Source organism: Trachurus japonicus, chromosome 10, assembly GCF_045865225.1.
Source record: "Trachurus japonicus isolate A0001 chromosome 10, Traja_1.0".
In the NCBI taxonomy this organism is placed as follows: Eukaryota; Metazoa; Chordata; class Actinopteri; order Carangiformes; family Carangidae; genus Trachurus; species Trachurus japonicus.
The window spans coordinates 14106277-14377288 of NC_140916.1; the positions used below are offsets into that span (position 1 = coordinate 14106277).

The 271012-nt window shown below is 40.9% G+C and overlaps 2 protein-coding genes and 1 long non-coding RNA gene across 11 annotated transcripts; 1 reads left to right on the forward strand and 2 right to left on the reverse strand.

Annotated features, from left to right (window-relative positions):
* Positions 1-16860: 16860 nt before the first annotated feature.
* On the reverse strand, positions 16861-71568 carry pcdh19 (protocadherin 19). 8 transcript variants are annotated; one of them, XM_085789371.1, is made up of 6 exons: positions 71188-71568; positions 68233-71046; positions 65323-65668; positions 41744-41803; positions 39838-40021; positions 16861-19563 (listed from the first exon to the last, which is right to left on the reverse strand). In XM_085789371.1, exons 2-6 carry the CDS (start codon positions 70377-70379, stop codon positions 19004-19006), a joined length of 3297 nt encoding a protein of 1098 aa, XP_085645497.1. In that variant the 5' UTR covers positions 70380-71046; positions 71188-71568; the 3' UTR covers positions 16861-19003. The 8 variants fall into 8 exon arrangements, with proteins under 8 accessions (XP_085645497.1, XP_085645505.1, XP_085645504.1 ...); XM_085789379.1 differs by having other exon boundaries at positions 39838-40010; positions 41745-41803; positions 65536-65650; positions 68233-71568; XM_085789378.1 differs by having other exon boundaries at positions 65536-65650; positions 68233-71568.
* A 7767-nt stretch (positions 71569-79335) lies between these two features.
* On the reverse strand, positions 79336-179924 carry LOC146979515 (uncharacterized). The gene is made up of 4 exons (XR_015036883.1): positions 179596-179924; positions 126640-126751; positions 95339-95464; positions 79336-79795 (listed from the first exon to the last, which is right to left on the reverse strand). It is a non-coding gene; the product is annotated as an uncharacterized LOC146979515 (long non-coding RNA).
* A 35383-nt stretch (positions 179925-215307) lies between these two features.
* tnmd (tenomodulin) lies at positions 215308-270402 on the forward strand. Of its 2 annotated transcripts, none has more exons than XM_085789388.1 (7): positions 215308-215521; positions 218749-218883; positions 247024-247164; positions 256185-256292; positions 261825-261984; positions 263785-263879; positions 268015-270402. In XM_085789388.1, the coding sequence occupies exons 1-7, from the start codon at positions 215312-215314 to the stop codon at positions 268222-268224; spliced, it is 1059 nt and encodes a 352-aa protein (XP_085645514.1). In that variant the 5' UTR covers positions 215308-215311; the 3' UTR covers positions 268225-270402. The 2 variants fall into 2 exon arrangements, with proteins under 2 accessions (XP_085645514.1, XP_085645515.1); XM_085789389.1 differs by having other exon boundaries at positions 215374-215521; positions 261822-261984; positions 268015-270399.
* Positions 270403-271012: the final 610 nt, after the last annotated feature.

The window sequence follows — 271012 nt, forward strand, 5'->3', positions numbered from 1 at the left end:
TGTCAGGGGGAAATGATGTGTGTATGCCCATGTAAAGGAATGGTGACTGTGAGGAGGTGGGGGTCGGGTCTATGGTGGGAGGTTGTCTTGGACCAAAGGCATCTGTCTGGGAGTGGCTGTAATTGGCTGCAGTGTGGCGTTGTCTCATTAATATGGGGCCCAGGGGAAGGAGACAGCCAAGCCAACTTCTTCCCTCTGTGTTTGGTTGTTTGACTGAATCTCCATTGATGCTAAACGCAGTGCTCCCGGGGTACCCCATGCCTGTTGCCTGCTTCGTTAAAACCAAGAAAATGAATATTAATGTTATAAAGACTGGAAGCTGCAGTAGCATAAGGGTGTCATCAGTCCAAAGGCTTTTACTGTGACTTCTGGGTGTGCTTAATAGGGTCTATACGGGAGGGTCCGATCCTGCAGGAAGACGTGCTCTATCAACATGTAAAGTGCTGTTGACACCTTATTTCCGTGTCTGCAAGGGATCATGGCACACGGTGCCCGAAATAAAATGCAAGGGGCATATAGAAAATATCTCAAACTATTTTATCACTTGTAAATCTATGACTTGGTTTATTTCCACACCCTTATTCTGAGTGACCACATACACACTACAAGACATTTTGAGAGTGTAAATATATATTTATGGAACCCACTGGTGCAGAGTGAAGTAAATTGACAAAACTGTGTGTGCATGGGCAACTGGAGTAGCTTTGCTCCCCCAACCTTGATCTTGGGAAGGCAGTGAAGTGCCTGTAACCAGCACAGTAACATTTGTGACAGCTACCACCGCTTGTGTTCAATTTACTTGACACCAGTAACACCAGCAGCGGACGTGTCAATTCATCCATAGATACGAGTAAACAGGCACAGACAGCTGCATCCTGTACTCTTTCTCTAACTAATGAACTTGCCAGAAGGACACGGTTTAGATCAGAAATCTGAGAATCTTTCACACCACTTGTGATTTATTAGCACAAGCTTGGAGAAGAGGCACAGCTCTTAGAGTAACTGCTGACAAAACCCTGACATTTGACACCTAAAGGAATAGTTTGACATTTTGGGAAAAGCACTTATTCACTCTCTTGAGTTGGAAATTGAGATTGATACCACTCTGCTATGACTGTGTCCATTTAGTATGAGGCTGCAGCCAAGAGGGTGTTAGCGTAGCGTTGCACAAAGACAGCTAGCATTGCTCTGTCCAAAGGTAAGCAAGTCAGTCTAGCAGAGATTCAGCTTTTCTGCACTTCACAGGATAAACACGGCATATAACTTGCCAATTATTGAGCTTTGGAGGTGATACTTGGCAGATTTTCTTTTATATTTGTAGACGGAGCCAGACTAGCTGTTTGCCCTGTTTTCAGCCAAGCTAACCATCTCCTGGCTAGAGCTTCAAATATGACAAGCAGATATGAAAGCAATATCAACCATCTCATCTAACTCCCTGAAAGTTTGTTTGTTCTTAACATACAGGGTGATTTTTGCTTCCTTCTGTCCAGACTAACAGCTTAAACAAATTCAAAACCACACCTATGTCTAAATCTTTCAGGGAGTAGCCTATATGCAAAGCTCAGACTTTTTCAGAAGCTGAGCCATGAGTGAACTTCAGAAGAAGAATTACAGCAAAGAGTGAATATCATAGGCCTACATAACAAATCATTTAAACGACTTGACAGTTTATTCTTTTTGTTCAAAGAATAATAAACCAAAACACTAATGGACAGCATTTGAAATGTGGATGATTCTGACAGTGGTAGATGATAGGGGGGAGGAGGGGGTGCGGGGGGCATTGTTGAATACAGTATTGCTATATAATCAACTATAAACACCTCATTAAGGTTGAGTGAAGAGACTGCCCCAAACTACTAATGTGTCAGCCCCTCCACCAGACTGCTAGCTGTTAGCAATGGGCTGATGAATTATTAATTATAGAATACACAGAATTGTCACCAGGGAGCTACTCTGTATCCTCACAGCAGACAACCGCAGAGGGACATTCAAGGTCAAATAAAAATGGGTTTCTTTGCCAACTATGTGAGGATAAAGACACTGGAAAATACCTATAATTGGTTTAAAACACTGCAATGTGGTAGGCTCCCCACTAGCCCTGCGGTCATATCGGCTCTTTTTCCAGTTGAATTTCAGCAGCATTACTAAAACTTCAATTAACCATCAGGGGTCCATCTTCTGGCTCACCTTCTTAATCTAGTTTGATGGAAGCAGTTACAGAATCAGCAGAGCCAATTTATACGGCTCCCACCTTAGTGAGTGAGACTTTCAGATACTTGTAGTCATAACAGTGATACCCACTTGCTGTCTACCAAAGCGTGCAAGACTGCACCATGTAGTGTCACACTTTCTTAACCCTGTTTGTCTTCAGCTTCCTCAATAATTTTGTAGCTCTGTAAACACTGTCACAGTGATGACCTGGTGTCACACTGGTTAATAGGATCCGACCCCTGATGGTTAAATTATTTAGGTACTTTGAAGAGAGCAACCCAACAAGCCTCCCTAATTGATACACCCTCACACAAACACACACACTGTCCTAAAAGAAGGTACGGATCCCCAGCATTACAGATGCCTGTCAGGTCCACTGCCATTCTCCTACCAGCATATTGGAGATTTTTAATGAGCGACCACTCTCCAAAAGTCTCCCTCCAAAAGACCTTCTACTATGTTTCCTAAGTAAATGAGACGAACTGCAGTCGTAATAGATTTCAGTTCTCAGTTATAAGTTTTCTTGTTGTTCATAGTTCTACTGATGACTTGCAGCAATAACAGCACTTTTCTGACTCTGCATGAATGTTTTGTCAAATTAGTCAGAATAAATTATATTTGTAGTTTTTTTATGGTCGATTTCAATGCATTCAATTCATATATTTTGAAAGCCCTGAAATGATCTTGTGTCCTCAATATGACACCAATGTGGAACCAATCAGCACATGCAACTTTTTGGGGAACTAAATACTAGTTAGATTAAATACTTTCTTATTTTTGCAATGAGTAGCAACTGCAGTTTTGCAAAGATGGTGCCCTTGTCAAAGTTGGCACCCATCTAGAAGCCTAAATGTGCTGAATAAAATACTCATCTCATCACCAACATATCAATTTTGTTTGCCTCAGACATATTGCTGTAACTCTACTCTGGTTTTCTTTTCTCCCCTAGGGTTATCTACAGAACATTTGAAGGACTTCAAAGACCAGTGACCACAGAGAAAGAGTGAGCAGAATGCCATTTGTGGGCTCCATGGTGTGTAGGTAATAACATAACAGCATAATTGCAACAACAATTTTGTTTTTGAAAATAATCCTCAAATTTTTAAAGGGACAATTGCTCAAAAATCCATCCCACCTCAGCTAAACTACAGTGTACACAATTGTTGTTTGGGTGTTGTTGTTATGTCTTTCATCTGTTGTCTTGTGTTAGCAAAATCAGAGTCAGGTGTATTGGTCACGAGAAAACAATTTGTCAAACTTTACTCACTGCACCTGCGTACACTTGCTTTAAAGCCACTTTAAAAAGTTTGAGTCCTTTCTCTTTTTTGTTGAGTTGTATCTGATTTGTGAAGTTGTTTAAGCTTTAAATGTAAAATACAACAATTTTGACCTGGGTACTTTTTCCTGCTTATCTACAACCATAATCAGTTTTGACCCTAAATTTAATCAGCTGCTCAACCACTGAGCAACTTGTGTCTTGCCTGCCAGTTCATGCGGCTCTCCAGTGCACTCCTATATAAGGTTGAGTGGCTGTAACATTTCTTTGCATACTCTTCAGCGGCCATCTGCCACCGTCTATTTACACATGCCACTGTGTAAATTAGACCTAAATAAACTGCAGAAATTGTCACCTCACAGATAAAATGAAAACAGCTCATTAGAGTGAGAGTATCGGTTTGTGTCTGAGAGATGGACATCACATAACTTCTATGTTTCAATGTGCACAAACTCGCCTGTATGCCATTGGTCTATTAACTGAAATGAGCAGCTGCAGCACACTATTGATATTATTATTATTATTATTATTATTATTATTACTATTGATATAAATCAAATCAATTTATGATCATGAGTAAACAATAATAAAGCATCTTAGAATGATGCATGGTTTTTATGTTAAAGGCTCTATATGTGATAATAACCCATTTGACAATAACAACCGGTGATTTACATTACATTACATTACACAGTGCTAAAGGGTGCCGATGAAGGTGGCACTCAGAGCCCAGATATTTCTCACTGTTATCATGGGTAATGGTTGTGTTGGTCAATGAATGTATCTTATTTATTTTTATTAGATTTTTTTTTTTTTAAATGGACACTCCTCTCATCAATTCATGCACAGAGAACTGAGGGGGGTCTCGCAGCTGTCACGTTGTCAAACAAGGTAAGGGTGATTTAATGCTAACCCAATATGTTTAATCATGTAAACTAGGAACATGGCTGCCAGTCTTCCCCACATCCAGGGTTAGCCAGTGGATTGATCAAGCCAGCTGGATGTTCCAGCTCCACTTTGACTTTAAAGCCATTAATCCAGCCCTGTCTTTGTGCTTTTGCTTTGTTGGTATTTGATGGGGGAAAAAAATCCCAATCTGTTTCATTTGCTGGCAGTCCCGAAACACTATATATTTACGTCATTTTCACTGAATTTGAAATGTGCTTTTTCTGGCAGTGTCGAACTGAACCCACACATGCTTGTTGGCCCGTGCCTGTAAACATTTTAATGAGGTGTATACATGATCATTATGAATCCTCTGTTCATCGAGTGTGTGCTTCCTTACATATATATATTTTTTTAAGTCAGAGGAAAACAACAAGAAAAAAAAAACTTAGCTGAAATTCAAATTATCAAGAACATAATATAAGCAACCCACATTCAACTTCAATGTTACCTTCAAATCACATCACAGGGTGCACAGTACTATAATACAGACACAGTGTGATCTCTTTTTATCTGTCCATTGGAGAAACATGCATATGGAGCATATGGGCTTTCATATCTTACTCTGTAGGAACAGAAATGTATGTATTTTGAATATTCTCATAAAAAAATACCACTGATGCAAAGAAGTCAGGTTGTTGAATAACCCTACATAAATTAGGTTTTTTTTTTATTCTAGGTTCATGCATCAAGTGTGAATATGTATGAGTTATGCACTCAAAATCTATTGTTGTCCATTTATGTAAAGTACTGTGGAGAGCCAGGTTCAAGAGCTAGGTGCATTATAAACATATTTAGAGTATGGTCCAATGGCTGAGCCTCTCTTCTCTTTCCTGTACAACCATCTGTACAATGACTGCATCTCTGAAAAATCTGGTCTGTATACTATGTATGTATTGAGTCACGCATGCACATCTTTATGTCACAATCGATTGCTGACACCTTATTGAATGCTAATCTATCATTTCTGACTGGAGGGAAGTATTTATGGATATTTAATCCAGGATTTGAGAAGGTTAAACTTTTCAGGTGTGCGAGTCGAACAAATATCAAACAAATGAAATGTCAAAGTTGGTATCCCTGAACAAATGAAATGTCAGCAACAATACCTTGGCTCAGGCCTTCCCTCACCTTGTTCCTCATCTCCTGGCAGTCATATTTGTAGTCAGATATAAAGGGAGCAGACCAAACAGGCTTTCTTTTACCAAGCTGACCGATTAGCACCTTATTATTTGAACTGCTGAATGGAAAGTGCAAGAGGTCTCTTCCACCCACCATGGAAAGTTGAGGTCACAAAGTAAAATTCTCTAGTACTTTTCTCTGTCCTTTGGCTCCTGACGCTGCTTTCTCCTGTTTCCTCTGGCTGGCACAGAGCCCCGATTCCTCCCAGTGTGGACATTCTCCCATGCACCAACTCTGACTATCAAAACAACAGTCATTAGGCAAATTTGCTTTGGTGCAGGATTACGTTAATTATCATGGAATTATCACTTCATTAAAGCAGGCAGAGATAAATTATCTCTGATGAAACGAATGCAAAATGAGGAAATAATGATCAGGCCAAAAAAAAAAGAAGGAGAAAAAAAAAAGAAAAGGGGTAAAAAAGGAAAAGAATTAAGCGACTATTCGTCAAAGCAAATCAAGTCATTGTGTTCCAGAGACTTGGTCCTGAAGAGGCATTGCAGCACAGTGCAACATGACAGAGGAAGTGGGCTTCCACAGAGCCCAGTGAAGACCACCCACCCCCTTTACCCAATACAGTTCCTTCCCAAGCCTCAACAGAGCCTGTACTCTCCCTTGTAAATTGCAAGTATCATTAATCATACCAAATACCACTTTTAATGAATGCCTGCATCAGCCCAGGAAGGCTCTTTGTTTCTGAGCAAAGGCGGTGGGGCTGCTGCAGATTTTTTATGACTGTAATGATGATTCACCCCCCCCTACTCAATAGCATTTTGATGGTCACCAGCTTTGCCCTGTCGACCTCCCGGCAACCCTGGTAAAATGATGGGTATTCAGATGATGCTGTCATGCCAAGTTTATTGTGTGTTTGATTACAATCCGAAAGGTCTTGGCAGTAATTGTTGCTTATTTGTCAGGGCAATGGTATAAAGAAATGTGGCACATTTGCTCTAATAGATATTTACAAGTGTGCTCAGTGCTAACATTGAATTAATCATTGAGTCACCCTAGTTTTCCTCATTGCAAGAGAGGACTGGGAAACATACAGTTAAAGCATTGGCACTGTGATTTTAATAGCCTATTTCTTGCTTGATTTAATGACAGTATTGGCATCTTAGAAATTGTTTTGTCACACCATTAGCTCTTTTCTCATGATCTTTTTAAGGTACTAGAAAGGAGAAAGAAAGACCACAGGGTGATCAGATCTTCTTTTTAAAGTCTTTTTTTTCTCTTTTTTTTTACTGCAACAATGATGTAAATAACTGCAGCACAAGGACACTGGTCTCTGCTTGATTTCTAATGATTAGAATAATCATATTTCTATGGCAACATTACGCAGTGGCAGGGGTCCTATCTTTCCATTGCTTAGCAATATCCATTGATGTGCAGTATGTAGGAAATAATGTATTCCTGTTAAGGTTCATCCACTGGTTGTGAATACTGTGGAGGGAAAATATTGCCTCAAATTACACTTGACCTTTTATCTCCTGTATAATTTATTCATGTGCTCATTCATTGTTTTGCGGTGAAAGTGACTGTGTTTTTTCTCCTTGTGATGCAGCAGGTTGGATGTTCTATTTGTTGCGTATTCTTGAGGCCTGAGACTGCAATCTGTGATGTCATGTTGACTGACACATTGTTGCTCGATGCACTGAAAAGCTTTTGTCTGAATAGAGTGCAACATTTTGGTGATACAAGGACCAAGAACAATTCTTGTCTCTTGTTGCCTCAATTACTGTCTCCAACCGCAGAAAAAAAACAACAACTCCCTGTCATGCAAAAAGGCAACAAGATCTGTCCCTGAAAAGACGGAGGACAGTTTGTGAATGCACTTTTAACTTTAGCCTAATCATTAATTAAAAACAAGAAAAACAACAACATGAAAGTGTAATAACAGACAGTAATGGTTAAACTCTGGTCCAACCTGTGACTCTGTGGGTGAAGTATAATCACTGTCAATGACCAGTTTCAGCATATCCTCATTTCTATTGCCAATAACCTTCACTTTCCAATTGTAGCAGCAATATACTCTCCTGATCTAGGGACTTGATGAAGTGCACCACTGAAGCTGTAATACAGACAATCCCTTAAGGACCCTCTCGTAATGGTGGCACACTGTTCCATAAAAATGCTAGTTTGCTTTGGAAATTGAGGTGCAGGTTCATTAGAAGCTGCCCTGTTGAATTTGAGAATAAGCTCCCATGTGAGTCAGATGGAGAGGCCAGAAGAATCACAGACGATGGGGGGAGGGAAGTTTCTAATGCTCACAGTTTGTCATTGTATCTCCATGGTGGGTTTTACCCTCGCTCCCTCTCCTGTTGGTGGTATCACCCAGGCCCATTGTTGTAAGTGTTTATGGGGAGAACCTCACACCAGGCTACTTATTCTTCACGAGGTCACATTAAACAAAGACACTTACTCTCCAGGGTATTCTGTGACTTCTAAGAGCATTACGCTGCTACACTGGGCTGCATTAGTTAGGTGAGCCAGAAAAAAACTTTGCAAAGCAGGCGAAAAAAACAAACAAACTAAAACGAATTAAAAAAAACAACAACAAATAAGCAGACTTTAACACATCAATTTGAATTCAATCACAGGCACTGAAGCCAGCATATTTAAATTAAGCCATTGGGAACATGAACAATGGCATTTGACAACAACAATAAGATCAGCATTGAATGCACATGAATATTTCTTCCAGGCACGGTAAATCAAAAGTGTGACCAAGTGTTGGTAAATCTTCAGCTATTGTATGTTTTACTGATACAATACTCCCAGCATGGAGATACATACACTGCTGCGCTGACTGTCCCGGTGTCGAGTAACAAATTACATAAACCACCCACCAGAAATCTGTGAGGATGTATTTGTGATGATGCAGCTACTCGCCACCACGGCCAGAGCGAACTCTTTCTATTCTAACGCTCTATTCCAGACACAATTTCATGTTCTCCTTTTGTGTTGTGGAGAAATCTGTCTGGAACAATTTCTACAACTTAGGCTCAACAAAAACCATGTCCAATTTCTTCCACCAGCTGCACTAGAAACTACACACACCTGTAGTCGAAGCTCCAGGCAATCCATTCACTTTTGTTCAGAGATTTAAATAACATAGAGAACAATAAGTAGCGTGCACTCCACAAACCGTTCCAATTTGAGCACGAGTAATCTCGCATTCTTCTCTGCAGAATAGTGAAATCCATTCAACCCTTTTTTGTCACCGGCTGAGCACAATAGCATCTATTTACAACAGTGTTGTGTAAACATTAGGATTATGTAAACACAGGTTTATTTGCATTTAAAATTTTTAATTAGTTTGATAATTTGATTCATATTTTCTGTCAATATATTCATAGTAGGTTCACACACACTTTATGTTTGTGTGCATAAACAGATGATGCTTCGTTCACATCAGGTTTGCATCAGTACAGTGAGATTAAAGTGGCCGTTTGGAAGGTGATAACGAACCATCTTGAAGTGACAAACAAGATTTAGAATAAACTGAAACAGAGTGAAGTCTGTAATTTGCAACAGAAACAATGTTTGGAAAGGAACTTCATTTAGCTCGAATGATGTTTTCTTTCAACGTAATTAGAAAATGTTGATTCTAAAAGTGGAAAAATGTTCACACTAAGAGTATCTAGAAAACGTTCCTTTTCATTTGTTTACCCTACATTGGTCGCTCAAAAGAATAAAGAAAAAAAAGAAAGCATGATAAATATTATCCATGGCTGAATTTAGGCGCTGAAAGCACTTGGTGAAGGTTAGGATAAGACTGTGGTCTTGGTTGACACTGAAAAAAGTCAGAAATTATTTGAAGCATGAGAGATGGCACATTTACTTTATTAATATTTAACTCAACCACCATCTTGCCTAACCTTAAATTGCTTTTGACTGCCTATAACCACAAACAGCATGGATATCATCACAGGGCATTTTTCAGGTATTGTTGTAGAAAAACTGTGTGATTAAGCCTTTAACTCCCTCCAGTATAAATGTCATTTTAGGATGGAGTCACTTGGATTGCTGTGGTAGTTTAGTCTTTCCTGAATTGCTGTTGGTCTTAAGAGGACAAACAAACAAACAAACAAACAAACAAACAAACAAAAACCTATCATAGTTTATAAGCAATATTACAGATCTTGCTCACTTTTGTTTTTCAGTGCATCTCAGTAAAAAAAACATTCTTCTTCTGTCACAATAGGACATCAGAGGGAAATTAATTAGATGGCATGCAGGACAAAACACGTGGATTTTATATTCCAGCTGCCAGGCTTTTATCTTTCTACTGTTTAAATCACTGTGTTTGCTCCACAGACAGAAAAAAACAGTACATCTCTCTCCGAGCATTAGATGCCTTTTACACAAATGTCCTTTCTCCTCCTTTGAGCCATGCAGTAGATGAGGACAGGTGACTGGGAATATGCAGGGCTATAGCGGACAGAAAATTGATCACTGTAATTGTCAATAGCATATCGGCAGCAGCAGAAGTATTGAGGTTCAAAAGCGAAAACTACCTTCCAGCACAGGTAAGCAAGGTCACAGGTGACAAAACAATATCTTCGTTTTGCCATATGTTCATATGTTTTATGACTTTATCACTTAGAGACAGATTTTTATTCTCCTTTGCGTAGTTGAAGGTTCTTGTGTTGGGAGGGGAAAAAAGACAGAGAAATATGGCTGAGGATTGTAAATGTGTTTGTTAATTTACAGTCACTTTTGCAGTTGAGCTGACAGCCACCACAGACAGAATTTATACACAGACAGCTACTGTCCCAACCTCCCAAGTCCAAGTTGCTTAAACATGACAGAGGTTATTTAAGTAGGAGCCCTGAGACATCAAGCCAGCTTCAAAGAGCTCCAGGCGACAAAGACTTTGCATCGCGTCAGTTCTTCTTGTAAGAGTTGACTGATCAGTCCTCAAAGAAAATATCCAATGACCAGTGCATGACTAACATACGCACACGTTCTGCTGCTGGCTGAGGGAAAACGCTGCGACCGGTCAGTGTAGAATCTGCTCACCGTTCGACACTCACAGTGGGAAAGACAAAGAAAATAAACAAAAGTACCACTCCACTTTGAACATGTTTAATCTGTTCCAGTTGTGTGCTCGAGAAACCAACGTCAGCTCAGCTGTCAGCTGAAAAATCAGGGTGCTTTTACTTGTGGAGGAAGAAAAAAGAAAAATGAACTCATGGGTTGTCAGTGCGAGTGGCTTATTACAACCCATAGTTACATTTATTGTTAGATGGCCTCGAGTGGCTGTGGTAATTATGTCATGTTTATTATTGAGCCAGTGAGGACGAAGGTCTGGTAAAGGCAGTATTTGAAGAATGGCTGCTAAGGATCATATCAGAGGGTTGTTGAGGCTGGAGGACTGATGGAAAAGGCAAAAATAAGGAGAGATAGCTCTGAATGGGTGAAATCACTGGTTTACTAGTCTGAACAGCAAGTCAGACAGCTCTCTTTCACTGAATGCCTCCACTGACAATTCAATACAACATGTTGAATCAGCCGAGCGACTGCTGATGAGAGCCAACTACAGCCAGCAAAGTCGGACACGCTGCAGAAACTGGTGTGCTATCAAAGCTCTAGTGTTCATCTTCAGTCACCATTAGCTAAGCACAGAGCATCAACTTTTACAATCCTGCCCAACCAAGAAATGCATTTCCACTGATGCATTGTTTGTTCCCCGCACACAATAGAAGCTTTATTTCCCTGAGCACATCACAGTGACAAGCACTGAAGCGTGTGAGCTGTGCAGCTTGCTTTAAAAACGTTACACTATAGAGCAGCATAAAAAGAGGTTAAAAATCAATAAGTCTTCAAATGCAGATGATCAATAAAGCAGATTAAATTGCATTTTACTGAATGAATCACACAGATGCAAAGAAAGAAATGTGTTGGGGAAAACACATGGCTCTATTTATGTTCTGGCTGCAAATCATCAAACTACATGCAAGTTTATTATCAAAAGATAACAAGAAAAAGAACAGCTGGAAGTGCTTCAGGAAACAAGGACCTCTCACTCCTGCTATGGTTTTTGAAGATACTGCACATTTTAGAAAAGTGCTCTCTTGTCTGCGAATATACCTCAGTAACAATGAGAACTGACATTTTCAGTGACATGCTCCTTTGGCTGTAGCTTTTCACAGCAAATTTTGGTCTTACTTTGGACTGCAATCCATCTTTCTGAATTACTGTAGCAGAGGAACAATTGATCCAATCGTTTTAGTTCGCTATATATTCCTGTGAAAGGCTCCATGCCTCAGAGACAGAAAAACATGTTGGAGATGGACTCAAAAATGGTTCCTAAAAATTGTGAAACATTTGTATCACATTTTATCCAAAGCCCAAAACAATTGAGGTGATTTCTGTCACTCTGTTTCCCTCTGAAAGGGCAGTGAGGTCAGAGAACATACCTGTAGCAGGGTAAAATAAATCATTGGCAAGTAGAGACTTTGGGTCAAATAATCACCCTTCCGATAATGCATGTCCATGGAGAGGGTCGGCGAGATTCATTGCTGTGCTCCCGCTGACAATAATGGAAGCTTTCAAAGGCCACAGTCTTTAATTTCTAGTCCCTGCTATCAGCGTTTTTATCCTCCAGAGAGGGGGAGGTCAACTGCCCCTGTTCCACAGCCCTGGAGCCAGCATCCTGGGCATTAAGGGCTGAGAGAGGTGGCTGAGGTCATGCTATGATTGCTGCTGGAGATGGCAGACTGCAGGGTCCTGGGGCTCACCGGACCCTTCTCAGACAAAGAAGCTTCACAGAGCTGCTCCCAGGTCAGTTTTATCAGGGCATCACTAATGGTTATGATATGATCTGTCTAGCATCACTTCCAATTAAAGCTGGCTGGGGGAATGTGGCAGCGGCTGCTCCTCAACTCACTGAGGGCTCTGTAGTGTTCGCTGAATGCAGACTATTGTTTGAGCGACTAATTTCGGTGACGATCAAAGTTCCATTGTGGCTACCACAAAGAGAAGTGGCCACTGGCCAGGCCTATTAGCTATGTAGTTGTGTTGGGGAGATAGAGGGGGTAATCAGTCTTCTTACTGATAGCAATGACCAGCCCACTTCTCACTGTGACAAAGACTAACCTCTTCAAAACAATATAAAGCTATAACAAAAGGTTATTCTTCTTGTTTGGATGGCCTTGCCTTTCGGCCCCTGACAAAATACCTCCATGAGAGTCTTCAGAATTTCTACAAACTTTCTCTGGTTTCATATTATAGCTCACGGCTGACATCATATTCTCAGACTTTTCCACTTTCAAATGACTGTGACTGCAGCAAAGTGTCCTCTACGGTTCACCAAGGACCTCAAATCTCCTGCCGGCCCAGACTGAGACCTGTGCAGATGTGGTGTGAGGGCAGATGCAGCTATGGGCTCATTTGACTTCTGTCTGACAGTGATGATAATTGTCTTGCTTATAGGTGTGGATCTGTGGAACAAAGCATTATCTGTTTTGTAGTCGGCCTACAGAGGAAATAAAAGAACTTAGTTGAGGAAACTGCCTAAAGGCTAAAAAGTAATTGCTCTTTTAGTTTCAGATTCTTAATGGTTTTAAATGTGCAGGATTGGTTTGAGTGTGAGTTACAAAGAGCAGCTGTCAAAGTAAAAACTTCTTTTTCATGTTTGACCAAACTTCTCTACCTCGTAACTCAGAAGCCTTGACCAATTCACCTGCTTCTCAGTGGAAGAAAATTAGAGAGGAGATGTGAACCTCCACTGACTCATTTGCATGCCTGAGATAAAAATGAATTTGGCAACCTGTGGTGGACCAAAGGGGAGAGAATCTTGTAGAAACTGTGTTTGTGGGCACAGCCATTGAAATAAACAACCTCATCTGGTGCCACTGGACTTCCTAGGTACATCAAACAACAGATAGAGTTAAATTAGCCAATTATTCTGGAGCTACGGACAAAAAACAAGAGCTACTACTGCCCTTAAGATTGAAAGCACATCAGTTGGCTGTATCACTTCTTATCTTTCCTTGAAAACTTCTGAGATTCACAGTGTGCAACAGGGTTTGTGGCAGCAAGACTCTGCAGGATTTGGTTCAGTACTTTACTTTGTGAGACACGTTGGTTGTCACCTAATCCCATGGTGAACCTCCACCAGAGGTTAGTGAATGGAGTAGTTGGCCATAATGAGGCAGGAGCAGCTGCAAGCCCTTTTGATAGAATGAGGTCACTGGAACGACAAAGATCAGTCGCCTGATTGGGGGTTGGTTGAAGGGGCTTCACTCAAAAGGGAAGGCGATGAACTATTTTGTATTGAAGGAATGCAAGGCTGCAGGCCCTCCTGCTCTTTCTCAATGCCTGTCTGCGTCAGAAATAAATCATTTTAATTGTTCTCTGATTCCCCCTCTCACCATTTTGCAAAATGATAATTGAAACATTAATAGGATGTTAATAGGATGTGTGTCCTGGTAACCTTTGATATAAATCTCGCTGTAATGGAGAATAGTCTCCATGACCACCGTGAATCAGGAGTAATTAAATATGCGTGGACAAGCACCATTTTGGGGATTTACAAATACGGTTTGTGCATCGCAAGTGAGGTTTTAAGCCCACAGGGATGCTGTTGATCTGGAAGACAATGTTTTTAACATATAGGTTTGAAAGAATAAATGCTACTCTACTATTCTGACAGTGTTTCAGGTTAATGATAATGAGACCGGTTTCTTTAAAATGGATTTTAAAATGCTTACTTTGCCCTTCATTTGGAGGTAGGACTGTACCATTGGTTCAGGCGAGTTTGTTACGGGGACCCAGGGGTCTAAACACCACTGAAAGGGCATGAGTAATTCATATGAGTGGGGCAGGGCTAGAATAGTGGTATTGCCCAGGAGAAGAGAACTTAGCTGGAAGAAACAAGATCCTCCTTATAGACTAATGGATGTGTTAGCAAGTGTGCTTTCAGACCAGCTTTCATGTTGGCTCCACCAGAGGGTAAAGAGGGAATGGCAAATTAATTATAGAAATGAAGCCAACCTCCTTTTCTTATCATAGAGGGCAGCTGTGTGGCAGCTGTGTGCGTGTTTTTTTTCTTCTTTTCTCCATCTTCTTCTCTGTCTGCTGCACAGGAATGTATCCTGCTCTACATCTATTCTCTGTTTCTCTTCATCAATCCATACAAACTTACTCAAGAGAGAGATCTGCTGTGTATGGGGGAGTTACAAAGTGAAGCCGTTATTGAGTGAAAATGTCATAGAAATTGTTATAGAGCTGCTGAGAAAGAATCAGAATGTGTCTTTGGCTTTCAATGTATTTTACAGCTTTTAGGCCCTTCCACTCAAAGTTGACTAATAAATCAATATTTCAAGTAGAGTCTGGTGCTAAAATGACATCACACTGTTGGCTGTGAAAGCACATTGAGAACGAGTCTCAATGACAGGCTACATGGTCCGGATCATTGTCAGTACTGTAGTATTTTGAGAGACATTTGAGAAGTTAAATGTCTCAAAAAATGGCTTGTGTGACCCCCCCCTCAGCAAATGAAAAGAGCACTACCATCAGAAACAGACACTGGCTCACTCTCACCTCACATGTTTGAAGATTCCCTGAGGTCTGCTTTGGAAATAATGGGAAAGAGCAACAGCGAATGCATAGAATATTAATGCAGAGTCGAAGCCAGGCTCGACTTAAACTGTTAATTTCCCTTTTATCATGACAAATAGAATAGACATCACTCCACCAGTTGCCATGCTGTTTTCAAGAGCAGTTCTAAGACATTCCCATCATATTAGACATTATAAATGAATTATTCAATCAAAAATATAGCAAGGTGAAATCTCTCCTGCATTACAGCATTATAAATAAGTTAATTAATGGTTAATTCACTGCATTTTTTTTTGCAAGTTTGCTATGAAATTAGTTTGTGAAATGACTTAATTTCAAGTAGCCACTCTCTTTAGTCATTCAGACCACACAGAAAGCTTACCAGCTCAAAAGAGTGTTAGCTGTTGTAGTCTTTTGTAGTCCGACCTGTGATATTACGTTACTCTATAATGTACAGAGTGCTGATGCTACGTCCATCCTATGATTTTTTCTCTTAAAACACATCTTTTGCTACATTTGGGCCTCCTGCTCACACTTCCTCTGAGTTTTTGCGCACCAAAAAACAGAAACTTATGGCCCACTCTTAGTCTAAAGCTCTACGACTGTGTTGTATTGTTGTGTTAATGGGCAACAAATAAAACATTTACAAACAATGACTGATTGGATCTCATCAGCCTCGACTACCTGTTGTGATTACGACATGGATAATGAAGCAAAAGTGTTACTGACCTTGTTGCCTTTGCTTGCAGCTGTCATCAGATTCAATCCTGTATTTAAAACTGAAGCCTTCTTTGCTGTTCTTCAGTCAGAATATTTTTGCAGCAACAACTGCAAGACAGATGATGATGATGAGGTTACAGAACTACCCGTCACTGTGAGTGTTGACAGTTTGCCATGAAGGAGACAGCTAATGCTAACTTGAACCTGTGCAAGTGTTGCCAATGATTCAGCAGGTGTTGAAATGACATCACGGTTACATAATATCTAGAGGGAAAGTGGAAAAGTGCAACAGTTTCCCATCAGCCAAGTTAACTAACTTCAATTGTCCAAGTAAAATACACCCTTTACAGTGGCTGAACAACGGCTCCTTCCAGATGCTGATTGCTGTAAAGGGACAGACTGACAGGACGTTGACCTGCGTAAACATTTAGACTATGATGGCACTAAATGTTTATGATAACGGCTGGTGCTGAGCTGTAGCTACTAATGGTGGCTGTTCACTTGAATGGCCAAAAAGCTTAAAATGTTTTCCAGAGTTGTGTGACACACCACACATGTGCCCATGGATACAATTTGATGGATCACACAGAGAAATACAGCATAGCAGGGATTTGTGACGTAAATTGACTTTTTTTCAGTTTTCTGAACAACTTTTCATGACTGTGAGGAAAATCTTTTTTTTTTCTTTCACTGCAATACCCTGGGTGGAGACTGGTGTGTATATATCTACTGCATCCCCTGGGAAGGTGGGTCCTCAGATGTCACTCACATGCTGTCATGGGGAAAGTGGTTCCCTGAGAGGCCTGAACACTTTTTTTTTATCTTCATCCAAAATCAGTTTTTATCCTCTTGTGGAAAAACTGAAAAATCACAAAACAGAACAGACAAAAATGAAGAGAATCCAAAAATCATGTCAACTTTAAATGTGCGCTGAGGAAAGACAAAGGAAACAAAGCAGAGAACATTTAATAGTTTAATTATAAGCTGCTGTATACATTCAGTGATTATTCCGATTTTCATGTTGCCAGAAGCCATGGGTGAGACCAGCAAAACATTCAGCTACAAGATCTAGTTTGTTGTATGCAATTTGTCCATTTTCATTCACATTTTTCCACATTGTACATAGTTTACTGCAAAGCAACATAAAACCACATTGCTGATGTGCAACACGGTTCTTCCGAGACCTTAGTTCATTCAAACACATTTCCACCCAGTCTGTTGTGTGGCGCTCGTAGGAGGGGAGAGCCCTGTTTGTACCACCCTGGGCTCAACCTTAACTTTGATATCAAGTGAACACAGATGGCAAAGGGTGACAGGAGTGCTGAGCAAAGCTATTCTGCACGTCCGAGTGCCCTCAGTTGAAGCTGAAAAAGTCTTGTTTTAAACTTGATTGGGCCCGATAGGAAAGCGGCTCGTTAGACAGATATAGTAGGTGGAACCCTGTTACCAGCTTGGAGAACACTGGGGGCCGTTCTTTCTCCTCCTTAGATACTAAGATTAAGCAACATCCTGCAATCTGTAAGGTTTTGTTTGCATCTTTTTTGGTTTCTTTTGCTATCTCACTCTTAGCTCATTGAACTGACACACTAATGTTGGTGCTGAAATCGCTTTTTTTGTTGTTTTTTTGTAGTTTTTTTTTTTTGTCTTTTTACATTTTCTAGTAGCCCACACAGAAACTTGATGGCACAAGAACTGACCAATAAGAAACTCTTTACAACAAGGTAGACTGCAAGTCAACAGTTGCCAGGGGTCACACAGTAAACCAAAAAAATAATCCAAGTTCATTTTGAAAATAAAAAAAACAAATCAGGTTCAATATAAAAGCAAAGGACAAATGAACAAAAGCAAGTTAATTTCAAGTATAACTTACTCATAAAATAACTACACAGCATTAAATATTCTCATTATACATTTTTAAATTATTTATAAAATATATTTTGGCATATATGTTTTTTTTATTTTTGTGTTTGTGTAACAAACGCTACTGTAGCTTCAGTTGAACACCAATGTTTATTTGTTTTTTCTCTTGAAACAAAACATTAAAGGGATTGTCACATAACAACAGGTTATTAAAAATGATAATAGTAAACCCTATACAGAGTTTCACATAGCAAGACATGAGTGACGATCCCTTCTATCCTAGCCCCATAGTCAAAAGTCAAAAAAAGTACAAGACCAGAGCACAAAGTTCTAACTTGTGCTCCACTGGCTACAATCAAGGTTGGGCACAGGAGATTTCAAAAGCAGTAAGTCTTTTTTTTTTTTTTTTTTCCATACAACTCAATTTGAACACAAGATCTGTCTGTCCCTCCTCGGGTGTTCAGAGCAGCCGGGCAGATAGTGAGAGTTCATTTAGCTCCATCCGTGATAAAATATAAATACTGTAAAGACCTCACAGTCTGATGACACTAGGATGTCCTCAGGGATACGCAAAAAAGTTTCTCTTATTAGTCAGGGAGAGGAGCAAATGAGACTGAAAGGCCTCTCCTCCCTTCTCCTGAATGCACTGAAAACTGTTGAAGTAAATTGAGGATATTTTTAGCTGAATCCTGTGTACGTCTGTTGTTGTTTATTACACTGACGGAGCTCACTATACAAAGGAACAAAGAGCGATTTTGGCAGCTAGAACAAACTGCAAAACCAAAGAAGGCAAATATCAGTTTGTGATACAAAAGTAGTTCAAAAGGCATAACTGTACTTCTGAATTGGCACCTCGGGTGTCCAAACACGGAGTCCTGCTTTGGCGCAAGGGCTGGAGAGCTCCGCCGGTCATGTCCACGCAGTCAACAGTAACCTGCCTGTCCACCAATTGCAGACTGATAACAAGAAAACTGAACAAAAAGCAAACAAGGAAAAAGTACTGCGACTACAACAAAGCCACATCCACTACCTTGGCTTGAGCACACAACTAGCTGCAGCATACTACAGTTCATCATGGTCAGCCCGAGCTGGGTCTTGAATATTGTATACTGCAAATGGGTGTGTCTCTCTACTTCCACAGCTGGACTTTCTTCTGTGTACACACTGCTATTGCGGGGTATATATATGTGAGTTTACACGGTATGTGTGTATGCATGTTGGTGTGTGTCGTGGAGAAGCTCGCTAAAGCACAATGTCCTTCAGGCGCTTGCTGCTGGGGGACTCCTTGTCTCGGCCATCGTGGAGAAGCGTGTTGATCTCCCTGACAGCCGGCTCACTGTCCTTCCCCTCCGGCTGCCGCAGCAGGCTGTGGTTGGCGATTCGCTCCGCGTCGCGGCATTTCAGTGTGTTGTAGGCAGACGACGGCTTGGACACTGGGCTCTTCAGGTGCACGGGGGAAGTGATGGGGCTGGCTGCCTCACGCCCGTTGCCAGCTTCGCGGACAGCCCCTCCATTGGCCTTGGGGCTACACACCTGAGACTCCTGAGTCCGCTTTCCCTTTAGCTCTCCCCGCTCCACGTCCTCGGGCCCATCCTTGCCGAAGGTGGCAAAAGTCCTCTTGGTGGTGCCGTCCTCGTAGTGGGGCACGTCCACTGTGGTGGCCTCGATGGACAGAGCGATGACGTTGCGGTTGTGTTCGGGCGACTTGGCACGCGCTGGGATCGGGACGCGAGGCATCCAGCAGCGGTCGGAGTGGCCAAGGATGCGACATTCATCCTGGCAGTGAAAGCCCTCACTGGGATCTGTTGAGGACAAAGAGAAAACACGGCTGTTAGCTTCGTCTGTTGATATTCAACTTTTATACTCATTTGCACACAGATCTCATCATGTTAATTCTCCCACATGGCCCTCATTTGATTTTGGCATGCCGATTCTGCCATCAAATAAAAGGAAAATAAACAATACTGCATTGTGTTTTAATTAAAACAACCCACAAGTTAAACATTAGTGAACGATTTGCTTGACTTGTATTGCCTTCCTGCATCTGCTCAAGACTACAGTCCTGTTAACACTACTCACCGATAACTAGAGCTGGATGTTTGGGGCACTTCTAATACACCAATTAAATTATGTAATGTTAAATCAAAAGTCCATTTGCAGCTCTTGTATAATTGGGTTTTCGATAGCAACACTAGACGAAAGGCAGGTTTAAACAGTGCAATCAGATATCTCTGAGAGACACGCCAGACGAGTTGCGGTGTTGTTGCCTGGTTCGTCTCTTTCCCCCTTTCTGTCTCTGTCATCTGGCGCCGGGTTATAAATATGTAATGATGTTTAACGCTGGAGTGAAAAAAAGATTTGTCTGAGTCTGTATATCTGCACTCTTTCATACTTTGTTGTGTTGGAGGGGGGAGGACTTTCAACTCCGTTTTTGCATTGTCAAAAAAAAAAAAGGTGTCACGCTTCTCACACTGTAATTTTTGTTTTGCGGATTGTTAATAATTCATTTATACACTTAAATAAAATAAAAAATAAAAAACTGTACTCAATGCTTTCTCAATCTTTTTAATCTGTACATTATTTCACTTGTCTTTCACTTGTCTTAGAAAGAAAAATGATAATCAAGATAATAAAGATTAATGGATCAACTTTTCACAATTTTCAGCCTTGGAAAAACACAACAATTCATTTTCTGGTATCTCTCTTTGCCACTGTTCGGTTGTGTTTCCCACCAGCTCCAGTCTCCAGCTTGAACTTGCCACACAGATATGCAGTGACACATTTCTAAGCCTCCCTACTGCTCGTTTCACTTCAAGCAAGAGCCATCCTCTGTTCCTCGGGCCCAAGGTGACAAGAGAGGATTGTGAGAGGGATTGCCATCGACCCAAATGCATACGTTTACATCTGGCAATCGCAGCTTGACAGATCACCTAATTAAAATCACTAATGATCTGTTTTTCTCCCTTCTTTTCCTGCACTCATGAGAGGCACCTCTGCTAAGGCCCTGGGGATCGATATTTAAAGATTGGAGACAGGCTTTTCAGAGCCAGATATGCCAAAGCTGTTTCTCATGAAGTATAATCTGATGAGACTGACAGCTAACATGGTGACTAAATGACTGAATGAATGAGTAAAGGGTATCATGGGCTGTTTGAACCCGAATATGGGCAGTAGAGCTCTGGAGGAATCATCTTGCTTGAAGGCAGGAAACATAAACACCAGCGCCATGACTGCAGATGATGAGTGACCAGTGTCCACATGAATACTTCATAGTGAGACAGAGGCGACACAGAATTATCTTCCTTTCATCATGTCCGTCCAAACGCAAACACGCACAATGACACACGCACACACACAGATGTGGCATTCTCTGCAGTAAAGGCAGCTTCAGACACTCTCTCTCTCACAAGGGTTGGGATTGTAATAGGCATCTGAAACACAGTCTACACTTACACAAGCACGCTTCTTGCAGGCTCATTTCAAGGTGGAAATATCAACGTTATGAAATAATTTTTCATACCATTATCCGCATTATCTATAGTACTGCAGCGTAAATAGGCAGTTTACAAGATTGCTATATAGTTCAAATCATTTGATGAGACTGAAATGCAACAATGAGCAGATGGAATATCTTTTCCAGAGTTGCGCTGCTGTATGTATGTAAATTTGCATGAATGCTGATTGGTCCGAGGAACTGCTCCGGCAGCAATCACGGAGACAAAAGGCATGAAGCTGGGGGTTTTGTTTAAACAGAAGGGATCCAATCAGACAGTAATAATGTAATCACAACAGAAAGTCTTTACCAGGTACCAGGAACATGACGAGGAGCGCTGAATTAGAGGGGGAAAAAAACATGCCCACACACTCTAGATTAGATTGTCCACTGCAATGGTATTTCTAAAGCCCTTTCAAATCCCATGTTCTTTTATAATCCTATGTAACGGCTTTCTCATTAACTGTATTTTGAATTTAGCCCTTCCTGATGCCTTTTCTTTGATGGGTTGTTAACAATAAAGATGTTTTTTAGACAGTCAATATCTCAGCAATGGCAGCAAAACGTGGATGTGGAAAATGTGGAAAGATTATACTTCATCACTGTGATGCATTAAAACCCACGTAATAAACTCATGTATAAAAAGCATGTAACATGCATGTGAACATCGTACTGTAGCATACAGTAAATTTCAAACATTGCACTAAAATACACAAGGTGCTTGACGTGAGCTCTATATTTAGTAATCTGAAATTTCTCCCCAAATCTTGTTTGACATGTTCGACAAAGTAGATCTTTTTCTTCCCTGATTAAAGATTTACAAGCATCTTGGTAATGAATGCAGTTTCCTCTAAATACTTAGCCTTTTTTCTATAGCCTGAAGCACTTTCTAAAGCATGAAAAGCCTCAAGGCACAAAGAAATATAGACAAGTTGTGTGCTCTCAGCTTAGCAGTACATGCATATGCAGTGAATGCCATTTTCTCTCCTTTCCTTTAGGGGTCTATGGGAAAGCAACTGGGTTGTAAATGACATTGTTATGAAAGCCAAGTGCCATTAACACTCACACATCCTGCCTCAGCTCAGAGCTTCATAAAACGCAGATGTTGCTCTAAAGACCCACAAAAAATGGAAGAGGCAAAATTTAAATAAAAGAAGTGACAGGCCATCGACCTCTAACAAAACACAATCTCTTCCTAATCCAAAAAAAAGGGAGCAAATTGTATAATGGTGAGAGATGAATTAATGGCTTTTAGAGCAGCAGTACAGTGGTTTGGAAGTCAGCAACTACAGAATGAAAGACAGTGAAGGCACCGCCTGCTGCGAATGTGCATTCAAAGTCATCAGGAAAATAAGCTTGCCAATCAGTTCCAGGAACAGACTTAAAGTACGGCACAGAGCAGGATGTCATTGGGAACACTTCCTATCTACAATTTAATACCTATTAATTACTGTGGGAGCTCCATCGGGAGGCGGGGACTCAATGTGTTTTTTTTAGTCTTCCACACTTAAAATACAAACAATCTAATGGCAGCAGAGGCAAGAAAAAAAATCCATGTATCAAGTGCCATGGTGCTGCTATCAAATCAGACACACTGCACTTTAATACTGAATTAAGGTCCACAGACTGCCAAAGGCACAAGGGAGCACTTTGAATATGTATGTACTGATGTGCATGGCGTTGGAAAATAATAAATATTGCCACTTCAAATAGAAAAAGCCAAATTCTCTTGATAGTGCTGGCCATGTTTTTCTGTTTGTAGTTACCTGGAATAGCATCACTTTGCATCAGCGTGGGGAGAAAACCCACACGTTCCCTGCCATTTCATCTCGCATCCGCAGCCTGCCAGCAGCCGATTCAATCCTGTGTCTCTCTCAATCAGATGAAGGCGTCTTAACTTCAAGTTACAGCGCACAGATCTCCAGCTTCAGCGTTGGGGATCCCACAACCTGACAAGCTCATTGCTCACATTACCCTCGCACAAAGCATGTAATGATCCCTTCATGTCATACAGCTAGAGGTGCTATTTGTTTGCTGCTAATGTGGAGGAAAAAGAGAGGAATCAGCGAAAGACTAAAATCCCCTGACATAAAAGGGAAGGGATGTGTTCACTGAGAGAGGCAACTCCCCGAAAAACTCCCTGAGCTTTCGCCAGCTATTTTGCGTCCTGTTTGGCTAACACACGGAGCCTGGCTTGGAGAACACAGACGCTTCTCCCTCCAAAAGTAGCGCACACAGCCTGCAGGATGAAAACAATGATGTAATCCTATAAAATGAGTGTAAGCAGCAACAAGAAACAGGAGGCCGGATCGGAGGGCCAAAGACGGGCTTGAGTCGATGTGAACCCAGATTCAAGTGACAAAATCCTCATTCTGTGTTTCTTAGTTTAACTGGAGCCACGAGGCAACTGGGGACTCAGTATGACACAATTCAGTCAGTTTGGTTTTACAGCATGATGAACCCTAAAAAGAATTTGGAACAACAGTGTGGCATGATAAATCACTTTTACAAGGAACGTCTGCCAGTTTTGGCTTAAACTACTTTTTTGTATTTCTTCTGTATGCTGACATTTCTGTTGTAGCAATAACAATAAATGTCCTGATTCTGCTTGTCATGTGAAAACAGACACTCCTGAACATGCACACAGGCAGTTTAATGTAGACGTCACTGTGATGCCACTGCTATAAAAGAAAAGTAATGATTAAAACAATATCCTTTGAGGCTTGCATAGGCTTTGCTGATTCTCTTTGATTTCCTTTAATTTTTCTGTTTCTACATCACTGTCTCTCATATTTAAAGCTATCACACTGCTGTGACAAAGCTATCAAATATAGTCCTTCTATAGTCAGGGCGGACAATTAATCATCGCTGGTGATTGAAAAACCCAACAGCAACTCTGTCGTTGTGTTTCTTTTCATTTCAGTGTGAGAGGCGTAAAATCCAAAGAAATTCAATCTGTAGAAAGTTAAATAAATGCGGCTACCACCCTGCTGACCCCTGCTGAGGACAGCCTGGGAGCCAGCACTTTCTGCCATGTCTGAGTAGTTTACAGAAGGTTCTCCTTCGCAGCTATAAAATGCCAACCATTTTTCTACTCTCGTCTTGGTATTCCAGTGTATCTTTGACAGTGAGATGGCTGTTTTCTAATTGCTCTCCATATTAATTTTCCATCCTGGCAGTCACATGGCAAAGATTGATTAAATCTAAATTGCTACTACAGAGTCTTGATGGAGCCTGTGATGCAGAAGCTGATGGAGGTATCACAAGGGAGGAAATTTTAGAGAACATGGCCACAGCAGAACAGATGAGCGACTGTGGTTGCTTGGTTGGTCGGTCGGTAGAGTCCAAAGTGCGCTCGAGACCTAACAGGCTTGGTCCCGCCTGATTCTGACGCTGGGGTTGGAGCTTAACATCTAGTCGGCCCCGGCTCCAGCAGAGGACAGTTCTGTGGCCAGCTGAAGCTGAGGTCTGGCCAAGCAGCCTCCTACACGACTCACCGGGGAGAGTCCAAGTGCTGCTGTCATCCCAGCCAGCCAATTCAGTCTGTGGGCCATAAATCAGCCTGGAGGCCTGGCTCCTGCGGGAGCGGCAAGATGGAGTGTGATGGTCTTGTTTTTACAAACAGTAGAGGGGCACCCTTACTGCACCATGCAAGCCATCATTCTCTACACAGCGCCGAGTCCTCTCCTTCTCCCCACAGCATCTGGTTCAGTCACATCAAGCTTCCCCCGCCGACACCCCCAGATTCCTCCCTCGCAGCTTCCCACACAAGCCCATCCTTTATGCTTCTCCTCCTTCTGTCCTCCTCTTTCATCTCATCAGTACTGCTGTCTCACGTACATTGGTGTAATTAAATAAATCCTTCAACCCAAAATCCTTTGCTCTCGTTTCTGCCTATCTGACCAGAGTCCCCTTTACTCTTCCAGTCAAATATTAATTGTCGAGGAAATTAGACACACTGGGCAGCCTTGTTAGTGCTGTCATGTGGCTGGTGAAGCCAAAGGTTCGTGCGGCCTTGGTTCTATTTCTGCACATTAGTACCAGTCAATTCATCAAGAACAAATTCACTGTCTAATTTATCCTGCACTGCTCTGTCTGACAACTTGTCACTTCCACCAGGCCTCCCCATGTCCTCCCAAAAGCTGATGCGACATGGCAAGTTAACTTGATTTGGAGCCAGTCCTGCACTCGCTGTTCTTTATAAGCGTTTGTCAATAATTGTTTTAAAAGGCTAACAACAGTTCAGACCAAATTCTGCAAATGTTTGCTTCCACTGTCTCTGTTCCCTCCCACACTGCTGGCCCATCCAGCTCTGCCTGTGCATTTTATAGCAGGTCCTGGTATAAAGAATGAATTTCCAAACCGGTGTTGACAAACAATGCACTAGCTTCTAAATTGGTACAAACAGCATCTGTTTAACAGCTGTGTAACAGCAGCGGGAGGAAAAAAAGCAATCGCTATACTGTTTTATAAATCACTATGTCATCGCAGAGCTCTGTTTTGTTCAAAAGCAGGACCACTAGCCAATGGACTGCTTGATGTAGTGGAAACAATGCGAGCTGCTTGTCATGATGACATACGTGGGTGGGCTGCTTTCAATGCCCCGGCAACAAATACTGTTATGCTGAAAGGATTCTCTCACCTTATTGTGCCCTGCTCCCACCACCACTGGTTCCTAGAGGTTGCAGTTTGTCAGGAGCAGCGTTTTAAGGCAGTGGGAGCGTTACCCTTGGCACCTATCATAACACATACAATGCTCGGAGGGGCCAGATTTACAGAGGTCAGATCTTTTGTGATCTGTAGGTTTCCAGACCAGCCAATAACATAATTCATGCCCTGATTTTCATACATTACACACGCCAGTGACTGTTTAACTCTCTCAACAGGCGCTCTGAACTGGATTTAACCCAGACACAAAGGCACAGAGACCTAAGCCTGGCTGCATATGGCTGAACTTGGCTGAACACAAACAAAGGGAGGTTGCAGAGAGGTTCCCAAGATAAGCAACAGCACCAATACAATACATGTACGAATGTGTCCACAAAATACCAGACAGCCGCTGGGCTGTGGAGGCTGGTATCATGTCGGACTGAACACTGCCCAACTGTTCAACCACACTGCCAATCCAGCAACATGCAGAGACAGAGAAAAAGGCATTCTTCCTTTGTGCAGTTTGTACTGGACCCTGAAATACAGATAATCATGATAGAAAAATAACCACAGCACAGATTATTTCAGGTTTCAGGTTTCTTTTAAAAAACCAAAAACAAGTGAATGTAGTTGGACATTGTGTGTAAACTAAGAAAAGAAAAGCAAAATGCTATTGTTTTATTCGAAAAAGACGGCCGACTCATGTACATAAATGGCCATAAATCTGTTGAATAACAATGGAATGAAGATTAATATTTTCCTTGTGAATTCATGCTGATAAGAGGTTCATTAAGTGCATTTTGGTTAAAGGGGTGGGTTTATGTTCTTAGAACAAATAACTAGCAAATGTTAAAAAAAATTGTAATATGTCTGTACTCTCCCCTGCTGGAAGATAATGATGCCAAACATATCGCTGTCATTGGAACAAGAAATCACCTTAATAACTTTGTGGTAGTAAATTAGATAATTTCATGGCCACATATAACATTTCCAAGAAAAACTAATCAGGGATGTAATTCAGTGATGAATTTCATCAGAGGAAATTCATCTTTGGGTTAGAAGTACTTTAAAGAGATAATTATTTTAAAATATGAAAGGTGCAGGATGAAAAAAAATATGCAGTTAAAATCAAAATTAAACTGCAACTTGAGCTCATCTTTCTCGCATAATGTGATATATTTCCAGTTTAAGTGGGAAATTGTGGTGGAACATCATGCAGGGAGGAATCAGTGAAAAGTGTCCTGAGGCAAATGAGGGAGAATGCCAATCTTATTTGATTAGAGGGGCAAACTGTTTGTGAAATAAAAAATCTGCTTTTGTGCTCCTAATAGTTCCCGTAACTGTTTCAACACTTATAACACAAGCTTTAAGATGTTAACACGACTGGTGTGCAGTTGCTGCTATTTCGGTGCAGCGTCACACTGCTGAGTTCTTGACCTTCATAACCCTTTCCAGCAATTCTCAGCCTGGAGTCTAACAGATAACAGATAATAGATAATAGATATTTAATTTAATATATGAAGGAAACCTCTATGTGTTCTGCAAGTATCATTTTTCTTTCTTGATCTGAAGGCACTAGTTTTGAGATACAAAAATCAAGGTAAACAAATGTCTAATAGTTTAGCAATTATTCTAAGAATACCACAGCGAAGAAAATTAAATAAATGAACATAAACTAATTAAACTAAGTCAAATTTGGCACAGCACCAACAATTTAGTTCCAAAGTTGTAGTTCAAGTGTGGTGTAATATTGTGATGAGATGTACTTCACTGTAATGACACAGCAAATGCCACCCTTGTCAATTCTCAGCGTCCAAATTGCCCCTCTAATGATGGGCCTCAAATTAACCTGTGTTCTGGCGCTCCAGGCCGACAACAACAGTACAATGCACTCCCAAAACTCAGCACAGCAGGCTGCGGGCGTCCCAGTTGCAGACCTGCTCACTCTGCCATCCGAGCCAGCCAGACCGCCTGCCTGCCTCTTGTCTGCTTGGCTCGTTTCCTCCACAATGCATCGGCAGAGGACATCTTTAAATACACTGGAACAAATGCAGCATTTCTGTGTTTAAGCTTGACCGAGCTAGCAAGCTAATTTGCTCCTAAACCCTTGAGTCTGTGAGAAGCAAGGGGGACAGAAAGAGACTCTTAAATTACATCTGTGAAAGGGGTTGGGGGGGTAGATGAAAGCCACACGATGGAGAGGACAAGCGTTGGCTCGGGGACGGCGGCACTATGGAGTCATTGACGTTTAAGTGCGAGAAAATAACCAGCAGTCGTGTCGGATGAGTCGTCGAGGTCACTATATCATTCTGAATAAACTAAGAATGAGGTGTGTTATCAGCTGAAATTAATCCCTATTAAACAAGTGTAAGGGAAAAAACGCAAACTGCAAATGTCAGGGAAATATATCTGTGGATGATGGATAAATAATTCTTTGTGTGGCTTTGAGCTTTCCCTTAATAAACAGAGAGTCCATGACAAATTAAAGATGTTTCACCAATGCCAATATTTCTATTTGTGAATCCACGATTTTCATCCCCACAGTCAAAAAACACAACTCATCAAGTGTGGGGAAATAGATTTATGATTTAATGAATTTGAACAATGCATTATGTAAACACAATACTTCAGACCCCGTAAATGTGTCGAGCTCCAAACAACCAGGGACAGCACACTGGGCAGCATACCAATATCTTAGGATTTCCTCTCTCACTGTGAGCTTCTGTTTTGCCTCAAAAGAGTGGCCTTACATAATTAATATAATGTGGCTTCTCATTCAGTCATGTTCACTTTGTGTCAGCTAGGACTGTGTGTTTAAATTCCATTTCATCTTGTCGCAGAAGCACCAGCATGGTTCCAACTCTCCTTTTCTTCCTCTTAAAAAAAAAATTCCACTTGTCCCTTTTCCCGACAATTTTAACAACCTCTGGAAGTAGGACGCTGTAACACTGTGAGTGTGGTAGAATGTATTATGATGGGCAGGTTCAGAAACATATACAGTACGAGTGGGTGGGCCACCTTGTGACATCCATTGTGGTTTGAAAAGACAACCTCTCTGCTTCCCACCGGACCAGATTGACAGTGTCACTCAGGGACGCACAGCAAATAAAAGAAATAAGGAAAACACAGCGAGGGCCTCGCTGTGTGGAGATGCATTAGATTTACACCTGCTGGGCAGAGGAAAAAAACGAGAGGGAGGCCTTTCTAACACTATTTCCCTGCTACAAAAGGCCATTCTGGGTGGCATGGGGGAGGCAGGATGACTCTCTCCCAGGTTCTCCATTATTCACCACAGAGAGGTCTGCTCCATGATACCACTTAGTATCAGGCAGTCAGAACCAATGTCCGTGGCATTAGCCACCCACCACCCTGCGCTACACATATAGAGGATTGTCAGCAGTGAGCTAGTCCGTGAGAAGAGCAGCTCATATCTAAGACACACAGATTGAAATGGAGGTGGGAGCCTGGACTGAAGTAAAGAGAAGGAACTAATAGCCACATCTTCTCTGATTTCAGGAACATGACTATAGCATACATAAGGAGGATGGCAGGGGACTGACACAGTGGTAGTAATTGGATTTCTCAGGCCTTGTGCCCACTCATGATAACATGCTGAGTTGTGACATGAAAAGTCCTTATGTGTGGCGAGGGAGCAAGGTGCAGCAGAGTGGAAGTGACAGGTGTCAAAGATTCAATTCCTTCGCTCCTTGAGTTCTGTTTCTCAGGGGACAGCTGAGGAACAACCTGCCCTGTGGTAAAGCCAAACCCGGGGCTTGACATTCAGTTGCAAATCTGAGCTAGTTAAACCTATGTAGGATGCAGCGGAGGAGCCGGAGGAGGGGGACGAGGGACGGGGGGTGGGGTGAGGCATTACTATGGATATAAGAGGTCACAGCCTGATTGCTTGCTTTATTTATTTTCTGATGCTAATGTGGGCTGAATACAGAAGGAGCGCAGGATTCCTAAGATGTGCTGGAGAACACACACAAAGGGGCCTGAGACCCCCCACTGAAGATCTTGCAGATGTTGGGTGGGGTGGGGGTGGGGGGTGGGGGGGTCGTGGAGTGTCTGGCCACAGTTTCCTCCCGGTCCTCGTGCCTCCAGCATTCTGGCCTCATCTTTAACGAGGACTGCACGAGAACAGGCACATCATTAAAAAGAGCCATTCTGAGACTTTCCTGTCTGCCATTAAACTTAACAGCCGACCTCTTCCATTACCTTTTTCCTCAAATTTAAGGAGGCGGGGGACAGTGGGGTTTGATAAGTGACATTTAGCCAGTAAGATGCATCCGTTGAGTGAATTCTGCTTCTCAGTTAATTATACATGGAGGGAACAACAGTGAAGCCTCCTGGAATGTTTTAAAAGTATTTTCCAGACAGTTTTTGTAAATGAGCAGATGAATGTAATAAGGTATTGTAGTATTTACAGGGTCCACACTGACCTGATTTTACATAATATCCTAATGTGATATGATAATTAGGTTAATGCCCAGAAAGATGTGGTAGCCCAAAGGAAACATCTTATTAGCAGTAGCATACACAAACAGAGGGCCTTTGTGAATAATGTTTTAATGTTGATGAATTTACTTTAATTTGATTATCCACCACCGCCAGCTACGCCACAGTAAAGATACACCACTCTGCATCCTGCTCAGCTCTTGACCTCTCTCACACATGAAAAGAGTCGCACTCATCTGACTACACAGCATGTACGCCACACCAGTCATTGAGACGGACTAGTCGGTAAACTCTGGTGTTTTGATCTTCATTCAACTATGATGACCCTGTTAAGTTCAGCGGCAGTAAGTGTTTCCTTCATCCGAATTACTTGGGCGCATGTTAATTTATTGGATACGGAGTGCACAGAAGACAGAGGTTTCAAAGGATGAGACATTCTTCGATATGAGGACGTGCTGAAAGCTTGGTCTGGTGGAGATTGTTGGCCAAGAAAAGGTCAGCGGAGGCTCCCTGGGTCCACACACCTCAGCGGGTCCCTCCTCTCTGTGACTGTGCCTTCAGTCTCTCATCAATAGTTTATAATCTGGGTCAGTAGCAGCCACGACGTGCCTCCCACCTCTCAAAATGTTGAATTACAACATGGTGAGCTCATCCCTGCAAGGTCATCTAGGGGACAACGAGGAACACTGACACTAATTGGTGAATGAAAGATAGAAATGATAGAGGTGGTTTGGATGACTTCTCTTTAACCTCTGTTTAACTTCTGCTGAGTACAAATCCAAAGAGCACATTCTGCCATACAGTGCTTCACAGTATGTGCAGGGCCTCGGCAAGAGAAATTCTGCATTTCAGCGGCTATAAAATGTGACAGAATAAATCATTCTCACTGAATATACATGAGGGGAGCAGAATATGGAAATATTATAGCAGTATGCCTGAGGTAGTAACCTTTTGTTGCCACAACTGAGGAGGACGACATAACTTTACATATTTCTGCTACATATTCCATCTGAGTTATAATGTTGTCAAGAGAAACAAGGTGATGAGAACTTAGATAAAAACCAGGATGGATATGACAAAGGCATTGGGGGACATGGTGAAAATGAAAGAAAAATAGAACGCAGGAAATCTCAAATGGATTAAAGAGGATGGAGGTATAGTGTTTTTCCCACAGTGAGGAAGTAATAGGGGTTAAAAAAAGAAATGCACATTGCTGCAGCACAGGAGACCCCCCCCCCCCCCCTCTCTTCCTCTTCCTCCTTCACCCCAGCTGCAGTGATAAATGTCTCTTTGTATTCTGGACAGAAAACTGCAGGCTACAATATACTTGTCAGAAGACAGCTGATTTTCCCCTTAAACAGAGCAGAGTATATTCTTAATCTTTCCTTTCACAGAGGCAGGAGATAAAACAAATGCCTCACGCCAAGACACATAATGCCCAGAAAATCTCTCCCCATTCACTACACGTTTACGTGGCAAGTAGCTACCAATATCCTCCTGTGTGTACAATGTCTGTGTTTGCAGCAGGTGTAGCTGCAACGTGTGCAACTGCATGCTATTTGTACTTTCCCTAAATTTCACAGCATCCTTAATCCCTGCAGTATAGCCATGGTTCCACTATGAGGGCTCCTAAATGGGACTCAGTGCTACAGGTAATGGAGCTGATTATAGCTATCTGGGCTACGGGCCAGCTGCCAGACTCTGCCCTGCCTGGAGGGAGCACAGGCCGCCTGGTGTCTGATATCCTGGGATCCCTGTAATACAAGCCTTGCTTTGGCAGTCACTCTGTGACTATTCTGCCCACTTGCTGCCACATACCGTGGCTCCTTTGAGTTAGTCTATGTGTATAGTATGTCTTCATCAGGTTGTTTATGCCACATCAGTCTGTTGTCATACCATCTCAGCAACGATTGCGGCAAGTCACACTTTTAAGGACTGTCAAGAGGCACCCTGCCTTTAATTTTCTGGTGGCCATATTTAACATTACAGCCGCAAACTGCATTTCTGACACTTCAAACAACAGTGGCTAATCAGCTGGGGACACATTGTGTTGGCACAGCCATAAAAATCTTTCTCTCAGCTGACCTCCAGCTATTAGAGTTAATATAAGAGTCACGCTCCTTCATTTTCATTCAAACTCTGAGAATTTAGATGTCAGGACCGACCCTGTCTTACATTTCTTTACAGCTAATCTGCAACAGCACATATTTTATAGGAAACATAATTGTGAATTACATTACATTATGGATTACATTTTCTATAAATGTAATGAAGATATATTGTTCATTTATTATTTGGCATCCCACAAATGTTGATATATGCTGAACGGCGGAAAAATATGCACAAACACTGTATCTATCAGATCTTCTAGCACAATCTGCTTTGGTAGTGACTACAACGTTATTACTCATTTTTATGGTTATGTTTATTCACTCGCAGCACTTGGTTAAGGTTAGGGAGAGATTAATTTGCTTTGGCTCAATGTCCCTTTTGCTGTCACGATATGGTTTCATGCAACAGCCTCTGAACTTGCACTGTTTGTGGGTGGGCAGGATATAAATAAAGTAAAGCATGGCAGAGGAGGCTTTGTTAACCTCTCATTATGTTGAATTTACATCGTGTGCAGAAACATGTATATGTAAATTATCTTCAAATTAGAATCCATGGCAGCAAGTCCACAATAAACTGGAGGTGCAAGAACTTTGTACTAAATAAAGATGCAGTGATGGTGAGAACGCCTCACACAAGTGAGCATTAAGTAGCAGTGGGAGGTGGTGTGGGTGAAGCAGGGACAGGGACATCTGGAGACAAACGAAAAAGACATGAGTGAGTAGAATAATCAAATCTAAAGAATCTCATTAAGATTAATAAGTAATTATTGATGCATTACTTTCTCTTTTCCTGTTTTCTACCAAACAAGCCAATTAGGTGCATGATTACAGTATAAAAGGAGGCTGCAATCTCTCCAGCCATACAGCCCTCTGTTTTAACCTACGCTCGTATGCTTGCTTTGTATTACAATGGGGATGGGGTTGTGCCCACGCAATGACCTCAAAGAATTAAAAACACAATGGTGCGGGAAGAAAAAAATGGCCACTGCCGTCCTTCTTCACAAGAACTAGAATCAATCGAGCCACAAAAGGCGAGGAGGCTGGAGACAATACTATAGCTCTACTACTTGAATTTCCCCCTATCCATAGTATTTGTCTCCTGTGCCCTCTCTTCATCTTTCTCCTTCTCTCTCTTACTTTTCCACTCCTCCTCTGATTAACCTTTAAAGACACACACTTGCCGGCCGCACACACACTCAATACGCTGTGTACACACTTTCAGACAGATTTAAAATTCAGGTACTCTCTCCTCCTTCCTCTCTGTTTAATGCACACTCTGCCCCCATCAACTTCGGCATATTACCTGTTCTTAATCTCCCTCCCTCTGTCTGGGATCACCCTGATCCCCCTGTTTTCCCATCTGCCGTCGATTGGGGCCCAGCTTGGCGAGATGTTCAACAAACAACTGTGATTCACTTGGTTTCTGCGGAGATTATTAACACACCTAGCATGCCACAGCGTCATGAATAAGCAATGGAGATCCGGAGCCCTATTTTCTCTCCGTCTCTGTGTTTCCTCCCTCTTTCTCTTTCTCTCCATCTCTCTTTCTCTCTCTCTCTCTTGCCCTGAACTGAATGCCAGGATTGTCTAGAAAATGAGCTGTCAGTGGAGGGCCTGCAATGAGATACATCAGGCTCATTGTGAGCCCTAGAAAATAATGAACTATTCCCATTTCTCTCTCTGATATGTTCAATACGCTATCCATGACAAGTGCAGAGAGATAAGCAGTCCCCTCTTGAGCTGATTAAATACACTGGGTATATTCAGGAGAGCTTTGGCAGAATGAGGGTTCAGGGGATGCCATTATAGTATTGTAACATTACTTTATGTTTCCCAGTCTGGGCTGGAGATGAAGACCTTTTGCGTGTGTTTTTTGTTTGTGTCTGTGTTCTCGTGTGCGCAGTTGAGGAAGAGCAGCTGGAGGCGATGCTTGTAAAAACTTAACAGAGAATCAAAACATGTCAAGTTTGTTTAAATCCTTCTTCACATCTCTTAACTTATTCCCCTTTTGGAATTAACTGAAGAACTTTAGGGATAAGTCTGTGCAGGATTTTTCAAGAATTTGTTGGTTTACTTATGGAAGTACTGCAAACAAAAACCAACAGGAGGGCACAGACAATTTTTAAAAAATTGAGAGCAGACATTAAAGTAGTGGTTTGAGCAGAGATAGACTTGCTTTACACAAGTGAAATGTATGAAAATCACAATCTTCCTTTTGAGTGATGAAGGTCTTTCCTGCTTTAACAGGGGGCAAAATCAATAATGGTCAACTCTGTGTTATTATATTAGGTGTAATTTCAAAAAGGCAGAGCCAGAGACCTCACTGGATCGCACAATTTCGTTCAGCGATGTCAGGCCGATAAAAAAAGATGAGCCTGGATGGACACGGCTTGAAAAATTTATTTTTTTATTCCCTTCCTTTTCCTCAAGTCTCTACGTCTCTTATTGTTCATTACAGACTTTACTACACCTGCTAGCAAGCATTCTCTGGTGTGTTTGAGCATGCAGTGTGTGTGCACTCTATCTTCCTTAATGCTTGTATTGCACTGAGCTCTTTGTCACTGTCAGCCATTTTACCTCCACCACGGGTTCCACATTAGATTAGGCAAATCCAAATCAAAATGGATGGTCCCAGTATAGAGTTTATATGTTAATCTAATCATAAAACATCATAACACAACACATGTTGTTGCCAGTCCGAATCACAAGAAGAGTCTTGATGCTTAATTTAATCAAATGCAGTTTGAGAATCAGTCAAATCCTTTGGCACATTCACAGTTACAGTGGAGTGAAAGAAAGAAAAATATCAGTCCTACCTGTCGGAGAGATTGTTTCCTCTTTCCCTCTTTTTATTTTCCCTCACTAAGACTGCTTACTAGACTCTCAGCTCATCTCTCCATCTCTGTCTCCCTCATACACACATACACACACGCACGCACGCACGCACCCTCCTGTGTTGTCAGCATAGCGCTGTTCCTGTTGCCTTCCTGATTCTGACACCTGTCAGCATTTTCGTTAGTAGATCAGAGAACTGCAAACTAGAAATGTTCCCGTGTTGAATTTAGGGCAAGTTTGCAGGAGAAACATGTGAGGTGCCTCTACTCTTTCTTTAATTCAACAGGGGAAGGGAACTGCTTGACTGGCACAAAGTTGAGAGATGTGGGTTGGAGATGTTTGCAGTCACTCGATGGAAACAGAGGAGAAAGACAGAGGGACATATGGAGGGAGAGGGAAAGACAGAGAGAAGGTGGAGGGGGGGAGCTGAAATCAATTAGGAACAGCGAAACCCTGTGGATCTGCTGATGGAAGAAGGGAATATGGAGAAATCTGTGGCCCACGGAGGGGGCTTCCATTCCTGGGCTCCAGCTTCAGGCACACACCCACAGGGAGCTAACAGATAGATGAGAGATATTCTCCAGAGGTGGAGGCCAAGGAATATGTCAGAAATAAAAGAGGCCTGTTCCCTGCTCTGGTTAATTGAGCAGTCGTGGATCCCTTTGAGTTTAATAAGCCAAAAGCAGGGGATTTTTTTTTTCCCACATCACACATTGACCTGGAAGTAATTCCAAAAACCAAGACCACAAACCTCTAAACCCATAAATCGGCCACTGTAAAACAGCATCATGCTCTCCATTTCCCTCCCACAGAGATAACTCGCGCGATTTAACAATACATGAATCTTAATCCTTAAAAACCATGGCTCATCCATATCCAGGAGGAATTAAAGTATGAGCTATGACAATCAAAGTGAAAAAAAAAATAGATTTAGCTCTCTTTGTCACAAGCCCCCTCTGAGTCTGTTCCCTTGCTTCTCCCCTGACACTAATGGTTCTACAGAGCCAAAGCTAGCATGTCACACATTTCAACCAAATCCCCCCTAACTTCACAGACATGCCTATAAAGATAAAGAAGAATTCATTTTATATAGCTCTTCTTCTCAGTTTATAGTTACAGCGATATCATTCATTTTTATTCTAAAAGCAGATATGAGGGAGCCATTACATGTTAAAGATAGCCCTTCCTTTATAGATTTTAAGAGATTTAATGTAATTTGTTCTTCAGACACTTCCCAAATCTAATCCACTGGGTGAGAATATTTCAGGTCAGGCTTTCAAAAAGAGCGCACACGGCTCTTCAGAGTCTTGGCAGGGATTCAACAAAGAGGCATTCGCTGAGATTTAAGTCTAAAATCTATTCACAAGCACTTTGATGGAAGTTACCTTGGTACTGGCTGGTGCAGGGATAATGAATAGTGTTGTTGAAACCATGCCGCTGAAGAGGGGGGAAAAAAGCATAACTGTGATGGACAAAAGCCAAATCTCAAACTCCTCAATTGACACACGGGGAGAGAAAGAAAAAAAATGCTTCATGTGACATTATGCTGGGTTAGTTAGCGGCTGAAACGCGTCACACAAATGGATTCCCACATGAAAGCCCACAAGATGATGCGGATGCAGGGTCTTTGTGAAAAGGTAACGGCTTGTCTCCTGGGCAAACAACACCTTTACATGGCGCTGGGAATGGTAAACATTTGCACTGTAAAAAGCCTGAGAGTTTAACCCTTCCTCCTTCCCCCTTCTGGCTTCCTTTTGTTCTCAGCACTTATCAACACAAGAAAACAGAACAATAATAACACACACACACACACACACAAAAAAACAAAGCTTCTATCCGCAGCCTGTGTGTGTGCTGTTGTCCTTTGGCAATTGCAGTCTCTCAACTTGTTTTCTGCCTTAGCTGGCAGGAGAGGCGCACTGTACAACAGAGTTCCTCCCAGAAGACATCTAAGCAGCGGGGTGTTTAGTGAACATGCCTATTTGTTTTCTGACAATTCTCTCCTTTCACTAGCGGATAATGTCCATTTTGTCGATTAAGACAGATGAGCTCAAAGTAAAACCACATCACCACACGGCTGTAACCACTGCGGTTCTCATATTATACCAAACTGTTCTATTTCTGCCACTGTACTCCTGTTGGTTTTCACAGAGGAAAATGAAGCAGGGAGATTGGGAGGCTGGTGTTCTCCTGAGGAGGCACGCACACACGCACACACACACAAAAAAAACTGAGTATGTAAAATCCTCACACTGCGCCCTATGCTGAATCTGCCCATCTCTGTCAGCCCACCATGTCTTTTAACTATGTAATTACACCGTTGAGATGGTAATAGAGGGACGATTTCATTTGCTCAGTCATTAAATTTCTGCACGTGTAAGGATCTTTGGTCAATTCATTTAATAATTATGAACTCTCATTACTCTCTGGTGTGACCACTGCTGCTGACTGACTTGTAAAACAAAGGGAGGAGAAATTCAAGTGAAGCCATTTTGTTAAGTTGTTAGTGTGGAGAATAGCCAGCCAGAAGTGAGTGTGTAAGTGACCGTAATAAGAAAAAAAAAGAAAAAAGAAGAGCAAAGAAAAGCCAATAACGAACCATCTAATTGTAATTCCAAACAGATACTTTGTTATCATGTATTCGTTCTGGTCAAAACAATGGACAGCACTGTGAAATAGCCTCTTGCCTCTGTTTACTAGCAATGTGGAGCTGCATTTCACATTCAGGAGGCATGCATCCATTTTGCTGAAACAGATACAATCATTGGTGGTGTTAATGAAAAAGAGCTGCCTGAGAGAGCTCTCCCCACTTGTAATATTCTTCATGTACATCATTTCTAATTGTCTCCAATAATGAGATCCCACCACTGGAAGACCTGTCAGCATGCATTTTTTAGAGGCACAGGGATTTTTGCGGGTTGTGAAGTAATTACAGTTGGCAACTAATAGTCAGCAAATTCACTTTTCATTGTTCATTACTGTCTGGTGCCACTGAGGGAACACCCAGTCCAAGTTGATTCTAATGGTCACCATACTCCCTGACCCTATATACGTCTATCTGCATCTCTCAGCTAAGTCAGAGGAAGGTATACGCGGCCAGCCATGAAGGTGGACCCACTTGCCTGACCCCATTCTTCTCTAAAATAAACTGTAGATTGTATAATAATATTATTATGACCCAATAAAAAAAACACAAAGCAAAATCGCAAAATTGCTCAAAGTGAAGCGTCTGGTAACTTAAACATGGCAGGAACCAGCCGAGGAAGAGCCTTCACACACTGCTTCTTCAACCACACCCACGCACTTCACAGTCCACTGATAAAAATAGATAGATAAATAATAAATAAAAAAATCACATAATCTTCATTCCTTTATGCGGTTTTATAAAGTAGGGCTGCTTTTCGTTATCTCTTGCTCATTAAAATTTCTCCTCTATATATGAGCCGAGGAGGAAGAAAGTAGTGCGAGCGAGCGAGCGAGCGAGTAGACAGCCTCGCTCGGGCAGTGTTGGTAAAAAGGAACCAAAATTATGTCGATGTTAACTGAAGGAAGGAAAACTAAATTTGGCACGACTTCCCGAATTGGAGCACGACACAAATGTAAAGTTCAGATACAGCCAGTGAGATCTGTAAAGTGCTGTCCTCAAGAGTGTGCTTTTAAAATGTAATGTGCGGTCTTTCCTCCTCACTCAGAATAAAATTGCTAATGTGAGTCATCCTAAAATGTCTGCAATTTTCACACACACGCACATATGCGCCGGCACACACGCACAGACACACTGACTCCCGTGCTCCGCTGAGCTCTTGCACCTGTGCATGTGGTGTTTCCTTTGAGCTCGGTAAATACCCTCAGGTGCATATAGTAACATCCTGGCCTGCTCCAGACAGCTTTATCCTGCTTTTTCTGCTCCCTCTCTCTCTCTTTCTCCCTCTCTCTCTCTCTTGCTGACCCACTCTCTTCCTCAGTCTGACTGGCAGTAGTTAAGAGTGAACATGACCCTTACACTGACTTCTGCCAACCAAGTGGATGTCTTTTTAAACGGTGAGTCAGAAATGAAACATCAACATTAATTCCCTGCTAAATGATCCCACTGAATAATGGATGAGGGCACGTGGAGATATGTAGATTTCCACCTTCTACCTTTGTGAGCCTAATTGCTGCCATTCAAGCACATCTGAAGTCAGCCTGGCTTCAAGAGCAGACATGGCTACTATCAGTCAATAATGTTGCCTAAGCCTGTATCAAAGGGTAGCCTTAGCTGTCAGAGATCCCTCACATTAGCTGCTCTAACAGGACATCAAAGACAAAAAATCTGTGTTGTTATTCATACTTGCACTTCTGAGGCCTGCAATGGGCGTAATGCACCTTAAAAGATCCTCTAGTGGCATAAAAACAGACTCGAGCGCAAACACACACAAACAGTCTTATCTTGGAAACTGGCAAACAAACTCCAAAGGATGTTGCAATCCTCTGCTCCGCAAACGCTCACACGCCGCACACTTTTCATGCAGCAGCACATATTTTCCTACCTTGGTCTGGCAGCTGGCAAACATTGGGGGGGACGGTCATGTTCAGCACGTCATTGACAGCCGTGTCAACATAGTGTCCTCTCTGGACATCATGTTCACTGTCGGTCTGGTCGCTCTCCTCGTGGCCGCTGTCCTTCAGACTGTTCCCCTCCAGGTCCTTGAATGTCGATGTGCTACATGGGGGCCAGGAGGGAGGAGAGGAGAAATGTTGATTAACTGTCACGTCACCTTCTCTCGCATGCTCTCCTTCGTCCTTTTGCCTCTGATGGTTTGTGACTAGCTGTCCGTCTTTACCTACGTCCCTTTATGTGTCCTTTCTCTGAATTATTTGCCCTTTTTACGTGATCCATTTCCATGAATTCCAAATAGGTGAACAGTAATTTGTTTTAGGGTAAGTCTTTGTTAAACACTGCACTTGCAGCTCCTGTGCTGGCAATAACCATGAAATAGGAAGAGGGTTTAAATCTGTTGAGAGCCTTTTTGGATTAGGTGAACATTTTTTACCTTCACAGATAGCACGGCAGCTACAGGGTGTTTCAGACAGGGACATTTTAGATGGATGCACTGACTTCAAGGACATCGCACTGAACAAACAGGAGGCACTGACTCACTACAATCAAACAAATACTGCAGTAATCAGGAATTCCTGGAAGGAAGATGGATGTAGGAAACGCTGGAAGCATACAAACTGAGCATCTGTCTTGTTTGGGGCTCACAGTCAATAAAGAGGGTGGGGTGGGGGGGGCACAATCAACAGCTGCACAGTAACAGCGTGATTTCCCTTCATTTGATTTCCATCCCACTGGAACAAATTCTGCTTTACAAACAACACTAAATAGGGGTGAATATATGAACATGTGTTCTTGTGCGAGAGAAAAAAAATGTGAATGAGTGTGCGCAAAGGGAAGAAAAGAGGTTAGAAAAGAGTCAAAGGGAAGAAATAGAAAGTAGATTGAACAAAAGTGTGTAAACAAAAAGAAAGGTAGAGCAAATGAAGGACAGTACAAGGTAGCTGCATTCCCCAACCCAAGCCTCACACACTCCCGCCTTGGAAAGAGAGGACTGCAGTGGAGGTAATGTTGGCTCTCTGATGTTATCACTGTAATTGCACCTGTCCCAGACCATAGGCTCGCTGGCTCCTGAGGGAATTTCTTTGTAGTGTGCTGCAGAGGCCCCACACTTGAATACTCTTTGTTTACATTAATGCAGGGAATCTTTTGGGGGGGGAAATTGCCATAATGGCTTTTCAAAAGGCTGGGATGGCCTCAAACAAAAGAAAGCCCAGACTATTCCGTAGCTGCATGTAAAAAGGGAGAATTGTAGTTTGGAGGAGAGCCTTGTTAGAAGAACCTCTGCGGCTGGAGGGAATTATATGACCCCTCCATCCCAACCTCCGACCCTGCATTCCTATCTAATATCTTGGCTCAGGTGGGCTGAATAACAATGCACAATGAAAACTATTCTTCATGTCTTCACCCAAGGAGAAAAAGAACAATTATTAACTGTTTATGAATCTGTTGTCTTGAGGAACAGTGGGGAAATCTTTTGAATACAATTTAATCATTAAGTACACACACGAGCCACATGTGTTACTGATGAACAGAATTACAGGAGGGTAATAAGGTTATCTGTAAATATGAAAATCATTGCGCGCAGATTCCGCTGCTCTGTGTAATCGAATAATCTGAAAGTATGAGTTTGTAGCTCTTTTCAACAAGTGTCTACTAAACACATTATTGAGTAAATGCTGTTTACCCCCAAATCTTATCCTCCCATTGCACTTACACCAAATGGAAAACACAGTGGAACACATGCAGCTGCAACAGTAGCCGTGCACTCATTAGATAAAACAATTACAGATAACAACGGTAACGAGATGCTGCTAACAGTTCCTAATCAAGACATACCTTTTAATGAGGTGGGCTCTGCTGTTCACGTAACTGGAGTCAATGGAATAATTCTCCGTCTGTAAGAGAGCAATGCAGGGGGTGGGGTGGGGTGTTGGGGTTTGGGGGTGAATGGGTGGGTGTGGGGGTTGTGGTTGAAGAATGATAAGGAGAAGGGGAGGGGGGGGGGGGGGCAGAGAAAGAGAGAGAGAGGGGTACTTTTAATAATGGAAGCAACCAAAATAATGTTACCAGTAATTGGCTTTCAGTAGAAATGTTATTTTACACAAAGGCCCCGGTGAGCAGCCATGGCTTTCATAGGGCTGTATCCTATTCTCTTTCAAAGCACACACACAGAGAGGCTGACTGGGAGCTGAGAGCCGAGGAGAGTGCTGCAGTGAGCGCAGCCTCTCTTCTCCTCTTCACCCTCCCTGCTCTCGATCCCTTGCTCCCTCCCTCCACTGCCGGTCAGCCCACCGTCTTTAAAGTGTAGTCATTAGGGAGAACAGACTATCATGCAGACAGAGGGAGAAGAAAAGTTTCCCTTTTTTCTTCTCTGAACTCTTCACTTTTACCATGTTTGAGAAGACATTAATGTAGAAATATTAAATAAATAACTGCAAGAGAAGTAGATGAAATTAAGAGTGTACCAGGGGAATCTTAACTCTGCAATTGCAGATGAAAAGGCTTTCAGAATATGCATACGATAGATCTCTGACCCACATTAGAGAACACAGTTCAAAGGCATCCTAAATTTGCTTCTTTTTTTCCCCCAACATTTATTTAGCAAGGAGAATGAGTAAGAGCACATGGACAGTGGAGGCAACGTACACAGAGCAGGTAGCCCCTCCTGCATCTGCCAAGCATCTACTCACACCAGGCAAGATGTCAGAGGGCCAAAGGGTATCAAAGCCTCTCAAAGGACTTTCCCAGTCCTGCGAAAAGGCAGGATACGACCCTTTCGACAGTGTTTGATAAGATGCAGGTGTTTTCTGCAGAAAGAAAGCAGAACCTTCACTTAAAATTCCACCAGGCAGATACTGTATCCCGATAAAAGCTGTGAGTCAATGGCTGACTTCCGAGGGAAGTCTACAGTACCGATATCAAGGAAATGTTGAAAAAAAAAATTCTCCCCTATGATAAGAAAGGTTAATGTAGGCACAAGAGCACAGTTGCTGATTATCAAGCGGGCTACACATTTCAGAGAAGCCTGCTGTTGTGGTAGCAGTGGCCCTGCACAGCTGTCACACACAGTGACCAAACAGATTTGGATGTAAACTCATTGTGGGACTGTGAACACACTATCCTCATTAGATGCTAACCAGATTGAACATCTTGAACTTTTTCAGCGTTTGCGTGGAAGTGAACCAACAATGCCGAGGTGTCAGAGCAGCGAGGAGGATGGGAGTGCAGAGGAAATGTCAAACATTAGTCCTGGTCTTCTTGAATCAATTTTTGAAATAAATGCATAAATATAAATAATGCTGGCGGATCAGCTGCCAATGTGTGGTGTTTACCTCTGGCAAATAGCCCCCATGACCTGTTGGCACTCTATGAAAAATGTAAAAGCCTGTTAATCCGATCAAATGCATGTCGTTGTTTGTTTAGATTCTTGGTACTGATGCCATTTTTTCATGGCTTCAAAGACAACATGCTGGGTAGCGTTATCATCTAACTGAAGCTGGCGCTTGTCTCTTTAGCTGTTCGTTTAGCTGCTCATGTGCATGTCAAAGGTGCAGTTATCTTTCGGCGTTCTCCAAAGTGCAGAGGTTTGCCTTCACTCATCAGCAGATAAGCTGTTGTTTTGCCATCTCACCTCATTTTCTCTTCATTATTTTTGCAAGGAAATTGTATAATGATAAGCAACAATGCAAGGGCAGGCGTCTGATTGGGATGTGCTAAATTATGATGCAACATGTTTGTGAAGGTTAGCATCACTCCATCGCGTTTTTTTTTTTTTTTTTTTAACATTTACCCCTAATTAAACTTTAACTCATTACTATAAAGAAGATAATTCATAAAAAGGAATTTAATTAACATTTTATTATTAGCCCTTAATTTGGAGCACGCCATGTTTGTTCTCTTGTATTACCCCTGACTCCTTTTGTTCCCGTTCAGCTTGACTCCATTAAATATCAAAGGTAACGGCAGTGGCAACATCCTGCAACTCAGATTAATCATCAATTAAAAATGATCATATATTATTTTATTAATTCATAATTCATGCCACATTTCAAAAAGGTATATGTGGGTTTTGTTTTCTTTCATAATGTAATCTTATACTTCCTTTGAGTTTTAGACCTATAACCACACTGCACGTGTGTACTGTATACACTTGTGTTTTGTTCTCTGCCTGCTCCACTTTGGTGTAAGTGAGCACGAATTAAACTGCCTCATCCTCTACAGTGGCTGTGCATCCAGTAAGAGACTAATGAAAATGCAAGGCATGAGTAACAAGGGGAAAACTTCATTTAAAAGACAAGATAGAAAATTTCTTGTGAATGTCACTGTGGCTGCAGCCTGAAATTGGTTTGGACGGCAGGTTCTATGTGAGCACGGCCTGCAGAGGAAGGGAGCCTGCCCCTGCTTTCAAGCTGTTCCAGTCCTGAAATGGAACTGTACTTTCCATAATGCAATTCTCTCTCTGGATCTTTGACATGAAGCCCTGTGTAGTGTGTGGTAGGTACATCCAAAAAGGAGACACTTGATAATTTTCCCACATTCTGTGTATTCTGCATCACCATCTCCTCCACTCCAGCTCATCTCCACCACAGCAGCCTCTCATTAATCAAAGGCTTTAGTGAAGATAACCACATTTCCTCTATTTATCAAATTGTCAGTGGAAATAAACAAAACACCCAACATGTGAGAGCATAACCTTGGGCATTGATGAGTCACTCATGAGTGCCTATTCTGAGGAGGAATCGGATGCATTAGCCCGGGCTTCCTGTAAAGAAATGTAATGTCTGCCCCCACATTTCTGATTGACCTCAAATTGGAGGACATGTCAATATATCTTTCTGGGGGGTCATGTTACAGGCAAGATGATGAGGACTGCTTAACTACAGCGAGGACGCCACAAATGGCTACTTAATCAGGTTGGACAATGTGTTGTTGTGATCTGAGCGGCCCCAGTTTGGCGGCCAGAGCCACTCTATCCCCATAATTATTGTTCCGTTTCATCTGGAGGGCTGGAGGGAGGAATGTAGTCCCCGCTGCCGCCGGGTGACTGATAGGTAGTGTCAGGATGAGTGGAGAGGGAAGTGGAAAGAAAGTGGCGAGAGAGCTGGTGAAGATGGGAGGAAATGGGTGAGTCTTGACCTGCGGGAGGTTTGCGGTCCAGCTGCTGCAGCCCAGTAGCTTTCCCCTTTTCACCCTTTGCCTCTTTCTCTCCAGTAAAAAAAAACCTGAGGTACAAGGACGATGGGCCCGCTTCTCTGCCACTGAGAGGAAAAGCAATCTCCTCGCCTAGTTGCTGCCGTAAGATTTGATTTTCCTTCCTCCCACCGTGACAATTGGTTCTGTAGTCTGGATGCAAGTGTATTCATTGTGTGGGGGCATGGGGAGCACCATGGAGAAGAGGAGGGGTGGGGGAGTGAAGACACCAGTTGTTACACCAGTAAACACCCGACAAGTTCAGCAGATGTCACACAGATAGGAGAGAAAGAGAGAGAGAAAAAATGTCACACAGCTGCCCTACTGTATGCGTTATCGGGGCTGACACAGCACATACATTTAAACAAGGAAGCGAGTTAGGAAAATATGGACAGATGCAGCGACATGCTCTAATAAGATGGTATTTTGAAAAGAAAAAAAAAGATGCACGAGATGACACCATCAGCAATCTGTTTCTTACTCATGAATTTAATTTGTAGACCCTGTCTTCTTTTACGGTTTAAAAAAAACAAGGATTGACATGAAACCAGAATGCGATTTTAAATCACGCTATTTAACCTTGCTTAAAAATAAACGCGTATCATCAATCTTTGAGGCAAAGTTAATATTCGAGACAAACTGTAGCCACTAAATATGAGTTAAATTGCATAAAAATAGGCTAGAAGGTTTTCCAGCAGGGTGGGGCCGCTTACACAAGACTGCGTCAGAAAAAAAACTCAGCATCTAAAAGAAGAAAAATCGATTGCACGAGTGAATGTTTCATGTCTGTCATGGATGCGACTCTTTAATGTCATCAATTTGGCTGACAGAAAACATCCATCCATGCTTGTTGTGGACACAAAATGCTCTTACTGCCACACTAAAATGCACAGTTTAAACGTACAGAACAACAGACTAGACAGAATCAATTAAAACTGTCAGATCGAATTGTGCTGCTTCATTCTGTGTTTAAGCAGTCTGGAGGTTGTGCCTCAGTCTTCGTTTATTGTTGCTGCAGCTTGCTCATGGACTCCCCTCGGTCCCACAAGAAAATGTTACACATAATGTGCCTTGTTATTGATATCCCGTTGCTAAAGGAAGGGATGAGAAGAAAGGGATTCAGAGGGTTTACAGGGCAAGCCAGCTGCAATTAGGAAATAAAAAAAGGCCTTCATTATGCAGCGAGGGTCGGCTGTGGTTTGGTTGCGAGTTGAGAAAGCAGTGATGGGTGAAAAAGTTAGTGGATGAGGGATGCTCAGTATCTGAAAACTAGCTGTTTATACATGCATGCATTCCCAACCCGCCCATGTAATTTTGCAGTGAGGATGCTGAGGCGTGTGTGCGTGCGTGTGTGTGTGTGTGTGTGTGTGTGTGTGTGTGAGTTTGAGTGTGTGTGTGTGTGTGTGTGTGTCTCAGCGGGTGACTTCTCATCCTATACACTGTGTCTATGAAAAGAAATGCTTTACTTTCAGCCTCTTGCACATTCACATTCTTGCATACACAGACTCTCTCTTTCTATTTCCTTACAAAGGCGCTGCTGCAACAATCCCTGACTCGCGGGGTTGCGCTGGCGCCTCGACCACCACGTCTCTGTGTCGACATCCAGCAGCACCTCTAGGCATCTCACATTTGGTCTGCGCGACACCCAGAGACAAAGACACAGACCACCAAAGCACCTGCTCACAGTGGGTCTATATTTTGTTTACCATGTGAGGTGGAGAAAACATTCCTCAGCCTCTAAGCTGCCATAGCCTTCCACCTCCGCCACCTCTCTGCCCTCAACCCCGACGACCATCATCACCAGCTTCTTCCCGATTATAGAATTTCCCATAGATCCTCTGCCATCTGCTAGATTATAGATTTCTCTTTTCCTTTTGAGAGGGCAAGGCCCCTAAGGGAGGATCAGTGGTAAAAAGGGTGAAAGAGTGCCTGAGGCACAGCCATGGTTGTGGATGAGATTACATTTTCTATTTCTGTCTGCTAAAGGGGGCCTGCCGTGATGAATACAGAGAGTTGTTACCATTTAATATCAACTGGCTCCCCTGAAAACTCAAATTATACACAATCAATTGTGACAGAAGGGTACATGTGTGACAAATAACCTGCCACATTCTCTGCATCATTTCACTTCATCACCCATCAATTCAACCCAAACCCAGCAGCACATTTGAGAATCAATCACGTTATGAAAGTGAGTGATTCCTGGGAGAGAAGGTTTTTAAAAGCTTCCTTGCGTCGCCGCAGCCTCTCTGCAGCCTCCGTAACCGGACCAAAAGAAACTGGGTGAATTAGGTGCCATAATGAGGTCACTTGTGTCCTTGTGCTGAGTATTGTTTTAGCAAACTCCCAGCTTCTCCGCAACACAATGACACAGATACGTAAACACGGCGCCACTTCCTGCTTGCATTTCCACCTCATTTTTCCTGCCTTCCCGTGTGAAATTGAACAAATATTTGCCCATTCTAACCAAAACAATCACTCCAACCTCTGTTCAACTAAGGAAAAGGTCCAAAGTACTCAGGCTTGTGCTTGCTCCACCTGTATATCACCCCCCTCCCCACACACACATAGGAAACTGCAGATCATGCGGCTGTCTTGTATTCTGGAGCTAAGACAATAGTCCAGACCAGTCTCCATGTCACTCAGGCCTACAGGCTCCACAGAAGTCCAGTTAGTAGATATGTGATTAATTATACATACATTGATAGAAACAACATTCATTATTCATGAGCTTCTCAATGTCAAAGCTATTTCCCTCCCTTTCAGGATGATGAAAAGATTTTAAATAATAGGCCCCCTCAGCAGACGCCTGCATTCCAGCGGAGTCTGCTGACGCTAAAGAGGCTTAAGTCAGAGCTGTTGTCTTAGCGGGGAATCACTGGCCAGGCTCGACGTGTTTCAAACTGTTGGTGACTGTGTGGCTTCCTGTGTCGGTGTTTTGTGTTTTGTCTTTGTCTTAAAACAAACTAGGTTGGTGTTTTTAATCCTTTCACATGGAGGTATATAGTGTCCACTCAGAGTGAATAGAGTCTACTGCGTCACCAGGCACATACAGCTGGATAGGGTTTCATTTAACACCTGTTCAGCACTCAGGTTTGCATGTGTTTTTTTTTTCTTCTTTCAGACTTATTCTATCTGCATGTCAGAAAGAAAACCTGAGTATCTCTATGAGATTACGATTCATGGTTTTACATAGTGAAAAGGGGGGAGGGAGGAAAAAGACTTGATTATGTACGCTGTTTCCTGAAAGAAATCGGCTTACTTTTCTTAAAGCCTGTGGAGCCCAATCAAACTCAAATAGCAGGAACTTCCCCTTTAGGCGAGTCTTGAGGGATTTTCTTTAATTTGGATGTCAGACGGAAAAGTTTTCACACTCCTCTCATCTCCAAATCTGTTAATGTGTATGGCGCCACATGAGAGAGGTAGATGGAGACTTTTTTCTTTTTTTTCTCCACAGACTCTGGAAGTGTTGAGGGTAACATCTAATCCAGGTGGATTTTGTGGTTTCTTCCGGGGCGTCTGGGAATATGTTTTACAAACATATGTTTATAGCAGTCATTTGATTATTCTGAGTGAGTTACTAGATAGCATTTTCCCTCTTGCATGTGCCCTATATTAGCCAGTGTTGAGGGGGAAAGGGGGGGGGGCACGCTAAATTAGTGCACAAGGAATTCCCAAAGGTTTCTCCCATCTCCCCTGGGCTGGGCCTTAAAAATAAACATTCAGAAACACTGCAGATTATGTAAACACATTTCCCTTAAATGCTTGCATGAGAGCAGTTTCTGAATAAACAGCCTCTCTTTGAGCCACTTTTGAAATCTGTAAACTTACAAATATATTTTTTTTGATTAACCCAGTGCTCACGAGGATGACAGAAATTAGAGATCTGTGAATCTGTGAGGAGAGCTTATCAGCTTGCACTCTACAACATGGTGGAGCACGGCTTGGTACATTTTCTCTTAGCAGCTTAAAGGTGGCTGCCAGTCACATCGGCGCTGCTGTAGTCTCTCTCTCCCTCTCTCTCTCCCTCCATCTCTCTCTCTCTCTCCCCCTCCCTCTTGCTTTTTCTCTCGCTGACTGTGACAAGGCATCTTTCCAGACATTTTAGTTGGATGGAGATTTGCAGCAGCTCATTACAGACTGGGAGGCTCTGTGAGTGGATGCAGTCACTCGGAGATGGATTGAGTGGGTCTGTTTATTGACATGCCTTAATCTGACACTGGGTAAAGGGAATGAGTCACCGCCTCCAGACACACTACCACATCACAGCCACTCCAGCAAATAGGGAGGCAGCACCCAGGATACAAGTGGAACTTCATCAGTGCTCATTAATCCAACTACCCCGGGCCACTCGCTCAAACAAACCATGTTTACTCTGTGTGTTGGCCGGATGGAGGGGTGATGGAGCTTTTCAAAGGGCATGTGTGCAGGTGCTCAGATCCGTAGCGCACACACAAATGCGCATTCTGTCGCCCCCTCCTCCCACCTAAAACACACACACACACACACACACACACACACACACACACACACACACACATACAGTATACAAACATGTACTTCAGACTTCAGCTCATCAAAAATCCCGCCGCCCTCTTAACCCACAACCCCCCAAACACAATATCTGCGCACACCAGCTGCTAAAACTCAGTCGATGCACTTTGTCTCGCAAATCAGAGCTGGTGCGCAAAACAGGGGTGGACGATCGGGCACAATGCCAAAGTACGTATCACTGAAAATGGGTTTTTATTAACCAGATGGGCATACGAGATCTTTTAGCTCACACCACCACAAGGCTTCTCCTCACAGTGATCCAGCGATGGCGTTAGCTTTTTTGATCCAGTTTTTGCCAGAGCTTCAGTGGAAGCACATCTGGTGCTAATATTTGGGATGGTCCTTCTGGGCAGCTGTCAGTGCAGGGATTGACAGCAGAGTATTAGCTGTTTGCACATCCCCGCCACATCTGTAAATCCAGCTTGTTAACAGGAGTAGGACAGGCTGCCATCAGAGCGGAGGAAGAACAAAACAACATCAAATGCTATGTGGTCCAAGCGTTTTGTTTTCCATTACACTGCTCTTTAGTACATTGTCTGTGACATGTGAAAATGTGAACCCTTTATATTTTTACATGAAAGTGTAAATTTGTGAAAAGGGAAAAATCTACACCTTAGTAAAAACTAAAAAAATATGTGCGAAATGTGTAAGACATTCACAAACAAAAATAAATCTCTTGAAGAATGCGCACACACATACACACAGGCAAAACAAACACAAGTCTGTGAGACAGAACGGCACACACACACACACACACACACACACACGTACAGTTGCAGTGGGGCAGAAAGTCGGAGCGGGCCCTGCTGTCGTCTCCGTCAGGGACAGCTTGGGAGCAGGGCCAGTGGAGAGGGGGCCAGATGCAGCGGGCTTGACCCATTCATTCACGAGGGAGGGGGGTGTTTCAGCTGCTGAAACACACAGGGATTAGCCACACTGACTTCATTTAATTTAATTTGTATTAGGGCCATCTTTGGGGGCAAACATCGTTTTTCACTGCGGGGGATATACGGGGTCATGGAAAACAGCAACAGACGGCGGATCGCTGCGTCCTACCCCTGCAGTGGATCCACAGGGGAAGGCATGGCACTGTATTCTCAAACCTCAGGCGCACACACACACACACACACACACACTCGCACTCCAGCACATATCTGTTTCCCCCCTAATTATGTCTATATTATTAAGTCAAATCTATCCCGCTGAAATGCATCTCAGACCATGCATCCACCTTTCCTCAGCTTGGATTCTTGAAATAAAGACCTTGAATCCTTTTGTTCTGCCACCATAAACAACATGTAGTAATTTTCGGCGCTTATCAAGGCTCTGCTCTGTGCTTGTGTGCCTGTGCATCTGTGTGTGTGTGTGTGCCCGTGTGTTGCCAACACGCACACTAAGCTGTTATCTACCAAGAACATATCTTAGGGGTGGATGTTTATCTGTGCTGATGCAGATTGGAGGAGTTCTCTTTGTCTCGGTGCACTGGTACATAATATTATTTGTCTTTTGTTTTTCCACCGTTTTTTTTCTCCTAGGCTGATATAGTTTGATATCCTATGGTGGAGAAATCCTTTTAGTTACCCCCAGGCATCTAATGTGCTTTTACTTGTAATCTGGGAATTTAATAAATGAAAGGGAGAGGGCAAAAATCTGCACACAATCGAATACAACCCTTTGTATTACGTGGAACATGACTTACAGTGTTATACGCACAAGGGGAGAAACAACTGCAGCGAGTGAGCGAGTACCCAACATGCCCACTCACAATTTACAATAGCTCTGTAGAAAAAGTATGGCAGCAATCAGCCATCAAGTCTGCTATAGCCAAAGCCTGTGGTCATAGGACGGCATCCTTTCTGTCTTGTGCGGGTGACAAACTCTGAAGGGAAGCTAATGTACCATGCACTGGGAAAAGTAGTTTTATTACAAACACATCCAAAAAATAAAAAATAAATAAAGGGGAAAAAAACGTGTGAGCTGCAACAGCATTGCTTTGTCTCTGCAAGACAGAGAGGACTGTACTGCTGGAGCCTGTTCAAGACTATCAGGCACTCGCTGGCAATAGTTTTTTTTTTTTTTCTTTCCTCTCTCCCTCAGCCCCTATCAAAAGATGTTACTGTGTAAAATGTCAAAGAAAAAAGAGGCAAGAGAAGTAATCTCCTTCTCCTTTTTGATCGCAAGTGGAATAATTGGAACCCTCTTAGGCTCATTACATGAGTTGCCCGCCAGCCAAAAGACGGCTCCAACTGCCCCTCTTCATTCATGTTCTGGCTTTGAAAAATATTGCTTCCTCTAGTAACAACTCTTTATGAGATGCAATGACTAGAGGTCCTGGTACCTACATTAACGGGTAATCCCACGATGCCTTTGAAAATATATCTTTCAACTACCACTGTCAAACATCGATTCCAAGCAATGGGAAAGAAACAGCAACAATCTGGCCCTGTAATAATGTCATTATGCATATTGCGCGGCACACAGCACCCTCGTTCTTTTTTTTTGGCAATGCTGTTCTTCTCAATTACATAAGGTGCTGCATACATGTTACAAGTTAATTTGGATTCCTATTACTAATAGCCTGGTCTTCATTGTTATTACAACTATGCTTGTAATTATTGTGACTCTAATTACTATTACTGTATTACCCAAATTGCCCTTATTCTGGGTTTAGATCACCCGCACTGACGGTAGCCAAGACATGCCTGTGAAGAATGGCACCAATGTCCCTTCAGATAAATCCAGTATAATTAGCTGTGTGCCTTACAGGGCCTGTGTGATGGTAATAATTAGAGCTACTGTAGCAAAGGTCATGCAAAACAATTTAGAGAGGATGCTGGCTGCATGGGTAATGGGAAGAGAGGGGGAGCGACAGAAGGAGAGGAGGGCTCGGATGAATGTGAAGACTCCTTTTCCATCTTACAGAGGTGGAAGGAGTGTGGTTGTTACTTTGCCTCTGCACTTGCTTCATTTTTTTTTTTTTTTACCAATGCTCTTGAAATAATAGAAATTGAAAACCAATTTTAATGGCAAGTAGACTCCCAGCTAACATAGTTTAAATGGATCCATGATTAGATTTCAGGAAAGTGCTACAGGGTGTATCTGTGAACTGGTATCAGCTGAAATCGATTCGCTACTTTGGAGGTGTGATAGCTGTGCCATCACCCTGTTGTTTCATCTGTTCATTAGCTTGAGTTTTAATGTATTTACGCCTTCTCTTAGTTATCACTATTAATCGTGAGTGTGTGTGTGAGAGAGAGATGGAGAGAGACGGGGGGAGACAAGAGAGCAAGAGATGTGTTGCTTCACCCAAGTGCACAGGTTAATGAGCTGAGTCAAAAATGTTGACACTGAGGTAAACAAGTAGTCACACTGAGCTCCTTCTATTTCTACACTCCCCCCATGTGGCTCGGGTCTCTCTGTAACTCCCAGGCTGCACCTAAGCCGAGAGCTCAGGGTTCACAGCCTGCATCCACCAGGAATTCACCTGCTCCCTCACCTCGCCACCATCACACCCTGGTGAGATAAGTAGCAACCTCACACTCAAATATAGCATCTCAAACAACACATATGCTGATGTGTGCTGGATTGGTCTTGATTCCCTGTTGCAACACAGACGGCCCCCTCCTTCTCCTCCCAACGCAAAACAACACTTCATTAGCAGTGACTGATGCAAACAGTCCAGAACTGGAGGGATAAAGCTTTTCCATTTTTGTTTGTAAAACTCGCCAGTTCTATGACCGCTCAACAGAACAAACAAGTGTTTTGCACATTTTAGCTCATTTATAAGAAATAAAGCAGAAATGAAACACTGAATTACATTACTGTCCAAAAAACCATTGTTTGGGATTTTTAAATGTTTCCCTGCTCTCTCTGCAGCTCGTAGCTTTCACAGATCCACTTACCAGATTGTTTATCAACAGGTTATATTTGTTTTTTTTAATTGGTAGGAAAATCTAAGTTTGGGGCTCTATATGAGTGTGGGGGGTATTTCTTAGTGAAGAGCAGTGATTTCCTGGAGACTTTGTGACTTCACAGTGATTATTAGCAGAGCACCACTGGCACTAAAATGGGGCTGGCTCATTTCGTTGAAGAAGACAAGCTATCTCAAAAGCTATTATTTCTGTATGATAATAGTAAATGTGGAATTAATGTTAAATACAGGCAAATTTGCACATTCTTTTCATTGCGGCATTGATCAGTTTATCGCTGACACATACTCACATGATTTTTGATATTTTTTTATTGGTCTTAAATCCACATTTTTTCCGCCACAGTGGCTGAGGCCGTCATGTCAAACAGTTAATAAATGTCTGTGCGCAAGTGATTAAAGGGAGCAAGCGCTACATCATAAAGTGCTGCTGGACATCTGATTTAGCTGCTTTATTCGGTTTGATTCAACTTACTGATGAAATTCTCTGGGGTGGTAGCAGAGGCATATGCTAAGATCCATATGTCTTTGTGGCGGAGGGGGTTTTAAAAACCGTAAATTGTGATTATCATTGATCTCAGTCGTCAGATGCCTAATCTCTATGACTCATATCCACACTGGCCACATTGGGTGACGATGAACCGTCCTCCCCCACATCTGAAGTCCCAAACAAGTGTTGGGGGAAGCAGTGATAAGCAGGTCCTTATCCTTTTAAAGACACTCCCGTAATCCAGCAGTGGTGGGAGGAGGGAGGGGGCTTCAGCTTTAAGGGACTTAGTCTGGATTATAGCTAGTCCTCCAAATTAAACCAAAAGTCAGCTTTCTGCAGTTGCTCATGCAAGCTGGCGACTGGCTTGTTACCAGCGCTGTTAACAAGGCGAACGATGGAGGTCTATAATTAGAAAATGCTCTCACTCAGCCACTGGGCGAACAAACGTTGGTAACACAGTAGCAAAACTCCACCTGTTCCCACCTGAACTGATTTTCAGCCCTTCTCTCCCTCCTCTTGTCTCACTTCCCAGCTGACCTCCTGTGACTGCACACTCAGAGCGTCCTCCATGCTGTGTACCTGACCCTCGTTGCCAACCAGCTTAGCTACAGACAAGCTTCTCAGCCAGGGCAAGGCTGCTCTGTCCCCACTGATGCTGCTTCCCACAGCAAAACAAGGCCAAATCTGGGGCTTAGAGGCTAAAATGATCATTACTGGGTAGCGAACAAATGAAAAGTCAGAACACCACTCCCATGACTGTCCCTCCCCATCATTCTTGGTATTTTATGTGCCGTCCTATCGCACACGCACAAAAAGAGGGCAGCCACAAATTAACATTTAGAACGGACAAACCATTTGGCCTGATTTTGAAAACTGAAAGCTGAGAAAAACAAAGCTAATGCTGGATTCTCTTTTTCTGTGGAATATGTAATTTATTCAAGTAAAACAAACTTTTTCACAGCATTAAATTAGACAAAGAGTGTGCATTAAATATAAAAGTGGAGCCATGTTTGGTATGAAGGTAGAAAAAAAAAATCAGCATATCAACATGCCCAATCCTGTGTATTTCATGAAATCAAGAAATCTTCATCCTAGATGTACGCATAGGAGTAGTAGGCTACTATCAATCATCTTATGCATCTGGGAGCAAGAATGAAAAAAACTCTACATTTTAAATATATTAAAATATTCAGGCAAATGTTACCCTATTTATATTCCAAAAACAAGTGGTCAACAATTCCCTTTCAGAGAATATCCAACCACTTTTGGAAGCTTACTGTTTCCCCCTTTGCTCGTGGTGTTGGTGCTAAGCTGGGCTAAACAGGGAGCAAAAATCTCATCCAGCTCCCCTTAAGAAAGCAAGTCAGTTAATTTCCCAAATGTCATATTTTCTTCTTCTATGTTTTAGGGTTTTATTAATATTCCTTTGATGATGCACTGAAAAGCTTCTAAAGAAGTATTTTAACTAAACAGTGTATTCATGCTCCCATGTGTGCATGAATGTTCGTGCATGTATTATATATGTCGACATATGAAGGGTCCTTTCTGCCTGCTTTGATGTTACAATCGTGGAAGTAGATAAGAGTATACTCAAACGCAGCTCCACACTGACCCTCTTGCCACGCTCCCAGGCGGAGCAGTCATCCCCCATTATTAGAGCTCAAAGATTATGAGCAGTCTTCCCTTTAATAAGTATAGACACGGTGCCTTGCCTACTCGCTAGCTCCCCATAAGACTGGACTGGGAACAGCTCTCAAATAAAGAACAGGTACAGCAGAGAAATCTTGAACTGAGGAGGTTACTGGGGAAAGTAGTGCACTCGGAGCAGTCTGACAGAGGCCAAGTGCTTTTCATTCATTAACTTGGCTGCCTGAGCTGTGGTATGTCAAACGGCGGACGTGAGGGGAAAGTCAAAACCGACGTCCCATTGTGCTCCACAGCCAGACACAGACTGAACCCTGAATATTGTTTTCTGATCCCAAAAGGGAGCACAAAGAGGCGGGTGAAGTCGTTATCAATTCCTTTGCAAGGCAATCATAACTATTATCATTAGTAGTGTTTTCATCCTCTGCGCTCAGCCTAGAGTAGATCTCTAATCTATTCCCTGGCACACATTCTTGTCTTTCCAACTTGACCTGGTATCACTCAAGCAAAGAAATGCTTTCCCGCCTCTCTGGAAACTAGATATGGGCGTAAATAATATGCCTGGGCCCCTTCTGAAAAGCCCTAATCCTGGGAAAACAAACCTGAGTGAAACAGGCTCACCTGAATTGCTTTCAGGAAAACTAGATAATCAAAATGCAAAACAGCCTTTGATAGAAAAATGAGCCGACTTCTAACAACAAATCCTCTACACCTAACATCAGCAAATTCTCCCCCTGAACTTTTATTTGTATGTTGTGTTTGGGTTTTTAATGTAATCACACAGCATGCGGCGCTCCATCAGTGAGCTATTCTGATTTATGTCAGCCTGAATCAGACTGACTGCTCCGAGCTTTTCAGACATCATGAATGAGAAAAGGAGCCACACACTGAACACATTAGGGGTCCCACCATCCCTGCAGACAGGGGGACAATGGGCAAGGGGAGCGGAGATAAAGGAGGGGGATAACAGGGGTGAGGGAGTGGTTGACGCTGGTCGGGCAGAGAAGGGGAGAAAAGAAAGGAAGAGGCCCAAGACACTGGCCACACAGGGCAGGAGGAGCGCGAGGGCTCCGAGAGGCCTATGCTCGGTCATAGCCCATTAGGCTGGCTGGGTGAAAATGCTACAGCTCATTACATGCTCTGCCTCTGTTCTGTGGATGAACAATGCACAATTACGATACCCTGCTGCTCCTCTAGCCCCTACTGCTGCATGCCTCTGAGGCGGGCGATATTGCTGCTATAGTGGCTTGCCTGCCAGCAGCCTCCGTGCTCATCAAACATCCCATACATGCGCTCCCTAATGCAAATCCAGGTTTATCTTAGAAACAAAAGCAGTGTATGAATTTGCTGAAATGAAAGGAAGTGGAGGAACAGGAAAAGGCTGCTCCACCGCTGGAGCAAACAAAACAAAGGTATAATGCAGCATTTGTGTGTGTGATACAATACAATGATGTTTGCTCCCTTTTGTCTGCTCTGCCGTCTTTAGATTCTTGTTCTCTGCACTTTAAAAGAGGCAGACATGACAAAGAAATAATTCTTTTGTTTTCCAGCTGAATTAAGTTTCACTGGATGTTACAATTACTGTAAAGCCAGGTACAGCACCGACATACAGCTCCAAATATAACAACAATTAAAAACACTTTAAGTGTAAGCAGATGACATCGAAAGCACCGTGACTCTATCTGCAGTGCAGTGACTAACTACGCTCAGGATTCATCTATCCACCAGCAAATTGGTTCAAGTCTTCCTCCGTTCCACTCCACAATTATGCATGCAGAAGTTGACATTTAATCTGATGGGGGAAATGCTAACTAACATCCTCCTGCTCCCTCTTTGTTTTAGGCAAAAAACAGGACACTTGGAAAGGTCATTCTTCCCTGGTGTCAGAGCTGGCTGCTTGGAAAAGTTTTCATTCACAGCGAGCATTGTTATGTTCCTCCGAGTCCCTCCCCCATTTCCCTGTCACTCAAAAAGCACAGCATCAGCACTCAGGAGAAAACCCTGGGAACGCACTTAACAATGTGGCAACAAGTCTCCTAACCAGCGCTTCAACTCAGACAGGACAGGGGGGGGGAAAAATCAAGCTTGAATTTTAAATGACACCTTTTCACTCAGCACATTTGGATGGAATTTGTTACTGGCTGTCTGTAATAATAACTGTCAATAGTGGAGATTCGTAATTTTCTCACTTTGTTTACTTGGCGAAAATTATTCAGATTTTGTTGCTCCACAATAGATCAGAAGAGAAAAAATGAATTTCCCCACAGACTGATTGTGAGTCCCCTGCTATTGTTGTCTAAGATGAGGAGGACAAATATGCACTGAAGGTGTACTTACACTGCATGTCAATACAGATGTGCAATAAGTCAGATGGGCAGAGATGGGAACACACACTGAATATAACATTAAAAACAGCATTATTGAAATAGAAATAGATTTCACCCCTGGCCATAACAAGACTTAAAGTTTGTATTTTAAATATGTAGGCTGACCTTTTCTATCCTATTCAACTAGGCATTTTCCACCGTGGGCAGAAATATCTGCATTAATGAGGGATGGGCTTGTTTTTGTTTTGTTTTTTTTATTCTCCTGGAGCCTTCAGTTGTCATAAGTTTTAAGATTTGTTTAGTTATATTTATTTCCTTTGAAAAAAAAACACCTTAGTTTTGCTCTACACTAAACACTGCAGGGTTTGGATGCGTAAACTTTGCAAGGAAATGTATGAGACACTGAAAGTGATCACTTCAAAGTGCCTTCATGAAATGCTTTTTTTTTTTGATACTGTATTTCCATGTTAACTTCCTCTGGTTTGGGACTTGACAGTCCAAAGATTTCTATGAAAGAAAACACAATGTGGCATATTTGTGTCAGAGAGTTTAATTTGAGAAATAAATTTAAAAAATAAAAAAAACAACGACGCCACGGGAAACTCATTTAAATGGGTAATTACGTCCGTGCAGCAATGCTCGCAGGGCTTAACAAGGTGCGTAATGATGTCCCCTTCCCCGACGATAAACATCACCACTATGTCCATTTCCTTCACTCCATTTAGCCTTCTCTCATTTACGGGTGGACCCATCAACCTATGAGCCAGATGCCATTATACCCTTTTGTGCACGTAGGTGCGTGTCCGGCAAAAATCTTTTAACATAAATTCTAAGACTACGAATGCCGTTACATGACTATTTTTGGCTCTGGAAAAAAAGAAACTCTTCCTTTGATGTTTTAATAGGTTTAAAGGAAGTTAATTCTTTCCACATGATCAAGCTTTTAAAATAATTTATAATATATTTTCTCTTTCAGTGCTGTCAACTTGAACCAAGTAAATTTATCTCAAAAGATGGATGAATGATTAAGAAGATTAGTACAGTATGATTCTGCTTTATTATTTTGATGTAATTGTGTGCTGGTGTGTGTCAACTGATGTACAGAGGGGCTTAAAAAAATGTCTGTTTGCTAATGTTCTCAAGATGTTCAGCCATTTGACAGTTTTATCTTGAGCTGTCAAGATTTTTAAGGAGATAGAGTCGGTGCGAAACCTCTCCCACAATCCTTGGCTAACTTCATTTTCTACCTTTGCAGGTACATGGATGTAATCACAATATTTGTTTGTTTTTTCAAGGGAAGAAGAAAAATCATGAACTAACAATAGAAAAGTGATATTATTGCTTTCCATGGAGGTTGATGTGGTTTGTGCAATAAAATCTATTCCTCATCCTAACACCACATTTTACAGAGAAAAATAACATGTTTGAGGCGGCAGCAATACAGGTTGTGGAAAATCATTGGCATCCTATAAATAGATCTCTCTCCCCCTCTTCTCTCACTCTGTCTCTCTTCGTTTTTCTCAGCCTCGCTGTTTCTCTACGGTATTGCTGCCTCTCTATGCTCTGTACCAGTCACATGTGGTTAAGGACACATACAGTGACATGTGTACATCAGCCGGCGTCACTCATGTGTTTTGACTCCTGAGCTCTTTTGGCTGGGTGCTCTGATCCCAACGAGAGGGTGGTAACCCGGCGGGCCTGGATGCTTGTGACTGGCTGCCCGGGGTTGTTATGTCATTTCATTGTACCTCTGCAACATCGAGAATGACGTGCCGGGGTGTCGCGGGTTGGGGTCAAGGCTATAAAAACCCAACCAAGTGTAAAACTAGCTGTGGTTGTGCATGAAGTGAAAACCATCTTGTTGAGTAATGTCAGTAAATCATGCCACAGCTTCACCCGTTTGGTGTGTTAAACACAGTGGGAGGAGCCAGCTAAGGGATGTTACGAGAGGGCACTGGGTACATCACTGTCACACCGTTAATTTATTTCTGACAGACAGGGCTTTATTTCACCTGATAAACACTGACACTTCAAAAGCAGAGCATTTCTGAAGCCCTGCCTTACAAATAACCTCTCTTAATAATTAACAAGATCATCTGCCACTCAATCAGTGAGCATTTGAAGCTTACGGAGATGAAACAATCCTCTCCTGAATCCTTTGAAAGGAGGAAACTTAAAAGAATACAACATACGCCCTCCACTCCAACACATCATATAAATATATAAATATATATATATATGTAAATAAATATATATATAAAACACTGACTCTTAAGATCAAGTAGTTATATATCCATTCTCTTATTCGTATTGCACAATATCTGTATATCTGTCTTTGTCTCTTTCCCACCGTGATTACTCACTGACAAAGTGGTGAAGGGGTTCTGTAAGACGTCAGCTTTACTGGTGCTCTGCAGCTTTTTACAGTGGGAATGTGTGCTGAATGACTGCACTGAATATTTAATCACTATTTTACATTTTAAAAAATCTGTAAAAAGATCTTATCCCCTGCGTGTAAATAGGGACTGGTTTTAATTGCTTCTGTACATGTCTGAAAACCTTGTGTTGAAATGACAGGATAAAGATTATTTTTTAATGACCCCTTCTTATGTAATTCCAAAGTTCATTCTGTTTTAATGTCTCCAGTCGTGCGGCTATTTTTCAATTAGATTTGCTGTAAAATTCAGACCCATTCACTTCTATTCACTTTCAAATGGCATTGAAAACTGCAAATACAAAGCTGACAGAAACAGGCAAATTCCGATCAGGCAATGAACTTTTCCATTTTTCTAGCCAGAGTCCTTCAGGAACAATGTGAAAGCTGAGACAAGAGACTGAGCTTTACTTCCACTTTCTGCTTCCCTGCTCTCCATGTTGTCCTTTCCCCAAACACACTTTCAAGCAAGAGTTAACGTTCTTTGCTTTCTGTCAGTCACGGCCGTGAAGTAAAGACAACGTGATAACAAAGTGTATTTCACCCTCGAAAACCTGCACCTCCGACTTGACAAAAAAAGTTGATAGGCTGCTACGATGATGGTGAAATATCAATGTTTCCGGTTTTGTAAAAGTGCGTGGTGGAGACGGTGTAAACGTGCACTGTGGAGAAACAATTATGAGCTGCAGTGAATCTGTGAAAATTTCATCAACACTAAAGCAAGAAAACGATAGAAACTATTGAGGAAATATTATGGGAGACATTTAGAGCTAAACATATCTTAAACACTAGGGAACGACGACTATCATGACAACATTAGAGGAGCACTTCAAATTCAGAGTCACAACAATGTTTGATTATCGAAAATGTTGGATGATGCCTCTCATTTCTCCTTCTCTGAGATTCTGAGTTGGTCGTAATGATGTAAATGATAATGTCACAGCCCATATTTCAAATAAATGTGACGCTCCATAAGAAATATTGGGTGTGAGTGTGTATTCATGAATACATGTGTGGGGGGAGATTGGCAGTTTCAACAGATGTGTAGTGTGCGCTGACAGCATGACATCTACTTTGCATGCTCAATATGACACGTTTGAATGCTCCCATGCATATTGTCCTGATGTGAAGTGATAGCGAGGGATGCGCAGCCTCGCTGGAACCACTCCCTGTTGTCTCTCCTACATCAATATCAAAACGTCTTCCTTACTAACAGGGAAACACAGCCAGGCTGGTGTACTGAGATACCTCGTCAGTTGTTTTGTTTCAATTTTCATTTTCTCATTTAAGGTGCTTTGATTGACTGTGAGAGCTGAACAAACAAACATAAAATGTACATCTGAACCTGCTGCTACAGTGGAGCATCGCAGAGACTCGCTATGGCTACAGTATTTCTAAGGAGAGGAAGGAGACAGTGCAGAGAGAACCTGGAGTATGATTGCATCAATTATCAATTAAGTTAACATGGGAGGTGCACTCTGTACCGCATACTGAACATTTCACACACACACACACACACACACACACACACTTTTTAATTCATTTATCACCCTCTTCTGATTCATTTATCACCTATTTCTGATTCATTTATCACTGGTGTAAGAGAAAAAGATTAATCAATAAAGTAAGATAACTTTTTTTTCCTGCTCTGCTCATTATTTAGAATCACAGGTGTGAGAAGCCTTAGTGCACATTACAAATTCAAAAACACATTCTAGCCAAAGGCCATTCCTTTACTGTATAATTGTTTCCCCACCAAGTGATTCACTATAATTAAGCCATGGAAGACAGCTCTATTCTCCTGTGAGCGTTCATATTAGTGCTACCACAGGCAGGTCTAACAAACATCTCACAGCTGATGCTTTTCAAAACAATGGACAGCCATGTTCAGGGAGGTATATGCTGGTACACATTCTCACAGGGGAGAATACAATATACACAATGCAATTGAACGTATGAGGCCTTTGGGGAGACCTGTCACTGTTATCTTGGCCAAGTCTGCTGTGTGTGTGTGTGTGTGTGTGTGTGTGTGTGTGTGTGTTTGGGTGCGTACGTGGGTGTGTGTGTGTGCCTGTGTGCTTTGTCGGAGGCTCGACTCCAGCTGCTCCTACAGAAGCAGGATGCTCACTGCCACACATGGACCAACAATGGAGGAGAACTTTGCATCGATCAAAAACATAACTACAAAGAGACACGATCCCATATTCTCTTTCCCTCCATTAGCAAAGCAAATCTGACCTCGTATCCACATTCTGATGGCTACGATAATTTTAAAGTACATGTTTGGAAAATAAACAAACATAGAGGAATCATTGAGCCCTGGTGTAAAAACAAAAAGGCTCTGCCGCTGAGGATAAATGAATCATGGATAATTATGAGGTTGCCCTCAGGATGAAAACAATTTTTTGGGACAAAGCAGCCTTAGTAATCACAACAGTGCAGCCACTCGTGTGTCCTAGCCAGTCAATGGGATATGGGTTGAGGACTTGTGGAGTCAAGTGGTTTCAAGCCCAAGCTTGCTCATTGTAACAAAGCAATTATCAGTCATTTCACTGCTGTTTGTTTGCGCTATAAATGGTATTGTAATTATACTGAAAACATTTTTCATTTAAGAGCAACATTTGAACATACTGTAGAGTTTCTGTCTCTTGTAAATGTCACAACGGGGAGGAAAGAAAACAATGACAACTGTCGTTGTGCTGGGGTTATTGTGTTGGAGGGTAACGTGTGCTCTCGCTACCGCTATTCCTCACTGACTTTCTCAGTCTCTCTCTCCCTACACACACACACACACACACACACACACACCCTCTATCTCTCCCTCTCTTTCTGACATACACACACACACACTCTCTCTCTTCTCTCAGTCCAGGGAAAATATGCAAAAGCCGGGTCAAAGAGATGTTTGTCAACATCATGTGTAAGGCGGCGAGCGATAGAAGCTGCATGCTAAACAGGCCCTGGCTCTATCAAACCCATCAACTGCCTCAAAGAAAATGAGAAAACGTAGTCGGGGCTCAGACACCTGGCACTAAGACTCATTCACCCTTGCTCACTTCTTCCCTCCTTATCTCTCTATCTGCCCTCACACAGCTCTATCAAGATAACTCCAAGCTTTGCATATGGAATCATCAAAATCAATCTCCAACCCTATTTGTCTCCCTCTCCACTTTTTCATTAGCTGAAACAAATAAAGGCTCTCCTAATCCTGCGGCAAATGTGCTTTTATTGGATGGTTAAGCCACAGAGACAGCATACTGCTGGAGCTTTCTACAGCTGAGGCTGATTTCCTTCAGAAGCCAAAACCACATTTTTTTGGCTGAGGAAAGGTTGTTGTTGGTGGTGGTCGTGACCTGCGTCGCGCTACCTACCAGCAAATGCAATCACAGCATACGGGTCACTGCGTGAACCTGCTGAATCCCCCACCTCTGCCTCCACTGACCGGATAATGCTACAGGACAATCCCCGACAACATTTCTCATTCTTTCCACCTGTGTTACTCACACACACGCTCAGTCGGAACCAGCTCAGACAGGCCCAGTAAATCAGCATGCCTGTAAGTAGGTCTCATTGACCCCTCAGGATCCATTGGTGCCTGGATCTCTCTGGACCATCCAGTCAATACATCAATAACCATCTTGTGTTTCTTGTTTTAAGACCCCCACTCCCAACCCCACGCCCCCCTCTACCTCCCCCCCTCGCTGAATGTCAAACGGAGATTGGAGTCATCAATTACAAGTGTGTGAGTATGTGTGTGTACGTGGTGCTGGAGCTTATTTGCTGCTGTCTATAGGAGTGAGCGTGATACACTTTCCTATATAAACACTGATGCACATTCTCTCTCTCTCTCTCTCTCTAACACACACACACACACAAACATAAATGTCCCTTTCTCCCATGGGATCAAGGAGAAGTGGGTCATGAAGCGAGAGGGAGGCAGGTTGCCCACACAATCCAATAGACCAGTTCATACATACGAAAATCTATAAACTAAAGATCACTTGGTCGGCATACACTCTGTCTGCTTGAATACTCTTTCAAGTCAGAACTTCACTGCTCTGCTGGAGCCATGCATGGTATGTCAGGGTAATTCAATGGCTGGCTGTGCAGAGCGGCCATGCGGTAACAGAGCAGCCAAATGGACGACACACAGATAAAGCATTTAAGCAATGATTATTCTTTCTGCTAGCACCTGAAATGACGTGTGGTGGAGCTGATTAGTTGGGTCAATACACCTAGCAGGTGCTCAGGCTCTTGTGCTTTTTGCAATAGCTCAGCACACACACACACACACACAAATGAAAAAAAGAAAGGTAAACAAGTGGAGTTGGGGTGGGGTTGGGGTTGGGGGTTGGTGGGGGCAAATAATCCACTTTGTCAGGCCTCCAAATTCTGCTTGGCAAAGCGCTCTCACAGGTCAGCTCCAGTGTCTCGGCACCTTGAAATGCCTCGAAGGATTCTGCTCAGATTGACTGGCATAACGTCACAAGTGCCACTTCAAATAGCTCAGCTTTCCATCAGCAACAGACAGACATTTCACTGACACTGTAATCTGTGGTATGATGGGAATGCTAAATATCACAAGGCCGTGATATACTGTATGTTGAAAGGTGGTAAATAACATCTCAGCTCATTCTTAGGATTCAGCATCACAATGGAGACCTAATTAATAAGAATTAATTCGAGAAAAAAAAAATTGAACAATGCGCTGAAGAAACCTCATGTTTAGTCATATTAATCAATTTAAACCCCCCACCCCTCCACCCCCCACCCCACTATCTTCTATCTCTAACACCCAAAGCTGCCCAGCCATGATTTAGAACAGAGCACAGTGGATTGTATCTCACCTCTGGCAGTGGCATGCCGTTGATGATGAGGTCTGGCTGTTGGTGGCCCTGCCCAGTGAATGGGTGCTGATAGCCATGGTTGGGAGCTGCATTGCGTGAGTTCTGGTTCTCCACGTTGAGGAAGGTGCTCTCGGAGCGCCTGCAGCCCAGTGGCAGGCTCTGCTGGTGGTAGTCGAAGTAGTTGAGCGAGGAGGTGAGAGACGAGCAACTCACCACATTCATCTTGTCTGTCTCCTCGACGTCTCGGGGCACCAGGCGGATGTCGTTCTTGCTCAGCTTCTTCTTCTTGCTGGACTTCTTCTGGTTGCCATAAGAGTACTCCGCCACCCTGCGCAAGTAGAAGAAACTGAACAGACTCAATAAAGCAGTGTTCTGCCTTCCCCTCCCCTGTCCACACGGTCAAAAAGATCGCCCACCATGCCAGCTAGGGCGCTGTTCGACCATGGGTGCCAGACAAAAGGCGCACTGCCCCGTTGTCCGGAGTGGAACAACACACTTAGGTGATTCCCCACTCCCGGCTTGTAATGGAGCTGCCATCCCTTGTTTGTTTGCATTTGCATGCTCAACAAACGACATGTCACAAACAGGCAGATAAGATGCAAACATGCCAAAACCACAAAAAAAGCAAAGCAAAAGGACACACGGATACTCAGCAGCACTACCGGTATATGCAATCATATTCAAAGCACACAGCCCACACTAATTCCATTTTTTCTGTCATTATCAAGCAAGCCCACTAGCAAAGCGGAGTGCAGGAGAACTGCAGATTCAAATTCATTTAGCTGCTCTCAGTGGCTGCTGCAAACTTGAACTGAATATTTTGACTTTAATAAGAGAAAATGAGCAACACAGCCGTGTTTTATCAAAGGATCCTCAGACTGGGGAAAAATATCCATTCTTCGCACAGCCTTGCAGTTTTCTACAGGAGAACAGATGCTATGAGCTCTATAGTGATGACTACAAACTTCACCAGACATATTCCATATAATTTGTGATGTTTTTTTGCAATCTGCATTACTTCAAACTGTGGAAGAGACTATTTTTAACTGTAAGGCACTGAGTGTATGGTTTATTTCACCAACAAAACTACAGTTATCCATGAAATTGCAGCATCCAGAATGTCTCTGTTCTCCTCTCTTGTCTTGTCTGCAACGTCTCTGCTATACCAGCCCCCACTGGCCTCTGTTCCTCACTAAAATGCAGCTCTAATCCTCTGTCACTTCTAAAATCACACTGGCTAAGGAGCACCATTGTAGTTTGTCTTTTTCATTTTTCTTTCAGATTGCATCTTGAAAACAGCTCCCACCCCCATTCTGCCCCCCCTTGATTCAGAGGAAAGAAAATGGGCAGCTGCAAGGGTAGAAAATACTTCATTTCTTTTTCATTTATCATTTTAACATGTTGTCTCTCTACTCTGTGCATAAATTGAAATCTGGGAGGGGATATCTTCAGAGTCAGACAGACTGACAGAGGACAAGCAATAAATTGGAGATAACTGCTCCTCATATTCGAGGTGGCGACTGAGAAGCTGAACACATCAGTACTGATTAAAGCGCCCAGCAGGGAGAGAGGCTCACATGAGGAGAGTAAAGTACTGAGAGCAGTTTTGAATTTTGAATTTGTTGTTGTCTGCGAGTATTTCTTCACTGAATGAAAACATATAACTAACACATGAAACACGCACACAGTATGTGCTCAAGCTATTTAACGCATAAACAAGGTGCTTTCGCTCTATTTTAAACTGGTCTGAATAACAACACATATGGTGTAGTTTAAGTATACGCTCAAAGATGTGAGTTTATACACTATTACACTGACAATCTAAATGTAGGATCACTAAAAAATGTGAGTACTTATGCTTTGTGACAGGATTTTCCTCAGAGGTGCTAGAGAGAGAATCAGAATTAATTTCAATAATCAAGAACTGTAATTAACAAAAAAACACGGGCAATCAAACATTACAAGAGAATATAAAATATCAGAGTAATATCGGGGGCGTTTCGGAACATTTTTCACAACTACATGTTAGAAAATGGCCTAACTTCACTTCAAATCAACAAAATTATGTTTGCAGCAAAATATGATTATAGCTTCAGGTTAAATTCTCAAATCCAATCTATATGTAAATTTATAGTGGTAATGTGGCACAGGAAAATCAAAGCCAGAGCTGATGTTCAGATTGATGAACAAAACACACTGTGCACTGTGCAAGGTCCAGAAAAATTATAATCCGCTCCTTTCCAGGAAAATGGCTAAATAGGTTAATGACTATGATGTGTTTTACATGATTTTATGAAGCAGAAAAATAAATCTGCAATAAATCTTTAAATTATTAACACTGTTCCATTTTATCTTGTCATAGTTGCTGCTGAAATTCTTCGTGGGAAAGAAAAACAGAGGTAAATCTGAATGATCCTGAAGGATAATCACACTAGATTAAAGCTGATAACAGCCAATCAGCCACGGTGGACGTTAAATAATAAATGTCTGGGACTGCTATTGAACCACTGGGACGTTAATTGTCCGGCAACACACCCGCAAATTGAACATGACAGTTGAACCGTCATATTTATGAGTCAATTGGTTACAATGGAGGGATTAAAACAATCAATCACGTTTCCCTAACACGGAACAGTGAGCCTCAGCAGAATGTTTCTGATTTAAAGCAGTCGGGTTTATTCAGGTCTGTCTCAGTAACAGCTGTGGAAATAAAATAAAAAATCTGCAGTCCTCACAGTCAGGCCTCTACATGCTGCATGACAAAAGCAATGCACTGACAACTCGCAGTTTCATTCACGATGACGGTCACACACACTCTCTCTGTCTCTCTCTCTCTCATATGCACTCACACACACACACACACACACACACACACACATACACATAGGTGCACACAGATTTGTTCAGTACCTGCAGTTGTACGTCCGGATCTCCTTATTATCCCTCTTGCACTTCACTGCCACGAAAATCATGGTGACAAAGAGGATGGCTGCGATAGAGCCCAGGGCGATGATGAAGATGAGGGACAGGTTGACAGGTCCAATAGGCTCCTGTGCGTTCAGGTCTGGTGAGAGGTACACCACGATGTAGGCCGACGCGGAGAGGGAGGGCTTGCCGTGGTCCCTCGCCACCACTGTGATCTCGTAGGTGGACTTGGCGTTTTCTCCAAACATCCTGGTGGAGCGCACCTCTCCGTTCACCTGGTCGATTTCAAAGAAAGCCCTGTCCCCCTCTGAGATGGTGTAGGTGAGCCGCCCGTTCTCACCCTCATCGTAGTCGTCTGCCTTCACCTGGGTCACCATGTAACCCACCCCAGCGTTGCGGGGGATGGAAACCTCCGCTGTGCCATTCACCAGGGGCGGGTTTGTCATGACAGGTGTGTTGTCGTTGACATCCAACACCACAATGCGCACCGTGGCGTTACTTGATAAAGAGGGGTTGCCATTGTCTCTGGCTAAAACTTTGAAATCAAAAGTCCTGGTGTATTCATGGTCGAATGATCTCATGGAGTAAATGCGGCCAGATGGGTTTATGCTGACATATGTGTTTACATCCATGTGCTTAATCTCACCAGGGACTATAGAGTATGAAACTGTGCCATTCATCCCCAGGTCCGGGTCTTCCGCTGATACTGCAAGCAGACACGAGCCGGGGAGGTTGTTCTCCATCACCATCTCTTGATAGTGTGGCTTGAGAAAGTGGGGAGGGTTGTCATTTTCATCTGTGACTTTGACTACCAGAGACTTTGTGGCGCGTAAAGGAGGGATGCCACTGTCCTCCGCTTGGATGGTCAGGTTGTATGTGTCCTTTTGCTCTCTGTCCAGCCTGCCATCGACTAGTATAGTGGAGAAGCTTTCATATTCTTGTAGTCTGAACGGAACATTGCCCTGCAGCCTGCACTGCACTTTACCATTTGCCCCAGAATCCTTATCTGACACCCTCACTAGTGCAATGACATATCCACGCTGCGCGTTTTCACTAACTTCCACCATCTCTGTGTTCAGTGAGAGCAAACTGATGACAGGTGGATTATCGTTCGTATCCATCACATTCACTGTGACTTTGCAGTGAGCTGGGATAGAGTTGGGACCTAGATCTTTGGCCTGGACGTCGATCTCATATATTTGCGTTGCCTCATAATCCAAAACACCGTTGACGGTGATGATCCCGGTTCGGGGGTCAATTTTAAACGCGTCCCTCGTTTTCTCGGTGACGTAACTGTTGAAGGAGTACACAACCTCTCCGTTAGTGCCCTCGTCAGGATCCGTAGCGTTCAAGTCTATGACTAATGTATTGATGGGGGAATTCTCCATCACATTAACTGTATACACTGGCTCGTCAAAAACAGGGTTGTTGTCATTAGAATCTATTACCTTGATATTTAACTGGACCGCGCCTATCTTTGGAGGGTCTCCTCCATCTTCTGCGCTGATTTCATATGTGTAGCGGGCTTGTGTCTCCCTGTCTAGCGATTTTTGCACCACAAGCTCAGCAATTTTGGAGCCGTCCCCTCTGGTCTTAATTTCTAGTCCGAAAAGCTCATTTGGGGTGATGGAATATGACTGAACTCCAAAGATTCCCGAGTCCGGATCGCTTGCCCCCTCTAGGGGAAACCTGGTACCAGGGGAGGCGTTCTCAGAAATTTCAATGTCAATGTGGCTCGTAGGGAATCTGGGTGCGTTATCGTTCAAATCCTCAATTTCAACTTTGATGACACAGATCTCCATAGAGTTTGACATCACTTCTAGGGAAATAACACACTTTGGATTCTGTCGACAAACTACATCCCGATCTATTTTCATTTGGGTTGTAAGGATTCCGGCTGGACTGAGTTCCACCCATCGTGGTTCTGAATTGGAAATAACCCGTAAGTACGGGGGCTGCGGTGCAATCTGAAATCCTTGCTTCAGCGCGTCCCTTGTCACGTTTCCAATCACTGACCCGGGCTTCATTTCCTCGTTTATTCCATACTTCAGGTTGATAACAGCCTCAGCCCCGACCCAAAATAAGAGGAACACAGCGATTATTTGTATTAATTCCATCTCCTTAGTTTGCATTGTACCTGTTGAGTTTTTTTCTGTCTAATAAAAGAAAAAACCTTGATAATTACGCACGAGAACGCATGTCAGAGAAAAGAGGAAAAATGTTCCAAATGAATCATCTCACTGAAATGTCCAGAAAAAAGTGTTTAGGTGACGAATGGCTCTTGTTTATGCAAATTATATCATGATGTGAAAGCTATAATTCTAACAAGTGCCTTAGCCTATTTTACTCTTCTCAGGCAGAGCACATCCTCCGGTTCACTGCAGCGGGCGAAACATTGGGGACGACAGATCTGTGAAATCATGCTGAATCTTCTCACAACAGTGATTTAGCCGTGTAAATCCGTGCAGCTCTTATCAAGCGGCAAACTGGTCTTACACATGACTCGTATGCAGAACTGTCCATTTTCAAGAGGGCAGAGAGGAGGGGGGGAAATGCTCTAACTGCAGAGACACAAAAATCACAATTCCTGTGAGCAAGTCCACACTGACAAAAAAAAAATGTCAATCTTCCATGCAAGTGATGGGCTTCAAAAGTCCGTGTTAAATTCTCCGTCTTGATGCCTGCATATATTTAAGTCGCATTTTGGATACACATCTTTGCTCTGTGTGAGAGCCTCTATTACAAGCAGTGGTAGAATTTCCTCTTCGGACGGCAGCTATCGGATTTCAAACTGCACATCTGATGATGAGGATAAAAAAATCTATAAAGATCTGCAGTCACAAAATTATTCAACAGCTTAAGTCCAGATATGTTTGCCTATAGAACAGGGGGGGTTGCAAATGCAGGAATGTCTCATCACATCACTGAAGTCCCGATTACCTTCTTATTTCCAGCAGATTTAGTCTTTCATCCCGTCCGCAAGTCTTGAAGCTTTTACTTACTAATTAATTTCCTCGCAGCTCACTCGGAAGAAAAGGCTGCACATATCCCGGCAATTAGTCCATGCAACACACACAAAAACATTCACACACACACACAACAACAAAAAATCCGTTGAAAATGTAGCCAAAAGCCAGTGGGAGGAAACGAAGCAGGAGCCTACTGTATGTACAAAACGCAATTGATGTTGGGCTGCAGCAAAGTAGCACAGTCGCCTATATCCAGCCTGGTGGAGGCAGAAAAAAAGAAATCACCACTCGTTGCCAGTAGGCTGTCTAGTTGACTCCAACAAGCGCTCCCCTCGCTTCACTGGATCACACTGGCGGACGCGCAGCTCCGAGCCGAGCGCTCAGTCTCAGGACCCGCAATCCCCTCAGCCAATCAGGGGTTACACAGGAGGGCTGGAGCTGCTGGTGGGTGGGGCAAAGTACAGCAATGAAACACGGCCAACTACCTGTTCTCCTGCAGATGGACGACTCAACGGGCAATTACGGCGTACAAGTTGAAACACCAAGCTGTGGATTTGATGATCGTTAGAGCTCCCGGTCTAAAATAAATAAATAAAGTAACCGGGGTCTGGTGGGGGGGACCCGGGGGGGTCTTTGACCGAGTTCCCGTCGGTGCCAAAGAAACGAAGAGTGACAGACTAATTTCCCCCAGCAGAGGCAGAGACGAGATGTTAAGGATAACTTTTCACCGATGTGTCCTTGTTTTCTCTTCTGCTACACCGGCCAATTATATGAGGCGAGTCACATTTTTACAACACAGATTCTCCCGGTGGGGAACCTGAGTGTTATCTACGGCCTCGTGTGGATGTTTGATCCCCCGGTGACTTGTCAAAGTTTGGCCGCCTGTGCGCAGCATCCCCACAGTGTAGGTCCCAATGGCATTTCCGGCATATTTTAAAGCCAAATATACAGTATGCCTGTTGATCCATGCAGTGGTTGCAACTGTACGTGTTGTGTTACATCATTTACACCCTTACGTGGCCTTTACTGTGCACTACGTTTGAACTTAGGCAGCGTGGTGAGGCAATTCTCTACAACGAAAAAAAAAAACATTAGAGATGATGATTCCCATGTAGCAGAAAACACGCTGGGAGGAAATCATGGCCATAGGTTAAATCAATACATCACAACCCACGGTTTTTCTTGCCTGTCACCAAAAAAGAAAAAAAAAACTATTTCCGGCTAAATAATGCCCTGGGGCCTTCTAAACAATTACATTAAACACAATGGGACACCGAGTTTAATATGCTTTAAAATGTCAAGATCACGTGTGTCTGATGCGCATAATTGATTTCAGTTCATTTCAGGTCATCAACAACAGTCTGTTTACTATTGTTAATTTAAAGGCATCAGATGACGTGGATCGAAATGCTGTGCTATACTTATAGATGGGCATGCACTGTAATAGAGTCTGTGTAATAATAATGATAATTAAGAAATAGTTTTAGTTAATGAAAATTAATAAGCTGTTCTCACTGTTATGAGATCGTTTATGTTCGTCAGCAACTGAGTCCATATTTATAAAGGGTAATAATGAGGTGGGTGGACTATGACCTCCAGTCTGTCGCAAATCATCATAAGAAAGGGAACAACAAATCAATTATTAGCTATTATTCAGTGCGTCCCTTCTGCCTTATCTCCATGTAATTCGGAGCGACATCATATCGAGGCTCCTTGTGTGACGTGGACAGTCCGCTGCTGTCACACGTCAGACAGCACAAGTAAGAAAACCACTCAGCCAATCTAGCAGAAGGGTGAATATGAAGTTCCTCTAGTAGCCCTGCACATATTGCACACTCTTCACCCTCCCTGTAATCTCGCTCTTCTCATTCAGATAGAAGCGACACTCGCTCACAGCCGGTCCACACACACTCACAAAATCACACACACTCCTCCCATGCAGCCAGCCAGCCAGCCTGCTTTGCTTTGCTTGCCTCTTACCAGCGCGCACAGTCGCCACCGCATCCTGTGGAGGGCAGGCCGATTTCAAAGTCACAAGGGTGACACCTAGCGTCCGCAGCCGCAGCTCGATCCTGTTATTCCAGCTTGTCTTGCTTTTTTTGTTTTGTTTTTTTATACCCCCAGACTGTTTCACCCCGAATGAAAAACAACAGTGTGCCACAGGAATAACAATGAAACCCAATGAAACACGCAAGCGAATCAATTTCCTCTTTATATTGGAATAGAAGTCGGCAGTTTGACCACAATTAATATGCCATCCCAGAGGTGAATTAGTTCTGAGCCATATCCAATCATTGTTAATCAATAAAGGGTGATTGAACTGTATATGAAAAGGGGAAATAAGGTCATGATTGTGCAATATGGGCATATATTTGCCCTATTTATTTATACTTTTATTTAGTAGAAAACTTAACCTGTGTCTGTCTAATAAATGCTCTTGGATCAATAGTGGCAGCTTCACTGTGCTTATTTCAGAGCCCTGGGCGGACACTGCTGACATAAACCTGTTAATATAAATCAAGATATACGTGGGTGAGCACTTCTGTGGCTCTATCATACCGGATAAAAGAGCAAAGAAAAAATCATTATCCTCAAAAGTTTAAAGTTACTCATCTTCACCATGTCTGAGTCTGTAGGAAAACAGTGACGAAGCCGCACTATCTTCTATACCAGAATCACTGTTAAATGCCTCGGATGTGATATATACTTGTACTGAAAATATTTTCTCTTCTGTTTCACAATACAGTTGCATCTTGACAAACAAGCAAGTATCAACAAAGCAACATGTTTGCTCTTCCATAACACTTTTCAAGACAAGTCACATACGGAGAACGCCAGAAGTATCTTTAAGCTCATAAATTCTTAATGTCATCGAGTTAAACAACCGTAGGCGGTGGCAGGGGACTTTCTTTTCCTCGGGGCTTTCTGATGGCCATATGTAGTGCATAGTACACTTTTGCATTTCTATCAGCCTGAGATGATGTTGCAGAGGCTTGCGTTGCATTAGGTAGAAGTGCTCCTTGCTCACAGTGTCAGTTACAACATTACACATTAAAATGTGCTTTTATGGTTACATGATACATGCAGGAGATTAAACAGCAATAGATTACAATAAATTGACTTTTGTTATTGTACTGTAGGCTACCTTCTGTGTTTTTCTTTATGCATTTCTATGAATACTGGATTTTTTCCAATAACCCAACAGCACAAGGTTAAAAATACTTTGTCTTTGGTCTAATTTGGAGTGCCACAGTGCTTGATGAGGGCTAAGAGGGTTAAAAATGTTGCCGATGGTCTCCCCCCATGCAGTTGAGAGCAGGGTGGAAGGAAAAAATGGCAACAGCTTTGCCTGGAGCAGCAGGGTTGATCATAAACTATAGTGCAGTAATTTAGCCACAATGTATTTCTTTCTCTCAGAGAGCGGTGGCATATTTCATTTATGAGCTACGATCTACCTCAATATACTTCCTGCTGTTGACGTTCCTTTGTGTCCATTATTGATTTTGCCACTATGTTAAAATACGTACATTTTGTGTCGCGAGTGGTGGCACATTTAGTATCAGTGTTTGTTTTCATCACCAGCAATTAGTCGTTGAATGAAAGATGGAACCTCATTGTGAGCATGTAACATGTTTACTTGTCGACACTGCATTAAACTGACAGTGGCTCATGCTAACGAATGTCTGACTGACTCCACTTAATGTTGTGGTCTCCTTCCTTTTTTTCCCACCATCTCACAGTAGAGCCACTAGTATACTGTAGCTCCTATCAAAGAACAAGTATTTACCTAAAGAAAACAAACTGGAGTTTGAAAGTGATAATTACAGACTAGTCGGGGAGCTCTTCAACATCTAACACAATAGTCAAAGTAAAAGAAAAATCACTGAAAAACTGAAAAATATATACAGTATATATTATTGAAGCAATTTTTATTTGTTGATGATGGAAAAAAAAAGGCAGAAAATGGTTGAATGACAAATTATTAAATGTTGACAATATGATTATAATTATTTATGGCTCACCAACATATGTCGAGGCTTTGGAGAAATACATAAATCAAAATATGACATTTTTGCATTTACTGTTGAGGTAAGAATATCTACATGTATTTCCAGACATGTATGAAGCACTGTACTGTGTGCGCTTCGAGGCTTTGCAGGGGTTCTTTCTTAAACTTGGAAGACAGAAAGCGGAGCTAGGCTATTTAAGTCCATGGGAATTTCACAACCTCACACTGGTTTTGAGCATATTTGAAGCGTTTGTGGTGGAAAGATTGAACCAGTACAGTTGAAAGTACACAGAGAATGCCTGATTTTATTTCATATCAGTTTTTTTCTCCGCTGCCAAGGAATGGCACATGTCTGTAGTCTGTCCCTGCTGCTTGCTTGGAAAGGAATATCTAAGCTCCTCTGACAGATGCTGGCATTATCACCCCTATGTCCTGCCCGGCACTGGAACTTGGCCCACGCACAGACACGGACTTACAGAAGCTAGCTACAAGACAGCGGAGACAGACAGCGGCGCATTGATTCCGAATGGGTAAGATGGCCACGCTTATTTTGGCTGGAGCTGACGATGACGTTGTTATTATGGTCCCCGTCCATATAGCGTCTCAAAAAAATTGATTCCTCCTGAGTGCCCCTTGCCAGAGGCATAAAAAGGAAGGGGAACTGACAGGCTTAATCTATGGGCCTCTCGTCAATGACGATACGCCCTCCACTCCATTCCACACCATGCCTGTCCATGATACATCAATTAGTATCAACTCTCACCATCCATCTAAGGGTTCACAGAGTCCCCAGGGCTCACTAACATGGCTGGAAGTACAATCCAACCACAAAACAAGCTCTTTTTCTGCTCTTCACCAACTATTTTTTTGTTGTGCTGGCGGTTGTTGTTGTTGTTGTGGGACTTTTAATTTAATTCTCTTTTTAATCCTAATTTCCCCAAAGCACTGGCCTGGGACCCCCATTGTGCTTGAGTTGAGGAACGAAGAGTATAGTGAGTACAGCTTGGCTTTGTGTCACTCAATCAGTGCTAATACCACTCAATACCATTTCTTTCCCTCCCTTCACTTATCCGTGAATTCATGAGTGAAAATAAAGTGGCAGTATTTGTGTTTGTGCCTATTGCGGGCACTGTGCTCTCCTCTATTATCTTCTAGAGTGGTACCACAGAATAAAACTTCAACTTTCCTCATGGCTGCTGATGACGCATTTGTTTGGGCACAAATCTCTTTTTTCAGAGCTGCTTTTGATTGTCACGTTTGATTTGATGTGTTCCAGTGAAATGTCAAAGGTTTTCCTCAATAGCCTCCCAGAGACTTAATGAAATTACTGCTTTCGCCTTGCTTTGCCTGGCATGAGCAGGGGATGGATGCAGATGGTCTTGTATTAGAATGGATGTGGTCCTTGTTACATACAGATGCAAATGAATGAAAGAATTGTTGAATGTGGTTGTTTGAAGTTGCGTGGTTGGTGGGGCTCCTGATCATCAAAAGCTGCATTGATTTAATATGCAGTTTGTTGATGTTGAAACAATTAATAATTAGTAACCCAATGACCCATTTGCTTCTGAAATGAAATATGTTTAAGAGAAGCTTGTTCCATTTGTGCATAATTTGTTTAGCTATTTATGCTGTTAGATGGCAATTAACAGACTTTGTGTACAGTCCTCTCATGTTTGGAGCCAAATGTGCACTCAGTTTCTCTTTGAATGTCTCCATGATAAATAGCAATTTAAACTCTAAATGGCTATTTATTAAAGTACTCTTCTCAAAGTGAAATTTCAGTTTTAAAACATTAGCAATTCACTTTATTGCACATTATTTAAAATGCTACTTGTGTAATTTTCTCATTTTGAAATTACTGTACAATAAAATTAGATCTACAAAGTCCAGTGTAAGAGAAATATGGACAGTTCCTGGCCATAACCATTTGCGTAATCATCTTTTCTCTTTTAACCTCTTATTTTTCCTCTGGAATAAATGTAGACGTCCAAGTAGCTCAGCAAAATGGCAGATAATATAATATTCCTGTGCAATAGTTCATAGAAGAAAGAGAATAAACTATAGAAAACCATTATCAAAATGAATGGAGTATAGTCATATATTCAGATAGAACCACAGGACAGGGAGAAAACTCACTGTTTTTCTCTTCTCTGCCTGATAGTGCTACATTTTAAAGAGAGGCCATGCTTTACAGATTGTTTGGAGGCTCACATCGTTCTGGATAGCTGCCATTTACAGCAGCAGTTCTCCCAAATCAGCAAATAAAAACATTTCATCCCCTGAAAAGGATTGACCTCTGAGCGCCATTCTTTTAAACATTCCTGAATTGGGAAATCAAACATTTTCTTGTAGCTGTGAAAGCTTCAGGCAGCTGGAGTCAGTGAAAGATATTCTGAGTCAGGACATTTTGGACCAAGTGTGCTATATCAATTTCAGATCTTGGGGCTGTGTGTTTTTGAATCCTTGGCTGTTCAAACCATGATATTTAACATTCCTCCGCATAGCATGAAGTACAATAGGTGTAATCACTGACACAATAGCAGGCCGGAGATTTCCTTTTGATCTGATTACTCCTGTGTGCAAAATCAGTTGTCTTTGTTAAGAGGCCTGGGCCGTCACAAAAAAAAAGAAAAAAGTGAAAAAGCAAAAAGCCACACAAAGCCTCTGACTAGACAATAGACAGGATCTGTGAATACACGTGTCTGTTCACCTGGCGTATAGTCAATTAGCTTTGTGTTGCTGTGTTTATTCAATGTCAGCTCTGATTAATAGGCACAACATGGTGGATAGAACACCTGAAAATGTAGTGTGGTGCCTGGGTGGGACATTGTTGCCATCTGATACCATCTCCACAACACGGTGCTTATCTCATCCCCCCACCCCTTAGGGGTGTTTACAGCTGTTTTCTCGTCAAGACAAATTAGTGCGGCTGTGTACCTCTTTCACCCCCTCAGAGTGGAGCGGTGAACAGAGACATCATGGTCACTACGTTTCACTTTGCTTTTGGATTAGTGCACGCTTACACATGCTTAGCTGTATTTCTAAGTTGCTGACACATGTCAGTTTTAACTAAATGTGTTTGTTGATCTTTGTTTTCATACCCCGAGGAGCAAAGAAATGGAAAACATATGGTTGGGTTTTTTTTTTATTCCCACTCTAATCTGTCTATCTAACCTAATATGCAATTTATTTATTTATTTTTGATCTGCTGTGGCTGATTTAGCTGTGCTAATACTCTAAATCCTGACTAGCCTGACCAGGCTGTGTACTGTAAAATGAGAGAATGAGGTTATATTCACGGAGGATAACCTCCCTCCGAACAACACACACACACACACACACACAACCCACTCTCTGCCTGCCATGGCTTTTTTTCTGCCTCCCAAACATGGCTAACAAAACAGCTGCGCCCATTTTCACTTAAGACAGAGACCTTAGCCATACTACTCAGGAGGTTATAGTCTCACTCTGACGAATGTTGACTTCTTGCTGGTGTAAAATTAGGCTTTGTTAACAAAATGACATTTCCATTCACACTGGCCATGACAGTGTTGTTAGTAAACCCCAGGCGGGTAAGCACAGCCACCCCTGCGGGCACCCATATGTTGTCTGTGTGATAGATGCAGTAGCATGAGAGGGGGCCTTGTTCATTGCTTCTCATAATGTGCCACCAGTGCCTTCATGGTAATGAGGACTTTGCCCTATGATGGTGCCATTTTAAAATGTTGCACTTCATCACCTTAATACTGGGCTCCGGCAACATTTGATGGCACAGGCTCCATAAGGCTGGGCACAAATTAGTGGGTCTTGTTATTTCAACATTAGCTTGTCAACACCTCATCTTAATTTCAGCGCTGAACCACATCTGAACCTTATAAATGGAGACCTTGAACGCTTTGGCTGCTTGTGTTGAGGAGCGATAGGAGGTGAGAGTGTGTGTGGGTGTAAGCACACAGCCGTATTTGTGTCTATGCCACTATGTATGGATGCGAGTGTGTGTTCGTGTCAGCATGTGTCGAAAAGGCATTCTCCTCCTCAGAGAGAAGTGAATTCAAAACAACATACACAGGAAAAGAGGGAGATAGACCGCGAGAGTGAGCGAGAAGAGAGAGAGAGAGAGACAGAGAGACAGAGAGAGGAAAAAAATAATCTCATGCTATGTTATCCCTGCAAAACCTGACAAACCACCCCCGAGACTGATCTGGCTTAGCATTCAGTGTGGTTAGGGGCTTGTTTGTGCTCCTATGATTGGAGCAGGCTGGCTAAGCTGGCCTCATAACAGTCCAGTCACAGTGGAGCCCCAGTGGAGTCACGCTGCCTGGGGATGGCAGGCCTGTCTCTATCTGGCCACAGATATCAATAAAGGCAGCAGTGCAGTCTTCTGGGAGGCTGGACAGTCCAAATTTTCTCCCCTGAAGGAGGGTTATTAATTGTCCCGATGTTGTATGTGGTCTGCTTGCACAACATGGTTTTTTGTTGAACATTTCGAATTCCAGGCATGTATCCCAGAATGCAATTAGTCCACCGCCATTAGATCAAGCGACACATGTCTTCTTGCCTCGTGCTTGGTCTGGAATAACGGTGAGGGGAGGGAGAAAAGAAAGAAATTAGTATGGAAATTAGCTGTCTTCAAAGCCTTTGGCGTTAAAGGTGGTGTAAGGTGCTACAGGATGGTGGCACTTCCCTTTGCAGATATCTGAGTGAGAGAAAACGCAGGGATACAGGAGGATTGATTTTCTTGGGAGACTCATATCCCTCTGTGCAATGTGGGATTAAGGAAATGGCACATGAAAGGCATATCATGCTGTTTAGTATACACTAATTGTGCATCCGGTACGCAGTGGTCTGGGGTAAGCAGATTGTATTTTAACATCATACGCTGATTTGCGATCCATGGAGAGTTGGAGGTCCTTAACATTTTAAAATAAACACATTAGAGTTTGTAATCTTTACCAGAGCCCAATGGAACCAAGCCCAGACCTGAGAGACGAGTCTGGTTTGTCTCCTGATCCTTTCTTCACTTCCTCTGGGTGTTAGGACCGGTGACAAACTGACACAATGTTGAAGCTCCACTGCCGTTAACAAGGACCCGTGCAGAAGGTTCATTTTAATCCAGTGAATTTTAACCATAAACTCATCACAGCAATACGTTTTTTCTATTCTGAAAACTTGTGACAGTATTCATGTAGTTTTACTGTTGTATGTCAGATGATGCTTCCTGTCTTCAGCCTCCATGACAGTTCAGGGCAGATGGTGGCAGTTACTACACACATATGAAAACCTGGGCTGTAGCTGAATTTAGCATAAATTACCAAAGCAACAACATATGTTTAAAGGTTAAATCTGCAATTTGTCTCAAAACTTGTCACAAAACTTCAAGTAGCATCATGGAGCACATGTATGATCTTTCTGGGGGTGTAGAGGGGGAGAAGTTACAGATTACACTCAGAGGGTTGTAATTCTGACGGAGGCAATCACAGTGGAAATAATATATCAGGTGATCAAATTACTGTATCTCGAGAAATTAATAAATAAATGCATTATAGGGTTAAAATTCATACAGGTGGCATAAGCCTGATTTACAGTATGCTTCTACGTCAAGATGACGAGGTGCCTCCACAGGCCCCTCTGCGGCGCCACAAACCCCTACGCTGTAGCCTGAGGCAGTTGAGGCGGTGAGTTGCACAGCAACACGTTGCCTTGACGCAGAACTTCGAAAGGTGTACAGTGGCGTCGAGGCACTGGCATAGTTACTGCGTGGAGTTGACGCAGAAGCATAAACCAGGCTTTAGTGTTATCCGGTTGTACACATGTGCAAGTTACCAGTTGCAAGTTATGTGTTAAGGTCAATGCTTTTCTCAGAAGTGGTATCAACTATAGATCGCAATGTGCTCCTATGTAATAATGTGTGAACAGTGAGACATGTGTGGACTGATAGAGCCTTGGCCCATCAGCTGCAGCATGGTACACTGAGTGATACCTATGTTACCAATAAGCTTGGTGCTACATTGTGTGCTTTTATGTGGTACTGTCCAGTTGTAGACTGTTTTTTTTTGTATCAATTGGTATTAATACATGCTGGATTTGTATGTCATATACACTCCATGTTGACCTTTAATTACAAATTGTTGCCAAAATGCATCTGACTGACTGTGACAAAACTGACTTTTGCAATTATTTTATGACTTAATTAAGTAATTGCTATCATTAATCTAGGTGTAAAAAACACCTACCTGGTGTCTTTAAACACACATATAATTTTGTTTAACTGCACCTATGGTTAAAGTTAGACTGACTTAAGGGAAAACTACAGTGACTGTTGCTATGGGAAGCAAAAAGCAGGGGTGTATCCACACCAAAAAATCTCCCTTAACAGGTTTTGCAGTGCGACAATGTCACGCTATTCCTTCCTTTGCTTTCGAGACTAGAGGTCCTTATCAGTATTTGGTAGGAGAACAAACAACTGATGATGTGTTCTTTGGTGTGGGCAGGCTTGTTGGCGAGCAACTTGTAACGCAGTTTCTTTAATCTTTAGGATACAACCACTTCTTGATTAGTCTTCACTTGCCAAAAATAAAGTGTGAAAGCATGAGGAAAGTCATTCCCAAGGTTACATATATTGACTTACTTATCGAGGTTATATTCTATATATCTCTCCACTGCAGCCACATGTTCCTTCAGCTCTCCTTTTATTCCATATAACCCCAAGGCATCCTAAGGTCCTTAATACCTGAATATTTAAGATAATTGCTCTGTCTGGCACCTCCTGGATTCATTATCTCTCTTGCTATGTAGTGGGGTGGTACTGCTTATTTTGGCAGGAGGCAATCTGGCCCTGAGGCAATGGGGATTCCTTTCCCCCATGTGTCAGCTAATGTTTACCGAGGCCTGAGGACTGAGGATAGATCACAGGATTTCATAATCCACTGCCCGTACAGTGGAGCAAGGGCAAAAAAATAATTCTCTTTGTGTCAACAGTTGTTTCATTCATGGGTAATTTCCCCAAAGCTAGCCTCACGCTGCAGAGAGAGAGAGAGAGAAAGAGAGAGAGAGAGAGAGAGAGAGAGAGAGAGGGGGGAAGAGACAGTAAGGGAGATGTCCACACTCAAGTGCTCTGCCTCCCTGGAAACTGCTTAATGATTTGGTAGTAAAGCCTCGCTATTTGTATTCCACCTGAGTTGTTCCTTCTCATTCATGTGTCTTAACCAACCATGTATTTGAATTTATGAGAGCTATATAAGTCAAGGGATGCAGATGATGTCAGCAATTCTTTAAGGAAGGGTGACATCTCTGGAATCGCTACTCAACAGTTTTCTTCTTGCTCCCTCGGCACTGGCTATTTTCCACGATGTAGTTCGGGATCAATGCACTGTGGAAGTGAACTCTGAATGGCAGCACTGGAGGTAAAACTCACACAGACCTGAGCACTGACTGTGACTGTGAATCTGAATTGAAGAAATGTGATATTCCATATGGTCCAGAGCAGCAGGGGCTCCTCTTTGATACTCTGTTTTAGTTTCTGACTCAGGTGAGTGATGAGCTTTATTACACATTAGAAGGAGCAAACTCTGCAAATGGATGAAAAAAAAGTAAAGAAAGAAGCACTTGTGTGAAGTTTAATATTAGGAACTTCAGGGGTGCAATGAAAATTCATCAGATAGCCGCCACTGATGCTGCTGCAAAATATATATAATGGGAAACACTGATTGCTAAGTTGCTTTGTGCATTACCACAGCCAACTATTAATCAGAGGAACAGAGTCAGAGCCTGTATTGCTTTAGCCACTCTGTATATTTCATCCTCATGCAAGTGCACAATACTATCAAAATGGGGACCCACTCATAGCAACTCCTTAGTGCTGCTACCGGTCAAAAACTCCACGGGGTACTTTTAAATTATGCAGTGTGCAACGATCACACATGGACCATTTTTCCCACTACCCACCTTATTAACTCTAGTCAAACAACAGAGACACGAGAAACAGCTTCCTCCAGCCTCTCCTGCAGCTACACTGTTAAACTTCCCCATCAATATGTGTTTATACTGCTGTCAGCGCTGCAACCTGGGTCCTCCTCTGCTGCGTCTCTCAGTGATCACGAAGGTGGAACAAGCCAACACTGTTTTGTGGGTGAGCCGTCGTGGCCCCTGGCAGACCTCGGGATGTACATTCAACGCATACCCGTGTACTTTTTCTCTCCCTGGCTCTTGACTGATATCTGGGCTGCACAGGACTGCAAAAGCAGGATCATCTTAAGGTGGATAAAGAAGGACTTTCACTATCATAACCCTGTGGATTAACTGGTGCCTTCTCTATGCTGATATGAAAAAGCACTGCAATGCAGGCACAGTATGAGGGTACTGCAGGCAGAGTATGTAAGTCAAAGGTGCATTGTTTGGCATTGTATATGTGTGAATAGGTGACTCATAGTTTCCTGTTCATTGACTACAATGCCATCTTGACATTTCTTCATTTATATATATGCTATATATAGCATTGACTGTTAGCTTATATCAGGGCTAATGTGGTCATTAACAATTTAACTGATGTGATGCAAATAGTTAATGAGTAATGCTCCTTTTCTTGGGTGGAGCGAGCAGGCTGGCAATGTTACTATTTCTGAATAACATGGCAACTAAGTGGTAACAGCAAGATGTTTTCCCCCAACATGGCAGCAGACCAGTTAAGCCTCCGAACCTGCTACTGTGAGATACAAACCAGGGACAAATACAAGGAAAAACCAACATCAAGTAAGGCGTTGGGCCTCCACAGGCCACCAGAGAGGCTTTAATGCACCTTGGCATAGACTCTATAAGTCAGAGGAAGTCTACAGGAGGGATGAACATCAATCTTCCATAAGATTCCCTGAATGTGTGCTTTGATGGTGGAGAATCCTGTTTAACAAAATCTCCTATACAGTAGATGTCCAAACAGGTTGGCACCTGGTGGCCACAGCCAGGGCTCCACACTGCCCCTAAACAGGGGCATTTTGCCCCTAAACAGAGACAGTGCAAGTACATTTTTCATCTACTTGTGCATGTGCATCCAGTAAAATTTGCTTAGTTTAGAAACTAAACTAAAGATTTTAAGTTAGGTGCCACTGTGCTCCTAGAAAAAAAAAGTTAGTTTGTAGCCCTGACAGCATATTTATATACTTTCAATACTTAACAAACCATTTATCGACCCTTCCTGCCTCTTCATCCTATCTAGCCACTAATTTTCCAGGTTTTGCCTTGATTTGCCACCTGTCAGTAATCACCATTCCTGCTGAGAGCCTTTGTGAAGTTAAAGCGATAGTTCACCCAAGATTGAAATTTCACTCATTATCTACTCACCCTCATGTCGACTAAGGGCTGGGAGAAGTTTCAGAGTTATCTGTGGCTTCTCTGTGTTACAGGGGGTCTCGGCGTAGCAGTGCATGTCAATATAATGGTTGCAAATGGATACCAACTGTCTTCGTAACAAAAAGACACACCAAAAAACATCCAAATACCTCCATGCTGCTCGTATGTAATGTCTGTCTTGTATTTAAGAATTATGTAAGTAAAAATTAAATAAGTCTATATTTCAAGCTTGTTTTGTTTCTTGAAGCTCCTCTTCCCGGTTCGTCAAATTTGGACGAACCAGGTTTCTGTCCTCTTCCCAGTTCGTCCAAATTTGACAAACTGGGAAGAGGAGCTTTGAGAAGCTTCCGCTACAAAACGAGCTTGAAATATAGACTTATTTAATTTTTTTTCGCATTTCGGGGCTTCAATACAAGACGGACATTACATACGAGCAGCATGGAGGTATTTGGATGTTTTTTGGTTTGCCTTTTTGTTACGAAGACAGTTGGTATCCATTTGCAACCGTTATATGGACATGCACTGCTACGCCGAGACCCCCTGTAACTCAGAGAAGCCACGGATAACTCTGAAACTTCTCACAGCCCTTAGTCGACATGAGGGTGAGTAGATAATGAGTGCAATTTCAATTTTGGGTGAACTATCCCTTTAAGTCATCACTGGGAGGCAGAGGGTTGTTTCTGCTTGACCACATCTAAAGAGCTACAGGAAAAAACATGAGAGTGACTCATGGTCTTCTCTCTGCAGCTTTAAGTCAAGTTCTCTGTAAAGGTGACCTGCTTTGGCATTGTTCCAGCTGCGTATCGCCAGGTCAAAGTGCACCTAATAACCTTTTGGTGTGAATGACAAGTGGTAATACTTCACTACACTGGATGCACCAGTGGCCATTGTGTGGGAACCTCATTAACAACTGCTTAAGTGCCCTCATAGCCTATGGTCTATGGCAGGACTGTGGCTTTTCCTGTCTGTATGAGACAGCTGTAAAATATGGACAGTGTCTGTTGTACTGTATAACATCAGAGGCACCTTCCACAGGAGCACAATTATTGATTTAAATCCTGCGTTCTCATATGTTTCATTAACTTTTGTGAGAACACGATTGATTTCAGCAGTAGGAGATCTAGTTCAGCTGGAGGCAGTGTATAAATTGAATTTAGGTCTTAGGTTGATAGACTATTTGTTTACAGTATTTACACTAGCTGTGGATTATTACATGGTCTGCATTTGTGTGTGTGTGCACAAACAGTTTTACACATGTCAGAGTCAATAGACATCAAGTCTGTGCATGATGGGTCCTCAGAGCACTTTGTTTTCTCACAAAGAGCTCCAGCTATAGATTCACTTTCACCTGCCTTGACCAATTCCCATTCCTCATCCAGACTAATGCATATTAAACCGCCACGTCGCTGGTGAGAAGAAGAGATTTCTGCCATTACATTGTAAACAAAAGGGCCAGTAAGTGTTATACATCAGCAAATCAGAGGATGATGGACAAATCATCTGTTTCAGAGACTAATCCCAGTGACCAGAGCAACATTAAAACCTTAATTCTGCATTTTTGAAACAAGGAGCAGAGAGGTCGGAGCCCACCACAGCGTCTGGCCCCACCTAACTGGAAGCTCACATCCCCTCAGTGTTAGATAAGGTTGTAATAAGATATAGTCAAAGCCTGGCAACTAATCTGATATTTCACCTCAGTGAGAGATAGGGAAGATATAAAAACGTATTAGGAGTGGGCACTAAGAGGATTAGAGTATGGAAACGGATGTGTGCCGGCGTTTTAATCCACTCATGCTTAACCCTTTCAAGCTGCCCAATCTGCTACACGCAAACAATGATTATTTAGTCCTGCTTTCGATGGAGCCGCGTTGCTCTTGTTTCAGAAGTAAGTCTACGCACACATTTGCACACACACAGTGTTGAATTTTCACAAAACACTGTCCCCCTGCCACCACCTTCCCCCAACATCATTATAACACCCCATACCTCAACACTTACAACTGGGATAGCATTTCCATACACTGTAGAAATGAGCAATAACATGTATAAATCTGTATGATGTGTAATGATGTTTTTATATGGTGCAATAGCATTCATACAATGGTAGCTTCTGATATACCAATTCTATTTTTTATTACATATTTTATTACTTGTTTATTAATCTTTTTTTATTGTTATATTACAGGTGTGTGTTTCTAAGTGTGTGTGTCTTTGTGTGTACGTGGATGTGTGGAATGTTAAACGAACCGTTTTAGGGGCTGCACAACAAATTTAGCTGTAGGACAAAGTGCAACGGCAATAAAGATATTGTATTGCATTGTATTGGATTCCACACATTGGTTTTAATATAGTCGTTGATATAATACATTCCCTGGCCACTATATTAACCCTAACCATTACAAATAAATATTGACCTTAACCCCAACTCTCATCCTGACCTAACACAAATTTTACCCTGAACATTAAAAGCTATCAAACAGTCCAAGGACCGGCCAAATGTAGAAACAACAACCAAATTATGTCCACACAACCACAGAAAGACAAGTACAACCACACAAACAACTACACACCCAGATTTCCCACCCTCACACATTTAATTTGGTTTTGTGAGGGGGAAAAAAAAGAAAGGTGAGCAGTGGACTGACAAGCTCAGGTTTGATTAAGATTCTCTGTCCTGTGACAACTCAGCTCGAATCTGTGTCTCTGGTGAATTGCTCTGGATTGAAGATTGACATTTGGCGGTTGGTTTAGCACCTGTCTGAGTGTGTGTATGTGTGTGTGTCTAGGATTCGTTTACATGTGCATTTGTTCACTTTCAGTCTGTGTACATTTGGGCACTCACCCGCAGAGCTGTGTGCATTTCAGTGTTTTACATTATGTGTGCATGCTCTTACACAAGTCCCTCTCTCTGGGTACACCAAGCGCTTAGTGGCTTAGTGCAACCTAATCTCACATAGCCACGCATCGAGAACGTACGATTAAGTACAGCCAGACTGTAGAGGGCAATTAATCTTTCCTCCACATCCAGACAGGAGCTCTAATTTCGGGGTGAGCTGATCACAGCCCAAGTGTGCTGTGTGAAAGGTGAAAACACACGTACTTGACCTTTTGACATATGTTAACGCTGATATTACTTTCAGGGGGGCTATACCGTTGAGGAGGCTTCCAGGAGGAATTGCTGCAGTCGAAATGAAGCCATCACTCTGGGAGGGACAGCTGTTATGTGGGATATGAGCAGTCAAGCCCAAGAGAGCAGTCATGTTCTGTCATCCAGGTCTGCCCTGAAGGGTGGCGCTCAGCAGCCCACCAATCGTGGCTGTCTATCGGGACGTGACCCTTGTGACTGCGCAGCGAGCTCTGAGGAAGCGTGTGTATGTAACCTTACAGAAGGGCATGGCCATTAATAAACTGTACGCTGTGGTGGGTGGTGAGGACAGGGAGAAATAACAGGTGTCAATCTTCATTACATGTGATCTGCCGCCTCTCCAAATTCCAAATTATTCCCCAATTAAGAAGAAAAATGAAGGCAAGGATGCTCCTTGGATTTGACATCCTAATTAATTACTTACTTCACATGAAGAATTGACTCATACTTCATGTCACCTTGGAACCCTCTTATGTGTTTTGCATTTCAAAACTAGAAGGGAGCTCACTGTAAAAACAAAAGTTTCAAAGTGCAAGGTGCTTTAAACTGTTTTGACAACTCATAATAATGTAGTGTACTATTATAATTATAGTTTGCTGTTTAATTATGTGTATGAAAGCGTGTGCATTTCATTTCTGTGATATTGTATACGTCAAAGTTATTTTTACAATACAGGTATATTGGGAATGACAGATAGCACACAGGTTTTGAATATGCGTCTGAGTTGATTGTGAGGCATAACACTTCAACAGCCATGATGGCAGAACTCACTGAAGACATAATTGGCTATAGTGTGAAATGGGCTCGGGTTTTATTATCAAATCAGTTGTGGTGAATTAAAGCAGTGTCTTTCATCCTGTCCCCTCATTCGTTATTTAGTTCCCTCTTGCCATCCCTCCGGCAATTCTATCCCAGATTGTAACGGGCAATTTCATTCTTACAATCAATTATAGGTTGATTGTGAATGGTTTACTGTGAGGGGGAAAATGTGAAAAAGATTGGAAATATGATTTTTACTTCCATGGGTAACTGTACCAATATGAAAAAAAAAAAAGATTTTATGACTGTCTCTTGCTGTCCTTGTCTTCCCCTCAGTTTTATACACACACACGACACACATACACACACAAGTCACCACAAATATAAAGTTCTTTACTGGCAGCACAACAGATTTTTGCATAAATTTAACTTTTCACTGTAACTGGTGTCCTTGTGAACAGCATAGTGATAGTTTTTCAGCATTACAGATGGCTTGAGAAAAAACACTCTGGAAAAAAATAAAAAACTTCCCTCATAATCATGTCTGCAACATGACAAGTGGAGAGGAACATTGAGCATCATTACAGGGCTTGGCTCCCTCCATGTACAGTAGTACATCAGTCGAAGCGTCTCATGCGTGCTGAATGTATGTCATTCTAGCTTAGAGACGCCACCCTCCTTTGGTGCAATTTTTACACTTGGCAGGGTGATTAACGCACGTGATGCACTAAATCTGGGTTGCCCAGAAAGCACCAGTACTAGATAGAGTGGGACTCAAAACTCTTTTCCTCTTTTGCCTTCTGGCTCCTCGGGCTCACACTGAATATCAGTGGGATTTTCTTTTCTTTTGATGATCACTGCTAAACAAATATTTGCTCCCTGAAAGAACAGCCATGTTTGTGTGTTATTTGAATTTTGAAGACTTCCCATGTGTTTGCTTGTCTGTGCACTGTTGAGTGCTTGTCAAATCCAGAAATGAGAGTTCTATATTTCGGTTTTCGCTGCTCTATGTGAAATATGAAATTTAAATGGTTCATATAACCTTGCAGAATTATCTGCAGAACCTCGTATCGAGCGTACAGTCTGTGAGCTCTAGCACTTGTCAGTCTTCCTGTGTCCCTGACTCAACTGCTTAGCAAATTGTCAGACAACCTACAAAGAGAATTATGGGCCCTGAGGGGTCTTGGGGAAATTGCACCACTGGCAGTTTTATCTGGGGGAGCTGCAGGGCCTAGACAATGCTCCACTTAAGTATGATGACAGACTAGAGGGGATGTACCCAGGCCCTTTCTATAAACTTCACAAAACCCTCACAGCTGAAAACTAAAACTCCTGGCATCCCCTGCTGGAGTTGTCGCCATAGGGCAAAAGTCAACTACTGTAAATTTAGCTCATCAGCCGACCTGAAAACAGAACTCATAATATTTCTCGTTATGTTCCATTAGCAAAGTAAATTTAAAATTTTCCAATCTATGACTTCATGGTAATGTACAGGCTTTTGCATTCACTTGAATGGTGACAAGGAGCCTCGCTCAATGGCCTCAGTGAATTCTGCAAGTGGAAACCATCCATCACAAGCATGGGCTCTTGCTAACAAATCAAGCTAAAAACCCAGACAGCTGACTTCCATGCTGACAGACTAGAACCAGCAGGTCGGCGCGCACTTGCCTTTGGTATGTTTACATGTAGTCTGCTGCAGGGGATCATAACAGAGTAAGATAGACCTCTAAATGCATGCACAACACATTCAGAGGAGCGTATTCGCTTTGAAGTGGTTATTAATACAGAGACAGAAAACTCCTGCAGGGATCGAGACGAGACGCCAGAAAGACACAGTAGCACAGTGCTGCTGCATCCAAGGAAGATCATTTTTCTTCCTTTGCTAGGTTAACATGTTGGTTTGATGTTTGTGCTGCTTCTGTGTAATTTGAATTAAACACTGCACATGATAGCAGGAGAGAAACTATGGATATAAATGAGTTTTCACCAAGGTGTTTGTATATTGCGCTGTTTTATGAGGGCGTTTCTTACCCGTCACATTGCCTGTCACATTTTGTGATGAAACTCTGCCTCTAGCTCCTCCTAAATACATTTCCCTCTTATTTGCTAAACGTGCATTCACTGTGTTTCCGTGTGCCGTGTATGCAGAGGTTTCTCATTAAACATAGTAATGAACAGGAGTATCAGCAGTGGGCAAGGTGTTTTATCAATACCACGGGCGGAGAAGTGAACCAAGCTACACAGCCTCACTTCTGACACTCAACAGTGAGCTAAGTGAGTGAACATCGGACTTTTCCCTTATTTCAATACTTGGAGGGAGAGAGATAAACAGTGGAATGAGGCTGACTGTGTGTGGTGCTCGTGGAGCCTCTTGCTGCCTGCACTGTCCATGGTGATGAATAATGAATGAGCAGGACAGAAGCAGTTACCATTTGGAGACAGTTTCCTGATGAATGATTACTGGCTCCATTGGGTCTGTATTTGCATAGGAGATGAAAATGTCGAGAGGAAGACACATGGCTGTTACAGTAGTGGAAGCTGTAATACTTTTGACTGCTGAGCAGGCAACTCTTCTAATGTTATAATCAACTAGCATGGCTGGTCATAAGAGACCACACATAAAACAGAATAACTGAAGATGGGTGAGGGGTGCATGAGGTGACATTTCAAATGAGATGTATTTATCTGTTACGCTATTAAATGGGTTGTCTGCTGCAGCAAAAATGCCGATTTATGTTTGTACCATTCTGTACAGCTGTTCCTTTAATAACCACATTCATTACCAGGCGACAGTTATTAACAGAGCAAGGAAAAAAAATGCTCTGCAACTGAGGTGAGGGAAATTTCTCAGGAAACACACATATAGGCCCGCCAGAATAATGAGGTTAAAGATAATGATCACTTTTGCAGAAAATGAAACAGAAGCCGTTGATTCATTCCTTTGCAGACAGATAAAACCTGACTGCCACTTATTTTACTGTGGCCATGCCACTGTGTAGCCGTATCTGCCGGTGCTGAAGTGAGGGAGATAAGGATTTCATGGTCATCGCGTCTCCTCACAAGGTGGTTATGGGTGCTGTAAGATGGGAGGGAGTCGGGGTGGGCGTGGGGGCAGTGGGGGGGTTGTGTGGCCTCTGTCTGGCCCTGCAGGGTGAGATGGAGTGTCCCTGTCAATGTCAGAACTCTGTTTACACCTCAGCGCAGCCACCTATGCCACCACTTCTCGCCTCGCCACGCAGAATCTCGCTCGGTTTGATCAGCTTTTTGAGTTGGCTTAATCTTGTCAGGCCTGACAATGAAGGCTGATCTCCTCTGTTCTTCTTAGCAGTGGAATCAGCCTACAGCTCGCCCTATTCAAACAGGGCCCGAGATTCCCTCAGAATCCGTAATCATTTCTACGAGGGATTTTTGGATGTATCAAACATTCTCAAGTAGAAGCACTGATCTGCATTCATCCCTACCATAAGCTGGTCTGGCTGAATACAAAACGGCCCAGCTAAATTCTGAAAGCCACCTTTTAAAAGTGCCTAAGATATGCAGAAGGGGGTAGAATAAGAGAGAGAAGTCATCTTCTTTTCTCTCTCGTTGAAAAGAGATGAGGAGACAAGTGTCTTTTAGTGCTCTCAGGGTCGGTTGGAGCTAAGAAAAAGACAGAGAAGGAAGCAAAAGCACAAGAGAGCGAGCGAGAGAGCAGAGGGAGAAGGTGGAAGCTATCATTACCACAAGGCTACTTAAAAATCCTCCATTGAGGGCACTTAATAGCACCATTTGTAACAGAGGCTTCCTTTCACTACACGCCATGTCTGAAAAGTAAGGAGACGCTCTACATGTGGGTGGAGGTCTATAGAGAGGACAGAGTGGATGTTCTATCGCCCAGATGTTTGCCTTCTTTGACAGAAAAGAAAGTCAAATGGATGCCACACAGCACGCCTTTGTGTCGGCGGTGAGCAATACTTGTGTCTGCCACTGTCTGACCCACTCTGCTGCTCGTGTATTTAGCTATTGATGTAAGTCACAAGGACAAACTGAGACAGTGTCTGCATGATGATGCCAGCATTAAGTGAACTTTATCACTACTGGTAATGCTAGTTTTGAAAATATGGTATCATAAATATTATATTATCCTATATTATGTTACAATTGTCAAAGCCTTAATGCAATTTTAGTTAATTAATATTTGGATAATAATTCAAGTACAGTATGTCAAATGGTCATTAATGTTTATTCTGATAGATATAACTATTTACAGTAATTACAGATTAAAATGATGACAGTTCATATTTACAGTAAGTAATGAGTTTATATTTGAATTCACTGCACTTAGAATATGTGTGTGGATAATTCAAAAGGTTAATTTTTTTTATATACATCACTTTTGTAATATTTGAGAGTATGTTGTGGCTTTCTAATTGTGTATATTTAATTTGTATTTGATGGATAAGCATCAGTGTGGGTGTGGTTACCTAATGAGTCATTCGGTCAGGCAAGCATGGAGTGGAGCCACAGTTTCTCTCTCTCTCTCTCTCTCTCTCGCTTCCACTTGGATTAATATTTGCATCGTTAGGGTTAGGGTAGGGTTTTTTTTTGTCGATGTGGATTACAATGAGGGAATGATAAGAGCGTCAAGCTGAGGCTTCTACAATGAGTCATTGGGAGATGTGAATTTTCTTAAATGCTTAATGTAACAAACTATTTCTAGATTTCTTTTTCAATGTGTTAATGAGCAGAACTCGCACCCCAAATCTAGTTATCACTTTTGAATGTTCTTCTTCCTGCCTCTGAAATGTGAAAATGTTCTCTTTTTTTTTTTTACTATTATGTGATGTAGACAAACATATCAATATACCAACATTATATGTACAGACATAGTCTTTTGTGACAGTCAAGTGATATTCTTCTGTTTTTGGAGAGTAGGAAAGGGGAATAGGAAAAAAAAAAGCAAATGTCAACTTAGCCTATATGGAAAGCTGTGCTGTGCATTTTTTTCTATACCCTGAAATTTGAATGGAAAAGTGATAAATAATGAAAATAATCATTAACTGGGGGCTTGTTTTTGTGATTATATTATAATTAGTCATGTAAAATGTATTGCTTGTTTTTCAGATTAGCTCACTGCACCTTAGAGTTTTGGTCACCACAATTTACAACATCGATGTAAGCAAAGATTTTGTTTTTTGGTGGCATGTACTTAATTCAACAGTACATGGATTCACGCTAAAAGTGATTCATGAATGGGGATTTGCCAACATCCAGCAGTAACTCAGCCACAGCAACTAAAATATTTGCCAAGGCTGTTCTCTTAAAGACCATATCAAGTGAAAAATGGAGCACCTATAGCAGGAATACAGTAGAGCGTGGGCCAAAAAAGTCTGAAGAATTATGCTCAGTGTACACTGTTGCTGAGGCAGGTCCCATTTTATCTCCTGTCTTCCTTTAAATACATTGAGGGTTTGGTTTGGTCATGCACTTGCGAGCATGGCATTTCTAATTGACATCTTAGATATTGCAGCTTGAGGTGCTTCACCTTCATTCCCAAGCAAACATGCACACAAAGTGAAGTCGGTTCAGCTTATATAAAGCTTAAATAAAGTATGGACACATTTCTACTGCACACTCAGTATGTTACAGCAATTATATTCTAATTATAAGCATGGATTCCTTCCTCAACGGCAGAGGGAAACAGGTAGAGTGAAACCTCTTTCTCAACAGGTATAATTTAACAACCTCAGGCCTCCCTGTCCTGAGCTACATTAACACTGCAGGTGAAAGCTGATGGAATAACATCGTGAACAGTTCAATCGCACTGAATCTGGCTTGCTCGACTCCACACCACTCTCATTCAGGTATATAATCCACAATCCATCACATACGGCGCTGTATGTATCTGATTTGCTCTGATCTAGCTTCAGTTATAACAATCCTTATAAAGAACCGACATACTGTAGTTTATAAACCATTTAATTAGAAATGGTTGGACAAAGCTGCAGGGCAACGTGGCTACAGCATCAATGCAAAGGTAAGCCCATTTAAACCCTTTAATGAGACTGAAAACCCAAATAAAAAAGAAATTGCTGTGTGTTATTGCTATAGTTCGTGTGCAACGATGAGATACTAAGGACACACTTCGTACCCCCGGTGTTAATTTGGTCTTAAAAACTCTGTTGGACAATAATCGTTACAACTGCGTAAACACTGGCCTTTAAAAAACAAAACCTATGATGAAATGCACTGCAACTTTCATCAGCAAATAAATATCTCCTCCTCAGAAGGTGATATAGCTGCTCGAGCAGTTGGCACTAATAGGCAGCAGCAAACTTCAACATGCACTTCAGTAATATTATGCCTCGGTTGATAACTTTACCTTCAGTGTAACAGATTTATGGACTAAACATGCTCACAAGCTGCAGTAAATATAACGTTACGTTACTAAGGACTGTGGAGGTCACTTTCATCCACAGTTTACACGTATGCAACTACACGACTGACGCGACAAAAAGACTACAACAAAAACTTATCAAACAGATGCCAGAATGGACACAGCATGCCCATTCATTTACCAGTCATAATAATTTTATTCAGTGCAGCTGTAAATCTGCAGGGATATCCCGGGTTAGTGTGGCTTTGCTTATGCAGTTAAAGACCATGACCTCTAAGGCTGCTACAAGATATTGGACAAAAATAACGCAGTCTTACGGTCTTAACAATACCTACCAAGGCAGGACATGAGCAGTAAATCAGAATTCAGTGAGCAACGGATTCATTATGAGCATGGCTCTAGAAGCTGAAGAGGTGCATTAACCATGAAATAAATGACTTCCTCTCAGAGAGGTGGTGTTTCATTCAGCTTTGGAGCAGTGTTAGACTTACACAGGGATGACTCAGGGATCTGTGCTGTCACCTCTCTTGTTCATTCTCAGCTCCTCTAATTTGAGATCCAACTCTGGGCTGTGCCACTTCCAGGACCGTCTCTCATTCATCTCTCCTAGGATACATCTGTGACGACAAGAAGAAGGAGACAGTAGGAGTGTGCAGGACAGCTTTGTTGGGCGGTGGAGGTGAGCAATCTGCTGCTTATTGTATAAGGTTATTGATGAAGCAATTGAGGTATTTGGGGTGCATATCAATAACCTGGACAGGGCTGATGAATGAAAACTGTCATGAAGAACCAGGTTACATGTAGCTGTTTCACTGCACAATACACACACATGGTCTTTGCAGTTAGATGTTAATAATAATTACTGCTACATCACACAATCCTGAACATCGTAATTTACATAAGTCAATGTTCATAATCAGAATCATTTCCTGACCTTGGCTGAGAGTTTCTGTCTCCTAACCTGTAAAAATTGAGAGAAAGTTCAATAGTGATGATCTGGTTGGGTTTGCTGGATACATGCCTGAAGCTTTCTATATTTCATTAACTGAACTCAGATTGGAAATCAAAGGAAAATGTGTTAAAAGAAATCACATCCTGCATAGACACAGATAGTGTAGATAAAAAAGATGGGAGTGTTTTATTCATCCAAAAGGGAAACTGCTACAGCAGCTACTGTAACAGAAAAAAGATACAATGCAAAGGCCATATATCATGAATTAAATTAAATTAAAAATGTAATGCACAGATATAATTATAATACATGAAACAAAAATAAGACTAGGAAACTAGTACAGTAAACAGAGCAAAGAGTGCAGGGATACAAATGAATAGTAAGTGTAGTCATGAAAGACATGAAAATAATTAAAAAGAAAATAAGTCACTTAACAAATCAATGACGATTAACGCACAAGACAGAAACTTCAACAGCTGGTGGACACAGGGGTTTAATGGTGGAAAGGGAAGATCAATTAATAGGAGTGCATTTCGTATAATCTGTTTTCTCATTAATGTTATCTTTCATTGTTTCTTCACCTTGTTGAGAGAGCAAGCATGTGAGGAATCAGTCCATTGGCAGAAAAATGGCACTTTACTTTGTGTATAAAACCAGTGTATGAAATAAAATGTGAGCTATTACTATTTGTATGGCCTGGTTTCAGTATTAAAAATCATAGTGCATTCCCACTTGCCATTCGACATATTTCGTCAAACTGTGCTTTGCTGCGCTTAGTGCTGTAGAGCTGCTTCTCTTCAGGCTAAAACTGTTTCACACAGGCAGCAGAGAAAAAGAGGCATATGCCACAGGTGATTACTGGAGCTAAGGAGTGCGTCAACTTCTCTCCCTCAACTTTGGCCATTGTTCTGAAGCCGGCAGTTGAGCGGGAGTCGGCTCCACAGGTTGAGCACAGGGGTTAGATGTCGGAAGCGCTGGGCTCTTCTGGCTTAGAGGCGTAGGTCTGCGCGAGCATGCAAAATTGGCTGTGAGTTCAAAGAGAATCAGTGAGAGCAGGGAGTTGAGTTGAAACCTGTTATTTCTCTCTCTCCTTCTCTCCTGCTCTGTTTGATTCCGACTCTCAAGCCTTTTCTAATGATGACTCTATCTGCCTCCCACTGGAAGGCATAGGAGCAGCGGCCTCAGGGTCTGCAGCACGAAGGTATCAGAATCGCAGATCATGCTTTCCTCTATCTCTGCTTTTCATATCAGCCCTCATTTAGCCTTGAATATGCACAAGTAGAATAATTTAAGGATGTCCAGAATCTAAAAATTTGCTGTCTTATACTCACCCCTGATTATCATCAAAAAACTTTTTTTTTCTTCCTTCAAAGCTGTCAAATGGATACGGATATGAATGTCAGACATTTAGGGAATAGCTGATGGACTAAATCTCAGCACAGCGATGAGCAGAATCTATGAGTATATACCTGTGATGGAAGTTTTCATAACAGGAATATACTGGCAAATGACAAATGCCTTGATCCGCTGCGTATTCTTTGATGACAAGACATGCGAGATGACATTTGCTATAGGGCATATGCCAACACTTAATCCTGCTTCTTCTTTGTAGAAGGCAAGTTGGGTCAAAAGAAAAAGTGAGTTAAAAAAGAGACAACTTGCTGCTATACAGGTTGAAAATGGTTTTTGACACATAGGTAAACCATGCTGAGAAGTAGTAACACTAGAAAACTAGATAAAATGTGCTACCTCCATGAAGCATAGCTTCACCTGCCACTTCTTTCCACCTGCCAGTAATTAGCTTCACCAGGATGGCGTAACATGCAGATCCCATCTCGCAGTGTGCAGGTGCCTCCAGCAACCAGAGCAAGTCCCAAGTGCCGGAACAAAGATGAGAACCCTTGCTGTCTATGTTCCAACCCCTAAGTACTGCCAATTATGTTTGTCTCAGCATACAAGACCCAGCCAAAATGTACCCACCCCCCTGCTGCATCAATCATGTGCTATTGAATCAGTGATAGCAATACAAGCTCAATGACTTTGTGGTCAGTCAAGGAACATTTCACATTATGTAGCTGCAAACATTTTTTCCCTCCCCTCAAAACGTGAAGTCTTTTATAATCATCTTCGGAGACAGTGCACCAAAACACTTGTGAATTATTCAGTGAATGTGCAAAAGAAAAATTGATACCATCTGTGATTACAGAGGGTGGTACTCAAAACTAATCAACTGTTACTGTATTATTTAAACAGAAAAATTATGCTAATATGAAAAATGACAATTGCCATTGTCAGAAAAAGATAACCCTAACTGCTGAAACCGAACGCTAACCCTATATACCCTTGCCAAAAACACAGCTATAAACTACATACACATACAACCCTTAGGTTTAAAATCAAATTAGTTCATTATGTTGATATACTGTTACTTTAGCTTAGCCTCCTTCTATACAATGATAATATCAAATACTGTCAAGATTAATTTACATATTCATTCATCAAGTTAATAAACACCTGCAGGATTTATAGCATAAAATGAATGAAAATATGGTTAGTCTTAGCATTTATCAACACTTCAGTTATCAAACCGTCAGTGTCTCTTGAATGAAACATCAAAATATGAAACTCAAGTCAAGGGAGGGTAAGCATTGGTGGGGACAGTTGTCTCTCAGTCACTCTCTCTCTCACTTTTGCTGAGGCCACCAACCAACCAACCAAGGTAACTTCTCTATTGCATTCCACATAGCGTTTCTGAGATGTCTGAACCCAACCAGCTCTGTCGAAGGATACATCTTCCCCTACGTCTACGTCTATTCAGTAGAATCCTGAAGAGCTCCAGCCTTGCTTGGCCTTGTAGATACCATAAACAAGAGTTACACAGAAGGTTTTGTAAATAATGAATAAGTACAAGAACAGTGGGTGCACAAAAGTAAACCAGCTGTCAAATTAGTTACACTGTCCCTTAAGAGTTACAACAGAGCAACCACTCAAGGAAACATGATATACTTCACAGGGGTAACAGTCTAACTGAAGTGCATAACACCAACAACTCGCCCACACTCCACAGTTTACTTAGAGGTCTGTGTTAGCAACACATCGTACCCATAGCTATTATATGGGCTAACGTAGCTTGCACTAAACTGACTGCTGAAATGGCAATTAAAAGGCTCTATAGATATGAAATGGCAACCAAAAAATGGTCAATTGATGAACAGTGAATTAGCCTGCAATCTGCAAATATTCACTGGTTTGAGCTTATAAAGATTTGTTGCTTCTTCTTTTTTTCTCTCTCTTTTTTTTTTTTTTTTTAACCATAAATGATAGTAAAAGGGAAGCTCATTGTAGTTGTTGCACTGTTAGCTGGCCAAAACACTGGAAGATAAACTTAAATTAATCAATAATGAATACAATAGAAGAACAAATGTAACAGAAAAATGGTTCAGCAAAGGCATTTAGAGAGTAAACTACTGTAATATACAGTATGTGTGTTAATAAAAAAGTAGAGACCAAACTCTGCAATATCCAAGAATAGTTGACATAGCTCACTGTGATGATTTTGTAGTAGTGGGTAAAAATGTGCAACAGTATTTGACTGTTCCTTCCGTGCCACGCTGACTCACACGTGCGTACATCACACAGCATCTGACGGCTGATTGATATGCACCAAGCAGCAGGCACTCTTAACATTTCTCCAGGATTTTTCTGCTTCACTCATTAAAATGTCTCCTAAAAAGTTGTATTATAGTTGCTAAACTCAGTTAATTGGCCTTTTTGTAAGTTCTGCCTTCTTCTGCTAAAAGTGCAAATAAATAAATAAGTGTGCTTATACTTGTGTCCTTGCTCCATTCTTAGTCAAGGACTGATTTGCCTAAACTTTATTTGCAAAATGCTTGTGGGTTTGAATTTAATTGAAACCAAATTAAAGTCACAGCATGAAAACTCTCTAATAATTGCAAGGGTTCGTCTTTAACAAGTGAGGGTTTCAAAAAATACCTCATTCCCTTCACCCTTGGTTTACATTTCGATTTTACTGAGGCCATGTGGCACAGAAAGAAGAAGATGAAGAGGTACTTTCAGTTTCTGACAAGCACAACACTGAACTCAAACCGTAAAAACCAGAGATGCTTGATTCTTCCTTAAGCCTTTGTCAAATGACCTTGCCAGCCTGACAGACAGTATCAACAGCAGGTTCTTGGTTGTGATATGTTCACGCTTACAAGAATAACTTGGATTCTTTTCCATTGTGACCACAGCTTCTTTGGTTCGTCAAACAATAGTTCTTTCAAAACCTGCGCTCACTTAATTCGCTCTTTGCGTCACTCTGGGACAGTGTTACCACACTGGGCTGCAGTGGAAGGATAGCAAGTAAAAAGACAAACTTTGGAAAGCATCCACTTGATTTGTTTAACCTGACAGCTGAAGCCTATGACTCAGTTGCCTTGAAACTTGAACTTGCAATTTATTCTTGCACATCTCTTCCATTGCATCCCTGTCTCCTACAAATTACAATTATACACAACCAGGGGTTAAAGTGGGCCGAGTTTTGATTAATATTAATATCAACTGTTCCGGCACCTTTGATTAATAAGTTAGTAAATCTGAGTGTCTAAGCAGAGCGAGACAGAGGATGAGATAAACGCAGGCAGAGAAGCCCCTCCTCGTAGATCATCACACAAGCCGTTGGTCTTTTTAACTTCATTGTTGCAGAAGACATGACGCCCCACTTATCCAGGAACACATCAAAAGCACTCATGAGCTTCGTGTGTAACTATAACGATCAGCTCTACGTGTGATTAAAACAGAGCAGAGGAGTAGAACTGCGTGTTGACCAGCATGGACGAATGTGCTTCTCCTGCTTTTGTCTCTGAAACTACAGTAGGTGTTGCTACGAGCAACAGAAATTAAACAAATCTGCAAATCACACAGTGCAGGCAGCTTCTGTGGTACAAAACCTTGAATTAGATGTGTTTGTGTCTAATCTTAGCCACATTCAAATCTGTTGATACCAGAAACCTACAAAGACTGAACAAACGACTTGTGAGTTTGTTTCCCCAAAAACAAAAACCAACACTGATTAACTGGTCAGTAGCATCTTGAAGTATTCAACCGCATAAAATTCATGAGAAGTCAAACTGTGGCATATCCTTAAAACAAACCAATCATACAGTAGATGGAAAGCAACCACTTAGCTCTTTCCACAGTTTCATCTGTTTTTACTCTATTTCAGGTACTCTCCATTTCATTGGTGTATTTTTCTCCTTATCTACCCATCTCTACAACACAGCAGTGATCTGTTGCCAAAATCAGATACAATTAAGTGTTAAAAAAAAACCTGTTATTGTCACCCACCAAAAGTTTTTTTTGCTGGCTGACCCAGAGTATTCAGTCCCAGGTGTGGATCTGATCTGTCCACTCTTAAGTCTATAAAGAACATCATGTCAACTTAAAGGGAGAGCGTTATTATTAGGTTTGAAGTCAAGGCAGACAAAAACCCCACAAGCTGCATGTTGTTGTGTTTGTTATTGGCTCATAGTTGCTCAGTATTTTCTCAGCTGTTTCCATTTTTATGTCCTCGAACTCTCGAATTCACAGCAGTTATAGAATTGCACAGTTGTTTGGGAACTTTTCATGGCTGTAGATTCAGACTTTTACTCCCAGAGATCAGTACATTTTATCGAGCGGGGCAGAGATTTTAACCACCCTCCTGCCCCAGCTCACCTGGCTGAGGAATCCGTTTCCCCTCCTCGACTCTGTAACAAGCAAACTGTCTGCAGGTGAGGCATGGGATGAGGAAAAAAAAACTAATACCTGCAGGTGAAAATACTCAACTGTGTTGCTCACACTGGTTCAAGTGTGGATATTTTGACATTTAGGTTGTGCTACACTGGTCAGAGAAAGATTATACCTTTCAATATTTCATCTTTTGAAGTCCTGTGGACATATCGATAGAGTTTTGTTGTTTTTACGTTAGAAAAAAAAAGAGAATGAGGTGAGAGCTATGTTGTGAAATTCTACACCTTACATTTGCATATGATAGCGGTTGTAATGTCACAATATTGCAATGGATTGTATTTTATAATAGGTGGAACAGATCCAAGAGCAGAGAGGATGGATTAACTAAACATTCAGACACTAGGATACTAAAGGAAATTATAATATCATATAATAACAGAAATATAACAGATTAATAGAAATAGAAACCAATATATTTTTACTGAATGCTAATTGGAGGAAAAAAACTTTTTTTTCTCTGTTATTTGTTTGTGGAGATGCACCTCTAAGTATGACAGAAAATGTCTGTAGATGATTTATTTTTTATATCTGCTTATGTTACATGGTCAGTCAATGCTGTTTCCACTGCATACCAACAAGTAAGTCCACTCCAGAAACACTAGCAACTTTTTCAGTTCCCTTGCTCTAATCATTAGAGGCAAAGAACAAGGTAGAGAACACAATATTTTACTCCTTAATAATACATTGCCACTATTAAGATCTTGTGCAGCACATGCATCAGCAGTTAATCCTTAGAGGCAACAATAATTATTCCACGGTTTCACACATGATGAAGTGAACACAACTTATAGCTTTCTTATGTATTATAAATATATAGTTAATTATATATACCATGCTTATACAACCGTGAATGAGAACAGCCCGACCCACATCAGTCCATCACAGAACATTGTAATCCAACTACTTATACATCAACAATAGCACATACTGCAAATTGTGGCTCTATCTATACAGTGAATATTTCCAAAGCACTGCAATTCCTTTTGTACAGTATATGCTGTGCTGCTGTTTGATGAAGAAGGCCAGCCACTAACATCTCTTGCTAGTACCAGCGCCTGGGGAAGCTGACTGTATTTCATGCTCCCACTACAAGGGGTTCCAGCAGTGTACCAAGCGGAGCATGTGTGGTTTATGAACAACATGTCGGTGTATTTGATTTCTTACCATACCGCACTGGCCTCTCGCTCCATCACCTCGCTGCCCTCTCCCACACGCACAAAAGAAGCCACTCTGCCCAGGCCTTTCCAAGTCAACAGAGGTGACGCACTGAATTCATTTACTATCACTTTCTCAGACAGATTGAGCAATTACGATGTGAAGGCAACGCAGAATGTTAACAGACCAAACTGTTACGATACTACACGTGTCGCCGCACCAAAGAAAGAGGGTGGGTGTCGTGGCTGGTTTGGAGGCTGAGATGGCTGCCATCCATGACTTTCCTCTAAGGCAGGTGGTGGAAATGAGGCCTGGTGCAAGAGTGAGGAGATTGGATGTGTTGCTTTGAAGCAGAGCAGGATAGCTGTCAGAGTCAGTCATGGATGGGATGTTCCTATCCACAGCCTATTAGAGAGCTGTTTATCAATGCAGCTGCCAATCAGGGCAACTCTTGGTTTGCCCATTCTAATCTGGACTTCATAACTGCTACATATGGTGTGAGTTCTGTTCATTATGTGCAGCATGGCCTCCCCCCATTTCACTCCAAATGCAATTCTTGTGAAGCTGCAGGTAAAATGTGAATGCCAGAAGATTGCAGTGGTCCAGCCTGTGCAGATGGTCACAGGTGTGTGTGTGTGTGTGTGTGTGTGTGGTGTGGAGAGTGGCACAAAAAATAGTAATAAATAGGGCTAGGCAATACAATTTTGAATCAATAGCACAATTATTTTGAACTTTTACCTTGATTATGATCAATGAGCGATTACCTTGCAGGAAAAGACAGCATATAAGACATCAGACATACTGTAAGACCTTTTATTGATCCCACGTGTTTGAAATTCACTTGTAATAGTAGCAAACAGTACAGGATACGTGAAGAAGCGATATAAAGAATTTACAATGTACAAAAAATATATATATAAAACAAAGATATGTTGTTATATACAAAATGTTATTTAAATAGAGAAAAAACCTATACATGTTTGGTCAGAGATATTGCAATGTGGGTGGTCATGAAAAACAAATAAAAGTACGGCTTGTATGAATGAGCAAGATAAAAATACACAAAATTATTATAAATTATGCAGAAAAGAAAAAACAACAACCTTATAAGTATACATATGAATTGTGCAGTGTTTCCTCACTGTGTAGAAGCTGTTCCTGGATGCGATCAGAGTTTAGGCTAATTGCTGCAGCTTTGCCCTGCTCTTTACCGATTAGATTACACTTCAGTTTACAACGCAGTAACCCCAACATCCTGAAGACGCCTGAGATAACATTACCCTCTGCCAACTGCATTTGTTGGTGCGAATCCTAAATGCCTTTTTTTTCTTGTTACATTAAATGCGAGTTATATTGTTTGAAAATATGAGCTAGTATAAAAGCCACGCAGCAGGGTTTGTGGCGGGGGCAGCATCATTTGTAGCCTTTGTACCTCCTGTTATTTCTTGGTATTGCTGCCAATATTGTGGAGAATGTAAAACAAAAACCATGTACAATTTTAGAAGCACAAAATTGCAGATAAATATAAATAGGCATTGATTTAGGCTGTATTGACAGATGATGTTATAGTCCAGGTTCTTTGCTAATATGATCATTTAAAAAAAAGCATTATCACTCCCTCCATCCTCTTAGTGATATAACAACAGGCAGGGGTCACCTTGGATTCCCCAGGGAAAGCAGCAACAACCACATGAGCTCTTTCTTATATGAAACCAACAACAACAATGTGATGTTTTACAGTGGGAGAACAAAAGATGGGGACTTCGGCCCCTCATATGGCCATTGATGGATCACATCGCTGCCATTAGCATCAAGTTTAATTTAACTCAACTCACTGTCACTGAGACGCCTCTGCTCACTGTTGCTCTGTTCTCAGTTGCTCAGCGTCTTACAGCACTCATTTAAAATGAATGGGTGCCATTGTCTTTGTCTATTGTTTTTTCTCTGCGTTGAAGCACAAAGCGAGAAACATTTGATCCATAAATATGAAATGTTGTCTGAACCATACTGTAAATCTCACTTTGTTACTGTAATGAATCACTGATATCATATACAGTGGATGTGTGGATCACCCTGTTGTACTTTGTGTTGTTGTCCCATATGTGTCTCCTCTATTACTTGTGGAGGGTGTAGTTACATCAGGGATTTCTTGAATTTCAACTTCTGTTGTTTCTCAGCACTTTGCTGAGCGTAGCCCTATAAATGTAATCTCAGTAGGAATTTGGACCAGGCTTGCAGTGGTTAATAATTCAGCTCAGAGCTGGAGGCTTGCATTGAGGTGAACTATGCAGCAGTCTTGTTAAACATTCATGTTCTCAGCTGTGCCTCGCTCCTGGAAGGCATTTGACCGCTAGAGCGATAACTCAAAAGGTAAAGGCTTCTCATAGATATTAATATCAATTTGATGTCTGTGGTGTCAGATCTGCCCCTACTCAACCATGAGGCCACCATTGTTCCCTCACTCCCTGTTGCAAAGTCTCTGTGTGCTTGCAGGCAATATGTACATTTACATTTGTTTGTGTTGCATACCATTAGTATGTAGTTGTGTGTACATGTGTCCTGTCAATTATATCTTGGGGTGTAGAAAAGGTTAAAGAACTAGGGGTATGTGCCAAATGACTACAAAGCCCTTACATAAAATATCAGAGCATAGAAAATAATAACAGGTGTGACACCACAAGCTAGGCTAATACACCCCATGCACAGCATCATTAGTACATGATCTCAGCTGGTGGGGCTTTTTTTTGGCAGGTATTATTTAAAAAAGCAGCTGCCCTTCACTCATGTGTAAAGAAATGTGAATGAGAAATAGAGAAGTTTAGCTTTCATTGTAGTCAACAACAATGAAGAATCAGCAGGGTGGCAATACAGACACTGCTTGAGTGAAATAAATTCAGGCTTTACAGTCACAAGTGACAGCTGCTACACATGATTTCAAGGTTTGTCAAATGTTTGTTTTTGCAGCACTGAACAAAAACTACAAAAAATAAAATAAAGAAGGCAATAATTGCTTTATCTTTTGCTCGGGAGGAATGCTGTACATAAGTACAGGTACATCAATATCAATAATGGATGTGGTTGAAGAGATTAAAGACGCCATTTTTTTTACTGGGACTATAAAAGATATAGTGCAGCATTGTTGAACTGTGTCTCCTTTACTGCAACCCAGAGCATGGTCATCAATCATGCTCACAGTACAACAACACAAATTAGTTCTTTTTGGGTGGCAGTGATTTATTAGAACGGCAGCTGGATATGCAAGACTAAATTGTTTTTCTGCACTTTCATAATTCATTTAATTCTCCAAACAACAATTTTCTGGCAGGTCAGTGTTGTGCTCAGGGTTTGAATTTTTCAAAATAGTAGCTGATGTAATTGTTTTTTGTACTCCCTGACTAAGGAACTGAGCCTGTGGCTACTAGTAACAACTGGTAGGTGATGCAGGCAATTTGGCACACAGTCCTTCTCGTATCTAAAGTGCTTTTTGCAGCCGTCTTGCAGTATGTTTACTTCTACAAACAGTGCACAAACAGCTAATTGCATCCCCAAACCACAGCTATGTCTGCGCATCAGCAGGTACTGACCCAATTTTGATCTTTTGTCACACTTAGATCAGTTACAGTACATTCATAACACATGGAGTGACTGCTCATAGATCACATACATATAAATAATGTATGAAGATAAAAGCATTTGTCTGTTTTTGCAATGAATTTTCTAAATGTAGGGTATTGGCCAAAATAGTCTCATTTGTTTTTTGTTTTGTTTTGTTTTGTTTTAAAAAAAGAAAGAACGAAAGAAAAGAAAATCGACATTTTCTACCATGTTGTGAAGCTGCAGGGCAACTTGGTCTCCTGGAAATTACATTTATATAACGTTAATTTGATTTGCCAAACATCTTTTGAAGGAAACATAATTGGTGCCCAGATTCTGCTCAGTGGCAACTTCTCTTTTAGAGTGAAGGAAGTGCTGTTGAAGTCACACCTGTGGTTAGTTTTAGGCAACAAAAGCGGTTTTTCAATATTTATAAGTGTACTATCAGCAGGCATACTGGACCTTCGTCGTCATAGTAACCACTAGAAGGGCACTTGGCAAGCACAGTCCTCCACCAGGACCAATATTGAGCAACATACATACTTGGGAGAAAAAAATAAATTTTCGTAGTTAATGCCCTGGATCTCCCCCTTTGTTAACGGGTTCATACACGACCAAGTGGAAATTCTGTGCAAATCAGTTCAGCGATATTTGCGTAACCCAGCCAACAAACGGTATAATTAGTATAATCATGAAATTATAATCAGTACTTTATGGTTTTGCAACTGTCTATAACAAAACAAGCATGACTCAGGAACACAATATTAGTTAAATGTGTTGCTTCAGTGAGACAAAGCTCAAAAATGAACCTGCAATGACTCTGCGTCGCCAAAGATAATGAAAACAGGTACTTTGAGAGTGCCACTTTTAAGTTAGATAATCTTCCTTGTCACTGTTACAATAATAAACATGTGGAAAAGGTTGTGAAGTGGTCGTGGTAAAAGGAAACACACAATGTTCTATTGATCTCACGTGGGAAACAGCAATGTCCTGTGTCCAAATCCCGTGTAGTGCTGCTGAACCATCCATCTACCCCAACCCCTCCTCCTCCTCCTCCTCCTCCTCACACAGGCTCTCTACACTGTGTCACCTAACTCCCTCCTTAGCTCCTGTCATAACCATGAGTAGCTAAGGGTCGGAGTAACACGCCAGTACAGACGACAGGTGGCTCAGTCTCCTTGGGTGTTAAGAAGCTGACCATTATCTGCTGTCTCCATTCCAGACTAAGGAAAAAAATAAGTGTCATAAAATTAGAAATATTAAATATTGATTCTTATATTTCCCTTATGTTGAAAAAATTTAATTTCAGCCAACGTATTTGTTGTACATTTGAAATATATAAACATGATCATTTAGATTGTGTGGTGAGGACAAACGTAGACTGGTTATTTCACACAACAAGGAAGGAGATAAGCGTCTGGCCATGAGTTACAGAGCTCTGCCACTCCTCCAGATGACCCTCCAAATTAAGAGCCAATCTTTGAGTCCCTCACCCCAAACCCAGCTGACCCCCGAGCTGGAAGTATCATTTCCATCTTGTTTGCAGCCACTAGAGAAAGCAATTTGGCCGTGCACATATGGCAAGCTTATATCTGAAATGTATTCATGTTGGTTGGAGTGTAAACACAGGAAACAGACATGAGTCTTCTTTTCTCAATGGTCGGCCAAAACCAAAAATGAATTCATTTCATTTCACCTAGTTGTTTTGTTTGTGTAGCCAAAGCCTCACATGGTTTAGTGCCCTCTGCCTCAGACAGTGTCTAAAATGTATTAAAATTGCATGAATAAGCCACAATGTTGCACTGGGTGACATGTTCCTTCATTACTATAAAAATGTGCAGCTTATTTGAGTCGTGCCCCAAAACACCTTGCTGCTGCTGTACATACCAGCAGCAGTAATTTCATGCCTGAAAATAGCCTCGAACAAATCACCATGTATACCTCCACCTAAGTAATGTTTGTGAGAAACTGCAGTACTGATCTTTTTCCTCTTTTTTTGAAGTTATAGTTTGTATTCACAGAGATTTCACAAACAGGAACAAATGGACAAGGAAATGACTGCCTGAAGAAGGAGGAGGACGTCTCATGCTTCTTGACTTTTGGCAAAATGAAAAGTCACTGTATAGACACGACGGACATCACACATATTCTGTACAAGCTGCTCTTTATCCCGTCTCCGCCTGTCTGGCAATACTGACTTCCACAGTCAGCTCCATTCGGAGTGGCTGGATGAATTCTAGTATATTATAGAAGACACGTAATAAGCATTATGCTGTATAATGGCCCATAGTTGGACACTCATTTTATTCACATTCCTATTGAACAAAGTTCATAAATGGGACAGACTGTGACTGAATCTGTAATGAAGAATTTAAAATACTTCTATATAAAACTGTTATTTATCATCATTGCAATGACCACCACCACTATACTGTACATTTCTATTTCTGATCATATAGGCCTACTTGTATTTACCTGTTTTCAAGTTCTCAATTTATAAATCAGAACATCGTGATTTAAAAATTCTGTGAGAATGAAAGTGAGTGAATGAAGCTATTGCTGCATGAGTGCCTTTAATATATAATTCATATATTCACCACTCTCACATCAGGACTGTGCATTCGTTGCAAATGCATAGCCCTGACTCACCACTTCACGGTAGATTTAAAACAGCCAAACATCAGGCTTAACAGCAGAATCAGTACATTACTTTAATTCATCCCCCAACGTCCCCATTAATGAACATCCCTGATCTCAACTACAAACATGGGAATATACTTCATGTCTCAAACCCTTACTCTCTCTCTGACATGTTTGTGATAAAAGGTTTATTAATTACGCTCTCACAGATGTTAACCACCGACAGCAGATTTTTTTTCTGGTAATATTCAAAAACATGTATGTTCAGCATGTTGAGGTGTGGGAGGGACCATATGATGGAAATGCCTCGAGGAATGCATTTTAACACCAAGGCTGTCAAATCTAGATATGTAAACATATGAGACTTCACGCGGTGACAAGGGCACGAGGGGAGAGATCCATCACACAGATGACACCCCGGGATTGTCTTTAAGCTTTCCTGGTGTCGCACACATAAATTAACCTGAGCCAAACTTGGATCAGTCACTTGTGCTGTGGGCGGTGATTAGTGTTTGAACACAAACGTTTTGGAGGGGAGGATTATCCCTGTCAGCCTAGAGAAGACCCCAACCTTCACCTCCACAAGGTGAAAATCTTGACTTTAGAGAAAGGTTTAATCTCCATTCTGCTCATGTCTGACAATCAATAAATTAAAACCAGAGCTCTTAGGAATTTACTGTCCTGTTGTTAAATGAAATCACCCAACATTATGATCATATTCCAAGGTGAGCCCCGAGAACTAAAACATTTATTTCCATTAGCATTAAATAAAATTAAAACCAACACAACCAACACTGAAAATGATGTATTCCTCTTTCCAAGAAGTCACATTGTGCCAGTTAACATATTTTGCTAAGTGCTGATTATATTTGAAACCATCACGTCTAAAGTAATCAGAAACAATTTTAAAAATCAAACAATTAAACAAGAATAAATAAATAAAGTCAGATTTTTAAGCAAAAAAACACACCTCTCTGGATGTTTAAACTTAATATTTTTGTGTCCTTGTTGGAGTTATTTTGTTTAATCTTCCTGTGTTCTTGTATTTATCTACAGCAAGTCTGTCTGTGCTGCTTATATCTATGCTGCTTCTAATTATGTATGCCACACTCAGACAGAGCTTGTATTCTTTTATGGTACATATCTGTGTTAAATTTGTAAGCTTGACAGGTTTTTATGAGACTTGCTGCTGTGAAACTGAGGGACTATTGAGTTTACACATCCTCTGCATGGTGTCATTTTTGCCATTTGGCGAATGTGGGCAGTGTAAATTTAACGCCCTCCCTCATTTCTTAGCTTCGCTTTAATAAAAACTGGCTATACAGTCAAGGCCATCAACATACAGGCTGGTAATGATTTTCTTTGTTTCATTCAAGTAAAGCATCATCATCGACTATGAAAAGGGCTCTTTTCCATGGCAGATGGTGCAATAAGACAAATTTATTCACCACTACAGCACGCCATCATAACATCTCTCCCTCTCTTTATTCATTTTTTCCCCTGCAATCATCTACTGCTGTTTATCTTTCTTAATCTGCTGTATCTGTTCTTCGATCACCTTGCTCATTCACCCTCACCCTCTAACTGATGCAAGGCGAGGTAACTCATGAGGGAATTAACAGGTGAAATGTATGCTCTTTATCTCAAGCACTGCTGTGCTGTGCAACGCCCTTCCCCGCACAAGCCCGGCCAATATCGTTCACACACTGCGCAAACATGAAGTTTATATAATTAACTTTCAAAGACATTGTTGAACCAACCCTACATTACAGAGGAGAAGGGGAGCTAAGCGCCTTTCCCCCCTAACTCCGGGGGATTAAGGTAATGACACAGGAAGACAGGAGTAGACAGGTGGCCTGCAAGAAGTCTCCTCCTATTTCATACAGTAATGAAATTGAATTATAAACCTCTGCTAATCTCTTTCACAAAGGTTTGGGAGATATTCCCTCACCTGCAGGTGTGCCGGAGCCGTCCAATCAGCACAACTTATAAAGTCTGATTTACATTTCTTGTAAAAGACTCACTCCTGACACCAGTTCAGTGCTTCCTGCAGCAAATGCAGTGATGTATCTCTGATCTTTGCCTTTCGCGTTACATTATATGTGTCCAAATTAAATTCTATAGGTCTCTAAGCTTATTGTTTCTTGGAAGAACGGCCTACATTTATAATATTGAACTTGTGCAGTTTTTTCCTAAAGCTCAATTTTCAACAAGTACATTGTTACATTGCATTAAAGGCATGATTATATCCCTTAGCAACAGGTTATGGGACTACACTTACGTCTCCAGTCCAGACAATGATAACCATTATGCTCGCGCTCGCATACGCAGAGCAGCATTTTGTTCAATGCGCAATATATACTTTGAGTTCTATATGAATCTACGGGGGGTGGGTGAGTGTCAAGCAGCATGATTCTCTAAATTTAGTTCAAGGCCATGCCAGTCAAGGATCCGAGCTCACAACTGTCAAAGCCGGTGAAAGAAGGGTGGAAAGAGACAGGGAAAGCACACACAAGTCTGAAAATGGTGGCTGCAAATATTCTGTACATGGAGGAGCACCTCAGCATGTTTATACTCATTCAGTGAGACAGGTGTGGGCATCTTGAGCCTGCCTATGCCTATGTTTCTCCTTGGCTCTCTAAGCCAGCCCCATTCATCATCCTCCAACAGCCCTGCTCTAATTGGGCTGCATCCCCACCTGCTGTCACTCACCACCACCTCCACACAGAGCCGGAAGAGATACAGATGTACCTGGTCCGGCACAGCCCTGTCGCAGCGCACCAGCCTCTGCATTTGAATTGCATATGTGGGCAGCTGAGCCCCAGCAGCTACACTGAGCTGATCCCAGACACTGCTCTCTCCTTTTCTCCCTGTCTGTACCTGCCTGTCCCTCTATCCACAGTGGAGTGGAAGCCTGGTAATGATGTGGCCTATCAGTTTAACTAGAGACGGGGCTACAACACTCCAGGGCTGGAGGCATCGTCATGGGTACCTCTGTCCCCTCAATATAGCAGGGACATTAGACATTCCTCCTCCTTGGGCGCCGTGTCTCTTAAAGTTTTGCGAGGCCTAGTTTCATAATAGCTCTTGTCTTATTTGAGTGGAGCCTGCCACTTCAGATAAGAATTGCAGATACCCTTTAGCTGCCACGTAGAGCCAGAAGACATCTAATGAGCCTTTGAGATTTCCCTGCTAAACCTACAATAAAACGCCTGGCGTGCATGGAGACAGAGCCTCAATTTGTCTGAAAGGAATCTCAAGGTTTCAAGTTTCAGCATATAGGCAAGACAGCAAGCCAAAGTCTCATTTACTCAATTTGATTTTATTAATAAATAAAGGATTACCTCTTTTGTTCAACGGAAGATTGGGTTAAGATTTGTAGGGGCTTGGCTTTGTCTAGTTGGGCTAACCAAGGGGAGATTTGCATTTGTTCATTCTGTTCCTTTTCTTTATTCTGCATTCTGTATACTTTAATTTGCAAATATCCTTGCCTGTCCCCATTAGTTGCTGACAGCGGCAAAGAGAGGAGGATGTTATGTGAGTGCAGCCCAGATAGTCCATTGTAAGTGACAGTGGCTGACACCAAAAGCCTGGGCATGCCCAATATAATTTTATGGTGTACGTATGTCCTGGTCTACGTCAAATTAACTGAACTCACGTATTCATGTTCATAAGGGGAAAAAGGTAAAGAAGCAAATTAAGACTGTGACACATTATTGCATGTCTTGTGTGTCCAGTTCTGGGCTCACACAAAGGCATGTGACAACAAAACAAAATGGGGTGAGGCATTTCTCTACAACGTCTCTGCTTTCCCAACTACGTCATGATGAGATGGATTATGGATTATGTCCAAAGGGTACTTTTTTTTGTAGGAGGAGGATGCAACAAGTCATGCATGGTGTGATTTAGGGGAAGATCTTAGCTTGGGTTAAATGTTAATATAATTAGCATGTCTCATTCCTCAAGTCAGTTTCGAATGTTTAATATTTAAAATCAAGTTAGGGGTTTCTTTCCCTGACACTAAGAGCAGTAAGTGCCTAGACAAAACCACACAAATATTAATTTTGCTGCAGATATTGCAAGGAAAAAAATAACATGTTACTGATTAATGTGGACTGAAAAAAAGTCATTCACATTGTATTAAATTATTGCATCACAATATATTGACATATATTGTTTCTTTAAAAATAGCATTACATTTTCTGATGCCAAATTCAAACTGCTCACTTGATAATATACAGTAGGTATTACTTATCAATGTTTACAAAGTCCTACAAATGAAGTAACACATTTGGCATGCTGTAAAGGTCCTGTTTGCTGGAAAACATTTGAAAATAATAATTACTATATTAACATTATTTCACAACACGATCATGGCTACACAGAACCAAAGATGACTTTATGAAACAGAAATCAAGCAGCAGTCTGTTTCTCCCCTGCCCCCTCTTTATGCAGAGTCTGGCTCTATGACAATGTCACTCAGCTTTTGCTCCTTTGCTCCCAAAGAAAAATAGTAACATTTCCATCAGCTAATACAGCACACCATATTGAAAACATGTTTCATGTTATGTGTCTGGATGAACTTCAAACAGGTTTTAGCTGATATATTTAAAAGGTATATGAGCATGTATAGTTCCCGACAGACTTCTGTATCCTGATCAACAAATAACAATAATCTCTTTAAAGTGAAATTCCGGCGTAAGTGTAAACCATGGTCAAACACACCGTAACACCGAGTTAGACCCCCCCTCGAGAGATCAATTTGCCCGACCGCTACATTCACGAGATCCACCAACTTCAGCAAATACCGCATTATCGCCACACACGGCGCTGTCCGGATCCACTGTCTGACCGCAACCAAAACGCCACCATTTGCCCAAAATAATGCTCAGAACTGCACCAAATGTCATCAATAGTACACACAGGGTCCCAGCACGTAGTACGAGTTGTCAAACATCTGCTAGCTTTGCCTGTTTTCTTTAGCAAGGAGATGCAACTCAACTCACCTACTTCTCCTCCGGGAGCCGCTCGTTGGTGAGGAAGCCCTGACGAGTCGATCACCGAGTGCACCGGAGTTCCGCAGCTCTTAAAAATGCTCATTTGCGCCTATATCGTGGCCAGCACTCGATAATAATAGTTATAAAGTGATATGCAAGATAAAAAAAAAAAAAACTCTGATTGTATTTCCATGAGGTAATTGTTGATTGAGCTGCGGAACTCCGGTGCACTCGGTGATCGACTCGTCAGGGCTTCCTCACCAACGAGCGGCTCCCGGAGGAGAAGTAGGTGAGTTGAGTTGCATCTCCTTGCTAAAGAAAACAGGCAAAGCTAGCAGATGTTTGACAACTCGTACTACGTGCTGGGACCCTGTGTGTACTATTGATGACATTTGGTGCAGTTCTGAGCATTATTTTGGGCAAATGGTGGCGTTTTGGTTGCGGTCAGACAGTGGATCCGGACAGCGCCGTGTGTGGCGATAATGCGGTATTTGCTGAAGTTGGTGGATCTCGTGAATGTAGCGGTCGGGCAAATTGATCTCTCGAGGGGGGGTCTAACTCGGTGTTATGGTGTGTTTGACCATGGTTTACACTTACGCCGGAATTTCACTTTAAGGAGAGGACACCAGATTGAAACCACTCACTGGGTTCAGCTTTTTGAATACAAATAAAACTAAATGAGGGAGACGGCAGTGAAGAAAATCCAATATCCCTCCTTCTTTTAACTGTAAAACAGACTTCCTGATGCGACCTTATGCTGCTGCTGTATCCTGTGCCTTAACTTTTGAGACAGGAAAGTTTGAAATGTCAATTTTTATGTTTCAGACTACATAAACATGAGCACTTGGCTGCTTCCTGGAGACAATGCTATTATGGTTTAAGTGATCCAACCATAATGACACGTCAGCTGCACAGACAAAGCACAGGATGTTGACTTTGATTGTCAAAACATGGAGCAGTCAACTGAAGTTGCTTTGTTTCAATGGAGAGTGCTTTGCAGGCGTCGAGAACATGATGAATCATATAGTGATGTGAGAGTCACAGGGTCTGTCCCCATGCCCACACTAGTGGTATTTCTGACAAGTCGAGTGCCTACTTCTTGTGACATGTTTCCATTAACTGTTGATAATGCCCAAGTACCTGTTAAGACTGCATGTGAGTGAAAGATTTTCAGGACACAACTGAGTAGACTTTGTTAATGAGGTCAACTTGTTGCTCATGCAAAAACATGGACATACAACGTGGCTCTTCCAGTCTTACATTAAAAACAATTATAGTAATTAGGCACCATTAATTAATTAACAAAAGCAACAGGAAACACGGAGATGGCTAAAGGAGTCAAACAATCAAGTCATTAGATGGAAAGCTGTACAAAAGTTGTACTGTAGAAATAAGAGACAAAAACGAGATTATTTTTTTAACAGACTGGTTCTTTGTGATAAAAAAAACAACATCAAATAATCTTCAAATCAAAGCTTATAAGACATATTCAACAATAACTTAATTTGCAATACCATTTGATACTTATCAATAAAAATCTTTAATCAATGAAATTTGGAAAGATTTCCAATGTTAGAGCGAGTGACAACCATCTGTTGGATAATAAACTGATGAATGTCTGGATGTGAATGAAAGAGATGTTTAAATGTTTCTGTCTTTCCAAAACTAAGACCCTGAGGTTCATATTCAAATTAAATCAGTAAATTCTGAGGCAGGATAAACACCATTTTCAAGTTTTTAAATCACATTTAATTTTAGTGGACATTTGCCAATTTCAAAATCACAAACTGTCTCTATTTTTGTTGGTCTTGACAGGATAGTTGTTATAGCACTTTTCACAACACAAGGATATGGAGTCCATTAATTACTGGGTTGGTTCTTTGATCTGTGGCTCCTTCTGTCTGAGCCCCAAACTGCCCTTAATTATATAGTACCATATATATACTGTATATACAGTGAATGTGTACATTCAGAAGAATGACTCTAACGACAGAGCATAATAATGTATTATCACTAGATCCAACACATCATGAACTTAATTAGTGTTTTTTATCTTAGGGTTAATTATTGTCGTTTGGCAAACCAGCTTATAAATGCATTCCCACCAGCAGCTGGGCTGACAGCCACTTTGTGAGATACACTTGTGTCAAAGTATGGCTTCAAGAGTAAGAGTGCATCATGATTCTTGTGTGGCCTAAGTATACAGTCTGTCATTTCTCAGATGCTGGGCTACTGGCGGCATGTAAATGCACACTTTAAGTGCATACGGATGTGTTCCCCACCCTTTCATTCATTTTTCTTCACATTGAACCGCACAGACCCTTTGCTGCAACATTTGAAATTTGGATGCCCCCCACTTGTCTTGTTCATCTTTGACATGTTTCTACACTTTAATTTTAGTCCACCTGTGGACTATTCAGCTGATTGGACATGATTCAAAAAAGGCATATGGCCTCAATAATGCAAATCCTAATAATGCATATCAGAGCAGAAACCAAGCCAAAAGGCAGAAGTATGGAGTTATTTTTGTCTCATAAATATCTGTAAACGCACAGAAGGTGATCTACAAATGTTCCTTGGTTTGCACACGTGTTTTGCTATCCACAAAGGGTGATCTACAAATGTTCCTTGGTTTGCACACGTGTTTTGCTATCCACAAATACAAATTTCTAATTTGTAACTTGTATTTTGGTTTTTACAAATAAATGTGTATTTGTAAATATATTGTGTATTTGTAAATGTATAATTTTCCATTTGTAAAAACAAAAAAGCCATTTGTAAAACCGAAAATTCTGTTTGTGAAGTGTGACTCTGCATTTGTGGATCACCAATCACACACACGCATCTCTTTCCGCAATGACGTATTTCTGAGACAATCCTGTCGAGATCCACACAAACTCTGATTCACAAAGGGCCGCTCTCCTCACCAGGAGGGGCCGCTCTCCTCACCAGGAGGGGCAGTGTTGGCGAGTAGCTGAATGAAAACTAACGAAGAAGACTGCTACTGGCTTATCTCGAGAAATTATTTTAATTCCCACTGTTAATGCGTCACTTTATTAAGTTTTAATGTTTTTTCATGCGATAAAGTAACTGTTTAGATCCCCAATATGCGGTTAGTTTATCCAAATGACGCCTGTTTGGAAGTTTGCTCCGCCGTTCGCGGTGGTAGCCTAGCCTAGGCTACCACCGGACGAGCGGTCTATCACAGAGGCTACAGCCGGGCTGCTGTGGTGGTCGGCCGGCTAACCTCCGCTGTCATCCAGGTCTCCCCCGGCTCGTTTTTTCCCCCGGAATGACGAAGCTGGTTAGCCAGCCCACCGCAGCAGCCCGGCTGCTGTTTAGATCTGATTAGATGTTAGACTGTTTAGATCCCCAATATGTGGTTATTTTTATCCAAATGACGCCGGAGCAGTGAAGCTCCACCTGTGGAGCAGCTAACTAGGCTACCACCGGACGAGCAGTCTATCACAGAGGCTACAGCCGAGCTGCTGTGGTGGTCGGCTGGCAAAGCCACGGATGTCTTCTCGGGGAGAAAACGAGCACTTCAGTAAACCGGTTGCTGCCTCTGGATGAGCAGATCACCACAGAGGAAGCAGCCGGGGCTGCTGTGGTGGTCGGCCGGCTAAGCCGCGGCGTCATTCCAGGGGAGAAACCAAGCCCCAACCCGGTTGCTGCCTCTGGATGAGCGGATCATCACAGAAGCAACAGCCGGGCTGCTGAGGTGGTCGGTCGGCTAATCTGCGTCGTCCTCCCAGGGGAGAAAAGAAGCCCATCAATCCACCGGCAGTTTTTTAGAGGTTTACCGCCGGCTGGATGAATTATTTTTAGGAGATAAATGTTGTCTCATTCAGTGGTGTAGTAGGCTATATCAACAAACAAAACTATTTAGTCTATAATGGGCTATGTACAATCACCACCGCTACATCAATAAATAAATGTTTTACAATGAAACGGTCAGTCAGTTGACATTAACAATGCAGGTCGTTTTCTCCCCTGGGAGGAGACCGCGGCATAGCCGGCCGACCACCACAGCAGCCCGGCTGTAGCCTCTGTGATAGACCGCTCGTCAGGTGGTAGCCTAGTTAGCTTAGCTGCTCCACAGATGGAGCTTCACTGCTCCGCGAACGGCGGAGCAAACTTCCAAACAGGCGTCATTTGGATAAACTAACCGCATATTGGGGATCTAAACAGTTACTTTATCGCATGAAAAAACATTAAAACTTAATAAAGTGACGCATTAACAGTGGGAATTAAAATAATTTCTCGAGATAAGCCAGTAGCAGTCTTCTTCATTAGTTTTCATTCAGCTACTCGCCAACACTGCCCCTCCTGGTGAGGAGAGCGGCCCTTTGTGAATCAGCAGCTGTGAGTTTGTGGATCTGTGTGGATCTCGGCAGGAATGTCTCAGAAATACGTCATTGCGGAAAGAGATGCGTGTGTGTGATTGGTGATCCACAAATGCAGAGTCACACTTCACAAACAGAATTTTCGGTTTTACAAATGGAAAATTATACATTTACAAATACACAATATATTTACAAATACACATTTGTTTGTAAAAACCAAAATACAAGTTACAAATTAGAAATTTGTATTTGTGAATAGCAAAACACGTGTGCAAACCAAGGAACATTTGTAGATCACCTGTGCGTTTACAGGTATTTATTAGACAAAAATAACTCCATACAGAAGGCTCTGCCTGCAGAGCTCAGAGACAGGATTGTATTTAGACACAGATCTGGGGAAGGCTACAAAAACACCGCTGCTGTTTTGGTTCCCAAGCGCACAATGGCCTCTATACTTATTATTACATGTAAACAACCAAGAACTGGCCACCCGGCCAATGTGAATAATTGAGGGAAAAAGGTCTTGGTAAGAGAGAGGACTGAGATGATTTGATTTGATTGATTTATTTAGCACAAGTTAAAAAAAACAGTGCAAGGAGGGAATGACGCCTGGAAGGCTTGTACGAAGTTCCATTCCCATCATCTAAGAATTACATGAAACTCAAGATAACCAATTAGATATACAACATAGAAAAATTCAAGATTAACAATAAAATGTACAGTGCAACATAGAAAAACTATAAAACATACAGTAAGTAACAAAAGAAAGGAAGATGGATGCATAATTAACATTAATAGGAAAATAACACTGAAGGTTATGACATAAGGTGTTTTTTCAGTAACTTTCTAAAGGATGTGAGAGATGATGTTGACCTCAAAAACACATCTACTGTAAACCATTCCAGAGTTTTGGACCTCTAAAAGTGATATTAAATTGATGCCCAGATGTTCGACGGAGGGGTAAATGAAGATTGCCACTATGCCTAGTTGAATATGAATGAAGGTCAGATGAAAAAGTAAAAAAAATGTTGAAAAGTGTCAGGAAGATTTTGTTTACCGTTGATAAACTTATGCACAAACAAACATGAATGGAAGACATTACGTTTATGAATGGGCAATATTAAATATTTCATAAAAAGGGGTGCAGATGGTTCTAGTCTACTAGACCAAGAGATCGTTCTTAAAAATCTTTTCTGGATTAACAGTAATTTGTTCAGGTAAATTGGATAAATTGCAGACCAGACAATATTGCAATAATTCATAGATGGAAATAAAAAACTGTAGTACAAAGTCACGTGAGCAGAGGGATTGATCAGGGGAGAAACCTTTTTCAGTATACCAAGCATTTTCATTGATCTTTTGCAAACTTGATTAATATGATTATTCCAGTTTAGACCTTCATCCAAGATGACACCCAGAAATGTGGTGTGTAGTACTTGAAGGATTTCAACTCCATTGATTAGTATTTTGGCTTCTTTTTTTGCATGAGATTTATTTTTTGTTGCAGAAGATCATGTAGTTACATTTATTTACATTGAGAGTTAGCTTATTGATCTGGAACCAGTTTGAAACAGTTGATAGTTCATCATTTACACATGCAATAAGAGACTTGAAGTCATCATGAACAGCTATGAGACTAGTGTTGTTGGCAAATAATAAGGGGAGAAAGTTATTGCAAGACCTAGGCAAGTCGTTAATGTAAATCAAAAATAATAGAGGGCCCAGGATCGACCCCTGTGGGACTCCAAAAAGAATACTTGATTTGGTAGATGAGACACCATTGAAATAAACAAACTGCTCTCTACTATCCAGGTAATTGATCAGCTAATTGAGGGGAACTTTCTGGATTCCATATCTATTGAACTTTGAAATGAGAATTGACCTTTTGCAAAAGCCCCGCCCCCCTTAGTTACCGTTGCTAGCCCGACAAGCTTCTCGACGCTGCCCGAGTGTCAACAGTGTTTTTATATCAAGAGCATCTTGCTCAGAGGCATATGAGCGCTATATTTAAGAATATTAATAATCACTAAACAACCTGACACCACTACAAAATTGCGTGGTCACAATGTAAACATAATGGTGATCAAAATACGGCTTTTATCGATTCATAAATTGCATCATGTAGCGCATGCAAGTCTGGTCACTTCCCTGCTGCTTCCCAGAGCTTCTTCTTTTCTTTTTTTCTCCCCACCGAGAGGAGCGCTGTGACACCATTCAATCTGTGTAAGTGCACTATAGTACAGTGTTTCCTCATACGTACAGCTCCTTCAATTTTTTTTTTTTTTTAAACCGCTGCATGTCTTCCGTTCATTTCCTCATCTCCTCATAGCGCTGTTTGTTATTGGCATTCACACACACAGAGCGAGAGAGAGAGAGAGGCGCGCACATGCTGCAGCAGTGCTTGGTGAAAGTGAAAGTTGTAAGGTCCGATCACCCCCCCCCCTCCTTAAAAAAAATCCTAGAGGAAACACTGCAGTAGTGAGTGATTTCGGATAGTACAGCCCTAGTCCTGCTATCTTACATTGGAGCAGATGTAGGCTATGTATGCTTGTTTATTTTCATGAAATTTAGCTGGGAGTGGGAGAAGGGTCCGGCTGCGGGGGGCTTCCACACGGTTTGACCCATTGTAGGCACCTCTCCTGTTGTGTTTTCAGCTTTGGGAAGGGAAAGAACAGGACTCCCCCAGCCAAACTCTTTGGGTAACTACTGTCCGACAATACACTTTGCTTGTCAGAGGTCCGAAGCTTGACGGACCTTGTTTACATAGTAACGGTTGCTATGATGTCTGATTGGACAATGACCGTTCGGGGGCGTGGTTTTGCGAAAGGTCAATTGTGTGATTGACAGTATCAAATGCTTTACTTAAATCAAGAAAAACACAAAGGGCGATTTTTTTTCCATCCAGTGCTGAGGATATGTTATTGACTAGTTGTAGCAATGCATGCTTAGTGGAATATTTCTTGTGAAAGCCATATTGGTGGTTATACAGGATAATGTTAGCAACTAAGTGATGATGGTCACTCTGGCAGAGCTGCAGGGATCCAGTCTGAGTATGGGGAAAAGTTCCAAAAGGACAGTGACCCTGAGCACACGGCCAAGACGATGCAGGAGTGGCTCAGGACACCTCCGAATGTCGTTGGCCCAAGCAGAGCCCTGACACGAACCCAACTGGGCATCTCTGAGAGACCTGAAAATGGTGGTGCACCTACTGACCCTCCCAACTTGGCAGAGCTCAAGAGGATCTGCTAAGAAGAATGGCAGAAAACATTTTAAAACCCCCAAAAGCAGATGTGCAAAGTTACTTTACACCCCCAAAAAACAAAGGAGTATAATCACTGCAGAAGGAGCCTATAAAATACAAAAAATATGAGTTTCTTTTTTAAAAAATTTGGCATTGCGTGTAGATTGATGGTGTAAATAAAGTATAAGGCTGCAACATATATGAAATGAGAACAAAACTGAAGGTCTCTGAAAACTTCCAGCATAAACTTTAGATGCAATGCTACAGTACAAGGCCACAAGTGTAAGTAGTGAGTACATGTAGTGGTACAGACTGGAAAAGAACTCATGCAGGTTCTGTCTCCTAGCTGACAGCATGAAGCCACAATTAATGTTTGTACAATGATCAAACAGTGTAAGGACATTTTCCTTTGCACCACTTTATGCCAATTCCATGTAAATCAAAACTGCCCATGTGTCTGGCAGGAGCAGAAAGCTTGAAAGTATTTCTACATTTAATTTTTCTCAGGTGTTTTTTCCTCTGCAGCTGCCTCAAGCTACAGGGAATGGTATACATTATAATGTATTACAATTATGAAACTTTGTGTGGGTGCATTATTATTGTAGATGGAAAATGGTCAAATCAAGTCTAGATTAACATTATTATGCATTTGGGAAATTCATTTGGTCAGTTGTGCAAACGTATACAATGACAGTAAACAGTTCACTAATACAACTAGCGGCCCCATCGTCTGCTTCTACTCCTCCCCAAACTCATTGACACACAAAGGAAAGAAAAAACAGCTGTCTACCCCTCTACTTCCATCACACACACAGGGCTGCAGTGCAAACTAAAATGGTAATCATTTGAATGGCAATAAAACATGTGAGATAGCAATACCAAATACAGTACCAACATCACACACGGTGCAGATTTAGTTCCAGCTGTCTAACACATTAGTAGGAACAAAGAATAGCTTCAACTTTGCCGTTCTGATTTTGTGTTGCAGTATCCTGCACCTCTGACTCAGCTCTAATTCCAGTATGAGTGGGTCACCAGAGCAGATGGATGAGACCAAAACAATTGCAGCTATCATCAAGCTCCTTGTCTGCATTAAACCAACACTTTAAGCCAAAATAGATGAGCATTTTGTTTTAGCATATCATTACACATCTGCTTTGATATTCCCTTTAAAATTTGTGATTCAGCAACTTAAATAATGTAGTCACTTTTGTCATTGCTGTAATTATGATGCCCCTCGGTGGCTTCGGGTATAGAATATGTTACTGTGTCAGGTGAGAGTTATGCAATGCAAAAATGAGTAGGGGTCAGTCATCACTGGGAAATTGGACCCTAGAAGAATCTCTCCTGTTTGAAGTGCTGTTCACTCTGTGGGTGAGTGTTGCATGTGCGGAGATATGCTAATGAGGACATGCTTTGATTGGGCCACCCACGTCAGTGACTCCGGCTGACAAAGGTGCACAAGGCTGCATCCGCCAGCCTCATTAAAGCCCTGTCCAATTATAGAATAGTAATTGATCATCTGCTTTGTGTGTTTCTGCCCTCTCTCCTTGTCTCCAAAGTATGCGCGAGGTCAATTTAAAATGCATCAAAGCTGTTACATGGTTAAATCCCCACAGACAGTTGCTGGCCTCCCTTGGCTTTTTTGTTAAGCTCATACAAGCACCTGCGTACTAAGTGTTGTCCCTGTTTTCTAGTTTATCACCGCCTCCTCTTGCATCGTTAACACCAATCGTGAAACTCCGGGGAGTAGAGGGTGAAATATGAAGGGCTCCTGTTTGACTGTTTGTAATGTAGAGCAGGTTACCCATTTCAATCCTGTTTGTGTAAATAAGGCTACAGTATAAATAGGTCTTAGTGAAAATGATGAATGTGACTGAACCCGTAAAGTCGCTCAGATACAGATATGTTGCCTACACAAGTAATTACACTTGTTTTGTATGGTATGGCAGCGTGATCATAGCATGTTTACACGTTTATCTTGCTGAAACACAGGGACCTGTTAGAGTGACTGTCAGTCAACCATACTGAAATAATACTTTGAGCCAATATTCCCCACCTCACCCAACCCTCTCCCGGTCTGTTGTTTCAAACTGGGAGAAATGATTTCTTGTTTTCCTTTTAGATGAGACAGGGTGGCATGGGATCTTGAACTCTCCAGTGCAAATAGAGAGGAATAAACATTGAAGTGAGCTTGTCACAACCACCGACAACCATCAGGATGTCGAAACAACACCGGCACAAACACGCCAGTGCCTTCAGATCTCCATATTTAGATGCGTGCGCTGTGAGTAAGCGCAGGAGGCGGCTGACTTTCAACAGACTCAAACAGCCTGAGTTTCCATATTGACAGGGACTAAGTTCAACTGATATTTGAATCAATCAGTGACAGAGGTCTAATTTATCTCTCAATTAGATCTCTCCTGCTGAATTTGCCTCTGTTTGCCATGATTTGTATGCCAACCAAGATGGCTCCACTGCTGCCCCATTATGAATAGAGACACTGCCTTTGTGGTCTCATTATTAAATAAGTAAGGGGATGAGGAGGCAGACAAACGTTTTTAAGCCTTGTCGGAGAAGACGCCATGGCCATTAGAGTCTAAGCATTAACAACAGCAAGAAACAACACAAACCAAAGGAAGGGAGGTGGGGGTCGAAGAAGAGAGGGAATGAGCTGGACAAGGAAGAAGGAGCTGTAATTATGGTAATATTGCCACCTTGTTATTGTAGCCTGTATTGCACAAGATCAGGATGTGAGAGCAGCTCCATTGAAGACACAGAGCTAATGATACAGTCAGTTCACTTTGTTATGGCTTTGCCCATACTTCTGTTATACAGCTTATTCTGCGCTGTTTGTCAATATTATAATTCATCGCTGCATCAAAACAAAGGAATGATGAATGGGACTTTAGACTCATGTCTGGACTTTGTAACCGCCCGGGCATCGTCAATGGCAGGACTGAATGCATTTAATGCAATATGAATTGTCCCTTTATTGATGTCATTCATTACAATGATGAAAGCTCTTGGTAATTATCAATTTTGTTTAAGCACATCTGAGAGCTTTGTGTGGCACACTAATGGACGCCACCGGTGAAGCCAGTCATTCAGATTTGTGTCAACGAGTCATTAAGCCGCCTTTGAGGGAAGTCAGCAATCTGATCCATCATGACAATAATGAGACGACGATGAACTCATCAATTTCACTCTCCCAAGCACTGCGCATGGTTTATAGATAACAGTCACAGTCTATTCCTCCATGACTCACTCTACTTGCTGCTGTCTTTCTCCCTCTTTGTTACATCTCCGCCCCTCCACAAGTTTTTTTTCTGTCTCCCCTTAACTGTTTTTTCCTGTCACCTCTTGTTGAAGCCAAACTTCATCACACAAGCACTTTGTTACTATGCTCAAGTCCATTTTTGCTTCTCTTTACGCCCTCCCCTTGCCAAACAAACAAGTGAATACATTTCCTGGAAATGTGGCATCTCTTCTCTCCTTAGCATCAGGCAGGTCATAGCAACCCTCTTCATCTAACACATGTGCTCACAGTTCATTCATTTATGGTTTAATCAATGCATAAAAAGACATGGAAGTAAAGAAACAAATTATGTTGTTTTGTTGAAGCACTCTTTGATCTGAGGTTTGCAACTTAACCCTGTGCCTCTATATAAGCATTGGAAAATGAGTGAAGCTATGAAACTAGAGAGAGCAGTTTGACAAAGTGAATTTGTTTTCCTGTGTCATCTTTTCCCCAACAGATTTACTTCACCTAAAATTATGGTTGGCCGCCTTAAATTGCTTTGTTTTGATATGAAATTTATTATTGCAGTTCTTCATTCTGTCTACACCGCACACTACCTGACCTCAAAGGCCACCTTGGTATGAGATTGTTCATTTAGCCTTCAAGAATTTTGTATCTACCTGTGACCTCAGGCAGCTCCTGCAGTTTCCATTTCCTCAATCTGCAGTTCATCATGAAGCTGGCTGATCATAACCAGCACTTAATGATTCATGAACAGAGAAACTAATGGAGTACTTTACACGTTGTAATCGAATGAGGCCATTATGGTGAAACTAGCTGCTTACTGGGGACTTTGATCAAAGAGGGACTCGGGGTATGATCATGAAATGCATCAGATGTGGAGAGATGGCACAGACTGACATCAAGCTTTTGGACGTAGGTCTACATTAGCATGTCTTTGAAAGAGAGGGAGCATGCTGGCACACAAGGTCATAAAACCGGTGAAGTCTTTCCAAAAGCAGACTCTTCAACTTGCCAATGGCTTTTCAAAAGCAAGAAAAGGGGTTGTGAGAAGGTCCTAATCACAATAGTGAATATAATTAAAGAGGGGACAAAAAAGAGACAGCAAAAGAGGAACAGAAGTAATCCGCTTCCTCATTTTTGCATGACACATTCTTGCAAAAGATGATCTTGGAATTCACAACCCGTATGAGAACTGGAAATGAGCGCTCTGTGAACGTCAGCTGCTGTGGTTAAGCTATGGTTATGTTCAGATGAATAAAACTGCTTAGTTAAGGGGAGATTGATTTCTTGTGTGAACAAAACCAACATTGACTGTCAGTCTAAGATCCCCCTGCAAGTATCCAGTATCTTGGTCAAACATGTTGTCTGCACAAACATCCACCCATTTTTGCCTTTTTTCATAAACCTTTCAAAATACAGTTAAAAACACCCAATGGCCTAATGCATTAATGTCACAGATTCAAAACAAAAGGTGATACATTCATAAAATAGATACAAAGATGCCATAATTACTAGAGAAGATCTGAACGAATATGCTGGCTTGCATCTTGAAACATGATTTGAAGGCGAAAAGAGAGTCAATAAATTCAATGTCATGTGAGAGAGAAATCCAGAGGTGGGGGGCAGCTCCACTGAAGGCTCTAGACCCCACGGTATTTAAACTGGCAGATGGCGTGGTTAAGATGGATAGCAGAGGACGGTTTAAGAGTATAGGAGGGTAAGTAGATATGAACAAGTTCAGAGAGACGTTAAGGTTATGGAGGGTCTTAAAGGTGGGAAGCAGAATCTTGAAGTCAATGCAGTACTTACAGTTAAGCTGCATGAGAACAGGATCAAAATGTTTCATGAGGAGGGGCTCTGGTGATGATAATGATGCAGTATGAGCTGCTGCATGCTGGACCAGCTGAAGTTTGTGTTGAGACTTAAGAGGAAAAGAGAAGAGGACACAATTAGAACAGTCAATACAGGATGTAATCAGGGAGTGAATGAGAACCGTAGTGCTGTTAGGTGTAAGGGACGGATGAAGGTGATTAATATTGCACAGATGGAGGTATGCAGAAGTAACACTGTTAATGTGTTCTTTAAAAAATAATGTGCTGTCCAAGATGACACTCATAAATGCATGACACATGATAAAGGGCAAATTCAACTCTTGCACTCTCTGGTCCTGTTATAGTCATGCTTAAGAAACTGGCCATTTCGGTGCTGGAAAACCACAACGGGTATCATATCCATCTTTTCTTCCTCTTCATGCATGTGTTAGCCTAATGATACGTCATTAGCGCTGAATGCAGCCATGTACTATGATTGGTCTGGTGCAAGCCTGCTCTGCTTTTGTGTGCATGACAGTCCACCTCTTGCTAGATAAAATAAAGTACTTAAGGTGAAACCTCTTTTTGCTGGACATCATAATTTTCTCTCTTAAAGGTTAAAGGAAGTTAAAGGAAATTTCCACAATGGGAGAATCTCATTTTCATTGCTATTGAGTTTGACATACGATACAAACTACTTTATTAATCGCCAAAGGGAAATTCATTTCACATAGAAGCAGGCCAGAAAACCTTGGACCTTTGGACTGAGGAAGTTTCCAGTGTTTAGGCTAAACTAACATGCCTCTGATTGTGAACCTCAGATGTAGTGTAAAAAGCATGGTGTTATAGTGTAACAGCACATAAGCCCATAACTCAATATGTTGAACCATAAGAATTTTAACAATAGAAAAATTAAAATAACATCAAATAAATCATCATTACAGTTTTTCTCAGTCGCTTTGGTGCATTTCTCACATCACTGTTAACATTTGCACAACAGCTAGTTCATTTCTCAAAACAATTAACTGCAAAACCGAGTGGATAACCTGCAAAAGTGTGTCACTTGCTCAAAATGGACAGTTTATTCCTCAAAAGCAAGTATTCATGTCAATGAAACTGTCAGTGTCATCAAAATGAGAAGTGCTGACACTTTGGCTTTGTCAAGTTTTCATTATGACAGTTTAAGTGTTTTCCATTGCAAAAAAGTCCGATCTTGGTGACGCTACCTGAAAATGCTCAAAACGGCACTATACAGCCATTGTACAGCCATTTACACATTACTGGGGTAACTGAGTACAAGACACAGAATACGTATGATTCACATTTTTACTGCATATGCTCTTTGCAATTCTAATAGTAATTTGTTCACAGCATTGTGCAAAAGAAAAATACACTAGAATCACGTATTTACAACAAACATAAGAAACACCCTCTGGGTAGAGCTGTGCACAACTGTAAACAATATTGCAGTATTGTAACTGAACTTACAGAGTACTGTAAATCATTCCTGCACATCCAGACGTGCCTGTCTGTCACATATTTCCATCTACATCACTCTGTCAATTGTAACAATTGAAACGGGTTCAATATTCCCAAAGATATTGTCATCCTCACTTTGTATCTCTCTCAACCTTATGGCGTTGTTTGCACCATTGCACAAATGGCTTCCTCTGATGCAGAGTAAAAAGGCTCCTCTTCCACCTCCGTCAGATTATCTTGCAATCCTATGTGGTGTAGAGTAAAATTACAGTAATGTACAGTAAACACAAGACATACTGCATTACCCTATATCACTGTAGTGTACAATAACAGTGCTTCCCACTTGTAAAATGCTGCAGTACAGTACGATCCTGTACTGTAAATATGGCAAACCTTCAGATACAGTAAATCTGTACTGTAGTAATGCTGTAAGTCTAAATGTGAAAAGTTCTGGTCCCACTGTAGCTTAATGCCCGACACAATGACAGTAGTGTAGTGTAGATTGTTTAGTGCTGAATTACTGTCCAATACTTTACAGAACCTGTTCTCCCTGAAATGTTTGAATAACTGAATTCACAGTGGTTCTCCCAACATTTAAAATGAGCTTGACAGATTTTGACAACTAGTTTAACAATTGTGTATGAAATGACTCAAGCAATGAAATGAGGACTATTACTTTTATAGGGAACGACTATTCAGCATTCATACGTGTAGTTCATGTTGACTGACATGACATAAACAAATGATAATATTATAAAATGAGAAAAAAGCAACTGATACATGTCCAAAAGTATTTGCAATTTGTTCAAAAGAATGAGAAATTGCTACTATGATGAGCACAAATGACTAAATGTTGTGGAGGTTTAACTAATAGTTATGAGAATTTTTATTCTGATCTGAGAAATGCAACAAAGCAACTGCAAAAAACTGTAAGCACAATGTATTTTTCAAGCATAGCTCTGTGGGGATGTCAGCTACTGTATCACTCTGTTGGATAAGCTTTCAGATGATTTTCAAATGAGAATCTAATTTTGATTATACTATTTCCAATTTGTATCAAATCTAAAATGATGGCAAACAATGGATCAATGATTTAGTCTATATAGACTAATTAAGTGTGTATAAAGTAAAGTCATACATATACTCCTATACAGGTTTACCCGACCCACATGTCTAAACTGTGGAGGAAGACACGAGCAAACAATACAAACATCACACAGAGCACTCCACAAATGTCACAAACCTTTCATATATTTACTTTATAAAGACACACACCAGCAGCCATGTCTGTAATGATGCCGCCGCAGACACTCGTTCACCTCTCTCTCTCTGACTCTTTGTCTCTCTCTGTCTCCTGCTCTGCTACATCTCTTAGCTTTGCACCCACTTCTTGGGTGCCAGCACTTGTTGGAAGGGAAGAAGTGTTGACAATTGTCTTCTCCTGCCTTGTCACCAAACAACTTTGTCACACTTCACTGCCAGCTTAATTCTCAGACATCCCTGTCAAGAAATGACATTTAATTTTCACACCTCCTCTCTCTCTGCTATTCTTTCTTTCATGAATTTTATTTTTGAGCACACCCCCAGTGCATTGGCTGTCTGGCAGTATCGATATCTCTGACAGTATGGGAGTCTTTAACTCAAATGAACACTCCCACTATCTTTGTCTTTCTTCTACTTGCAACATATTTTAACAAAGGTAAGTCATCTTTGAAATACAATGTCACTTCTACACTTCACATTCTAAACCGTGATATGAACCGAACCAGATAGATAGATAGATAGATAGATAGATAGATAGATAGATAGATAGATAGATAGATAGATAGATAGATAGATAGATAGATAGATAGATAGATAGATAGATAGATAGATAGATAGATAGATAGATAGATAGATAGATAGATAGATAGATAGATAGATAGATAGATAGATAGATAGATAGATAGATATGTTTTATAAGTGTGTCTTTGTGACTATTTCTGTTTAAAGAGGCAAGGTCTGAACACTTTTCCATCTCTTTCTTAGCCCAGTAAATTAAAATGCTGCTCCACTTCTTAGTTTTCATAAGATTAGAGAGACTGCATGTCCTAGTCTGCTGTTTTATCCTCCCCTTTACATGTAGGATGAGAGCTTAACTTCCTGAGGGTTTCCATTTTAGCCAGGATCAATAGCCAAGTGCTCATTGGCCAAAGTGACTTCAGTCCTCTGTGTTCAGGGTGAGCCAGGGTTTGACGGTGCAACCCACATGAGCAGAAAATGGAGCTTAGAAGAACTGTGTCCGTCCACCTCAACTCTATACCCCCTCCACAAGTTTGCAGCCGTTATGACAGGTCCTTTTCATGGTTTAAGTAGGTGACTGGAGGGAGCTGATCCAAATGGCCGAAACAGCCCTTGGTTCATTATCAGGAGGCCTAGAATCTGAGATTATAGGTGATTACACTCATCCATCCCCTTTTCTGAAAAAAAAAAAGAGAAATCTGTTTAATCCCCCTCTCTGGTGCAGCTTCGGAGGGCGCCCAGGGACGGCTGGCATCCATCACAGGCCTAAAAAAAGCACAGAACATACGGAACCAGGAGGAGCCCTGGCCCCGGCTTGCGGGGAAAAAGGCCAGTTGGCCGGCGAACAAGAGGTGCTGGGTCTGATCGGGCAGGGGGAGACGCCACTTGGCCGCAGATCACAGCGGTCAGTGGGGACATCGTTGGCCCGCCGGCTTGCGTGGGGAGCTCTCATGGAAAATGGGGGGGGGGGGGGGCAGGGAGTTCAGTGTTGACCTTAGACTCCGAGCCGCACTCTCTACACAGCAGCCTCCTCCTTCCATCCACGTCCTCGCCACCTCTGACAGCCCTGAGTGACAGCTCTCGGAGTTGTGTGTTTGCTGCACTCTCGCTCCTACGCCTTCTGATGGATTGTCAATGCCAACGCGCTGATTTAGTGCGAGGGTCGTTCACAGTTAATTTCAAACCTTGTTTCAATGAAAATTACATTTCCATAGATTTTGCAATGAAATTGTTTACACTTCTCCTTTCAGCAGAGATACTGTTAGAGAGGCTAACAGACGGAATCCACCCACAACCCAAGGGTTTCACTACAGTGTTTCTTGCTTGAAACCAATCCTTTGAATCTATGTGTGGACTTATGGAATGGGAGCCTGCTGAGCACACTCCATTTAAAGTTTGAATTGATGGATCATATTGATCACCTAGAGAGTTTTGTTCTCATTAAATGCTGCCGATTAGGTCAAGTTCACACATAAACCGCCTCTTCAGAGTAATTCCATTTCAACAGGGCATTGAGCTATTCACAAGGCAGTTTGGGAGCTGTGAAACACAAATAACAGGGTTTTTCTTATCTTTGTCAATTTAGCTTTTATTCCTTCCTTCACCGTTTGCTGTTTCATGAATGTTTATAAGGAATAGAAATCCCTAGCATATGAGCAAATACTAGTGAGAGTGGTTAAAAAAATCATTACAAGCTGTGCAAGGCTCTGTGAATGAAGTTAAGACTTTTTCTGTCATTTAGAGGGAATAAGGTTGAAATTCTATAGTGTCTTCCTTGTCTTTTACATTAATTCATTTGGACTAACAACTGCATGTGTTTTCCCCATGTTTATCTACCAAAATACCATACGTCTAAAACCTTTAAATAAATCCAGAGGAAATAAAGTGGTCCCAAGCCTTCCCTCAGTGTGAAGCAGTGTTCACTTGCACTTACAGTAACATGTTTATGTGGTGAAGCATGTTTGCTTGAGTAATTTTCCCCTGTAATCTTCTCAAGCCTCATCTACTGTAAACATTAGTTACTGTAGAGGGTGAGGAGGATAAGGCTTTATATGTGGTGTTTCAACAATAAAAAAAGGAAAGATTAAATTCTTAACCATGGCAGTGAACATGTTACAGCTCTTTGACTCAAAACAGTCTCCTGCTGCTGCTGCAACTGCTGCGAGAGCAATGCTAGTGTACCATATAGCTTAAGATCAATCAGACTCTTAAGTGTACTTCTGCATTTCACATTCAAGTGGTCATGTGATCAGTGGTTACTATAGAAATAATAATTGCTTCTTTTGCACATGTTTTTCTTTTCCTTTCCTATCCATTAATCATCTCACAACCCATTTCATTTGTGTGTCGACCTTTTGAGTGGGCCTTGAACTTTCATGTCACAAAGCTTATTAATGGAATACATTCACAGAAAAAACATACATGCTGTCACAGGCTTCAGTTGATATTCAAACTTTCTCTGGGTTGTCCAACTGTTTTGGTTGTGGCTACTAACCTGTGCAGTGATCAGTAATGTAAAATATTTATATTCAATACTTTGGCTGGAATATCATTCAAATGGGTTATGCTGCATTTTTGTTGCTTTGGCATGTGGTGGACAGAAAACCAGACATTCATTGTTTTCAATAGGAGAGCAACAGTAAATCTATAAAGTACCACCTACTGTTCTGCAGACAGAACTTGACAACAAAAGCTGAAGCCTCCCAGCCTCCACCATCTACAGAAGAAAGGATAAACAAAAGTAGAGAGGGGAAAGAAATCTGACAAAATGGATGGAGCCAGATATGTTTGTGCAGCAGCTCTTCTCATCCTGTCATCCAATAGAGATGGAGCAAAGAATAGGCAAGAGCTCACTTCATCTAAGTTTCCATTTCAGGTTTTACGGAAAAGATTTGTCAATGAGTTTTGGCTAGGTGGAGCTTCTAATATCCAAATCCTTCTCAGTGTTTTAAAAAATTCACAGAATTTTCAAATTGATTTTTTTGTTGCATCAATCTGCGTCAAAGCCTTTCTTTGACAAACACATTTTCATAAAGATCAGTGACAGGATTATGTACGCTGCTCTTTATCCTGCTCTATATGACATTTACCCATGAGTTCAGTGGTGTAATTACGGAGCTGATAAGAAGACGATGACACTGTTTTGATGTTTTATACTGACTAGTAAAGATATCTGTGGCACACTTATGCCCCAGTTACCAAGATACAAGCAGTCTGACCAAGACATGCTCTGCAGAATCACTTAAAGATAACAAGGGATGCCGCTCCCACTGAAGACACTGATTAACATACCACTTGTCCTCACTTAATTGTCTTGTTTCTGTGGCACGACAGCAGATGATCAAGAAACAGAGGTGACCGACAAAAGTCCCTTTGTACGCCGCCATCTCAAAAACAACCTCTCCCCCCTCACTCCCTTTCCCCACCTGTCAGTGCGACAGAGTGAAAGTCAGGTAAGGACTCTTTCTGCAGGGCATCACAATCACAACACAGATGAGGGCCAGACCACACTGCTGGGAGGTGGAACAGCCCTCTGACCAAAAACGGTGCTCATGATTCATTCATTACACCGTTAACAGGTTTCCAGAGTGTCAACAGCTTGTCTTTGAAGTGATAATCTTAACATTGAGGGTGTCCTTGAATTTCTTCTCTCCATTAAAATGGTTAATAGGAAATGATTTCTATAACTCAGCAAGGAGGAGTTCCCCGAGCCTCCTGTTAGTTAAACCATGTCTAATAAATCTTTGGGGAAAAGACAAAAATAAAATAAAATAAGGAAGCTCTTTGAAAGCTTGGGGCATTTCTCTCTCAGTTTGGTTTTGATGGCATATGTTTGTCTGACTATACAGTATGCACTAACTTATCTTTAATAGCTATAGCAAAACCTGTTGTGGATAAACATGCTGTGTATGCATGTAAGCTTTGTGATTACGACACAGTATGTAGAGTGTATATAAATAAATGTAAATATTTATGGGTCAATGACGTGATGCCACCCAAGTGGAGTAACTATAATATTTTAGGAAAAAGGGAAAATAAATCTGGACTCAAATGTGGAATAAATGTAATTCACTTTGCAATGCAACATGGTGTTTCTTGACAATTTTACATAATTTGTCAGATAATTTTAAAAAAAGCATTTGACATTTTCTGGGGCATTGTTAAAGAATGGCCCAGATGTCATTTCAAATGACGTAATACCAACATGTATACAAAATATACACTTTAACAATTGCTTTTAAAACATTTTTTTTAAAGATATTTCTGAATTGATATATCCTTATATCTGCTATGTTAATCTTTGGACATTTACAATTCTTAAGTAAAGTTTTGAATATGTGCGAACATGAAACATGTCCGGAAATATTCTCAATAGCATCAAAAGAGGTTATTACTATTTTATCTTTATGTCCTGCATTTTTCCTATGTTTTTAAGGATTGTTTAGAGGATTTTACCTTTTGCTTAATGCAATTGTCCACAACCAGTTATCACTGTGCAACGATGCTTTGCATCAGTAGGCTATGGAAGCTACTGCGGCATGATAGATCAAAGTGAACTGATCCATTGGCTTAGATAAATAAAACAGATGGAGAGTATCCTCCCAAGACAAAAAGACAACATCAGTTGTTTCAGCAAATGCCGGCATATGTTTACATTCAAGTGACAAAGCCATCTAACATAGAAATACTTGCCAATCAGGAGCAAAGTAGGAAATTAAATGAAGTAGCAAACAAAATGTTCAACACAGAGGACCAGTCAACACTCTAGGACTACAATTATTCCAGACCATTAACCAATGGGCTGTTAAAACAAAATCCTCATCATCTTGTCCATATTCTGAAGAAGCCATCTCTGTGCTTAAAATTAACAAAACCTTCTCCAGTGTTTCATCAAAAATGCTTTCATTTTGGTAACAATTTTGGAAAGCTCTGACAAATTGTGTCACCCTGATGATCAATGAGAAGCACATTTTGCCACGTCTTTGGGAAACGAAAGAAGACTTGATGAGAAAAGACCAAAACGTATGACTAACCTCCAAGAAAAAACACACAACATCCACATAGTCGCAAGAACAAATTTGCCAATCAAGCACGGTACAACAACTGCAGTAAATGGAAAGGATGTCCTAAAATTATTCCTAGTTAAGTAAATCACTCTCCAATTTATGTTTCAGGACAGCAAAGGTAAAATAAAAAAATTATATTTGCAAGAAAAACACCTAAGAAAAAAAAAACAGAAAATCACTGTGATTCATCCAACTGAGAAGCTGCATCCAACCAACAACCAGCCTTTGTGAGCATAAGGAAAGAAACCACAAACATCAAGATCAAATTCTGCATCCACAGACACCGAGGCTGGTTATTCATTATCCAAGTCAATACTGTGTGCCGTCTGCAATTACAATATGGTGTGTGAACAGATCAGACAGGTTGTCTGAGTTTTGGACTTTGTTTGCAGTTTAAATGCTGCTGCAGTGTTGTTCTGTATTTCATTGTCAGGGTTTTTGTGTCATTCTGTTTATTCCTTCATGTGGAGGGATCATAGCCCATATTGTCGGAGCAGCATGAGTAAAACTCTCTTATACAGTAACAGTTTTAGAGCATTTATTAGAAGATATGGAAATTGAAAAGAATAAGACCATCAAAGAGCAGTCTCGAGACCAGACACATGAGAACAAATCCAGAAAGAAGCACTACAACACTGCTACTGTTCAATGGATAGATAATCATGTTTTAAACAAAGTAAAAAGAACACGAGTCATGTTCCCAAATATTGTTGTTAATTTCAGAACAAAGCGTGTTAGCAGAGTGAAAAGAAGATGAGTATAATGGAAACATCCAGCTTAAAATCTGCCACATCAAGGAAATCTTTTAATACCAGCACAATTTAGTTCGACTCTTCACCCTAAAAACACTGATAAAATTCACTGTTACTCATTATATGATTAGAACAGCCAAGAGCAGTGGTAGTGATTCCCCGCAGTAAGCATAATCCAAGCTTATTTCAAGCTTATGTTCTAAGAAGGGACTTTAAACACAGGCATATGGTGATAGCTTTATATCATACTTAGTGATCCCAGTGGGGGTCCTAATCAATAAAGGACATGCTCTTCAGATGTACAAGTCTGTGTTTGTGCATAAAATCCAAAACCGAAACCTCTTTGCTTCGAAGAAGAGTCGATTCTGCCGTCCACGCTTTGACATCCAGGGAACTGAGCAAATTAAGGAACTGTCATACTGTGGCTTTTAATCATTTTGTTATGCAGCGATGAAACAATTTATAGTTGTTTTGTTCTCAAATCAGATGGAAGAAAAACTGATTTGTATGAAACATAGTATACAAAGCATTTTTTAAGTAATATGATAAAGGAGAAGACTGATAGTGATCTTTTATTGTACCCAGTTTTCTTGGAGATACGCTTCCCCCAGGACATGGTGTATGTTTAGTTTGGCTGGAGGTGGAGGTTGATTCAGAGAGGGAGATAAGCTCTGCTCTTCATAACTGGGCCATTTAGTCCCTCGTGACCCAGCCTCTCTGCCTTTGGCAAACACATCATTTTATTGTGACCCCAGCCGGCAGCCAAACAGTCAGCCCATAAGCCATCAGTAATGAAAAGCACTAATTCCAGCCTAGTGAACACAAGCGGAGAGAGGCCTGATTCATATTCATGTGCTGAGCGTCTTCCTTGCACTTCGTGTCAACCCATTCATCCATTCACTGCAGTCAGACCACCCTTAGCATATAGCATCCTCAATTTACTTGACAAGCGGAGTAGCCCCTCCAGGTTCGGCTCGACTAAAACAATTAAATGGCTGTGACTGTTGTAAAACAGGGGGGTGGGCTTTCTCTTCATTGCAACCTCGAAAGAAAATAAAAATAAAAATTTAGAAAAATTTCAAAATTATCATTTTTAAACTTACCGCCACATGCTTGACTAGTTCTTACAGTACATACAGTACCAAACATGTTATTCACATATGGTATGACATTTTGCAAAGGTTTGATAAATTACTCTGCATCTCATCCAACTGAGACACTCTCTCTTATGTTTTTAGCCCAAAGCTGGAGATTAAAAAATGAATCTACAATTCCCCTGTTTAGCGATCACACATGTTTAAAGGTATTATGCACCCACAGGAGACTTTGCATGTAATAAAGTGTGTATTCTCAGCCGGGTGCATTTGCGGAGGCTAGACATGCCAGCAGGGCTTCAAAGCCCACGTCAGGGTGATTCCAACAGCTGTTTCTATGAGCCTGGGGAGAGAGCGTGTCAAGTAGGATGTCTTCTGCTGTCACAAGCTCCTCAAGGTGTTTATTAAAAAAATGTTAATGCCATCAACATAACACACGCATTGAGACTTGGCCCCTGTGACAAGGATCTGGCAGTACCCGACTGTTTCCGCTTGTGGGATGGTCTGGATGTGTGTGCTGGTTTTTCACACCCACACAGCAGGAGGTGTTCGTGGGCAACATACTTCACTGAGGTCCCTGAGGCCGCATGGGATTTGCTTCAGATGTCTTAATATCTCCAGTGTTGGGAAATATTGATTAGGCATCCTGAATTAAAAGGGAAACCAAGTGGAATATTCACTTTGACACAAGTGCACATGCTGTCTATAAACACACACTCCCTCTCTGTTTCTCTGCAAACTTTGGTATATGATGTTTTAGTTATTTCAACATTACATTGTTTAATTCATGCTGACTGTAAGTGCAAATAAATCTGTTAATGATATCTCAGCTGACTTAAGTCATGGCCTGACACTGATTTAACCATTTCAAGTTGAATGCCAAGTTTAAGGAGATTTAAGTAATTAATGAATTTTATCGACCTCTTTCAGCAGCCGAGGCATTGCATCAACAGCCATGGGCCTCTTCCAAAGCTTACGGTAGCTCATACTGGAGCGAAATATAAAGTTACATTTTCATTATAGAGAGGTAGCTCATCCAACAGAAACGCCTGGAGAAGAGGTAATACATATTGATTGATATTTTTTTATCATAAAGAATTCTTCAAAGAGATCTCGGTTTCATGTCTTAGTTGCTGCAACACTGTCTGCAAATTTTAATGTTCTTTTCCAAATGCTTATCAATCGTAGAGTAAATTGAGGGATGTGAGAGGCAGAAATGTCTATAAAATGTCTTTAAAAAATCCCAGTCTGGCATGTGTGTGTTTCTACTTGTTAATGACCTTTCAGCAACATGTGATGGATGTTTTCTCTGCCTTTCTTTCATGCAGCTGACTGCAGTGATCACAGGTGTACTCAGCTTTCATAATAGTCAGTGGAGGTTGTTGAGATTCACCTCATGACCAATGACCATTGATGTGACATGGCAACATTTATAACTGTGAGGAGGTGTCAAGCATAACTATATGTTCTTTTTCATGACTGCTATTCCTTAGCACAGGCACACATTTGGTGAATGACAGTATTTCATGGACAGAAAGCATGTATAGTATAACTGCTCACATTTCATTAAATTCAGCAAAAAATGTAATTATGATGAAAAAAAAAGGTCTAATGGATGACAATGCCTCCTCACATTATTCAATATAATTCATGAGGCATTTGATATTTGGCCATCAAATGTCACGTTTTAATTTTCCCTCGACCAAACTGCATATGTTTGGCCATGACACAGAAATATGCAAAGTCTGTTTAATTATGGTGAAAATGTTAAAAACGTGCTTAACATTGCCCTACATTTATCATCTTGCCTGTTATTAAAATGAGTTTAGGAAGAAAAAAAAAGAAATATGTTTACTCCAATTCTAATGGGTTTGCACAGGATTTGGATTCTGAATTAAATATTATGTTGATGAGCATGAGGCATTGCCATGAGCAAAGTCATATCATCTAAATTTTAGGATTGGGTGACAAGGTACTTGACATGATCTTGTCCCCGTAGGCTGTGAGACAGCTTACCGCAGGGCAAGAAAACTGGCTAAACCGGGTGCCAACAGACTAAATTAAACTATTTCACTCTGACTTGTATATTATTGTGGTGGAGGAATGCTGCTTTCATTTTTATGAGCTGGTAGGATTTTGTTTTTAAGCAGCTGACAGACAGTTCCTATACAGCCCCATGGTGGCAATTATGGATGTTTACAGTTTTGTTACAACCATTACACCATCTCCTGGCTCTTAATTAAATTGAATATATGTAGGTACATACACACACACACACACACACACACACATATGTATATGAATGTAACGGTATGAATAAAAGGAATTATAATTAGCTGATTTGAAAAGAATATATCATCCTCCCTAATGGCGAGGGGCTGTTTGGGTTAATACAATACTATTGAGAGGAAGAACAAAAAGCACGCCCACGCAGCACACACAGGCCACAAAGACGCTCAGCACTTCTCTGTGGTGCCACAAACCCACAGCCGTCACCTGCTTTAACAGTGTCATTACTGTGACATGTGTAAATACGCAACATTACCGCTAATGAGGACAGAGAATAGGCTACCGTGTTGTCAGTCTCATCATGGGTGCCCTGATCAGCTCAATACTGCATGGCATGTTCACAAAGGAGCAGACACTATGTCACAGGTAACATGGACGGTTCATTCAACACTGTCTGACTATCAGCGGTGGGTTGAGAGCTATATTCATCAGCCTGGCGTTAATTAATGCCTGCATGATTGAATGCGAGCAGGGACGCGCGGGAGAGATAATGCACACCTACAGGTACAACGCTGGCTCCACTCAAAGATATGATGATTAATTCATTCTTGTCTTCCGCTATAGAAATTAAAATCAGACACGCTGTATTTTTTGTGTCAAATGCTTGGCGAACAAAACAAGAGTCATTCTGATAGTAATTAGAAGACTGTAGGAGAAAGGCATCGCATTTATGTGATGTAGACAGCTCCAAGGTGCAACCTCCCCCACAGAGGACTGGAGATAGACAAATGTACGTATGTTGTCCCTGACTTGAGGCGCTTTGATTGTAACAGATTGGCAAGGAAGGGGGCTATTTGAAACTGGGTCTCTGGAACACCAGCTTTGAGGTTAGGGTTAAATGGGATTGCTCCCTTTGAATCATTTTAGATGACCCACCGCAGCTGAGTCTGCAGGTTGTCCCGCTTGCTTTAAAGCGTATTATGCGCCTGAGATTGAGCAGAACTCAGGGCTTATCAGAGACACACACACACACACACACTCTCCTTCTCTCCCTCTCTCATACACACACACACACACAGCATCACAGACACTAGCTGGATGGTAGGTGACAGTTTAGCCAACTCTCTAGGGGGAGGAGGAACTGCTTTAACCAAATGAAGTCCCTAGGAAGAGGAGGTTACTGGGAAACAAGTGTGACATTGTTATTTAAAGAACAGGGGGAAAAAAATGAGTTGAGACTCGGTGATAAGGTTTGCTCCAATCAATTATAATCTCTTCTTCTCTTCTCTCTTTCTTCTTTCTACAGCGAACAAAATAGTGTAGAGTTCTATCTCTCTATCTCCCTATTACTGTCTATACATACTCTACTCTATCTGAGCACATTATTCAAATATGCATATGTATATAAGCAGCATCTGAGTTTTGGTTGTTTTTTTTTGTTTTTTTGCTTTTTTGACTGACCTGTAACACTGGTGACACAGAGTGGCAATACATCATAACCCAGTTAAAACAGGATACAAAGACTATTATTAGATCTGATCATTGTGATTCTCAAATCACACTCTTTAATGGCGATCAAAGTCAAATGCCTACATGTATGTTTTGACCTGAGGTCAAAGACCATGACTTTGATTCAAGATTTGCCACAATGTTCGAACTGGGTTAGGGCCTAATAATGCAAAGAGATAGATCACTGGAAGTTCAATAGCCAGACGTTCAGCCAGGCTCTCTCCAATTGACTTTTCATCAGTTTTCGCCGGATTTGTTGTGTTGTGCAAAATAAAAGCCTGACTGATGCTGCACAGGTGTTCTGGTATTGAAGCCTGGCACCTTGGTGACTTGACAAGAGACAGAAATGGATGAGCTGTTAGGAGCCCTATCAAAAGTTCAAGCTAAATAGCCTGGAGAGGCTTCCAACTTTCACTTTTTTCCATTAAGTTTCAAACTAACTTTTTTACTCTAATTCCACTGCATCCACACAGATCACATTTTAATGAGACTGTCTTACAGGCTATTACGGCCCATTTTTTTCAATAGTCTTTAGTCAATAGCACTTTCACTTGATATCTATCTGAGCATTCTCATACAATACTGACATACTGCATACTGTACGCTAGACACAGTATGCATGTATCTGTAACCGTATGTGTGTATTGTCTGTCTTTTATTTGACAAATTCCCAATTTTGTGTGTGAAATTATTCAGCATGATCGCCCACTGTGGTGGTAAATACGAGCACCAAACGTTGCTGGCCCACCAGATACACGAACACACACACAAACTTGCACCACCCCTGTTTTTAGCTGTTTAGCGCCACATGAGCTCCATCTGTACTCAAAGCCTTCATAGGTGACATGTGGCCTGTCCATTATTACTCTATTAAAAGCTGTGTGTGTGTCAATGGGTCTCATGCTGTTCCATAGCAAATATGCATCTTGTATTCTGGCAGAGAAATTGACGATCAAGCACAGTGGCTTCTTTTAATGTCAGCCTCCCTTTGATAGTTGGCACTTGCACTTGTGCATGATTGAGATTAGATCTTTCACAAAGTAAGTGTAAGATGATACCGTATTTAAAAAAAAAAAAAGGGTAATGCCCCTGACATTCAAAAGAGCTTCTTTAGACTTCCACTGCATGATAATCATTTAATAAGTTTTCTTATGTTTGTACTTTACAGCATGTCCTTATTTATTCTTTCTACTTATGCCTAGATGTGCCCAACTTTTCACACAATCTTTTCAACATTTACTTAAAGTTTTTTTTCCATTCAACCCTGACCTTTGTGTTGTGCTCAAAAAAAATAATCTGCCTACAGTACCTGCATTCACTTGTGAATTCAAAAAGAAAAGAAAAAAACATACACAGTCACAGAGTCTGACACTGACTGACACACTCTTACATACACAATCACGTAGGCAAACAGACATGCAGCACCTTTATTTTCTCTCTCCGTTTCATCTTCCCCCCGGGTCGTCCGTCAGCCTATTTTTGCCCTAGCCTGTTGCTACCTGAGGGGCGGTAGAAAGGTGGTAATGGAGGGCTGACTGAGGCCTGTCACTTCATGCTCTTTCACCCTGGGGACTCTGAGTGGGAAAGTAATGGCCAAGCCTGCCAGATGTAGCAGTCACTTTTAATCAAGTGCACGGCTGTCACTCCGCCTGTATTGATCCCTGTGAAGTCCCCAGGCAGCCCGCAACCGGACTGGTTTCTACACCACAACAACTTTCCGCTCGCCTTTCAAACAGCTCTCCATGTGGTGGCATCTTGGCCAAGTTAATCATAATCCAGCTCTGCCGTGTTTAACAACAACCACAGAAAACAAGATTGGACAGGGTCGTTGCCCCTGCATTGTGTGTGTTACTCACACACCATCTCCCCGTGGATGTCCTGATTGCATGTGAGACAGATACGGCATTTGCATGTAATTCATGTGTCCCTGCATCTTTGTGTCTGTGACTCGACAATGGCTCATTCATGCATGAGTCTGTGTATCTAAAGACAGCATGCCTATTAGTGTTACAAGCTTAACGCATTAAGGTGCTTGAGTAAATCCTTCAATCTTCATATTGTTTGGATGCAAGGTTTGCTTTAAATATGGCCAAGGTTAAGTGGCGACTGTGAGGCTATATTTGTCTTGTCTTCCCCCTCCTCACTCAACAAGAACGCACAGTGGTGAGAGTGGGTGAAAGTCAAGATTTGGCACCTGACTCCCTCCCTTTTTTTTTCCAAGAGAGATCTGTTGCAAGGCTCTGGTTTTATTGTTCATTTGCTGAGGCCACAGGGGCTGACTATTACTGGGTCATAACTCGGCAGGATGATGAGGGATGAATTCTAATGTGGATCCATCACCAATGGGAGGGAGGTGGCGAGAATGAGAGATGGAGGACTCGTGGGGGAGATGGGAATAAAGTATGTCATGAGCTCTCACACACACACACACGCACACATTTTTATGCAAACATAGAAATACACATATAAATACAGATGCATACCAATGCATGTACTCTCCTTTCTGATAGTGACTTTAATGTTCAAATTGCTCAACTTTATGTTTATGGCTTCATTCTATCTGGATTGATACATCTCCCTTACTTTTTCTTCTTATTTTTGTTTAACTTCATTCAAACTATAACATAGAGTGCAACCCATAGAAGGAGCACTACAGTGTGGAGGTCATTTTTCTCTCTAGTACAGCACTTTGCTGATTTTCACTCATCACCAAAACTCCATTTCTGTGTGAGGATCATGGCTGGCTGGAAAAGAGAGCAGAGAGAGAGCAGTAATCTGCTCCACCATCCAGACACATGGTTGACTCCATGTGGTAAACCTCACTGACAGATGCTTAGAGTTAGAGTAAAAGGAAAGGTGTTAGGCAATGACATGTGAAATAGAGGGCAGACTGTCGAGCCCCCTGCATTGCAGATGTACTCCACTGCGCCATAGTGGACAGACAACGCTGAAAAAGGCACTGTGAAGACACACTGTAATTTGGTAAGGGAGGATTTTTTTTGTGACCCTTCATATGGACTCAGGATTTATTTTCTACCTGCAAGCTTGTCACATGAAGCAACGTGTAATCTTGCCACTGGAAAATGTACCGGAGATGTGAAGTAACACAAAGGAGAAGCAGGAGTATACAGTATAATTACACTACAGCTACGGTAAATGTGACAATTACAGTGGTAAAGAACATCTCATACAAAATGTACATTCTCTGGCAGATGTTATGGCAGCAAAATTATGATTATTTTATTTCTGCCATTATACACGGTTTCTGCAACAGTGAGTTACAGTTATGCCCAGCCTTGTATAGGGGCAGAATAATTTCGAGTTGTAGATTTTTAGCTCAGTTTAGATTAAACTTTAATGATCCCTGTGGGGAAGCTGGTTGTTGCAGCTGAGGAGAATAAGATATAGCAAGTAATAATAATACAACAGACAGTATAATTCAACAAGTCGCCACCAGCTGAACCTGCAGAATATAATGCCGTAAATGAATAAAAAAATCATAGATTGTCTACATTGACAGGTTTACAGGTTGGAGTGGATTATCAAGTGTACAGTACGTTATGCTTATTACAGGAGATGCACAGAGGTACAGTATACCACGTACAAAAATGCATATGCAAATATATTTTAAGTCACTGTCATCACATTTGAGAAAGAATTACGAAGCAAGACGGATAAGAAATCTTATTTTTCCATCTACAAAGTTTGCTCCCCATGCTTTCAGCCATCAATTTCTTTTTTTTACTTTATCAGAACATCTTGTTATGTAAAGCACATCACAGGAAATTTTTGTCATCTGCACAGCTCCAGCATAATGTGAGCCATCACGGCTGACTTGGGGAGAATGCAGGAGGAGTGGGGTCTGTCTTTGGGATTTGCAACTGAAGTATCAACCCTTGCTTTCTTACAATACACTGTTGCAGAATCCCTCTCAATCCCCTTCATGGTGGAACAAAGATTTTGCACTGCAGCTCACATTAAGTCAGCAGGAAAAACCAACAAAAAGACATGGCTCCTCCAGCGCCTTCTGTCTTTTCTGCGGGAAACAGACCGATGGCTCTATTAAAGAAGCAGCACCATACACCCTGGGTGAAATAGCTGTCAGATTTGTCACTTTCAAATGACATACCTATTAGAAGCTAATAAAACCCCTGAGCTAAGTTGAGCTAGCCGGCACAAATCAAGGATACTATTCAGAAGCAGAAGGATGAGATGTTGAGGTGGAAGAGAGAGCGATATTTCTTTGCCTTGGTGTAAGCTTTTGTTTGCCTGCTCGGCCCCTGTCAAGTTAGACAATGCAGTTCCCTGAGAGTCTAATCGATGCTGCAAATGTCAGAGACTGCCTATGGTTGCATGAGGCCAAAACATGACTCTCAGTGCGGTGTTGTTATCTGCTGGACAAAGAGTTCGACAGCTGATGCCCAGTACTGGGGTACAGGCCAACATCTACAGAGGCTTTATCTTATAAAGTCTTCTCATCCACTCAATGGCAATGATCCACCCCTGATCTAAGAGGTGTTGTTAATCAGGAAAATCTCTCTGTGTTAACGGCTTCTCTATGTGAAGTGCATGCGTGATAAGAGCAAGGGTTTCTGAACAATTGGCAGGTGTGTTAGCATGTCATTTGGCAAGTATCGGATTTACAGTTTGAGAGATTGTAATTACTGCTCAGACAGAACTGCTGTCATTTCACTGGTAATTATGTTTGCTTTGCGAAACCTTCATCATATTGTTTTGTTTACATGTGCTGAAACGCATGCACGTATGCGCACACACACACACACACACGCGCGCACTCACACACAAAGTCATTGTAATTCAGAGAGCATCTACAGTGGAGATTGCATTGTTGTGTCATTAAGACAGCCCCGCCCCAGGGGGACTATTATTGTACAGATGCGCAGTAAAATACTCACCCGTGCACACACACACAGCACATGCAGCCAGGCTACCTTAATTGGCCTAAGTCTCACTAGAGAGTTGTATTTCTAAAATGTAATGTGGATTGCAGACCGAAATTGAACTTCCAAACCCTCACTCTTGTGACGTAGTTTCCAATATATCATGGCAGATTTTATCACTGCAATAAAAGTAGATTGGTCACAGTACTGTCTTTCCTCAAGCAAATAAAATTTCAGTAGTCTTGAAAATATGATAGGATGTTATAAATTTATTCAATCAATGCATTGATTTGCAATTATACAATGGCGGCAGACCTGAGGACCGGAGCATTAAATGTCTCGTGTGCTAAAGAATGAGGATATGACTTAACTGACCATGAAGAATAGTGTATAATCTTATATTTATAACCTGATTTGATAGTAGTACTATTAACATCTGTCTCTGACTTTTGTTCTGTTTTTTATTACTGATAATTTTTGAATTTTTTCCCATTTTGTGAGAAGTTTGAGGCTCAAACAGATGTGAAAGCCTGCGTTACTGACCATACTGGACTGAATTTGGGTACAGAGTAACGGTGACGTAACATCATGAAGAACCTAAAAGACAGAATTACACAAAGCAAGGTCAAAACACTCCAGTCCCGTCTGTTCTGCTGTTTATCACAAATGAATGAACATTTGACTGACAGCACAGTTTGCACAGCACACACCAAATATTTTAAAGTTACTTTTAGGGATGCAAATTTTCACATTTGTTCTGTACTTCAGAGGATACGAAACATTGCCTCTACAACATTTTCTAGTTCTTGTCATTAGTTTTGTTTAAATTTTTTGTTTTGACTTCTTTAAGTGAATACCATTTACATTGCCATATAATAATTGTATTATTTATAGGATTAACATTAGTGGGTCGAACTTACAAATAACCATACGATAATCTATGTGTTTGAATACAAATCATACTTAGAAGAATTTTTCAAAAGCTTTGCCTCAGGATTCCCAAATACAAAGAACAACATCCATTCTCTTCTATCTATCCCAGACTTTCAGTGCCGAGGAGAGAAACAACCGGCCTGGTGCTATCCATCTCCTCCTGCACTGGAGGGACTCTAAGTGATAAATTCAACTCTTACCAAAGCCCATTGGCAAGACACCAAGCACATGTTGTCCCAGAACAAATGCTTTTAAAAGTGTATATTGCTCAGATTTTAGTGCTGTGTTCAGTTTCTGATACCTGCTTCAATCACCAGAGCGTCGCATTTTCATCTGTCATCGCTCCCTCTGAACTTCAGGCTGGCTGATTACCACATCATACTGCCAGACTTCGCCCTCAAAACTGAAACTTATCCAAGTTCATGACTTATTGAAGAGCCCAACCATCCCAGTGGTCCTATTCTCCCATTTGAGAAAGAGCTGCATCTTTTGGCCACCAAAAAATGTGGCACATGATAGGGCTGTGCGATAAATCAATTTCATCAAATAATTTGAAGGTAGGTTGATTTGTTCTACTGAACAACAAGTTTTTCTCTCTTTTTCTCTCTTAAAGGGACAACGAGGAGTTTTGGAAAAGCGAAGCGTTTTCACACTACATCTATGAGCCTCCGCGCGCACCGTAAAATTCTTTGACCGGCGCAAGACGGACTCATGTTTTCATTCATCAATAATTAAAGTCAGAGGTTCAAAGAGGTTCACATACTGTCGTAGTTCCGACCATAAACGGCGATTCAGCTGCGTTATTCTCATGACTCGCTATGAAACCGAAAGTAAGGAAACGCTGGTCGGCTCGACCAGCATTTCCGCCACCACTAATAATAACAAAATAACGATAGAGACAGAACGATATATTTATCGAAAATGGGCCCATTAACAAGTGTGGGTAGCGGAGATTCATCCATATTAAAGCAGAAGTAAGTGGTCCGGTCGTTTTCGCTAATGCTGCGTTCCAGGCAGGCTTTTGAAATCGTAAATTACAGCTTCAAGTCACAACTTACGACTTTGTAGCGTTTCAGGCAACCCACTCGTGTTTTTCCGACCTGTTTTACCGGTGAAAGTCACTATAACGGCCACTCGTAACTTCCGACCCGTGAACTCGTACCAGATCGAACTGGTACCACTTCATGGTCGGAAAAATACGAGTTTCCTTGAACGCACCATAACAGTCCTCGTCCCTACGTCGCCACATTCACGGCGTTCCTTGGCTGCACACACAGCCCTGCATGCCGTTCTCTCTCCTCATTGGATAAAAACTGTAGGATACGATAAATGTTTTCTCTTCGGCTCAGAGCAGAGCAGAGGGACTGAGAGACCCGTGTTTCAGACCAAACACTCTATGTAAGTGATTGCTGTTGGAAGATATAACTATTTAAGACTTATATTAACACAAATATATCACTTACTTCTGCTTTAACGTGAGACTTTTTTATAACCGAATAGAAACTCCTCGTTGTCCCTTTAACAGGGATATTTCAACATTTTGGCAAATTAGCCTACGTATTGCCATAATCCCTATTTTAGTAGTAGGTTCATTACCTTTAATTGTCGGTGCAAGTCCTTTTGAGATCGGCTGGGCAGACGCGAGCTCAGCATGGCTCGCAGTATTTCCGGGCTTTCCCTCATCAAACTCATCAAATAAACAGTCAAAACAACTCCAAAACGCTCTCATGGACAAGTTATGACTGGCACATTCACCACGCTATGAAATAATTGTTTTTGAGGTAAATACGTAACTGGAACTACATTCCCGACACAACTGCTCGGCAGAGTGACTTCAAAAGCGAAAGCAGTTCCAAGTATTTGCTATATGTGTCGTTATGTTACATAATTATACGTTGTTATTATTTCATAGCGTGGAGAATGTCCAGGTCACAACTTGTCCAAGAGAGCGTTTTGGAGTTGTTGGATTAGTTTAGTTTGATGAGGGAAATGTAGAAATACCATTAGCCTCCGTTGCGTTAGCTGAGCAGCTCACGTCTCTGCCTCGCCCATCTAAGACTATAGGGATTATGGCAATAGGTGAATTTGCAAAAATGTTGAAATATCGCTTTAAACTACCACCACTGTCCGTCGCTCCCTGCTTACATCCCATCTAGAGCTGGCTCACCCCAGGCTTGTGCCAACTGGCAATTGAGAGGACGATCAACAAAGTTTTTTTCTTTCCAATAAAACACATACACACAGCTGGGACAGCAGCATTGTGCTCTGGCTTAGCTGATCGGTGCTCAGATGGCAGTTAAATCTTCAAGTTAGCCTGCTGGAGAGCACAGCGCTGTCCATGTAAGTTTGTCGTCTTACCTTCTCTCATGTGGGCAACTATTTTTCAAAAGTTTGCAAATTGACTGCATGGTCTGTTCAGAAAGGTTCTTTGACCTAAATTGTCGGTTTTTCAATTTTCAATTTAAGATCGTGATAAAATCGAGATCGTTATTTTATTTTTTTTAAATCGTGATATGATATTTTTGCCACATCGCCCACCCTTACTGCATGGTATGCATTGTGCATTGTGTTTGTGTCACTGTCAGTTTGAAACAACAGAAAGAAAACTACTGATAAGTTACATTGTCGCTGTTGTTTACATATCTTCTTTTGGCTTGTTGTTTCTGATTGTACTCCCAGAGGGGAAAATCAAAACAAAATAAAAGTTAAAACAATTTGTTTGTCATCTGCAGATTAAATTTAAGAGGAGCACTCTTAACTATAAAAGCTTAATGGGAAAAAAAGTTTCACAAAAACTGACATAATTTATCATGGATAACTGTGACATCCCATGCGCTTAAATACCAACTACTGATATGTAAAAGCTTATTTTACATTCTTGCACCACATTTTCAGTACTCTTACTGGCTGTATATGTGCAACTACAACTTTAAGCAGCAGCTATGATTTTAGTATGCCCAGCCACACATAAGCTTCCACACACAAGCGTGTCTAACTGTGGATGCACTGAATCCACCAAACATCTGCCTGATGTCTTGGTGAGCAGAACATATTCTCCCTTGTCCATCCTGCATCAACCTCTCAGGAGACCCCTGGCCACCTGTGTTACCTCCCCCCTCACACACACACGCAGACACACACACGAGCCGACAGACACAATCTTCCTGCCCCACCCTTCCACAACATGAATAATGCATAATCAGACAGTCGGCGGTGAGATAATGAGTCAATTGCTTAGAGAGCCTGGAGAGACAGACACCCGTGCGCTGTGATGGTTATACCAAGCCGTCCCCTTGCTCAGGTTGTACTCGGCACCAGATGTCCATGGTGCAGGGTGATGAATTATGGGTCATGCCTCTTGCCCCTCTTCTGCAGTGTCACCACATTAGGAGGCAAGAGCATGTGGTTTAGCCCATGCAGTAACGTGTGTGTGTGTGTGTGTGTGTTAGGGCTGTAATCAACCAAAGAAATTCTTGGTCGACTGAAGCCCTAAAAATTCAACTAAAAATCAACAATTTGCGCGAGGGTTTGACCCTAATCATTTTTGCACTGAAATTAATTACACACTCGAGTCTGTAAGCTCTGACAACGTTTTGCATCACGTGCAATATCATAGCCCATGATTTCCGAAAATATACAATGTCAATTTAGACAATTGTTTTTGTCTGTTATAATAATTGACAAACACTATCATTTCGCTCTGTGCACGTCCTCGCACAGAGCGAGACTGAACATATGAGCTCAGCTTCGCGGCTGAGACACTAGGCTACCGAAGTTCCTCAAATTATAGCCGGGTCTCATATAATGGCCAGGGGCTTTGTTTACAGAAAAAAATAAAGGCCGGCCCCAAATACAGGCCGGGTCAAAAAAAAAAAAAAAATAACTCACTTGTCACCGGGAACAAACTGACGAGGATATGATCGGAAACTCTTTCAACTTGTGTTGACTGACTGTGAAGACTGACGGGAGAGAAGCTGACCTCATCCTCTGCTTCAGAGAAGGACGGCAGGTGTCTGCTCTGTGTCCGGAGCCCGGTGACGGACCGCAGCGCCAGATGTGAAAATGCTTTGATTGACTTGAATGGGAGTGAAGCGCTACGGCGCAATAGAGACAGAGACCCAGGTCCGACAGCGCAGCAAAGAGAACAGCACGTGAGGAAAATGAAGATGAGCTACTGAACGATGAGGAGGGATTTAGAAATAAAAGCTTCCCTCAAATAAAAGCCTGCCCCCAATGAAGGCCGGGTCTCCTGGGCAATTTTGTAAATAAAGGCCCCAGTCCTGCTGATGAAATTAACACAGCAAAGAATTGTCCAATCAGAATTTTGATCGAGCCAGAACGTATCGACCAATAAATCGGCCAGTCGACTGGGAGATTACAGCCCTAGTCTGTGTGTTTATATATGCGTGTGTGTGTGTGTGTGAATGCCCATTTGCTCAAGGAAGGAGAAACATCTACATGCACATGCTAGAAGGGTTGGGATCGTTTGACTTTGATGCCGTCTCTCTCTTAAAGGCCAAGCAAATTTCCCTCAGCAAACACAGCTCATGTTCAGTGAGAACTTGTGCTGCAGTGCATCTGAGAAAAAAAACACATGCACTGGTGACATAATACAGAGTAAAACACAGTCTGTCTCTGAGAATGCAAAAGAGGTGGATACATACAGTATATGAGACACGCTTATGCAAGCAGTTATTTAAATGATTGTTTACGCATGCATGTGTGAACAAACACTGGGCCGTGAGTATGTGATTATCTCAGTGCTGTTTTGGTGCAATGCAGCTTCCTCCCATCTTTGAATCTATCTCTCAAATTTGCATAAAACATTGGCATTTTCTTCAGTTCATGATCACGTTTGAAGGCACATGCTTGACCTTCTAATTCCTGGGGTCTGTGATACTTCTTGGCGCTTAACAGTGGTTCATTCTGTCTTCAGCCACAATTTCAAAAGCAATCTCGGCCATCTATGATCTCATGATGAGTATGCCAAAAAAACAAAGTGCAAGATACTACCAGACATACAGTACAGTGAGGGGATTTAAAGTGTGACCAAAGCTTTCCAAGGCAATTCTATTGAAGTCCCAAGCTCTTATGACAATTACAGCCAATTCCCTCTCCAAGTCCGCTCAGCCACTTTAACAGTCTCTCAGAGCGAACTTCTTCCAATGTCAGAGTGAAACACTGTGTAAAGAGCAAGATTTCATTAATAATCCTTTCAAAGTGAAATGTCTGCCGTTGCAGTTTTAGTGTGATCCTACTGACAGTCAGGGCAGGCTGTGAGGCCAAGTTGTAATTGGGGTGCTTGAGCCAGCATATAATGCTGCAAGAAACTGTGTAACATGTTTAAACTTAGGCAAAGCACTGTTAGCATTCTGGGGAGAGATTTTATAGCTATACAATACATGGTTCATTGAGCAGCTACAGTGGGTTTCCATCACGATTCAGTTTATTCTTCACTGTGTGTTTTTTGTGATTTTTGCTCACAAACGTTGTGGCAGTAAAACAACCAGAGACAGAGCTGGAATATAAATAGGGAAAGATCCAGAAATAGCTGTTTGAGTATACGTGCGTCTTGTATATGCTGGTCTATTAATTCAGTGCAACATGAATGATGTTTTCCTGATTTGTTATCCTTTTGCCAACTCAACATTCCCCAGTAAGGATGAGCAATCAAACTGTAAAAGCATCGGTGAATGGCACTGACGCGGCTTTGAGATGGACCACAAACGGTCTTTCTAATGGGTATACCACACTCTAACAATTAGTGGAGAATCTCCCCTGTAAATATTCACTGCGCCAAACTGTCTGGCTCCTCCTGACAGATCTTTATTAGCTTTAGGTGCCAGGAAGATGTGCATATTGATTACCAACTGCTTCAGCTATCTCACTCCAAACATCTACATTCTTCTAATTCATAATTCAAAGCAGCCACTCATATTTAGATGAGTCCTGACAAACTAAATATTTTATGATAGATAGCACTACCAAAATAAACATGGCTGCCAAAATAATCAGGCACTGGCCTCGGTTATTCATAAATTAAAAAGGGAAAAAAAAAGACGAATTCGCCATGATCTCTTTCTGTATTTCCCTCAACAATGCCGAAGTTGCACAAATTTATTTAGAAAATTGTAAGGGTTTTCTACAATCCACATAATGGCTTACTATTTGACAAGACGGTCCTTAGTTTATAGAGCTGAACTGTCGCCCATGATTTCATTATGTATGCAGCAGTCATTCAAAACTCACACAATCAACGTGGCCTTTATCTGTCTATTTACTTTGATTTTTGTAAATGGAGTTCTTGATGCTCCACCACCCTTCACTCTGAGCCAAATCAATGGTAGTTAACATCATGTGATTCATAGCTCCACTGTAGAACTTTATCACAGAGGGCACTTAATTACTTGGAGCTTCGTATTTGTACTCAAAGGACAAACCAGCACAAAGGATTGTCAGTTGTCTCACAGATAGTAGTCGGTGAAAAGTATTACTAATTAATTATCACTTATTTGCACTGCTGCGTCTGATAAAAGCAGCCTGCAGATGCAGGTTTCCACAGGTAATTCTTACAAACATATAAGGTCTGTTAGCAGATATTCAGGATGGCATTACTGGGAGATAATAATGTAATAATGTAATGCAAATGACCACCTTTCACCATCACGCCTAACCACACTAACTACTATGTGTAGAGTTGTTGTGAGCAGCCGCGGCGCTACTATTGGGCCCCATTTTAGGCTGGGCCCACCCATTCTAGCTGTTCATCCAATAAGCATCCTGAGGAAAGCTTTGAGTGAAAGCTTCTCAGCCAATCAGCGGCTTCTACCCCACGTGTGGCTGAAGTTCAAAAAACAAAGCCAGTGTCACAACTACAGTTAAGCATATAAAATCCACTAGCTTAATGCTAACGTATAATGTAAAACCACATAGACGGGCTAACTAACTAACGAAATTAGCATCGCGCTATCGTCATTTCGCGGCAACTGACAGCCATAAAAAGCTGTTTTAATTCTGGATTTAGCGCTGTTAACACGTCACAGTTTAATATTTTTTCATGCGAGAAAGTCACAGTTTAATCCAGAGTCTGTGGTCAGTTTATAACTGTTAGGATGTCTGTGGCGGATCAGGGCAGCGGCTGTCACAGCTGCAGCAGCCGCTCTACTCAGCTGATCTGCCGGGGCCGGCAGCTCCGTCCTCATCCCAGGGAGAAAACGAGCCAAGTAACGTATCCGCACGCTTTCAGAGGTTTACCGCTGGCTAGTTAATTTTTTTTAGGAGATTAATGTTGGTCTAATTGATTAAATCTAACAACTGTGGCAGTTGGATTAGTTTGTTTCAATGAAAAGTGGGCAGGACTGCCTCTGGGCTACGTAGGCTACTGAGTCAGTTCAGGATCAGTGAATTGGGCTGAAATCTAGCTTAGGATCCACCAACAACATACTTCTCACTGTACAAGTAGGTGTCAAGGTATAAAGCAAGAATTAAAGATTTGCTTTGCCAAGCTGCCATGTTAAAAAATGAGAGTGGTAAAGAAGTGCGGATATCAACTCATTCATATCAGATTTGGTTTCATCTTGACAAAGGTGTCCCATAAGTAACTGAATGGGCAGTGGATTTCTTTAGTTCTTTTATCAAATTTATTGAAACAATCGTGTTGTATTTCAGTGTTCAGTGTTTCATGTTTAAAACTGGTGATATACTTTATTTTAGTTATCAGCAACAAATCCCTTTTATGGACCAAAAAACAACAATATATTAGTTTTTCTATTATATTCTTACAACTCCCTAGCCTGCCTGGGGCTCTCATCCCAAGTCTACTTGTTCCTTCTGAAAATGCAAATCTAACAAGTCACAAATATCCACTTTCATTTTTCACAAAGGCTAATCACCGTCTTGGCTGGCTACCATAGTTATGTGCATTACTTAATGTAAGGTACAGTAAACAGCATATTGGGTGGGGACTATTTTCAGGCACAGATTTAGTAAACTGTGGCTTAAGCATTTACTGCAGCATGACACTGTATATAGGATTGACTCAGAATAAGCTATAGTTCCCATTGTCATGGTAATGTATCAGTATGTCACCGGCTGTAAGAGTGTGGCTCTGTGATGTGGTTTTAAAAGTATTAAAACCACATCTTTTTGTAGCTCTATGGAACAGAGAAACAGTTGAAAACTTCATGGTTTTGATATTTTCTTGGGATTTGTTGTAAAAAAAAAAAAAAAAAGAAAGAAAGAACAAACATGTAATAATGGCAAGCCTTCCTTAATTTTAGACTGTCAGTACAAAAATCAGAGAAAAGCTCATACTGTACTGTATCTGGCACTCCAGCTCAATAGACGTTGTCCTTCGGCACTCTTGGGCCTTGTCACTTGTAAGAGTTAAACCTTTGCTCCAGTGCTGACAAGTATTGAAGTGGGATTCAACAGTCATCCAACCACACAAAACTTTTCTGGTTACACATGCCTGCTGAAGGACAAATCACTGCCTTATTTGGCTATGCATCATCCACCTTTCCATGCGGGTTGCTCTCCATCATGCCACAGCTCGTTTTTATTCAAAGCCAGTAATTCAAATCTAATATTTGAAGCCAAGTGAATATCTGGAACGTATTTTTATGGCTTTTATGAAAGCTAACTCAGAGAATACGTCTTTCAAGTATGAAGGGAATGTGAAGCAATTTCCTGATGTTTGTCTGATAATATGGTTCAAGTAAAGATTGTTTTGTAAAGAAGTGCAGCAGATAAGAATGTCTTTTAACTGTGGCCAAATCATAGATTAAAGCTACAGGATTGTGTGTTGTCAATTTCGAAAACAGATTCTAGCGAGCCCCTCATGAAACAGCTGTGCTTTCCAGTGAAAAACAAAAAACACCTATGCAGGACGCATTTTGCTTGAGGAGGGTAGGTCTGTGTGTTGTCGAGGAAATCCATCAAATAATTGGAGATTTCACTTAACCACACCTTAAGATGACCTGTAACACTTACTGTACGATTCGGGTACGCCAGTGTGGGAGGGGAATCGTCAAAGTGACGGTTTCGTGCCAGTTTACCACAGATATGTTAAGATATATTACTGAGTTGGAAAAAAATGCAACTGTTCCCCTGGTATGAAGATAGATGAAGTCAAAAGATGGCCAAAGTCAGTATAATCTATGTGTGTCTATTCTAAATATAATAGCAATACATCCTGTACAGTAGCTGTTGAGGTATTTCAGTCTGGACAGTAGTGGACTGACAATCCGAGCCAATCATCGGGCCATTCTGCCTGTGCGGCTAAAAACAGAAAAACAATATAATCATTTGTGGTGACACAAACTGAAACTGCCTTTCCTCTCTCATCGTTCTGGCCCAGTGTTTTCCTAAATTGTTCCTAATGGCTTTAATACTATCCATACAACACCATGAAGACACCACAGCAATACAAACATTCACTTTGATTAACAAGCAGCTGGAAGTGAGCTGTCCTATTTTTTGCACTAAATGGCCATTTAGGAGACACAAACTGGTAAGAGAGTGAGGATCCTCAGAGGAGATCAACACATACATGTAAATGTTTTGAACAAGATATGCACACTAATACAAAGAAACAGAGTGTAAATGGATAATTGCAGTAATGCTGTCATCTCGCCACTGGGGCCAATGTGATGTAGTAAAAAAAAAAGGCTATTTAAACGGAGGACTCATAAATGTTAAGATGTAAAACTATCCTACAGTCAGTAAATGTTTAATTCAAGTTCCTCAAGAGCTTTTTTCTTTTAGGATTCAGAGTCATTGGATGATTCTGGGTCAATACTTGCCTCTAGCGGTAGAATTTTTGTCATATTTAATGACATGAAAAAATTGCTTTAACCATAAAGGGGTTTAGTGTTCCAAACTGCCCACAATTTTTTCTTTGATATGCCCACATGCTGTGGCATCCAGCTGAATCATTCACAATCAAATATGTATTGTGTAAAAATGCACATCTCAATTCTGTTTGTCAACTCATCAATTCATTTCATCAATCACCATCTACTCGCACATCTTTCATGATAAGCAGCCATTGCTGCAGTGGCGTTACATTGCACTTCAAAGCCGCTGCCTCACAACAGCATCGCCAGTACTTTGATGTGACTCATCATATTTCCAAACAAGCCACAATCCACTCCTTGCCTGAGACCAGTGAAGCAACCAAGTATAACCCTGTGCACAGACGCCATGTGCACAGGGAGGATAATATTGACATCACAATTATATATCAGACGTGTGTTATGAAATGATGCGATAACTACTCAGTGACATTATCTATTACTGCTTACAGCCACGAGCAAATACACAAGGCAGTGTAACTGTGAAACTCATCCGTTCACATGCTGCTGTAATCCAGCTCAATATGAACCCCTGATCGATCTAATCCTGCTTCAGTTGACATTGTTATTTCAGTTTCACCATCCTCACAAATGTTTCAGATGTAGGGCTGTCAAACATTTAAATGAACTCAATAATCGCAATACTTTACTACTACTTAAAATACTAATTATTATATACTGATTAACCTGTATTTTCTTTGATTCTTTCTTATATATTATTCAAGTATGTAATTTATGTAGCTACTGCACTCAGTTAATTCGTGAAAAATAAAAACCAGCACTATATTTTCATAAACAAATCCCATCACAGGCTTCATTGTGAACGAAGAAGGCAGGAATCACCCGTGGACATAGTTTACAACTAGTCTGATAGTCATTAGCGCTGCCACTGTCAAACCAAGAATTTGCGTTTTCCCACTCTCGTCTGTGATCAAACCAGTCATGGCAACGGATTTTACCTGAGTGGGGAGGGAGGGTACTCTTCACAGAACAGAGGTGGGATGGATGCATTCAAAATTTAAATGAATAACACGTTATTGTTTTCAGATTAATCACATGCGTTAACGTGTTGACTTTGACAGCCCTAGTTTTTTCAGAGTTAAATCTTTATGGTGCTTTTTTCAGATCTTATCCAGTGGATAATCAAAAGCTTGCCCTATTTCCATATTCTCTCTAATAAACTGAATATTAACATTTTTCTGTCGCACTTTCACATACACAAATCCTTAAACCGGTGCCTCTTTTGTACTAGGATGTCACCACGCTAATCCATGACAATTTAATCAGATTTTGATCAAAAGAGTAATCTGTATGATGTGTTTTTAAGTCAACCGTAACACACAGTACCTGATGTTTTTGTCACTTAATAGTTTACACACATTCTCAGTGTACCTCCTCAACGAACTATTTATTTTATGGGTGAAAAGAGGTTAACTTTTCAAACAGATCTAAAGGATTTCCTTTCACTTCTCAGTCCCTGTATGTTTGATCAAGTTGTCAGATGCCACAGACATCATGCTTAGATGTTTAGTGATGACAGAGACAGTGGCTCTGTGAGGCAACCTGGTGACAATATTAGGAAATGCTTTATTTTATGGGTCTCATTATGTCTTAATAATTCTCTAGTGCTTTATCCTGAAAAGAACTATGAGAATAGTTATGAGGAAATGGAGTCAGAGTAAGCCCGCCCATTTTATCTGAGTTTTAAACTAAAAGTTGCATTGCTGTGGAGACTCTGGAAGCAGTTGCCATTTCCATTAAACTAACTAAATTTGAGTGGGGAAAATGACAGAGATTAAAGACAAGTCCATATTTATTTAAATAATTGTTAAATATCTCAGTATTTGTTAAATAGTATGCCTGTTTGTCATTTAAAATTCTGCAGAAAGATAAACATTACAATTTTGTACTGTATGTCCCGATGACCTGCTGACTAGAACTATAATGTACTGAAATTGATATGAGTTTAATGACCAATTACGCAGTCCTTCCCAGAAACATGTAGTGAAAGATTACAAGAAATTATTGGGATGAAAGGGGACACATACAAACAGTGTTAAAATGAACTTGTATTTTGTTCTTTTTTTTGTCTCCAAAGGAGGTCAGGTCTTAAAACAAAAATCTGGAAACCTGTCTCTAAAGGTCTGCCCTCCGGTTGCTCTTCTGTTCAGCTCAATTGCCAGCACAGAGTCTGACTCTGGCTGCAAAGTAACTCTTTACGGCAAAAAATCTTTAACAATTTCATATAAATGCATTTCCTGTGTGCTACTCCATGTTACTGTCTAAAATAACAGAGTTGCAATCCAGCTTGTGTAAAAGCTTTTTGTCTACTTGCTTTTCTAGGGTGCATATGTGTTTCCTGTCCATTAAACCACAACACAGAGGTCTTCAATGCATTTCTTTCTGACCTAAAGTGATAACAGCAATCTGTGAGAAAATGTGGACTGTCTCTAGTTGACATGAATCATTGATATTTATAGAACGTCAAACTTTATCAACCGAAATTCAAGAAATGATCATCACAGTTCTGACACTGTTTAATTAGGACCATCTCTGGAAAGTGCTAAATAAAAACAAAGCAAATTGGCAATGCAATAAATAAGTTTGAAGGCAACCAAAAGGACAGCATTTTTCATCCTGCATCAGTGTTTGAATAATTTAGTTTCTCACTTATTCTGAAGCAATTATTCTAAGCTATGGATATTATTCAAAAAGCATAGTAGCAATTCCAGTTATAAATTTTATTCATATATGATTACAAAACAAACAGAATACCCATATCACCATTATTCTCTCCCCCCATAAAGCATCACGATTAAAATCTTTTCTCTCCAACGACACACCTTATTGTTTCACAACAATGATCCACGGTGTCACAGAGCAGTTTAGACGTCCTTTGCCACATCTGTAAATCAAATGTTACTCTGCTCCCCCCCGACCACCAGAAGCACAGATTATTATCTGCAAGGCTGGAGGAAATCATGTCCCCAATGGGCTGATGTTGTTGGCACATCAGATTCTGCCATGATATGGAGAGTACCGTCACTGATACTGAAGAACTGTCAACAGTGCACAGTCAAGCCCGAGTAGCCACACCACACACACACACACACACACACACACACACACACGGCACATAACAGCTTGGCCTGCTAAATCTGATCGTAACTTACTCCTCTATGATGGCTACGGAGTTCACCGAACTGTGGACCTGGAAGTTTTTATTCCAGATGGAGCAAACATACTCTGTGTTTGTAAAGCTGATCATTGATATCTAAAGGCTCTGTCATCTTGTTGAATGAAAGTTAACGCCTTTACAAGTCTCTTTTGGTCATTTCTGGCAGAGACACCTGCAGGTCCTGTGATGTAGGCGCCACACCCATCACTAGAGCCCTGGACATGGAGACATGGACATGGAATGGCTCTCAACAAAGCGTGAGTGGTGTTTCAGATCTGTACAGTGTGAGCCTCACGCCCCCCCCTCACATTGTTGGTGAGCAAGGTCATATGCTGCCAACTCACTGGCCTGACTGGCATGGAAAGCAGACAGTCTTTTGGGGAGAAATGAGGAGTTCCTGCACATGCACATTTGGCTCATGAACAAGGTGTGGAACTTATCCACATTCTTTGCTGCGGCTTTAGCAAGAAGAAAGGCCGTTTTGGCAGACGGCCTCTTTGACTAAGGCTTCCCCTAGGGTTCAAAAGGGAGCAGACAAAGCGCTTCTAGCACTCAAAACTTGGCTTCGGTACAAATCCCACAGTGGAACTCATAAGGCTTCTACCACCGAGTCCCCTTTGGAAAACAGATAAGAAGTCTGTGAGACCATACAGTTTGGTTTCACACTCCACCATGTGGGCCATGATGGTGGCCACATGTACCTTCGAGGTAGAGGCTGATCTATTACCATCCAGCAGAGAGTGCAGAAACTGCAATATGATTATCAAACTCTCAGGAGCAGGTCCAGCTATTTAGAGGCCAAAGGCACAGCCATAGAGAGCCTGGGTCTGGATGAAAGGTTGCCGTTTGTGTGCAAGAGCAGTTTCTGCCTCATGGGGAGGTACAATAGTTCTGAGGGGAAAAGTACATGTAATATAGGAAATCATCCCTGGCCAGCAACAATCTGTCACTTTGTCAGTCTCTGATGTAATCAGAAAGCACTATGGCCTCTTACAGCCCTTTGCTAGCATAAATCCATTTAGACGGTCAGCTGGTTGGCAAGAGGTACACCTGCACCTCCCCAATATGTCACTCCTGATCAGATTTTTTAAAAACAATACTGAACAGCTGGACAGTTGTTAATTATTCTTAGGCCCAAATGAAATCAAAGTCACAACTCATCATGTCCTCATGACAAGTTGTCTCAGATTTTGTTTCCAGCATTTTTTTCTATCCTGAGCAACGAATGAGACAGACCAGGACCACACACATTCACAAGATGCACAATGATGCCCACACCCAACGAAGCAGTTATCTCTACGGGACCTTTAACAACAGCAATAGTAAACAAAAACCACAGCACAGTCTGCATACACAAACTTCAGCCAACCCTACACGACTCGATGTCATCAGATCGTGTTCAAAGGGACTGCAGCAACGGTGGTTTTTACAAAGAAGATGGAAAGTTCAGCATGAAGGGAGCTGGGGAGCTACAGACCCTGGAGGGTATTGCTGCATGATGTCATCCTTGGTCATACATGATCCTTAGAAACTCCTGGCCAGCAGGAGGGCAGAGGACGGATAGTACCCAGCATTAAGCAGTGGCTCTGGCACTTAGGAAGAAAAAGTCCTGATGCAAGAATTAATGGGTTATAGCAAGGATATTTAAAATTAACTTGAATCCTATGATTAACGCCTTCTTTGTGACAACCAACTAAATTAATGAAAAGCTATTTTCTTCAAACTCAGAGCTTGTCATCTATTAAAGATCTGTAAGATGAGCAAAGGGTCACACTTGAGACTGAAATACAATATTGAAGAAGTGTGTTTTCAGACAGCAAGTCCTGGCTCATAAGGCTAGTTGCTCTATTCACACCACTAGTAAAAAAAAAAATTAAAATTATAAAGGCAATAAAAAGGCCCCAAAAAAAAGAAAGAAATGTCTGGTTTGTATGTTGTGAATTGGTCTTATCATGTGTATTCATGATCTGACATTATACTCTGTTAATGACATGTAAACATCCCTGTTACTGTGCCTAAAATGGGAGCTGAGTGAAATTTACTTAGATTGTTTCACATGTTTAGAAAATGTAAAGCTGAGTAGTTCAGACAAGTTCAATAAATTCAAGATACTGAGTTGAACTGACTGTTTGGTCTACACAGATAGATTTGCTTTGCCTTTCTCTGTTTAAAGAGTTGGTTCTTCATTTGATATGAAAAACTTGCTGCTGCAGCTGTTGAAGCAGTTTTGTATCAAAGCCAGTTTAAAGACAAAAGACAAGGCTGCCTCCATTTTCTCTGTTAAATTAGTTTGAGTGCTTAGGATGGGGACTCAACTCAATATTAACCTTCATCGCAGTAAGCATTGCTTTTAAAAACAACTGTGGCTTAAGCATGTAGCAGAAAAAAAAACAGAGTCTCCATCATGAATGGGTTCTTCAAACTATAAAAACAGAAGAGGAGTTTCTTAAGGTGTAACTATCAAACACATCAGCACTGCTAATTCTGTTTATTTACAAACTTACTTATGAACAGATGTCAGCAGTTCATTCTTCATCTTAAAATCTACCTCAAGTTAGAGCAACTCCTGTAGGTTTTAATGTGGTTGGAAAATAAAAACCACATTAAGTTAACAAGTAGGATTCCTCTATCATGTTTCAAATAGTTTCACAGTTGGAAAGCATAGCTTTTGTTGTGAATTAAATGAAATGTTGATACAGCAACACAGCAGTGAAACATTAGTGTCTATTCTTAGGGACCGTTTTGTTTCTTGACATTTCTTTAACAAAAACAGCTCAATTTATTTCACTACTCTTTCCTCTGGATTTGTACACATGAATACTTAATGAAAGGTTTACTCATTGGTGGTAATTTCTCCATTCAATATTTATGTATTTGCAGATATGTACTACAATGACAACAACGTGAGCAGCAGGTCCTCTAAGACCAAATTACAGAACTCTCACCCTCACCCGTGATTTCAGATCTGACACCTCTAGCAGCAGGACAACATTCATCAGCTTTCTATTTTTTGCTGTGTTTTTGCTCTAATTTGGTATCAAGAATTAAGGAATTGTATTGGTATTACTTCTGACTAGCCAAGTTCTTGGTATCATGACATCCCTATGAATATTATTTTACATAAAAATTCCTTTAGTTGATTAGTTGTACCTCCTATTGAAGCAACAAGACCCCAGACTTCATTCTAACATCAAACTCTGCACCAAATATTGGAACAGGGCATACAACATTGAACTGCACACACATGAACAGGTATAAAAAGCATCAAATGTGCATTGAGGCATGTATAGGCACATGGAGATTGCAGCCAGTAATGTGAATGCAGTAAATGCAATGGAATAATATACCATGAAATAATAATGCTGAGCACTGTAATGGAAATGTTTGCGGGTCATAGTACATAGGTTTGAGGGTAGGAATGTGTAAAACCCTAACAAATAATGAATCAAGTAGAATACAAAGGAACATCAGAACTAGTATTCTTCCTTCCCTGTTTTTAAAGTATAAGTCTTGTTCTTTCAACTTTTGGCTTATTTTCATAGTTTTCACCATCAAGACTGTTTTCATTTCACTGTAGAGCAGCACTTAGCTGCAGGGAGTGCTGCTCTCCAATACACACCTACAGGGTCAACGCAAACTCCCAACAGATAAATCCAAAAAGCTATTAAAACAAACCCTTTCAACACCATAAGATTCAAGGCTGATTTAACTGCAGTGAAAGTGCAGCAGTGGCATCACAGTGAATGAAACTGCTAGAGCGTTTCCAACACATCCGTACAGAGATTGTACAAATAATTTGTACTTCCCACACCTTCCTTAACCCCAGGTTTCTGTATTTGTTTTTGACGAATACGATCCGTGATACACTGAGGATTCATATCCTTAGGTATTAAATCCTCTATTTATATACTTCCACTAACTCACAGATGTGTTGGAACATTCATATGCCATATTCCTGTCATCTTTGACATTGACGTGATCACATGCATCTACTAAGCTATTTTGAGTTAGTGTACAATACACGTGTTGTCATTAATGTGCTGTACTCTTCTGTTTAAGCCATTACTGTAGATGACTGCTTTTTGACGAAAGCATTATTGTCACATGTCTATGACAGAGAGGGTAGAGTGAAGTTCATATTATCTGAGTGTAATATGCAGCTGTTAGTACTGTGTTTATGTGACCTGTTGCCAGTATGGTAAAGTTTGACTGCTTTCATTTCTTACGAGCAGAGAAAACACTCAAGAGGCATCTTTGCGGCTATCAGGCTATTGCTATTGCTATTGCCATTGCTATTGCAAAATTGAACAGTAATCACAGCTTGGATAATGACGAGGATGCCATAACCTTTAATCACACGCCTGCAGAGCTATGTGGCTTAATTTTGGCCAAATGACATAAATGGGCTCAGACTAATATGGGCACTCTTCTCAATGTATTGTTTTTGTTTCAATTGTAGAATGGTCTCAACAGCTAACATTTTACAGATCTATTTAAAAACACCACAGAAATATACACTCTGAACAATGTATTAATATTGTTGCTTCGTGCATTTCAGTGAACATATACTTTAATTCATTTTATTCAATAGTGAACAAAATGAAAATGTGAATGTACCTTTTGTATCAATTGTATAATGAATTATCATCCACAGATCAATTGTGGAGAAATGAGGTCGGCAATATATATAAAGACCAATGCAACACACAAAAAGCTGTCACAAAGGAATCTTAGAAATGAGTCACTGGACTTGTCTACATAAAACTGTACGTTTCTATCCATGGAGACAGCATAGAAATTGGCACAGTTTTGAGACAAACCACATATTGTCAGCCTATCCCTATGTATAGTATATATTGTCTACACATAAAGGTTCAGCAGAAAAGTGTACCGCCTTACTTGACAAACTTAGACAACTTAGCTGAAAAAAAACAATGTATTACTACAGTATGTAAATTGCAAATTACAGTTCACTTGCAAATATGTACAGCTAACAAGAGAGAACATGCTGGATGATTTTTCCTCTGCTGCTTTACTGAGTCACGTACCATGAAGCTGCATAAGTTTAAAAACTAATGCAACTACTTGGGGAGAGGGGTCGTCACAAAATCTTAGCTCTTGTGTCTGACTCCACCGCTTCTCTTAACATTTTCCTCCAAGGACTAAATCTTTTTGGCTTGGTCTAATTTATTACTGCTCTAACTCTGTCCCAATACATCACCGAAATGAGGGTTTTATTTTTTATTTTCCCTGCATTTGAAAAAGGGAGCTGTGATGCGGCGTGGCAGAGCCCTTTATGAAACCAGCAGAGGTGACATGTTCTTCCTGGAGCAGAGAGCCAGATTTCTCAAGTTGGCTGTAAGCATTCGCCACATTATAACTCTATAATGTATGCTAAGCTGTGTCTTTATGAAGAAAGTATTAATGGGTGGGGTCGGTGTAACTGCCTTAAACAAGGGATTAGCCTGTCGCTGATGAGTCGGGTCTCTGTGATGGGATTATTTACATTGCTCTGGTGGCAGGGCGCAGGTGTCATTAGAAATACAAATCCCCTAATAAATTTCTGAAATGGGGGGAGTTTCTCAAGTAAGGGTTGGATTGCAGAGAGCGCTGCCTGGAACAATGATTGTGTCATACACAGTCTCACAGAATTTGAAGCGTTAATCTGGCTATATTATGAAGTTGAAAGTTAAAAAAGTTTTGCTTCACGTTGTCACCAGAATGTTTCTTGATCGGCTGAAAGAGTGAATTAACAATGTTCCAATCAGAGGAAATAATAGCCCATGCTTCAGATGCCGTGAGTAGCTGAGGCACCTGAGTTACAAACACTTGCTGAGTAAATACAGTAATCCGATCAAAGGACCCCGAGTCCTCTTCCTGTTCTCATAATTCCCTGCTTTTAGCCAGGCGCTGGCTTAGCATCACCTCCCTTGGTAAACGCATATATTAACATTCCTTTAATCCTTAACAGAGGGGTGATGATAACACATGGACACTTTACGGAGAGCACTCATCCTTTTCTCCAGATTAAGCATCATCGCCTTAACTAATTGTTTCCTGTCCACCTAGTAATTAGATATAATTGAGCAACCTTTATGAGATAAGCATATTTATTGGTTGCATTATCAGCCCATATTACGACACTTAATTTGTCAGTTATACCTCTCCCAGCTGAAGACAGTGATTGTTTCATTACTATGTTCTCTCCTGAAATAGAAATCATTTCTTTTTTTTGTTATGCACATTATAAACACTGAACTCTGAGGTCTGAGTTTCCTTCTTCACCTCAAGTCAAACTGGCTACTAGAAATACATAAGGCCACAGCTGATTAATTGATAACAAATGTGTTTTGGTTTTTGTAATTGACTCATCAAATAATCATTATATTTGTTGTATATTGTATATTCCCTGCTGAATTTTTGGGGTATATTTGTAAATATGTTTGACCAGATTTAATGTGAGCTACTTACAGCCACCACAGGATTGCACAGAAAAGGCTTATAGACAAGTTGGTGACTTTACCTCATGTATAAAATGTACTCTCACATTGACATTAAGTGCTCTTAGTTTGCTCTTAAGGAAATCTCGGCTTAATAAAATGAGAGTAAATAAAATGGTTATGACATGCAGAAAATCATCGAGGATGGTAAAAGTTTTTTTTTTTTTTTTTTAGAAATTCAAGAATTCTGTGAAAACAAAAAAAAAAAAATCCAGCAGCAGCTTAGGCCTCTTGTTGTCTCTCTGCTGCATTTCTTCACTGCATGCTCTCAGTTCAAATAGGGTCCATAACTCAGAGAGACACAGTGGGAAAATAAATACACTTTGCAGGGTGAATGGTACCTCATGTACTGTAGAAAATAGAAGGTGGGATATCAGGGTGTTTGGCAGGTAATTTAGCACTTTGTATACAGTGTCAAACTTCACTGTGAGAATAGCTCAGATGGTGTGTTGAGAGGGTTTTCCCCTTGCAGTTCATGTTTTATTAACTTAATCTCAGCAGCTTTGGGACATTTGCACCAGTTGATTCAAATCAAGCCGTCACTGATCACAGCAACTAAATTTACCCATTAGTGTTGTGGTGCTCAGACTCCTGAAAATCCTGCAGACTCAGCTCAAAGATCATTCAGAATTTCAGATTCATGCTCATGAGTACAAATGTAATTTCTCTTTCATTCTACATATCATTCAATTTATCCACAAAAACTCAAATTAATCAAACGTCCACTGATGGGGAATGAATGGGGAGTTTAATTAAGCTCTGCTGTGATAAGTGGGACAACCTGCTAATTAATCAAAACTGACAGACGCTCGTATATAGTCCTTGGAAACAGCCCTAATACAGGTTTACATGTGTTGCTGAATTCTCAATTAGAGTATTGTTTCCAGGTTGACTGTAATTAAATGTAACTTGTAAACATTCTTCAAAACTACACGCAGTAATTAAAATTAAAACAGAAATCCTTGAAAAGTTAATTTTGTAAAACCTGCAGAGACATTTTTATGGATTGTATAATTGCAGAGATAATGGTAATATAATACATTTCATATCTTAAGTAATTATCACAGATTAGCTGCAGACTAATCAGCATTAAATTTCACTGCTTTAAAATTAAAATGGAAGTGGAATCATTTAGGACCAAGAAATCGAAAGTGTAATGTCGACACGTATCACTCAGACACAAAAGGAACAGATCAGACAGAAATGGTGACACTCTCTCTCACACACACACACACACACACACACACACACACAGAGACACACACACACACACACACACACAAATAAAGCTCATGAAGATCATTTTCACATCTCTGTAGTCATCAATTTGTCTATTACAATAAGAGCTGCAGAAGGAAATTGTTTTGTGCAGTCAGACTATGAAAGAGATGGCTCTCTGTTATTTATGTGAACGAAATCAGACTTGCAAAAGATAATCACCAGACCTGGAAAATCAGCCGTGCAGCAATGTGGTCAGACACAGAAAGTGTCTATTCTGAAGCCACAATAAACAAGTTACAACTTCAACAGCAACCAAAAATGCCTTTTGTGGCAGTTTGTCATCATGTTTTTCTAATCAGGCATAGTAATTCTCCAGTGTTGTTTGGTCATTACCCAAAGCTTTTGTTTTCTTTGTCTCCAAGCCCCACTTGTTATGTATAGTACAATATCATTGCATGAATGCATAGTGTTGTCTTGACAAAATGCAGTCTTCTAAAATAACATTTTTATTTTTACTTTGATTTTTTTGACAAACAAGCAAACAAGTAGTTAATGTGTTTTCTCTCCTGAGAAGAAATTAAGAGCGAAAGTTTCATCCTGTTCCATCGTGGAGCATTTATCATGCACAGTTATTTTTGTAGTTGTATTTTTCAGTTCAGTACAATAATGAAATGTAATAAAATGTTGATTCAATATGACGGCGGCACAGTGATATAATTAAAGAAACACAGGGGAAACTACATTTGCTTGAGATAAATAAACAAGAGTGTATAAAGAGTTTTTATTTGACACACACAAATCCAGCCTCTAAAATAACTAACAGAACCGCAAGCAGAGACATTATAGGGAAGCCTGTAAGAATTTCTACATAGGTCCCTGGGTGACAAGGAACGTGGGAGGGATGGGTCAAAATAGAGCACAAATGGTCCTGTTAATGTGCAGCCAATTACAGTGAAATTTTACTTCTCAAGGTCACAGTGAAAATATCACTCAAAAATAACCGACGTCTGACATTGCTTGCAGGATCCCAGTGGTGGAATTAAAACAACAGCAACAATAACGCAGAATTGGTTTGAGCAGTGGAAAACGGCTCATCACCATCTTCCCAATTAGATTTTTCAGTAATTAAGACCTCTTCAATCGAACGGGACACAATTACAGTATAGCCGGACTACATCCTATGGCGGAAAAAGCCCTTACATCCCTTTACTTACTCTCAGTAAATGAGCAATACAATGGAGTTAGAACAATCCTACGAAGACCTGCATTCAAATTCATACTCCAGACAAAGTACAAATACATTACCAGCAAAATATTCACTATTATGCAGGGAAATGCTTGAATATAAGCATTTCTGGGTTGTGTCTCCCCTATTGAAACTGTTCAAAAGGGACACGTCTCAAATCTTTAATTCAATAATGTCAACAGCAGACAGGTGTTCGACCTCAGTTTGACTGAGGTGGTGTTACAATACATGTTGTGCCCATCACTACTGTATTTTACATCTCTCATGAAAACTGGGAATTAAATAAACTCTGCTCCACTTCTTAGTTGCCTGAATATATTTAGTATACATTCTATAGAGATGCCTTTTTTAAAACAACAGCCTGTACTGTACGGTTAGAAATCTGCACAGTGTAGCTCTACGAACTATCAATAGACTCACCCAGTCAAATGTCTGGTGCATAGCACAGTATTACAGTGAAAAGCCAAAATATTATTTCGTACCCTACATTACACACTGTGGCGTACTTACAGCAAAGCTCCAGGAAGGAATATTTTTCATATATTATTCATATATCTACCATGAAACTGCCATTAGATAAAGAATTCATACATTTGATGGATAGATGGACAGACAGAGAGACAAGAGAGACAGAGAGACAGACAAACAGACAGAGAGACAGACGTGTGTTCAGTGGACCTGTGAGTCTGAATTACTCAGTGTGTGGTTGTACAAGATGACCATTTTCTGAGAGGGAAGACAGACACACTCAAAGTCTCATGAATTTGTCTACCCCCCCTCCTCTGCTCTTCACTCTTCCTTGATATTGTATCTGTGCAGGCAGTTGCCATAGAAACATAACTTTATTATCCAACTACCCCTCACTACCTTGCGGGAAATGGTATCTTAGTCTACATACACTATAATTATGTTTGCATGAATACTAAGCTGGCTCTTAAATAACTACAAGGTGTCAGACAGCAATATCACAACTTCCCAAAAAAAACTACAAATAAAAAAACTGTGGCGTGTGTTTAGTATATGGAAAGACACTTGAAACTTTGTCTCCTATTCCCTTAGGAGATTAGCATTTTTATTTTACACTCTTGTGCTTGTCTTATTTTTGTTATTTGATTGAGCTCCTTTTTCCACCACACAGAGGAGGCTGGGTGGTGGTGAAGTGTTTCATCTGCTTGTTTTCTGAACACTGTAACCATGTCGCACCTGTATCAAGGGGCAGGTGTGTATAAACAATGATACAACGGAAATACACAAGTAAAAAAAAATGTCTAACTTACCAAATTGGCAGATATTAAAGCATCCACAGAGGCTGTAAACTATATTGTCCCCTAAGGAGAGCAACAACATTAACAGCACTGTTCTTTATTCTTTAACAAAACAGAAATGTGCAGAGACATGGAGGAGAGAAGTGATGGAACTAATTTGACCGAACAGCAGAATAAAACAAACTTTATAATAATGCTCATTGGCAGGCAGTGAAAGGAAACAACACTAAGACTAAAGGAGGGGAGCCAAAGGAGCATGGACGTCCCAAGAGGGCAGCAGAAGGCAAGACTTGTGGAAATTCTATTTCTGCCATTTTCTGTCTTAGGCTGTTTAAACATCTACTTACCACCATGATGTGAATGCAATGACAACATTTCATTCCCACAGACGACCACAGAAGAATCCTTCTCTCAGAGTAAACCATCGCGCAGTGTTATGCAAGACGATACGAGGATGAGCTACGTGCCACGTTCATGGCAGGTGTGCGCTGAAGTCCAAATACTTTCATTGGAAATTGATGGCCCAGCGAGAGACAGGCTAGCTTTTGATCAAAGCGCGGCAACTGACAACTCAACATATGCTGGATGAATTATTAAAAATACAAGTGACCCCTTGTGAAGAAATAAATTGCTGCTCCTCCTGCATCCGCATATGCAATATGTCAGCTCTGGAGGCGAAGTGGAGGTTATTTTTTATTAGCTTAAATCAGAATGGCAGCCTGTCACTCCAAACGGATGTGCCATGGAAGGCTGCAGCTTGGCCCTACATCTGTGAAGACATGCTGCTGTTCACTCACTGAAGAAGGGACGCTTCAGCAGAGATAGTTAGTGTTGGGTATAATTATCTTTTATACTGGAGATAGAACTCACAAAAGCAAGAGTATTCGCTCAGAGAGTCCATTATACAGTTAACTGATAGATTTGCTTCTGAATCAAATGAGAAAATAAGACTGATGAATAAAATAATTGGTATTATACATTTGTGCTTAGGTCTTCACTTGTTTTAATTAAAACACAAAATTATCCCATTTAAGCAGACGTGAACTAATAACGCAAATCCACACTTGATTTGATAAACCTCTTTAACACTCATTACCACTCAAGACTCTGCACTTATCACTCTAGCGTGTACTGACATGAACTTGTTGTCAGATGTGCAGTGGCAACTGTGTCATGCATGAGTCACACCTAGCGACACGCATTAGCATTTTCTTCACTGTTAAAAAATGACACACAGGCTGGTTAGTCATTCAGTTTCAATAACCAATAATAATCTGTCATCATATCTGTGTATCCATCACATGTTAAACCGTACCTCAGTTCAGCACCACTTTAAGAGACAGCTTCAAGACATTTGTAGAGAACATGCAGCCAGAAAAGAAAATCAATAATCCTAAAATGTGGGCAGTAATAAGTGCAGTTGGGCTGTCAGATCAATGACAGGTTGTAGCCATGACCTATGTTTGATGTACTGATCAGTCTGGATGCGAGACAAATGACGACGGCAAACAAAATACACACGTACGTTTTTTGACGTACAGTCAGTTTTTATCAAATCAATCTAGAGTTTTTGAATCCACTTGGGAAGTACAGGCAAATATATCTTTCACAGTATTTATTTTCTACTCCATCACTTGTGCTTCACTATCACATATATATATATATATATATTTAGGGAAGGCTAACTTTCAAGAAGTTTCAGATTAGTGCTGAATCATAAATATTGTATGGCTTCGTCATAAAAAATGTATTATTAATAAAATCTTGCTTTTATGAAATCAAGTTAAGATTGAATTAAAATTGTTCATCTTTTTAACATACAGTACTGTACCATCCACCCTGCTCGTAGATTTTTTTTTTTAATTCTACGAGCAATCCGGCTGTTATTTAGTTTAGCTGTGATTGGTTTGGAGCAACCTGAACTGACCTACAGTGTAAATTGTTATATATTAAATCTGTGTACCTTAAAAACACAGAGTGCAGTCAAGTGAGGTATGCTTACAAGAAACTGGGATATTAGCTGAACACCAAAGGACCAAGCCAATGTCTTGGCAAGACTATTCCTAAAGCCCAACATGTGCTTCTTTTAGGGTGGGTGGACGAGTTTCGAATGAGGAGAACACAAACTCCACACCCACTGAACAAGCTCAAGATCCTCCGGCTTTGAGGTGACAGTGAGCCACTGTGCCACCCAAACCCTGTCTGTTTATTTATACCCTCGTCCTGTGAGTGTGACTTCATGTCGAGTGACACTCTGTGGTGAAGTTCAAGCAGGAGGGAGACTGCTTTGGAAAGGAGCCAGATAGACACACCAGCAGCAGAGAGGAGACGGACAGAGAGAGAGAGAGAGAGTTGGCAATTTCACAGTGATCACTTAAATGTTCAGACAATCAGAGCTTTAATTCTGCAGATGACGGGGTGTCTATGTGCTGCTGATTGCCATTCGCACCTAGAGTATCCTTCTACGGTTACATTCGCAGCGAGAAGGTCCGCGTGAGTAGTCGGCAACACCTTGACAGCGGCTGTTGTAGGGAGGTTGAGTGTTGCTGTTGACTTTCTCCACTTGTATTGCACTTCCTCAACCTCCGTGAAAACACAGATACACAAGCTTCCAGTTAAAAGTCCACTTCAGCCATACACTCAGGTGTGACACAATTCAAGCTGCAGATAGCAAACGCAGTAATAGAGCTTCAAGTGTTTCCTGTTCTTTATAGGATTGGTTTTATCCGAGTGTCATGCCGTTTGAGTACAGTATGATGACTAATGTTGATGAGGACTGAAAATGGAAACAGCAGCTTTTCCTTTGCTATTTCTTGTAAATAAATGTCTGAAACCATGATGTCTTGCATTAATGCTATGTGACAACACTAGTAGCAGACCTCCAGCACAGGCACAGAAGTGTACTAGACTATAATTTATGCTAAGTGAAAAAAATTACCATATGTCTGCCATAAGAGCAATGGTGAATCCTGAGCTTCCTCGCAGAGGGAATGGATCGGCCTTCTGTTGTTAATCAGCTGTTGTTTTAGAGGTTGTGTCAGATGGCATAGATTCTGGCTTCCTGCTGGATAAAATATGTGTGTGTGCATATAAAGATGGCTTCATAATCCAAACCAAGTGAACCTAGCAAAGTAGATCAAAGGAAGCAGCTGATTTAGGGGAGAGAGGATCACCCACTCGCTGTCTCCCTTGCTGCTTTTGATAGGGGCGGAACTGCTAAAAGACGCCTGACAATACTTCAGAGAGAGCTGCCAGGAGCACACCTGTCTCGCCGGAGTCAGGCAGACTCCTCACGCGCAGACAGTAGGCTTACCAAGATATGGGTATAAGTGGGTGCAATTTGTAGCCTTGACTGCCATTAGTGTAGAATGCATCTGAAGCCTCCATCACAAATGATCTGGCTGGACACATCAAATCAGCTTCAGAGGTTGTGAAACCAGTGAGAGGATTGTTCACTTCTGCGGCTTCTCTTGGAGGGGGCCTCCGTGGGAGGGAAGGCACTTCAACAAATAGACGTGCCATAAATTGTGAGGAGAAAAGGTCTGACAGATGAACAGATGGGTTCAGTATATTACTCTCTCTGCCCGTCCACCTTCGCCTGATGAAGAGAGGTGAGGAGCGAGAGAAGAGGTGGAGGGAAATGATCTGTGTCAGTGCATTAGACCAAATTGCTCCTTCACCTGAACATACAAATGAGGCCCAATGGCGTGAGCAATGTCAGAGCAATTAGAAATCGTGTGTTTAGAGGTTAGATCTCTTCCTGCCTCTGATCTCCCCCGAGTGCATAACCCCGGTAGCAGAGACAAAGACACAAGGCAATCTTTAGAGTAATTGATATTAGCAACCTTATTAAACTAAATGGCTGAAAACAAACAAATAACTTCACACAGCCCAGAATGCAAATAATTTCAGAGACAGAAGTGCATTTTAATTCAGTTTGATGGAGGGCAAATTGTAAATAGCAGCCGTTTGCAATTCACTTCTGTTACCACCTCACTTTCCTGCTTGTGCTCTTTTCCATTTTCAACAGGACTAAATAGAACTTCAATGTTAAAGCATCTAAGTAATGCTATTGTGCATGCAGTTTATTTCCTCTAGATCACAGAGTAATTCCTTTCATGCACTGGTTCTAGGTCAGGCAACTGTCCTCGGACATTCCTTCAAAGCAAATTTCTTCTAGACTGTGTATACACTCGCAAAGAATAATAACTGACCAAGCAATCAAACATCTATAAACATGAAACGCATCCTGTGACGTCAAATTCCGCCATATTAGATTTTGTGTTTGTTTTTTGCTACATTTGTATAACCCTGACAACAGCCAAGTTATTCACAGAATTAATGTTTGTTAGACTGGCATCTGGTGACATTTGTCATTTTAAATGCCAAAAGCAACAATCAGCTAAAAACGCTGCTACCTTTACACAAACAGAGCTCTTTTTTAACAACTCAGAGTGGGGAGATAAAGGATTTTAATTATAGAGTCATTAGCATTGGAGCTTAGTGAATATGTCCATTTTGCCAGTGATCACAAAAAAAACTGTCCTCAAGAAGAGCAGCACTGCAGCAGTAGATGTGAGGAGACAAGACACGGAAAAGTGCAGTCAATGAATGTCACATAGTGACATTTGATTGGGTGCATTTCAGCAACACCAAGCCATTAAAATACACAGGGATCAGTCCTGATGCCAATTTTTTGGGAACACTGTGGGTCATTTTAGCCTGTTACATGCAGACTTCCACCTAATGAATACAGTTAAGTCCTTTACTTTTTCCTTGCTACAAAAAAAAAATTCACAACCTTTTTCAGACCCTGCCAACTTCACAGCCACATAATGACGTACAGTCACATCTGGGAGCTGCCACACACAAAGACGGGGTTTTGATATCAGCCACCAAGTCATTTCACTTGAGCACATAGTAGTTAATTGCCTTGCTCAAGGGCACCTCAACATTTGCTAGTGAGAAAGAGAGAGGAATACTTGTTCATTCTCCCCTTCAAGGTGTTGAGGGGGGTGTCAGGGGTTTAAACCAATAACCTTCCAATCATGGAGCCATTTCTATATGCTTTAGGCTACTGCTGGCACCAGAAATCTCAGTGCAATTATCAGGTCATGAAGATGTGTCTCACAGAATTTTGAAGAGGAGTGAAATATGCTTAATTTCTCTATTTTGTCACATCATTCAAGGAGGCTATCAGGCAGTGAATTTAATCTGCTTGTCACAGAGAGGAGTTCTGCTGATAGCTTTTGACAAGGGCAATGTCTTATCTCTGGCTGACGAAAAGGGTCATCATCTGTCGTAATGGATTGTAACAAACAGGAGGTGGTAAAAAAGGACAGTTTTATTTGGCAACAGGTTGAAAATGTTCTACCTGTTTGAAGTGACTAAATTGCCTCTGGGGGATATTAAGGTCAACCATAAACAGTGGGGAAACAGCATTTCCCTGTGGTTTCAATTCTATGATAGAAATGGTTGTTTAAATGTTGGATTTGTGCATAAACCTTGAGTAAACTCGCCTTCATATTCATGTTATCTTTATACAGTTTTAACAAATGTGTTTCTTTAAAAACCCAATTTGATGAAGAGCCATGTAGTTCAAGGTAAATTGTCCAATTTTGTAGAAAAAAAATGTGTAAAGAAAAGCGTAACATGAAGAAAAGTCATGGTCTCAGTCGTTTCAGAGAATGGGAACATGCAGTGTGTCCTCAACAAAAACTCCATCTATTCTGTGATGAAAATGTGCCTCTGAGTGATGTAGGCGGTTAAGTGAAAATAAAATAGTAAGAGTACGTGTCAAGTGTAAACAAAGGAGAGTAAATATATGAAGGTGTCCAGGACAACATTGTCTGTCATAGCTCAGCAGTTGGTTATGACTGATTTATAGTTGCGTGATAAGGAGGAATCGAGAGCGGCAGTGCAGAATCCCACATACTGCATGCTTTGTGTTTTTCCACTCTATCAGCAGCCATGTCAGTTCTCGTCGGCACTTATCAGACCACCTTGACAGTGACAGAGGCTTGTTTGTAGAATTTAACTTTGAATAAAGAGGAGGAGAAGATTTTCATGGCATCTTATAATTTCTACAGCAAACTGTCATTCCCACTACTAATAAGGTCAATAGCTATGATAACACTCAATATTGAGTAACAACACAGTGACAAATCTTTAGGCTGGATACCACTGATACAATAGTGCGGCTGGAAAATAGCTGTAACAGCCAAAGCCCTGTACTCAGTATTGAATATTTAATTTGAATAATCTTCGCTTCTTGTACAATTATACCATAAGATCCCTTCGAACAGTGGGTACACATGTGATCTTCCTTTCGAGTCCTTGCGAGCCCTGAATTATTTCTCTCTCATTACCATCCCAGATTGATATAATCACATGCTCTTCTTAATATTCAGTTTACTGCCGTATATATCTGTATGTCATTGGGTAATGTAATAAGAGTCCTTGGGAATCACTTAGCTGAGATGATAACTCAATTTTGTAACTTAATATTGTCTCTGTGCTCATGCACAACAGGGTCTCATAAAAAGCCCTAGTTTTTCCAACATTAAAAGCGCGCACACTCCACGAGCACATGCATAATGAGAACATTATTGAATTTGTTGGTTTAATGGCTGAACTAGGCAATGACATGTAGTATTTTCAAATTCACATGTGGCAAGCAAAATGGTAATTGCTAAATTATATCCTGTATTTCCATCATTTAACACAAGATTTCTAGCACCAAAGATCATTCACTGGCATTTATTTGTTGCTTTGTTGCTCTAAAATATATTAATTGTTCTAATTGCGGTGTATGTCAGTCAGCACTAATGAATAATGGTTTGTGCTTGTGAAATGAAACTCTGAGACTGTTTATTTCTTTGGGTGACATTTACCTAAATGCCACATATCTCCGCTGCCTCTTCTATGAGACATGTGGTATGTAAATGTAATTTCTATCAAATATCACTAAACAGGACGCATTTTCAATTGTGAGGCGTTTGACTTGCCACTGTGAAATCGACCATAAGCTGGCATTGTGAACAACATTTATTACTGAATGCAAAAGTACAACAGTGGTTTCCTACGTTTTTGTGCTTGTGACTACTTCGTTATCTACATCGTCTTTGAATCAATCAACACAATTTACATGTCTGTGATTTGTTGTTAGCTGAGTCACTGACACTTTTGCGTTACCGTATTTGCAAGTACTAAATGTAGTATGAATGCCACTTCGAACACAACAGATGTGTGGAGACAAGTTAATTATACATTTAACTATAACTTCTATACATTTCTGAACTAATGGCAACTGTTTAATTTATCTGTTTTTATAGGAGGAGTTATAGTTGCTGACATACCAGTACATTCATAATGTATCTTTTAACTTCATTGTGTTAGTGTTTGAGCTTATAAATGCTAAAAGGGTGGACTGAAGTAATGTTTTATTGTTTCATAAAAATAAATCATAGTCTAGTTTTTCTCTACTGTATCTCCTGTCTTGTAACCCTCAGGTTGAGAACAAGTGAACCACATCTCTTTTACTTATATCAAATAAATTGAAATGATCAAGAAAAGACATTAAAGCGATATAAACTAAGGGACGGTGCAGACAGCTGTGTTCCACATTGTTTCAAGGACTGGTCACCTTACATAAAACACTTTTTCAATATTTCTGATTTATTACCGATTTATTTTTAAGAAACTAGTCACATTTGAGGCAATCACACGGACAGCCCCAAAGGCTCAGCTGATGTGCTGTGCTTTACCACCCGATGGCCTAATAAATTTTTATTTTGCTACAACCCCTAGCCAGCCGAATAATGCGTGGTTAAATGAAGTAATCATTTTTACTGGAGACATCACTCACAGGAAGATAGCAGGTAGGTATATCACTTCCCACCATATGGTCATGGCTGTCAAGCGTGGGCCAATCAGAAAGCTAAAATTTGCCACAGTGTTCCATGTTGTGATTAAATAGTTCCAAGGACGGCTCCGGCACACAGGAAGGCTCTTTGACCAGACTGATACTCATCTCCGGCTACAGATTGGAAGTGGTGGTGGCACAGCTATGTGGCTCTCTCTGTCTGGATTTGTTATGTTATTCTTTCCCATTTTCCCCCACAGGCTCACTTTGCAATAGACTGTTATTTTGGTCTCATGAATATAGAAAATTTCAACTTGACTCTCAACTCTGTTCAAATCATAAAAAGTACAGAAAGGAGAGAGGTATGAATATATTTCCAGCATGGTAAATCACAGAGAAGTGGGTTGCGAATAATGGAGTCCCAGAAAATATAGGCAATTATACAAGCAATATATACAGGTCTTTGATGCAATAAAATAGATTAAGTCAGATAATGTTGTCTTATATTTCTTACATGCTTTATGTATAAAACGGTGGGTTCGTTGGTGTCACATGCTCTCAACACTGGATGTTGTGATAACATGCAACACCGCACAAAGAATGAACTGTATCTCATATTCTGTATATGCAAATAAAACATTGGCAAAACCTCACATCTCTGAAAAAACAAGAATCATTTCTTGTTTTTCCTCTGCTGTATCAGAGGAAGGGAAATAGCCCCTCCAGTGACAACACATTTCACAGCGCAAATTTGAATACATTGCTATTGAAAGAATAGAGATTAGTTTTAAAGGCAGTGACATTGAAAAAGCTCTTTTGAAAGAGAAATTCTTTTTCTCGATATTTACCCTCACAACCTTAGACGCTGATGGCTTGAATAAAGAAAGCAGCTTGGTGGCTTCCTGTCATTTCTGCCTTTTCATTTAATTCTTTCAATTTTGGGTATTTATGCTATTTCATGGATGGCTCCATGCATGGCATAGCCTATATAGAGAGAGATTTATACATATACTTCAAGCACAATATCTCAGCCCTTTTTACGCATGCAGAGCAGTTTATTGGAGTAGGTTTACAGTAGGCAGCGGCTAACTGTTCTTTTAAATGGGCAGTTGAATTAGTTTCAGCTCATTGTTTAGCTGTATGGGCCAGTTTCACTTGCACCACGCTCATCGTGTTGTTTTCATCTGCCACAGCAGGCAGCTTTTCAGAAGCTCAAAAAAACACACTGCACAAATACCTGCTGAGCACCAGCCAGCAGCAAGAAAAAGTTAGTGACTAGCTGTTGAACTTAGTGGAGCGTTTTGAAGCTTAAGAGCCATATTTCCCTCAGGAGTTGGTAGAGACCAAAAACATATTGAAAAGAGGATCAATATTGGCCTTGAATATGACAGGTGGCTTGAAACGCAACTCTGAGGGAATGATAATGTTGTCACCATAAAATTATATAATGATTACAACTTGTTTCTGCTGCCCCCAAGTGTCCCCAACAAAACCCTTACTAACTGGATGATATAGACACAAACCAGTGTTAACAGCACAAAGGAACACTGCGTAGCCTAGGTTACTCACTCTTTTCTAAAGATCATTCTTGCATACAAAATGATCCACAGCACTACAAAGCCTCCACTCTGATACAGGTATACAGACTTCATGTTTTCATCAGAGATTACCCGTGCATCCAATGCATGATTTACACTGTTAGCCTATCTATGTTGCTCAGCATGCACATGGCAGTCTCCAAGGCCTCATCATACAACACACAGCTTCAAAAACAAACAAGGATGAAGAAATCCTCACATGCAACTATCAGACCTGGCAAACACTCTCGTCCACAAATCACAGACCAGTGAGGCAAAATTGAAACTCATTGAAAGCCATGGCAGTTTCTCTGAGTCTCTGCGTGCTACATAGCATGACAACTCAATAGGCCAGACATACAATGCACAATACACAACATATCCTCCATAACATCAACACAATATGACTTAAACACACACAGGCAGCCGCAGAGAGACAGTTAATCACGAGGAAAGAACCCAGCTAGCAAAGACACAAAGCCAGTCAGCAGGTGTTTGACTCACCGTGTTTGATGTTGAGGCTCTTTCTCTTTTCTTTCACGGAGGTGAAGTGGTCAATATCCGAGCTGTAGTCCACTATATCCCCACTGCATTTGGTGTTTGTTGACAGAGCTCAGCTCCTGTCTCCCTCCGTGCGCAGGCCAACACCCAGCACTGAAGTTGTCCATGACAGAAACACAGTGCTTCATGTTATTACTGTAACAACGCGGAAAAACAAGCCAGGGCTCCCGGTTGTTTCACTTAACTACGAGAGATGAGGGATAAGATAAGTTAGTTGATGATGCTACTAACTTTTTTAGTGTTTGCTGAGAGTACAGAGAATACCTGTGGACTCACAGGCAGCTACAGGTAAAGACGCCATGACGACAGCAGGCCTGCAGCCTGACGGAGGTAGGCTACGCAGCTCATCAGGCAACACGTTGCACCTGGCAAGGATCAGGTCATGTGACAAGCGTCTGTGCATAAGTAGAAGAAAAAAATAGCTTCAAAACATTCAGGATGTTGACGATGATTATTATTATTATTAATGTATTATTATTATTATTATTATTATTAAATGTATCTACCTTGTCTAGCTGTAAACAGATAGGCCTATCACACAATTTATGTGTCATAGAGGTCCAGCGGCCCTCTGTTTATTTCCCGGGCCTGGGGCCAGACGCCCCCCCCCCAACTCTGCATCAGCATTGACAACGGTTGGAAAAATGTATGCTGTTCATGGTGTGTCTCTCTCTCTCTCTCTCTCTCTCTCTCCCTCTCTCTCTCTCTCTCTCTCTCACTCTCTCTCTCTCTCTCTCTCTCTCTCTCACTTACTTTCCTTCTACTCACCCATCCCCTCTTTCTGCTCTCAAACCCAACTGGTTGAGGAAGACGGCCGCCCACACTGAGCCTGGTTCTACTGGAGGTTTCTTCCTGTTAAAAGAAAGTGTGGGATCTGTCGGATTTCTCTCTGTAATAAAGTGTGGTCCTGACCTTAACCTGTATTGTAGTAACTAAAGCTGTGCAGTGAAGTAAAAAGTACAATATTTGCCACTGAAATATAGTGATGGAGAAGTAGAAATTGAAACAAAATACCTCAAAATACTAGTTAAGTACAGCACTTGAGTAAATGGACATGGTTTATTTATTTAAATGGACTGTTTCCACCTACCTTGGACTTGTGCGCCAACTATTCAGAACCACCACTAAGTTTTATTTATTTGTCTGAGATTTGTCGTTTACCACATTGGGTTTGCCTTGTTTTGAGTGTTAAATAATGATTGGTTGCTTTATGCAAATGTTTTCCTATTTGCAAGGTGCACCATGCCCATTATTTTAAATGGATGCACTTGTATTTCTGTGTCATTTAAGTGGCATCAGCACTGCACAGTTGTGACACTGATGAATGCTGGACTGCCACCAACATTTTGTCTTCTGCAAATAAAGAGCCTTCTTGTCACAGAGTGCAACCGCTCTCCTGTCATCGGTCTTCTTTTACCACCCACAGTTAATAAACTTGTTCATGTATGCTTTCATGTTCTAACATTTCTCAAGTCCACATCGAAATGTCAGAGTCATGAGGCACACCTACAGTACACTTGTCACTAGAGGAGGGTGCAGCAGGCACAATATTACTACTCAGAATGTCTCTCTGCCTGAATACAACATTTACAGTTTGAAGTGGAGGTTTTCCTAAGACGTTTTTGGAAAATGTGAGTAATAAAATTTGTGTGTGAAAGACTTCTACAAGTGCCTTGAGAAACATCAGAAGTTTTCGACACATCAGCTTGGATTAGTTATCTTAATGACCCAGTCGCCTGAGACAATTCAGTGTTTGGATTCTGATTTTATGCTCAAGCTTTAACAGCAAAGGAAATCTGGACAGCACACTGTTTATATGAAGCACCTCAGAGGTGATGCGTCTTGAAAGGCAGTCCAGGTACTTAGTTTGAAATTACAAAAATGTAAATCATGTCCATGTTTCTCAGCAGCTGGTATTTTTATGTCACGATTTAAATGATGTGGGGTCAGTCACAAGAACGATTTAATGTGATGGTGCGCATAGTAAATGATAATCGTTGAGTTAGTGGCAGCTTTACAGTATAAGAGCATATGAAATGTGACAGAATAAAAAACACTGGCTGGTGTTATCATTCTGTGAAATCCAGATATGAGATAAGTGATTTACTCAACACTGAACCCACAATGTGTGCTTGTGTTCCCCCCAAAATTAATCTTCAGGATTTTGCAGATAAATGGGGAAACCGCCTCTGACACTAAGTAAAATGATTTAAGCTTTCATTGGGGTAGTCAGTGTGAATTTAACCTCTGAAAGGCCTTGCTTAATGTTTTAGACCAGATAAGTAGCATTAGCCAAAGACAGCTTAAGAGTTCAGACCCATGCATGTTATTGGAAATCAGTTTCAAGATGATAGGGGCTGAGAGGGAATATAGGGATACTGTATATCTTATCTGTGAACCTCGGGTGTTTAATGGGCTGCCTATAGGATTATCGCTAGCCTCAGCAGATGTTCATTTTCAAAACATATGTCAAGGCTTAAGCCTGGTGTAAACACTACCAGTGGACAGAGTTTATCAGTTTTGGAACAGGCTCCATATTTACAGCCCCTAAGCAGTTGAGCTGAATATGTTGGTTGCACAGACCTCTCCAACATCTACCCCATCACCTTGGCAAGACTGGGCATGAGCTGGTGAGGTCATGCTTCAGTTACACTCTGTCTGTATTTAAAGAAACACGTTTGGTTCAAACCGCTGATTTCAAGCCAATGTAGCATGATTCGAGAATGTGAAAAATCTAGATCATTAGGATTTTGAAAGCAAAAATCCAGTGTGTGTGTGTGTGTGTGTGTGTGTGTGTGCATACCTGCTGGGTGTGAGCTACTAACTGTAGAAAGACTCCCATCTGGTTGCACTTCAGTGAAAGGCTAAACATGCCACACACAACTGCTCACTGAATTTCAGAGATTGCTAAAACTCTGCTAAACATTTTTCCCCACAACGGCCACCGACCTCGGTCTGATTAAAAAAATGTGTCATATCTGCTCCATGAAACCCCTTTTATGATTCCACAAATGCCACCCCACCCTTTCTTCTTTTTTCTTTCTTTCTTTTTTTTTTTTTTTTTTACAAAGCACTGACATGCTGTTAAGGGGAACCTCTCACAATCCTTCAAATAAATGGTCTTGTCCCCGTGTCCTAGTACTCATGTTGCTTCCAGCGTAACAAACAATGTTCTAAGAGTCCAACCACATACAGTAATGATTGGCTGCAATCACCTGATATACAGTACTGTCGGAGTTACACAGCCTTCAAAAAAACATCCATGATGATGAATACAGGCAAAATATGATGTTATGTTCTTATGGTTAAAGCTCATAAAACTTGGGTCTAATGAGGCCTATGAGGAGAAGGAAGAGACCTCGGGGTGTGTGTCTGTGCTTTTTTGCACAGACTTGTATCTTGCCAGTGGCACGACGCTCACTGACTTTACATACAACATAGTTTTGCTGACAACAAACTCAGGTCATGTCAAATCTAATATGAATCTTAAAGCACTATTTTCAAGTTATTATTTTAACCTGTTGCAGTTCTTCATTTCATTTTCATTTTTCATTTTCAACAACATCAATGTCCTATGTTTCCTGACCATGACAAATACATTAAGACCAGTTCAAGGATGTTTGTCTGATTACTGCACATATTTGTCATAACTACTTATCAGTTTTCTACATTACTGTAATACAATGACCATGGCCTTTTGCACATACATATGTGCATTCATTTTGGCCATGAAAAGGTCATCGCTTCTATTCACAGCACTCGTCACAAATACATACTGTAGATTGTCCTGCAAAGCTTTACTATGGCTGCTCATGCTCTCACTGCGAGATACTGTAGGTGCACTGTTTGACAAACTGAGCTGAAACTGTCTCCTGATGAGCACATCTTGTGCTGTGTGGAACTTGCTTCCTCAGACAAGTGTCTTCGAGCTTTATTTTTGCATCATTCTAGATGTTCTTTTCTACTTGTGAATCATGTGTGTGTGTGTGTGTGTGTGTGTGTGTGACACCATCACTGAGGTACTGAAGCTCAAAGTCAAATTGGGAGCTGGCTGTCTTCGTCAACAAGCCAGTAGTATCTTGGAAGTTCTAAATTAAAAGGGGCACACGGCATGCTCAAATTCAAGGCAGAAAATATCTACTGTTTTGGTTTACATTGAATATCTTATACAAAGGTCCATCACTATCCATATTCTATATTTTTCCTTTTGTCAGCAAGTGCCATGATAAATGTTCCAAACCAAAAATAATTTGATCGAACTAACAAGTATTGTCTGCATAGCCAATGCCTGATACAGCTTATTCCTTTGTCCCCTGAAACCACCACTGTTGTCAATAAACTATTAAGAACACATCAATGAGCCACAGTGCTGCACTGGGTGATGTTTTCCTTCATTACTATAAGCACGGGCACTGTAGATTATTTTTGAGACAACCCCAAATGCAGTGCTCTGCTGCTTTAAACACTGTAGAAAAGAGACCCCAACAAATGCACTATTCTCTTATATTCTTTCAGACAACTGAGCTTTTTCTTTTTAATTCAAACTATAGTGAGTCATTTTTAAGGATTTATGTCTTCAGTAAGAACGATTGGGTCTGAACAACACAGACAGACAGTATTGACACATGGACTAAAGTGTTCTTGGTTTTAGTCTTTTCATGGGATTTGTTGACAAAAACAAAAATATAGAATATCACCAACCTTGTCGCTTTAGAGTATATTCAATTTAAAATACTCTTTTGTTCAGACATATTCAGTTTTGTTTTCTCTAATGGACTCTTTGCTATGTTTTGTGGCATTTATTGCATTTGAATTCAGAAAAAACTTTCGAGTTACAGTATGTCACAAAATTGACAGCTTGACTGTCAGACTGACAAATAGCATGGACAGAAAAAGAGAGTGATTCAAATGCCCACTGGGACGGATGACTCAGGTCAGTTTCAATTCAGAGACTCTGAGTGGTAGGAAACCAAGTTGTCAAGGCCCATGTAAAGCGATCCCTGCAGGCACTGAGAAGATTAAAAACTCAATAATGCCGGTGTGATCATGGAAGAGATCTTTTGTCCAATAGCATTGATAGAATCAAAGCATTGCTCCAACATACAGTAATGCAGTTAGGATATCTTTCAGTCACTTGACTTCTCGATGGTGTTATAACGGAGCTTGATCGAGCAGTTTTTTCCTGTTTCAATCTGTCACCAAAGCATATGGCTCCATCATTTTCTCACACATGATAAAATTATTTCTTAGCACTTTTAAAGACTCTCCTTCTCGTGGGTCTTTCGTCTGTGAGGCCCCTGGGGCTGCAGGTTTTCATTCCAGCTGAATGCTACCTCACCTGACTCGCTAATTAGCAACTGCTTGTCTCTGCGGTGTTGAGTTTGAAAGAAAACCTGCATACGAGTGGCAAGGGCTGTAACTGACTGATCTTATTCATGTCTCCCTCCCTGCTCAATTCTGTTTTTGATGACTGCTTCAGGATAAGCTGATATTGTCTTTGAGTAAACATGACTGAAGGACAGAAATTAAAAATGTAATAATTGAAAAGGGGGGTCACTTGAGTGGGATGAAGCCAACTTTAAATATTAATTTTGAGAATTCAACACCAGGCTATAGAGAATTGAAAGTGGAAAGTAAAGTTAGGAGCTGGCTCAGTGATTCACTCATGCCATATGCCAGAAAAATGACAGCATCAAATAGTCCTATCTCTTTTCTGCATTAAGTAAATTTGGCTTTGGCTTTATGCTCTGGATCTTCCTCTCATCAGTAAAAAAGAAACATCTTGTACCTGAACTCATTTGCCGTGGGCTAAAGCACAATTACCAAGTCCTCTGTCCTTGTAACTTTTGAAATGTGAATGTTTATGGTTATTAACTTGAATTTGGTTAAAAGTTCAAATGACTCCCTCTCCTCCTGCTCTACTAATGTGTCTTCACAGTCATTACCACCGTTAAAGTTATAGGTGCAGTAAAAGGATGACTATCCCTCTCTGTCTAATTGGTCCAGCTATATTAAATGAAATATTTAAATTGACAGAACCACAATCTAAGAATATAATTCATATTAAACTATTAAACCATGGCTAAAGGGATTGCTGAAATCTGAGATATGTTTGGTGGTACCCATAAGATATTATTTTAACTCATCCGCAAGACACAGAGGTCACATCGCCTAGTAACCTGCATCACCTACTTTGCTTGGAGACAGGATTTAAAAACAATCTTGAGGAGAGAGTTTACAGTTCTGCAATAATCTCCTCTATAGGTGCTTGATATAGGACAATAATACAACACCTGTTGCTTATATAACTGCTGCCACACAGTTGGACCTGCTCTGACATGGGTGATGCAGTCGTGACTCCATGTTACATCTGTCATGGGAGTCGCGAGAGGTGGGAGCTTTGTGGTCTGAGATCATTTCAATAATGGGTGAAATTCATCGTGAGAACTTTCCAATGTCTCTTATTGTGCACTCGCTAGGTCAAAGAGTCTGAGGTAACGCACACCTGTACTATTAAGTGTCTTTCACCTTGGGCTGCCTCTCAGCTAAAACACCCATGGAGAATGTGAAGAGAATCTTAGAACCAACCTGATTTGCAATAGATAAAAGTCTACCTTGGTTTAAAAAGCTGTTGAATTTCTTTTTCTTTTTTCTTTGATAGAAACTTGGCCAGCCAGTGGAACAAAGTGCATAAAAATTTGAGAAACAATTTCATTTAGCTATTTATACTCTTGGATCTAGGCTACATAAATCAAAAGACTCGGTAGCTATAACCTCCTGCTCTCCAAACATGTCTACACTTTGTGTGTTCATGTACGTATATTACAGTAATGGGATGAATAGTGTCATGTCTCACAAAGAATACTGTAAAAAGGACTGGAACGTTTCTCATCAGCTACGATAACTTGGCAAAGCGAGGAGGTGGACAGGAACAAAAGTAGCTCCTTGGCTAAAGCACATCCAGACCGCAGAATGAAACTCGGCTTTATCATGGATTACAATTATGAAAGCATCATATTACAGACGCTTAGCAGATTCAGAGGTCTAATCATTTCCACTGTCCTTGTCCTTCACAACTGAATAATGAGCATTAGCCTCTTTTCATTTCACAAATAAATCTACCATGGGTACATCCAAGTCATTAGAATGCAAGGGGGAGACAGAAGAAGGCCAGAAAAATATTTTTAGCTTTTACTTTAGGTCTCTGCTCACGGCTCACAAGTTGCAGTGGAAAAACCAGGATCTTTGCCATGTTCAGAGATATATATATATATATACATATATACATATATATATACATATATATATATATATATTTTAGGATTGTGAGAAGGGAACAGAGGAAGGAGAGTTCGAGCAGGGGAAAAGCTGTTTAAGCTGTAAATGGTACATGAAGACCATAACACTAGTTTGGTGAACAGAGAGGCATTTATTAGTTCTTATGCAACTTTTCAATGGTCTGTTCATCCTTCTACGAGAGCGAGAGATAATAAGTCTACAGTTTATTTGCGTGCCTAAAAGCTAAGAAAACATTCCAGTTTTGATCACTTTAGCAGATCATTGGCTGAGATCCTCTGGGATGTCACAGACTAATGCTCATAAATGGTGGTAAGGTCAGTAGGAATCTGGCTGGAAAGACAGTTTAGTTTCTCTTTTAATGCCGATGATGTACTGTCTCTTTATTAGTCTCGGTTCCTTTTCCTCATAGACTGGACTTTGTTCTTAATTTTCAATGCTATCTCCAGGTATGACTTAAGTAAGGATAAAAAGACATAAGACAAAAAAAAAGCATATCTTCTGCATGGTGTTGCTATTCGGTACCAGCCATTCAGAGCCAATCAGCAAGTATAGCGGGATGATTACTCAAATCCACAGAAGTGTGGAATTGGACAAATTGGAGTGTCCCTTCACCCGGCTCAGTGCTTCTTATAGTGTCAGGCTAAAATTGAACTACTCCAAGGCTAATTATATAACAACTCAGAGTGCCTGCACCCAAGAGTTATGCAGCGAATTGAATGTTACAATGGACAAAGACACATAATGACAATCAATTCCAGAGCGCAAAAGTAACACAGAGCTGCTTTCAAATTCAAATCAAAGTGAGCGCTCAAGGAGGCCATGGCAAACGACATCCATATGAGGCCTTTTAACTATCTATTACAAAATTGCATCAGCGAATGAAAATCGTTCATCAAGATCTATTGTTTGCAAAAATATGACCTTACGATTTCAAATTAATGTCACATTGTAGCTTTTCTTTTGAGAGAGGAAGGCGCAGAGCAGTACACTTTATAACTTTAATACCATACAGCATGCATATGGTAAACTTCAGCTGTCTGGGAACCTATGATTACATAATATTGAGTGGTTTGAAGAAAGGGCTTAACTTTGAGGTGCAAAAATGAAAAGAATCTGTCAGTTCACAAACAAAGTGAAGTAGACGGATTATCTAGTATGAATGCACAGAGGTAACTCTGAAACAAGTGGAAAGGAAAATACAACCTGAGAGAATTACAGTATCTTTGGCAAATTATCCACAGATTCAAACACAACTGAGCAGTAGTATACAGCGAAACATTACAAAGTAGTGTGTAAGACAACATCTGTCATAAGACAATGTGGATAACAAATGAGTGAAAGTTGTATCAGATGTTTGAGTGTATTGTAAAACTTTGTATGTGTCTAATTTGAGGGACAAACCAAAAGAACAACATCCATTTTGTTTTCCTTTGTTAAACTATAATCTCTACAAAGTCATATGCATATTATCTGGTATCATTTGATAGTATCATTATGTAGAGACTATCTAACAAGTACTTAGCACTTAGCATTATTACCCTTCAGTGTATTCGCTTCATTCTCTATTAAATAAAAGCATCATTTACAACAGTATGTGGAAACACTGTGTTGCCACACTCCTCAATCCTTTTATGCCATCATATATTAAAAGACATCAATGTGAGAGCAGAACTATGGAACACCTGCAAACTCAATGAGAGCTTCAAATCCAGCTAATAACAATGATGGCGGTGAGTTAAAAGGTGGCCCAGTTATTTCCATAATAATATCTACGAGTATAAAGGCATGTAGATCCGGTTCATTGAGATCTGACTCTCACCTCTCCATTAAGGTGTCAACTGCCCTGCAGCGTAATGGCTTGAGAATCTGCTTTTATTTGGCTGTGTTTAGCTCAGTTGGTAGAGCACCCGCCCCATGTGTTGAGGCTATAGTCCTCACTGCAGGCGGCCTCGGTTCGAATCCCGTGTCGAGCGGCACTTTCCTGCGTGTCATCCCCCCTCCCTCTGCCTCCCATTTCCTGTCTCTCTCTCAACTCTCCTGTCCATTAAAGGCAAAAAAAGAATCTGCTTTTATGAATCTCAATGACAAAGAATGAAAACAACTGTTTTACCGTGTTGCTGAATCCAATTGATCTTCCACTGCAGGCATAATGCAAAACAAGCAATGTTTGTCTAACCTTACATGTTTCCTTCCTTAATGGACAAAAAGGAACCTTCGATTTTAAATAAAATAAATATTTTTTTCTTGCTAATTTGTAAGTTTTCTTTTGTAAATGTGCATGTATGACATGATTTCCAACAAATGTCTGATTCTTTTTGAGTTGCAGCTTCAGACTTAACAAATAAACACCCTCGCTCCTATCAAGTGTTTGAAAAGTAATGCAGATTTAGTTTGTACATTGGTAAGTAGGCATGCAAAAAATATATATAAATAAAACCCAACATATAGAACTGCTGGTTGCCAAGCAATACCAGTTTGTTGTGCTGCAGTCACTATAGTGCACAGAGAAATAATGTGTGTCTCTAGCTGCAATAATAAGTATGGGTCTTTCATGCTATTTCAATTTCTAATTTCTCATTTTATGTCTGCTTTCTGGAACAGATTGGTTGTATAACACATTTGCATCTGCGTCTGAAATGTAATGTACTGTAGGTAATATGACTTTGGCCTGTGGGCATTCTCCTTCAAAACTCCAGTTGTCAATTCAGTTTTACCAGCTCATGTGCCCTCAGACATCTAGCCTCTCAAAAGGAATGCAGTCATATCCTGTCATTGACTGGCATTTCTATAGAGTGATATTATATTTGCCTTCTCTGCTTGGCCAATACATTATTAAAGCACATCTCCCAGAAGACCACTCCGGCCACAAGGTTTCTATGGTTACCACCATTGTACCAATACCTTTTATGAGTTCTGTGGACATCACCTCCTAATTACTTTCAGAGAACAAATCCTCATTTCAAATATATCCAGCTTTATTTCTAATCATTATAGGGGATGAAAAAGGTGTGAGCTGTCAAAGGTGGGCTGTAAGTATCACAAAACACAGTATGCCCTGTGGTTGTGCTCGAAAGTGAGGAGTGATGCAACTCGAAAGAAACTTCTCAGGATAACAAGTGTTGGGCTTTAATACCCTTCAGATAGTCAGTGTTACACAAAGGATCACAGCAATGATGCAGCACAGACGATGTGGGCCCAGTGTGACACCCTCATGGAGGGGAGGCTGGAGTCTGCTCCACTTCACTTCACAGAGCTTCTCCTTCCTAAAAAACTCATCTGCACTTGGGAGAAAATATTTTCCTGTCCTAGTCACACCCAGCATGACCCAGAAAACCAGATGGACGGCCATGATTGATTTCACCTGCACCTGTTCCACATTCAAAGAGCTTTTTGTGCCCATGATTTCTTACATAAAAAGACATGTCAGGCATTATTTACAATTGTTGTGGTAATAACAACATTTTTTTCTTTTACAGGGAGCTTTTGGGATGTCCTGGTAATGATTAAAGGATAACAGTGATGATCTTCTGTATTTTTCATATTGTGAATACAGACAAATAATAAGCTGACCCAGCTAACTTACAGTCCAGACTGTGCTGTCTGTGTAACCAAAGCCAGATGTATGATCAGATGCATCTGTGCCAGATCACTTCATTGTTGTTCAGAAATATTAAAAATACATGAATGAGCCACACTGTTGCACTGTCGGGCAACACGTTGGTTCATTATGATGAACATGGGCACTGTTAGCTTACTTTGAGTCAGTTCAGATACATGATCCTGGTGCTGAACATATTTACTGGGGCTCTGAATCCACAGCTAGAAATTGTTTCCAGTGATAGCGCTATTTACTTCTGTTGAGCAATGTCTGCTACAAACTATAATTCCCAGGTGTCTCGGGATGCTGTTTAGCAATTCTTCAAATTGAGAAAATGTATTTGTGCCCTTTTTTTTTTTGTTTTGAATATTTACATCTTCAGTTGGAATCAATGGGCCTGCGGCCGAGACAAACAAACACTGTTAGTTTTGGTCTTTTTGTTGACAGTAGACAAAAAACATGGACCATTACCAAGTTAATCGTTCAAAATCTCATACCGTATAACCTCAGTGTCCTCTGACTGGCTGGGAGACGTTGTTGGCTGTTGTACACTTTTCTTCTTTCCTGTCCTTATTATCCACTGTCATAGGCAAAATGCAAAATCAAACTAGTGTAACAGCATTTAAAGAACATATAGTTATGCTGTATAGTGTGGAGAGTGAGCAGGTGGCAGTATTATATATTATGAAATTATTATTATGAAAATAACATTAAAAAAACTAAATCCAGACAGCATTTAATTAAAATTCCAGCCTAAAATCAGACAATAAGATCTTGTCAGAGTCTGATAAAGCTGGATAAAACATAACTGACTTCAGCCTGAGCTGTGTCAGAACCAAATTAAATTGCTCATAAGATGTTGCATCTCACATCCATAGGCAGCAGAGGTCACAACTCTCCATATTTTTATGTCAGCAAGGGAAGCCAATGGTTAACCTCCTGTGAGTACAAGCATCAAGTTGGCTGCCAACACGGAGCTACAAAGTTCTCCTGAAATCTGCTGACTGTGCTGAACTCTGTAATGACTATTTTGTAGGGCTTCCGAGTGTGAGGGTTGAAAGCTGGCCACTGGAAGTCGTATCTCACTGGGTCTCAACTGTGCACAGAAATTGCCTCATGGACCCACAGTCGGCACTGCCGTAATACTGGTGTCACCACACATACACAGAGCTGCCAATCTCACCATCAGAGCGCATTTTCAATTAATATTTTCATGACAGTGCTGCAGTTGTTCCTTATGGTGCTTTCTCTTTTTTTTTTTAGGAGCAGGTGTATTGAAAGTGAAGTCTAGTATTCACAACTCATTAGTGAATGTACAAATATAAGAATTACTGCTGTTCCTTGTGGTGTTTGTTTAGTCATCAATTCCCCCAGAATGTGGGAAAATCTACAATCAGCATCTTTTAATTAACAGACTCCAAATTGGTCTGAACTGCTGACATTTGCAGGTGTTTACATGTTTATTTACTGCAGCACTCGTAAGTCAGCAACATAAAGTTTGGTTCGGAGCTGAGATCAAGCCGAGATCCAGTTCGACGATGGAGTGATATATCCTGTGTCCCTCCTCTACCAGGTGTTGACGTACGCCGCAGCTGTCTCTGCAGCTGGGCCGTCGTGGTAGAAACAGAGGAAGACAACGCTCTCTCTGCGTCCTGCAATGTTCTTATCAAACAGTAAAATGAATAACAAACCATCATGGTTATTCAGACTGTCCAAAATCATTTACACCATGCAGGGGGGAAATAAACGGGGCGCCATGAATGTTAACTGCAAGTACAGCATGTAGATTCACGCCATGTGGTGTTTTCAGAAAAATAAGACAGTTTCTAAAAAATTCTCTGATTTATTTGGGGATGTGTTTTCTTGCACCTCTGTCAGGATTCAAGGCTGGTGCACAGATACCAGGCGCCCTTTCAGCTACACTAAATAGCAGCTAATGCTCTGGTGTGACAGCCGCATCGTGTTTCCAACCACACTCAGCGCACGTACACAACAAGACAGACTGACACTTTCAGTATAGTACGTTTAAAAATATGTAAATATACTTGTAACCACATATGCATCTCCCTTTCCCTAACATCACAGTAACTACTGTCCATAAATACCTGTCACTAAGTTAGTTATGTGTCATGCATCACAAATGACAATCATTGTCACTTCAGATGAAGTACTTAGGCAGTAATGAGCTACAATCAGGATTTGATGCAATCAGTCAGCATTTTGAAGGATCATTTACTTTGATTTTTTTTTTTTCAAATGATTGGCTTTTTTTTTTTTTTTACTGCATAAGATGACAAACGTAGCAGAACTTTTTTTTTTTTGCTAAGTTGAACTTTTTCTAGGACTCAACATCATTACTTTTTATGCAATGTGTGTTACATGTTTGTCCATCAGAGGACAAATAGGGAGAAAATCTGCCTGTTTGTGTGTCATTTTATAAACTGTGTGTCAGCAAGTAAAATATATAACATAATCTCTTTATGAAGGGTTGTTGTCTTGAAAACGAACGATGATAATTAACAACACATGAAGTCATTGAAAATTCTTTTTAAAAAGTTGTCCTTATTTACACCCCTCATGCCCCCCGTTGTTGAGTGGTTGGTGGTGTTTGTGTGCACAAAGGGAGTAAGAACAAAAGTAATGAGGAATATACGAAATTATTATCACGATGTGAGGGCTGCCCCCTTAGGGAATGATAAATAGTCTTTGTAGATGGGTTCGACTGGCTACCTGGATTTTTTAAGGAGCCCAGCCCATCTGCATGCGCAAGTGGACACTTATAACTGGCATATAATTATCGACCAAGGATATAGCAACCTTGCCTGGGAGTGTGTATGCTTGGATGATGCGAGACTTGTGAAAGTCAAACAGTTACTTATGAGTTGAAGGTGCATGCCAGCTGACATGAAAAATCTGGTTTGTTGGCCTAAGGGCAGCAAAGAATGTTGATGGGGGAAGCTGGAGGCTTGTGATTACTCCCTGAAGCATGCAGCGCTCTGCATGACGAGCTGCCTCCACATGACTCGGACATCCACAGTGACCTCTAGACAATGGTCATACGTTAGGACGGCCTCGGTGAAGCTGAGAGGCAGAAATGCACTGGCCAAAGAGGGAGGAGGGAGAAGTGTTATAACAAGGAGATCAGTCAGAGATGTGGACAGCTCTGTGCTCGATCCACCTCCTTGCATCCAATCAATTACTGTAATTCATTCCAGCTTTACCCCAGAGAGTAAACATCGAGCAAGGAGTATAGCTGCTAATGATGGCACCTCTAGGAATATGAATATTTTTCCACTGCTCAATACTTGTCTAAATCTTCATCATTATTTTGTTGGCCTGGGCATTAGCACATGACCTGAGCAAAATTTAAGTTCCTATGGAGAAAAAAAAAAAAAAAGGCATAGGCTTGCATGAAGTTATCAGCCCCATCATGAATTCAGTTTTTTTGCAAAGTAAATCTTCAACTTGTTGAAATGTCAAATATTATCTTTATGTGCTGCATATTATTTCCCTCTTTTACCATGCATTTCCATTTCTTTAAACTTGCTCGGATTTCCTGCACAATCTAACAGTGAACGCATCATTAAACAGACAAGTTTTTCACGTCTATTGGTTCACAAATGCCAAGAGATAAAATTTAAAAGTATCAGAAACACCCTCAAGACTCTTTGGTTTGTGTCTGTGTGGGTGTTTCATCATTGTAAGAACTTTTGTCTTCGGTATTGTCCAGCATGATGGCTTACTTGTGCTCACAGAGGAAATAACTCAAACGAGAAGGCGCAGGGATACAGGTAGAAAATTGGGTCTCAGGAGAGTATTTTAGATGTATTGTGGAAGGAGTGGGAGTCACGAGATAAGTCAATTTCAATACAAAGTTTCTGACAAGGTAATGGATGGAAGTGAAGTTGCAGGCAGTTGGTAAGCCGATGAAGACATCGTTGGCTGCTTAAAATGGAGAACAGCTTCACTAGCAGAGCTTCCTTTTTCCATAGGAGACCCTATATGATTACATCTGTCACACCAAGTAATCATTAAATGTTTTTGTTCCTTTAATGGTCTGCTATATGCAAACAAATAATCTAGCTACCAGCTGTTGAGTATTGACAAGATAAAGGGATGAAAACAAAACTCGGCTGTGCTTAAATTGGCTTCACTTGTGATGTTTAGGCTCCTTGGACATAGCAACTATGTTTGCTTTAGAGAGTGAAAAAACATCTGGGAAAACTGTAGGAAAAAAAGGAGAGCTCCAATAAATAAAGGCAGTGTCGTGCTAATCATGGTCTAATTACATCACAAAGTAATTACACAGCAATTATAGCTCCTATTATTTCTGAATGAGCACATTTAAAAGAGAGAATACATATGAGTTGATTAAAATTATACATTAGGTGAGGAAATGTTATAAACTAAATCGCTTTGTCCCTTTGCATGAAATATAGTTTAATCAGTTTAGTTCCATTTGATTAAATTCACAGATAAATTAGTAGCGTGTTCCTTTTCCCATGTTCCCACTCTGTCTTTGTTCCCCTGTTGCAGCGGTGTAAGGAATGAACTGCTTTACATCAGCTGTACTACCTGTTATTACAGCACAAGCTATATGTGTGCTATACATTATGATTCTGTGCATACAAACATAAACACCTTGGCCTGAAATGGACTTTTCGGTACGCTCTGTGATGTTTATGGATCTTGTACGATCCACTGCTGTGCTGGCATAGGCTAGTGAGCCTATCAACTGGCTTTTAGGGAAGTCATAGCAACAACTACAATGAGGGAAAACCAGAAGAATCAAATTAACAGAGCTCCGCAAATAGCACGAGAGACCGTGTTCAAAAAGACACTGAGCATTAGCATTAGTGTCGCCTCTCTTTCAGAGTGTGCTTCATGGATGCAGAGTGCTGCAGCCTCAGGCCACATCCTTCATTAAAAAGAGTGATGAGTGTCAGTTGGGAACTTGACCAGTTGAGGAGGAGGAGGGCAAGACTAACAATACACTTCCTGCCTCAAGGCAAAACGCTGTGAATTGCAGCTTAAACATATTCAACGAGATTTTACAGCAGAATTTTTGATTTCCTCATTACCAGAGCCTATTCGGTGGTTATCTGTGAAAAATACACGCTCATTTTAAACACATGATTTAGTCTTTATAAGCAGATTGTCTGAAAATATGTAAATTACAAACATTTTCTTCATTGAAGTAGCTGATTATTTTCTCAGTTATTTATTTGGTCTATTAACATCCATTAGGGGTAGAGTGATGTCTCTAAATGGCTTGTTTTGAACTGACAATCCAGAAGATGAAAAATATTCAGGTTAGGCTATTATAAAACAGTGAAAAGCAGTCCTAACATTAACAGCCTAAAGCTAAACCAGTGAATGATTAGTCTCTTGGCTTGGAAGAATTTGTTGATTAATCAGTAATCAAACTACTGTAGCCTACTGTACTTTCAGATAATGTTTTGCTCAGCTAATCAATTAGCCTACAAGAGCTTTTAAATGTTAATCTTATCAACCCAATGTTAGCATGTACGTACAGGTACTGTACGGTAGCTACTTCAACTTTCATCAATCATTAGATTCACAATACAGAGGCTATAATACAATCTGAGCAGCTACTTCAGGGCAGACTGGACATTAAAGAGACTTTTTATTGGAACATGACATGATGGGCTAACTGGACAAGAGCTACTGTAGCATGTTAGCATGCTCTCTTCAGTTGAAGAAAAGTGATAGTGACAGAAACAAGGTTATTATCCTTATCAAGTTGTTTTCTATGTTTTATACTGTCTTTGCTGCTTTTAAAGCTGACCTGTGGAGTTTATACATATAAAACAATGTCCGTTACATTGCAGCCACTGCCAAACGACTTATTAGGATGATCACTGAACGTATCTCCACCACACAAGAGTCCCTGGCTTACCCAGGAGCGCAATTGCCTCTGAGGAGCGACTTTCCCGCGTTGAGCTGTGGCATTTTCTTCCTGCAGCTTTAGCAGTCTCTAAGAAAACTAAAACTAAGCTAATGTTATCTGCAAATCAGTTTAGTTTTAGATTTTTAGTGACTCACAGGAGTTAGAACTGAATTTGATACAGAGCTCGCAATTTTTCGTCTAGACAAGTAAGTAAACAACTTAATTGACATTAGCAAGGTACTGACAGCAAATGTACTGGACAAATTAAAAGCTCTTGTCACTATAGGGTAATTGTTGTCAGATATACTTGACATTTAAAGGTATTTATTAATGTATTATTGGATTTGTAAGCAACTATATGTCTGCCTCTGAAACATCCATAATTAGTGTAGTTCATAAGAGAACACTGAAGGCTAGAAAGAAATCTGTTAAATACGTCAACTTTGAGAAGAATTTCTTTGTCAAAAGCTTTTGAGAATTTCGGATATTTAAGTTTCATTATCTTTGAGCAACAGTTTTTTAAATGGTCTGTATGTGTAGAGTGACTAAATGTTTTGGCCCACTGTGAAGATTTGTCCGATCACATCATTAAATGTACAGTTGCATTCAAAAAGTTTACATGTTCTGTTGATTTCCAAGTCAATACAACCCCTGCAGGAAACAGAACAAAAACTGAGCTTCTTCAAATGTTAATGGCCTGTTACTTTTTATTTCATGAACTTTGCAAAAAAGAAGAGAAAAAAGAACAGTAATTGGCTTGTGCAAACGTTTGGCCACGCTAGGAGATGTACAACACTCAGAACTTCACTCATTAGGACTTGTGGGACAGGTCGTTATCAATTGTCGGCTCATGACATTTCCAGAGCTGTTAAATTCTCTGACTCTTCGAACCTTGTGGTAACACTCAACAACCATGGGCTCCTCTAAGCAATTGCCAGAGATCTGAAAATGAAGCTAATTGATACCTACAAGGATGAGGAGGCTATGAAAACATTAAAGTGCTTCCGGATTGAAATTTCTGGTGACTGAAAAGTCATTGAGAAATGGCTGTTGAGGAAAACAGTGGAAGTCAAGACAAGATCTGGAAGACCAGGAAAACTTTCAGATCAAACCACACCTCTGATTGGCAGAAAGGCCAGGCAAAAGAAAAAAAAAAAAAGAAAAACTGCAGAGGAACTGCAGGAAGGTTTAGCTGACACAGGAGTGGCAGTGCTCCATTGTGCAGAAACAGGACCTACATGGAAGAGGCATCAGAAAGAAAACTTAGCTGCAACCTCATCACAAAAGTCAGCGTGTGAAGTCTGCAAAAGAAACATCTGGATAAGCCAGAATCATTTTTGGAAACAACAAGTGTAACTGAACTCAAAAATTCACCAAAAGTGCGTTTGGAGAAAAATGGAGCAGCCTGAGATGAAAAGAAAGTCCTCCCAACTGATAATCACACAATTGGAAATGGTTTCTGAGCACAGATATCTAAATTACAGCAACAGTACCATTATCCAAAACATACTTTCACATCCAACACAAACTTCCTCAAGTCAAATATCAATGTCGAGCATTTGGTTATTCTATGTATTTAAGTAAATTTATTCAATGATGTGTGTACCAGTTTAAACTTGCTTTCAGAAGATGATGTTCATGCCTAACTCCATGTTTCTATCATAATTTTTTTTTATATATCAGTGGAAACCATATTTTCTAGTTTTTTGCTTACCTCTGGGTGTTGCATCAGTCAATATACTGGAGAAACACAGAATTATTTTGGTTTCTGTTTCATCATCTAAGTCGACCATTACTGCACTGCTGCCATTACAGACACTTCTTAACTTTATTACCCTCTTGAAATAGCTCTAGGAAGGTCATTTTAATCAAATATTCATAACCAGCATGCATTAAAAGTTCAGGTAACACTTGAATAGTCTTGTACTGTTCATTTGGGGAAAGACATCAATGGTTAAGACTTTTTTAAATGCTCTAAGAGGTTGGGTTATTTATTATTGCTCAGGTTCTAGGTGAATTGTATCCTCCTGAGACCCATGCAGGGAAAAAAAGTTTTCTGACTTTTTTTGAAGTGTTGTTGTGGTAAAGAAAATTTTACAACATGTGCACTGTAGTGGGCAACAGGACTATATTGTTCTTAAACGTGCAATATTTTGATGCTTATTATGTACATGGAAACACTTGAATTATCCTCTAAAGCAGTAGCCTAGAAATCTAGACGCACCCTAGCGGCAGCAAATATATTTGCTCCGTAGGTGGGTCTAGAAACGAGCCATAGGAACTTTTTGAGTCTCGAACACCATTTGTGTTCACCTATCACTGCGCTCTATCTGTTTAGAGAGTCGTTGGGCGGGCTTAACGCGATGGCGACATACATTATAATTGGCTTGTCAGGCTACGTCATCCTGCTCTTTGCTCTGATTAGTCGTAGCGCTACCGTATTGCGTGCAGAGGCAGTTTGAAAAACAGCCTTCATCCCCCGTGAAGTACATAAACATCATCAAGAACATGTACCAGGACATGAAATGCCGAGTGCTCCACCAAGGTTGCGCACTAGAAACATTCAAGGTGCTCACTGGCGTGAAGCAAGGCTGCCTGGTTTCCCCTTTCCTCTTCCTCCTATGCATAGACTGGATCATGAAACAAACAACCCACAATAAAAAAACAGGCATCCGGTGGAGTATGACAGACCAGCTTGAGGACCTCGACTTCGCGGATGATATTGCACTTCTCTCACATACACACCAACAGATGCAAGAAAAGTCCCAGCTGCTGGAAATAACTGCAGCTAAACTCGGACTCAAAATAAATGGACCAAAAACTAAAATCATGCGGATAAACTCCAAAAACACAAATCCCATAACCATCGCGGGCCGGGCCCTGGAAGAGGTCGATAAATTCACTTACCTTGGAAGTGTAATTGCAGTGGATGGTGGGACACAGGAGGACGTGAAGGCAAAAATAGGGAAAGCTAGAACAACATGCAACATTCTAAATAGAATCTGGAAAAACAAAAACATCTCCCTGAAGACGAAACTCAGAATCTTTAACTCCAACGTTAAGACCTTGGACCCCAGGAAGAATAGTCTGCATCATTATGTAGACTAATGGGGATCCAAAGAATACAATAAACAATACAATAAACAAGACAGTACTGCTGTATGGTTCCGAAACCTGGAAGACCACCACTCACATTGTCAATAAACTGCAGATTTTCCTAAACCGTTGCTTAAGACGCATCCTCGGCATCTTCTGGCCAAACAAAATCAGTAACATCAACCTATGGGAACGCACCAAACAAGATACAGTGGAGGTACAGCTGAAAAGGAGGAAGTGGAACTGGATAGGTCACACACTAAGAAGAAACAACACAACAATAAGCAAACAGGCAATGACATGGAACCCACAAGGCAAGCGAGGCAGAGGAAGACCAAAAAACACCTGGAGAAGGAGCACAGAACAAGAGCTTAAGATGCAGGGACTGACGTGGAAACAGCTGGAGAGAAAGGCCCAGGACAGACGAGGGTGGAAACAATTCATCAATGGCCTATGTTCCGAAAGGAACACAAAGGCCTAAGTAAAGTAAGTAAGTAAGCTTCATCCCGCCCCCTGGATTGAGCCGAGGTCTACCGGTCGTTGCCAGACTATACATTTTAGTCTGGCTTGTCAGGCTCCTAAAGCAGTGGTTCCCAACCTTTTTTCTTTAAAGCCCCCCCTGCTTTTGTCGAAGACAAGCCAGCCTCTGTGGACCCCCTGAAATCTTACGATTTCAGGTCCAGGGCCCCAATGCTCTAAAGTACTGTAATACATCAAGAAAAAAAACTAATGTCAATCATGGTGGTTTCATTCTTTTTTATCAACACACACAAGTATTTACCTTTCATCATTAGACATTTTTCCTGAAATGGTATTTAGAGCATTCAGACTTTTTAGAGACAAAGAGAAACAGTTGCATCGTATGTTCCAATGCTTAATACCTCAACAAAAGGCTTGCTGTCCATCCATGAACATCTTTTATTGATTAATCATTATTTAGAGTCAATAATAAAATCAGGGGCTCTGTAGCATATTTCCATAGGCATTCCTCAAAACCCTCTGTTTTGATTTCAGCCCATAGAGGCCGATGGTGCACCTCAACAGCTCTGTGTCTTGATCTCTCTCATCTCACTCCTCCTCATCTGAACTTTTACACTCTCCTGCAGGGTTATCATCTTTCCTTTGACTCTCATCCTCTGATAAATCTATTTCTGAATCTCCCTCAATGATTTTGTAAAGAATTCACTCAGCCTCTGTCAAAGATCTGTTCCTAAAAAAATGTGAAGCAAACACAAGTACAGTGTCCCGATGTCCACTACAGTGTACATTCGTAAGATTACCTTTTTTGCATAAGTTGTCAATTCAGTTGTGAATATCCACTTAAATGTTGCTGAGGTGTTTATTTATAATAAACACTCAAAATGTGGGACTGAAATGCTTAAAATTCCCAATATCATGCTCACTTTTACATTTCCCATAAAAATGTGCTTGTTGAGTAATGGACAACAGGACTCAATAAGGTGACATGCTTATGAAGATAAGATGCATAAAAGAAATAAGCTAAAACATGATGCACACCACAGTGTACAAAATTGTATTGCTGAGTCTCAGGAGGCTATATTAAAACAAGGAAAAACTGAGTGAATGAATTAGTTTGGGTACTTCTAGCCCCTTTAATTGTGTCAACCCTAAAGTACAATCCACAACCTTCATAACTGGACATAAATACTGGAGAGTAGCAGAGCCGTTATTTCATTTTAAACTGTATGCCTAATTTAAAGTGATGAGGTGAGTTATCGCTCTTCTGCAAATTAAAATATAGTTGTGTGCAGTTCCTGGCTTTGTGTGATGAAAGAGAGAGAGAAAGATGACGGCATTAAAATTATTTAGAGCCCCTCTTTGAATTAAGGTTCTCAGAAAGTAAAGGTCCATTTGAAGAGTCCCTGGCCTCCAAAATACCTTGTCTGTAGAAGCAAATCATGATAATTAATATGTGATGAATAGGTCTATTTTGTCCCTCTGTTCGTAAGCCCAGAGATAAATGAAGGCTTTGTCGTCTATTTATATTGAGTTGCTTCCAATTTATTCCCCAAGGTTTTAAAAGGACTGAACTAATTCACATAACAACTGTTGAAATGTTCATTTTTCAGTGTGACTATTTACGTTACCTATTTACCAATGGCTAGAACTGTTTATCTATTGCAAAACATTGCAGCAAATACAAACAACTAATAAAATATGGCCCTATAAACAGTAATATACAAGCCTTTGAATCAAACTATGCATAAAAAATATAGGTTTACACTGTCAGGCCACACTGGAAGTAGATTGGCAGTGTTACAGGGAGGGTGTGCCAATGAAACAGCACCTGTAGTAACGATCGAGGTAGAAACTGGCATCTACGCAGCTGTGTGAGAGCAGCTTGAGGTGTAAGGTTTTTGCTGGACAAACCAGATTTTCTGCTGAAGCTTTCAATCAATCAATGCAGGGAATCTTTCAACAGATGCTCACACAAACCGTCACAGGAGAACCACAGTGTCCTGCCAAAAGCAGTACCACATCCGTGCAGCACAGAATCTACAGCACAAAAGTGCAGTTTTTGAGCCTAAACCATTAAAAAAAATGATAACACAGTCCATTGTGTTTATATTAGGTTGGTGTTAGTTGCTTGGTTGATCATCTGGGCTTTCATCCAAATCCCCCAGTCAAAACTGGAGCAAACTTTAACTTCTCACACTGAAAAGAAATTCCACAATCAAAATGCAACCAAGTACATTTAATTTATTACTATCTGAGGTACTCTATTATGTCTACCCGTGTATTATTCAGAGGAAAATGTACTTTTAAAAAATTTATCTGACACCTATCGCAGCTAATTACTTCACAGATAGCTTCAAAGAACATATGAAACCTCTAATGGCCTAAAAGAAATATGATGCATTGGTATAGATTAAACTATTACTATTTCTAACTCCTTTACTGCAAATCTGTATCCTTTATTATGTTTTATATTTTATTGCTCCGTAAAGCACTTTGAATTGGCCTAGTGTATGAAATGTGCTATAAAAATAAAGCTGCCTTGCCTTGCCTTACTGGGTAGTAGGTACAGTATGAGGTTGGTGAATCCAGCTCCAGTGACAATAAAATGCTGCTTATACATATCACCAGTAATACATTAATCATATAATATAATATCATCATCAATTATAGTCTATACAAGGAACCATACCTGATTTCTTCAGTAGCATCTTCAATGTAGGATTGTTATGTGAACAATTATTTTTACAATAAGGCTACTGATTCCAATTAAAAGTACTATTATAGGATTTACTGTAGGAGGATCTATGAAGAATAATATTCAGAATTATGTTTTCATTTGTGTATGATCACCTGAAACTAAGAATTGTGTTTGTTATATCTACATGGGAGGTGTGCCCTCTTCACCAGATCCCAAAACCAACAACCAAACACTGGCTATAGAGAAAGATGGCTGAACATCTTTTTCATGAAGGGCTACCACATCTCATCTAATTCCTCATTAAACGTTTATGGAAATAATTTCCTGGAAGAATTTGAAACCTCTTTACATCCCGTATATTTACACATTTGTTTGTCTTCTTCTTCCTTGTCGGTGCTTTGCTGCTTTTATTGGCACACTGTTGCCACCAACTGCCAATCATTGAAACAGTGTGAGAACCAGAAAGTATTTCATATCATATCATCAGTATTTTTTTAAGCCTGAACAAACGTTAACAACTGTAACAACACCCAACGTTGATAATTCAAATTCAGAACATGTATTTGAACTATGACTTCAAAGGATGGATGCAGCAGAGGTGGCAGAGGAAACGGTGAGTGACAAAATAAGGCATATGAATCAACAGAGGCTGAATTTGCTACAAACACTGGTTCACTGATCCACTCTTTGAAATGCCTCACAAATAGTACAGGTGCTAACTTCACCTGCACGCTCACAGTCTTTCATACTGTCGACACAGACGACAGTGTTACTGCTGCTGCTGCTGCTGCTGCTGCTGTATTTACATGTTGGGGGTGGGATCTGGCGGCCAGAGGACAGGGGTTAATGTAGCGTCTCCTGGTATGTAATGTACTAACTCAAAATTTAAGTGATGGATCTGAATACTCATTGTGCTTTTATAGCTTTTACTGTATAGTCTTTGCTCTCTTTCTCTTGGTGCTGCTTTCCCTGGTCACCAGCTGAGGTAGTGGATAGATCGGACTAAAGGTCGGAAAAAGTATGTTGTTTGTTCCCCTCATCTGTTTACCCTTTCTGCAGAAGCAAAAAACGCAGCTTCCTCAACACAGCCAACACAGTTAATCCATCTCTAACGCTATTATTTACTCTTCTGCCATGTCTTACTTGCATCACTCTATTACAAAAAACTCAATTCAACTTTCAACTTGTTAAAAAACAAGCCCATATATGCCCTTTTTTCTATTATATAGTGAGTCTTCTTTTGAAAGCTGTAGTTTTACTGCAGTTCTTGCTTTGTTTTTCACTCTGGCAACAGATGCAGCATTTCCAAGGGCACCAGCTATAGCCAGTTTGAGAAGAAATTTAAAGTACTGAAAAATTAGATGAATAGAAGGCTTCAACTGCCTATTTGATTCTAATATGCTGTAATTCAGCCAATGTTCCTGTTAATATGTACTTACTGCTCAAGCAAAAAAAGCCTTTTGTGGAGATGGCGGGCGTTAGTTCTCGTAATAGTCCAGTTTTCAATATGACCACTGCACTTCCCACAGCGAATCACCAAAATAGTTGCTTAGGAACCACTTCCCTCCTTCCATGGAGCCCCTTCACACGAGCTCTCTGCACAGCCGCAATTTATCCCGCTCTCCCACACCCTGGAGGGTTGAACGTTCTGTGTGCTGTTGAGCTCATCCTAGTTTAGCTTTTGTTTCTAGGTGATCATTAGCACCATTTAGCTAGCAGTTGTTTACTTTCATCATTGGAGATCCAGATGGGTCGTCCACAGGGGATTAAGATTACAGGTAGCGATGACTGTTATAATCCAATTAATGCACGTTGTAAAATCATGTGTGTGCACTCTATCAAGGCGCTGCTGTCTCATGATGGCACCTTTTGTTTAAAATGAAACAGGTTGGCTTCAGACAGCCCACAGTCACTGCATTGTCTAGATTATCGTGTTAGAACTCAGATAAATCACAGATATATATCCAGTTATGTCTTTGTTGCCTGAGTGTGAGACGTTAGATCACAGATGCTGTACGTGCTCGTCGTCACAGTCTACCAGGTGTAATGGTGATATCACAGCAGAAGATGTTTTCACAGACCATTTAATCTTTGCTCACTTCACTGACTCAGTGCTCACTTTGACACATTGTGCCAGCTGTGTCATGTTGGTTTATGCTTCAGAAAGATCATTCTGACCAAACCTCACACGTGTGAGAATTTAAGTGGATGAAAGTTGTCACACTTCCCAGTGACTGCATGTGGCCTTTAAAAGTTTGACCGCCTGTATTGTTCCTGATTTGATTCATTAAGTTTCCTTTTTATGTCTACTGAATACATTTAGTTTTAAGGGGAAATTACATATCCATCACAAACACAAACATGTGACACGTGACATGATCTCCAGTCTTTCACATACATATAAAGTGGGTTATTATTTGCAATGTAACACCAAAGAAATAGTTATTGTCAAATGCCACTGAAATTCTGATTATTTTCAGCAATTTCAAGAAGCATTAAATTATTTGAAACACTTTGAAAAGTATGAATGATGTAAAACGGCACGGCTACTGTGCTGTAAAAATATTCACCAACTTTTTTTTTAAAGAGTCATGAATAGTTCAGTTGAAGTAATTTCATATTGATTGTTGCTGAAGGGATTCATTCTGTTTCTTTATTTTACCAGACGGATGTGGTTTAATCAGCATAATTCATAATTAATGGATCCATGCGATGAATGAATCATTACGTCCTTATTGATAGTGATTAATTTTATTAATATTTCATGACTGACAAGGAAATTGTCTCAGGCGGCAATGAGTGGAGAAAAGATCTGAAAACAAGTTATAGTTTAAAGGCTTCATCTTGTAAAAACACAAGCCCATTAAACAAACAGAGTCACATTCATAACTAGTTAGATTGATTACTCCATTCTTTCCAATAACACATCAGGTGCAAACAATTAACTACTGATTTATTAATGGCCATATAATCAATATTTCCAGGTTTAATGAGTTTGGGTAGTATTGTATGAGATTCATGCAGATTTAATCTTATTTTTTATCACTGAAGTGTTAGTTTGTAATTAGGCTGCTGTTTCTCACTAGTTAATCAAGCCGTTGTAACTGAGTTTGTTTCTGCAGCGATGAATTTGAAATATCATTCTGAATAAAAATGAAAGTGTAGAAATGAAAGATTATCTTTAATATTATCTGGGACTGTAGCTGTTACATTTCATTTTTTGACCATTAACCAAAAGTTCTGTTGTTTTGTTTGTTGGATACAACTGACAGCAAAACAACATCAGTCAAACGCTGTTGGTTTCTGCCTATAAAATGTCCTCAGTCTTATATCAACAACTATCTATTGCTATTTAATTAGGATTCCTGGTGAAAATGACTACACAAGCTTAGAAGTTGCAATTTGGCAACTAATTAATCGTTAATCTATTACAGGTAACCTTAATCACTAATAATTCATCAAGTAATTGATCATGATGCTACTGAACTGTCTACAAGCAACACAGACTAGACAGATAAGGATGCACTAGACCGAATGTGCACTGCCAGTCGACCATGACAAGCAAAGTTTCCTGTACTGAGCAGAATTGTGCCCATAATAACTCCACAGAATAATAAGACCATAATAAGTGAAGCATATCTTCTGACCTATATAGAGAATTTCCTTTCCCTCTGCACCAAACAAAGCTTCTGGGGCCTTGTGGCTAATCACTGCCCTTTACCTGTTCTCATTCATCTAGAGGAGTCAATTGGTCTGCTTCTGCAGGGTGCAGAGGTAATTACGATTTGGCTATGACTTGCGTGTGGCTCCATTGTCTGACTCTTTGGCACACACGCTGGGATATTGGGGACTTGAAGCTCAAAGCTCATTCAGGAGAGTTCCACTTTGACTACACTACTCAATGTTCCTCCAGAGAGCTCTGCTGCTAACTAAACAAAGCTCAGCCAAGATGAGTCAAGATCATCACAGTGAAAAATACCTGCGCCTATTTTTACCTTTCACTCAGGCTGCTTTATTTGTTGAAATACCATTTTCAATGCATCCTAAGACGCACAGTATTTTCTCTTTCACTGCTTCTGTTCCATTTATGGGTGATTGAAAAAGTTGCACAGCAAGAAGAACAATTTCACAATATTGCTGTCTAGATAATTTTCACAGATCTGCCTCTCTTCAAACTCAGAATTGTATTAATATTTAATCGCATTATAAATTGGATGAGGAATACAATTATGTAAGTAAATACACCTGTCCCATCAAGCAAGAAATTGAGAAAATCCCCCAGCAAGTAGCTTTACTTTCAAGGTAAGATTTGGGAAATGAATGAATAAACTTGGGGAAGATTTGCAGTGCCATAATCCACATTCCTATTCATCTGGCTCCTCAGTATGTCACACCAACTCCTTAGAGATGGCGCATAGTTATCCATCTGACTCCTGTTAAGAGGTTACATTCCTCTCCCTCAACATCAGGTATGGACAGGCGGAACGATGATGTGCACAATAAAATAACCATATTTTCTAATCTCAGCGATTTATCCACCGCTCTGGATGAAGATTTTAATTCATCAATATTAAGTTGTGTAAAATGTGTAAAAGGTGTAGGTTTCAAAGTTTGAGAGTGCACTCAGGCCGAGTGAGCGGCAAGTCCTTAAAAATTACAACACACGGCACATCTTCCCCTTAAAATAAACACAAACTGAGAGGCTGTTGACGCTAAAAAATAGAGAGATTTAGAGAATTTGCACCTCAAAGTGGCTATAATTCATATTATCACATTAACAATGGATCGCATGGGGCTTGTAGCGATAAAAATATCATCCAACTTGGTCTGTAAATTTACTGTTTTGGTTTACCCTTGTCATCCCGCTCTCAAAAAAGATGCTAGTAATGATGTTTTAAGGTTTTTTCTGTAAACTGAATATCTTTGGTGATTCATTCCACATGACTAATTAATGGACTGTTTACAAGGAGGAAACCTCAGACAACCCTATGATGAACGCAAAGCAGCAAGGGAAAAAAAGCACATTTGGAGAAGCGAAGCGTGGTGCAGGAGAAAATTTGTGTGTATTTTAATTCTGATGGACTCAAACTTAATAATTAACAATAAATACAAAAAAGGACGCCGAGCTGAAGCTGCACACTGACATACTGTATATTCAGACAAGTGTTGATGAGAGCGTTTCATCTGCAAGTGTTGCTACTTTGCTAGGGCTGTGAGTGTTTTGCACTTAGGAATTTGCAGAAGTATATCAGCAGGATGTTTCAAGGCGTTCGCTACAGTCTGCTGAAGAGCCAAGTGACTCCTGGGAAACAGACAGAGCTGTGTAAACTTCCTGTGCAGAGGTACACTTCCTTCCCACCGTCACTGAAGCATGAGGAGAATCCTGAAAAGATGACGGATGGAGGCTCTCAGATCTTTTGTCTAGACCGAGTCAAGATCCGTGACTGCCTCCTCATGATGAGCCCATTCCTGCCCACCTCTGCTTCCCCTGTAATGAAAGACTGTGGTGGTGTAGCTGCATCCAGGCAGCAGGCAGATAATCAAATCACACAGGATTATGTGTCACATTTGACCTGTATAGGCCCAGTTCCTGGACTAAAACTGTAGGAATCAATCAGGGTTTTTTTTTCCTGTCTGCCTGGGCGTGTGACAGAAAGAATTCTCTGTCCTGCTCAGTTTTGCTTTTTTGTATTTCTATCTCTCTTCCACATATTCTTTCTGCATCTTTTTCTCTTTCTTTAGCAGTGACAGTCTCCCTTCATGTGGGAAGGGACTGTTAATGAATGTGGATGTGCATGTGGGAAATGAGTGGGTTTCCACTACAGCTTTTTCTTTGAGTGACAGAAGCTCGACAAGGCTTTAGAGGCAGGCTTAAGAGTTAAAAAAAAAAAAAAGCAAACAAGAAACAGCTTTTTTCCAGATGGCCACTGCAAAATAGAGCAATATATACTCTGCAAATTTGGGAAGGCAGCGCCTGCCCAGAGTACAGTACTACACTACAAGTCATTTTTAGTAGAACTGTTGTCTGATGGAAAACTGTTCTATTTATATATATATTAAAAAAAACTCACAAGATCCAACTTGGTCTGTTGGATTTGTAATGGGTCCTGCCGTTGGTCACAGTGCTCAGTCTGTGTTTGCCAAAGTGACAAATACAAAAGAGGGAAATTCCTATCAAAACTATCAGGCCTGAAGCATGAAGAGGATCGAGCAAATGTTTATTTTGTGATTCTTCCTGGTTTGCCATGGCTGCTCCCATCAACCTCTGCTCTAATCTGTGAGTATCTGGTATGCACTCCCAAAGTAAATTGCTGTTTATTCTATTCTGTGGGTGTCAAAGCCCCCACCTGGGCCTGAATGCTATCGGGGGAATGAGGGTCCCAGGATGCTCAACTCTGCTGCTGACACAACAGTATTCCTCAAAGACCTGTCGCCTGATTTACCCAAGCAAAATGTCACAGTAATTGTGAAGATTTATATCAATGGGAAAGAGCTGACGAGGTCCCACAGCTATCAGATCTGACAGACTTAATATGTGCTCAAATGTTGCCTGCCACACTAAAGGCTTGTGGGTTGACCAATTTTACCCGGAATGTTCCACCTCGGGTGGTATTGACCGAGCCGTCGTTTTTCACTAGTGCTAATCGAGTGTGAAGTGGAACTTGTAGGTTGTGAAATTGTGCTTTTAATAAACTGGAATCACTTCAAAACATTTTATCACACCATTTAGTTTTTGCTTTGTATGGCATCTGAGATGATATGGAAAAAAATAAAGGACTGACAGGTGGTTTGAATAAATCACTAAACATAGTTGTGCGTTGAGACTGTATCCTTCGCTCCCTGTCAGGATTAAAATTAAACATGCAGTTTGTTTTGTGTGTCTTTAAGACGGTGAACAGGTAGAATAATAAAGATACTGTCAGCGGCGGCACAGTGCAGGATGTTAGCAAAGTATTGTGGTTGGTAATGATGGTGATGTGATGATAAACCTCACACAATGGGTGACATTTTACAGGAAACACTGAGTACATGGAGTTCTCTGAGTAACTGTGTATTGTGGACCACATAGACTATAATGATGAGACTGAGATACTGTGTTAATGAAACATTATATAATGATTTTTCCTGTGATATGTGTCTTTCACCAGACTGACCACTTTCTTAATGAGGTCACTCTCAATCAGCTGATAAGCGGCACAAAATTATCAACTGCTCATTAATTTTCTTATGACTTAAATATCAGGTGCTATTTTTGAGGAGGGCAAATTAGTGTTTTTTTTCATCCGTTCGTTCAACCTTTATTTAAACAGTGCAGAAGAGTGGTCCACTGAGAAACCATTAGCTGCTTTTGCTTTGGGCACGAGTAAACAGGAACAAAAAAAACCAAAGGCAAAAAAGATTCAGACAAACATTAATCCTCACAAAACTGCAAATGGAAGCTAAGGATAAAACGGAGAAAGGGCGTCAAACAAGAACGCAAAAGTCATAACACAGTAATATGGTATATGGTCTACACTTAACTTTAACGATCTGCAGTTCACTCAGAGTAAAAAAATCAGGTGCTCTGACTTCCTGCGGCAGTTTATTCTGTCTGAACAGAGCAAGATTCATTTATGTATAAGTCTTAATGATTTATTACTTAAAGACCTTCTCAGGGAGCTAATTTAATAATTCCCAGTAAACAGTGACCTGAGTTAATCAGGGGGTGAATAACAGAAAGTAATCAATATGCAATATCATAACTGTTAATATAATGTTTTATTACCAACATCTCTCAAAGCATGTACATATTTACCTTATAATTAACAACTGGTCCTCATTTCAGAGTCACCTTATCATTAAACTCTGATTTGATTTTTCCTCACTTGTTACTCAGTAACTCAGTGTTTTGTGGATCTGATTGAAGATTATTACAGCAAATTTCACAGTTTATTCATCAGTTAAATCTAGTATTCATATTTATTGATCTCTAGAGTCACTGGCTGAGAGACATTTCCTGTTTTGAAGTGTTTTATTGAGTGTTCCCTCACAACAGGCATGGGCTTTCTTTGAACTTAGAATTGTTTGTTCCTTTAGTTTGATCCCTGTAGGACGTAGATGCATTTGAACTTCAGTAGCACCGAATAATTGTAAGTGTACACCTACACCTAGATAATATCATTATCGAAAGCTGCATGTGGTGCTCTCGAGAATGAGACTGCAATTGGAACATAACATAAAACTAAAATATTTCTCAAGGCTTTGGTTGTTGACATTAGATAACCAGAAGTTGCCTAACCCTATGAGAACATAGAAAACTCATAAGAGCTATGCTACGGCCATATTGGGTGATTAAAATCTCACAATTTAATACCAGTGGAGGAAGCAGTGTGCCCTACATGTAGTCAGGCAGAACATGAAGGTCAGTTTGTGGTCTGATTAATGTGTTAATGCTGAAAACTGTTGTCTAACCACATAGCCAAACTGATCCAAACGGTTAAACTGAGAGTGCCACAAGTAGTGGAAAGAAACTCCACCCTTGTTTCTTTTCCCACCTCCACACAGTTAACGACACTGACGATGTGAAGTGGGTGTGGATGTCAGATCTTTTACAAGATACAGAAATGTTTAAACTCAGAATTTCCCCTGACATCAGAAAGGTTAGGGGGTTTCCTACAAGAACTTCGGAGTATGAAGACAACAACTTCTGGGTGCAGAGGTCAGGGTGGTGGATGAATCTGTAACATGGGAGACCACAATTTTAAAACTGCACTGCAAATAAAAATTTAAAACAACTGTTGTTATTGACTGTAATTCAGGGTTTGCAGAACTGTCCAATGCTGACCTTCTTATTTCTAAGTAAGGCTGAAAACATAGCCCATGGCTGCTGCATTTTTAGCTCTGTCATCATGTGTCTGGTGGTAGTCTTACACCTGAGAAGGTAATTTAAAGATTTAAACAGCAGGGCATCATTATGTGTCATCCCAGCACTCCATCCAGGGTCTGTCTCCCGTCCACGACCTTCATCATAATGCACCATCCTAATCATAATCTTTTCTCTTCCTGTCTTCTGCCTGTCTGACTTCTAGTTCAGATGAATCATGATACAGAGTGTCGTCTTGTGTTTGCTAAATGTACAGGGTGGAAACAAACTCACAAACTGACTGACATTTTACAGAAAAACAAAAAGTGTTTACAAGTCATGAGTCAACTAAAATTGATTAAATCAACCAAAACAAACCAAACCAAAAATGGAAAAATGTTCACTTTTCCAACACAGCTCTGACCGTAGGGACGAGGGAACTGAAGGTGTGATCACACCTTCCCCGAGTCGCAGTGACATTTTCAAAAACTATTAATGGCACCGTGTACTACGTATATGTATGAGGGGAAATAACTGGGAACCATCGGATGGCATTATTAAGCCTGCCAAGAACTGGGGGTGCCAACAACTGAAGAGCTCATTTGTTATTTAACCCTTTCTTTGTAAGCCCCTTAAGTTGGTTCATTACTAACTGCATTAAAAACTGGGTGGAAACCTGGGAAATGGCTGAACCAGACTATAGCATCCGGCTCTTTATCTGTTTGCTTCTCTCATACTCAACAATACAGAATTGGAGAATGGGCTTTCTTGCTCTATAATACGATTATTTCAATCAATTTAGCTTTGTGGTTGTTCCTTTGCACCACCATTTTAGCTGCCAAAACACATCGAAGAGGTGAGAGCCAGTCATATCCAATAACCACCTCATCTTTCACTTCTCTCCAAAACCTTTTATCTTTGCACATTCTCAAAACATATGTAGATATGTGCCAATTTCGGAACTGTATTTAATACATTTAGGAATCTTAGACCAAGCCCGCCTCTCAATGATCGTACGCAATGAAGCCTTTAATATTTAAATTGTGTCTCTCTATCAGTGTAACAACTCAGAATAATAAGTGTGTTTTCTGTAAGTGATGCTCAAATATTTTCTTCCATCTGACATTTCATATCAGTCTGCCTTTGGTTTCAGATGTGATCAGTAGAATAATTTAACTTTAAACCAAAGTTTCTTTCCGCTACGGGTTTATTTTAGAAAGTCTCACATTTGGAGACCGCATGTTTTTTGGTATGTAATGTCTTATTTGTAAATAGCAGACAAAATGAAAGTGTTGTAAAGAATATTTACTCTTCAAGCCCTTGGATGCCTCCATTGTTCCTCCTTCACAGAGTTTGATAAGCTGGTCCAGACTCTTTTCCTGTTGGAGACTAAACACTAAATCCTGGCATGAGGGGGGGAATCTGGATTTCTCCATATGGGAGCCAGAAGTGAAAAATGATTTCTAGGTTTGAAGCAGACTTTTATTTTATCCCATGTGTCCAATGTTATCAGAAAAAATTAGTTATTTTGTGAATAGAGTTTTACCTTCTTATGATGCACAAACGGGAATCATTCAGTTTGAGCACTACGAAACAGTTAGGGTGCCCACCTACCCTCAGTTTCCTCAGTGTGCACTGTGATTGGTTTAAGGTTAAAATAAACCAGGTTTTTAAAGAGAGGGACAATTTCTTCTAAGGTATCTTAAAGGGACTACGAGGAGTTTTGGAAAGCAAAGTGTTTTCACACTACATTTCCCATAAGCCTCCACGCGCACAGTGAAATTCTTCAACGGACGAAAGCGAAAACATTTGCTAAGAATGTTTCCATTGATAAAGAATGAAAGTCGGTGGTTCGAAGACGATCAGATAGCCTACCGTCATAGTTCCAACCATAAATGGCGATCCGGCAGCGTTATTCCCATGACCCACTGGGCAACGTCGGGGAAACCGAAAGTAGAATATGCTGGGCGAGCTGACCACTAAATAATAATATCAAAATAACGATAAAGACAAAATGATATATTTATCGAAAATTGATCCATTAACAAGTGTGAGTAATGTAGATTCATCCACATTACATGTAATATGAGACTCATTTATGACCAAAAGCGAACTCCTCGGGGTCTCTTTAACTCCTTAGATGACCAATGAAAAGAAAAGCTACTACCTGGGCTATGGGCATGATCAAACACTTTCATACTCCTCAGATGAAACCATATGATTCATAAAAGTTCAGCTCACGTATTTTGCATGTTTTGGTACTTTTCTAGTCCAACTGACCACTTCACAGTACTCGCCACAGTCACCTCTCCCCTCACATTCAAACATCACACCCACACATACAAACCCATACACTCAGTGAGAGGCCAGCAGGGGCAACATGGGGTTAGTATCTTGCCTGAAGGACACTTTGGCATGCTTCCTGGAGCTGGGGATCAAACCACTGACCCTCTACTTAGTCAACAATCCACTCTCCCTCCTGAGCCCAGTTGACCCCAACTGGGGATTTGAGCTTCTGTGTATCTTAGCTGTTTTCCAGCAAGTTCTCCAAACTTAACAACATTGCTTACCATAACCCCCAGGAGCACAGTGTGGATAGATGTACCAGACCTTCACCATCATGGTAACAATAACACAACCTGCATGAATTTATCAGCAGCAGGGGTGGTGGACCTTTGTGGCCACAATAACAATAAAAACACGATTAAAGGTGTGGAAGAGTCATGGTTTGGCTGGCTATAACCTCAGGTTTTAGAAGAAGATCATTGTTTGGGTTAAAATAATGTCACAATTTCCTTTGTAACACAACTTCCTCCATCGCTCCTGTTGTATTTACTTTTTTAATTATGGCCACCAGAGGTCATTCACAATGCAACATTAGTATCTCTAGTTCTTTTGTTTGCTTTTCAGATATGTTTCTGACCATTTTGTTTTGTATGCACACCTGAAACAAAATGTTTTCACAGCTTTCAGTGATTTTAAATGTTGCTGAGCACTTTGTTCTTCTGAGCCATGTATGTTTTGTCAAGGTGTGAGGAGGAGGATTCAGCTGACTCCAAATTAGCCAACTGCTTGTTAAAGGGTTTTAAAATCTCCAGCTGTGTCTATACTCTGTGAGCTGACTTTCAAATAAAGCAGGAGACGCCTTATGAGCAGCAGATAAACTTAAATGAAATAAATCATATCTGTATAGATTCAGTTTTCAAAGTTGGAGAAGGAGTAAATGTCATTTTATTGTCAGTTTATAATGAGATAACTGCACTTTTCTCACACAATTATTACAAGCAGAGAATTCATCTATGACTCTTTTAGTTCTGTATGTGCGCTAGTTCACATTCTCCTCATTTCATAAGGTTGATTCTTTTATTACGGTGCTATTCAGTCATTTGAGTTTTTCTTTCACTGTTTCCCGTTTGTTGTCAAGTGTGAAGTCTGAATGGCTGGGGAACAATAGCAGAATGAAGGTACTTTAACTGTTTTTGATACTTCAGAAAATAGGAGTGAAAAGATCAGTATCTGAAGTATAATTTTATTTCTTTTTCTTTATCTTCATCTGCAAACTTTGTGTCCCCTGAACAGCAATCTATTGAAAACGTTAAGCACGGCAGTATTTTCATCTCAGCCTAGTATGTAATTTATTCAACAGAGGTTTGTCTTTTCAGCCTGAATCCATTCGTGGCTTTTCACCTTTGAAATGGGAGCAGGCAGGCAGGAGAGACATCTGCTTTGCTTTTAATGGGTATCACAAATGTTTCAGTAATTCCACTCCATCTGAAATTTTCCCTCCCCTTTAGCACACTCCCAAATTGCAGCAAAGGAATGACTCTTTGCCTTGCAGAGCGTTGGTATTTTCCCCAGCTAAGAGGATCGGAAAGATTCCTCCTGAGTGCTTGCATCATGGAAGCTAGCAGTCAATCCAGCAGTCAACAGATTCTGTGGAAAGATGTGAGTCCATTTTTTTTTTTTTTTTTGCTTTTTTTCCATTTTGATTTATGGCACTTACAATAACTCTTCAAACTATTTTAGATAAAGTTCACATTTTATTTGTTATAATACTAATTTCATGTTACAGCAGTGTCAGGAAAAATGAGAGCACCTTTAAATTTTTACAGCTTAATAAATTAAGTGTGGGTGGCAGGAGTAGTGGTTTAGAGGTGAAAAAAAAATCTTGTGATATCTAAGTGCAAGGAAAATCTGTCAGAAGTCTGCCTTTTTTGAAGGAGCGCTGTTTGGTCTCTTGCTGACTGATCTGAGTTTTCTCAGAATAGTAATTTTCTCCATCTAATTCCTTTTGGCTTTTCACTTCTGCTTCCTTCCTTTATTTCCACTTTTATATTCAGTCTCACCTGAACCATTGTATTTGCTTTATATCTTTATATCCTTGCTTCTCACACATAAGCAGCATTCAAATATACACCAAGAATTGTCTTTATTTGAGCCTTTATTATTGAGGAGAGGGAGAGGTGGGATTTTGGGCTCTGAAATCCTGCTTCTTCTTTTTCTCATATTTCACTTGTTGCAAAACTTGAGAAAGCAACAGAGGGACGGATAAATTCCTCCACAGCACTGTGTTATTATGTTTTTATATGTATATTAAAAAGTAAGCTCTTTTACTGTCCATCAAAGCAAAGCAACTGCTCCAGCAGATGCTCATCACACATTCTGAGTCACGGATGGTGAATGATTATGATTAAGAAATCACCTGTGGCTTCTTATTTTAGAACAGTTTCTGGAGGAATTCAATGCTTATAAGAGCGTGCCCCGGTGTGATAAACTACAGCCTTCTGCTCGTTGGTTATGCAGGCTTTACTTCTCTTTTTTCTGTTGTTTTCTTGAGAGAGTGCCTCTCCTTTGCATGATAACAGCAGGGGGCTCCAGGCACTCTTCCTCACAAAGCTCAAGGCGAATTGCCAGGCTGATTCTGAACTCCTAAACCTTTAAACACTAGTTGGCGGCTGCTGCACACTCAGACCGCTCACTCACTCTGTCTCCATCCGTGCCTTTATTTCTGTCTGTCTCTCAATCCCACCTCCTTCCTCTGAGTATTCGATATTCAAAGCACAGGCAGAGAGAGGGAGAGAGAGAGAGAGAGGTTTGTCCTCTAGTTAAGTTTCCACTGCTTATGCAACCTGCCACAGGAGAGCAGAGGATTTCAGCCACCGGTTTTTTTTTTTCCCTCCCACTTCACTCTTAGAAATTTACAACGTAAGGAATTTCTGGCTCCCTGATTGTGCTCCTCTGTTTTTCATCATGCCTCAGGAATGTACAGTACTTTGATGTGACACGGGGTTGTGTGGCTACTGTCTCCAATATATCAAATGTGGAATAGTCAGGGTGCAGATTTAATTCATGGGAAAGATGTGGTTAAAATTTTGAACAATGTGCCTTTGGTTCAACCCCAAATTCACCCTGCTAATGGACTTACCAAACAGACATTCAATCCATACTCAAATAGAACCAGTGCACAGTGGCTATGTGCCATTATTGCTAAACCACATTTGTACAGGTTAGTCATGCCATGGACATCTGCATTTACAGAATAATAAAATGAATATCACGTGTATTTCTTAAAACTATTTTAGCTTATTGTTAACAGTATGGAGTAGAGTAGAGCCCAAAGGTCACAAAAATATTATTCAAATCTTATTCTTACATATAATACAAAAAAGTCAGCAGGTTAAAGTGCTGCTCAGTCAAGTGCATCCAAACCACTATAACAACCTCAGTAACAATAGAACCAAAGCTGCTTTATCATTTTCAGACACAAAGATAAGCAACCCCAATTTTGCCAACTTAAGTTTGTTCGATTTTCTTTTCTACATATCTGGCTGTCTGTTGTCCTCCGAGACCTTCAAAAATGGCCCAGTGTGAATGAGAAGCTTTCATTTTCTCCCCACTGGAGCCCTGCTGGAACAAAAGCCCATCTTTATTAATTTGTGGCCTTAAGCTTTGGGAATTGAATACAGCAGCCAGAGTTTTAATTTGAGTAAAAGTTTAATACATGTAACCTTTCTGTAGCACTTGTAGCAGTCTGTTCTATCCTGAGCTTAGTGTCGGGGGTGGTTATACTCTTGTCAGCGGCCACCCTAGTGGATAAATTCAATCAAATGGCTTTTCTTTTGGATAGAAGTGGGAAAAGAAAAGAAGTAAATTAAAGAAATAAATTTGGAATGTGAAAAATGTGCTTAAAATGGCTATAATCTATATTTTCATAATACCAATGTATCAATTGGAAATATGAAAACTGTGCATGTGCCTTACAAGTGAGTAATCTTTTTGGTTCCCTGTTCATTTCGGTCTGCAGCTGCTTTGAAGAAGAGAAGAAAAAAAAACCCACCAGTACCTGCTCACACTTTCTGCTCAGCACCAAATAGCAGACAGACACAGCCAGAGACCAGCTAATAAACATAAACAAGCATTTAACAGGGAAAGAGACAGATATTTCTCCCTGGAGCTGCTGAACCAAATGTGGAGATAGGAGTGAGTGAATATTACTGAGTGTTCATCAGGTGGTCACGACTCCAAATGAATGATAATGTTGCTGTATAACAGATGAATGTATGAAGAAAGCTCGCCATTTCAATTTACAAGGCTATGATCAGTCAATGTCGTGTTCACAACTTATTTCTGCTATCCACTAAAAAAAAAAAAATCCGTTATCGCAGCCTTAAGCTTTTTGCTGAGCTACATGAGAAGATCAATGCCACACTCACATCTGAGGGAAGCAGTTGGCACAGCTTCGTTTTAAAAATTTAAGCAACAGCTAGCCTGACTGTATAGCAAAACCAGCCTACCAGCCTACTTACTACCCCACCAGACTTTTTCTCATGTGATCCATAGGCTGCAAAACACTGGGCAAATAGGTGCAAAAATGAAAAACTACCTCACATCACATCCCCTATGCTTGACCAAAGAGAAAATTAATACAACTCACGTGTCTGAAGCCAGAAGCAGAAGCTCAATATAGCTAATCTGGCTTCGCTTACCACCACCTGTAAACCTCATGTATTGGCAGCAGGTGGTCTCACTTTCCAGTCATTGTGCTAAGCTAACTTTGCTATAGCTTCATATAGTTTATACTAGCATGTGAGTGGCATTGGTGAATCTAGGCAAGAATAGGCATTGAAATATTCTCTGTGACTGTGTTTTTCCTGTTTTTGTTATTTTTGTAGGTCGAGTCGGTAAAGGAAAAAAAGGCCAAGTACCACACCTACCAGAGAGTGGCCCTGGCTCTGGCCTTGGTTTTCCTTGTGCTGGCTCTCTGTGTTTTCAGCCTGAGATATCTGTGGAGCCCCAGTCTGGGGAAGGTAAGACTAAATATCGCCTCACTGTTTTTTTTGTTGTTTTTTTTGTTGTTTTTTTGGTTTTGTTTCTTTATTTTATCACCTGTTTGCCAGTCATCAGACTTACTGCTACTGTCTGTGAAGGTGTGGTCTTGATGAGACAGATGAAAGACATGTTGCATTTCCACATCAGCAAATCATACAGGTCACATCAAAGGAAAAAAGAAAAAAAACCACGAATAAGGCAAATGGATGGCCACACAAAGGGCCAGAGGCAGTCTCTGCAGTCTGCATTGTATTTTGCGAGATTAAAAGATGTGTGGGCCATGGAACAGACAGCTGTGTTTTGCTCTGCTCATGTTTTGGCTGTCAGATCTGTAATTTCATGAATTCTTGGACCAAACCACAAACCACTTTTTGCCGTTGCGAATGTTGGCTTGTTGCATTTATCTACTTTCCGCTCACATTGTAAACATCTTCTCACAATGACGGCTCCTGATAACTCAAAGCTGACCCTAATTGCTGTTGACCAGAGTGGCTGCAGCAGGACTGAAACCTCTTGGCAATGTAATTGGGATAAACTCTTGTCCTGGCAATTCATCTTGTAAAATCCAATTCGATCACATTTGATGGAGAACATTTTCACTCTGCTCCCTTCCCTTGATTTTCCCAAGAGGCCAAAAAAGCTAATTTACCCAAGCTGGAGGGAAGTACATCAATAATTTCACATTCAGAAATTGGATGCTGTATACGTTCTGGGCACGGTTGGGAATGAGAGAGTGATTAAAATGAAGTGATGGTTGAGAACGAGGACATATATTTCAAGTCTGAGTGTGTGAGTCTTCTTTGTCTGTACTGTACGGGAACTGATGTCATTTGCTTTTATACTGAAATCTTTGTTATGCCTGATAAACATTACCTCAGACCACCCCCTCGCCACTATGGCTTTTCTCTCTGCTTTCATTAAGATACAAAATTCAATTGCCACCAGTCACTTCCGAGCTTCTGTTAACCAAGGTTCGGCCGCACTTCCTGAGTAGACGGTATTGTCCACGTTCTCTCCTTTCAACATAGATATGAATCACCTTTGAGCCATCTCCTTTGTCCTTGTTAAATATTTCATGCCGGAGGTAGAGCAGTCATTATTTCCACTTTAATAAGCTGTGATCATTCTCACGTGGCACAAAATGTGTTGATGGCAGAGGTTGCCCGGGCGATGAATATCAAACCTGCAGACCCTGGGTTTTGCTTTAATGGGGTCTTGAGGGGGGAGGCTCATTCTCTGGCCTCCACATCAGTGAGTGAGATGGAGCCACTTCAAAGGAGCATCACCTGTCAGTCAGATGGGGAAGGGAGCTCCCACAGACACAGAAGAACAGTAAAAACTCAGGTATGTATTCGCTGCGAATCTCTCTGGGGACTTCCCCCCGAAGCTAGTGGGATAGGTTGATATATAGTAGACGGAGAGATGGAGGGATGGATTAGTTCTCCTGCATTAATGTGGCAGCCAGCATCTTGTGTGGTGAACGGGTGTTAGGTGCAATGCAGCAGGACACTTCCTGACTCACCAGCAGCTAATCCTGAGCAGAGTCTGGCACCTACATGTATAGACTCTGGGCAGCAGAGCTCAGCAGCTGAAGCCAAGAGAAGAGTACATAATTTATTTTAGGAAACAGTTGTGGAGGGGGGGTGAGTGGGGGGATGGGGAGGTTGTTTTTTATTTGAGCACAAAGATTAGCATTTTGGTGACTGCTCAAATTCCGCCAATGTCTAGTGCTTGTGTCAGAGTCCTCAAACATAAGGAATATATCTGTCTGGATCCAACAGAGACATACTGTACAAACAATATGTAACCTAGGTTCTATTATTTCTCTAACTCCAGGCAGCTCAGTCACTGTTCAAACCCAGATTAACTGGAGAGACAAATGTATGTGTGGTGTGGTCTTATGTAACCACTGTATATTTTACAGACCAGCGGTGGAGGGAGTACTGAGATCTGTTTTTAAGTATTAGCACCACAGGGCAGAAACGCTATGTTACAAGTAGAACTCATGTGTCCAAAAGTAGCAAAAGTACAAAATCATTAGCAACTTATAATACTTCAGTTACTAAAAGTACACATGTTTATTATGGGAAACAAACTATCTCAAAATAATGTATATCATATTAATGGGTTGTAATTATTGATGCATTAATATGTACATTACTGTGATGCCGCAGCTGCTTAAAGTGAAATTCATTCCAGTTACTTGACACACTACACACTGCTGTGGAGTTTCTGCACATCCCTGGGGATCAATAAAGTCTGACCTTCACTGATAATAATTCATCACAATCTATTTTTTACATTATATTTGTATTATTCATCAGATACTGCAAAGTATCCTGTGACTGGCACTATAAATTTCCTCTCAACTGAAGTGGAGTTGAAGTATAAAGTAGCAGCGGCCGATCGGATTGTTTATTTTTTCAGTTTTAAAGAAGCGAAATTCGGGGATAGTTACTTTAAAGCCAATAGAAATGTTGCCTTACTCTGGAAATTTCATAAAACCATTTGAATTCTATTAGATGGGTTCAAATTATCAGGCGACAATGACAGTTTCCCACACACTTTAAGAAAATAAGACTTTCAGGACTCAATAACAGACAGAAATCACTTGGCAAGATGGAGATTTGTTAATCTACAAAGTGACCCCAGCAATCAGATAAATGTAGTAAAAAGTAAAACACTTCCCTCTGAAAATGAAGCAGATTAGAAGTACAGAGTGGCAGTAAAAAATATGCACAAAACATATTAAAGTGGTAATCATTGAAAAGGTAAAGCTTTGAAAGTCTACAGGAAGAGACTCACAAGTGAAAAAAACAAGTTTTGTAGATAAAATTCCTGACGCGGTCTCTTCTCAGTTTGAAATCACACTGTTTCCTCCAGCTGCTTTGACAGAGTCTGAGCACCTGAAATGAGAGGCGCAAACCGGCTGTTAGACTCAAATCTTTTTCACAGTTAAAGGCAAATGAAAAAGGCGGTAGAGCACACTAGGAAGTAGTCTGGCGTTACTTAGAAGGTGGTGTTCAACAGTATGGTGCTTTACTTCCAGGTTTAATACAATGGATACTCTGCACTCAGTTGGATTCTTCATGGCAAGGATACAAACCAAAACTGACAAATGTGAGCATCCACAGCTTTGAAGGGAACAAACGCAGGAAGCCCTAATGCTGCCACCAAACTAACTACCAAAAAACATAGACAACAAAATTAGTTCTGCTCTTAAGACTCAGTTCTTTGCCCACGCTCACAAATCCACTACGTGCTTGTATTAGTTTTCTGCTCAGACGCTAGTTTACCTTGTGTACTGCCATTACAAACAATTACTAAAAGCTGTCAGTCAACAGTAAAACACACACGCTCGCATTACCAGCTGCATCGTATCACACATTACGATGCGCTTTGACCTCGGCTTTCTAATTAGAGGTCAAAACCACAGCACGACTTCAGCCACGAACGCTCATCTATCTCTGAGATCGCCAAAGCAACGTGACCCGGTGCCCCCGGCTTTGTATAAATAACCGCACTAAGGTAATTTGCTCTGTGCATTGTATTTCAATATGACATGATACCCGCGTGGGATCTTCTTTTAATTACCTGCAAACATATGTTGTTACAGAAGCCTGGGGAAAATACTTTGCCATCATTTTCACTGCTTGCATGTGTGAGCGTGTGCAAATGTGTGTGAGTGTTTGTGTGTGTGAGGGCGTGGTTGTGCTTGTGCGCATTTGATTGTGTATGCATCAGTGTGCTTTGTGTGTTTCGGTGTGTAGATTAGGTGCCCCTGCATTCTCTTTTGGCTTACGGCAAATTCCTGTTTACTATGTGCTCATTATTGTTCTGGGCCACAAGTCCCACTGGGGGATTTTGCCTCCTTGTAAATTAATCCTCTGTTATTACCAGTTTACATCAGCAACTCCATGAAAATGGAATCTGGCTGGTGAATCCAACGGAAAAGTGAGAATAATTTGCCTTGACGAAATCATTTCCAAAAATTTCAGTGTTTAAAAAAAAAAAAAAAAACAAGTCTGCAGTTGCTGCTGTGTCCAAAATCTAAATTTTCATATCATTAGATTTGATGTATTTGGTAGTATTTTTAATTCATGAGACACTTCGAGCGAGATTATCTGCAGACCAGCAGCCAGGCACAGGGTAATTGTGAACCTGTAAACACTGTAAACCGGTTTTTCCTGGTGTACCCTGAATAGCTCACAGGTGCTGCTGGGCTGTGTGGCAAAACTGCCTGAGAAATACATGAATGTCATGCCTCAGGAAAGTGCTCCATTATTCAAGCTGAAATTGCATTGCTCACCTTGATGCCTTCCCCTCTCCAGTCCCAAGGTAGCTGCTGAGTTGTCGCTCCTGATGGCCTCTTAAAGGCCTCACTGTCAGGACTGGCTTCTTTAATGAACACTGCTGCGCCTGCTGCTTTTCCACTGGTCACAGGTGTATGGCTTTTCAAGGCCTGGCCCCCTTTGTTTATTTATTGCTCGTAGGCTGTGTATACCCAGCAGTCCCCTTCTTGTCGAGATGTCAACATGCAACAGGGGAGGCAGAAACAAGATTTGATCATCTGATCCGATCTTTCTGTCTCGCAGATGTTTCTTTATACCTAGTTTGTCTCCAGGAATAAAACAAGATGCTAACTTTTTCCCCCTCACTGTTTGTTTACCAAGCCTTAAATAGAGGAATTATTATTCTGCAGAGGCAACGGGGCTTATCTAAACAGCTGATTTGGCAGGACCTTTCCAGAGACCTGCCCATCAGTCTGTAATCTTTTCTGATTTTACACGTCAGGCTCATTCATTCATTCATTAGCCAGCCAGTGTCCACCGGTGTTCCTCCCTGGCTGGAAAAAAGTAGGCCGCTGTGGGCCTCCTAAGATGATGCATTATTCTTTCTACTCCGGGAGCAGTTGAGGAGGAGGAGGGAGGGGATGCAGACTGGGAAAAACAAAAGAGAGTTGTTTTAGTGGAGTGCCTGAGGTAGGAAGGCTTCATGGCGGTTGTGGCACATTGCCTTCTTCTGAGACGGTGAATGCTACAGAGAGCGTGACAGCACTGCAAAGCCCACTGGGAGTTATTTATTGTTCCATAAAGCATTTTAGTGTGTCTGTGATTTTCTTTTTAGAAGCTAGAACACATGGGTGTAAGAAAAGATCTGCATCTTAATTGCCAGTACTTCATTTTGCCAATCCACCAGCAGCTCATGTGCACCATGTTGTATGTACAGTGCAGTGTTTAAACAGACACAAATGCGTGCCTCTTTTTTTTTCCTTTTGCAGTCTCCATTTCTCTCTTCTCCCTGTCTCACAAGTGTGACTGCCAAGTAGACTCCTCTGCTCTGTTGTACAATTTAGAATGTGATTGAGCTTTCACATCCACTTTCACTCTCCCAGTAAGTCGGCGCTGCTTGTAGCTTCGACGTTGCATTCACAGCCACAATGCCGAAGCAGAGGGGTGAACGGCAAACGGGAAATGCTCAGTTCATCTGTCGTCTCTGAGCGCATTTGAGACCGCAGATCAAAATCTTTTGCTACCTTTTTGCTATACAGTCCGGTGAATGATGATGGGTAAATCTCTCTTCTGAAAAATGCCTGTCAGTGTGCTCTGCTATATATCTGTCAGCAATTAAAAGGCTGCATGGACTTTTTGTGAGTTTGCTCCATTACTCACCTTGCTCAATATCTGAGCAGAGACGCAGCATCTAAATCACCCATGCAGGTCTCTGTCTGGTGCTCAGTCTAACACTGCAGGTTAAATAACCTGGGTTGATTGGCCTTTATTTAAACTACCGAGAATGAGAACAGCTCGAAAAGTTGTAATCTTACTGACATCTATCTAGACCTACCAGACTTGTTAAGACATTTTTTTTTAGTTTGGTGAAATAAACATGAAAAATCAGCAAAATATAACCCACTTTTAAAAGAAAGATCTTTCATCCAGAGACACGTCAAGTGCTTCCACAGGAAATAGGCAAAGTAAGCCAGACAGCTTTGTTTTTAGAGCTGTAATGAACCTCGTTAATAATGAGATATTCATTCCAGATACCATGTATCCATAAGTGACAAAATCAAAACTGACATGCTGACATACTGGATAATTCAGCAAGCGAGTTCCTCTACTATAATTTAATTCTGGTATCACTTCAGTTTTGTATATGACAATTTGAAAAAAAAGGGAAGAGGCACGAACATGTCACTGAAGGAGGGGAACAGAAAAAAAGTGTGACACTTCATTAAGAATGAAGAATATTTTAAAGGTGTCCTGTGTTTAAAGGGATAGTTCAACATTTGGGCAAATTCGCCTATTGCCATAATCCCTATAGTCACAGGAATGTATTTGATGAGTTTTGAGGGAGGGACCTGTACCATTCACCTCCATTGTGTTCGCTGAGCAGCTCACGTCTCTGCCCCGCAGATCTGAAAACAACATGCACTGATTGAATGAATTAAAGGTAATGAACCTACCCCTGTGACTATAGGGATTATTGCAATAGGTGAATTTGCCAAAATGAACTATCCATTTAAAGAGGAACTATGTAGGATCTGTACCTTAACTATACTACATTTTTTACCTTGATCAAACAGCTTTGGGGTACTTGTGATGGTTTAATAAATGGCCTAACTTGTTACGAGGGAGAATGGAGGCTCTCTGCCTTCCACTTGCAGGTCACTTATCGTGTCCCTTGGCTGAAACCAACCTTGCAAGATCGGGGCCGCCGCCCCAGTGTTCCAGCTCTCATCTCGCGCCCCATGACCCGTAATCTCTTGTTTATAAACTAAACTACACCAATATACACGTCGTAAGATCGTTTATGATATATAACCTTATCTACCACTCTATTGATTGATTTCTTGCCGGCTTCATTGTAAACAAATGCACATGGCCAGGAGGAGGGTTAGCAAAATAGCGGAAAAAGCAACCGGACTTACATAGTTCCTCTTCAAGTACACTGATTTACTGTGTGAATAAACACCACGCACAACCATGCACAAGAAACTTTGGGTTAGTAGCAGAACACAAAATACAAGCAAATAACAGACTCACTCATGAAACGTTGCTCATTAGCACATCTAGTGGTCAAACCACACCATAGGTTTACAGTTTAATGGGCACTTGTGCTGACCTTTTTCACAGAAGACACTTTGACCCCATTATGTGTTGGATTCCATTATAATAAAACAGTCTCCATTAATGTCATGAGCAACACACATTTTCCTTCTATGACTGTGAAGAAGACCTACGAATCAGACTCATTTGGCAACAACTCAGACTTGTCATATTGATATTTAAAGTGAGTGAATTAATTCACAATATCACGAAGCTCAGAAAAACATGAAACAAAGAAAACTATTAAATCTAAGGTAGCTGTCAGTAGCCTTTGAGCTGATACACCATGGCAATAAATGTGAGATATTTGCTCAATCCCATTAAGTGTTAAACAGTTTTTTTAATCAAATAACTGCTAAGAACTTTTATTGTATCATTTTGAATAGAAGAGCCTTTAATCCTGTGTTCATAGGTTCATAAATTGATGTCTGCTGAATTTCTAGTCAATGATTGATGCAAAAGATCTTTGTTTAGAAATAAAACTAATTTTCTAATATTATTAAAATGCATTAATAAACTGCTGAAGCAAATTAATTATCTCTCTCTACATGAATGTCAATTGTATTTTAACATTGTGCAACCAGATTAAAAGTTTTTAAGATCTGCATAATGTTTGCACATTACAAGACTTTAAAAATAAAGTCAATAGCATACAGTATTTGGACACTTAAACATCAATTATTTTTCAGGCTGTGAGTTTCAGCACATTCAGTTTGAGATAGAATAAACTATAATGTATTTAAGTGCCAGCTAAGTCTTCACATTAATTTGAGCAGCTTTGCCACAAGCTAGCTCCCACACAGAGAGAACTATGTGGGAGGTATAGGCCTTAAAACACAGAGCTCCCAAATTTAAGGGGATAAAAAGTAATTGGATGCTTTGCAACTAACTGTTTCTTGGTCAGCTGTGTGTCATTAGTTCATGCACAAAAAAAGCACTCACACGTGGCACAGTGTTTGCTGAGAGTTGTCATTTGTGGACTGAGCTGAAGTTTGGCTGCTCTATTGAGGTACTACAGTACCAGAGCACCTTCCTTTACATAGGCAAACACAAAACAGTAACAGTTGTTCACTCACGATGAGATTCAGTCACATATTCAGGCGTTTCATCACAGCAGCCCTTTAATGTTGTGAACTCTCAGCTGGCTGTCAGCCGGCTCTCATCTAAACTCCTCACAGCGGTAACACAGTTGGAAAGGCATTAACAAACCAATATGTTGATAACTCTAAAGCTAACGTATGCATTGCCTTAAAGCCAATAGCAATGATCACTTGGAGGTATGCTCTGATATGCATTAGAATTTCACACTTTTTTGTTATGTACTGCATTATATACATATATAATGTTACAACGTCATGTTTCAATTTAAACCTGACAGAAAATGTAATTAATAAGGTAAACATCCCTGAGACAAAAACTCTGCATGTTTGATTTCCAGCTGTTCATTCTGCTTCTGACAGGCTGCTCCAAGCACAGCTCATGCTACCAAAGTGGTATTATTCGCTTTTTATGTATATCAGCAATGCATTCAATACAGTGCTGGTTTACTAATACAACTATTAACAGATGCATATGGAAAATCTTTATGTATGGATTGTGATTGAATAGACTACACCCACCTGCAGATATTAGTGCTGCCCACCCTCACACTCCAGTTTGGATAAGATTTTACTAGTCAAGGACATCACAGACCGCACCCACCATCAACAAATAAACATCTCGCTCCAGAGGTAATTTTAACAGTCAAAACAAGCAAATGTAGAAGGGATTATACTCTTGAATTATTTATATGGAAAAATATTTGAGGAAAATAAAACCATTGCAGGCCAAGAATCACAGAATTTAACCATAATCACAAGTGAATCCACTCCAGCAAGAAAAAGATGAGAGTGAATGTCATACTGCAATCCTTGAACCACTAGGTTAGTGAATTGATCACGGACCGATGCAGGGTAGCTGTGTTTTAAATTACCTGAGGGCAGCAGCAGCAGCAACGAATCAAACACAGCACAATCTTTCACATCAACAATGCGCTGCCTAATGTTTTGATTTGCAAACTGACTTGCAGCTCACTGGCCTCCCACATACTTTGCATCTATCATTGTTTTCCACAATGAAAAGAAGCCACACTTTTGGCCATTTAACTAATTCCATCTTTCACATTAACTGTGAATGGTCGCTTGCTTTCCCCTATAAAGTTAACTGTATTGAATGACAGTTGTTGCTGCTGGGGTGAACCAGACTATGGTCTTCCCATCATCTGATACTGTGCACGCCAGCTTATCTTCATGAATCGACACAGTGTTGATTTGAAGCATGACGTTTCTAGATAAGTAGGAATCGATAAACAGAGCCAAAATCAAATCTATTCACTGATAACTTGTTCTTTGGTAGTTCGAAACTATTCCAAATTTTGGTTTGGTTTTTGGTTCACAATACCCAGCCGTATTACTGTAACCTGCCCTTTTTGTAAATAAATGAGACCACGTGGTCAGTTACAAGTGATTCAGGTACCCTGTGTTAACTTGCCAATGTAGGAACAGTGACAGTATAACCTTAGAAAACTGAGAACTACAGGTACACTGCACTACCTAAATAAATAGCACTACACTGTGACAGTGAGGAAAAGAAACACCGGTGAGCTTCATTAAGCAAACACATGTCAGTCAAATCCAAAGAATAAAGAATCCTATTTTGCTCTATAAAGTTCACTCTCAGCACAGTTTCAGTCTGGCGTCTTTTGTGTCTAAAAACTGACAGTTTGGGCAAACTTTTAATTTGCATATTTCATTTGCATAACAGAAAGTTAGAAGAAACATACATAAAAAGAAGTGGTTCATGATCTAGAAAATGTTATTACAATGAATTCATCTTTACCCCTTTTGAGTTTTCATAGAGTTACTGTTGAAAAAAATTCAGAGGATTTACATGTCAGTGACTGTGAAATATTTTCTACCTCTAAAGTGGGCAAAGCAGAAAGTTAACAGTACTACTGTGGCATTATAGGGTTAAAGGAGCTGTATCGAAGAAATAGAAAGAAATACTTCGCTATAACTCTCAACATTGCACTGCAGTATTTTGAATTTGACTGCAGCAACAGTTTAGGCTACAGTCTTACATATTGCATATTATTAATTCTATTTATTTATTTAATTCTAATTAGCGATATTGGTCAACCCCATTAAACAATGCGTCCCTATGTTGTAGATTTGACTTGTTTGTCTTTGTCGTCTTTCTTGATATACTACAGTGCATTATCACGATATACTACAGTGCATTATCACGATTCGAGATGGTCCAGTTGCCATAAGAGCCACTTAAAATGTAAAATGTGAGATTTTGAAGCATCCAATGCTCTGAAGTATTTGTGATTTTCCTTCTCTCATGCTGAATGTGTAGTTATCTAGCACTCATCACCACAAGTATGATGGATGACAGCTGCTTTGTGTCTACTGTGTCTCATTTGGCCAGAAAATGTACTTCACTTTGTCAGCCCATGGTGATAAAGCATGTCAAGATCTTTTTCCTTGTATTCATGGTGGCAGCCGGACTGACCCACTGACCTGCATGAGCAGCTACAATATGGACAGATGAAATGGTTTCAGACTCCTTAAAGTACAGTGTGTCCTCTGGGCTTTTGTCTCTCGCTGGGATAATGTGAGGCTCATTAGCTGTCTGGCAGGAACAAATAATAGCCTGGTTGAAATGTTGTAGGGTTTAATTAACAACAATGCTGTCATACACTACATATTAATATCAAAATTCATTCCTGCTGAGAGACAGATTTTTACACTCTCAGTTTAGTTTGGGGGAATTACCATCCTAACACATCATCATCACTAGCTTTAATAATAACACAGGTTTTAATCATGATTTCAGGCATTTTTCTTTCATATCTGCATTTGTTAATTACGTCGAGAATGTCCTGTCTTTCATTTAAACCTGCATGCGAGATGGATCCAAAGGTCACTGATGTTCTTACGCTAGTGATCCTGTATTCACCTGCTTTCATCCAATCTCACCTGCGGCTAAATTAACCATATGATCTTCTGTAATTCCCAAGCCCAGTGACTGACAAATATCTACTCCCTGTTTATAGGAAGTACAGCAGTGGTGCAAACCTCAGGCTTGTAAAAGGCTTATTTTTCTGCCATTTAAAACCATTTGTCAGTTACTGTGCAGAAAACAGAAACTGAAATTCATGGTAAAATACACTAATCTTTACAGTTATTCCACACTTTGCTTTATTTGGACTTAATTGCTTTGGGGTGCAATTTAATCTAAGTTTTCCAATCATATTATTAAGACGTCATGTTATGTTACAGTTTGGAATTTAGAAATATATTTTTTTCTCCTGTGATGGGAGTTGTGACTTCAGATCGACAAAGTATCTGTAATATACTGTAGTCACACTGTCGCATATTGTCAAGAAAATAATTCCAGCCCATTATATAGTGGCAGTTTGCATCTACAAACAAATAAATCTCTCTGCAATTAAAAAGCCGTGTGTGCTAATCAGTGCATAAAAACTATTCAATTAAGCTCCAAGTGTCAGTGTCTTCATTTTTCAACATTTGACCTAAACTGAACATAGAGGTTGTTAATGAGAGACAGTGGCAGACAGTCATGGAGCCACAGTTGATGTTCATACTTGAACCAAAGACGACTTCCCACTGCATAACACAGAGAAAACCTGTTCATTCACCTCATTTGGAAAGAGAGCAAAAAATAAAAATCACGCTTTTCCTTCTTTAAACACACTGGTCCAAACCAGTGGCAGAATTACTGAAATACTAATTTGCTCTTTCAGAATGCTAAATTTGCATTTCTTTCATCAGAGGCTGACCATCATGGACCATGTAGGTTTGATAATAACGAATTGTGCCGAAAAACTGAGTCAAATTATGATGCTCCTGATTTTGGCTTTAATAACACGAGACAATGTTAAGCTGTAAAATCACAGGCCCACACCACTGGGAGCATAATGTGTTGTGTTCCCACAGTGGGTCTTCAAAGTATTTTTCAGTGTTATTAAAAAGAAGGGCAGACTGCCGCTGACATGCAACCCACACAGGGGCCATGGCAACAGACCAAGAGCTTCTCATCAGTACCCATAGTCCCACTGTGATAGGCCAGTGTCTCTGCATAGGACTATCACTCCCTCTTTTATTGTGTCTTCAAGGCAGGAGCATGGTGTAAACAATGTTGGAACAATTATGAGCCTGTATATCTCCCAGCAGCTCTGTTAGGAATTGTTCTAACGGTCTACCTTGTTACAGACATAGCTGGCTTGTTCTGTACGTTATAAGGCACTGATGAAGTCGTGCAGGAGGGTGGTCGGGTTGAGTTTGGTGCTTTTCTGGGAATATCAGCTGTATTGTGATCATAAAAGGAGAGGGGTGGTCGCACTCTTGTTATTCTGATTCCAACTTTGATCATCCTGACTGAACTGTGGATGTCTGCTGGAACCGCTGTTATTGGTTATTTGTGGCAGAAACTGTATCTTGGCATTCTTGCAGTAAGCTGAGTGTACAATGGCTTTTATTGCTTTCCATGCACAATTTCCTGCGCATAAGTTGGCACACGGATAAATGCTCTACACACAGAACTGATAAATAGCAAGGTAACTATCTATTGTCATCAGTTGGTAAACTGCCAGTGAATTTAAATGTGTCACATCCCCAATATTGAGCAAACCTGAGCAAATGGAAAGCATTTCTGCCCTCCTGAACTGCAGAAGTTCAGTCTTCACTGGCTTTTTAATAAAATGTTACTTGGACTACTCTTTTTTCTTTAGTGGCTTAGAAACTTTCCGGTTGTTGTTAATGTCATTCATTTGGCCAAATTATTGCTTTGCATCTAAATGATCCAAATTGCAGCCTTACAGCTCTCACAAGCTGTTTCTTAAATGCCACTTAGCTGCTGGATCACAGAGTGTGCTCCTCGTGATTTATTAGGAGGTGAAATGGCTGAAAACCAGCAGAGCGACAAGGAGACATATCCACTACAGAGGTCACTCCCTTTGTGACTGTCTGCCTCATGGTTCAGACGCTCGCAGTCGCTGCTTGCAATCTTTTGTCTGGAGAAGTCTGTTTCAGATTCAGAGATATGCATCTGAATGCGCTGGAGTCTCCAGGGGATACCTTTGATGAATATTTCATAAACCACAACAGCCCTTTTATTACAGGAGACCGGTCGTATTCAAATAACGTGTTCACCTCAACAATAAGCAACAGGATTCATTCAGCACTCCTGACAAGGAGCAGATTGTTCCTCAGCTCGGCACCGTGGTTACTTGGCAGCGAAAGGGAAAAAAGGGAAGATGCAACATGGAACAATGACAGACAGAAAAAAGAAATGGCACAACACAGTCATAGCTGGGCCCTTTGTACTGTTTAACTTCATTTCTTTCTTTCTTTTTTTTTACTACTTTTTACTGTTTGCTGCCACCGTGGAAACCATTTTGGTCTCCTGTTGGCTGGTAGGATGTGGGAGTTGTTACATCACTTGTCGTGTCCTGAAAAGGTGGTTAACACCGTCTTTAAAAGCCCTGTGAAAACCCTCTGTTCTCTCTTACAGTTGGCAGGTGGAGATAAAACGTACACTCGTGGACGTTTTGGAAGCCCTGTTTTCTCCATGTTATTGAGGTGAAGAAAAAAGCCAGCAATTCCTCTTTCTAGTTTATCTAGGCCTTGGCTGAATTATTAAAAAAAAATGTTGAAAGCAGATCAAACACTGGTTAAATTTAAGTTTGCAAGATTTAATTTCCAGTCTGTGGTCAGTGTCACATTTGCTTGAACACAGAACTTTGTGTCTTGGAAAAACCTCAAGCATATTTATAGAGCACATTGTTATAGGTTTTCTAAAAGTTTAAACTACAAGAAAGAGTAAAAGGGAAGGAGAGTATATACGTTTTCAGTAAGAAGTCCAGGGAAACCTTGTATTCCCCGAGCTGTTGTACACAATAATACAGTTCTGTTTCCTCTTAGATTTTTTATTGAGATGAAAGAAACAAACAACACATCGAACAACAATATGTCCCAGTCGCCTCGGTTTGTTCCACAATAGCGTGTTGACCAAAACTAGTGAATAGCTCCCAAAGTTCCCCCTGCTCTCCTCCCTCTTGTACGCGGCTCTATTATGGGCACAGTAGCACATATCAAGGTGATTTATTGCCAGAAAGAGCTCAAGTTGTTTAAAATGACTGGTGTGATTAGTCATATATGCTTCAGAGCTGGAAAAGGGGGTGCGCAGTGCTCCTGTAAATTAACAGCAGCTGCAGACGGTAGTTGACCACAGCAAGGTGGTCAAACGTGGTAAGCAGCAGAGTCGCCGGGGGACAAGGAGAGAAAGTGGGTCATTACACCCCTTTCAGGTACGAGTCGGTTGACAGTATAGGGAGAGGTGGGCTACGTTCAGGATTCACAGGCTCGGCGATGAATTGAGTTAAGCAATGAAAATAAAACGGCAGAAGTATGATACCCCGACTCCCCGAGACTTCTGCCAAGATTCCACTTCAGTTACTGCAAAAATATGTTCCATATATTCCACGAGGCCTCGGCTATCTCTGTGCTGCATCTTTCCTCGCAAAAAAGGTGCTCAAGGAAGAACCCTTTCCTTTGGTTACTGTGGCTTCTGTTGTGTTTGTTTTGTTTTGTTTTTTAAAGTATTGTTCCCTCTTCCCTTCACTTTTTTAGCCTGTGAAGAGCTCATCAAAAAACATCTGACTCAGCAGTTCAGTCAGGGAAGTATTTTCCATGGGTGTATGGTATTTCTCTTTAAGGAATAGTTTGACATTTTGGCAAATATGCTTAGTCGCTTTATTTTTGACAATTAAATGAGACGACTCATAACACTCGTATGTCTCTCCATTAACTACAACACTAGAGCTCGGAGGAAATAAGCTTATCTTAGCATTAATACTCAAAGGAGGGGGGGGGGGACACTGACTCCCTCCAAAGTGTCTGATCGTCTCTGTAACTTATGTAACAAAACCAACAAGCCAAAATTCGCTGCAGCTGATTGGCCAGCTGCTGTCCACAGCTCCCAACCCCAGGTCTTTTTATGCATTCTTTACACAATTATTTTCAGTCGCTTTTCATGTGAACTACCGAGAGAAATGTTATCTTCCAGGAGAGACTGTATGAAAATGTGTGCAGTTCCTAGTATAAATTCCTATTCTCAAGCAATATCACGTCTCCTCTGTCTCTATGGCGACTGGCTCGTCACTCCACCTTTGAAGATGGCTGTTTGGAACAACACATTTGATTTCAGACAACACCAGACCCTTACATCCAGTGATGTTTTTGATGAACAGTTTATCCAGCATGTCAGGACTCTGGGAAGTTGCTGCTCTGGGCTATTATTAGCCAACAAATACTGCAACTCCATGCAAGTAAACCTGTATAAATACAGTATCACTAAACAGTTGCAGCAAATATGCATTTTATGTGACCAGCTAGTGTTTTCTCTATAACGTAATGAGGATGAGGAATTTGTAGAAAACAGAGTTGCTAAAAAACACAAATCATCATTCTTAGATGTTTGTTTCTAGGGTTTCAACAAAGGACATACAGCCAGTTAATTTGGGGGGTTTGGTGCTAGTAGATATATTTTAAACTCTGGAGAGACCCAAACTAGTTTTTTTTCACCCTTTTGCACTTTTTGCAGTCTTTAAGCTTATCTGAGCTAAATGTCCTTCACCTTTTGCTCCGTATTAAATGCAAAGAAGAAAGCGAGAAAGCAAATAATGCCCCAGGTTCTGCACTATACCTTTGAAATCTTTAGAGAAAAATGACACCTGTCGGATATGAGACTCAGGGCAGAAGAGTCAAACCTATGTCAGCTCGAGTATTTTCACATCGAGTTCACTCAAATAAACAATTCTTTGTCAAGGATAGACTTTCAGTAATATGGTTTTCCAGTCTGCTGCACATGAAAGGAAAAAAAAAGATATCTACCCTTCTCTTACATTGTTAAGTACCATCAGTTTGGTGGTGTTTTTGCACTTCAGGGGTGTTTTCTGTGGTGAAATGTCATAATTCACTTTTTGGTAAATGCACTTTCCTTTAACCTGTGGCGACATTACATTCTGGTCTTTTGATATTTCTGTCAGTGGGGGATTTTTAGACCTTTTCTTCAACCACAGGGGATTTGTGCGATTATTGAACACCGGCGCTAAATGGTGAGGCTAGAAAGAAGATTTTGCTCTCTGCTCTTGTTAGACTGACTCCTAAATCTGACCTTTATGACCAATGTTTTAGGTGGTTACGTGTCTCAGTGATTAAACTCCACTCGAGCTTTGCTGGAACTATCTGAGAGAGACGACGACAGACCATCAATGTCTTCACGAGTTATTTTTTTTATTGAAAAAGAAAAATACACCATCAAACAATAAAAATTGGCTCAGAACGAAGGTACATTGCCGTTAGCTGTTTGTTTTAACAGTGTTAATGTGGTTTAGGAAGATGGAAGCATTAAGCTTTTGCAGCTTGACATGTTCTAGCTTAGTCTTTGAAAGGCTAATGACCTTAGCATTTTCTTAAACTGGCCTCTGGCATTGGCAGCTGCAAAACATTTTAACATCAAATTGATGCTTTAAGTAATTGCTTGGGTGAATTCCCAAAAGCACTTTAACCCCACGCCAACCTAGTTTTAGCTTTTCATTTAATGCTACATACACCACGTACTCAGATTGTGATTTTTGAATGGCTTCCAACAAAAAGAAAGAGACCACAAAAGGTAGGAGTTCACACTCAAGTGTACAACACCATTAAATTCAGCTATCAAAAGTAAGTTTACATTATTTTTTCAGTCAGTCAGTGAGTAGTAAGCACTCCATCGTCAGTAGATGTTTGTAAGAACATCCACTGGTGTTTCTTGAGTCTATTGATAGAACTTCCTGAGGATAAAAGAGGGCAAACGTGGGCACTGATACTTAATTACTTGCATCCAGCTATTTACCTCCACATGTAACGAAACCACAGCTAATTACAGTGCACAAATGTTCAAGTTCCTTACAACTGGTTATATTTAGAGCCTGAGTTTGCGTCCTGTCATTACACACTGACTGGGCACACGCACACGGCTTCCAGACAAAAGTCGGGGCTATATGCTTTGGCTTTATATTTGGAGGATGAAATTCCTCCTGAGTTCCCTTCCAAGAAAACTCAGTGGTTCTTGATCTTGTGATATACTTATTTTAGTGACTAAATATAAAAGCGGTAGGGCATTACATTAAATAAATACTCTTAAAATGTGGACAACTTTGAGCATGGGTTTTTATTTGCTGTGACCGAGGTTCACAACCAGTGAAAGTCACTGTTCTGTGACCAGGAGTTGGTTTCAGCTGAGCTTCACATTATCATAGTTTGTTGGCACACAAGCAATTCTTCTAACTAAATTCATAAAAACTGAAAAACAACACATGAACAAGATTTAATCCTCTTCAGCAACAGTAAACACAACGCAGTGGTCCACTGATGACTGTGCTGTATTCAGAGCTTAACAGGATATTTAGGAATAACAAACAGCAACACTGAATGCAATAAACTCCAGGAAGACAGCTATGTATCCACACACACACACACACACACTAGAGAAAATCTAGTAGCAGAGTTTGCCGACTGAAATCATTCTATGTATGTAAATGTCCTCATTGTCATAGACATTGAAACAAACAAACAACAAGACAGACGCAGTGTCATCATTATATGTCTGATGTACAGCGACATACTGTATTTCCACTGGTTGCAACATGTTGCACAGTGCTGTATTCTGCGTGCTGTCAGGCTGTCTTCAGTGAGATTGATGTCATGCACTGCCAGTGGGCTCATTTTACCATGTACTGACTAAGTTGATGATGCATTAGTGACTGACCAGTATTTTCTAAATTGAATTTTCCCAGCTGGCGCCTGTCCAGAACGAGCTGCCTGTATTCAGCAGGCATCACCAAACAGCAGACTGCGTGTGTTTGGCAGCCGGAGACCATTCTTACTTCATTTATCTGAATTCTCCAGGCCTTGGGAGTTGACAGGCTTGGTAACCAGTGTCCACAAGCATAATCCCCGTGGTCTCAAGACACTACACAATCAGATCCCCCACTCTCCCTCTCTCTCTCTATTCCTCTCTTTACCTTTCCCTAACCTTCCTCAGATTTTATATAAAATCTGCTAAAGTCACCTTGCGAGCAAAAGCGCACCCACAAATATGCATACCATACCGTCCGTGACATGTGTGAGGCCCATCTGCACCGCTGTGGTATGAAAAGCTATACCTACCATAATTATTCCACTGTGAATCATCATTTTCAAATAATATCTCCATAGGAACCTGCTCCTGCTCTTCTCTCTGCTTCATGTGTTGAGTTACACGGGAAATTTGCAGGTAATGAAAACAAACCTGGCAGCAGAATCTTTGGAAACAAAAGTGCGTGTGTGTGTGTGTGTGTGTGTGTGTGTGTGTGTGTGTGTCTTTAATTGTCATTATTCTGGGGAAAGATTAATTATTCTGGCAGAGACTGTGTTTGCTTCTATTTGTAAAAGGTTACACCTCTGCAGTGGCAATTTCCAAAGTGTCTAACAGAGATGTTCCATTTTTACTCCTGAGAAAATGAGAAACTCTAATAAAAACAACATTGCCAGCCAGAGCGCAACCAGAGTACTTGGGAGACATTAGTAGTTCTCATGTGACTGCCCATGTGAAGAGACTTGAGCTCTGCAAAATAAGTCTGCTGGAGGACAAGGAGCCAACAGCAGAGACAAGGGACAGAGAGGGGAAGGGAGGGGGAGAGAGGGAGCTTCCCCTGCATTACTGGCAGGAAAGCTGTAGCTGTGTTGATCAACTGGCTCTGCTTTTCCATGCCCAGCTGTTCTGAGTTTAAGCTCTTCAATTAAAAAAGGAACTCCTAAGATTTCATTTATACCTGGGAGACAAAACTCATTACTGAGGTATTTTTCTCTTTTTTTTTGGTTCTGCAATTCATTTACAAGACACTTGACACTTGTGCTAGAGGAAGAAATCACAGCAAAATCTCTCTAAGTAATAACGCTATAATAGATATACTTAAAAGACGTACATGCTGCGCCATGAGTCACAGATAAAAGCTGTATAAAAGACAGCAAAACAAACCCCTTAAATGTGGGGAGTCATCACTAATTGCGCATTACAATATACAAACAACAATGTTACTGCTGGCACATTACAATAGAGAAGAGCTGGAGACATGAACTTCTGAGTGACTCAACATCCTGACAGCATGACTACAGTATCTGCGGTTTCATTGTCAGTACATCTCCATATATTGAGACTCTTACTGTAAAGAAATGTCAGCATCTTCCAATCAAATGTTGTTATGTGGTCCATTGACTGGCAATTTAAAGCAGCTCTCAAACAGGAATCCCCCACTGTTAACCAGTCAGAGGGATGAAATGTGATTTAGATGCAAACAAATGGGTCAGTCCAACCAACATTTTAAATTACAGCCCTGTGGTTTCTATCATATCAATTATGGCCAATTGGTCGTAAAAAGAACCAATTTATGTGGGATATGTGAATGTCTTTATCACCACACGAGTGATATTCCTACAACTCAATTATGAGTTTAACAATGTGACAGGAAGCCAGCATGAATAACACCTGAAACTGAAGAAGCCACCATTCATTTTACAATCTACACCTGTGATTTTTCCTAATGTAACACTTAAAAAACATCTTCAGAAGACAGACTGTCCTTAAACCTACAACCTACTATTAAGCAGGAAATGATTGTAAACATACACGTCAGAAATCCTCAATCCATCACCCAAACTTATAATATCACAATATCTTTTATGCAAAACAAAAACACAAGCAACGTCATGTCTCTCTTAGCAGATAAATGGTGGTTTTCATCAGTTGTTCAAATACAGCCATATATGCCTTCTTTTCTTAACTCTAACAATAGACTTCAAGTTTTTAAAGCGCTCACTAGAGGAGTTCAATGAAGGCTCAACCTTGACAACCCTGTCTCACAAATTACTTTCATAAAGAACTATACAGTATGATGATTTGAACATTACTGCTGCCGTAAGTGCGTTCAGCCACAGGACTTTAGGGGCTCGTGATTCTTCCTTTGCCATGCAATACTCAGGCTGATGTCACTGATACTTTGTGCAAAAGCTCCAATAAGTCACAGAAGGGAAATAGTAGGTAGGATAGAACCATTTCAAGTAAGAGAATAATCAGAGTACTCTTTCTTATTCTTTAATAATTAATAAAAATAGAGTTGAATTTGTGAAAGTGGTAGCCCTACAGCCTCTTTTCATTTTCATCAGTTACCTCATGACCACATTTATTTATTTATTTGGCTAGCATATATTTTTATATATAGGGCTTTCCATGGTTTTAAGAATGAGGAGAAGTCCCATTGTTTGAACATTAACACACTAACTGAAGCCTGGACAGATGTGAATTACAATGATCAATGTGGCCAATAGCGTCTGTGCCTGAATAATGCCAGTCTCTGCCAAAGGACTCAGTCATTGAAGTCTGTCCAGCCCCCCAGCAGCAACTCTCTTCTCCTTTTCTTCAAGACCACTGCTGCACAAGCTCATTATACTGTGTCCTGTGATTACATCTCAGGTGTTTGACAATGTTGCCGTGGCGCCTCACAGTCTTCCATCACACATCACAAACTTCTAAGAAGTCCGTTCTCCGAAGAAATTCCACAAACGATTTTGTTTGCGTTCTTATAAATATGACAGGCAGTAAATTCCTATCATTCAGGCATTATTTAGACTATATCTCAGTGATAGATTTATTACTTTCTACTCTGTCCCTGCTGATGATAATCGAGTTAAAGTATTATTTTTTTTAAACATAAGGATCAATCCTAGAACAGTAACATTTGGAATCAGAAGTATCGGTATTTCAGTATTGACTGTGATGGATATATCTGTGATACTTCAATGATATACAATCTGCATATCACTGCTGTAGGGCTATACAATAGCACAGAATAGATATTACTAGTGATTATGTCACAATTATAGATTTTCTCTGTACGATTATTGGCAGAGAAATAATCACGGTGTTACGATTATCACGATTATTATGCATTAATTATCTCTCTCTCTCTCTGAACTGTCCTGTCCATTAAAGGCGAAAAAGCCCCCAAAAATATACTTAAAATATTTAGATATCTATTAATATAGGACCAATTATTAAATATTCAAGTCATTAATTGTCATCTACTGTATACCAAATGTTTAACATTATTTTTTATTACAAATGACACACTAAAATTTAAATTCCCACCAATTCAATATTACGTTAGGTGAATGGACCGGTATCTGTGGCTGTGCATTGACCTTTACTTTGGTGCTGATCTGCCGATATGGTTCCAACATAATCTTTTTTGGAAAGTGACGGTATTTATGAATCTTTACGATTGATTAATTAATCGTGACGTTTAATACCGCGATTAATTGTGAAAACAAGTAATCGTGACATTATCATTAGCTGTTCTGTTGCTCTCTACCCATAATGCATGCTCGCTGATACTGTATATCTGACATAAGCTCTATCATATGAACATGCCATAACACACAGCTTGTTTTTGACACGTCTGTGAGGACTTTAAAAGGACTAGCACCCAAAGGACACCGTGTACTGGTGTGACTGTCTACGCCACTGCCCACCTCGATCTATCGAGGTGGGCACACAGATCACACAGATCCCTATGGCTCCCGGGAGGCCCGTTGCACCGCGCAGCCCTCACGCCACCTTTCCATCCCCACCACCGCCTCCCACCCTGCCCGCCTGCCCCCCACCACCACCACCACCGCCACCACCACCTCCACTGCCATCACCACCCCGCCGTGAGTGACAGGCATCCAGTTCCGCCTGGCTGGAGCCTCCATCTTCTCACCCTCAAGGACAACTAAGAGGACATATTGTCATCAACTCATCTCTCTCATTCCCACGGCCACCTCCCCCATAGATGCACATTTGCACACATTCTTTCTCTCCGCACGAGAATACACACACACACACACACACAGCCAACTGCGACCCACTCACCTGTAACAACATCTATGTGACCTTTGCTTAATGTCCTCGGGTGCCACGCCAGAACCTACACACAAACAACCTGCAGCCTTAGCTGTGCCTGCCGCTTCTCATTCACACCGGGAGTCTGTGTTTGAAACCATCTAGGTGGAGGTTGTTAAGAACCACTTCAGACAGAAACCTTGAACAGAGGAAATAAACAAGGCATTGTCTGTGAAGGCTTCCGCACAGATCGCCTCACTCCTGAGCTTGAATGTTTTTCTAGCTGTGGAGATCTGAATTCTTTATCTAACACTGTACAACAGTCTGAGGCTTCTTATGATGTGAGAAAAGACCAACTGTTCCAGAGGGATATATTGGACATAGTGGAAGGCAGTTTTTCAAATAAATAACAAGGTCTGGTTCGCAGTAGTGTTTCTTTGGCAATCAATGTGCATTTCACGGCGCTAGGTTACATAACCTTTAAGTGTTCAAATAAACTGTTAAAAATAACAATAAGCTAACATCCAGAAGATGTCATTATATTTTTGTTAATGTTTTGCTTTCTTAAAAACAAACTGCTTTTATTCCTGGGGGTTGTTTTGGCACCTCAACGCTGTTACAAGTTGTTAAGATAGTGAGACAACAGGGAGTCAGTGCTGAACTTCAGATTACAGACCACTGCTTACAGCCGCAGTAGGAAACTTCACATGTTGACAAGAAACTCTTGTGAATTTCGAAAAATGTCAAATCCCAAAAATCATGAAATGTGATTTCAGAGCTGTGCAGGTTTTCAAAGAATGGCCAGGTGCCCAAACAAAGACAGCTTCTTCTGAAATAGTGGTTATTGGAGAAGAGGCAAAGAGAGGACGTTATAGGGATAACGTTTTTAAATGAAACTGTTCCAGAAAAACAATGTAATGTTACAGTAAATTCTAAGTACATGTTTTTACTCAAATAAGCAAAGTAATCACTATTTTTTACATTGGCCATGGAAAAATGTATGTTTTATAAATGTGTGTAAATATTAGGAGCTCACCTGAGTCTGTAGTTCCCCTCTGTGGAGTTTTTTAGCATATTTAAGCTCATTATTTTTGGTTTTATGAACAAAGCAAAAAAAAAAAAAAGCAAAGAGCTCTGCTGAACCCACAGTACTCGACTTGTTCATCACCAAATAGCAAACAAGCAAGGTTAAGCACTAGCTGCTTTAAGCTATTAAGAACCAACCACACATTTCCCTCAAGAGTTTCCACCAATGACAAATTGAAAAAGGAGGATAAATATTGGACTTGCATTCATGAGATGGTCAGAAATACACTACAATGCCTAATGGTGCAATGAACAATGTACTCTTATAGGCATTGTGAAATCCCTTAGAAAGAAAAGACTCCACACAACAGTCATTGTGTATCACCATCAGAAGATGACTTCAAAGCCACAACAAAGGCGTTGGATCTCAACAGTCCAGAGGAGCTGGTAAACAAAGTGTGGTGTGACGTTCAACTACAGACGGGCAAAGGGGAAATGAGGGTGATCAGCAAGCTCAAGCTCACTTCATTCCCCATCAAGAGACAAAATAGACATAAGCATGCAACACTGGTCTTCAACCAGCATACAAAGAATCACAATGACCCACAGGAGAAGAAAAAAGAAAACATAAGGGGATTCATGTATGAAAAGCCTGTCGATCCTAACTCTTTCTTGAAAGCTCAAGCCTTCAATCACCAAAGGAGTCAAGGATAACTGCCAAGTAGACTGCATTTTCTTTTGTCGAAGATTACGATACCATAAAAACTCCATAGAATTGCATGGATGGTAGCCTAAAGGTAAATTTGTCATTTGCTTTGCACTTACATTTAAGAGTTGATGGCCACCAACCATTGCAATTAAGTTGCCCAAAATATGTAAGCGAGCAGGAATGTAGAAGGAAGACTGACCTTATTATGCCTCTGTTGCGCCACAATTCAGAAAATATCTGATTTCAGTCTTTAGATCACAGCCACAAGGACAAAACCTCTCTCCAGGGTCACTGGCAACTGGAACTCTGTGGAAAGAGCAACACCTACAATAAATGCAGCATAATACATAAAATAATTTCTTAAATCAACACCTCGCTCCAGTCTATGACACACGGTCATCATAATTATAGTTACTTAAGATTATTTTGAAACTATTACTTAATAAATAAAAAGTGTCTACTGCAGCTGTGATGTCACAGTGGTATAATTGTTTAAAGTTTCAAACGTATTAAAAGTCCTTATAACCGAGGTGGTCACACAGTAGCCTTTCAGAGCCCTTGAAAGTGTGTGTAACATAAATTGGAGCCTCTCTTATGCGCTGGCCTTTTATCTGCTGGTTCGGTGTCATAGGGGAAGCCCATTAACTTTCACAGCTTTAACTTTTTTTGTAGCCAGGGGAAAGTTCCCCTTAATCAATATTAAGAAAAAGAACAAAGATGAGTACATTACAAAACAAGTGCTTAAATCTCACCTCATCTATACCTTTAAACAAATGCAGGACGAAACATAATGAGAATCAGCACAAAAAGAAATTACAGCGATTGCTGCCGCTACAATGGGCCAAAATACTGTGTTGTGTTCCAAAACCCTCCCCCTCCTGCAGCATAAACCACACTGCAAGTTTCCCCAATGTACTGACGCATCTATAAGTATCAAAAGGGGCCATACAGAGGCTATTCATTTCTATTTTCAGAATGCCAATTATGTTGCACAGCAGCAGCTTTGGATATTGAACCAGTTGAAGTCAAACTGTTGTAATACATTATTATCTATTTCAACCTGGTGTGGTGGGGAGATTCTCACTGCTGGATTTTCATCAAAAGTGATAGCCTGCTGAAAATGTAATTCACTATTTTAGTATAAATCAATAAGCCTCCAGAATCTATTCCCCCATTCCACCTTTATGTTAATATAAAAGATATGCCCAAATAGAACTTTAATTCACCACACAGACTTTCAGACTGTTTAATAGCCCCAATTTTATCCATAACTGCTCAATTGACACTTAAATTTCAAGCCCATCTTAATTTGGCTTCTCCTGACAATTTTAAGTTCTACTTCTCTTTGGAGCCATGGCCACTGTGACCCATGTTAATGGAGATTTATAGGCTAGTGCCATTCTAACAGTGATCTTCTATTAAGAATTATATCCCATTTGATCATTATCACTCTGTTCTCCCACCACAGAAAGAAAAGTCATTGCTACATGTGATGCAGTGTATTTTAATGTTCCAGATCCTGTATATAAAGATAGCAGACACAACACATGGTAAATGCTTAACATGTTGTAAAAGAGTTTAAAGCAAACGCTAATTTTGTGTTAGAGCATTAGAGGACATTCAGATGTTTCTGATGAGGGATATAAATCCTGATGGACTCCCATCTGAGTGTATTCATTAATCATGCGTCTCATTGGCGAGGCTCTGATTTGGCACTGAGACAGATGAAGATGAACTCAGCAATATATTTCTCATCATAACACAACCCTCACATAAATATTAATAGCATATTTTCAGCTGGTGGGCATGAATCGTTTTTCAGACAGGGAATTTTAAGAGCTATCCATGCGTGTCCAAGAACAGTACATGAGCAAGCAGTTGTGATAAACAACACCGCTTTAAGGCAATAGTGAAGAAAAGGCTTTACCCATACTGGAGACTCAAAAGGTCTTTATTTTATTTACCTCTTCTGGCAAAATTCTATCAATACATTTTCGTATTTAAACTTATCGCTTCTCAACACATTATCATAAGTGGTCGTCACTAGTGATGTTTGTTTATGAGCCCAGCATTTTAAAAAGCTAAGTCATCTTGGAATTAACTGGTATTAGCAGCTATGCTATAAGGAATTAAAGACCCCTTCCCATAAAAATTAACATGTTCAAATTATGTTATTTATATAATAATAGGCAAGCAAAATAAATATTCAATGTCATGGCTGCATGTGTCCACCCCAGAGCTGCTTAAGACCAAAGACAGCCTCATACTTAGGATCCAGACAGCCAGAGATTCATTTACATACATATCTACAGAACAAAATCACTAATCTAGCACTGTGGCAGTTGTTTCCAGTTTTGAGCTAAGAAACTGCATGAACTAATAAAATAAACTAACTATGCACAAACATGTCTGGTCGTCACTGATTTTGTTTAAGTCCTCCTCATCCGAGTCTGGATTTGACTAGGGAAGTGGTGGGCGGGACATAAAGCCTGATCCAGATTTTTCAATGAGTAGAGCTGTCACAATCATGAAATCTTAGTTGACAAGCAATTGCCATACAAAAATTGTGATTAACGATTGCAAAAAACGCATTTCTGTTTTCCTTTAGGCTTTGCATCAAAATCCACAATGCTAATGTCAACAGATGCACTTTGAAATGTGGTGGTCGAATATTAGAAATTAAGCTCATCAAGAAAAACAGTTTGTGGTGTGGCACTCCTCTCATGCACCATTAAACCATAACAGAAGGGGAGGGGGGCAACGTGATGGATCAACTAAAGAGCACAAGTCAAATTTCAAACGGTGCAAAACGACGAGGAAATAGTGACGAAAATATGACATATCTGTATCTTTTATCCAGCTGTTTTTATACAGATAAATGGAAACGATCTTAACGATTATGCAAACAATTCTTTTCACTTTGTGTGTAGAAAACAAAAATATTAATCAGAGTGTTCTCACACAGGTCTGATTAGGATCCTTCAAAGAAAATACCCAACTTTTACAGCCAATAATTTAAACAATGGGTCTGATTTGAAAAAGGTTGCTCTTAGTGATGCACCTGGAGAGAATTATCATCCAGCTCTGCAGTCTCCCTCAGCTCTAGCAGGGGATCTCGGTTTAGATTTTACAATCTACAATTTCTCTTGAATTTGCTCTCACCAGGTGCAGCGGGAGGCTACAGTGTATTCAGTGGAAAAGAAAATCTACTGTACACCACCTGCTCGGCATTAAATGGCAGACAAAGTTAGCAACTTGCAGATGAACATAGTAGAGCATTGAAAGAACCAGATATTTCCCTCAGGCAGCTCCAGAGGGACAGTGAATATTGGACTTAAATTCATTTGGTGGCCAGAAGCATGATTCCCAGTGCTGGTGTATCTCTTGTCTGCTCAGGGTGTATTAATAAACAACTGACTGCTACCATGTTCTCCATACAAAAACAACTTGTACTGCCTGCAAGTAGCCAAAAAACCTTAATGAATGCAGGTTTAACATTTTATAAATTTTCATAAGAAGTACAAAGCAGACATATTAAACTCCTGAGCACAATTTTTGTTTCCTATCTCATGCAAGCCTATTCAGATTGAATTTCCATTCTGTTACGCTGCATTTTTCATTCTGACATTGTGTCAGCTGTTTGCTGTTTATTTTGTGTTTTCAGAGGCAAGTGGCACATCAGTCCAATCATCATCATTTTCAGTAAAGCTGTGGCAAAGTTTGCCAGAAACGATTAACTTGACTTACCATGACTAAAAAAATGGCGGTTGCTGATGTAGGGATTGTTATTTCATTAGTTTATTTCCACCAACCTGTACAGCTGTGTCATTATCATTTACACTTGTAATTTTTGTGACATTTTTCTGTCACTGTTTCACGGATGTAGCTTTCTTTTTTTTTTTTTTAAACTCTGTCACAGGAAGATGATGTCTGGAGTCTTAATCCAGCACACAAACAATTGTTTTTCCAACCAGGGGAACAGCTGTCAATGAGAACAACGACCGACTTGTTTGAATAGCTGAAACAATCTGAAATGTGGGCAGCGATTCACAGGGGTAATCTTTTGTTCAGCTCAGAGCTCTTAGATGTTGAAGTTTGAGAAATTTATAAATTGGTCTGAGTGTTTTGTTTCTACAGATAATTACATTTCTATGGAGCAGAATAACAACATGGCCAACAATAGATGAAGGCGTGTGACATGCCGCATTAGTAATGCTACCAAATGGTTGTTTGTGTCATTGCAGGTGTATGACCACCCATACAAAGCTGTGTTGGATGGCGAAGAGACAGAAGGGATGTTGGAGATTGACCCAGGTCAGCGCATTGAGATCTTCAGAATGGGAAACGGGAGTGAGGAGGTACTTGAGGTGCACGACTTCAAAAATGTAAGTATAACTACAAGGTGTGAGCTATTCTTCTTCTGCTGAAAAACTGGGGCTGTAATTGTGCCTCGACTTTATTTTGAAAAGGATGAGGATGTTCACATCGTGCCCTTTTCAAAGAAGCTGATGACCTAGGTGATACATGAGATGATGTATAAATAGCGCACCACTTTCCATGGACGTTTTGTGCGTCATGTCTACACATTTTAAGTTTTTTGCATTTCATTTAAAGCCACTCCATCCTGCATGTCATTTATTGTCATAAGGTGAGTGTTTTGGTTGGGTTTGGGGTTAGTCAGTAGAAGAAATGGCTTGCCGTGAAATGACATGCAAAAAGCAAAAAGAGCACAAGACATGAAATGACTAAAGAAATTGGTGTGTTATTCATACACCATTTGGTGAGAAAAGGCTGAGCTGACAACATCAATCCTTTGTTGAGATATTATATTCTTTTTCAGCAGCATTTTCCCCTCCCTTGTCACTCTTACTAAAAAATGGTGTGACAAACCTTTGACACATTTAAAAAACAAAATAAAGGAAATTATTTCAAGTAAAGAGTACACAGAGGTCAGGAATACACTTTTAAAGAATATCGTGCATGCACACACTACCAGTAATTGATGCAAAAGCGGCAACTATACTTTAGTGTGTTTTAAGTGCACACAGCACCACAGAGAGAGGGGCTGGTAAAAGACTGTTAATTCCATACAGAAACTTCCTCACAATACAGAGACAAACACCATTAAGAAGCCCATCTCTATTTGTTTCCTACACCTTTTTTCAACTGTAATTTTGTCTCCAGCAGAACTCATTAACTTACCTTTCATTCCTAAATCCTGCTCGAGTGTGCAGGAGGTTACACATGCTGCACCTCAGAGAAGGGTGCGTTCTGCCTGACTGGGTAATGAATGCTCTTACTCTCAAACCATTATTTACTGTGAAATGTTTGGTTGCAAGGCTGAACATTACAGGATACACTTCATCCCAAACAAAAACCTGCATTGAGTTGTTATTGTTTTTGCTACAATGGTCTTTGTGAATCTAAAATGGCTATATGATGGAAAACCAGCACAGCGCCGGGAAACCTTAACCTCTGCAATCACTCTATTTCTCTCTCTCTCTCTCTTTCCCTCAACAAGTCCAATATGTGTGCATGACTCCTTATCAGCTCACAGATCAGCCCACACACACATGCATAAACACATGCGCCTGTTGCTCTTTCCACTTCCTGTTAGTGAAGTACATCCCCTGATGAGATTTTCTTTGATTCAGTGTGCTGTCCCACTGAGGTAGACGACGAAACAAGCAAGTGAGCAGAGTAATTAAATACTTTGATGACAAAAAAAGAAAGCAGGGAAATTCACACTAAACTTACAACAGGGTTATATGAAGTGGTGGCCTCTGCTCTGATGTTAGAATTGATTTTGTTTAATGCAAAAATGGGAATATTGCATGTCATTAAAGGGACCAAAGCCACCTCAAAAACAATCTCCATCAAGCCTGAGGGGTGTGTGAGGAATGGAAAATGAGGGGATTATACCACCAGAACTGTGGACCACAGGCGAAATCCACTCACTATTGTTCCTGGCCAATTCCAGACTCATTTTAATGGGAGAGACAGGAATGAAATGGGGAAAGAGACATCCTGAGAGAGAAAAAACAGAATCATTTTTACATTAAAACAAAGACACATGGGAAAATTGGCCTTAACCTTGTTCTGAATTTTTGCTTCAGTAAAATTACAAACTGTGCGTGTGTTACCACACAAATTAATGCTTATTTTTAAGTGTTCAACCAAGGAGAGCTACAAAACTAGATAACAATTGGGGGTGAAGCAACCAAAACTATAGCAACTGATACGTTTTAGATAAGGATTTCCTATCAGTAAACCCTTTGCTAAAATGCTCATTTTTACTGTGACTTGGTACAAACAACATGGACAGTCTAGCATAAAAAAGAAAAACAATATGTCTTTAGAGAGTACGTAAACTCATCACCAGATGGTGTTGTATTTCCATCAGCTACATCGGTAGTAGAGTTATCTTTTTGAGACGTATCTTTTTTGTAGAACAACTAAGGGGTGCCTTACTTTACCATTTCATCCATAATGGCTTTAAACTAAGTGAATCACCATGGCTGTGCCACTACAGAGACAGAAACTGTGCTATTTGCATGCCAGTTTGTTATTTATTCATTTATTTTTATTGGTAATCTCCTATTCCAGTGTTTCACATTACAGCAGTATGCAATTTAGGGCAGCATCATTGCAGACCCACTGACCTACTGTGGGGTCAACTTGTCTGTATGTAAACCACTGAGGTATGTGCTGTCCTGAGTCCTTGTGAACATATCCAGACTGCACAGCTGTAAGCCTCTTGTTAATGGTTTGTGTAACCGTTATGACCACACTTCCCATTTAGTTTTGACCACACTCAGTCATTCTTTAGTGTGGCTGAACCGTCGGTTTTAAGTGAAATCATCTGAGCTTAATGTGCGGTCAAATCGTCCCTATGTCACCGCTGTGACATGATGTGTTAGTGGTGTGCACTAACCAGACAACTCTTGGTCATCCTCCTACTCAGTGGAGCTATGGGAGAAAACCAGTGGACCCAGAGCCAGAGCTTCTTGCTGTCAGCTTACCACTGCATTACCGTGCCAACTTGTGTAAACAGCAGTGAAAACAAAACAGGCCAACTGGACAAGCTACTAAACCCATGACTTCCCCCTGTTTCTGCCAGACTCTCATTACAGGTATTCCTGGCTATAGCTGATTCAGTCATGGTTAAGAGCATTATGCAGCAGTTCTCAGTCTTTAGCTACTTACCTTCAAATGGCATCTCACTTTTTGGATTGTGGGACCAAACGTCCATAAACAAGTAGCTGGAAGAATCTGCAGGTGAATGTAGTCAGTCTGTAATAAGCAAAAAATTGTGTACAATGTAATGTTTTTCCTTAATTTCTCACAATTTTCCAACTATATTAACCACATAGATTATCCAGAGTAGTAACCTCAACTTGACAAAACCTATTGGCATTTATCATATGACTTTTTGGACATTTTAAAGGTGTTAGCTCCAAGTTTAATTCCTCCCAGCCAGTACAGTAAGTGTCGCACTCACACTCGCCTGCTCTCCCTCCAACCTTCAATTGTAGGCTACTGGTTACGCCTATAGGGAGCGACTAGTAGCTAAAGCTAAGCCAATGCTAACCGCTAAATGCTAAATCTGTAAAATTAATACTTTTAATTGCACCCATCTAGACATTCTGTAGATGTAGGCTATTATTTTTGAAAAATTAATCGTTTTGATGAAAAAGTTGTAGCTATAACCTTTAAAATCTCACAATATCATTAGTCTTATACAAGTCTAAGTTGTGAGATCAAATGTCTTGTTATTTTCAGTCATATAACCCCTTCCTTTTATCTTTAGTTAAAGCAGAAGTAAGCGATCCGGTTGTTTTGGCTTCTTGTCAGCCGATGGAGTTAGCAGTCCCCGCCCTCGTCCCTACGTCACCATATGCACGCATCCCTTGGCTGCACACACAGAGAGGACCGCCCCTTTATGCCGTTCTCTCTCCTCATTGGATAAAGGTTGTAGGATACAAGGAAAGTTTTCTCCTCGGCTTACAGCAGAGCAGAGTGACTGACAGACCCGTGTTTCAGACCCAACACTCATGTAAGTGATTGCCGTCGGAAGATATAACTATTTAAGACTTATATTAACACAAACATTCCACTTACTTCTGCTTTAATAAACAAATTAAGACAAAAAACAGTGTGGCCTAACTTGACAATTTAGTCTTTAATTAGTCATCCGACAAAATATTGTGAACAGACCAAGCAGAGTATTGGATTCAAACTTCAGCATTTGGCTGTCAAGTAAGATTTCATCCATGATATTTTAGCCTGAAAGAAAATACCAACAGCAACAAGCCACAAAGTGACAGGTATGATCAAAAATGCAGCTTTGTAGACAGGGTGTCTGGTCTGATGTTATTAATTTAGGCAATAAATCCAGACATGAAAGAGGATAAAGCAAAGTCCAGAAGGATGCAACAACATTAGTAAATCCAGCTCTTGCAACGAGTCAGTCATTGCTATGATGTTTTGTTTGATAACACAAACCCTGAGTAGCCAGACATGAGAAAACCCATCATCACAGCTGAAAGCTCTGCACAACAGCCCAGCAACAAATCCCTCTGCTCAGCATTGTCAGTGCAGCATGATGGGCTCAAATCAGTGTCACAGCAGGAGTGAGTTAGCAGTGGATTAGCATGTTAAACAAAACTTAGCTAGCTCGGCTACTGGCTTTTCAGTGTGGCTAAAACCAGATCTCAAGAAATAATGTACTGTGTAATGAATTGCAATGTCCCCTTTCTTTCTTTCTTTTATTTTTATTTTTATTTTTTTAATCAAATATGGGCTAGTAACGTTAAACTCTTGGCTTGAGCAGGTGCTTCTTCTGTTTTAAAAAACCTTTTATTTACCAGGAAATCCCATTGCGACCAGAAAGGGAGACTGGCCAAGGTAGCAGCCATGTAAATTCAGCCCAATAAAACAAAAACTCAGATCCTCACACACTGTCCATACCAGAGAATCAATGGCACTCCTCCCTCATTTGTGTACCTGAGATTTGCTTGGTGACTGTTGTCAGGTGAGGTGTTTCCATGGTAGCAACAGAAATCCTCTCTGGCAGCTACAACCTTCCTCACGTTTCACCACCAGTTCCTCTTGGCTCCAGCAATCAACGTCCTTTCCGACCGGTCACGAGGCTGTCGTTGGCATGTCCCTTTTTCCGTCACCGTGTATTTTCTTTTCTTTTTCTTCCTATTCTTTTGAAGTTTGAGCAAATACGGTAAATATAGTATCTTTGTTTTGAGCACTTTCACTGTTAAGCTAGCTCCTGACGTCTCGGTGGTGCATTCACGGTGCTACTGCCAGTGTAGGTCAATTTACCAGGAAGGCGATTCAGGCGAACAGGAAGTAAAACATGCAGCATAGTCATCCGGATTTTGGATCATCAAGTAAATATACAACTTTCTCTGATCTTTTTAGTCAGTAAGATACAAAATTCCTTTTTCTGTCTATCCATTTCGGCTAGTTATCCTTGAGCAAATCTGTTAAAATCTGGAAGATAAAAAAAAAAAAAACTGTGCCAAGCTACCAAAAATAAGTTAACTTTTTAAAATGTTACAACCTAGCTCAGAGAGGAAGCCCGTACATAATCTGTGCTTATTAATAAATAAAGGAGGAATAGGATGGACTGTCAGGTTGTGTGCACGTCAGGTTGTTGACAAAAGACAAGGCCGGTGAGCAGTTTAGGGAAGAGCCTGAGAGATGCTTTAGAAAGTTTAGAGCCTCCCAGCTAAGCCTGCTCGGGGGTGCTGTATACCTGTCATGGTCACAGGTCCAGTCATCAATTCCCAAACAATGAGAAAGCCAGTCAAAACAAAGAGGCAAGAAAGGGCTAGCCTCAAGGCCATTACCAAAAAAAAATTAAATATCTTAGTAGACTGACATTTTCGGTTAAAACAGAAATTGTTTTTATTGCCCACACCCCAAGTCTTATACAACAAATCGTGCCATTTACTGCTAGCTGGTTGCAAAATATATCAAACACATTAGGCCTGCTTGTCCAATCTTGCTTTTACCATCTCAGAAATATCGCTAAAATACCCTACGATTCATTTTAAATTCTAGAAATGCTAAAATCAGTACATTCTTTCATATCCTCGATCTCACGCCTTGATTACTGTAACAGTCTTTTTTTGTGTATCAACGAAAAAGCCCTACAGAACTCAGCTATAGGCTTTTAACCGGTGCCAAGAAATACAAACACATTTAAACAAACATCCCTGTTTGTTCTATGATTGATTTAAAGATTGTATTGATTACTTTTAAAGGGACAACGAGGAGTTTCTATTTGGTTATTTAAAAGTCTCACGTTAATGTGGATGAATCTACACTACCCACACTTGTTAATGGGCCCATTTTCGATAAATATATCGTTTTGTCTCTATCGTTATTTTGTTATTATTAGTGGTGGCGGAAATGCTGGTCGAGCCGACCAGCGTTTCTTTACTTTCGGTTTCGTGGCGAGTCATGAGAATAACGTCGCTGAATCGCCGTTTATGGTCGGAACTACGACGGTATGTGATCGTCTTTGAACCTCTGACTTTAATTCTTGATAAATGAAAACATGAGTCCGTCTTGCGCCGGTCCAAGAATTTTACGGTGCGCGCGGAGGCTTATAAATGTAATGTGAAAACGCTTCGCTTTTCCAAAACTCTTCATTGTCCCTTTAAAGCTTCTCATGGTTGTATTGTCATTTTAATGTTTAATTTTTATCCCCTGTGATTTTATTTTCTTCATTCATCATTGGCTACTTGACATAATGTGCAGATGTCGCGTTTTTCGTTGTTGACACTGTAGGCCTATGTGAAGATGGCATTGCTATAAGACATTTGGAAGATGTTGGATTTTGGTGACTTAAAACACAACTTAAAACAACAAACTATCAACATCAGCTGTCATCAGTATTTCACATCAAAGTGAAGTTGGCATTGGTCGCTGGCTTTGACAGAACTTTACTGGAGCTATGTCTCAAACTCAACTAAATATCAACATCTAACCCCACTGTGTGCCTTCAGGGGCTCTTCTTTGACAGTCACTACAACCAAATGTTGCTTTGTAGGTTTATACTTTTTATATCCTATGTAGTCAGTGCTGTCTGTCTTCCAGATAGCCTTTAGCCATAAGGATGTGTTGGTCAAAGGGGAATTTGAAAAAAAATCTAACCTTTCTTTTTTTCTGTACAACACTCTACTGCATCCTATTTCAGAGTAAATAATACGGACACTACAAAAATCCCCTCTGGCGTTCAACCATCCTTAAATCTTTGGAGCTTTTTTTGAAATCCATGACTGCAGAAAAGCTACAGCTGATGTTGAGGATAGCCTACGGTAACCTAACATCCTGCTTGGATTTTGGGCTTTACCATGATCAACATTACTAACAGCAAATAAGTAGCCTATAGTGTTGAAAAACATAACATTTGAGTTTTTTAGTTTTGCAGATACAGTATAGGATACCTAATATTAAAGAGATAGTCATGTAGATAGTAGATAATATGTTAGATTTATTGCACTTAAATTGTTGTAATTATAATCCAGCGTTTTCCCACCTTTTCCAGGTAAATAGCTCTCACATAGACATTTAAGTCAACAATATTGGTATTGCAGATTTTAGATATTTCATGTGTAAAAAATGTCACTCAAAGTGAGCGACACCTGTGAGTCTCTGAAGTTCAGGCCGTCAACAGAAGCTACACTGCTACAGATGCAGCACACCTTACAGTCCACAATCATCTAACAAACACACCTTCCCTATTTGGCTGTCTATTTAAGATGCAAAAAAAAATTCCCATTCATCTTTGCCTTACTGCCCTTGCATTAGTATCGCTGGCTGCTCTTTCAGTCCTACAACCACCATCCCAGCATCCACCTGCAGGCTCTGGCTAGGTGGGAGTTGAAGATACCACCACCACCATATGGAGATATATCTGCAGGGAGAAAGTCCAGCTATGTTCTGCTGCTGTGATAAATGTGTCAAACGTGAGCTGTCGGACTGAGATACAAAAAAAATGAAGGTGATAGCATCAAGGCATCGACCAAACTAGTACATGCTCTCATCACTTCAGTTCTTTATTCACAGGAGCTGAATGATGCATGCGCCTTCATGTTCTTTATTCTCCTGAATAGATGCAGATGAGCATCTTCCACACAGTTACGCCAAGTGGATATTTGAACATGGTCTGTTAAAGTGACATCGCTTTTCCATTTCTCATCCCTGTGTTAATGTGTCTTTCTTCATTTTCTGGTTGACCAACCTCAGTAATCATTGTATCTCATCACAACATTGCCCTCTCCTCTTCTGCTACAGCTCACCAATACAGTAGACCCAAATTAAACCGAGACTCATCACAATCAAGCCCGGCATAAACATTATGCTTTTGTGCTTGAGACTATTATTGTCCCATCCTTTTTCCGCACAGATGAAATTACATGCAGTAGATTGTGACAGGCATCACTTTGTATCATGTCCTGTGCGGCTGGTATCTGGTTTTCAGACTGACAGCACCACAGAAAATGTAGAAATAGCACCCACATGGTCAAGTTAACCCATTCAAAGGAGATGTCATAGCAATCACCGTGTTACTGTAATTAAATTTAGATTGAATCAAGTCCATTTTCATGGTACCACTCTTACAATTTTCAGTTGATACAATTTTAAAGCAGCCGTGGCAGATGTAGATCCTGCCGTCTGTACTAATACAGTGTGCTGAATGAGCAGCTCTACGCGGCAGAAAATAAATTGGATACAATCTGATCTGCTGAGATTCTTTCAGACTTATTCTGGTTGAATATCTTAGATTAACATAGAATGGCAGCGAGAGAGAATTAACTGATCTTTCTTGCCTTTTGAGGCTCTGTGTGTCAGCATGAATAGAGCTACAGTCCACATGGTGGAGGATCATCAGTGGAGCTGAAGAGTGACTCCACACTTGAGTGCACAGATTAAGAGAGTGACAGGGACCTATGACTGGCTAATTCAATGGGGGCACTCTCTGTAGAAAACACTTCATTCTCAACAATGTCACTTGGCTCTCCTGTGCGTTATATCCTACTATGAAGTATTAAACAGCCACTGTGGAGCACCCTGCCTTTTTTATTTTTTTATTTTTTTACTTCCATTCAGCTTGCCGTGGTGGTGCAAGGTCCAAGCAGCGATCAACTTCATGCCATGCCAAACGGGGAGGGAAAAAAAAAGATCAAAACATACCTCCTCTCACTCATTAGGTTTTAACTTCTCTGACTTTTTAAGAGCTTTGATTATCAGCAAAAAGCTGAGCGTTTTAAAACGATCGCCCCAGTGCTTGTGGGATATCCACATCACAGGAAGCTAATGAATGATACATATGTCTGAATTGCTGAGTATCCCTTCATTTCTTTTTCTTTTTTCAAAGGGAATCACTGGAATCCGCTTTGCCAAACATCAGAGGTGCTACATCAGGACCCAAACTAGGAAACTACCCACGGTGGCAGAGGTGGAGGCTGAGGACACGGAGCTACTGGTATGACTCCTCTCTCAGCTGTCTGTTCCTCAGACTCTCTGTAGTCCTACAGAAGCTGTCATGCATATTGTAGGGAGATAACCAGAATAGAGCAGTGCGAGCTCCACACGAATCCTCAGCCTGTCCATCTTATCCTATCACCCCTACCCCTCTCACTGAAGAATAAACTGGGGTTTGTGGTGCCTGTGAAACCGTCAGAAAGCTGCCCACAAACCCATAGCCTCTTTGTGGCTCACATCAAATAGTGTTTGCTGTCAATCTTGAGCCAATATTAATTTTTAATCATCTCCTCCAAAGGCTCTACCCAAATAGCCTAAAGGGGGAAGGGTGCAAGAGAGCTCTGAGTGAGAGGTAAGCCATTAAAATGGTATTTTTTAAAAGATGTTTTCTTTGTAAGATTCACGAGGCTCCCTCTCCAAGTTTAGAGAGATTCATTTTACTTTTCTGAGTTCTTACAGTTGTATGTGAACTTCAGCAAAAGGAACGGAAGAAATTCAATCAATCAAAATTCCCAATTTTTCAGTGTCACAGTGCAATTCACTGAGTGAGCCGTATGTTCAAAGAGAAAATCCTCCTCTCAAATGTCTCTACTGCTAGCATGCTCTCATTTACATTTCACATTGTAGATGGGAAGAAGTAGCTGGCAAATATCTCAGCTCTCACTGCTTCATTTTAAAAAAACAGAATAAGCCAATTGTCAGTCCAAGTAAAAACCCAGTCCCGGTTTTAACTTTAAGAACACAAGCTGTTACACCCAAAAACCAAACACAGTTTTGCTTTTTTCTTTCCCCCTCCTTCTCATCTTCTTAATGTCTGATCCACGTTTACAGATACTAATTGCCCAGGCAGCACCATATGTCCATGCCATTTCTGTCTTCTTTTGTGCACAGTGAAGCCTAATTGGCTTTATTCACAGCTCCAACGTGAATTGTCTAAGACCAGGAAAGTGACGTATACGAGGCTTATACCTTCAAGCCCATACAAGTATTCAAAGGAGCTAACCATTAATGAAATAAAACACTCCGCACTCTGTTCCATAAGATATTAATGCAAAAGGTGTTTTAAACTACGGTTTTCATTAAGTAGTTCTAACAATCATGGTGATTAGAACACTGCTAGCTCCACTATAGAAGCTTGAATCAACCGTCAGGCTTAGTAGGGACAACCAGGCGGCCAAACATGCAACCGTCTCATACAAATTGGAGCAGGACGGACAGAGAGATCCAGAGCGAGAGGCTATGGGTACGTAGATGGAGAAGGGCAGGCAGGCAAACCAGGAGACCGACACACAGACAACAGGCTGGGCCAGGAAGACGTGCGGAGAGGGCTGAATGCAAGGGATCTGAGGAAAGGCAGAGTTCAAGTTCAGGTTCAGGTTCAGGTCAACACAAGGACACCAAACACACAAGTCTTGGGAAACCTGCAATTGTTGTTACGTTGATGACTAGACCTGAAGAAGAGTGTAGTGAAGAGCCTTTACACTGCAGGTACTGATTACTGGTTGAGCTTAAGGAAGAGGACCGAATCACATCACCCAGCAAATACAAAAAGCACACAAGAGTTTAGGCAACAAAGGCACTTTAGTAATATTGCTTTTGTTGCCACAAATGGGTTTTTTGTTGCACAAACAGTAGGAAAACTAATGAAATATGGTATCAATAATTATTTTGGAGATGCATATTGCTGCCTGGGAGATGTGTTCATCAAAATATTTCCTTATTATTTAGATGAAATTGTAGTTTGGATGGCAGTTTAAAGGAATAGTTCTACACTTTGGGAAATATAATTATTGGCTTTGTTGCCAAGAGTTTAGATGAGAAAATCTGTCTACCATTGAAGTGCACTAATTAATATGTTATATTTCATTTGTTTACTCCATGCAGAAAACAAATATGAAAAAATATTGAGGTCTTGCAGGGGGTTATCTGCTGGGTACAGTAATTTGCGTGGCCACTTCACAGTGACGACCCCAAGACGCCACAATGCAAAAATTCAGTTTTGCTTTGTTTGTTTTTTCACAAATTTGTGATGATGTACGACCAAATTAATGAGAAAGAAGACGGTGTAGATATTCCTAGAGCACAGTGGAATATCTGCTTATATTGTTCCGGCTTCAGCTATGCACCCGGGAAGATGAACAAGCTTATAGCTGTGCGCAGGACAACCATCTGTTGATAGACACAACACAGTGAGATTGATCTTCTCATCTAATTCCCTGCAAGAAACCAAGTATTCCCCAAAATGTCGAAACAATTACTCAATTCATGCATTCAAAATATCATACAAATGCCACACATCTCTCCTCACTCCTTCCTGCAAGGAAGTTTATTTTTGTCATTATTCCTTTTTTTAGCAGTGCACCACTGTGTAGCCTGCTGCTGTTGATATTGCTGCAGAGGATATTTTCATCACAAAAACAATCGATTGCACCAGAGAAATACAGTAAATATCAGGGAGGCCACATTTAGGTAATAAACAGTGACCTTGGCCTGACCTCAACAAGGTCTGTCCTCACATTAGAGCATCCGTCCTCTGTGAAAATACACCCACGTGTGACCCTGGACAAGATCAGCACAAGTTCATCCTCGGGTGGTGAAACACATAAAGCTCACAGGGGTTAAAGCCAAATGTTAATGGGTCCTAGCTTAACCCAGCTGCAGGCTTTTAGGAGAGAGGGCTCAGAGCAGCCATGGCAGGCTTTAGAGCTGGGGTGAAAAACAATGGAAAAAACTGCTGAAAAACTGCAAGGGGCTGATAAGGAAATGCAGCCCCTGTGAGGGAGAACCAGGTGACGAACATGATTTGTTTGCCAGGATTTTTTCCTCCCTTTTCAATTTGCCTCCTCTATGAAACGTCTGAGGGAGTAATCCCTGAGCTTCATTCCAGTTCTCCCACTCTGACATGGAAATCGCCATCCGCCTCCCTCACACCCCTTAACATCGTCAATGGATGCTGCTTGCTCCATTAAACAGCCACTTAATATGGATGACCAAAGCTCACCCAGCAACCCAAAACCTCCCACTCGGACAAAAACTGCAAATGGAAAAAAAACAGTGCGCTGAGGAACAACATCATGGCAAAGGATGAGATACTTACAAAGTCCTGCAAGAAGCACAGCATGGTTTATTTTAACTTATGTGTTTATTAAGAGCTCGGTCAGTGGTGAGAGCTGACGTATTCAGCCAGGCCTGTTCACACCAGAGAGCGGTACAGTTGGTTTAGAAGCTAATGCAGCCTACCTGTTGAGTTTACCGCTAATCTGCTATATATGCTAATGCTAATCAAGCTGTTTGGGGTTATTTTTTCTTGTACTGAGCCATTTGATAGAAGTGGACAATTGACTTGACTGTCTCATTACTTCACTAAAGTGGCTCTTCTCTTAGGGAGAAGTTTAAGCTATGACAAGACTATGCAACACAGCTAATAAGCTACGATAGCTTCCTCCATTTTAGCCTCTCTTGCTGTCTGTTCCCTCAAAGGTCAGCACGATCAAGACAGTTTTGCCATTTGTCGATGCAAATTTGCATATCAAAGTTCACCAAAGTTGGACGGACAAAATTTGCACAGATATGCCCCCACTAGCGAATCCACTTATGATTCCATTGAGATGAATTGATTTTTTGCAGTGAAGCATCAGTGTTGTAAACGTTGTCGCAACCAGGCCTTTAGTGCCCTCAAGCAAGTACCAGCACTCTCAATGAGAGTGAATCGCTTGAATATGGGTGTTAACTAAAATTTACTGCACAGCATAATAAACACCCCCTGTCTGTGTTATATACACGCTATGTGAAAGCTCTAGGGTGTCATGGGAAAATCTTTGTTGATCTCTGGCAAACATAGCACCACTTTAAACAATGTGTCATGTAGACAGTGTTTCCTCCCTTGGGACACAGTGGCGGGAGAGGGTAAATTCATTAACTACAACACAACTGGTGTATAATTAAGTGGTGCACTGTAGGCGCAACGCGAACATACACCAGGAGCAGGCCACACAAAACAAATTACCACCATTCCCAAGGTTCAATACTTGATATAAAAAAAAGAAAAGATGTCCGTAATATATCATAATAATATATCATTTGTCAATAGCTAAATGGAAAAGTCTTTCAAAAGTGTGTATAAACTAGAAGAGTGTAATCATGTTGTCTTTGTGCTTGTCAACTGGCATTTAGAAATCCCCACCCCATGCTAAATTCCTGACCTTTACCACCTCCCCCTAGGCACTTTCTCCTACAAGTTATTGGAGTCGTTTCTCAACTGTGAAGTCAAAGTCATGTTGTGAGCCCCGTGTCGTGACCTCCATTTACTTTCCGGAGAAGACTCACTTGGCTTCAGCGGTTAAGATGTCCAATTAGAGAGTGCTGTTTGTGTTCTTCAAGTTTGATTTTAATTTCTTCAAGCACGGGCACAGTGAGTGTGCCAGCTCAATGCCAGAGTACCCCAGCCGCTGTACCACCACCGCCCCGCTACACCAGTCCTCCGAGTCATCATTAGTCGACTGGCCGGCTCTTAAAAGTGAGGGAGAGTGTGTCAAAAGCTTGGCTAAACACCTGCCGCGCCCCAAACACGAGCTTTGATGTGACAGAATGTGCTTAAGTCTTTTTTGTTTTCCTCTGCAGGTCACAACTGTGTCGCCCAACGACAAACAAGAAGCAAGCGAAAGTCTAATTCAAGCGAGAGTGACAGGGGTGAACGGGAGGGAGGGTGCGCGACCCAATATTAATGATTCTTGCTCCTACTATAGCCCCAGGAATCTACGTCAAGCTTAACTAATGTGCAATTAAGCTTTAGGCTGGGAGAAAATCACCTTGTAAAAACATTTGTCAAGTGAACTGTTTTTCTGTTCTGGGTTGCTAATTAACAAGGGAATGGGAAGAGGGGTTTGTTTGTGTGTGTATTTACATATACATGAAGAAAATAAATATCTGCACTGTTAGGGGAGAGCATTACCAAATCCCCTTCATATGTCTCTATTAGACAACACTGACATGTAGTCCCTATCATTAAGCAATAATAGTTTACTTTACAGCTCATGAACTACAGTATCAACAAATTAAGCCCACTGATAGTGCTGGCTGCCAAGTGAAGCATTGTGGTGGAGGGGGAAGGAGGGAGGGAGGGCAGGGGAGGGAGAGTGCGAAGGGGGAGGAGGGAGGAGAATGCAAGGCTTTATTGTGTCTGTCACATTAAATGATATTGCAGCCACACTCAGAGTAATGAAGACCACTTCTAAAGTCATTTAAAAGTCAAATCATCACTGTCTGTGAATTTCAATGATGTATAATAGAAAGAGCACGCCGGAGGCTCGAGAAGAGGGTGAGAGAGAAAGAGGAGGGAGTCAGGGCAGAGGGAGTCAAGAAGTTGCCGCCCTCTCGCAGTAAGGTGATAGATAAAACGATGAGGCTCGAGCTGCTGCGCGGCTCAGGGGAGGAGAGTGCAAACGCAAGCCCACTCATCTCAGCAAGCTCCGACGTGCTATATCATATATGCGTAAACTGTGTGTGCATGTGTATGTGTGGTGTTTTCTAGCAGGTGGATGAGGCTGAGGCCATGGACATGAAGGTGGAGGACTCCCAAGTGTGGATTCCTGCGGAGGAGCCCATCGTTAATCCAGCCTTCCTCCTCGACTCCAAGATCTGGGAGATTTGCCAGGAGCTGCCCATCCACTGGATTCATCCCTCCCCTCTGAGTGGTGAGAGCAGGGGGGCATCAATACCTCTAAATGCAGACTATTAACACTCTCGCTGGAGGGCATCCCCCACAGGCCATACATACAGTATAGGCCCACAGGGACCGCATGATTTCTCGACCATATGAGCAGCCCGCCCAGGCTACCCTCTGTGTGTCTGGAAAGTTGAGAGACTCATGGTCAGTGGTCAGTGGAGGGAGAAGCTTTTAGATGATTTACTGGGGTAAACGTATCAATACTTTGCCTTGTACAACTTTTGATGTGAAAATACTTCAGTCCAAATGAAAGTTTTGCAGGTTTTACTTTAGTTGGAAAACTGAAATATTATCAATAACATTTATATTAAGAATGAATATACTCATTACAGCATAACAGCTTATTACAGAATGCAACATTAGATCGTTATTACCAATTTATGAACATCTAAACTGGTAAACATAGCTACTGAGTCTGGCTGTGGTTCAGGTTCAGGTTCAGGTTCAGGTAGAGCACGTCCACTAACCTGAAGATTGGTGGTTCGATTTGTGGGTTCTCCAGTTCACAGGTCGAAGTGTCCTTGGGCAACACACTGAACCAACACTGGCTAGACACCATGTGCAATATGTAGTACAAAAAAGTGCAGTATGAATGTGTATCTGAATGGGTGAATGTGACTTTTCTTACAGCAGCTGCAATTGACCGCTTTTATATAGTTTGACATAACAATGTCAAAACAATATTAAATAGGTGGCTCATCGTGATGAACTACAGAGAATTATCACCTGAATCGACAGCTCCTTTCAGCTTTATGGAGCTTTAAAGTGAGTTTCAGCTCATTGTTGAACTGTCAGGCCTGCAACTTTAATGCTTTGGTTCACTCAATGGTTTCATAGCATCTCTTGTGGCTGCACTAGGCAGCTGTTTTCAGCACAGAAAAAATCTCAAAAAAAAAGAAACCTACTGTGCACGGCCTGTATAGCCAAACTGCAGACAGACACATAGTGGAGCATTTAACAGCTTATGGTCCAAACGCTTCCCTCAGGAGGTGGTAGAGACCAAAAATGGAGCTAAAACAGAGTGCAGATTGAGACTCCCACTCACCAGGTGTTAAGAAACATGACTGATGAAGGATATGAATGAAAATGATGAATGATAGTGTTGCTCCACAACTGTTGGATGTGTAAAGGAGTGAAGTTAAAACTCAAAATGTGATGATGTGAGTTTTCCATGTATTTCACATACAGACTATCTCTTTATTCATACATGCAGACAACTTTTTGGTAAAAATGTAGTGATATGATGATGATGAATATTTTTGCAGTGTGTATGCAATATGTGAAATGTTAATCTACTCCAGTCATCAGATAAATGTAGTGGAACAAAAAGTAAAATGTTTCTCCGAGCCTCAAGTAAATAAGAAATTGTACTTAAGTAGAGTAGGCTACTTGAGTCAATGGGCTTAATTTTATTCAGGCATTCATTCTCTTTCAAAGGGATGTGTAGGCTTTACTAATTAGGATCTGTGGAAAACGATTTGTGCGTCAGTATCACAACAGCAACAACTCCATTCTTTGACTGGGGCATGAAAAAGCTTGGACTGAATTCCAGCGTATTTCTCCTGAATGGTAGTAATTAGCATCAAGCTACTGGGAAAATAGAGTGAACAAGCCAAAATTTAATCTAAGAGCTTTCTCATTTTACATCAAACAATAGAAAAACAGTCACAAGTACATAAACATCTCAACAACATTTTCCCCCTCCCTCTCCCTCCCTCCCTCTCTGTCTTTCTCTCTCTCTCTCTCTCCTTCTGTTCAACAATGTCAGATGCTGAGGAGGGAAATGTGGATGCGCCCGACGCCGAGGTCACAGGTCAGCGTTTCGCCCGTGACGTGGAGGAGCACGTTCCAGTCAGCGACTATGTGAGTGGGAGGCTTTGTGCCACGTCACCCGGGGACCACACCACGAGATACAGTAGAGCGACTTCAATCAGCTCCGGCTCTGTCACGACTCTTTCTGCATATAAATCGCTCACTAATTGATGTTAAAACTGACTCTGTGCACCAGAGGGTATAGCAATTGCTCTATATATCTATTTAAGTAAGGCCAGTTCATTGAAGACTCCCTTAATGTCTCCCCATTAATTGAGAGGAATATCCAGCCTTTCAAAGGCAGCAACTTGTGCCTCACAGCACCCGTTAGTGCCTTTTTCACTTCCTTTTTTCTGAAGCAGTGGAAAGCACTGTACAAAGGCAAATTCTCAAGGTCACTCATTGCTGCACAGATAAGTTACATTTATTTATAATGCCGTAATTATCAAAGCATATAAAATGAGTGGAAAGGGCTGGTGGCATGTTTTGGTGAACCGTATGTAAACTACTCAATATTGTATGATTAATTACCCACGACTCTGAGGGGAAATCACGTAAAGCAGGATATTACACGGGAGTTGTGCACTCGTAGCAACACAAAAATACAACAACAACAGCAGCAGTTGCACACTAAAGATACCAGGAGCATGCACAGGTCCCACCCCCCATACACACACACACACACACACATTCAGCACTTACAGGTGAATAGCCACTAAAGCTAAATTTAGGGATAATGAGTCAGGCTCGGTCTGTTCCTCAGAGCTGTGACAAACGGTGAGAGACATGCAGAGAAATGAGACGTCCTATAATGTTGACATTTATCAGGCACGTCCCAGAAACACCTCCCGCTCAACTCTTCAATTTCCCCTCGGCTCCCCTGTCTTCTCCCTCATCGTCTGCGGCAGGAGATGCAGCGCTATGCAATTAAAACATACCAGGGGATGAAAAACTCGGCTCTCCTTTTGAAACGCTCTGCCTCTATCAGCTGAGTAATGCATACCACTGCAATCCATTCCAGCAGCACATCCAGGCTCTGTTTGTGGGTCCGGTGATAACAAAGGCTTTTGTGGCCAAACGGAGGGCAGGCAGCAGCCTGTAATTGGGAGTCTGAACTCTAGCTCATGCCAGTAGGATGCCACATGTGTTAGCCAAACCTGTTTTTTTTTCCTTGCTTCATCTGGAACTCATGTAGATGTGCAGACACACAGACAGAAGGCATGCACACTATTCCTCTGCCTGCCTTCATCCTTTCATCTGTCACGCTCACACACACTCTCACTTATATGGATTCACTTCATCTGCATTTCATAAGTCGGAAATTCAGTCGCACCTTCCCAATATGGCGCACATTTGTAGAGCAGAATAATGGTTGCCAGAATAAATGCTGACAGATATATGAAGCTGACCTTTGCCACAGCTGCCATGTCAGAGGTGGCCCTGGAAATCTCAAACTGAATAACTACCATCTGACAAGGCTGAAAGGATGGTGCCACTGTCCTTGACCCACACAGCGTGGATTTCAGAATGAATTTACCTCGCATACATACACACGTAAACATGTTTGGAGTGTCTTTTCTGCCTGTATATGAGTGTTTGCATTGTGTGTTTAACTTAGAGCATTGTTATAAACCTCTGGGAGACATGTTCAGGGTGAGGCTAGCTGGCTATTCATGCATAACCGAGGTGCAAAAAGCTGAAGGAATTCAAATCCAGGAACGCACGAGCTGTCGTTGCCTCCAGAGGAATCGCTACACTGAAGCTAAAGCTCCTTATCACTTTGGTAAACCAGCAGAGTTTACTGAAATACATGACTATCTCTTTATTCAATTACATCCAATTTCATTGTCATTCCAGCTGACTGCAGAGCACAGTGAGATGAAAATCTGAGATCAGGACACGCAGCAAAGCATTTCGTATGTTACACTGGCCTGTGTGTGTCTTCATTGGAGAAAAAAAAATCTTTTTGAATACAAAGCAGCGTATGAAACAGAAATGTTATCGTTGCCATTTGGATCCCAGAATGAATGTGATGAGCTCTGCTATGAGATTTAATAACACATCCAGGCATGAGCTCATGAAAAGCGGTGATCAGCGTGTGTGAAATAACACCAACAAGTGTGGAGATTAGAGGAGTCGTGCTTTGATTCGTTACATCTTATTGAATGACTGATGCAGTTTTCTACTTTGTAGACTCATTCATATCCAGTGCTTCATATTATGCACGGAGGTGTCTGCGCGTGGGCGAGTGTGTGTTTGCATGTGTATAGGCCTACATGAGCTTGAGTGTGTGATGAAATCAGATGCAGCAAGGGGGTAATGGCTTTTACTCTTCATTAATGCTGCTTGTTTGTGAGTGACTGCCTCAGATTTCCCAAGGTGAACCATTCTTATCACTGCAGCATCCCACTAGAGACGGCAACTCAAAGCCAGAGTGATTAATATGTAGCCTCCGTTTTAAAAGGATAGCTCTGATTAATTGTCTTTAAGGTACAATGCTGCCCATTGGCTGTTTGTTTTGATAAACACAACGTCATTTGAATAAAATATTTTTCTTCATTTTCCCGGAGCCGGGGCCCCTTAGATTTCATAACATTCCCAGTTTGGGCTGCGAGGAGCAGATAAGATTATCGTTGGTCCATTGACAGCTTTCGTGTTGTTTCCATAACAGATTGTTGCCTGGAAGCTGATGACCTGAAACTTGACTGAAACAATAAATCATTAGCAAGCCTACCTGTGCTTGTCATAGTAATAAATCAAACCCTAGCTATCCCAGATATCATCTGTCCCACCCTCTCTATGTGTTTTAACTATGTCTCGTGAGTGTGTAATTTCACTCAATACATCACAGCATTTATCAAAGCATGGGTTACTTTCTTTATAAGTCATGCTTGATGGGTTTGTTGCTTTCTGTTTTCTGCTGTCCAGAAAAAAAAGTGTGTGTAAAACTACTGCATTGACTTACACAGTGGATGCAAGAAAACCCCCCTAATTCCCGTCCTTAATGTAGCAGGGGACTGGAGGGACTCAGCCATGTGTTCCTGTGGGTCCTGTCCTCTTAAACAATTCCCACACATTTTCTACTCCCAACAGTGGATGTGTTTTGTTCTGCACTGTTGCATGTAGCTGAGTCATTGCAACTGCTTGCAGAGAATTATGCCAGTTTTTCTCCGAATGTGAAGTCAGCGCAGGCCGTCGTCTCCTGGATCCGGAGCAGTTTAACGAGACGGCGCGGGATTGTCTCCGAGGATTCATTTACTAAAAGAGATTGAAATGTGGTCAAATGCATACTGAGGGCAGTTGCTGCCTCAACTCGCGCGCCGAGTTAAGTGGCACTTCTCCGAACCCCATTTGGAGTTGCTCTTGATCAAAGGCATGGTACTCAGCCCCCGTGAGTCTACGAGGGCATGAACCAGCCAGCACAATGGAAAAATCCAAGGGCCATTAATTCTACCCAATTTACCTTTCGTTTGGGTTTCATTTGGCCCCTCTATAAATTCAGAGGCAGCCAGCAAGAGCAAATGAAAGAATCCTTGTTAGGCGATCATTACTCTGCTAATTGCTTTAGGAATGTGCCACACACTTAAAGTCAAGGTCAGGAGGAGGGCGCCAAGACGTGGGGAGCTCTAATTTGAATGCTCTATTGGAGGAGGGGCAGCCATTTTGGTGCAGAGTGTGGGCTTCGGTCGAGGGAGTTAAGAGGTCAGAGATGAAAGAAATAGTGTAATTATGCTGGTAACTACCAATGTTGGAGTTCCTTTGATTGAAGATAGAGAGGCTGTGAATGCAGGATTCAGAGGTGACGCACTCTGCAGCCGACAGTCGCGACACCGCCGGTATAATAGAAAGGTCAAGGGTATTATATCATGTTTTATGCTCCTGGAGCTTAAATCAAGCTCGCTCCTTCTCAACGCTATCTTGATCTCTTTGTCACAGCCATCATGCAGGACACAACTTTGCATTTTCATCATCCGTCCACATCTTTTCACTCTGGTTTGGTTGTTTTTTTTTTAACATAATATTCTTGTGTCTAAAGCAGGGTAATCAATTCACGCCTTCCTCCTCCTCCTCCTCCTCCTCCTCCTCCTCCTCCTCCTCCTCCTCTCCTCTCCTGCCCTTGCCTTGAGAGGACTGACATTTGTCATGTGTGTGATTGTAACCCTGCCCGCTCCTGTGTCCTCTACAGAGAGACGTTGGAATCGAGCTGGACGGCCGTCTGGATGACCGCGGCTACTGCTGCCAGCACTGTCGCCGTGGTTACCGCCACTGCCAGCGCTACTTCGCTCCCCTGGGTGGCTTCAACCCATGGCCGTACTACTACCGGGGAGGCCACGTCATCTGTAAGACCATCATGCCGTGCAACTGGTGGATCGCCCGTATGATGGGGAGGGTCTGAAGTGGGATTCAGACTGTTGACGTTGCTGGAGGTGTCGGTTCTCCTTTTGACAAATATTCCCGATGCCTTGTGAAACCAAAGCAGCCAATTACACACTCAATTATTAGCCAGTGGAGCCCGTTGAGAATTAGTCATTCTAACCAAGTCTAAATGGCATTTAAAGTGTTTAGATTCTTTTTAAAGAGTCACTGATTGTTTACAGCTGTCTCATTTTCTTCGCTTGTCCACCTGTTTCAGTTTTCTTTCTTTTTCTTTTTTTTCCCCCCATTTGACCCTGTTAGTTTGGAAAATATCACCAGAAACTAATGTGCCCTAAAAAAAACAATTCAGCACTGTCTGTCCTCACTTTGTTGTGCTCCCTTCTCTTCTTCTTCTTCTTTTTTTTTTTTTTTACTTTATAGGTTCAAAGGAGTTGTTCAACATGTACTGTAGTCTTTTGTGTTTCTTGCTTATATAAATATCAAACAAAGGCTCTGCCCTATATCCACCACACGGTAGCTACACACAAATAATGAAGCTGACACATTGTCACATTGACATGCGGCACACATGTGACACAACACACACATTTGCACCCACAGAACATGTGACAAATTAAAGTGAATTAAACTGCAGTATCATAAGACATGAAACACAAAATCTCATCTAGATCTAACACATATATAGAAAACTATATGCGACATATGAAGACAGTATCAGGAAAAGAAGCAAACAAACCAGAAAGAGCCTGATAATAATAAGTAAACTCGCTGTAGGCTGTATTATAACAATTATTCTTTCTGTGTTTCTGGTATCATGTTAAACTAAGGAGGTTCAGTGTAATTAAAGATGCACAGACCTCAGCTGTCTTTTGTGATGCGCTCCCGTTTATTCTCTATTGTGTTCGCTGTTGTTGCAGTCCACGGTATGCTTTAAATAGTGCTCAAGTTCAAACAGAGTCTTCTTTGCCGAGGCGATTTTAATCTGTAACACCACATCTCAATCTGTCGAGCTGAAACAACTCTCATCTGTAACTAACAGATAAGCAAGCACGATAGGCATTTGTAATTGATGTTCTGTCATCAGAATAACAAGGTGCATAAATGCCCGAGAGTATTCGAGCTGTGCGAGACATTCAAAAGTTAAACAGAGAGACAAAAATGGAGCACTCCTGTCATACTTTGCTTTGAAGTCGTGTGTTTTCTATCTCTTCCCTGATTTCTTTCCAATTAAAATTTCATTGTATGAATAATCTCAGTTGTCCTCGTCATATGAAACAATGTGATTTCCTTGAGAGAAACTTAATACCCTTGGGGTGTTTGTGTGAAATGTTTGAATCTGACTCATGCAATGAATAGACAGATCCTCTCTATTCTCCATTAGTCCCATTGCTCATTAGCAGAAACATTTAGCATCAAATTGAAAAGAGTCTTGACAAGAGGAAAACAGACATATATGCTCTTATTGTTTCCATTTAATAACCTAAGGCTGTGTTAAACCTTTGTGTACAGCTTTGTGAAAGTATCGTGCCTGCTGTGCGAGTGTGGACGTTGACTCATGTTGACGCACTGTGATAATAATGTCAGTAATATCAGTAATATTTGGCAGTGGAATGGATTTTGTGGAAAAGAGGAGGGGAACATATTACTGTATGTAAATGTTTTATGGATATGCTCATAAATGGAGTTCAGACCGCAACCATCTTATTTTTAAATCAATAATGTCAATGGCCTAAAGCAACATGTCAAGTAAAAAATAGTGGCACGAGTTAACAAATGCAATAATTGCAAACATACTTCAAATAAACTGACAAGTGTACTGCAAAGCCCCCGAGGCTGTTCTAAAAAGTTCATAAAATCAGTGTTTATATAATTCATTTCCCACTATTTTCCCTCTTATCACATCAAATCATTGGGTTTTATTAAAAAGAATGCATTCGGCGCGGCGCCATTGTTGCAAGGCCTTCGCAGTCACAATGTTGGGAAATTGTGTAAAGTGTTATTTTTCGTAAGATGCTGTTAGTTGTCTATCTGGCGAGGTCTCTGCGGACTCTGAGGACTCTTGTGTAGTTGTGAGAGTAAATTGCCATGGAAGCCCTGAGAGTCGCTCTGAAAAGGGATGGCTCACCCTGACTGGAGAGGCTGATACAGATATTACAGCTGGTTCCCTGAGAGCTCCTCAACCCTGTTGGGACACAAGTCCAATATTAAGCATGAAAGTCAAACTTAAAAAGTACAGAGGTCTCACAATTAAAAAATCATTGTGGAGGAGACCCAGACAGACACTGAATGGTGGATGGCGGTGGTGATACAACAGCTGCACATGTGTCAAAGAAGAGGAAAAAAGTGGATCACTATCCAGTTAAAAAAAAAATAAAAAATCCAATATCCAACACATAAAATCTCCAGAGGTCATTGAAAGCTTCTTGAGGAAACAAGTCAAGACGAATCTACAGCGATTCAGTGCTCTCTTGGATATCTCTCTAAATATACTGCATCTTATCATGTAAATAATGTGATGTTTAGCAAATCAGCTTATTTACAGGGATCTGTGGTGACTGAATCTAAAGGCTGCTGCAAATATGAGGAGTGGATAAGAAAACAAGACCAAGCTGGTAGAGTTCTTTTTCTTTTTCTCCTTCCTCCGAAAATGCAAAACTACTCAAAATTACATGATCTCTCTTTATTTATGCATGGCTTTTTAAAACCCATACATCCATATAAGTAGAGATTAATTTGCATTCCTACCATGTATGAAGCGGTTCAATACTATCTCCATTAGATATGAAGCAAATCTGAGTCTGTGGCTG

Coding starts and splice junctions, on each gene's coding strand:
- tnmd (XM_085789388.1), top strand. CDS start 215,312: ATGGGTATCACAAATGTTTCAGTAATTCCACTCCATCTGAAATTTTCC. Junction 256,293..261,824: donor CTGAGGACACGGAGCTACTG/GTATGACTCCTC, acceptor GTTTTCTAGCAG/GTGGATGAGGCTGAGGCCAT. Junction 263,880..268,014: donor ACGTTCCAGTCAGCGACTAT/GTGAGTGGGAGG, acceptor TGTCCTCTACAG/AGAGACGTTGGAATCGAGCT.
- pcdh19 (XM_085789371.1), bottom strand. CDS start 70,379: ATGCAAACTAAGGAGATGGAATTAATACAAATAATCGCTGTGTTCCTC. Junction 65,669..68,232: donor ATCCGGACGTACAACTGCAG/GTACTGAACAAA, acceptor GAGTCTGTTCAG/TTTCTTCTACTTGCGCAGGG. Junction 40,022..41,743: donor GAGCCCACCTCATTAAAAGG/TATGTCTTGATT, acceptor CCTCCCTCCTGG/CCCCCATGTAGCACATCGAC.